We start from the raw sequence: 288358 nt of genomic DNA on the forward strand, positions 1-288358 counted from the left end.
CTGGGGAAAAGACCGTGGCTATTCACCTTATCTGTGCCACCTCATGATTTTATAAATCTCTATAAGGTCAACGCTCAACCTCCTTATGCTCCAGCCTATTCAGCCTCTCTTTATAACTCGAATCCTCCAATCCTAGTAACATCCTAGAAAAACCTTTATGAGCACCCTTCAATGAAATAATAGTGTTCCTACAGCAGGATGTCCAGAATTGTACACAGTACTCCAGAAGACACCGTGCCAATGTCCTGTACAACCTCAATATGATGTCCTAACTCCCATATTTATTGGTCTTGTCATCAGTTTTCAGAGGAAGATAATTTGAAGTTTTGCAAACACTTCAGTCGGTGTGATATCTTTTATGCTTTCCATGAGACTGACAGTGTGAAACATGTCTTCACCATTCTTTGTCTCAGCTGTACATAATCAGATTCCGACTTATCAATCACTTCCTCGATCCACCTCTGGCACGATACTAGATTGTCATTATTGCAGCTTGAAGGCACTCCTTATATTGCTGCGCAGTTCTTCATAGCTGTATCAACCTTTGCTCTAGCGCATTGCCACTATCAATGGTCTTTTCTGTCACTGCAACATTGATTTAAAGTTGAGTATTTCATTGGTTCATGCAGAAGATCATACTTTCCACATGTCTTGCTATGTTGGGATATTCAAGAGATTGCATCAACCATAGATTTTGTACTTAAGACCTATAAGGCTCACCAACCTTCAAGGATAATTTTGTACTGGCAACCATTCTCCAGCAGCTCATTCTTCATTAAGTTTTTGGTCTATTTAGCAAAAATCTCTGGAAAGTTTTCAACTGGGGGAGGGGGGCATGCAACCATAAACTCAACAATTCTGTATTTAGCTCCCAATCTGAAAAAGCACAATGAGCGATTTTCTTTGCATCTGCACACAAGAAGATCTATGGATTCTGCATGCCTCTAACGAAGTGACATGATTTATAATCACTGAATACAGAAATTTAAACGGACTCAGAATTGGTGCTCTGATGTGATCCGTATCTTTTGAGAGTCTTTTAGCTTATCAGGTCTGACAGCCAAAGTATTAAGTCTGTGTAGACATTCACTTTCAAATGCTAAGCAAAGTAAATAAAGGAAACCAAAGTAGTATGAGGTGTGAGTTGGCTATGGTAACTTGGGAAACATTACTTAAAGGAATGACGGCGGATAGGCAATGGCAAACATTTAAAGAGCACATGGATGAACTGCAACAATTGTTCGTTCCAATTTGGTAAGAAAAACAGAAAAGGTGGGCCAACCATTGGTAAGAGTGGAAATTAGGTATAGTATTAGATCCAAAGAAAGGATCTGTACAAATAGCCAAAAAAACTAAGCTGATCTGAGGACTGGAAACAATTTAGAAATCACCAAAGCAAACAAAAGATTGATTACGACAGGGTAAATAAGAGTGAAAGTAAGCTTTTTGTGCAAGTGAGGGGACACCAGAATGAGTGAATACAAATGTCAATCCCTTACAATCAGAAACAGGGGAAGTTGTAATGGGAAACGAAAAGGTGGCAAACCAATTAAAAACACACTTTGAGTTCTGTCTTAATAAGCGAGGACATATCCCAAAGATATTGGGACACAGGGTCTAGTAAGGGAGGAACTGAAGGAAATCAGCATTAGTAGGGAGATGGTGTTGAGGAAATTGATGGGATTAAATGTTTATAAATCCCCAGAGGTCTTATGATCTATATTCTAAAGTGCTCAAGGAAGTAGCCCTAGAAATAGTCTAATAAATGGTGGTCATCTTTCAAGATTCTATTCTGAAGTGTTCCTATGAATTGGAAGGTAACTCATGTAATCCCACCATTTAAAAAAAGGAGGTTGATAGAAAACAGGAAATTATAGGTTGGTTAGCTTGACATTGGTATTGGGGAAAATGCTTAAGTCTATTATAAAATATTTAATAGCAGAGCACTTTGAAAATAGTAACATGACTGGAGAGAGTCAGCATGGATTTACAAAAAGGAAATCATGCTTGACAATCTACTGGTATTTTTTGAGCAAGTGACTAATGGAGTTCATAAGGAAGTACCAGTGGATATGATTTACTTTGATTTCAGATGGTTTGCGACAAGGTCCCAAATAAGAGAGTGGCATATAAAATTAAAGCAAATGGGGTTGGGGGTAGTGTAGTGATATGATCGGAGAACTGGTTGGCAAACAGAAAAAAAAGAGTAGGAATAAATGGGTCTTTTTATGAGTGGCAGGCAATGATGCATAGAGTTCCATAAGGATCAATGCTTGGATGCTAGCTATTCACTAAAATTCCCTACACACCACCTTCCAAAACTACACCATTGACATCTGGAAGTACAACTGCTGCACAGACATGGAACATCACAACCTGCAAGTTCTCCACCAAGTCTCTCACTTTGGAAATACATCACTTTCCTTCCATGTTGCTATGTCCAAATCCTGGAATTCCCTCCCTAACATAATTGCAGCAGTTCAAGAAGGTGGCTCACTTTCTCAAGAGCAACAAAGGATAGGCAATAAATGCTGCTCCAGCTGCTGAAACCTATGTTCTGTGAGTGAAGTAAAAAATATTTGATGATTCAGATGAGGGAACTAAATGTACAATCTCCAAATTTGCAGATGGCACAAAGCTAGGTGGGAGGATGAGCTGTGAGAAGAAAGCAGAGATACTTCAGTATGATTTGGATAAGTTGAATGAGCGGGCAAATGCATGATAGATGCAATATAATAATGTGGATAAGTGTGAGGTTATTCACTTTGGCAGCAAAAACAGAAGGGCAGATTATTATCTGAATGGTGACAGATTGGGAAAAGAGAGGTATTATGAGACTTGGATGTCGTTGTACACCAGTCGTGAAAAGCTTTCAGGTGCAGCAGGTGGTGTAAAAGGGCAAATAGTATGCTGGCCTTCACAGGAACTCAGGAACAGGCATAGGCCATTCAAGTCTGCTTCACTATTCATTATGATCATGGCTGATCATTCAACTCAAGAGCCGGTTCTTGGTTTTCCCCCATATCTTTTGACTCATTTAGTCCCAAGTACTATATGCAATTCCTTCTTAAAATCATACAATGTTTTGGTCTGTACTGCTTTCTGTGGTTGTAAATTCCACAGGCTCACCACTCTCTGGGTGAAGAAATTTCTTCTCATCTCAGTTCTAAATGGTTTACACTATAGCCTTAGACTTACAGTCATAGGGCATAGGGTCTGTTTCCATGCTGCATAACTCTTCAGTCCAATATGCCCATGTCAACCAGGTATTCCAAACTTAACTAGTCCTATCTGCTATTTAGTCCATATCTCTTGAAATCTTTCCTATCCAAGTACCTGTCCAAATGTCTTTTAAATCTTGTAATTATACCCACCTTTATCACGTCCTCTGACAGCTCATTCCACCCTGTGTATGAAAAAGTTGCCCTCGAGTCTCTTTTAGATCGTTCTCTTACCTTAAACCTATGCTCTCTAGCTTTGGATTCTCCTATCCTGAGGAAAAGATCTTGCCTAGTCACCTTATCTATGCCGCCATAATTTCATAAACCTCCATAAGGTTGCCCTTAAGCCTCTGAAGCTCCAGGGAAAATAGTCCCAGCTTTTCCAACCTCTCCTTGTAACTCAAAACCTCTAGTCCCAGCAAATTCCTTGTAAGTATTTTCTGTAGCATTTCAGGTCCCATTTCAGAATTTCAACATCCTTGACAGATTTGTTTCTGATGAAAGGTGGGATAAAGGGTGATGGGGAGCAGGCAGGAGAGTGGAGTTGAGACCAGGATGAGCCATGATCATGTTAAATGGCAGAGCAGGCTTGAAGAGGTGAATGGACTGCTCCTGCTTCTAATTTCTATGTTCCAATATGAAGTTCATTCCGAGGTCGGCGTAGAACACACCAAGCCTTTGGAAAAGCAGCCCAAACCCACTCCCATCTTCAAATACAAACAGCGGCCAAGGTGCCCTAATGTCAGTAAAAACCCGGGTCAATTCTGGGACCTAGTGGTACAGTCTCTGTAACAAAAGGTGATTCATTATCCTCACTTTGGAAACACAGACACCCAGAGGGCTCACAACCGGTTATATTGTTGCAAACGATGCCAGATCTATGGCCTTTTGACCAGTCTCAAAGGGACAACTCTGGGGGTGTCACAATGGCTTGTGCAATGGTCTTTTGTTTGGCACACAGCATTCATTGGTTCACAGTCTGCTAGCCTGGTAGAGTCTGTTTCCTGGTATTGTTTACCTCTTTGGCAGGAACTCGTTGAGTTGTGATCCAGGAAACCTCAGTCTCTAGCAGCAGCTACTGGACATCCTGTTTACAACACCTCCCCACATCCCTCCCATGACAGCAGGGGGTAGACTGGTCTCTGGGTGGGAACGACTGGGAAGACGTGGTGTGGGGTAGAACCCAAGGCTGAGTACATCTCACCAGTGCCCCAGTCACAGTGGAGTGGAGATTTGAAACACAAGATAAATCCCTTTGCCCCAGGAATTAGCTGAGCCAACCCTCTCCAAACTGCCTCTGAAGCAAGTTGGAGACTGCGAAGTAGCCAGGACATTTATGAAGGGTTTGAGAAGAGGAATGTTGACCAAAATTAAGACAAAAGGTTCTCTTCAGGACTCTGCCAGTGTACCAATTAACCTCATGTGCTAGAAATTCTCATCTTTGATCCCTGATCTACGCTAAGTTGGTCGAATGTGGACTCAGAGTAGCAGTTGGCACCGTTTCAAGCGGATCTTAAATATTTCCCAGACTACTAACAGAACAGATAGTCATAGAATCATTCAGCATGGAAACATCTTTCCCATTCATGTACCTGTCTTTTAAATGTAACTGTACCTGAATCTACCACTTGCTCTGCCATCATCTAATATTTAGTCCTCAGCCACTCTACATCACTAAAAGCAGATGAATCATTTTAACAATGGAGTAAGAGCACAGATCAGGCTAATCGACCCAGCTGCTGGTATTAATGTCTGACACATGTTTCCTTCACTCACTTTCTAGTCAATCAGTCTTATCAAAAATAGTACAAAAGACTTAGAGCCTGGGGAGGCTACACAGAAAACCAGGGATCATAACTGAAAAATAATAAATTTTAGATCAAAAGGAGGAGCATTTGTATTATTTACTCCAGAGGGCCGTAGAAGCTCAGTTATGGAATACATTTAGAGTAGAGATTGATAGATTTCAGCGCAAGGCAGCATGGGAATAATTTGGAAAAAAGGCACACAAATGGACAATCAGCCATTGAATTAATTGATGCAGTAGGATTGATAGGCTGAATGGCCTTCTCCAGTGTTCATTGACAGCAACATTTCTGCCCTACCCTTCCCCCACCTCCATCCCAGCCATTGTGCCATTGGTCAGCTGACAGACCAATCCTTATGGCCTTCAGCCTTTCCATGTCCAATCAGACCCTAAACTGGCTGATTTCCGATTGAGTTGAACACCCTGGTAGAGTAGGCTCGAGAGACCGAATAGCCATTTTCTACCTCCACTTTCACACATAGACCCCTTCTTATAATAACTGATCAAATGTACCTGAAGAAAGCCCATGGGATTAGCTTCTGTCCGTGAGTGTCTGATCTGACTGACGTTCCTGAAGACTAAAATAATTTTCAAATCCTGGAAACTCCTGAAGATTAGGGGACCCTATTGACCTCCACAGCCAGGCAATGTATACCCTATTGCATTGACAAATGGAGAATAGCTTCATTGCTGAGGAGCTGCATTTTGGGAAAGCAAATCTTAGCAGGACTTATACACTTAATGGTAGGTCCTAAGGAGCATTGCTGAACAACAAGACCTTGGAGTACAGGTTCATAGCTCCTTGAAAGTGGAGTCGCAGGTAGATAGGATAGTGAAGAAGGCATTTGGTATGCTTTCCTTTATTGGTCAGAGTATTGAGTACAGGAGTTGAGAGGTCATGTTGCAGCTGTTCAGGACATTGGTTAGGCCACTGTTGGAATATTGCATGCAATTCTGGTCTCCTTCTTATCAGAAAGATGTTGTGAAACTTGAAAGAATTCAGAAAAGATTTACAAGAATGTTGCCAGGGTTGGAGGATTTGAGCTATAGGGAGAGGTTAAATAGGGCTGTTTTCCCTGGAGCGTCGGAGGCTGAGGGGTGACCTCATAGAGGTTTATAAAATTACGAGGAGCATTGGTAGATAAAAGACAAAGTCTTTTCCCTGGGGTGGGGGAGTCCAGAACTAGAGGGCATAGGTTTAGGGTGAGAGGGGAAAGATATAAAAGAGATCTCAGAGGCATCTTTTTCACTCAGAGTGTGATATGTGTACGAAATGAGCTGCCAGAGGAAGTGGTGGAGGTTAGTACAGTTGCAACATTTAAAAGGCATCTGGATGGTATATGAATAGGAAGGGTTTGGAGGGATATGGGCCAGGTGCTGGCAGGTGGAACTAGATTGGGTTGGGATATCTGATGGGCGTGGACATGTTAGACCAAAGGGTCTGTTTCTGTGCTGTACATCTCTAATGATTCTATGACTCTATAAGCAGTGGTGTTGTGGTAATATCACCAGCTTAGAACCCCAAAGCTAACAATCTGGGGACACGGGTTTGAAATTTTAATTTAAAAATCTGAAATCAAAAGCTAACCTAATGACAATGCTAATTAAAAACCTATCTAGTTCACTAACTCTGCCGTCCTTACCTGGTCGAGACCTACACATGACTCCAGACCCACTGCAATGTGGTTGGCTCTCAACTGTCCTCTGGCCAAAGAAGAATGGGCAATAAATGTTTGCCTGGCCAGCAGCACCCACATTCTGTGAATACACATCCTTTTTAAAAAGGGACAGAGACCATTGCTGAATTAGAGATGGTGGGGACGGAGGACAGGGAGATGGTTAGGCCTGTCCTCAGTGTAAAGTTCAGCTGTGATTTTTGGTGTGGGGCCAGCACAGGTTAATGCTAGCTGCTGGGAGAAAAGTGGATCTTGGAGTGCAGGCTCATAGCTTCTTGAAAGTAGAATCGCAGGTAAATAGGATATTGAAGAAGGTGTTTGGTATGCTTTCCTTTATTGGTCCGAGTATTGAGTACAGGTTGGGAGGTCATGTTGTGGCAGTACAGGACATTAGTTAGGCCACCTTTGGAATATTGCGTGCAATTCTGATCTCCTTCCTATCAGAAGTATGTTGTGAAACTTGAAAGGGTTCAGAAAAGATTTACAAGCATGTTGCCAGGGTTGGAGGATTTGAGCTAAAGGGAGAAGTTGAATAGGCTGGGGCTGTTTTCCCTGGACTGTCGTAGGCTGAGGGGTGATCTCATAGAGATTTATAAAATCATGAGGGGCACGGATAGGGTAAATAGACAAGGTCTTTTTCCTGGGGTGGGGGAGTCCAGAACTAGCGGGCATAGGTTTAGGTTGAGAGGGGAAAGATATAAAAGAGACCTCAGAGGCAACTTTTTCACGCAGAGTGTGAAATGGACTGCCAGAGGAAGTGGTGGAGGCTCATACAATTGCAACATTTAAAAGGCATCTGGATGTGTATACGAACAGGAAGGGTTTAGAGGGATATGGGCCGGGTGCTGGCAGGTGGGACTAGATTGGGTTGGGATATCTGGTTGGCATGAACAAGTTGGACCAAAGGGTCTGTTTCCGTGCTGTATGTCTCTATGACTCTATGGTCACTGTGTCCTCTTTGGGGAGTCCTCAAGATGGGGAAAGAAGGCTGCCAAGAATTTGAACAGGCTGTTTGATGGGTGATTGTCTTCTGAAATAACCTTGACAGTAATTGTGTTGAGGTTGAGGTGGAGGAGCAGCAGAAGTGGAATTTGTTTTCAGATTCCTACACCCCCAACTCCTTCCAGTTCTGCTTGGCCTGCTCTCTGTGGCTCAGCCACTTGGTTCTGGACTCTATGCCATTGGAACTTCCTTTCTGCACATACTCTGTCTAGTCCTGCAGAATTTTCTAGATTTCTTGGTGAAATTCCTCATTCTTCTGAAGTTCAGCAAATATAATCTTAAATGATTCAATCTGCACGGAAAAAGGCCCTTTCGTACAACTGGTTCATGCCGAACAATACCCAAACTGAACTAGTCCTATCCCTGCTCCTGGCCCATATCCCTCCAAATCTTTCCTGTTATATACTTATCCAAAGGTATTCATCCACCACTTCTACAGGAAGTTCATTCCACGTGTGAACCACCCTCTGTGTAAAAAAATTGTCCATCATGTCTTTTTAAAATCTCTATCCTCTTACGTTAAGGAGGAATTTCTTGAGTGATGAGCCTGTGAATTTCTCTGCCACAGGATGTGGTTGAAGTCAAAATGTTGAACGTTTTCAATGAGGAGTTAGATACACTTCTTAGGGCTGAAAGGATCAAAGGGCTTGCAAAGAATGTGGGAACACACTATTGGATTGAATGATCAACTATGATCAAATTTGAGGGCAGAGCAGTCTCAAAAGGCCAAATGGACTACTCCTGCTCCTATTTTCAGTCTTACCTTCAGATTAATTTGCTTGCTGGATTTTCAACACAATAAATTGCATTAACATGATGTTTTCCACCATTATTCAAACATCTTGTTGCTGACTATGGTTTAATAATTAATTACTTAGCATCAATTGATAAACTCCGTGGGTTAGTTTATTTACAACGGTAAAACATTTTAAATGATGAAACATTACATCAACCAACTGATTTCCATGTATAAGCATCCTACAGATCCACAGCAGACAAGCCACCAAGCAGAGTCACAATATTTTAAGCACACACCACATGGAGCCCTTAAAGGTTAATTTTACTAAAGGCAAAGGCCACATACAACACAGACAATAGATACGAAGTTGGAAGAGCACAGCAGGTCAGACGGCATCTGAGGAGCAAGAAAGTCAATGCTTCGGCTGAAACACTTTGTCAGGACTGGGGAGGAGAGCCTACAAGTAAATGGCGGGGGGAGGGTGGGTGGAATGCAGAAGGGTAGGTGGAATGGTGATAGTTGGATGCAGGGAGGGGGTTATTGTGATTGGTCTTGTAGAGAGGTATCAGAAAGTATTTTAACTCAAACTTATAGAAAGTAATAAAGTAATTAACTAAGCAGAGATGGCTGGGCAGGTGATGTGCTGCAGCTGTATGATGTGGGATCTGGCTGATCCCATTGTGAATGGCAATGACCACATCTGCAGCAAGTGTTGGTTGCTGGAAGAACTCCGGCTCAGAGTTGATGATCTGGAATCTGAGCTTCAAACACTGCGGCACATCCAGGAGGGGGAGAGTTACCTGGACGCTTTGTTTCAGGAGGCAGTCACACCTGGGAGATTAAGTAATTCACATTCAGTTAGTGATCAGGGACATCAGAGTGTGACTGTAAGTGAGGCAGGTAGGAGGAACCTGAGTTCAGGAGTACAGGAGCCTCAGCCCTTGACGTTCCTCCCTGTACGGATGAGGAAAAGGGCTCTGGACAGGATGAGCCAGCTGACCACGGCACCATGGTGCAGAAGACCATTCAAGAGGGGGGAGCAAAAAGACAAGTAGTTGCTATAGGGGATTCTATAATTAGGGGGACAGATAGTATCCTATGCAAGCCGGATCGGGAGTCTCGCATGGTGTGTTGCCTGCCCGGTGCCAGGGTGCGGGACATCTCCGACCGGCTTGAAAGCATATTGGAGCGGGAGGGGGAGGATCCAGTTGTTGTGGTCCATGTTGGGACTAACAACATAGGCAAAGCTAGGGTGGAGGACCTGTTTGGGGATTATCAATTACTAGGAAGGAAATTGAAGTACAGGTCCTCAAGGGTCATAATCTCCGGATTACTGCCCGAGCCACATGCCAATTGGCATAGGGATAAGAAAATTAGGGAAGTAAACACGTGGCTAAGGGATTGGTGTGGGAAAGAGGGATTCCATTTCATGGGGCATTGGCATCAGTTTTGGAACCGGGGGGATCTGTACTGTTGGGACGGTCTCCACCTGAACCGATCTGGTACCAATGTTCTAGCGAAGAGGATAAATAAGGTGGTCAGTAGGACTTTAAACTTCTGAGTTGGGGAGAAGGGAAAGTGAAAGCGACAGGGAGTATGGAGTTAAATGGAAAGACTTAGAATTAGAGGGGATAAATTCAGAACAGAAATGCGGAGACATTTCTTCAGCCAGAGAGTGGTGGGTCTGTGGAATTCATTGCCGCGGAGTGCAGTGGAGGCCGGGACACTAAATGTCTTCAAGCCAGAGATTGATAAATTCTTGATGTCACAAGGAATTAAGGGCTACGGGGAGAATGCAGGTAAGTGGTGTTGAAATGCCCATCAGCCATGATTGAATGGCGGAGTGGACTCGATGGGCCGAATGGCCTTACTTCCACTCCTATGTCTTATGGTCTTATAAGCAGGAGGATAGCATGTATGCAGGTGGATTTAAGCTTGAGGCAGACTAGGAATGCAACAAAAAGGAAGGATAACTTAGGACATCTTATGACTTCCAATATCTCTAATGATAAGAAAGTTAGCATTAAGGACTTTACCTGAATGCTCGTAGCATTCGTAACAAAATAGATGAACTAACAGCACAGACCATCGTGAATGATTACGATGCGGTAGGCATCACAGAGACCATGGTTGCGGGGGTTCAGGACTGGCAGTTAAACATCCAAGGATTTACAACTTATCGAAAAGACAGGGAGGTGGGCAGAGGGGGCGGGGTGGCCTTGTTAGTTAAGAACAAAATTAAATCTATGGCACTGAATGACATAGGGTCAGATGATGTGGAGTCTGTGTGGGTGGAATTGAGGAACCACAAAGGCAAAAAAACCATAATGGGAGTTATGTACAGACCTCCTAACAGTGGTCAGGACCAGAGGTGCAACATGTACCAGGAAATAGAAAAGGCATGTCAGAAAGGCAAGGTCACGGTGATTATGGGGGACTTCAATATGCAGGTGGACTGGGTAAGTAATGTTGCCAGTGGATCCAAACAAAGGGAATTCTTGGAATGCTTACAGGATGGCTTTTTGGAACAGCTTGTCATGGAGCCCACAAGGGAGCAGGCTATTTTGGACCTAGTGCTATGTAATGAATCAGAAAAAGATCTTAAAGTAAGGGAACACTTACGAAGCAGCGATCATAATATGGTAGAGTTCAGTCTGCAGTTTGAAAGAGAGAAGGCAAAAATCAGATGTAATGGTGTTACAGTTAAATAAAGGTAATTATGAGGGCATGAGAGAGGAACTGTCGAAAATCGACTGGAAGCAGAGCCTCGCAGGGAAGACAGTAGAGCAAAAATGGCAGGAGTTTGTGGGTATAATTGAGGACACAGTACAGAGGTTCATCCCCAAGAAAAGAAAGATTATCCGGGGAGGGATTAGACAGCCATGGCTGACAAAGGAAGTCAGGAAATGTATCAAAGAAAAAGAGAGATCCTATAAAGTGGCCAAGAGCACTGGGAAATCAGAAGATTGGGAAGGCTACAAAAACAAACAGAGGATAACAAAGGGAGAGATAAGGAAGGAGAGGATCAAATATGAAGGTAGGCTAGCCAGTAATATTAGAAATGATAGTAAAAGTTTCTTTCAATACATAAGAAACAAACGACAGGCAAAAGTAGACATTGGGCCACTTCAAACTGATGCTGGAAGGCTTGTGATGGGAGATAAGGAAATAGCTGGAGAACTTAATAAGTACTTTGCGTCAGTCTTCACAGTGGAAGACATGAGTAATATCCCAACAATTAAAGGGAGTCAGGGGGCTGAGTTGAGTATGGTTGCCATTACAAAAGAGATAGTGCTAGAAAAGCTAAAAGGTCTTAAAATTGACAAATCTCCTGGCCCCGATGGGCTACATCCTAGAGTTCTGAGGGAGGTGGCTGAGGAAATAGCGGCGGCGTTGGTTGAGATCTTTCAAAAGTCACTGGAGTCAGGGAAAGTCCCGGATGATTGGAAGATCGCTGTTGTAACCCCATTGTTCAAGAAAGGATCAAGACAAAAGATGGAAAATTATAGGCCAATTGTTGTTGGTAAAATTCTAGAATCCATCTTTAAGGATGAGGTTTCTAAATTCTTGGAAGAGCAGGGTCGGATTAGTACAAGTCAACATGGATTTAGTAAGGGGAGGTCGTGCCTGATAAACCTGTTGGAATTTTTGAAGAGGTGACCAATAGATTAGACCAGGGAAACCCAGTGGATGTGGTCTATCTAGACTTCCAAAAGGCCTTTATTAAGGTGCCACACAAGAGGCTGCTGAGTAAGGTGAGGGCCCATGGTGTTCGAGGTGAACTACTGGCATGGATTGAAGATTGGATGTCTGACAGAAGGCAGAGAGTTGGGATAAGAGGTTCTTTTTCGGAATGGCAGTCGGTGACAAGCGGTGTTCCACAGGGTTCAGTGTTGGGTCCGCAGCTGTTCACGTTATATATTAATGATCTGGATGAAGGGACTGGGGGCATTCTAGCGAAGTTTGCCGATGATACAAAGTTAGGTGGACAGGCAGGTAGTACTGAGGAAGTGGGGAGGCTGCAGAAGGATCTAGACAGTTTGGGAGAGTGGTCCAGGAAATGGCTGATGAAGTTCAATGTGAGCAAATGTGAGGTCTTGCACTTTGGAAAAAAGAATACAAGCATGGACTACTTTCTAAATGGTGAGAAAATCCATAAAGCCAAAGTATAAAGGGATCTGGGAGTGCTAGTCGAGGATTCTCTAAAAGTAAACATGCAGGTTGAATCCATGATTAAGAAAGCGAATGCAATGTTGTCATTTATCTCAAGAGGATTGGAATATAAAAGCAGCAATGAGCTACTGAGACTTTATAAAGCTCTGGTTAGGCCCCATTTGGAGTACTGTGTTCAGTTTTGGGCCCCACACCTCAGGAGGGACATACTGGCACTGGAACGTGTCCAGCGGAGATTCACACGGATGATCCCTGGAATGGTAGGTCTAATATACGAGGAACGGCTGAGGATCCTGGGATTGTACTCATTGGAGTTTAGAAGGTTAAGGGGAGATCTAATAGAAACTTACAAGATAATACATGGCTTGGAAAGGTTGGACGCTAAGAAATTGTTTCCGTTAGGTGAGGAGACTAGGACCCATGGGCACAGCCTTAGAATTAGAGGGGGTCAATTCAGAACAGAAATGCTGAGAACATTTCTTCAGCCAGAGAGTGGTGGGTCTGTGGAATTCATTGCGGCGGAGTGCAGTGGAGGCCGGGACACTAAATGTCTTCAAGCCAGAAATTGATAAATTCTTGATGTCACAAGGAATTAAGGGCTACGGGGAGAATGCGGGTAAGTGGAGTTGAAATGCCCATCAGCCATGATTAAATGGCGGAGTGGACTCGATGGGCCGAATGGCCTTACTTCCACTCCTATGTCTTATGGTCAGTGGGAAGGATGGAGTGGATAGGTGAGTAGGAAGGTGGATTGGTTAGAACTAGTCAGGGAAGAGAGGAGGAAGGGTAGGGCTAGACATGGGATAAGGCTGGGGGAGGACAGACTTTGAAGCTGGTAAAGTCAATGTTAAGGCTACTGGACTGTAAACTTCCCAGCCAAAATATAAGCTGTTGTTCCGCTAGCTTCCATTTGGCCTCATTCTGACATGGAAAAGGCCAAGGATGGACATGTTGCTGAGGGAGTGAAGGGGGAATTAAAGTGGATGGCAATCATAAGGTCGGGTTCGTTAGCAAGTGCAGAGCGCAGATGCTCCGGAAACTGGTCCCAAAGTCTGTATTTGGACTCGCTGATACACAGGAGACCACATTGGGAGCAAAGGATACAAAAGATGAGGTTAGATGACATGTAGGTTTCCACCTTTCGTGTTCCTCGGATACTGTTTGACCTGCTGTGCTTTTCCAGCTTCATGTCTGTTTACTCTGACTTCCAACATCTGCAGTCATAGAGATATATGGTATGGAAACAGACTGTTCAGCCCAACTCGTCCATGCCAATCAGATATCCTAAATTAATCTAGCCCCATTTGCCAGCATTTGGTCCCTATCCCTCTGTACCCTTCCTATTCATGTACCCATATAGATGCCTTTTAAATGTTGTAATTGTACCAACCGCCACGACTTCCTCTGGCAGCTTATTCCATATACGCACTACCCTCTATGGGAAAACGTTGTCCCTTCAATCCCTTTTAAATCTTTCCCCTCTCACTTTAAATCTATGCCCTCTAGTTCTAGGCTCCCCCAACTCAGGGAAAAGACCTTGTCTATTTATCCTATCCATGCCCCTCGTGATTTTATAAACCTCTATAAGGTCACCTCTCAGCCTCCGACACTCCAGGGAAAACAACCCCAACCTATTCAACCTCCCTAAAGCTCAAATTCTCCAACCCTGGCACATTCTTCCTATCTCTACATATAACGCACGTTTGTTGCCCTTCCCTTAAGAGCTTCAGGACATGTTAAATGAGCTGCAAAAAATTTTTAAAATTCCTCTATTCCCACAAGAGTCACTGTGACTGGAGAAAGTTACCATTTCCCTTTAAGATCAATGAGATGTTGCCTGGAAAGATCCAAAGGCCCTTAAAAGAACTGACCGATATTTAAACGCTGCTTTATTGGCTTGAAGAAAAAATATTTGCCAACACACCGCGATCAGAATTTAAATATTCACAACTAAACAGGCATCTTTGCAGCTATCCACATTGGATGAGTGAAAATTGATTTCAGGCCCCTCACCAGCCCCAAATGAATTTCGGAACTTATTACAACACGATGGACGGGCTGATTCATACAATGGTGAAGCTTACCACCATGAAGAAACTGTCTCTTCTCCAAAGCTTTCTGTTCGGTTACGAGGATTTCTTCAAATAAATGGTCAAGGCTCATTTCTGATGAGTGGAATCTGACAGCACCTCGGGAAGTTATTTCGAGAGACGGGCCGGGAGAAAGTTCTCGAATATCGACCGAGCGACCGTTAGGGACCAACCGTCACCCGCACGCGGCATGGAATTTGCCCAGGCCGTAGCGCAAGGCCAGAGACTGTTCTCAGAACTGAAGGAGATCTACTCAATCCGATAGTTTCAAAACACTTACCTCAACCGTGTCTTTGTTCAAATCAAACTAGTAAGGAAACAATACAGTGCATCTTCTTTTCAGAGTGACACGCTATTAAGGAGTTGAACTGTCAAAGATGATACTTATGAACTATATTACGTACGGTACGTACTCGAGCACCTGTGGTGCCCACCTTTCACTAGCGGTATCAATGGTTCTGGTGGACGTTTAGTAATCAGATAAAGCAATGTTTGATTTTTGACCCTGGTATTTCAGTATTTGTACTGAAAGTCTCTGATTTTTTAAAAATAATGTTGGCAAATGTTAGGTATTTTAAAGCAACAGTTATTTTATTTAATTTTCTCTCCCTAAAATGCAGCTGTCGTATAAATTTCTTCATCTCTATTTTCGGAATATAAAAAACAGCACTTTTAGTCATTGCTGCAGTGCCATGAGGCCATTCTGAAAATTCCAGGTAACCGCGGTTGCTATTGTCCAGATGCACCAGAACCCTTCAGATTCATTGAATGTTTGTACAGGCAAATACACTGATCTGCGTATGATGACTGGATTGTGACCGGATTAATGTTGAAACGTTTAAAAAATAATTTAAAGCAATAAAATATTACTGTTTGCCAAACACTGCGAACACATTTGATTTGTGCATGCATAAATCCCCTTTTACCAGCACACAATAACGGCCAACAGCAGGGTCATTACATCTCTACTATTGTCCCAGCGAACTATACCGTTTATACTGATGGTGTAAACTTCGAAATTTGTAACAGCAAATGTTACTTCTGACAACAAATTATGTGGGTGGAAGATGCATAGCGCTGAAAAAGAATGCCATGCCAGTATTCTACTGCCTCACAAACTGCACTTTCACTTTATCAATTGAAATGTGTTCATGAATAATAATTAAGAGTGGAATTTGATAAGTTCCTGTTTTCACACACTGCATATGGCACACATTAATCTCAGGCTTTAGAGACCAGCCAGTTTTTCATATTTCAGGAACTAAAGCAGTGTTAGATATCTTTTGTTGCCAGATAGCTGTAGCTTCGGGTTACTTTCAGTCCTTCCATCTGATGTCTCATGAAGAAACCCAAAGAAAACGCTGATCTGATGGCAACAGTAATGCACTGGCTGCAGACACTAGTATAACACTCTTGTAGTGCTTACAGTCACAGGCACAGCTATAGCAAGGACTGAGCTGCAAGGCAATCTCATCTAATGCAGGAAAACTGCAGTTAACTTTCAGTGCAGGCACTGTACTAACCACCATTTTTAAAACTTTGGATTGCACATGGACATCTGAAACATTAGACAAACAGATAAATTAGGATTTGTTCAGTTAAGTTCAACATCTTCATTTTAGTTTTAACTAAAAAAATACAGTAGCATGACAGGACAACTTAGCATTATTGGAATGCAGGTTCATAGTTCCTTGAAAGTGGAGTCACAGGTAGATAGGATAATGAAGGTGGTGTTTAGTATGCTTTCCTTTATTGGTCAGAACATTGAGTGTAGGAGTTGGGAGATCATGTTGTGGCTGTACAGGACATTGGTTAGGCCACTTTTGGAATATTGCGTGCAATTCTGGTCTTCCTATCGGAAGGATGTTGTGAAACTTGGGAAGGTTTCGGAAAAGATTTACAAGGATGTTGTCAGGGTTGGAGGATTTGAGCTATAGAGAGAGGCTGAATAGGCTGGGATTGTTTTTCCTGGGGTGTCGGAGGCTGAGGGGTTACCTTATAGAGGTTTATAAAGTCATGAGGGGCATAGATAGGATAAATGGACAAAGTCTTTTCCCTAGGGTGGTGGAGTCCAGGACTAGAGGGCATAGGTTTTGAGTGAGAGAGGGTAGATATAAAAGGGACCAAAGGGGCAACACTTTCATGCAGAGGGTGGTGCGTGTGTGGAATGAGCTGCCAGAGGAAGTGGTGGAGGCTGGTACAATTACAGCATTTAAAAGGCATCTGGATGGGTTTATGAATAGGAAGGGTTTAGAGGGATATGGGCCAAGTGCTGGCAAATGGGACTTGATTAGATTAAGATATCTGGTCGGCATACAACTCTATGGTAAGCATGGATAAGTTGGACTGAATGGTTTGTTTCAATGTTGTACATCTATATGACTCTATGTGACCTATCTACAATGAAATACCACACCATATTCACCTGCAGCCACTTTAATCTGGAAATGATATCACAATTGAGCACACTTTTTAGATTATGTTTCTCAAAACTAATTGGAAAAATGATCAATTCCTTTTGTAGTGCAACATCTGCATGTATAAAATTGTCATTTTTCAATATCTGAGATAATAAGCTGAATCTTAACTCCCCAAAATTATTAGGGTTGTGCAAGAGGTCAAAATTAAATATTGTATTCTAAAACTTCGGTTCTGAAAATGTGAATCTTCCAAATGGTCCCTGGGTTGATCCAAAATATGTGTAATTGAAAGGCCATGGTTAAGGCTTAACCAAGAGATCAGACCCAAACCCTCATCTTCACCACTCCTATGATGTCACACAACCAGGCCAACTCCCATATGCAGAGCACTGATGTTCATAAGCACAAAGTACTTTGTAGTTCTAGAAGCAGGATTTATGTTACTGTTGCAACATAAGATTAGTTCATTCAGCTTATTGAATCTCCACCACCATTCAATAAGATTATGGCTAATCTGAGGGATGAACTGTACATACTTACCTGAGCTTCATAACAACCATCTTCCTTGTTGATCAAAGATTTTTCTGACTGAGCCTTGGATGTTTTTTATGACCAAAATTCCACTGTTCTCAGTTGACAAGAATTCCAAAGACCAACAACCCTCTGAGAAAATAAATTCCTCCTCTTCCTTATCTTACATATCAGAACACTTTAGCAAGATGGCAGCAAAGTAAGATGTTCCAGCTGGTGCTCATCTGCTCCACTTGTTTTTGTTTTCCTTTTTATCCTCTCTATTTTGCTCCTTTCCTGCATTTTCTTCTCACATCTTGATTTGGACTTACTCGGAGGGGAGTGGAGGAGTTGGCTCACCCCAGAGGTGAATCCCGGAGCGGAGGTCAGCATGAGGAATCAGTCCCGGAGCAGAGGCCGGCACGGGGAATCAGTCCCGGAGCAGAGACCGGCGCAGGGACTCAGTCCCGGAGCAGAGGCCGGCGCGGGAACTCAGTCCCGGAGCAGAGGCCGGCACGGGGACTCAGCCCCGGAGCAGAGGCCAGCGCGGGGACTCAGTCCCGGAGCAGAGGCCGGCGCGGGGAAGAAGTCCCAGAGCAGAAGTCGGTGTGGGGAATTGAGGCCAGCGTGGTGAGCGAGTCCTGGGCAGAGGCTGATGTGGAGAATCAAGTCCTGGAGAAAACTTACCTCAGAACAGCAGAGAGCCGCTGTGGAGCAGATTGGAGACTTGGAGTGGGACGGGGAAGATTGTTGGACTGGAATGTGGTGTGGGTGGTCCAACCACATGTGGAAGCCCTGCAATGTAATGCTTATTTATAATTTGTTTATCTGACTGTAATGTCTATCTTTTTAAATATGTCATATTTATAACGTATGCTATGAATCACTATAAAGTAATGCAACTACTTTCTTTTTGATTTCTCTTTTTGTATCTAAGATTTGTATCTAGGTACTTTGCACCTAAGATGGTGCCATAAGAGGTGACATTGTAAAACTTTTCACTGTACGCCTGTACTTGAGTACACATGACAATAAAGGATATTCTATTCTATTCTAAAATAGTGCCTTCTAGTTCTAGATTGTGTAGAAACATTCTCTACCCTCTGAATATTAATACTGTTGGTCTGATGTAACACAATAGTTCTGTTCCTGTGCGACCCCGCATTATAAGAAAATCGCGCAATAGCAGCACCATGTAAACTAATGGGGCCGGAATGTGTTACAGCCAATTCGGGTAATGAAAATTCGTGTTCTACAAATAATGGTCTAAATTCTTCATGTGCGTTATAGCCAATTTGCCTTGAAGAAACGCGCCTCATAGCTGAACCAACTGTAGTCAGTTGATGCAATTTTAATCGAAAGAGTTTCTCTTTTAAAAGAGGAAGTTGTATTAGGGATTAGGAAAGCTCCCTGAATTTGCTCAAATGGGAACACAGCATTTTAAAAATGCACCTACATTGTTAGGACTAACAGATGGAATTTCTATTCATTGTCTCATCTGAAGAAGACAATTGTGACAATACAACACTGTGATGTCAGTGTAAATGCTGAGTAAATCTAGATAGATATACCTGTGAGTACTGCTAATATTAACCATCGATGATTCAGATGCTGGCAACATTGATATTCAACATGGTCACTCACAATATGTTACCCACTAAAAAATATCCAATGGCGTGAATACATATCTGGCATGACCTGAATGATACTTAGTAGGTGACAACTGCTATAATGTTTCAAATTAATTCTTTGTTATTTAAACCAAATAAAATTAAAACATTGAATCCCTACAATGTGGAAGCATCGAGTTACACAACTCTCCTCCAAAGACCATTCCACACAAATCCCTGCATTTCCCATGGCTAATCCACCTAACCTGTATATCCCTAGACACGATGGGAAATGTACCAAAGCCAATCCATCTAACCTGCACATTTTTGGATTATGGGAGGAAACCGGGGGAGCACTCACAGGAAGCCCACGCAGACATGGGGAGAATGTGCAAACTCCACAAAGACAGTCACCAAAGGGTAGAATCTAACCCAGGTCTCTGATGCTGTGAGGCAGCAGTGCTAACCACTGAGTCACCGTGCCACCCTGACTGCAGAAAGTGACTCCGATTTCAATAATATTCTTTCCTATGTTTCCGTTACTACAAAAGAAATGAAACATGCCAGGCTATCCTCCTGTGATGTGCACATTCTTCATTAAAAGTCTGAGCTACAAAGAAAACTATCCCTTAATGGAGAGATTGTTAATAGAAGCCAATATTGTTTACAGAAGAGCCAGATTAACACAACCTTACTCAAGGTAAAAAGCACATTGAGTGTTAGATAAAATTAAAGATGTTGATGAAAATATCTCACAAACAGAAGTATTCATCTTCTAGCCCCATTTCTTAAAATTATTGCTACTAATTTAACCTGCTTTTTCCATATCATAATTAAGAGAAGAGTTATTCATTTATTTACTCAAGTTGACACCTTAGTTAAAATAGTGATTGGAGAAATACCAAAATGCATTTGATTCCTCACTTCAACAACAGTAATTTTAAATTTTGTAATGATATGGAGATGCCGGTGTTGGACTGGGGTATACAAAGTTAAAAACCACGCAACACCATGTTATAGCCTAACTGGTTTAATTGGAAGCACTAGTTTTCGGAGCGCTGCTTCTTCATCAGGAGGTTGTCAGGAACCACCTGATGAAGAAGCAGCGCTGCGAAAGCTAGTGCTTCCAATTAAACCTGTTGGACTATAACCTGGTGTTGTGTGATTTTTAACTTTAAATTTTATAGGAACTGATATTTTTGGGTCAATTTCCGGATTAACAGGAAAAAAAAATGACAATGACCATTATGCTCACTTCTTCCAAACAAGATTATTGGCTTCCCAGACCCTACACACTATTCAAATAATTTTAACATTTTTTACTCATTTGTTAAATCTAGGAAACAAAAATTGCATTAGTTCTTAAAAGCTGTTGCTTGTAGTAGTTCTGGTCAATGTTGAATATAACCTGGTGAAAACAAAAACAATATTTGAAGTAAATTGACTCATGTAGCAAACAAAGTTTGGATACACTTAGGAGAATTTGCAAAAATGGAAGGTAGACATTTTGGTGGTTAGAACAACATTCATACCTGAACTAATGTGAAACCAACATGGATGGAGCTGGAGAACTATGTGCAGTTATTACATGCTGAGGTTTCGAGAACAAGTGAAAAAATGTACATGTAGAGAATGCCAAAATGAAATTTACCACAATGTGGTCATTGAAAGACAGGGTTGCCCATAATGTAGTGAAATCCATCAAGCATTGTTATCCTCCCGTAGAAGCCCAAACTAAAGTTGTATCTGCAACTGGCTTCTGTACATAACTGCTATCAGCTTTGTAACAAAGCTACCACAGCTGCTCAAACTACTTTCATGCTCTGTAATCATTTGGAATTGTCTTGAGAGACTGAAATGGCCCATTCCTGTTCCTGTGTTCATTCTTAAACTTCCTATTTGGTTTTATATTAAAGAATTTTTTTTTTGACTAGTGAGGGTGAACTTGTACTATTGGTGGATAGGTGCATTCAATTCCTGTAAGTGCTTTTTATGGCTACTTGAATGAGGCGCTGTATTTTAGTAAACTCTGTAACCTAGCAAAAATGCTACTTGCTCTCACACTTTAGCACAGAGTATAGTCCATATTGTTACTGATGAACTAAAAATACATTAAAACTTTATGCCTAGATATTTAACTCCTTCATCACTAAAATTTCAGTAAAACACCACTGATAAAATGTTGAAAAATAATTTGCTATTTCTGGTATTGAAATCATTATTCTCAGCTAATTGTTATTTGGCAGAAGTACTACATTAAATGTTTGAACCAGCTGCTTATACTGAGGCAATTAATACATTAGGAACATCCTCAACAAAACTAAATTAGGATTTTTTTAACTCAATTTACCTTTAATGAGGCTCACTTAGATGATCTTCATGTGGGTGTTTGTGTAGGCAGACTTCCTTGTTAACATATAAAAAGAAGTGGATTAACATAAAGTTAAATAGTGAGAAGGCCATTGAGACTTAGATAATTGAAAGAATAATTAAACTCAGAAGCATCTTCAGTGTTTTAAATTTTCAATATTCTTTCATGGACAGACTGTGTGTTCTCTTATCATCTGCTTTGTGCATATAATTCTTTCTCAAGCTTTTCTAACTGGAAAACTCAGTCATCCTATCTCTCCTGGGATTCTTGCTCCTTCCTATCCTTCTTGGATTTTTTTTTCATTTTTTTTCTTTCTTGCCTAAAGCTCAAACTGAAGCCTCCCTTCTTCTCGATGAATTTAGGTAAAGATAACTGGTATGCTTCAGATTCCAGAGCCAGGATTTTTCTGTTTGAGCATTAAAGGATAAAGGATAATGTCTGTTGTGTTAGAGAGCATTACTTTTGCCATGGCCTGGGATGGGCTTCCTTGCCCAATGACAGGCTTTTCCACTTATTTCATGTATGAGTTGTAGTGAGAGTTAAATGGTGAATCACCTGGGGCAGGAAGTTCTTGCCCGGCCAGGAACTTCCAGGGTCAAAGATTCAGGAGCCTTTTGTAAAGCAAACCAGCTTTCCTTTCACTTGCTGCAAGTCAGGAATATCATAAATCCATATATGTCAGTCTGCTCTTGACCATCCCCACCCTCAGGGATATCAAAAGATTGAGAACAAATTGGCCTAGAATTTAGTAACTCTTAACTCGAGTCATGGTCCAGGCAGCCCTCTTTCCCGATAATGGCATCAGGAGGTCTTTCCAGCAGACCTGAGCAGCCTGGGTTGAAGTTGCAGCGTAGATCAGTGTTCCTGGCCAGTGTGAAAGAACCTGGATGTGTTGCAGGAAAGGGATGAATAATCCTTTGCAAACTACCAGGGCAGGTGACTACCTTCTCACCGCAATCTGACATTTCTAGGGGCATCACTCAGACTAACTTTGCCATTACACAGACCCACCAACTTCAATACCACAGGCATGATATGCATTGAAGTGCGCACACCCATTTTATGCTGCTAATGTTCTGACACTTGCTGGGCACTGCACTTCCTCATCACTAACTAGGAATAGTTTACCACTTTGCTTAACTATGCATGCTCACGCGCTTATTCTCATCACCCACAATCCTTCTCGTTATCTGCTGAATTTCTTTCTAAATTTCCACAATGATTAACCAACTGCAAGGTGCTTCTGTTTCTAAAAATATAGATTGAGATTTGGTAATTTTTACATCCATCAGTATAAAAGTCTCTTTGCAGGCTGCCTTGAATATTGGTACATTATCCTTTTACGGCCTAATTCTTCATACTTTTTAAAATAAAATTTAGTTTATTTCTCTTTTAACTTTCCTTTAATTTTGAATTTCGCACAAGAGACAATATCATTTGGATGGTGAATTCAAGTTCAATTACAAACTTGGCTTGGTGGTACTATTACTGACTGATGTGGCCAGGATCTGAAGGATATAACTGTTAGACTGCAACAGATGATGAGGGAATCAAAAAGGAGAAAAGCTCACTTGATCTCACCCATCACAGTAAATTGAATCCTGTGTTCACATTGAGGATACCCTCCATTGTGTTGGCACTACCACCACGATAAGTTAATAAATTTAGAACAGATTGAGGAACTTAAAACCAGACATTCATGAGGCACTGTGCATGATCAGCATCAGCAGAATTGTACTCACCTCCAATCTATATCCTCATGGTCTACCCTTCAGAAAAGCTATCAAGCTAGAGGATCAAAATGTAAAATGCGGGAAAACATCTCAGAAGCAGCACCAGGCAAACCTAAAAATGAAGTGTGAACATGATAAAGCTGAAACACAGGACTACTAGCATGCCAAACAGCAAAAAGCATGTGATAGAAAAGGTGATCAGAACTAAGCTTTGCCAATCTAGTTAAACAACAAAATAAATTTCACAAATATACCCATTCTCAATGATGGAAAGTCAGTCATTAGGGCAGAAAGCAAGACTGAAGCATTTGCAACTAGCTTCAGCCAAAATTGCCACACTGATGATACATTTCAGCCTTCTCCAGAGGTACCCAGCATCATAGATGCTAATCTTCAGCCAATTTGATTCACTCAGCATAATATCAAGAAACAGCTGAAGGCACTGAATCCTATAATGGGTGTGGACTCTGACAACATTTTGGCAATAGTACTGAAGACTTGTGTTACAAAATTAGCCCCATCCTTAGCCAAACTGTTCCAATGCACTACAACATTGGAATCTACTCACAATGTGGAAAATTGCCCAGATGATTTCCATGCACAAAAAGCAGGGCTAAAGTCAAGTTAGCCAATTGCCACCCCATCAGTCTGTTCTCAGTCATCAGTATTACCGTGTTTTCTGGAATGGTCTTAGTGTCACCTATTCAGAAATAACTTGATCAGGAGTGCTCAATTTGGGTTCTGTGAGGACCATTCAGCCTCTGACCTCAATACAGTCTTAGTCCAAACATGAACAAATGTGATGAGCTCAAGAGATGAGGGAAGGGTAACTCCCTTGATATCAATGCAGTATTTCATTGTGTGACATCAAGCAGCATTAACCAAAACTCAAGTTTGTGGGTTTTAGGGGAAAGTGCTTGGAGTTATAACAAGCACAAAGAAAGATGATTCTCACTATTGCAAATTCAATTATCTCAGCCCCTCGATATCACTGAAAGAATTCCTTAGGGTTGTGTCTGAGATACAATAATCTCTATCAATGTTGATGATTGCACAATATTCAGAACTATTTGTAACTCATTAGACACTGAAATATCTGCGTTCATATGCAGCAAAACCTGTTTTTAAAAAAGTTTCTCATGGGATTTGGGTGTCACTGGCTAGGTTAGCATTTGTTGCCCAGACAGTTAAAAGTCAGCCATATTTCTGTGGGTCTGGAGTGATATACAGACTAGTCTGGGTAAAGTCAGCAAATTTTGTTTCCTAAAGAACATGAGTGAACCTAATGTTTTGTTAATCACAATTAACAGTGGTTATATGGTCACCATTAGGCTGGCTTTTCAGTCCCACATTTTCTTTGAATTCACTTTCTGCTATAGTATGATCTGGTGTTCTGGATTACTAGCCCAGTGAAAATATCATTATGCCACAGCTTCACCAGATAACATTCAGGCTTAGCTGATAAGTGGTAAGTAACATTCATCCCTCATAAGTACCAGGTAATGACCATGTCCAACAAGATATACGTAACTATCACCCCTTGACTGTCAATGGCATGAACACTGTCAAATCTCCCAGAGTTAATATTCTAGAGGTTGACCAAAAACTGTACTGGACCAACGGTGTAAGGGCAATGAGTACAAGTTTGGCCAATGACTGGGAATTCTGGTGAATAAATCAACTCTTGACTGATTTAAGCCTTTCCACCATCTATAAAGTACAAATCAGGAGTGTGATTGAACACTCTCTATTGCCTGGATGAATGGAACTCCAGCCCTTTATTGGTCAGTGCTTCGAATATGGAAGTTGGGAGGTCATGTTGGGGCTGTACATGACATTAGTTAGGCCATTTTTGGAATATTATATGTAATTCTGGTCTCCCTCCTATCGGAAGGATGTTGTGAAACTTGAAAGGGTTCAGAAAAAATTTACAAGAATATTGCCAGTGTTGGAGGGTTTCAGCTAAAAGAAGAGGCTGAATAGGCTGAGGCTGTTTTCCCTAGAGTGTCAGAGGCTGAGGGGTGACCTTGTTGAGGTTTATAAAAACATGAGGGGCATGGATATGGTAAATAGACAAGGTCTTTTCCCTGGAGTGGGGGAGTCCCGAACTGGAGGGCATAGGTTTAAGAGGAGAGGATAAAAATTAAAAGGGACCTAAGGGGCGACATTTTCATGCATAGGGTGGTGTGTGTATGGAATGTGCTGTCAGGGGAAGTGGTGGAGGCTAGTAAAATTACAAAATTTAAAATGCATTTGGATGGGTGTATGAATAGGAAGGGTTTAGAGGGATGTGGGCCAAGTGATTAGTTTAGGATATCTGATCGGCATGGATGAGTTGGACTGAACAGTCTGTTTCTGTGCTGTACATATTTATGACTCTATGACTTTAATACTCAAGCAGCTCAACCCTATCCAGTCTGCCTAATTGGCAGCCCATCCATTGCCTTCAAAATTTACTCCCCACACCATCAATGTATGTTAACAGCAGTATGTAATACACAGCAACTGCAAAACTGATCCTTCAAGAACACCAGTCAATCTTTCACACCATCTCAGTTGGGAACTACATGCTGAATCTTCTATTCTTTGACTGAGTCCAAGTTGCATCAACTTTTTTGGAGAAATTTCAGCTACAAGGCCTAGTGAGTATTCTCACATTGTGTCTTACGTGACTTGCCTTTTAACTACCTATACTGACTCTCTGGTTCTCCTCACATATGATTCTAGCCCCAATTTACAATGCACAATTCTCAGAACAGCTCTCTATTCAGAGAATATCCTGGAATTCACAGGAATCCCTTGTGCCCATGTCATCTTTACAAACCTGTTGTGCACCAAGATAAGCACTGTCGTTCTGAGCTGCCCTGCACAGTTCTTGACATTTGTCTTGGAGATGGCAGGCTAGGGTAAATTGCTGTGTGGGAAAGGACCTGGAGATCTATTGGACAAGATGCATTGGAGACATGACTTCCTCTTCCCCCAGGAGCAGCAGTAGAGGCTGCGATGCCAGATCATTTAGATTACTTTACAGTGTGGAAACTGTACATAAATAACATAAGCGCAACACTGGTTCCTATTTAGAAAAGGTTGCTCACTCATGTTTACAACTGAAGACAAGACAAAAGTTACCTTGATTACCAATAGTACAAGTTTTAGAACAATGGAATTTTGGTAGTCGGACCCAAGTCCGACTACCAAGACAAATTTGAAAGATTCTTTCATATAGAGGAAGATTAATTAGATTAGATTAGTTACAGTGTGGAAACAGGCCCTTCGGCCCAATAAGTCCACACCGACCCGCCGAAGCGCAAACCACCCATACCTCTACATTTACCCCTTACCTAACACTACGGACAATTTAGCATGGCCAATTCACCTGACCTGCACATCTTTGGACTGTGGGAAGAAACCGGAGCACCCGGAGGAAACCCACGCAGACACGGGAAGAATGTGCAAACTCCACACAGTCAGTTGTCTGAAGCGGGAATTGAACCCCGGTCTCTGGCACTGTGAGGCAGCAGTGCTAACCACTGTGCCACCGTGCCGCCCACAGTATGAGGTTGTCACCTGTGTCAGTGCAGTTTCAGCCATCTGAAGGCAGGTACAGCAAAATAGGAAGAACTTCAATTATCTTTTCCAATCTGACAGTTTAAGAGTCACCATCTTCTCTTCGGTACATCATACTCACTCTCTGCCACTGTACCTACTCTTACTAAGGCTTGTAATATCTTCCTTCACTCATTATTAGCAACATCAATCACTAACACTACTAACCCCCCTTACCTTCTGTGCTTGCTAATCATATACTCATGACATCTCCCCACCTGCACCAAAAGTAACAGCTGTAGCTGCAACTTTCATCTCCCTTAATATCTGCCTCTCTCTCGTTTCAGGAGGAAAAAGGCAGATGGACTGAGGACAGGTGTCGACCTGACTGACATTCAGCTCTTTACCATGGATGCGGAGAGCATCCTGACTCTGATTACCCCAAGTGGCTGATTGTGTCCAAACTCCTGGACTGGGATAGGACGCCGTGTTTCACTTACTGTGCTAGGATCCCTGAGTGTTGGCTGTCTTCCTTGATTGACTGAGAACAACTCACAACCATGACAAGCTTCCTTCCTTTGTAATAAAACAATGAATTGTGGATCCTGACAATGAATGGGTATGATCTGAATAAATGGATACGTGAAAATGGACCCCATATAGAGAGAAAAAGAGTTAGGCGGAATGACAATGAAAGTAATTATGATGAACAAGAAGAAAGATTAAAATGGAAGTCTTGTCGGAGAGAGAAACAGAACTTCCTCAAAGTGGGCATATCTGAAAGCAAATTGGCAGCAGGTTAAACACCAAAATAAAACAAAATACTAAAATTGCTGGAGAAACTTAACAGGTCTGACAGCATCAGTGGAGACAAAGCAGAATTAATATTTTTAAAGGAGCAGAAGTAATGATGGTGAACAAGAAAACGATTAACCACACCCCACCACTGCCCCATGTTCAGTGTATATTCTACCTTTTCCTAGATACTATCAGTTTTGAAGAAAGATTGCTAAACTCAAGATGTCAACTCTTTTTTCTGTCCACAGATGCTGCCTGACCAGCCAAGTATCTCCAGTAATTTCTGTCTTCTTCCTTTCTTTATATCTGTGCTAAATAGCAAGGCAAGACAGTAGTAAGAGAAACCTGGTATCTCTGGATGCGGAGTCAAGGTATAAAGAGGTAAGACATGACAATAAAAGGCAAGGATGCTTTGAGCATCCTTGTCCAGTCTATGAGCTGGACATTACAATTATATTTGTCAGTACAGCCAAAGTATAGCATTGAAGTGCAGAAGCGTCCTGTAAATGGATTGGACATGTGCCATAGAGGTTGGCATATGTTGAATGCCAATATCATGGTACATATGGTCAGTGCCCATTAAGTATACCTTGAGATATTGATGCCTGGTGTCCAACATGGACTTCATTCAGAACAAGTGCAATCTGGATTTGAAGACACCATCCTGGTTAGAAACCAAAAGAACTGTGGATTCTGTAAATCAGAAACAAAATCAAAAATTGCTGGAAAAGCTCAGCAGGTCAGGCAGCATCTGTGGAGAGAAATTAAAGTTAACGTTTCGGGTCAAGTGACCCATCCTCAGCACTCAGATACTGCCAGACCTGCTGAGCGTTTCCAGCAATTTCTGTTTTTGCTACCCACTCTGGATTCCTTGTCAAGCTTTCTCAATATCTAGCTACTTTGTCAAGTTTGATAAGATAGAAAGTGGAATATTAATGAAATGAGATGGGACATCAGCAAGGTGTTTAGCAAGCAAAATTAGCAACTCACCACTGCCTAATAAGAATCTCAACTCGTCACTTGTGAAAAGCATAAAAGATATAACAAGATGCTCCCAACATTGAGATTGGCCTAGCCGGACTTCTCATTTGATTCTGCGACATAGCTTATGTTGCTCAAGCCCCTATAACTTTCTGCTCAATATTACTCTTCCTTTGTTGTTGCTGGGTTAAATCTGGGAACTTCCTTCCTAACACTAAGTGTACCTTTATTCAGTGGATCAAGAGGCATCTCAGTTTTCCTTCTCAAAGGCAATTAGCGATGACCAATGAGTCAGCAATGTACAAATCTCATGAATGAAATATTAAAAAGAAAATTAAACTCCCAGTCCTTTTATAAATAAATGTATATTTTAGAAATTGTGTCAGATTCAACTAGAAAAATAGACATATTGAGTTGCTTGCTTCTTGGCATTTATAAATTATAAAGGATAAAGCTATTGAATTCCATAACCCTAGGTGAAAAGGCCAATGATATTTCTTATTAAAGATCATGTATTAAAAGTGTCAAGAGTTGACAATAAGTAGTAATACACTTTAAGCTATTAATATATGTATTTTCCAACCCAAATTGGAAAAAAAACAAATTTCCATTGAGAAAGTACATTTTGGTAATGTACTTTCACACTGCAAATGAAGGGCAGCTCTATAGAGAGAACATGACAGGAAATTACTGTAAAAGAACTATACATTTTAACATTACTTTCAATTTAAAATACTCAATTACCTTAATCCAGTTTAGATGTCAATAGAACTAAATTGAGAACTGTACTGATATGCCAGAGATTTGGTGGTGTGTAAAATGGAACAATATCACATTGGTGTACTTCCATTGCATTCTGACACATTATTGAACCACTGAGAAATATCATTCTGGCCCCAAAAGAAGCTGTGATATTATCAGTATCTTGCTACTTCTCTCTGAATAATGTCATGGGAGAGATGTTTGTCATACATATGGAACTAAAGATCAAACTTGAAACTCTATCCACAAAAACATAAGGATAACAGCTGATTCAGTAACTCAACAAGTTGTCCTTAATCATGACATAATTTATCAGGCTATCCCTTCTCTGATACACTATTGTTTTTCTTTACATTGGTTCTGGGGTAGATATTAGCCAAGACACCAGAAATAATGAACCTGCTTTCCTTTGCAATGGACCATGTTCTTTTACATAAAACTGAGAGATCTCGGTTTAACATCTCAACTGAAAGACAGCATGAAAGTTTAACATCTCAACAGAATATCACCAGCTCAGTACTGGAATGTCAGTTTTAACTTTTGTGCTCAAGTTATTGGAAGTAAAATCTCAGCCTCTCACCAACATTGGACTTCTTCAGCACCTAATTACCACCTGAACACGTTGTGCTGTTTGGTCCAATTTTACTCATTTAAGTCATACTGGAGGAGTGCAGGATTGTATAGTGGTAAAGTCACTGGACTGGTAATCCAGAAGCCCAGACTGATGATGTGGGAATAAAATTAAATTCAAATCGCTCAAAAAACAGCTGGTATTTAAATTAAAGTAATAAATCTGGAATGTAAAATTTGTTTCAGTAATGGTAGCCATACAACTATTGTTCATTATGATAAAATCTATTTGAATTAATAATGCCTTTTAGAAAAGGAGATCTGACATCTTGACTGGTCTGGCGTATATGTGACACCAGACTCACAACAATGTGGTTAAACGTCAAGGGACATCTGAAGTGTCCAACAAGTTCAGTGCAAGGGCAGTCTGGGATGGCAACAAAAGTTGGCCAAGCCAATGATACCAATGTCTGGTGAAAAAGAAAACAAAACAAAAGAGTAAAAGGAAAACTAAAGATTTGGGATGCAGAAGCCACAATCATAATAGAAAGAAATAATGCCATGAACCCTTGGCTGATTTCAGGGCTTGAAATTTTAAGCAATTTTACAAATTATTTAAACATGATCCCTTTATGAAAGCCCTTTATGGTAAATCTGCAATTCTTTTGAATTACGTATTTGCAATCTGACCTTCATTTTGATTTCAGGACTGTTTGCCAACACAAGTATTGAACACCATACAGCCAATGTTAATATGATTATGATTTAACCCTGGGAGGTTCTAATTTCCTTTTTTGCTCATGTTGTGCTTCATTTAGATAGGGCAATCAAAATACCCTATTTACTTTCACCATTTCCCCGACCTTTCTGATATAATTTGTAGTTTATTTACTGGTGTGTCCCAAGAGTCTGCCATTACCATTCAATTTAAAAGGTTTCCCTCTGAGTCCGCAAACTTTTAAAACGGAAGCCTGGTGAGTGAATCCCAGGATTTACAAAATGTGTCCCTCCTCAATCCCTGTGGATTTACGGCTCCTAAGGTCTGTTCCAACAGATGGGATCAAGCATCTGTTTCGAGCAGGTTGCAAACCCTCATTGAGATATATTAGGACTTTTGCATTCCTATTGTGTTACCCTGGGTTTCCACGATCTATTTTTTACACGGTTAGACTCGACAGCTAAATTAGCTCCAGACAAATTGTTCTGCGGCTGCTACTATCATAGTGTAGAATACATCGTGTCCTGAAGACTTTGAAACCCTACCATACGAGAAAGGCGTGCATAGCATGTATTTCAAACATTCACTTAATCTCCGTGGAAAATTCAGGCGATTGTTTTAATTGTTTAGTGATTTGTTTTCAAGATTTACCCGTGAAGTCCAATTTGGACACTGTTTTTGAGAACTCGACGAAATACAGTAATCCTTCAACCATCTGTTATGTTACAGCTTTGTCTGACCAGCGGCAGATGCCATTTTTATTTACTTAATATTCAGTCAGAATACCAATCCGACTTTATGTTCCATGCACGTCCCCTTCCGTGGCATAAATCGAACTAAACATATATTTGTGAACATAAATTGTGTTGATACAGAATCAAGGAGTTGTTAGAAATAGCCCTGAGTTTTATAATTCAACCAAAACTTCTCGGGGTAGTTTCATTTTTTTTCTGAACTGTAGTAAGGCTGCACACACACTTTTAAATTTGGGATTAACTCATAATGATAACATAACGACTGATTAACAATTAATACGATGAGATTTTAGACTGGCAAATTTAGCTGTGACTGCGAAGGGACTGGAAAAGTTTAAGTAGATGCATAAAGTAGAACATTTGAAATTATGCACTTGAGTCGGATGAATTGAAACGTTTTTTTTCAAAATACAAGAAGCACAAATGTTGGCTTGGCTGCAGTCGGATGTTCTTTTCTAAGAATCACAGCGTTAACGGATTAACAAACGTTTATAAAGCCAGTGTGCAGCCTATTCCTTGAACGGAATTGTTCGGATTTACTCAGTTTACGATAAATGCTATATAAATGCAGGATTTTAATTGCAAATTGTGTGGAGTACAAGAATAAGAAAGCCTTGTTAAAATTAAACAGGGCTTTGAAGGGGCCACATTTGGAGTGCCATGCGTTATTCTTAATTCTTTGTGGAAGAAAAGATCTGGTTGCTGTTAGAAAAAGCTTTTACCCACGTCATTAAATGGACTGCTAGAAGAAAGGGTTAAGGAGCAATTAAGTAAAAAGACCCTATATTATCTTTATATTTTCTGCAAGTTAGAAACATGTGGGGTGATCTATTTAAAACTATACAACTCTTCAGTATTTGAAAGGTTGATAGTGCAATATCATTGTTTCGCCTGGTTAGAGAGATTGGAACTGGTGATCCTTGTATTAAGCTAAGCAGTCTATGATTTAGCACTGAGGTGAGAAGAAATGATGTTCTAGTGCAAATATAACTGTCATCTCTCAAGAAAATTTTAAAAATTAAGATATATGCTATGTGTAAACAAAAAAGGACATAGTCATTCTAATCAATACCCACATTATCTCAATTGTTAGCAAAATACTGTCACAAAATATTTATTTGCAAGTGAAATGCCAAATGCTGTTCAATTGGGGTTTTTCCAGGACCACTTAGCTTTAGACCTCATTCCAGCCTTAGAACATACATGGCCAAAGTTGCTGAATTGCAGACGTGAGTTGAAAGTAATTTCCCTTGATATTAAGGCTGCATTTATCTGGGTGTGATATAAAGAAACCGTTATAAAATAATAATCAATGTGAAGTATGGGAAAACAATCTACTGTCTGGAGTCATATCTGACAAATGGCTATGAATTTTGCTTAACATCATTTTTGCTCTACAGAGGTTCTTACACCCAACCGTGTCCAACTATTTCATCAATGATCTTCTACCTATTAAGTCATTAATAGGGAGTCACAATGATCATTCAATGTGATTCCATTGGCAACTCCTCACATAATGCTTGAATCTATTGTTTGCATCCAGCAAGACATTCTGGACTTGAAATGTTAACTCTGTTTCTCTCTCCACAGATATTGCCAGACCTGCTAAGTTTCTCCAGCACTTTGTTTTTCAGTTCTGATTTCCAGCATCCACAGTATTTTGCTTTCATATGATTCCCAAGATGTTGGGAAAGTAACCAATCCTAAAAGTTGTCAATGTCTTGCTGAATATAAGCACGTACCCTTCCATTATTTCTAGACTCACCATAAGAATCATTGGGAAACATGATAGAGTATCCCCACAAATAATTTTACAATAGCTGGAAGATCATTGAAGGTTGGGCATAGGACATTACCCTGCAGAATCTCTGGAGCAGAAAAGATGGGTTTCAAGAACCACACTTTATATTATGCAACTCCAGCAGTAGATTGTTTTCACATTGACTATTTTCCAAAGGCTTCTTTTATCACACTCTGGCAAATGTTGCCTTTATATCAAGGGGAATGAGTTCTATTATTATTCCTGGAAGTCATTGATTAACCAGAAACTTAACTGGATGAGCCAGACAAATACTGTGGCTGCAATAGTAGGTCATAGATTGAGAACAGTAGGGAAAATAATTCACCTCCTCATCACCAAAGCCCACCCACCATCTATAAGGTACAATTCAAATGCATTGCCATCCAGATAAAGTACCTTCCTTGAATGAGACCATAATCACTGTTGAAAAATTAATTGCATTCACTACTGGTGCATTTAAACCTATGACGTCTACCAGGTTAAGGGCAACAGACATATGGGAAAATCTTATGCAAGTTCCTCTCCACGTTTCACACAATCCTAAAACGAAAATATATTTCCACGCATTCATCACAGATTAGTCAAAATGCTAAACAACAGCTCTGCCAGCCATCCAACCCAAACTTTGGGTCCACTATGTGGATGACACCTCTGTCATCACTAAATGAATCAAATTAGAGGAAACCTTCAAGACCATCAGTAATATCCTTACTGGCATAAAATTCACTAAAGAGGAGGTAAACAACAACAAACTGCCATTCCCAGATGTCACAGTAGAGCAAACAGCCAATGGGGAACTTCAAACCAGCGTCTACAGGATAACAACACATACTGACCAAATACTAAACTACAGAAGCAATCACCCTAACACCCACAAACGAAGCTGCATTAGAACATTATTTCAATGAGCCACCACACACTGTAGTACAGAGGAACTATGACAAGCAGAGGAAAGTCACCTATATAGTGTATTCAAAAAGAACGAGTACCCAATGAACACAGTCTGCCGGTTTTTCGGCAACAAACTCAAACAAGCAGACAAAACATGTCCAGAAACCCTAGCCACTCTCAGAAATGACTGCCAGACTACTCAGACCTCTTGGCATCATGGTAGCCCACAAACCCACCAACACAATAAAACAGCAGCTAATGAACTTGAAAGACCCTACACAGACAACAAGCAAAACTAATGTCATTTACAAAATACCTTGCAAGAACTGTAACAAACATTACATTGGACACACAGGCAGAAAACTAGCCACCAGGATACATGAACATTAACTAGCCACAAAAAGACTTGACCCACTCTCACTAGTATCCTTATGTACAGATGAGGAAGGACACTACTTCAACTGGGACAACGCATCCATCCTGGGACAAGCCAAACAGAGACACACATGAGAATTCCTAGAAACATGCATTCCAACCAGAACTCTAATCAACAAACACATTGACTTTTTACCACCCCTGAGAAAAAGAACAGGAAATGACATCACCAGAGGAAATGACGTCAGCATAGAATTGACATCACCAACCCAAGGAAACCAAAACATATAAATAGAAAGTGGGCTATTATCAATGCTTCATCCGGAGGCTCACTGAAGATGTTACCTAGTATGGTAACAAAACATCTGAAAATGAACCTCAGCGAGCAAACCAACATCCAGAACCTCAACATGAGCTACAAATCTTCTCAAAGCATGCTAACAAAATTGGGGAAGTATCTTCACCATATGTACTGCAAGTAGTCACAACAGCATCTCATCAGTACCTCTCAAGGACATTTAGGGAGGTGAAATAAATGCACACCTTGCCAATGTCACCTTCACCCCAAAAACAATGAAAAGAACTCTTTTTCCTTGAATTTTCTATCCCAGTGAACTGTGGCTTCCCAGTCCATAACTCAAACGCAATAAAATATTTTTCATAAATTTATCTGCAGCGTTTTCTTCTTTCAGCTGCTGTGACAAATTATTTTGTATCCTTGGTGATTTCAGTTTCCATCTCAATTCACCACGATCTCTCTCCTTGTCCTGACTAAATAATGTGAACTCTACAACCATTATCACAGTCACTCCTTTGACCTTGCCATATCAAATGGTTTTGCTAGTCCTATTGTATCAATCACAGATGAAGTCATCTATGATTACTTCTTCCTATCACTCACCATTCTTCTGTTCATGTCTTAATCTACTTCATTCTGTGCCTACACTGGAAAAAAAAATCATTGGGAACTGCACTTTCAAAACCCCAACTATCTAACCTTTGACCTTCTACTTGCCAGAATATTTCTGCAATTACAGATTTTCTTAAATGCACCCTAACTTCACCTTTGATGTCCTACTACCCAATAATTATTCTTTCTAACCTTAGCTAATCCTTTGCAATTGTCCTCAACTCAGCTTCCTTATGTCCAAGTTAGAGACTTGAAAGAACATGGTGAACAAAATTGGTTGAATCATTCACCAATAGGTCTGGCAAGACAACATTTAGCACTACCTCGTCCAAACTCATCAGTTACAACTGGTGACATGTTCCAACATTATGCTAGAACAGAAAAATATGATCTCTATTGCAAACTGCCTTCTTAAAGCGCTCTATACTGTCTCCTCTACTCTTTCCTCAAACAATGGGTGTGAGTTGTGAGTTCACTCAACCAAATTGCCTCTAAATTTCCCTGCCCTGGCCTTGGACTCATATTTATCTCTAGTTTCTTTCTTATCTTCCCTCATATCCTTTCAAACCTCATTTTATCAATGACACCAACCTCCTGCTATTCCTACTAAAATTTTGATGACCTAGCTTCCCACCCGTGTCCCCATATTAAGTCATATTGTTAATGATTCATTTCTTCTATGCTATCGTCAATCCCCTTTTCATAAAATCAGAACTTGATGACTTGCAAACTACTGTTCTGTTCCAATCTTTTGTTCTTCTTTTCCAATGTCCAAGAAAGTGTTGTTTCTTCCTAAATCCATGCCCATCATGGTCCAGAGCGGGGAGACCTGGTGTTGGTGATGTGGCAGCTGTAGTGATGACAGTGTGGTATACTCAGAGCGGGAAGTCTTGGCATCATTGAGGTGGCAGCGGAGCCAGGGGCTCCTGGTTGCAGTTGTGATTGGCCCAGAGCTGGGACTCTTAGTTGTCAACAAGGCAGCAGCTGCAGCTCCTGATTGCCGTAAACCCAAACCAGGGCTCTCCTGGTTATCAGCGAGCTGGTGGCAGCAGAGCCAGGAACTCCTAGTTGTGGGCCAAGTTTGGGTTCAGCACGGGACCTAGCAACAGAGATGGGATGGGCCCAGTGGCGAAGACATGGCACCTGAAGAGTGCCAACTCTGACATTGCTGAGTCCAGTGCAGGTGGTGGTGAGGTGGTAGGGGAGGAGTGATAATGCAGATGTCATTGGTAAGCTAACTCAGGGTTCAAAACTCATGGCAGAGATGACAAAATGAAGATAAAATGTCTTTCAGTGCTCTCTGTATTTTTCTTTTTATTTAAACTATTCAACATGGCACCTGATTGTGGCAGTTGAAGCTTTTCACTGCATTTTATTATATTCACTGTAAAATACAAGTGACAATAAATCATTCAAGTATTCAAATATCCAAACCTGCTGCCTATATTTTAACTCACACAAACTATGTTATGGACCTACATTAGCTCCTTGTCAGGTAATATTGTGATTTCAGAGTTCTCATTTTTGTTTTCAAATCCCTCTGTAGATTCACCCCTCTATCACTGACCTCCAGTGCTACAACCTTCCAAGATATCTGTGCTTGTCTAATTCTGATTTCTTTGAGTATGCCCCCACCACTGGCGATCGTGCCTCGCTTGAAAAGCCTCCCTAACTTCTGGAATTCCTGTACACCTTTGCCTTGTCTTCCTCTTTTAAGACTGGGGAGTGTTGAGCTTGTAGAATTATCTGCCATGGATAATAGTTGAAGCCAAACTATTGAATGTTTTCAATATAGTTACATAATTCTTAGAGCTAACTGGATCAAACAGTATGAAAGAAAATGGGAACAGGCCAATAAGTTGGATGATCAGCCAAGACAAGTTCAAAGGGCTGAATGGTCTACTCCAGTTCCTATTTTCTATGTTTCTGTACAAAAATGTCATAAAATGAATCTGGTATAACGCACATTTCATAGTGAATTGACTATAACACAATTGACGCTGTTTGGATAACACAAACTTTCTACTGGACTGGTATAGTGATTTTCAATCACGATCTTCCACAGAGCGATTTTCTGAAGCGGCTTTCTATAGCGCAATTTTCTATAGCGCGAGGTTGCAGAGGAACGCAGCTAGCACATTATAGCAGAACAACTTGCACAAACTTCTTTGGCCACGCTTTGGTAATTTGACCTAAGATCTCCAAACGTGGCTTTCTGGCATATTATATTATCTTGCTTTCTTGGAAAAAAATACCTGAGAACTTCTTATAATATTAAAGGTGCCATATAAATGTAAGTTGTTGTAGTACACTTAATTAGAGATACAAAAACAGAATTGCTGGAAAAGCTCAGCAGATCTGGCAGCATCTGTGCAGAGAAATCAGAGTTAACGACCCTTCCTCAGAACAGATTGTAGATGCCTGAAATTATAGATTTTTGTGTGGTAAGGAAATTAAAAGCTCTGGAATGGGAAAGTAGAGTTGACAGAGAAGATTCGCCACGATTTTACTATCTGCTGGTATGGGTGGTATGGCCTATTCCTGTTCTTATCCTTATGAACACCGCCAGATTTTACCATCAGTAAATATCTCTACTTTTATGTTTTTACCTCTCCCCCACTTCATTCGTCCGGTAAATTTGGGTTGGGCGGTGGGTGCACAACAAAGTACAAATTTGCTATTGTAATTCGACCCCATCAAAATTGTAGACCTCGTATACTCATAACGGGTTTTGCATGTGTCGATAATACCAGCAGAACACGGAATTTCCTTTCAGACTGCCCAAACGTATCCCCTACTCTAGAATTTCCCAGATGACTCTATGACCCGGTTTACTGTGCCGTCCTTTGTCAAGTGTTAAAGCGCGGAGGAAAGGCATAGCTGTTGGTGGTCGAAGGGAACGACGAACTCTCCGAGTCATGTTGGGAGGAATTGTTCTGTTCACAACAACATGTAAGGATAACAACTCGTTTTGACACTACAAGAAGTGCAATTTACTAAATGTGTTGTTCATCAGCGTAAAGCGGACCCACAGCAAAGCGTATTATAGACTGAAGAGCGGATTTTATTGCCATTCTCCCAAATCGTCATGTGCAAGGACCAACCAAGCTTATCGGCGCTGGAGATTTCCACTTGCAGCCAGCAGGCAACGAGTTACTGTTACGCACGCCTCCTATGATCATTCCTTTAACTTTTAATCCTTGATATCTTTCAGCAATTTGTACAATATTAAACAATCGATCTCTCGATATCTATCTAAACATAAACTGAACAGCGGGTCTGAGCCCTCACAGTTATTCCCTAAGAACCTGCAGCTCCTTACCAAACGGATATTAGAGACAAGCATTTAACTCTGCACATCAACCAGTAACTAAAGTCACGTATTCGTCTGAAAGCGAGGAAGATAAAGGGAAGGGGGGAGGGGGAAATATGCGGTACGTAAGAAAGTACTGTACCGTAAGTGACTGAATGGTAGTTCGGAGTTGGGGGAAGCTGCAGTCGTGTGCTTTAAAGAAGGCAGCTGGTGGCGGGAGCTTGCATGTACTAGATACATCATACATATTAAGACAAAGGTTAGCAGCGGACTGAACAAGGTACTGAACTGATGGGTCGCTTGCATTTCAGAACACTTTCAGGCCACGTTGCTGGATGAACTGATATTGTAGGGCAAGGGTTTCTCATTTGTGCATACTGTGTGTAATATTAAAACGAGAAAAAAAGACTACAGATCGCGCCCGGATATCTCTCCAATCGCTCAATTGCTGTGAATAAAAGTGAGCGGAAAGCTTGGCTCACTGAGAGAAGGGTCAGTGCCCAAAACTAAATGGATCTGAACTGGAATGATTCGTACCGTTGGTTCGTACAGTACGCCGGAGTGTCAAAGTGCTGAATCTACTTCATGAAACAAAGCTGTTCATATTTGATGTGCTAAAGGAAGCGGAGCCGCAATGATTTCTCCAGCCTTGTACTTCGTCCTGCCCATAATAGGTAAGATGCCCAAAGCGTTCCGTGTACCTTTCAACAATACTCTCCTGCAAGAAACTTAACAGGGAAGAAGTATGTTTTGTCTCGAGGCCTTTTTGATACGTTAGCAGCCTCTGTTAAAATTATCAGCCCAATAAAGGACGCCTTATATCCGACGGTTGATTGATCTATTTAACTTGGCTAAACGTGAATCACATACTGTTTCATTATGTAATATTTAAACGTCAAATTCAGTATTACGTTGGGGAAGAATAATTTGAAGCATTGCCGGTGTACATAAAAAGGATAATGCAATCTATGGTTTCTGCTTCTGGTGACCAGAATAACTCAGATCATCCAGAGTAGAATTTATTTGAAGGTTGATCATCATTTCCTAATAAAGTTCATCATTTGGATATATTGTCCGGAACTAGATAACTACTGGTAATGCTTTAGACACAGTGCTGTTTGAAGGGGACCCATTGATTTGTTCCTATTGTTGATGAAGATCGAAATATTTTGAACTTATATATGGTTGTATTTTTGTCTCGTTTGTTACCCCCACCCCCTCATCCCACCTCCAGATGCGGTAGTCCAGACTGCAGGTGTGAATCCTCTCCCTGCCCTTACCCGCGTTGATTGCGTGAAGGCCAATGAATTGTGTACCAGTGACTCGGCCTGCAGCAGCAAGTATCGTACCCTTAGGCAATGCCTGGCCGGGAGCTCCAGCATGGTCACCGGACCAGAAGCCAAGAACGAGTGCATCAGCGCTATGGAAGCAGTCCAGCAGAGTCCGTTGTACAACTGCAGGTGTAAGCGGGGCATGAAGAACGAGAAGCGATGTCTCCGAATATACTGGAGCATTCACCAAAGTTTCATGCATGGTATTGGCAAATATAGTTTCAAAGCTTCTCATTTTATAACGTTAAACATTCGAAAAAGTTGTACCCATAATGTAACTCAACAAACTGTGATCGTACCTTTCTCCCAGGGTTTACAATCACAGGTCATGATCTGGTCGGTTCTCCCTATGAGCCACTGAACAACAGACTCTCAGACATATTCCGAGCAGCGTCCATCATTTCAGGTAAGAAGTTTCAGAGAGTTGTACAACTTGTATTATGTTTCTATGTCAAAATAATTAAATACTATGTTTAAATTAAATCACTATTATGGATCAATTCCCCATATAGCCCTAAGATGTGTGTTTTGTGAATTATACTCGTTTTGTATCCACTAGAGTTCTGCCTTAATAGCTTCTTTCAGCTAATAGGACTTCTCGGGTGCATTCTGCATTACAGCTACACTGGAAGTATGAAACCTTGCAACGTTTTAAATTAGGTCGAAATCATAGATAAAGCAGATGTTCTTAGATACCAGGTTGTTTTCAAAAGAAGTTTGCATCAGTACTTCCAACAGTTTGATCGAGTGATTGTGTAGCACGCGATTATATTACTTTACCTCAGCATGATGAGCGCAAAGGGGAAAATCACGGAACTTCATTACATTCGACTACTATTAGAGTTAACTTCAATATACCTTTGCAAATGGACTTTGTAGTTAAGTCTGCAAAAAGACAAAAATAAACAGTAAACTTTTATGGTTAGTTGACATTAGACCAAAGTGACTCGAACCTAAAGTGACGGTTTTTTGTAAAAAAGAAATTCGGCAGTTTGTTAGCCTTCGTTTCCTCAAGTGTGCATCCTCCATCCCTGGGGTGTTAATTTTTTTCTGTCTCTAGATGGCAGTCTCACACTCTTATAGAGGTTTTCTTATGTCACTAAAAGTCTGATGAGGCTCTGAGAGTTATCTGCCAGCTACATTGCAACGGTTTGGTGAGAGTTCGTGTCAAATGTCTGGGCACGTCAGGGTGGGTATTTCTCAGTAATGAGAGGTAACGTGACTTTTCTCTGCTCCCCTTTCACTTGCATCACTATTCCCGTTATTTTTCATTTCTGTCTGTGTATTCGTCATTAAGGCGAATACAATTCATCCACGATCATATTATAGTGAGTTTAGTAAATTAATTCAGGTAATGCTGCCTGTAAGGACTAATGCTCCTCAAGGATTTGCTTCAAAGCAAGTTTTAACTTTCTGGATGCAACTGAAAACCTAGTTAAAATTAATTTTGAAATTACACTCGTCAAATTCCACTTGAAACGTTTCGATACCCATTATTAATCTATAATTTAATAAACTCCTTTCAAATAATTCCAGCCAAGTAAATCATACTATTTGGAACAAAGAAAAATAAAACTACATTAGGTCTCATTTTCCCCTGAGGTTTTACAGAGATCTGGGTTTCTGCGAATTAAATATTGTTCTTTAGCAACAACAGAAGTATATTATTCTGTGTAGCAGAAAGCAAATTAATAAATAAAAATAATGATGAAATGTCAGATCCAAGTAAAAAAATGGGAAATGTAAGCATAGATTCTGAAATGGTAAATTTAAAAAAATAGACATGGGAATAAATTAATTTATCAGTAAATTCAGTTCAGAATGGAAAATGTTGTAACATTTCCATGAATACTATATTTTTATTTATGATATTAATTTTTTAAAAAAGTAAATGCTAGAAGTTTCATGCACCATTTAGCAGGGATGCAGTTCTGGAAATAAGATAGCACCCCTGCTGTGTTTATGGCAGCCTGGATTAGGATTAATACTAAAGGCAGGCATGTTTAATTGATAGGGAAAGTAGCAGACAATTTTGTTACAACTTTTGGATTAAACAAGGTGCTACTATTACTTTAAAATTAGTAGACATTGTGGTACTTGTAAACATTTGGAATAATAGCCACAGCTGAAAATGTGTTGCTGGAAAAGCGCAGCAGGTCAGGCAGCATCCAAGGAACAGGAGAATCGACATTTCGGGCATAAGCCCTTCTTCAGGAATGAGGAAAGTGTGTCCAGCAAGCTAAGATAAAAGGTAGGGAAGAGGGACTTGGGGGAGGGGCTTTGGAAATGCAATAGGTGGAGGGAGGTCAAGGTGAAAGTGATAGGCCGGAGTGGGGTGGGGGTGGAGAGGTCAGGAAGATGATTGCAGGTTAGGAAGGCGGTGCTGAGTTCGAGGGATTTGACTGAGACAAGGTGGGGGGAGGGGAAATGAGGAAACTGGAGAAATCTGAGTTCATCCCTTGTGGTTGGAGGGTTCCCAGGCAGAAGATGAGGTGCTCTTCCTCCAACCGTCGTGTTGCCATGGTCTGGCGATGGAGGAGTCCAAGGACCTGCATGTCCTTGGTGGAGTGGGAGGGGGAGTTAAAGTGTTGGGCTACGGGGTGGTTGGGTTGGTTGGTCCGGGTGTCCCAGAGGTGTTCTCTGAAACGCCGCGTGTGTCTCCGCCCCCACACCGATCTCCGTCACCATGCTTAACTCCACCCCCACGCCGATCTTTGTCACCACGTCTAACCCCGCCCCCATGTCGATCTCCATCACGTCTAACCCCATCCCCACGCCGATCTCCGTCACCACGCCCAACCCCGCCCCCACTCCCAGCTCCAGCCCCACACCAGGTCCCAGGTCCTAGCTCCCAGCCCTGCCGTGTTTTCACTATCCCTCCAGAACTACGCCTCTCTGAGGATGAAAGATCAGTCCTCAGCAGAGGCCTCACCTTCATTCTCCTATGCTCTCGGATCAACGAGTTCAACATGCGGCGTGACATCGAACAATTCTTCCACCGCCTTCGCCTCCGCGCCTACTTCTCCAACCAAGACTCTCGCCCACCCTCTGATGACCCCTTCTCCCGCCTCCAACACACCCCATCCACCTGGACACCCCGTGCTGGCCTCTTCTCTCCGCCCCCACCCCACTCCGGCCGATCACCCTCACCTTGACCTCCCTCCACCTATCGCATTTCCAAAGCCCCTCCCCCAAGTCCCTACACTCCGTGCTGGCCTCTTACCCGCCCCCACCCCACTCCGGCCTATCACCCTCACCTTGACCTCCCTCCACCTATCGCATTTCCAAAGCCCCTCCCCCAAGTCCCTCCTCCCTACCTTTTATCTTAGCCTGCTGGACACACTTTCCTCATTCCTGAAGAAGGGCTTATGCCTGAAACGTCGATTCTCCTATTCCTTGGATGCTGCCTGACCTGCTGCGCTTTTCCAGCAACACATTTTCAGCTCTGATCTCCACCATCTGCAGCCCTCACTTTCTCCTCGAATAATAGCCACAGCCTTGTTCTTGGGTGGTACAGCTCATAATAATGATTGGATGTCCTTAAACAATGCACAGTTGCGTGAGTATGAGATGGGTGTTACCACATGGCCATGGTTAGCAATTATCGAAAAGGACCAGTGGCTGGATTCTAGAATGACAGTTAGGAAGTTAAAAATTCTCACAGTTGTATAATTCATGTGTTATGTTTTGGCTCCATTCATTATTTAATTTTCTATTGCAGCATAACTGCGATATACTCTGTGTAAAATATTTTTTAAACATTTTACTGTTTTGCTTAATGAAAGGTATTAATGTCTAATGCCTTTGTCACCTCCAGTATCATCTGTTTAAATACTGTCCTTAGCCAGCTTTCCTCTGTAAACATGAGCGCACACAAAACTTCTGCCTGGGAACCCTCCAACCACAAGGGATGAACTCAGATTTCTCCAGTTTCCTCATTTGGAATCAGGACAGCATTTTATGTAAGTGTGGGTGTCTCACCTATCAACTGGAGAGCCACTGAGAGGCTGTGTCATCCTCTTTAGGAGAAATCCTGCCACATTAAGTATTACTTAGGCTCTTAAGTGGGAGGAGGAAAAAATGACGACTGCAGATGCTGGAAATCAGAGTCAGAAGGTGTGGAGCTGGAAAAGCACAGCCAGTCAGGCAGTATCGAGGAGCAAGAGAGTCAACGTTTCAGACGTTTCGAGCATGAGCTCATGCTTGAAACGTCGACTCTCTTGCACCTCGAATGCTGCCTAAGCAACTGTGCTTTTCCAACACCACACTTTTAACTCTTAAATGGGTGTGGCAGGCCTTCCTGAAAATCAAGTTGGGTGCAAGCGTTTAGAAGGCTGCCAACTGAAAGCTACTGGCCAATCAGAGACAGGAGCTCCTCGTTAGTCAGCAGTGCCATTTGGAAAGTGGTGTCTGCTGTTGTTATCTCTGTCTGGCTGGGGGTGGGGATGGGGGAGAAGGAGTCCGGGGGCGGCCGCATGAAGCAAGGTGTTAGTTAGCTTGGATGGCTGGTTTACGATGCAGAGTGATGTCAAAAGTGTAGGTTCAATTTTTGCACATGAAGGTTTATTACCTTATTCATCTGTCTGAGGTGTGGTGACGTTGAATTTAAACCACTAGCACTTGTCACTTTCTGATGAGAGACCAGACCTCTGATAGATAGGAAATTATGATTTTTAATGCATCTACCCAAGGCATAGGATCAACAAGGGATTCATGCCACAGGTGAGTGATGACAGGAGAAGCATTGAAGTCTAGTTGTCAAAGGGAAGGAGGAGAGAGGTCAGCAACAAGGTCAGTGGTTGGCTCTTTCCTGAAGCTGAGTATCTCAATCAGCACTGATTGCATTTGTATTGGACTTCTCCATCATCTGCCAAAATCCCACATGTAAGCTTGACAGGACTTTTGTTTTCAGCTTTTTGCATGGCAAGGCCCCATCTGCTGCTGGGTGTATACTCATTACCCAGTTAAGATTTGAATATGCAATGTGGCAGCAGGGCCATCAATAACTTGTGAAGGGTTTGCCACGTCTAGCCAGACATATTCTGGGAGATATCAACAGAAGTGACATCTCAGAAAACCAATGGTACAACATTCTATTTTCAACTCAATGTAGAACCAAAGGTGGCCAGATCAGCTAGATTGCTATTTGATGATATCCAAAATAATTATCATCAGCCCCAACCTCAGAAGATCACACTCTTATACGCCAATATGATGTTCCATTTCCAGTGGCATTAATCTCTTGTTGTACAAATAGATTGTGAACTGCATAGCTAGTTTATCCAATCTGGGTTACCTTTGAACCCAGATTTCAGAGACAGAGAGCCAGTATATTGCCTTTATTGCTCATTTTCTGCATTCCTTATGTTCTTATCCTGATAATTATGTTGGGCAAGTGCATGACAACTAAATGTCTTACATTTTCCAAATGGGATTTTTGAGAAAAAATTTCTGTAGAATTTAGAATTTTCAGTGATTAATAATTCATAGATTTTGCACACTATTTTGCACCAATGGTTTGTGGGCTTTTGCAGCATCCATCTCAGAGACATGAGGCAATATGGGACATGTAAAAAAAAACTGGAGAAATCCGAAAGTAACTGCATAATGTAAAGTAATTTTTAAAAATGCATCAGAAACAGAACTTAATGTCAGGTTTAATAATGGCTATTTATTGTTTTTGCAGAGACCTCGCTAGTCACTTATCATACATTTGACAGATCAGTGTAAAGGTTAAAACAGATTACAATGACTAGAAAAAGCACCTAATGTTTAATAGGACTTTCAAAAACATTGATTTAATAAAGATTTATACTTACTGTAGTGAAAAACAATCAGTGCTGGAAACAGATTGCAAAGGGGAGGAGAGAGTGACTATTCTTGACATCAGGGTTGCATTTGACAATTTGTGGTATCAAGATGCTCTAGCAAAACTAAAGTCAGTGGGAATCAGGGTGAAAACTCTCTTCTGGTTGGAGTCAAACAGGCACAAAGGAAGATGGTTGTGTCTATTAGATCCGGGTCAGTTTTCTCAGTTCCAGGCCATGTCTACAAGAGTTTATCATCGTAGTGTTCTAGGCCCAATCATCTTCATCTGCCTCATCAATGGCCTTCTCTCTAACATGAAGTCAGAAGTGGCGATGTTAAATCACCTGTGAGCAATGTTCAGCACCATTCACGCCACCTCAGACACTGCAGTGATCTGTGTCCAATGCAACAAGACCTGGACTACATCTTGGGTTGGGCAGACAAGTTGCAATTAAAATTTGTGTTACACAAGTGCCAGACAATAACTATATCCAAGGAGAGAGAATTTAACCATTGGCCTTTGACATTCAATGGCATTATCATCGCTGAATTCCCCACTATCAATGTCCTTGGGATTACCATTAACCAGAAACTGGATTAACAATATGAACATGTGGCTACAGGAGCAGGTCAGCTGCTAGGAATTCTGCAGCGTGTGACCTAGCTCCTGGTTTCCCAAAATCTATCCCAAAATCATCCAAGACACAAGTCAGGAATGTAATGGAATACTCCCCATTTGCCCAAGTTAGGACAGCTCAATATATTCAGGATAGAACAGGCAGGAGACTAGAAGAACACAGCAAGTCTGGCAACATCAGGAGGTGGAGTAGTCGACGTTTTGGGTGTAACCCTTCTTCAGGACTGGGGGTTGGGTGTAGGGGGAACTATAGATAAAGGGTGTGGTGGGGGCAGGGTGGTTAAGTGGGGAGAGGTGAAGACAAGCAGAGGGTACGACCTTGATGGTCAATGGGAGGAATGAATCTGGTAGGTGGCTGGGAGGAGTGAGAGGGAGGGAGTCAAGGGATGGGAAGAGAGGTTGTTTGACGCTGGATAACTCAATGTTGAGTTCTCTGAGCTGTAGACTGCCTAGGCAGAAGATGAGGTATGTTCCTCCAATTTGTGGTTTGGTTTGTTGTGGCAATGAAGGAGGCCAAGGATGGCCATGTCGGAAAGGGAATGGGATGGGGAATTAAAAGGTGGTGACTGAGAGGTCCAGTTGGCCCCAGCTGAGATTCTCAGTGAACTATTCCCTAAGTTTATGTTTGGTCTCCCCGCTGTAAAGAAGACCACATTGGGAGCACCTGATGCAGTAAACTAGGTTGGAAGAGAGGCAGGTGAACCTCTGTCTCAACTGGAAGGACTGTTTGGGTCTGCCTGGGCAATGTACAGCCTGGAGGACACAACATTGAGTTCTCTAATTTCAAATAACTCCCCTCCCATCCCCAACTCCCTTCCCACCCCTCCCCCTCCCTTCCACTCCTCCCAGCCACCTGCCAAATTCATTCCACCCATTGACCAACCAGGTCGTAGCCTCTGCCTGTGTCCACCTATCCCAACTTCACCACCCTGGCCCCGGCCCGGCACCCTCTTTATCTGCAGCCCCGCCCCCCACACACCCACCCCCCCAGGCCTAAAGAAGGGTTACACCCAAAACGTCAACTTCTCCACCTCTTGATGATGTTTGGCCTGTAGTGTTCTTCCAGCCTCCTGAATGTCTACTTTGGATTACAGCATCTGCAGATATTTCTGGCTCAATACATTCAGGAAGCTTAATACCATTCAGGACAATGCAGCACTCTTGATTAGCACTTTATCCATTAGAAGACACTCCTTCCATCATTGTTGAACATCTATGAGATGCACTGCAAAAACTCACCCTGGCTCGTTCAGACAGTACCTCTCAAATCCATGACAACTACCATCCAGAAAGATAAGAGCAGCAAATACAAGAGAACACCACCATCTGCAACTTTCTCTCCAAACCACTCCATTCTGGCTTGGAAATATATTGTCATTCCTTTGGTGTGGGGTGTTAAAATCCTGTAACTCCCTCTATAAAGGCATTGTGGGTCTATCTCCTGCAAACAGACTGCAGAAGGCTGGACACCAACACTTTCTCAAGAGTAACTAAGAATAGGTAATAACTGTTGGCCCAGCTAATAGCGATGCTCGCATGCCATGAATGAATCATGTAGTATCATCATGTCTTGATACTTCGTAAAACTCATTAATACTGCCACAATAAAATACCTCATCTTTATCAATTTTGCAATGTTTTATCTCAGTTCCCATCTTTATATTGCTGAGGACGAAATTGTTAACTTATGTTCAGAATCCCATTCTTGTCTACTTTGAGAAGATACAGGTTCATGTTGCTTTCAGACCTTACAACAAGTAAGCATTTTCTTTCCATTTGTCCTGACTGAATTCAAACCCAAGTCCTTTCCATCTTTGCCTTCCCATCTATTTCCTAGGCAATAACATCTTAACTCTTACTCAACTGAATGCTTTAATGTCTCATTTAGGTACAGTACTGGTAACCCTTTAGCACACACTTTAAAGCTATTTTTAATGTGTGAACCTTGATTGTGAATGCCAACAACTTTACTGGTGTAGAAGATATGAGTTGAGCCTGTTCGTCTTTTTCAGACAGTGATGCATGTGTACCTCTCACTGTGATTGCTAGATAGGGCACAAGAATAAGCAACCTAATTGATTCTCTCTGGAATTCTTCAATACTTCTTCAGCATCTTCCCGTATCAGGGTGGATATTAGAAAACCACAGTACATAAGAATTACAGATACACATCCACCCCAATCAGTTCATTGTGGCATGGAATGATATTTAAAACTACTGCCACTTTTCTTATAATATTGGTATTTGATAACCTTGTCATAGGACTGTCTCATTTGTCCTATGGTGTGAATAATCCAATTTGTATGAAGGTCAGATTGAATTGTTTTGCAAAAACCTTTATGTCATTTGGGCCCATTCTTTTTATTATGAGTATTATATATTACATACCAAGTCTTTGGTTTGGTATTGACATGAATCTAACAAGGATACCAATTAGTGAGTTTGAGAAAATCTTTAGCCTAGATTGATGATAAGTATGTAAGTTAGCTTGCTGAGCTTGAAGCTTTGTTTTCAGAAATTTCGTAACCACACTAGGTAACACCATCAGTGAGAGTGTCTGGTGAAGCGCTGGTGGTATGTCCCACCTCTCTATTTATAGGTCTTGGTTTCTTAAGGTGGGTGTCATTTCTGTTTTTTTTTTCAAGTGAAGGTCAATAGGTACCAATGCTACCATCACCACGATGATGATTTCCTCACTAAGTACAGCATGTAGAAAATCGCCGATATTTTGTGACTGATATTGGGAATTATTTCGAAGCAGGCAGTTTTCTAGTTACTCACTTTACTGTATTAATACATGTGCATAGTATTTGCAAGTGACATTAGAAGTAATCACAGCAATTTGATTCATTCTTAAATGAAAGTGATAAGCTACCACATAAATAGAAATAGCTTACAATTTAAATGATAAGTCAATAATTTATTTTTCTCCCACTTCTTTGGGCTTGGTATAGTTTCAAATTTTTTTTTAACATAAAAGAAACCTCGATTGCATGTGGAATTAACTAAGTATAAACTTCATAATGTTCTTCAGGCCACACATTTTTAAATTGCGGTGCTGTTATAAAAGAACTTTAACAAGGATACCAGAGGTGAATTTCTACACAATTCTTATGTAGTTTTGTATTATGATCTGTAAATAATTCAGAAGCTCTTTCGCTAGCAAATCATTTCCCATCTATCAAATTATTTCATATTTATTTATCTAATTCTCGAGATTTTATTTGAGATATATTTTGTACTATTATTGAAAATTATGAGGTACTGTGGGTATAATAGTTTGTTTCATTGTTAGCATTTGCTCCTCAAAGTTACTATTACTTGGTAATATTCTATTATTTTATATCTTATTGAATTATAATTTTAGTTGTTGTTTAGTCATTGGTTTAGTTTCTGGTTACTGCCTCTTTCAACTATTTGCTAATTGAATAAATTGGACTATTTTATAAGATTCCAGTTGAAGTATCCTATTTCACATTAATGTTGCTTGCGTTTCATCAATCAATATATTAAAATAGGTATGCCATTCACTTACATTTGTAATTTTAAATGCAGAGTACTCAAATATGTCACTTGTAAATTAGGTCATAAAATATCATGGCTATAAAAGAAATAAAGGCCTGCAATTAGATAAATGGAATTTTTCTGCTTCAGCGTTCTCGGCACATTCTAGGAGCATATGACACAGTCCTCACTTCCTCCTAGCACGTGACACATACCCAACCAATGTTTTGTTCATTAATTTTAATAAATAGAAAATTGCAGACAGAGAAAGCAAACTTTCCTGGTACATACTCTCAGCATGTAACAAGAACAAAGCTGAAAATCTCCCCTAATGATATCTTGTATTCAAAAGCACTTTGTAAGCAATTGATTACAGTGACTATAGGAAACTGCTAAGATCAACAAGTAGTGTAAGAGTCCCAATTAAATAATGTGTAAGTGGGTGGGCTTTGAATTAGTTATCATTAATCTGGATTTTCTTTTGATGATGTTGAGGGAGGAAATTTGACCAGGACAGCCTTTGAAATAAGAGTATAAAATCTTTCATTGCTCATAAGAGTTCCAAAATTGCGTAAAGCTGTTATTTAGACAATCCTAAACCAGCATCTTTTTCAAAGCTATTCATCATTTATAATTCACCCAGATTTTCTTCTTTAACTTCAATTTCTAATACAGAACTAATAGCCTCAGCTGCTAGATGAGCAAAAGCAGAATGGAGAACATAAAGTCAATGATCAAGCCTATTTCTCATTTTAAATACTTATCCCACAGTCTACTTTAAATTACATAAAACAGTATTGAAATTTACTACTAATAAAAAATGATATTCTTGTCAACAATCTTAAGGAAAATGAGCTGGAGAGGCTGAATGACCTCTTTCATTTGTACTTACCTTTGGAATTTTCATCCTAATTTCCATGGGCTGGCTCTTTCCACAATAAGCTATAATCAGTGTCTTGATTTTTCATGTTATGATGCTTATGTATCTTGTTAAGTTTTATTCTAATTACTGAATAATGATTGGTTTATATCCTACAGTTAATAACATTGATTTCAAAATCTAATAGTTTGTGCATGCTGCTGGCTGCCTGCCTTAAAAAATAATGTGTTGGCATCAGGTAAGTTTCCCACATGATTCTTTCACAATCCTGACCAGAGACATTAAACAGAGAAGAAATTCTTCCTTCTAAAGAGAAGAAGAATTGGAGTCTGAATTAAACTGGGCTCCCCATTAATGCATAATCAAAGTTGACCACATAGTAAGCTTGGTAAAGTCAAAGATTTATTTCTTTGAATTCAAAGTAGTTGAGCAAGTAATTAAATACAAATTGAAAACAATCTAAATAAGAGAATTAAAAATGCAAAATGAAAGCAAAATGAGAAAAGTTAACATGTCCATTGGAACATAATTAGAGTTTAAATAAGAGAATGCAATGCATGGGAAGATATAGTAATCCTGTGGACCAAGAAACCAGATGTTATTCATCTCATTTTTTACTGATTAGCTTATTATACAGATGCCCAATATTACTGTACTGATGTATTTCCTAATTTGCACAGAGTTACTGATGGCATTCACGTTGCCCATTTTGGCTATCTATAAGTCAGCAGGTTTGTACTTCAGAAGTGTTTGTAGCAAGACTTTAAGTGTATACTGAATTTTGAATATGTGTCCTTGCTGAGATATGTAAATTTATAAATACAATGACAGATTACAGTGTTGTGAATGTTTGACATGGGTGAGAAATAGATATGGAACAGGTTGATTGGCATCGTTTTGTAGTGTAAAATCTTGGTCTGTCAGTATAGTACTGTAGTTTTCAAATAATCTGGGCATCACTCTTGTTGGACCTTTACATTCCATACAGGGCAACTTTCTCCATGTCAAATTCATGCAGCAGTACATTAACTTGGCCAGAGATATTGTGTTGAATCTGGGTAGAGCCACACTTAGAGAAATATGTGGGATTCTGGTCTCCTTATTGCAACAAGGTAATTATACATTGGTGAAACTGCAGAATGAAAGAGTAACAAGGATACAGTATTACCAGAACTAAGAGAGTACAGCTGTCAAGAAATTTTAAACAAATTTGGTTTGATTTCACTGGAAAAGACCATGCCTATGAATGACTTTATGGAGGACGAATGTAGAGGAAATATTGATAAGTATAAGATGCCCAGAACTAGGAGACATAAATATAAGATAACCATTAATAAATCAAAAAAAAAGTTAGAAACTGTTTAGAAAATGGAACTCAGTACAAATGGATGAATTAAAGTAAACAGCCTAGGCATTTTTAAGGGGACACTAGTAAAGTACTGTTTTACAATACATTCTTCTGATCCTCGTAAACATCAGCCCAGATTTTTAGGTTTCTTTAAAAGTACTTTTATTAATGATAAGTATATGACAATAAGACTGAGTGGTTCCATGTTCTGAGTTGTACCAGTTCAAACTTTCTAACAGCATTCTATCACATGACAAATCACATCACAGTCAAATCAAAGCATACCTCAGAGAATCAGCTGCATATTCAGTAAATCCTACTCTACAAGTGCATGATAAAAAGAAAATAATATAAGAAGATGCAGACAGGATATAGATAAAGTAGAAGAGGTGGTTCATTAAGGAGGATAAACACTGGCTCTAATAAATTGCCGTGTTTCTGTGCAATAAATTCCATGCAGTTGTACCTACTGTGTGATGTACAATGAAAAATACGGGGAATATTGTTTGCTTCTACCAATGGTTGCTAGGTAAATAGAGCACTTCGTCACTTGTAAAGCAATTTGGAACATCCTGAGATTTGAAAAGTACTAAAAGAAATTCTTACTTTTTTCATTTACATGCCAATTTTGAAAGATTTTTGATGTCTTCTGTTTTGTTGTGACCATCCTTAGTATTAGCTATGTAGCACAATTAATATCATCAATAAATTTTGATATCGAATTTGGAAATTTTTTTAAAATATTGAACAACTGCGTTCGTAATAGCAATTTCTGTAGAACGTCAGTTCTAATCAGTTCTCATCTTTTAACGGTCTAAGAAACTATCTGTAACCTTTATTCTCTGCTTTCTGTTTTAAAGCTTAATCTATTTTGCTATTTGTCTCTTGATTGGTACATTTAGTGGCCTTTTGAGAGACTTTACACATTGCATCCAGTGTTACATTTGGCTACTGTTTCTCTTGTTAAAATAATTTATTAAGGTTGTTCAATTACGAGCTTCTCTTTTGAAATTCTTATTGTTTCATTTTATGAATACCTTTTGTATTTTCTTCTTGCATTCACTTAAATTTTATTAATCACTTCTCGAATTGTCCCACCTTTGTCTACGATGTCATTTTTTTTTCCATTTTATCTTTCTCAGTTCTATCTCCAGCTCCTCCTAAATTAACTTCTCTTTCCAGCTGATTACTTTGGTAGTTGAAAACATAAAAACATACAAAATAGAAGTAAGAGAAGCCCATAAAGCTTGCTCTATATTTCGATATGAGCATGGCTGATCTTGAACTTCAACTTCACCTTCCTCCCCACTTTCCATATTCCTTGATTCCCCAACAGTTCAAAAATCTATTTATCTCAGGCTTGAATATAATTAATTATAGCAGATTCAGAATGCTCTGTCTCTTCCAAACAGTACATCAAATGTTATCGTGTTATAACCATGATTTCATGTGCTGTCCCTTACTTCCTTCTCATTTTTACTCTGGTTCACTGCTCAGCTGGGATTCTTCTCTTGTTGGATTTAAATACTGAGTAAAAAAAGAATCCCGAACAATTGTAAACATTCCATTTCCTTTTCCCCATTCTGTGCTACTTCCAGTCAATCTATTTGGGTATGTAGCCATAGCAATCTTTTATTGTTATTATTGTTCCCATATTTTTTACTTATTTAATATTTTCTTCTCTACATATTGTGTAAAGATTGAGCAGTTTAGGTCTAGGTACATTGAAGTTAGAAGAATGAGGAATGATCTTATTGAAACATATTAGATCCTCAGCAAACTCTCCATCAATGACGACCCACTTAACACTGACATTTTTTACAAACCCACTGACTCCCACAGCTACCTGGATTACACCTCTTCCCAACCTACCTCCTACAAAAATGCTATCCCATATTCCCAATTCCTCCGCCACTGCTGTATCTGCTCCCAAGAGGACCAGTTCCACCACAGAAAACACCAGATGGCCTCCTTCTTCAAAGACCATAATTTCCCTTACCATGTGGTTGAAGATGCCCTCCAACACATGTCATCCACATCCTGCACCCCTACCCTCAAACCCCACCCCTCCAAATGCAACAAGGACAGAACCCCCTGGTCCTCACCTTCTACCCCAGTAAACTCCGCATAAACTGCATCATCCACCGACATTTCCACCATCTACAAATGGACCCTGCCACCAGGGATATATTTCCCTCCCCACTGCTATCCGCTTTCCACAAAGACCATTCCCTCCATGACTACCTGGTCAGGTCCACGACCCCCAACAACCCACCCTCCCCTCCTGGCACCTTCCCCTGCCACCGTAGTAGTTGCAAAATGTGCGCTCACACCTCCCCCCTCACCTCCATCCAAGGCCACAAAGGAGCCTTCCACATCCATCAAAGTTTCACCTGCACATCCACAAATGTTATTTATTGTATCCGGTGCTCCCGATGTGGTCTCCTTTACATTGGGGAGACTGGATGCCTTCTTGCAGAGCGCTTTAGGGAACATCTCCGGGACACCCATAGAACATAGCACATAGAACAATACAGCACAGAACAGGCCCTTCAGCCCTCAATGTTGTGCCAACCTGTGAACTATTCTCAGTTTGTCCCCCTACACTATCCCAAAATCATCCATGTGCTTATCTAAGAATTGTTTAAATCTCCCTAATGTGGCTGAGTTGACTACATTAGCAGGTAGGGCATTCCATGCCCTTACCACTCTCTGCGTAAAGAACCTGCCTCTGACATCTGTCTTAAATCTATCACCCCTCAATTTGTAGTTATGCCCTCTTGTACAAGCTGACATCATCATTCTAGGAAAAAGACTTTCACTGTCTACCCAATCTAATCCTCTGATCATCTTGTATGTCTCTATCAAATCCCCTCTTAGCCTTCTTCTTTCCAATGAGAACAGACCCAAGTCTCTCAGCCTTTCCTCATATGACCTTTCCTCTAGACCAGGCAACATCCTGGTAAATCTCCTCTGCACATTTTCCAATGATTCCACATCCTTCCCGAAATATGGGAACCAGAACTGTACACAATATTCCAAGTGTGGCTGTACCAGCGTTTTGTATAGTTGCAGCATGATATTGCTGCTCTGGAACTCAATCCCTCGACAAATGAAACCCGACACACCTTTTGCCTTCTTAACAGCACAATCCACCTGGATGGCAACTTTCAGGGATCTATGTACATGGACTCCAAGATCCCTCTGCACATCTACACTACCAAGAATCTTTCTGTTGACCCAGTATTCTGCCTTCCTGTTATTCTTCCCAAAGTGCATCACCTCACATTTAGCTGCATTGAACTCCATTTGCCACCTTTCAGCCTAATTCTGCAGTTTATCCAAATCCCCCTGCAACCTGTAACATTCTTCCAAACTGTCCACTACTTCACTGACTTTAGTGTCATCTGCAAATTTACTAATCCATCCATCTATGCCTGCGTCTAAGTCATTTATAAAAATGACAAACAGCAGTGGTCCCAAAACAGATCCTTGTGGCACACCACTAGTAACCGTACTCCAGGCTGAATATTTTCCATCAGCCACCACTCGCTGCCTTCTTTCAGAAAGTCAGTTTCTAATCCAAACTGCTAAATCATCCTCAATTCCAGGCCTTTGCATTTTCTCCAACAGTCTACCATGTGGAACCTTATCAAAGGCTTTACTGAAGTCCATGTATACCATGTCAACTGCCCTACCTTCATCTACATGCTTGGTCACCTTCTCAAAAAACTCAATGAGGTTTGTGAGACATGACCTGCCTTTGACGAAGCCATGTTGACTATCTGAAATCAAATTGTTGCTTGCTAGATGATTATAAATCTTATCTCTTTTAATCCTTTCCAAAACCTTTCCTACAACAGAAGTAAGGCTCACCGGTCTATAATTACCTGGGTCATCTCTACTGCCCTTCTTGAACAAGGGCACAACATTTCCAATCCTCCAGTCCTCTGGTACTAAACCTGTAGACAATAATGACTCAAATATCAAAGCCAAGGGCTCTGCTATCCCCTCCCTAGCTTCCCAGAGAATGCTTGGATCAATCCCATCTGGCCTAGGGGACTTGTCTACTTTCACTCCTTCTAGAATTGATAACACCTATTCGTAACTAACCTTGATCCTTTCTAGTCTAATATCTCATTCTTCTCCTCTGCAATATTCTCCTTTTCCCGAGTGAAAACCAATGAGAAATGTTTGTTTAGTACCTCTCCGATCTCCACAGGGTCCACACTCAACTTCCCACTTCTGTCTTTGACTGGCCCTATTCCTACCCTAAACGTCCTTTTATTCCTCACGTCCCTATAGAAAGCTTTAGGGTTCTTCTTTATTCCATTTGTTAAAGACTGCTCGTGTCCTCTCTTTGATCTTCTTAACTCTCTCTTTAAATGCTTCCTAGCTGACCTGTAACTCTCCATCACCTCATCTGAATCTTCTTGCCTCATCAACATATAAGCCTCCTTCTTCTTCTTAACAAGAGATGCAATTTCTGTAGTCAACCACAGTTCCCTTACATTATCACTTCCTCCCTGCCTGACAGGGACATACCTATCAAGGACATGCAATATCTGTTCCTTAAACATTTCCATTGTCTGCATCCTCTGCATTTTGCTACCCCATTCTATGCATCCTAATTCTTGCCTAATCACATTATAATTGCCCTTGCCCCATCGATAACTCTTGACCTGTGGCATGTACCTATCCCTTTCCATCACTAAACTAAACATAACTGAATTATGGTCACTCTCTCCAAAATGCTCTCCTACAACTAAATCAAACACCTGACCAAGCACCAGTTCCAGTGTGGCCTACCCTCTTGTCGGCCCTTCGATATACTGTGTCAGGAAACCTTCCTGTACACATTGGACAAAAACTGATCCATCCAACATATTAGAATTATAGCATTTCCAGTTAATGTTGGGGAAGTTAAAGTCCCACATAATGACCACCCCGTTCCTTTCACTCCGACCCAGAATAATTTTGCTAATCCTCTCTTCCACTTCCCTGGAACTCGGCAGAGGCCTATAAAAAACCCCAAGCGGTGTGACCTCTCCTCTCCCGTTTCTAACCTCAGCCCACACTACCTCAGTAGATGAGTCCTTTCAGTCATCGTTACACTATCCTTGACTAACAAGGCCACGCCTCCCCCTCTTTTACCACCTTGCCTGTTCTTAATGAAAGATCTAAACACTGGAACCTGCACCATCCATTCCTCACCCTGCTCTATCCATGTCTCCGAAATGGCCACAACATCGAAGTCCCAGGTACCTATCCATGCTGCAAGATCACCTACCTTATTTTGGATATTTATGGCATTGAAGTAGACACACTTCAAACCAGTTTGCTGTCTGCCAGCACATTCCTGTGACCCTGAAATCCTGTCCCTGCCCTTCCTACTACATATTGAGGCAGGCTGGTTGCATTTATTCGAGTCTTAGTTTTTTAATGGAGAAAGGAATCAAGCATTATGGTGGAAAGTGGCAGAAAGGCTTGTGAAGTTGTCACCACAGCCAGATTAGCCATAATCTCATTGAAAGGCAGAGTGGGCTTGAAGGACTGAATATCCCATTTCAGCTCCTAAGTCATGTGTATTGACATTAATTTCTCTTCTACAATAAGGGAATCTTTAACACATCCCTTTAGCCTAAGTTATCCTTTCTTATCGCTTGTCATGCCACCTTAATGTTAGTTATCTCTTTTTTCTCTATTTGTCCATTATATTATTTCTAAACAGTGTATTATTCCCACTCCTCTGCCCTCCTTCAGAATCATTTCTAAATATTTAACATCCTATACAAATTATCTGCTAATCCTGTTCTTTATTCAGCCAAACTTCTGTTATCCATAATACATCTGGTTGCCATCCAAGAATTCCTGTTTCTAGTCATTCCATTTTGCTTTGTATGCAGTGTACATTGCTGTTAGGTAATTTAATGTGTTTTTACTAATGGTTTATCTCAGTACTTTTACCAAGAAATTCTGTGTATATCAATATGAAATATAATCTTTGTTTTACTCAGTACTCTGAAATGGCATAATTGAAATAGAATTGACAATGCTGTTACAGAGGTGATGTGCTTCACTTGTAATAAATGGATCAAAATATCAGCATAATCTTGATATACAACATTAAATCAAACACTGTAACAAAAGTGTTTCAGAAGCTGGTAACATTATGCAAATAATGGCTTGTGTCAAATATGTTAAAAGTAATTATGACTTGTGTGTTCCAGAATAATCTGAATGCTTTTTTTAATGTATTGTGCTACCAATCTCCTTGACCAAGCAATTCAGGATTGAGATTCCATATCTTCAACTCTACAAAATATATGACTTCATTACCATAACACTGAAAAGCTTTTATTCATTTATTGCACGAGACAGGCTACAGTCTTTATTGAGGAGAAAGTGAGGTCTGCAGATGCTGGAGATCAGAGCCGAAAATGTGTTGCTGGAAAAGCGCAGCAGGTCAGGCAGCATCCAGGGAACAGAAGAATCGACGTTTCGGGCTAAGCCCTTCTTCAGGAAGGGCTTATGCCCGAAACGTCGATTCTCCTGTTCCCTGGATGCTGCCTGACCTGCTGCGCTTTTCCAGCAACACATTTTCGGCTACAGTCTTTATTGATGCAATCTGCTACAAATGGAGCCAGAGCACAAAATGAATCAACACCAAATCATCTATACGGGACACTATAGGACAGAAAACTAAAATTATCTCATTCATATTTTGTAATTTTTTCATGAAAAGGAATGTTAATTCATTTAAAATACAATTTAATTAGCAATGTAAACAAGCTTAATTCTTCTTGAGATACTGACTTGGATCAAACTTATTAAATAAAGAAAAGTGAAAGCATATCTTAATCATGGAAAAATAATTCATACCAAAAATATGGGTAGCACGGTGGCACAGTGGTTAGCAGGGACCCGGTTTTCATTCCATCCTTGGGTGACTGTCTGTAAGGAGTTTGCACATTCTCCTTGTGTCTGAGTGAGTTTTCTTCGGGTGCTCCTGTTTCCTCCCATAGTCCAAAGATGTGCAGGTTAGGTGGATTGATCATGCTACGTTGCCCAGTACAGTCCAAAGATGTGCAGGCTTGGTGATTAGCCACAGTTAATGTAGGATCATTGGGTCTGGGTGGGATGCTCCTCAGAAGGTTGGTGCAGACTTGACAGGCCAAATGGCCCTTATCTACAACGTAGGGATTCTATGGATTATTAAAAAAATGTCTTTTTCAGTAGTGATGGAAAACAAGACAGCACTTTTTACTCTTTGCTGTGATCATGGTTCATAAAACAAGAATAATACTATGTTAAAATGTAATGATTATGTTCAGAAACAGCTAGGAAGAATAAGCCTTCATTTGAGCCCTTCTAGCACCATTTTGACAGTGCACAGCATAGAAATATTTTCACAAACATACAAAATCAGTGCCTTCTGAAATGTAAAGATGATATTAATACTGAATGAAAACATGCCCAAAGCAAATATATATTTTTGAATAATAAATACTGCTTCACCACTAGAAAGCTACTATTATTTATGTGATTCAAAAATGATCATACAGAATATTAGATGCTATTTTTCTCCTTATATCAAAAGGATTACATTAGAGTACATAATGAACAGAAAAAAAGTGAAGGCTTTGTACATAAAGAAATTCCAAATGAAACATATTTACCTTGTAGATAGAGAAACAGAGTTAATGTTTTGAGTCCAGTATGGCTCTCCTGAAGAAGTCATATTGGACTCAAAATGTTAACTTTGTTTCACTCTCCACAGATGCTGCTAGATCTGTCAAGTTTATCCAGCAATTTCTGTGTTTATTTCAATTTCCAGTATCCACAGTATATTACTTTCACTCATTTACCTAGTTGTTGATTTTTCTAAGATTTGTATTTATGTAGTTTTTCCAATGATTTTTACAATATTTCTTTTCAAATATTGCATTTTCTTTTATTATAGCATTGATAAAATGATTTTCTAAGAGAATAGTCAGAAAACATCTTGTGCTATTTTATAAAATGATCTAAAATGTTAGCTAAATCCAACTGAAATCTCTGTAATTGAGAAAGTATCAAACATTAAAAATACAAAATTTGAGTTAAAAAGACAAACAACTGATAACCCATTCTTTTGCATTGTGCATGTTAGCTACAGCAACAAATTAGATCAAATAAATGTTCCTGATAAGTATTTCAATGAAGAGCAAAAGACAACCAGAAAAAATGCTTCATATTTCATCATCTAATAGTTATTCAGTTTTCTTTTCAATGATTTTATTTTATTAATTTCTCTTGTATGACAACTTGATCAAATAATATATGAAATAGACTGAAAATCTTTCTAGGTTTAAATCTCAAGATTCCAGCTGGTGAAAGATCTTGTGTAAGTGAAAGGCAACTTGTAACAAGTTTTCTAATTTGTATGGGGCAGGTACATTCAGTGGCTATGACAGCTCACTGGATTAAACTCCAGTCAGTTTAAGAGCTGGTGAGTGAACATCTGAGCTAATTGTAGACCATAACAGTGCAGTCCCACCTTGTCAGAATCTGCAAATCAGAGGTGAACAGCTTCTGGTTCCTGAACAAGGGGTAGCCTTTAGATGATCCAGTGATGATAAGGTCCTTTTCATTTGCTTCTCATAGGGATCATGGGAGAGGAGCTTCAGGAGTGCTAGAGGCAAGGGCAGGGGCTGGCTGTTAGATTCCACAGGTTTATCCCCTATTGTTACCCTCAATTGGTCCAATATTGGGCCAAATGAAGCCGTACCACTGCTCCCCCCCACCCCCTGACACACACACACATACACACACATATAAGGCAGGTTACCCTTGTCTCTCTTTCAGGAAGAAAGTTACTTTTCTCCCCGCCAAGAAGGCAGGTAGTCAGGTTGATGGTGGGTTGAGGCCCTTAAATGGCTGTTTGTTGACCATTTAGAGTCTTAATTATGGAGAAGATCCCAATGGACCTTGTTGCCCATTGTTGAGTTGATAAGAAGAAGGTGTGTATCTCACCAGCGGTAACATACCACATTATTTGCCCATTTTGACACCTTCCTTGACATTCCAGGGAGTGGGAAATTATACTCTTTCAAGTGTGATATAGGGCTTTTATGCTTGGGGAATGAGGCTGCAGTAAAATAAGAATCTCACCAGTTACTTTTTCTCCAGTGATTCTCAAAGGTTTATTTGGAAAAATGTTAGAGTCCATTATAAAGAATGTAATAGTAGAGCATTTAGAAATATACAATGTAATCAAGCAGAGTCATCAGTGCTTCATGATAAATAAGTTTATTAATGTTCTATGCGGAAGTAATGAGCAGGTTAGATAAAGGGGAATCAATAGATTTAATTTATTTGGAAATCTAAAAAGTGTTTGATAGTGTACCATATATCAGGCTACTTAGTAAGATAAGAACCCATAGTGTTGGGTTAGTATATTTGCATGCTTAGAGAATTGTCTAACTAATAGATGACAGGGATTTGGGTAAGGGGAGCATTTTCGGGATGGCAAGTTGTAACTAATGGAGTGCCACAGAGATCAGTGATGGAGCCACTATTACTTACAATTTATATTAAATGACTTGGATGAGGGAGGTGAATGCACTACAAAAAAAGGTGAAAAAGCTGGTAGTGAGCATGACACAAAGAATGTGCAGAGGGATACAGGCAGGTTAATTGTGTGGGTAAAATCTTGGCAAATTGAATATGATGTGGTACAATATGAGGTTATGGACTTTGCAGGAAAAATGAAAGAGCTAGATATATTGAAATGAGGAAAGACTACAGAAAGCTGCAACTCATGAGTCCTCATGCATGAGTCATGAAAACCTAGCTTCCAAGTTCAGTGGGTAGTAGGGAAGGCAAATGGGCTGTTGACCTTTGTCAAATGAATGAAGTACAAAAATAGGAAGGTTTTACTAAAGCAATACAATGCACTAGTCAGTCCACAGCTAAAATACTGTTCACAGTTTTGGTCTGCTTATCTCAGAAAAGATATCCTGGCATTGGAAGCAGTCCAGAGAAGGTTCACTGGGTTGATTCTTTATCTGGAGGGATTTTCTTATGGGGAGAGGTTGAGTAGGTTGAGCTTGGTCTCATTAGAATTTAGAAGAATCATAAGACACCTTATTGAAAAATCTAAAATTATTATGGAGATTAACAGAGTAGATGCGAAGAGGTTGATTCCCCTTGTGGGAGAATCTTGGACCACAGGGCATAATCACAGAGTGAAATGTTGCTTATTTAAGACAGAGATGAGGAGGAATTTCTTCTTTCAGAGGATATTGAATCTGTGGAATTCTATATTTCAGAGAACTGTCAAGGCTGGGTCAATCAATGTATTCAAGGGTGAGATAAACAGGTTTTTAAGCAGTAATTTGACCAAGAGTTATGGGGATAAGGCAGAAAAGTGGAGTTGAGGAACATCAGATTCTCCATGATCTCATTCACTGATTTCAAGACTTGATGGGCTAAATGGCCAACTTTTGTTTCTTTGTCTTGTGTTCTAATGAACTCGAATGTCACTGCATCCAGCAGTGTGGATGTAATTCAGATTTTGTTCTAATTACAATATAATTATGTCTTTACATACATTGTATTCATTCAGTAAAATACTCGCTTCTGATTTTGTAAGTTTTAATTTCTCACCACCAATACAATAAGTACAGATATTAGGTTAACATTTGAAGGCAGTGTTGAGGGTGACTTGCATTGTTTGAAATTTTTAAATTGAAGATTTGCATGTTTAGATTTATGAAGAAAAATAAATCCCATTGTAAACAGTAAGTTTTCCCAGTGCCCATATCAACTTTTCTCATTCAGTTATGAACAGCTGATAAGGTCATTCATCTCATTTACTGCAATAGAGCCTTATGATGTCTAATCTTAAATGATTCAATCAGATAACAAATTTTGTTGATTGTCAGATAGTATGAGTTGATGAACAAGCAAACTAGAGCAAGATCATTTTGAGATAGTTCCCCAACAAATTCCTACTTTGAGGGACCTTTTCCAATGCAGGCTGGGAATCCGATCGTCTGCCTACACCACAGAGTTGTGCAGACTATTATACTGCTTCAGGTCATGGTTAGAGACAGTTATGCCGCTCTGAACACTACATCACTGACAGAATGGGCTTATGGCTCTTTGTGGCAGGCCTGAAGGTAATTGGACTCAGAGCCTCCATGTCTCATTATCAAGGCTAAAAACATAAAAGACACAACTACAGCTCATTCTGATTCAACAGAGGGGTTTCCCTACAATCTTGTTGGACCAGCCAACCTGGACTTTATTTCTTTCTTCACTGCTGAACATCCCAGTGAGGGCAACTCCTTGTGCAGTAATCTATCTGCTTCAACATCACGCAGCAGGGCTGTGAAGGTTCTAGAGCCAATTGGGCCTGCAGCATTGAGAGGCCAGATGACAAACTCAGAGGCAGTCAATAATCCTTCTAAGAAGATTGCTAAGCTGCACTCACGAGGAATGGACCTCTTATTTATTGCTTCAAAGAGTTTCCTTATTGCATAATCAGGCAGCAGGGTTTTCAAAATCTATTTTCATGTAACTATGTGTGTAATATTCCATTCAAAACCATTCTAAATAGATGTTGGATGCCAGCAGGTTTTCCCCTGTCAGGACCCTTTAAAGTAGCATGATTCATTTTCTTTTGCTATCACACTTTTGTATGCCTTATGTTTGGTTTCATAGTTCCTATGTTACTGTCTCAGCAATTTGGAATTGCACTTGAGCTTGTGTTCTGCAAGCAGGCTTACAGAGCTAGGACAGGAAGCATTCAGCTGATCTCTCTCATTGGCATGACCTAATGTGTGACGACCATATTGACCACAACCCTCAGATTTTACACCTCCAGTGTGTTCAAAGATAAATGGGATATCACAATATCGATCAATCTATGATTTTTCTATGATAATTTTTTCCCCAGAAATATATACAAAGCTTTGCTTATTAGGGTTTGCTAGTTTATCTTATTTTCAACTCAACAGTAATAGCTGAACTTCCTAATTTCATAACAGATCTAGATTTCCAAAATATAAGGGATAATTACAAGCACTATTTTACTGTCTGTGTCTCTCATCAGAATACCATGACCTAAACGAATAGAAAAGGCATCAAACTAATCATTGTGCAGTTGGTGAATACTACCAAAACTGTTTCAGAGCAGGGTTCAAACTTGTTTGAGGGATCTGCTTGAGAATTTCTTGAGATTTATTTTATGATTATTGGGAGCTATGTGTTGATTTTCACTGGATCCCTTTGCACTCTCATCATCTCCTTTATCCGGTAAAGCAATCATCTAATGACATTATCTTCGATACTTTGTTAATGAATGGTGTATGTGGACTCGTACACAAGCAGAATTAGAAAGGTTCAACAATATCTTCAATAATAATCACCACTCCATTAAACCTAAAACCACACACATAAGGAAAGCATTAATTCCATGACACTATATTATTTAAATTACCAGATGATACCAGCAAAAGATCTTTTTTTGCAAAATCGACACTTCTATACACAAAATATCACACTATAAATATGCTACTAGGTCACAGCTGTTTTGTTGCATGTTTGGCTCTAACACAGTCACTGCACTTCAAGTAATTTACAGGATGTTAGATGTTTTGAGATGCGATAACACATAAACATAAATCTTTATTAAATAAAACTGTTCAGTATTAAATTATCTAACTGACAGTATTCATTACAATAGTAATGTTCATGCAACTCACTATTCCTTTATTGAAAGGTTTAAAACTGCATCCTCCCTTTTTCAATCCCTCTGTCCACTTTCATAAAGTCACAGAATCATAGAGTCCCTACAGTGCAGATCAAGGCAGTTTGGCCCATCAAGTCTGCACTATCCTTCGAAAAGCATCCCACCCTATCCCCATCATCCCACATTTACCATAGTTAACCCAGCTAGTCTGCACACTACGGAGCTATTTAATATAGCCAATCCACTTTTAGATGAATAGACTTTGCCATTCCTTTGTTCTCATTGCAGCCTCTCTCCCACCTTTATAGCACCTCTTCCAAACTATGTTTCCCCCTCTCCATCCTTTGCTGCTTCTCCCACATATGGACATTCAACCCTCACCCCCATCCACCAACACCTGTCCATCCTGTCCCACCCTTTGGCTATGCTAACTTCAGCCTGAGCAATTCTGCTTCATCTGGCTGACAGGTTTGCTTGTTCTGGCCTCCCTACCTCCAGCCCTACCCTAATGCCAGGCTGTTCCTTTCCTGCATTTGCTGTTAGTAAGCTCATAGAAAATCTTCAGGAGCAAACGCTGGAAAAAAAAACAGTTTGTGATTGACCGAGCAAATCCTCACTGATTCTAAATGTTCCTGGTATAGAGCTGACATTTCTTTGATTCATTGCCCCCACATGGTTGAATTTTGTCCACTTTTAGGGGCAAATTTTCTCACTGCTCCCAAGTAATTTGAAATGTTCTTTCACAGAGATGAATTTCCTGTTCCATATTACAGCGACAATGTTTGCATTTTAAGACACTTACCCTGACCAAACTTGTCTGAAAGTAAAGTCACTATAAAGGTAGCTCCTTGTAAAACCAAACTATTCTCTTCACCTCTGGTTAATGAGACCCTTGCAATAGACAGAGCATAGATGTAATAAGGCCATGTAGGAATATTAAGGAGCTTAGACATCTTAATTCTGCAATTCAAACGTCTTAATATTGTAGCTCAGGAGATAACATAAGCATCATTGTCACTTGCATTGAAGACAACTTTGTAATATTAAGGAGCCTCATTGTGGAAGAGGAGAAGGAAGTATACATATGCCGTCATAGTCAGAGTAGGACAAAGTCAACAACTGAGGGAGTATTGTACCAGATAATTACAAGCAGGAGAATTGGGGTGCCAGGAAATCTTCAGCTATGTGAAATATTCCTTTCAGGACTTCAACATGTCCCAGAGAAAGTAACTGAAATTATCTTCTTCAACAGCACTGTCTAAATTGTTCAACTATCATCAATGCCCATACCTTGTTAGCCTGCAATCATATTCCCCATAGTCAGGAACAACTCCCAAGATTTAATTGTAATATGGTGAAAAAAACAAATTGTGTCATCTGTGTTATACTTGTGCATTTTCCCCCTGTGCTTTCCAACAGTGTCATTAATGTTGTAGTAACCTTCAATCCTTCTAAGAAATTCTAATTTTAAACTTGATATGGTATTTATGGATAGAAGGATGCTGTGACTATTCCTCTTTCCTTGATTGGATCTAAGGATCAATTTGCTTCCAGTGGTAGAGGAACAACCACTAGGCAGTTTTAAGAAGCAACTCTTGTTTTAATAAAATTAAATTTATCGCATGATAGTAATTAGGTACAAGATACATTGGCTAGTTAGAAATTGTTACTAAGATTACTGGGACAGATGACTCATTATTCTTCCAATTTCCACACCTGAGAATGATATCATTGGATTGGATGAAGCTTAAAGCAGTTTTCAACATGAACCCTACAGAAACAGTAACTTACACAACAGGGACAAAAGGAAAGAATTGGGAGAGCAAGCTTTTCATCAATTTCTTTATGATCTGCAGTGTCTTCCAAATATAGTGAGCGCTTATTTCCCTTGTAAACTGCATTGAAACCACAGATATATTATCATTCAATTCTAATATTTGTGCTCAGTTTGCTTTGGTTTTATGTTCTCATTTGAAATTGGAAAAGTGAAATTCCATGACTGTAGGAACTATTATATAGTCTTTGATTTGTAAATGTGCATATCTTTTCTTTTTGAACAGTGAAAATTGCAGCATATTATGAGGTGAGAGATAGGATGCGTGGGGGAGGGGAGTGTCCCCAGACCATGTTGCAAGCCTTGACAAATGTGCTTATCAATAGCAAAACAACTGAGTCAAATTACCAAACTACAACCTGATAGATATTAACGTTGTTGTATTGGCTAATCAGTGAGATGTGGGGCAGGATTTAGACTTAAAATTGCAAGCAAAGTCCATATGTAGAGAATATTTAAAAAGAATCTTTACAATTGCAGCAGTAAACAGGCCTATTGACCAAAAATGCAATAACTTCACCAGATCAAAGTGAAACGATTTTGTCAGGCACATGCAGTAAGTGGATAATTGTTACATATGAAAAATTAAATTTTGATGAAATAATCAGAGAGAGAGGATAGTTATGTGCATAAAATCAGAAACAGTAATTTACTATAGTGCAGTCTCCATGTATGATTAATGCTCCTACTCAAACTCTTTAAAATATGTGCTTTGTTTTCAGATTTTGTATTTACCATAGACAGTAATCAATCTAGACATCACCTTTTACTGGTTATATGATAGATTAGACATGGTGCTCTGCAGTGCCAATTTTTAGCTTGTCAATACGGTTGCTGTGCCGTCCAGATACTGATCTGGAATATCTTGAGATGTTGGTGTCTTTCCATACCCTGTCACTCAGCTTCTTACTCCTTATCACTAATTAAGGCTCTTCAACTCCTTGTGTACTGTATTTCTCATATATTTATACTTATAAATAATAGGCTATCTAATAGAGCTCTTTAGCGTTGTATCGAAGACCTATCCCGTCACATGCTCACTCTCGACTAGTGTCCTCTCTCTTCCTGATGACACAGTCATATGATCAGTTACATATCATGAATTTCATGAATTTAGTTATACCACACCAACAAGGACAAACCTCCAATACCCACCTTATACCATGGATGCTTTTTTTCATTGACTATCAAATTATCAGTATACTTGTTCAGTATTATGGAAAATGCTCATTATTATGTTGTTTATTCAGTTTAGCCCATCAGTTCTTCCGTTGCCCATAAATTCTTTGGAAGGGCGAAAATGTTCTGACCATTTATGAATGATAAACAACATAACCTGCATCTCTCTATGCAATGAATTACCCTTTAAACACTGAACCAGAAATTAGAACTAGTTTCTAAGGATGAGTGTTACTCCTCAGCCCACTGGCCCATTTGACCCAGAGACAACCTTCTTCACTATCCATCACACCACCAAGTTTAGCCTCATCTGCAAATTTGCAAGTTATACCTCCTATATTCACATCTAAATCATTTAAATAAATGACAAAAAGCAGTGAACCCTGCACCAATACTTGCTGGACACCACTTGTCACAGGCCTCCAGTCCGAAAAACAACCCTCCACTATCATCTTTTGTCTCCTACCTTCAAGCCAACTTTGTACTCAATTGGCTAGCTCCCTCTGGATTCTATTTGATCTAACCTTGCTAACCATGCAGAAGTTTGTCGAACACCTTGCTAAACTCCATACAGACAGTGTCTACTGCTTTGCCTTCATCAATCTTCTTTGTCACTTTCTCAAAAATCTCAATCAAGTTAGTGAGATGCGATTTCCTGTGTACAAAACTATGTTGACTATACCTAATCAGTCCTTGCTTTTAAAAATGCATGTAAATGCTATCCCTTAGAATCCCCTTCAACATCTTATCCATCACTAATGTCAGGTTCACCAGTCTATACTTCCCTGGCTTTTCCTTACCACATTTCTTAAATAATGGCACCGCATTAGCCAACCTCCATTTTCCTGGCACCTCACCCCATAGCTATTGATGATTCTAAAAACTCAGCAAGAGGCTTGGCAATCTCTTCCCTACCTTCCCACAAAGTTCTAGGATACACTTGATCAGGTCCCATGGATTATTCACCTTTATGCATTTTACAACATCCAGCATCTCCTCATCTGTAATATGGACATTTTTCAAGACATCGCTATTGATTTCCCCAAGTTCTTTAGTTTACATTTTCTTCTCCACATAAATGCTGACATGAACTACCCGTTTAGTAACTCACCCAACTCCTGTGGTGCTACGCATAATTGACCTTGTTAATTTTTAATGGGCCCTAATTTCTCTTTTGTTACTCCTTTGTCCTTAATGTATTTGTAGAACATCTTTAGATTCTCCTTAACTTTATTTTTCAAAGCTATCTCATGTCCCCTTTTTGGTCTCCTGATTTTGCTCTTAAGTGCACACCTGCTGCTCTTATACACTTCTAGGGATTTACTCAATCCCAGCTGTCTAGACCTGATATGTGCCTACTTCTTTTTCTTGACTAGAGCCTTAATTTCTCCAGTCATCCAGCATTCTCTACACCTACCAGCTTTGTCCTTCATACTAATAGGAACATAACTGTCTCTGAACTCTCATTATCTCATTTTTGAAGACCTCCCACTTTTCAACCATCCCTTTTCCTGTGAGTAGCCTCTCCCAATCAACTTTTGAAAGTTCCTGCTTAATACCATCAAAATTAGCCTTATCCCAATTTAGAACTTTATCTTTTACATCATGTTTATCCTTTTTCATCACTATTTTAAAACTAATAGACTTATGGTCACTTGTCCCAAAATGCTCCACCTCTGTCACTTGCCTTGTCTTATTTCCCAAGAGAAGGTCAGGTTTTGCTCTTTCTCTAGTTGGTACATCTGCATACTGAATAAGAAAACTTGCTTGTACACATTTAATGAATTCCTCTCCATCAAAGCCCTTAGCACTATGGCAGCCCCAGTTTGAAAGTTAGAAAGTTAAAATTCTCTTCCATTACAACCCGATTATTCTTACAGATATCTGAGATCTCCATACATATTTGCTTCTCAATTTCCTACTGACTATTGGGAGTCTACATACAATCCCAACAAGGTAACCATCTCTTTCTTATTTCTCAGTTCCACCTATATAACAACTAGATGCTGTCCCAGGAATATCCTGCCTAAGTACAACCATAATACTATCCTTAAACAAAAATACCACTCCCTCTTCCCTCTTTTCCCCATTTCTATTTTTCCTATAGCATCTATACCTGGAACATTAAGCTTACAGTCCTGCCCCTACTTGAGTCATGTTCCTGTTGTCGCAAAAGTATCCCAGTCCTATGTTCCCAACCATGCCTTATCTATCAGGCCTCTTGCATCGCAATAGTGCAGTTTGATTTACCTACTTTTTTCTCTGCCTTGCTCATGCCTGTCTTATTATTTACTTGCTCCCCTTATGTACTGTATCAGCCTCAGACTTTTCTCATTCTGTCTTTGGGTTTCTTTTTTAAATTTATTCATTTGTGGGATGTGGGTATTGCTGGCTGGGCCAGCATTTAGTTGCCCTTGAGAAGATGGTGGTGAGCTGCCTTCTTGAACCGTTGCAGTCCATGTGCTGTGGGTTGACCCACAATTCCATTAAGGAGAGAATTCCAGGATTTTGACCCAGCGACAGTAAAGAAATGGCAATATATTTCCAAGTCAGGATAGTAAGTGTATGTGGAGGGGAACCTGAAGATGATGGTATTCCCATGTATCTGCTGCCCTTATCCTTCGAGGTGAAAGTGATTGTTGGTTTGGAAGATGCTGGTTTGGAAGATGCTGTTTTCTCAGCAGAGAGCGGCGCGAGCTGGGCGGAAGTGAGGTTGGAGCACAGAGCTGGTCGGGAAGGTAAGTGATATATAAAGAACTTACCTCGACGCCAATGGTTTTTTCTCAGCAGAGAGCAGTGCGAGCTGGGTGGAAGTGAGGTTGGAGCGCAGAGCTGGTCGGGAAGGTAAGTGATATATATTTGAGTGGGTGTGTTCTATACCCCAGGCCCTACATAGTAGGGCCTCCCTCCCATCCTCCTCCTCTAACCTAACTTTAAAGTTCACAGGTAAGCTACTCAGTGTTCTTGCTTTGAAGACGAAGTGTAGAGTAATGGCAGCGCAGGCAGTGGAATGTTCGTCCTGCCAGATGTTTGAGGTAGGGGTGACCACCGATACTCCTGCCGACTTCATCTGCAGGAAATGCAGTCAGATTCTGCTCCTCACAGAACGAGTTAGGGAACTGGAACTGGAGTTGGATGAACTGAGGATTATTCGAGAGGCTGAGAAGGTGATAGATAGAAGCTACAGGGACATAGTTACGCCAGAGAACAGAGGTAGCTGGGTAACAGTTAGAGGTGGGAAGGGGAGGAAGCAGGCAGTGCAGGGATCCCCTGTAGTCATTCCCCTAAACAATAGGTATACCGCTTTGGATACTGGTGGGGGGGACAGCCTAGCAGGGGTAAGCTGCAGTGACCGGGTCTGTGGCGTGAGGTCTGGCTCTGAGACTCCGAAGGGAAAGGGGGAGAGGAGGAGAGCACTAGTTATAGGAGACTCTCTAGTTAGAGGGACGGACAGGCGATTCTGTGGGCATGGGCGAGACTCTCTGATGGTTTGTTGCCTCCCGGGTGCCAGGGTCCGTTACGTCTCGGACCGTGTCTTCAGAATCCTTAAGGGGGAGGGTGTGCAGCCAGAAGTCGTGGTGCACGTTGGCACCAATGACATAGGTATGAAGAGAGGTGGGGAGGTCATTCAAGAGCTCAGGGAGTTAGGCTGGAAGCTGAAAGCTAGGACAGACAGAGTCATCATCTCTGGGTTGTTGCCAGTGCCACGTGACAGTGAGGCAAGGAATAGGGAGAGAGTGCAGTTGAACACGTGGCTGCAAGGATGGCGTAGGAGGGAGGGCTTCAGGTATTTGGACAATTGGACTGCATTCTGGGGAAGGTGGGACCTGTACAAACAGGATGGGTTGCACCTGAACCAGAAGGGCACCAATATCCTGGGGGGTAGGTTTGCTAGCTATCTTCGGGGGGGTTTAAACTGATTTGGCGGGGGGATGGGATCCGGACTTGTAGTCCAGCAAGTAGGCTAGCTGTTTGTCAGGATGTCCAAGTGTGTGGGGAGGCTGTGAAGAAGGTAGCACTGACAGGGAATACTTGCGGACACAGAGATGGGTTCAAGTGCGTATACTTCAACGCAAGGAGTATCAGAAATAAGGTCGGTGAACTTAAGGCATGGATAGGTACCTGGGACTACGATGTTGTGGCCATCATGGAAACGTGGATAGAAGAGGGACAGGAATGGTTGTTGGAGGTTCCTGGTTACAGATGTTTCAGTATGATTCGGGAGGGTGGTAAAAAAGGAGGGGGGTGGCGTTGCTAATTAGAAATGGTATAACAGCTGCAGAAAGGCAGTTCGAGGGGGATCTGCCTTTAGAGGTAGTATGGGCTGAAGTCAGAAATAGGAAAGGTGCAGTCACCTTGTTGGGTGTTTACTATAGGCCCCCCAATAGCAGCAGAGATGTGGTGAAACAGATTGGGAAACAGATTTTGGAAAGGTGCAGAAGCCACAGGGTAGTAGTCATGGACGATTTCAACTTCCCAAATATTGATTGGAAGCTCTTTAGATCAAGTAGATTGGATGGGGCGGTGTTTGTGCAGTGTGTCCAGGAAGCTTTTCTAACACAGTATGTAGATTGTCCGACCAGAGGGGAGGCCAGTTTGGATTTGGTACTCGGTAATGAACCAGGACAAGTGATGGGCTTGTTAGTGGGTGAACATTTTGGTGATGGTGACCACAATTCTGTGACTTTCACCTTGGTTATGGAGAGAGATAGGTGCGTGCAACAGGGTAGGTTTTACAATTGGGGGAAGGGTAATTACGATGCTGTAAGACAGGATCTGAGGAGCATAAGTTGGGAGCATAGGCTGTCGGGGAAGGATGTCATGGAAATGTGGAACTTTTTCAAGGAACAGATACGACGTGTCCTTGATATGTATGTACCAGTCAGGCAGGAAAGAAATGGTCGCGTGAGGGAACCTTGGTTGACGAGGGAGGTTGAATGTCTTGCAAAGAGGAAGAAGGAGGCTTACATAAGGTTGAGGAAACAGGGTTCAGACAGAGCAGTGGAGGGATACAGGATAGCCAGAAGGGACCTGAAGAAAGGGATTAAGAGAGCTAAGAGAGGGCATGAAAAATCTCTGGCGGATAGGATCAAGGATAACCCAAAGGCATTTTATGCGTATGTGAGAAACATGAGAATGACGAGAACGAGGGTAGGTCCGATCAAGGACAGTAGTGGGAGACTGTGTATTGAGTCGGAAGAGATAGGAGAGGTCTTGAATGAGTACTTTTCTTCAGTATTTACGAATGAGAGGAACCATATTGTTGAAGAGGAGAGTGTGAAACGGACTGGTAAGCTAGAGGAGATACATGTTAGGAAGGAAGATGTGTTGGACATTTTGAACAACTTGAGGATAGACAAGTCCCCCGGGCCTGATGGGGTATATCCTAGGTGGGAAGCAAGAGAGGAAATTGCAGTACCATTGGCAATGATCTTTTCGTCTTCACTGTCAACGGGGGTGGTACCAGGGGACTGGAGAGTGGCGAATGTTTTGCCCCTGTTCAAAAAAGGGAATAGGGATAACCCCGGGAATTACAGGCCAGTTAGTCTTACTTCGGTGGTAGGCAAAGTAATGGAAAGGGTACTGAGGGTTAGGATTTATGAGTATCTGGAAAGGCACTGCTTGATTAGGGACAGCCAGCATGGATTTGTGAAGGGTAGGTCTTGCCTTACAAGTCTGATTGAATTCTTTGAGGAGGTGACCAAGCATGTGGATGAGGGTAGAGCAGTGGATGTAGTATACATGGATTTTAGTAAGGCATTTGATAAGGTTCCCCATGGTAGGCTTATGCGGAAAGTCAGGAGGCATGGGATAGAGGGAAATTTGGCTAATTGGATAGAAAACTGGCTAACCGGTCGAAGTCAGAGAGTGGTGATAGATGGTAAATATTCAGCCTGGAGCCCAGTTACAAGTGGAGTTCCGCAGGGATCAGTTCTGGGTCCTCTGCTGTTCGTAATTTTTATTAATGACTTGGATGAGGGAGTCGAAGGGTGGGTCAGTAAATTTGCAGATGATACGAAGATTGGTGGAGTTGTGGATAGTGAGGAGGGCTCTTGTCGGCTGCAAAGGGACTTGGATATGATGCAGAGCTGGGCTGAGGAGTGGTAGATGGAGTTCAACCCTGCCAAGTGTGAGGTTGTCCATTTTGGAAGACAAATAAGAATGCGGAATACAGGGTTAACGGTAGGGTTCTTAGTGAGGTGGAGGAACAGAGGGATCTTGGGGTCTATGTTCATAGGTCTTTGAAAGTTGCCACTCAGGTGGATAGAGCTTGTAAGAAGGCCTATGGTGTATTAGCGTTCATTAGCAGAGGGATTGAATTCAAGAGTCGTGAAGTGATGTTGCAACTGTACAGGACTTTGGTTAGGCCACATTTGGAGTACTGTGTGCAGTTCTGGTCGCCTCATTTTAGGAAAGATGTGGAAGCTTTGGAGAGGGTGCACAGAAGATTTACCAGGATGTTGCCTGGAATGGAGAATAGGTCGTACGAGGATAGGTTGAGAGTGCTAGGCCTTTTCTAATAAAAATTACGAACAGCAGAGGACCCAGAACGGCGAAGGATGAGGGGTGACTTGATAGAGGTTTATAAGATGATCAGAGGAATAGATAGAGTAGACAGTCAGAAAATTTTTCCCGGGTACAACAGAGTGTTACAAGGGGACATAAATTTAAGGTGAAGGGTGGAAGGTATAGGGGAGATGTCAGGGGTGGCTTCTTTACCCAGAGAGTGGTGGGGGCATGGAATGCGCTGCCTGTGGGAGTGGTAGAGTCAGAATCTTTGGTGACCTTTAAGCGGCAATTGGATAGGTACATGGATGGGTGCTTAAGCTAGGACAAATGTTCGGCACAACATCGTGGGCCGAAGGGCCTGTTCTGTGCTGTCTGTTCTATGTTCTATGCTCTCTGAGGATCTTTGGTGAATTTCTGCAGTGCGCATGGCTGCTATGGAGAATCAGTGGTGAAGAGCGTAGATGATTATGCCAATCAAGTGGGCTGCTTTGTCTTGGATAGTATCAAGCTTCTTGAGTATTGTTGTGGCTGCACTCACCCAGGAAAGCCTTTAACCTGCTCTTGTATCCACTGTGTTTATGTGGTGAGTTAAGTTGAGTTTCTGGTCAATGATAACACCCAGTATGTTGACAATGGGGGATTCAGTGATGGTAACACCATTGAATGCCAACGGGCGATGGTTAGATTGTCTTGTATTGGTGATGGTGATAGCCTGACTTGGTATGGTGCAAATGTTACTCGTCACTTGTCAGCCTAAGCCTGAATATTGTCCAAGTCTTATTGCATTTGGACATGGACTGCTTTAGTATCTGAGGAGTCGTGAATGGTGCTGAACATTGTGCAATTATTGGCAAACATCCCCCTTCTGACCCTATGATGGAGGGAAAGTCATTGATGAAGCAGCTGAAGATGTTTGTGCTAGGACACTATCATGAGGAACTTCTGCAGAAATGTCCTGGAGCTGAGACTCCAACTACTGGAGAGTTTGCCCCCGGATTCCCATTGATTCCAGTTTTGCCAGGGCTCCTTGATGTCATACATGGTTGAATGCAGCCTTGATATCAAGGGCTGTCATTCTCACTTCACCTCTTTTGTCCATGTTTGAACCAAGGCTGTATGAGGTGAAGAGCTGAGTGGTCCTGGTGGAACCCAAACTGGGCATCCATGAGCAGGTGATACCTGCCTGTTGCTTTGCCTGTTGACTTCCAGCACAGCAAGAATGAATCTGGCATTGCATCTGTGAGAAACTTCTTTTATACAGTTTCTCTGTATACAAAGCAGCACAGTTTGTGAAGCAGGCATGAACATAGGTATTTAAAAAGATTGTGAAATGCTTTAAATTGTTGTCAGCTGCAAATGTCATGTGGACAACACCTCACAAAGCCGACCTTGCAAGTAGGAACTCTGAAGGAATGGTTGCAAGAATATCAAGTTCATATACAAAAGCATTCTTATACTTTTTATCTCCTAATCTGCACATGATCAGACTGTATTTATGAACTGTGTCAGCTTCATATATAATGAAACTACTTATGCAACCTCATTTGCTTGACTTTACATCCCATTCTTGTTTCTGGCGCTTTGGCCTTGGACGTCCAGTAGATTGGTCATGCTATGGGCAAAGTACTTGAATAGTTTATTTTTGCCTTTTGCAGACTTCTGATTAGGAAATTCTCATGTTGCCATCATACTGGCAAAATTTACAAGCTGATAATCAACTTGTCTGGCCAGGAATCTACCTTCTATGGTCAACAGTTTCCGGTGTGTGCTGAAATTCTGAGCTTCTGGCTTAAATAATCTAATACTGTGCCACAAGTTCTCCCTTACAACCAAATAACAGGCTCAAAATATTAACTGAAAAATGTGTTGCTGGAAAAGCGCAGCAGGTCAGGCAGCATCCAAGGAGCAGAAGAATCGACGTTTCGGGCATAAGCCCTTCTTCAGGAATGAGGAGGGTGTGCCAAGCAGACTAAGATAAAAGGTAGGGAGGAGGGACTTGGGGGAGGGGCATTGGAAATGCGATAAGTGGAAGGAGGTTAAGGTGAGGGTGATAGGCCGGAGAGGGGGTGGGGGCAAAGAGATCGGGTAGAAGATTGCAGGTCAAGAAGGCGGTGCTGAGTCCAAGAGTTGGGACTGAGATAAGGTGGGGGGAGAGGAAATGAGGAATCTGGAGAAATCTGCATTCATCCCTTGTGGTTGAAGGGTTCCTAGGCGGAAGATGAGGCGCTCTTCCTCCAGGCATCCTGTTGCCATGGTCTGGCAATGGAGGGGGCCAAGGACCTGCATGTCCTTGGTGAAGTGGGAGGGGGAGTTAAAGTGTTCAGCCACAGGGCGGTTGGGTTGGTTGGTGCAGGTGTCCCAGAGGTGTTCTCTGAAACGTTCCACAAGTCGGCGCCTGTCTCCCCAATGTAGAGGAGGCCACATCGGGTGCAGCGGATGCAGTAAATGATGTGTGTGGAGGTGCAAGTGATTTTGTGACGGATATGGAAGGATCCCTTGGGGCCTTGGAGGGAAGTGAGGGGGGAGGTGTAGGCGCAAGTTTTGCATTTCTTGCGGTTGCAGGGGAAGATGCCGGGAGTGGAGGTTGGGTTGGTGGGGGGTGTGGACCTGACGAGGGAGTCGCGGAGGGAGTGGTCTTTCCAGAACGCTGATAGAGAAGGGGAGGGAAATATATCCTTGGTAGTGGGGTCTGTTTGGAGGTGGCCTCCTCTACATTGGGGAGACATGGCGCCTACTTGTGGAACATTTCAGAGAACATCTCTGGGACACCCGCACCAACCAACCCAACCGCCCTGTGGCTGAACACTTTAGCTCCCCCTGACACTCCGCCAAGGACATGCAGGTCCTTGGCCTCCTCCATCGCCAGACCATGGCAACACGCGCCTGGATAAAGAGCGCCTCATCTTCCGTCTAGGAACCCTCCAACCACAAGGGATGAATGCAGATTTCTCCAGCTTCCTCATTTCCTCTCCCCCCACCTTATCTCAGTCCCAACCCTTGGACTCAGCACCGCCTTCTTGACCTGCAATCTTCTTCCCGACCTCTCTGCCCCCACCCCTCTCCAGCCTATCACCCTCACCTTAACCTCCTTTCACCTATTGCATCCCAATGCCCCTCCCCCAAGTCCCTCCTCCCTACCTTTTATCTTAGCCTGCTTGGCACACTCTCCTCATTCCTGAAGAAGGGCTTATGCCCGAAACGTCGATTCTCCTGCTTCTTGGATGCTGCCTGACCTACTGCGCTTTTCCAGCAACACATTTTTCAGCTCTGATCTCCAGCATCTGCAGTCCTCACTTTCTCAAAATATTAACTACCTTTTAAGCACCAACACATCAATAATTCAGCTTTTACTTTGCTTGCTGAATCAAGTGTTTGAAGTTTTCTAAGTAGTGCTGCATAGGAACTGGGTGGTATAATGGATTAGAACACTGACCTTTCACCTCCAGAATGTGAATTTGAAACCTTTCCAGACAGATGTATTGACAGCCTCATTTTCCTGATGACTGTAATGGGCCCCAGGTGGAATTAGCCAGTTTCAATACAGTTCCCAATCATTCATCAACATTAATTGAAAGAGGATGTAGGAATAAATTTGGGGAATTAGGAAACCAACAGCTATAACCCAATCATGAGATGGGGCTAGAGTGCTTTGGACTAGTTTTTTTTCATAATTATGGTAGCTGAGGATTATTCTTAGTAGTAGCTTTAGAATTTCTGTGGAATGGCTGCAAATCAGCCTTTGTTTGGTTACTGCTTTCCCCACTGTCCATTGCTCACATTCCATCATTTTTAACTTAAGCTATTTGTTGAAGAGGACAAATAAATTTGGAGTTGTCATTTATTCTGCCACAGTCATCAAATTCTCAACATCCACATAAAATACTTGGGCAGAATTAGGTTAGATGCCAGAAAATACTTCATTTCATAGTAATTTATTACCATACAAATTGTAGGAACAGACGATAAACATAAATTCCTACAGACGTCGAAAAATACTATCCTCAAATTCCTTATGGGGAGGACCTTTTCGATTATAGAGTGTAAATTGTTGGTTAGCTGGAATTAGAATCATTTCTGGGTTACCTCAGTCACTCAGAGCTTTGAATAATTTTCTTTGAGAGTTGAAGGAAATATTCTTTGAGGTTTTCCTAGATTGGCCCCATTCTTTGCCTTGAGGATGTTACCCTTCCTAGACAATTGTATACCAGATAAATCTAGTCATTGCACTATGACTACAGTCAAGAGCAACTTGATAGACCAGATTACATCACTGCTTTGCATTCCATAATATTCATATGTCATCAAATACCTTTTGTAACTAAAAAGATTGGAGACTTATTATTGCAAATTCAGTTCATTACTTTGTTTTTGATTTGAACATTAGTATTTGGAGTCCAAACTGAATCAAGGGCAATTGATTCCTTGGGCATATAACCTGCTTGGGACTGAGGTATGGCTTCACCAATGTGCTATTTAATTGTGGCGAGACAACCATTATACGACAATGTCTTTGCAATACAAGATAACAAATCATTTCTCGTCTTAATTCCTCACTGTATCTGTAACTTTCTGTGAATTATTTTTAATGTAAACATATCCCAATTTGTCATCATTCAAAAAATAGTTTGTATTACTTTACCTGCCAAAGTGGGCATCTTCACACTTTGATACTTTGGATTATATCTGATAACTCACCTAACCTGTCAAAATCCCTCGAGAGTCACTATGTATTGTTTCATTATATATCTTCCCACCTAATATCATGTTGTCAGCAAAAATGCATCTACAAACAGTTTTACCTCATCTAAATAATTAATATAGATGTGGCCCAAGTACTAATCTTTGCTGCATCAAGCTAGTTATAGCCTACCAATCCACACATCTCTTGTTCATCCTATTTGTTTTCTTTTCATTATCCAATCCTGAATCCATGCTAATCTATTACCCAATTCCAGGTGGAGTTCTAATATTTTACAATAAATCTTATACACCATCTTATTGAACACGTTTTGAGAACTAAATATACTACTTTCACTGGTTTTCATCCTAGTTAACCTTACTAGTCAGATACTCAGAGAACTCTAATTGGCTTATCATTTTCTCTTCCATAAATCTGTGGTGATGCTGCTTGATAATATCATGTTTTCCTAAATGCTCTGTTACATATCCCGATAGGTTCCTGGATTTTTGCCAATAACTGGTGTTAGGCTACATGGTCCATAGTTCTCTGTTTGCTGTCATCCCCCTTTGCTAAGAAGCAGTGTTATATTTGCTATCTGATATCTATGTGAAAAAAAAACTTTGTTGGTTGGTATTTTTCAGCCTAGTGAGTATTAAAGTGTGCTGTATCCAATTTTGGTGAATGAAGTAGTGTAAATGATGCATGCTTCATTATACTCAGTATCATTCACCTTTCAAGTAGTTATGGAAAATCAAGCATACAAGCATTGAAATGATGGAAGCTAATTTCACTGATTTGAAGCAGATTCGGAACCAGGTGCATTGCAACCAATGTTAAACAAAAGTATAGTAAGTGACCAACTGGAGAACTTTAGGAAGGAAATAGTTTCGGTGCAAACTAGATGCATTCCTAGATGGTAATAAGTAAGGGCATCCAAAGCTATAGCTGTCTGGGCGATTAAAGGTATAGAACTGAACCTTAATTTTTTTCAAAAGTGTGAGTTGCTTCAAGAATTTTGGAAGGATTCTTACCACAAATCCTAATAAGAATTCTCACCATATCTAATCAAATAGACCTCATTAATTAGCTACCTGCCCCAGTGGCATCTTTGAATGAGCTACCAGAATAGGAATGGTTTCAAGGGATATGGGTAAAATGCTCGCAAATGGGTCTAGGTTAATTTAGGATGCCTGGTTGGCATGAATGAGTTAAACTGAAGGGTCTGTTTCTGTGCTTTACATCTCTATGACTCTATAAGTCATTCTATCCCTTTCTTACCATGTGCTGTTCCCATTACAACTTGCAGCCAATTGAATGTCCGTCTCTTTGGCCTGTGCCATCTTTAAAAGGCCACTGAATGCCAGATATGGCTATACTTTCTGCCATTGTCTCTGATTGGCAATGTTATGGCATGGCAGCCACAAAGCTAAATTGCTCTCGGCACATAGCTGGCATGGCTGATACTCCATCACATATACAAGTCCATTCTAATCACTGTTTAACCAACTTGTCACACAGTTTACCTGACCTTAGTTATTGTATTTCATCTGAACACACTTTCTCGGTCACTGCTACTCTGTCCCCAGTGTTCACTGGAGAACTGCATTTTGTCATTGTCGATATGGGAACATCATACTCAGGCAAGCAACTGGACAATTCAAACATGAACTTTTATTACAGCCAGAAAAAGTAAATACAAACTAAACCAGTTGAGGCTGCAGTTCACTTCATGATGCAAAGCAAATTCTGGCACCATGACCAATGACTGTTTTGCATTCCATGTACTCAGCTGACATCTGTTGGAAGCAGATGTCACTGACATACTGGCTGTTTTGAGGCGCGGAGTGCAGCTGGCTCTGACATGCTTAAAGAGAGATTCCTCCTTCCCGCTGTCCTCCTCTTCCTCCTCAGAAGACTGTTCCCATTCCCCAGTTCCTCAGAATTTATCACGTCACCACATCACCTACTCCAAGTCTGCAGAGCACAGCACATCAGGCTGATGTAGCACCTTTTGTTCGGACTATTTGGCAAGTGAAGGGGAGCCCTCAGATTGGTCCATGCAGTGAAAGCAGCCCCATCATCTGTTCCACCGTGGCCTTGTTCAAAACATGGACAGTATTAAGCTTGCACTCTCCATCAGCCAGGGAGTTGCATAATGGTGCCATGAGCATGGTCTCAGTGGTTATACTTTGTCCCTCAGTAACCAGCTTTTTAAATTCCCTGGACCCTCAAATACAGTAGGTACATGAGAGTGCTTCAAGATGAAGGAGCCATGACAGCTGTGGGCACACACCTCCAGGAAGTGGAAAAGGTGGATACAGACCACCTGAATGCTTTGCAGCATTGTGGTACATCCTTCTCAGTCTCACATGTGTACAGTCAATGGCACCTGCACTTGGGGGAGCCCAGCTATGTCCCTGAATATTAGCTTGTTTGGGGTATTTGTTAAGATAGAATGCAGAATATTAATGATGGGAGTTGCAGTGTTATAAAGTTGTTTAACAATCTAAAATCCTCCTTAATTGGCAACCCACCGCTGTCTAATGAAAATTTGCCTCACTTCTTGGTGAATGCATAAAAGATGCAACGAGATGCTCTTGACATCGAGGTAGGCTTCGTCAGTCTCCTTTCCCAATTCTTCCATAAATTCCACATTGTCCACATCACTCAAACCCTGTAAGATTCTACCCATAGAGATTATGGAGGCTTATGCTAAAAAATAGAGGGCAATGGAGGCTTATGCTAAAAAATATCAGTTTGTCATTCAGTAAACAACCAAGCTGAATTAGAACATTGCATAAGACCTGTTCTATCTTTCAATATGATCATGATTCTATACCACTCCACTTTCCAGGCATATCCCCATACTCTTTGATTCATTTAATGCCTAAAAATCCATAAATTTCAGTCTTGAACATCAAGATGGTGAACTTCAAAGGTTCACAACTCTTTAATTGAAAAGGTTTTTCCTTAACTCAATCCTAAATTGCTGACCCTGAGGCTATCACTTTTAATTTTAGTCTCTCCAACAGAGGCAGTACAAGATGGAATCTTCTCAATCAAATATTTGGAGGTGGATCTGGAAGAATATTTATAAAGTTACACATTAGCTCAGCACCTTAATGTATTCCTGCTTCCAAGTGATTTCCATATATGGAGTCAAACTAACAATGCCAACAATTCAAACAGAAGCAGGAAGGAAGTTGAGGTATTAATTGAAGTAATCAAAGACCCTTTATTGAAGAATCTGAGATGTTGCTGAAGCTGAACAGGATCCTTACTTTGTCTACTTTGCATACTTACAAGAAACAAGTGTAAATTGGGAGATCAAGGAGCCTTTAGATCAGCATGAAATTTTAATTTTTAGGGTATAAACTAGAAATCTTCAGGCTTTCCATCAGCAAAGGCTTGTAAGTAGATTCAGCTCACAGCAAAGTGTGCTGGACAAAGGAATAAGCTGCCTGTCACACAATGAATACCAAACTTCAAACTTGAGCTGCCTTCAGCTCCATTCACATCAGCAATACAACAGCCTTCACTATGGAGCTAGAACATGACTTTTGTTTCAAGTGACGTGACAGGTCCTTCTGCTGCACTGTCTGGGATTGGATAGCAAATGCAGACATGCCTGTTAATTGGATGTCTGCTGTACAATCATGCAGGATGGTGGACTGGGGATATCAGCAAGATTGGGATCCAGAAATGGTTTCAATGTCTAAAATTTTTCCGCAGAAATTTCCACTCACTGTATCTCATTATATCACGAGTGAGTCACTCACTAAAGACATTTTTTGTTTTGGTGAAATACACCTCCCATTCTGTCAAACTCCAAATGATACCAATCTGTTCTACTCAATTTTTCGACATAGGGCAGTTGGTTTCATCCTGGAATCAACTTAGTGATGTTGTTGGCTCTGTATCTGTGGCAAGTATACATATCCTCAGGCAAGGAGACCAAATCTATACACAAAATTTAGGTATGGTCTCATCGAGGCTCTAATGTATTGTATCAAGATGTCCTTCTTATGCTCTTATCCTTGTAACTTCCTGTACTGCATGTTAACTTAAGGTAATTGACAAATGAAGAAGTTGTGACATGATTATTAAAATGTTTATGCAGTTTTTGACTAGATGGAATTGCTTGAAAGAATGATAGAGGCAGATTCATGAATCATGTTCAAAATGAAAAAAATATTAGATTGAATTCTAGAAGTTGAAAAATAATTGTAGGGCTATGTCAGGGGATAAAACAGAATTAGGATTGATGGAATAACCCAATGGAAGAGCCAGTAAAAGCATAAAGGGCAGAAAGATATTTTTTTGTGCTTAACATTTTCTGATTCTATGCTGCCCTCTGAGGGCACCAGAGGCATGGCCTGCAAGATTTAGGTGGCCAGTCTACTGCCAGCTCTTTTGTACCCTTGCCAATATTAAATTTCATTCCCAATGAGTGAAATAATAAGTTAGTTAATGTGAGATCACATCCCACTTTAGAAATTTGTATTATATTTTTGAAAAATATGGGCTTAAAATGTTTGACTCATGAAAATACATAAACTGAATACAGTTAAAAATCACACGACACCAGGTTATAGTCCAACAGGTTTAATTGGAAGCACTAGCTTTCGGAGCGATGCTCCTTCATCAGGTGATTGTGGAGGGCTCGATCGTAACACAGAATTTATAGCTAAAATTTGCAGTGTGATGTAACTGAAATTATACATTGAAAAATTGATTGTCTGTTAAGCCTTTCATCCATTAGAATACAGTGATAGTTTCACTTCTTTCATGTGTAAATCACAAAACCCTTTCTTTTAAAGTTGCATTCTCGGGTTAGCTGTAAACTGAATACTGCAGTCTCACCTCTGAGCTCACCAATTATCAATATTCAGTGGTCAACTTTAACCACAACTTGAGATGGACAACCTTTACAAATATCGTGCTTACTACAACAGGTCAGAGGCTCAGTATTCAGCAACAGGTAGTTCATCTCCTAACTTCACACACCACTTTACAAAGCATAATTCAAAAGTGTGATGAAGTAATCTCCACTTGCCTAGATGGTGCTAGTTTAATAAGAGTCAATAAATTTTACACTATCCAAGGCAAAGCAATATCTTTCAATCAGCAGCCCATTCACTGCCTTAGATATCCAATCCCTGTACCACAAATGTACCGTGGCTGCAATGTGTGCAGAATGCACTGCAGAAAATCAATAAATCTTCTTTGGCAGCATATTCCTCAATCACCTAGAAAGCAAGTGCAGCAGGTGTGAGTGAATACTATAATTCCCAGGTTTCTCTTCAATTCCTACATAATCCTGAGTTGGATCTAATGAAGTGTTCTTTCATCATCACTGTATCAAAATCCTCGAACTTTCTACCTAATAACAACACTGACACAACCTTCATCACATGGAATCCAGTAGTTCAAGAAAATTGCCCAGACCCATAACCATGGGTGGCACAGTGGTTGATACTGCTACATCTCAGTGCCAGGGATCCAAGTTTGATTCCACCCTTGGGCAACTGTGTAGAGTTTGCGCTTTCTTCCTATGTCTGTATGGGTTTCCTCCCACAGTCCAAAGACATGCATTTAGGTGAATTCACCTTGGGAAATGCAGGTTTATGGGGATAGGGTGGGGGTGGACCTGGTTGGGAGGTTCTTTGGAGGATTAGTATGGACTTGATGGATTGAATGGCCTGCTTCTGCAATCTTGGGGTTCTATGATTCTATATCAATTAAAACCAGAGATGAGTAATAAAATGTTAGCTTTTCCTTTTCTCTCCACATTCTGAGAATGACTAGGTTTTTAAGAATACATTTCATAACTACAGTATGCCGGTCATAATATTCTTAATGATAGAGATGCAGGTGATTCAATCTTGACAACCACTTTGTTATAAACTCACCAACTTGCTAGAGTAAGCAAGTTCCTTTATCTTCCCTTCCCGAGGTCTCCAGACCATTCTCTAATTAAGTTTTAATGAGGTTAATAACAGACAGTAGTGCATGTGGGTTTTTGAATGTTCGGAGAATGTGGTTAGATCATACCTTTCCAGAACGATGATGCGGACAGAGAATTAAATCTTCTGCCTACGCTCTTTGCTGCTTCTTCATTTTACTAGAGTCAGCATTCTATTTTTTAGCCTTTTTTGCTGATGTCCTTTAATAATACTACACTGGGTATCGATTGAGAGGGTTTTGAAAGAGCAGGCCTAAAAAATAGGAACACTGCTACCATTGCATCATTGTCAACCTCCTGAAGCTGGGACAATCACTTTCACTGATTAAATGGAGAACTGAGTAAATCTGTGAAAGCCCCTAATCTATTTGGTCCACCAGCTGAGGGACCCACATTAAAAAAGTGGAGGGGGAGAGGCCCAGTAAGAGTTACTCTCTCACCCTTGCTATTTTGGAACACTCGGGAAAGTGCCTTTTTCGAGTCTTTACATCACTCGTTGATTTTTGTGTATCTCTAGCATCACCACAGACCAAGGACCAAGTGATACTGATGTTATATGAGGCTGGTTGTTATTGTCATTATTAACGGGGACCTACTGATGTTGTTGATGTTGTAGGATTTTGTGGACCGGCTTCCCCCCGTTTTTTATTTTTATTTTTATATTTTTTTGGTGGGGTTCGTCCGGTCCTTGTCTCGGTGGAGGATTTTACCGCACCGTTTACGGTGCTCACTTGTCACTGAAGAATTGTAAGAGTTCAAGTGTCAATGACAGAGTGAGTCTTGATGTCTTTTGGGCGAACGTATCGTAACGAATCTCTCGATGACAAGGAATTTCATGAGGCGGTTATTCATATCCAGCCACTTGCCTCATGCGCCCATCACGAAGCCAAAGTATTTGGGGGCCAAGCCTCCCGTCAATTCCATGACCTCGGCATTCAGGTGATTATATTTCTCTTGTTTTTCTCGCCATGCTGTTTCCAGTGCTTTACTATCATTTTCATACCGCACTGTGACATCTACAACCGCGATCTTCTGGTCTTTTCTAAATATGAGATCGGGCTTCCATAGGGAACTGTCTTTGGCAAATAGCCTGGGCTCCACGTACGATGTCCAGCCGTACTGAATGACTTGTTTCTGCAACTGGTCAGCGATCTTGTTATGGCGTTTTATTCGAGCATTTTTCATGAATGGGCAGCATCCTGAGATGTGTGATATGGTCTCGTTTGCCATCTCACACCCTTGGCATAGTTTGTTTCGGTTTGGCCTTCCTCTAGATAATGTGGTTCTTGTCGGGTACAGGTTACACCGCAAGAGCACGCTGTTAATGAATCTAGAGGATTTTTGTCGTACTCCGGCTTTTGCCCAAGAATTAGAGATCTTGTCATCTCTAAAGTACTGGATGCCTGCCCCTTGACATTCTGGCTTTTGCCATTTTTCGCATTCCCACTCCCTCCAGCCAGCATACCTTTGGGGGGTGGTTTTGGTCGCCCTGTGTTTGCCTCCTAGAGTGCAGGCATGATGTCTTGGATGGCGGTCATTGGGTCAATTTTCTCTTCACCGCTGCTGCGGTTACTGGGTTGGAAATTTTCAATTTCCTTGAGGACGTTGAGCTCGTGCAGTCCCGCAACGGTCTTTGTGTTGCTCTCTCCTTTATATTGAAAGGAGGCCCGAATGACCACATCACTGGACATGTCTAGTGCCTCGCATTTGTGAACAATCGCGGATGGGATTTGCACCTCCAGTTTTGGGACGCCTAGACCGCCGTTCCTGTTGCTAGCGTATAGCACTCCGTCTGCGATATGAGGTGGTAGGTGTAGGAATTCTTTGGTGGCATTGCGGATTATTTGGTCCGGCTTTATGAGAGTAGCCTGTGATGCTTCTGTCAGGATCAGATGGAAGTACAATCAGGGGATAACATGTATCTTTAGGATCTCCAGCCGTTGTCGTGGTTGGAGAGGAGCTGCCTGTATTCATTTAACCCCGGACTTAAGCTTCTCCTCCAACTCCCCTTCTGCCACACCTGCCCATGATCGATATGGGCACCCAGGTATTTCTCTGTGTCGCCTGGGGGTATGTAGGCTATGGATTCATCCCGCAGCTTCCAGTTTGTGAAGTGATTGTACAAGAAGGTTTTCCTTTTAAAAGTGAAGTGGAATCCCTTAGTCTTCGCTGTGTTAATACTGAGGCCTGTATGGACGCAGTATACCTGGAGCAGCTTTAGATTCCTAGCCATACCAGTGTGTGAGTCGCTTAGAAGGGCAGTGTATTCCGTGAAGGCCAAAGTCGAGCAGTTGACTCTTCTGCCGCCCAGGGGCATGGAGTTGGCCCTCTCCAGAGAGCACATCAACGGATCCAAAGCGATGTTAAATAATATTGGTGAGAGTGGGTTGCCCTGTTTTATGCCCCTCTCGATAGTTATTGGGGGTTAAGTTTCCGTTCCCTTCCACCACTGTTGTGTTTCTTTGATGAGACTTACAAAGGCTTTGGGTAGTTTCACTCTTTGCAGAGATTTGATCAGTAGCTTGTGCCCAACCGAATTGAACGCTTTCGCTAGATCGACAAAGACAACTGCGAGGTCCTTACGATTGTATTTTGCTCCCTTGATGATGTTTTCGAGGACCACAATGTTTTCATTGTATCCGGGAGTGGCTGCTAGGAACCCTTTTTGCCTGGGGTTTATCTCGACTGTTTCACTCAGGCGTTTAGCCATTATTTTCGTGAACAGCGGAGCAGCGTTGGACCGATGGTTATTGGTCGCCAGTTATCAATGCTTTTCAAGCGTTCCTTGTCCTCGCACTTAGGAATCAGGACCGTTCGACTCTTTTTTAGTGAATCAGGGATTGTGCTTGACTTTAGCCATAAGGAGAAGAGGCAGGGTAGACAAGTTTCCTCCTGCTCATGGAGTGTTTTTATGTCCTGCAGTTTCAGGCCGTCTGGTCCGGCGGCACTGTTCTCGTCTATCCCCTTGATGGCCGCTTCAACCTCCTCTACCTCTATGGGTTTCATCAAGGACCCGTCATTGACTTTGCCAGTGTATGGGGCATACTTATTTATGTTTGATTTCTTATTTGGTGCTGACAGTTTCTCACGGAAACATGTCTCCAGTTCCTCTTTTGATAGAGGACAAGCGGATGAGGTCGGCGCCCCCATGATCTCGCGAACTAGTTGACGCTGGTTGGATTTGTAAAGCTGCTGTGTTACTCTAAACAGCGCCTTACGTGCTGCCCACCGTTTTTTGGCTCCAGTATTGCTGCCGGGCCTTTTGTCTTTCTTGGCCTGATCTTTCTGGGGCCTCTTGTGTTTGCCCTTCTTTTCCTACTATTCATTAGTAGGTCAGTAATATGTCCACTAGTCCGATTCCGAGGGCAAGCGTGTCTGGGTCATTCCTCGTGCTCAAGAGCTCCTCAGCTTGTGTTAGCTGGTCATCTACGTCCCGATGTTTAGGGATCGAAGCCGGTGTTTTATGGCTGGCTCTTTGGCGCTGGGCTTGGTTGTCGGAATTTTCCTGGACACTCTCTGCTTCAGAATCGTGCGAGTCTATACCTGTCATTGGCTCGCTGATGTTCTTGACCGCTGTCGGGGTGTTTGCCAGGAGTCTGCGCTTGTCTGAGATTTGCTTTGGTGTATGGTTTACAGGATGCTACCGATGGATTTGTTTATAAATTTGCATCCTGCAAATCTCACCTCTAATTCCCTCAGGAGTGCCACCTCCTCCTGTGACCATACGCGGTCGCTTCTCCCAGGTTTGCTCTGGACTTTGGGTGCCGGTTTGAGGCGTTTCTCATTTCAAAGAAGCGGATGCCTGTGCCTTTCGTGTTGACCAAGGCCTGATTGTGTTGAAAATCATTGGTCACATGCCCTGCATGCAAAGTCCCCAGTTGGGGGTTGTTTCATTCCTTTGCATTTTGGATAATGGCAGGCTATTGAGTGAAATTCTCCTGCCTTATCGCAGCGTGAACATCTTGTACGGATGTTCTTTATTCCGTGCACTTTTGTTACATGGGTCTTAAACAGGCTCACCGTGGGGAAGAGGGTGTCGCAGTCCTTGCAGAACAGCCCATCGACAGGATAGTGGATGATTACCTCCGAGACAGGTGTTCTGTTGCATACTGGCTCAATAACAACTCCTTCCATGAAGGCAGTTGCATCAGCTGTTTCTTTGCCAGTCTCATTCATAGTCTTTTTCATGTCTGTGCCCTGCTTTATATCTCGATAACTTTTGTTGTAGAAGGTTTGGGTGGTTATGCTTATCTCAACTGCAGGGTTGGCTGCCCTTATGGTGCCTTCTTCAACATTATCTATGTCATCCGTTACAGGGTGAGCCAGCTCCCTGAGAGGGATGACCGGTCTCAGCTCCATGTAAGGTAGGAGGTAACGTCGCAAGGTCGCTGTCTCGGTCTGGACCGAGATGGACCTTGTTACATGTACAACCTAATGACTTATCACAGCTCACAGTTATGAACGAGGCTGCAGGGAGGTTGTTTTTCCGGGATGCTTCTCAGCCGGACTGCTTCATTGAAAATGGAAGACTCATACTGGTTTTTTGAGAGCTGGTCACTCTAGACCACAGCCGTCTCGTACATTTTCTGGTCGTTTGGTCACCCAACATTCAGGATTGTTGGGTTTACCGGCGAGGCCAGCGGGGAGGCACGACATACACTATGCGCCAAATATACGTGAAAACGTCGTAGTCGGCAACTATGCTTCCTTGACCAAGTCAAGAAAGAGAGTCATAGTTACTAACGTGCCTACAACCTTCTATCCCTGACCCCCCTCACCCTCCAGTGGGTGTATTTCTGCAGCAGCCACTGCCTCCCCTCTGGTGCTGTCAAGTAAATGACCTGCTGGCCTCTGGTAGGGCATCAGCTCTCTGCAGCAATGCCCACAGCTAGCCTCTCTACTGCCTCATTGGTTTGTGATACAATGGGCCTTCGCCAAAGCTTCTCTCCAACTCTGCAGTTGGTAGATGGGACCCTTGATGGTTCTGCAAGATTCTACACAATAGTTGCAAATCTTCCCTTTTGTCGAAAAGGTGCAGTAGTTCCAGAAACTGCATGGAATACAAAAAGCAACAGCAATGACATGGATTATAATAAGCAAACTTCTTCACATGCGTAATTTGCATTATGACCAAGAATTTTAAGTTATCCAGTAATCTAGTAGTATTAGAGTTGGTTTGCATTGCATTCCAATGTACAATCATATTCGGTGGCATATAAAACATTTATTCTGATCCAGCTAGGCAGGTTAGGTTAACTTTGAGACTTGAAAGTATTTCTGCATTTTACAATGTAACAGTACTGAAGTTGACATTCATTCTTTGATATAAAACACTCAGAGTCATTGAAATTTCCTGAACCTTTGAAAGTACCAGTTAGTTTAATGCAATGTAGCATAGTTTACAGTCAATTAACAATGTTTTCCTAAACATGTTGAAACAAAAATGTCAACTAATTAATTGGTGTGTTGAAAGGTTGCCATTGTGAAAAAGAAACCAAAAAGCTGTGATAAATTGAAATTCAACTTTGGCATTCACCAGCCAGCTAGAAGTTATTTAATCATCAAATGAAATAGAAACTTCAAAATTAGGAACAGGAGTAGGTCATTCAGTCCTTCTAGCCTCCTCTGCCACTTAGAATGATCATAGCTGATCCTCTTTCTTAAAGTCATATTCCTGTTCTCTCCCTATATCCATTGATGCCTGTAAAATCTGAAAATGTGTCCATTTCTTTCTTGAATATATTCACAGCCCTGGTCTCCATAGCCTTCTGTGGTGCAGAATTCCATAGGTTCACTATCGTTTTAAGTAAGAAATTTTTCTTCATCTCAATCCTAAATGGCCTACCTATAGCCTGAGACTATGTCCTCTCATTCCAGACTCCGCAACCAGGAAAAGCATCTTCCCTACATCTAATCTGTCCATCTCTGTTCTTCTAATCTCATGTGAATACAGGATCAGTTGAGCCAATTTCTCCTCACAAGACAGTCCTGTAATCCCCAGCATCAGCCTAGTGATTTTCTGCTGCATTCCCTCTATGGCAAGTGTATCCTTTCTAAAGTAGGGAGGCCTAAACTGCACATGATACTCTAAGGCATGTTCTCACCAAGGCTCTGTATAACTGTAGTAATACATCCTTACTTCTGAGCTGAAACCTTCTTGCAATGAAGGCCAACATGCCATTCGCCTTCATAGCTGCACCTGCCTGTCTACTTTTATTGACTGGTGTACAAAGACACCACGATCCCTTTGAACATCCACAATTCCCAATATATCACCATATAAACAATGCAGTTTCTTTCAGTTTTTCATACCGGAGTGCATAACTTCACATTGTACTGCATCTGCCATGTGTTTGCCCATATTTCTCAATTGATATAGCTGAGCTATTTCATATTTTACAATTATTGAGCTGATTTCAATACAAGATCGGCCATGTGACTTCAAACTTCTGGTCATGGATATCATTTGATGTTTGGGAGAGGTAAGAGTGCAAAATTAGATATTGGCTTAATGTACTTGAAAGTTACATTGCAAAAGTAACATTAGAACTTAGGTTGGAGAGCAATGAATTGGTTTTAATTCTACTCAAATGTATATTTGCCTATTTGTTTTCCTCTTGTTACATTCATCTCACTTAAAAAAATGCACTCATAAAACATTTGTTTCAGAGCTTTTTCTCCAGAAAGATGAAGGAAATGAAATCAACTGTGCAATAACAACTAACCCTGTCGTCTCTTCATCATTGCTGAGTCATTTGCGTTTAATTTACCATCATGACACTATCATGGAAGCATCCAAAAACAAGAACAATTCAGCCCCTTCTCCACCATTCAATACAGGCATGGCTGATTTCATCTTGGCCTCAATTCCACTTTCTTGCCTGCTCTCCATAATCCTTCAACCATTTATTAATTAAAGATCTGTCTATCTCCTCCTTAAATTCACTCAGTATCCTGGCAATCACCTCACTCTGGTACTGAATTCCATGGATTCATGACACTTTGAGAGAAGTAATATCTCCTCAACTCTGTTTTAAATCAATTACCTCTTATTGTAAAAATATGACCTCTTTATTCGAGATTTCCCCACAAGAGAAAACATCTACTATACTCTACTTTGTCAATCCCCTTTAGCATCTCAATTAGATCTCCTCTCATTCTTCTAAGCTGTAGAGAGTATGGGCCTAAACTGCTCCATTTCTCCTCATTAATATAAGCCCCTTACCTCTGAATTAATCTGGACTACCTCCAATGCAATTACATCCCTCCTCAGTTAAGAGGACCAAAATTGTTCACAATAATCCAGGTGCGGTGTCACTAATGCATTCTACAATTACTGCAACACTTTCCTACTTTTATATGCTATTCCTTTAATTTGCCTTCTTTCTTACCTGCTGCATATATATATACTAATTTTCTGTGATTCTTGCATGAGGACACCCAGATCCCTCCGTCCTGAAGCACTCTGAAGTATCTCTCCATTTAGATAAGTTTTCTTTCCATTCCTTTTACTCTTCAAGATGGTGGCAGAGTGGGATGCTTCAACTGGAGCTTGTCCGCTCTGTCCATTTCTTTTTCTTTCTTTGTGTTTCTTTTCTTCTTTCTTCTTTTGGAAGTCTTTTGATGGCCCATGGCGGTCTTTCAGTGCCTCATGATGGTGTCTCTGCCCAGCATCTAACGTGGCCAATGGTGAGAGCAGGGCCAGTGCGCACTGGCATTTGAAGACTTTGAGCGGGTACTACCTGGGCATGTTCCAGAGGCAGCAGGAGAAGACAGGAGGTGGCAGTTTCAGTGGCAGCAGTAGCGACGATGGCATTGTGGCCCAATGCGGGAAGAGTGGGTAGTGAGGGAGGTCCCCAGTATCTGCAGCAGCAGTGTAGAGAACAAGCAGCTGAGGTCTCCTGGAGAGCAAGCTAAGTGGAGGAGATTGGGCCCCACCATGGCTAAACATTCAAGAAAGACTGTTGAATCTTTACATTTATCCCTTTAATTTTCTAGTTTATATTACAAAGGCTTTTAATGTTAACTATCACCTTATTTCTTTACCTTTCTACTTATTCTATGAAGGTCTGTAATGCTTAACTTTTTAAGTTTGTTCCTGTCTTTTACTACTTTGTACCTAAGATGATGCTGTGTGGAGCAACATAATACACTTTTCACCGTACTTCTGTACTTCAGTATATGTGACAATAAAGTTTAAATCTAAAAATCTAAATCTAAAATCTTCCAACCAAAATGCATAACAGAATCATCCATGTTAAACTTCATCTGCCAAGTTTTGGCCTGTTCACCTAACATATCCTTATCCATTGTAACTTTTTAATTTCTTCATTGCAAACTACTTTCCCATCTGTTTTAGTATAATCTGCAAATTTGACTAGTGACTTTTATCTCTACATCCAAGTTATTAATATAGATTGTATACCATTGGGAACCCGAGAACCAAACCGTGTAGTAGCCCATTGAAAAAGATGCATGTAGCCCAACTCCATGCTTTGTGCTGGATAGTCAATCACCTATCCAAGCTCATGTGATCTTTTGTGACACATGTTATCAAATGCTTTTTGGAAGTTCAGACTACAAGACCACCATTATTTTTTGCTAGTTATATCTTCAAAGAACTCCAACAAATTAGTCAAATATGACATACGTATCATAAAACCATATGGACTCTGGTGGATTGCATTTTGATTTTCCAAATGTCCTAATATTATCTCCTTTACAATGAATTCTAACAATTTCCCAATGACAGTCACTAAACTGTAGTTTCCTACTGTCTGCCACCCTCATTTTCTGAAGAAAGATGTATATTAGCATTTTTCTAATCCATTGGAAACTTTGTAGCATCCTTGGAGTTTTGGAATATTATAATCAATGGATCCACTATCTCTGCTGCCACTTCTTTAAGACCCAAGGATGTAAGTCATCAGCCTTCAAATCCAACAGTGTGCTCAGTTGTGTTTTTCTCAAGTGAAACTACAACAATTCAAGGACAGGCCCTCCATTACTAGTCAGTGACTAACAGTGGACAATGAATGCAATCCTGCAATGGTCACCCCACCCGAGAATAAAATGAAGTGAGACAAATCAGCAAGGATCTGTTTGAAGATTATGGCCTCTGAAATATTTGAATATAAGAAGAACCAAACAGAGACTCGGGTTGACAGATCGCTGTTGTACTAAAGGACAATAGCATATTCAAAGGTGCCATTATTTTGTTGCACTATTAAACGAAGGCCCAAGTGCCTGTCCAGATAGATGTGAATAGGTTCCTAACGGGTAAATAAAGAGCCAGCATTTGTCCCTGCATCAACACCAGCAAGAATAGACCAATTATCATTTACCTCATTGATGTCTGTGACCTGGCTACTCCTTTTCTTTACAAAGCACAATTAAAAATACATAGCTAGCGAAGACTTTGTGATGCTCAGTGGACATGAAAGGCATGGACTGGTAAAATGACTAAAACTAATTTACAATTATGACCACATGGCATCCAAAATTGTTTTAAGGCCAATAAAAGTAGACAATAATACAAGTATTAAAATGTAGTGATTCATCAAATTAACAGTTAAAGCTTCATTTAATGTTCATTAAGGAAAATTACCTGCCCAGAACACTAGAAAGATCTTCTGCACATCTTCAAGTGATATCATGGATATTTTTTCCCCAATAAATAATTTAGAATAAGAGATGTGTTGTTGTTTATATCACCTGTATATGCAGAAGCTGCACTGAGAGCTGGACATATTGATTAAACATGAAGTTGATTGATGCAACTTTAATGTTTTTATACTAAAAAGAATTGCCCAAAAGCAGATTTGCGCTGCACAGTTGCAGTGCTAAGGCAGAAGTTCTAAAACATTGGCCCAGATTTTTGAAGTTGTAATGAAAGCAAAAAGATCAATCTTCTTCATAATTTCTCTATGAAACTGTCAGCAACTTCTGAAGTGTGCATGTGTCCCATTAAACTAAATTTGGAAGTTGCTCGAGGAGGTTCCCAGCTCCTGCATGGGTTGGCCTTTTGCAGTCTTTGCAGATGTAATCAACACAGAAATCTTCTGATTTGAGATGATGTCAACTTTTTAAGCACTATGCTCACTGTGAAAACCATTTCAAATGTTAAGTCTTGTTCACTCAGCTGTACATGAGTTTTCAGTGATGACTAAGTCATTATTGCTTCTGGTCAATCTTGCTGGCCTGTAAACATTAATCTTAGAGGTGACAAGCATAATTTTATCCATTTATTGATGGATTAGAATTTTTTGTCATTTTTTTATTTCAACTCCAACATTAATCCCACAGCAATACTTTATTTGAGTTTCAATTTCAATCTGATTGTGTGCTTAATTTCATTGATGATATGATTGATCATGGTTAGCAGGGATTCTAATACAATAGCTGGTCCCAGAATTATACTGGTGATTCATTAAGGGAAATCTAGCTCTTGTGTGTAGGTTTCTTTGCAATCAATGGTGAGCACTGAATATTTACCATTGGCCGTAAAATCTGGGCCATTAGTTAATTTGGAGGCCAGGATATTGGACTTTACTAAGCAGCTCTATTTCTTTTAAAGGGAAATGGAGAGAGATGACGATCGTCATGACTCACTAGCCCCGCTATTCCCAGAGTCTTCACAATAGGCAAAGATCTGACAAAGTATATAATGTTCTGCAATTTATCGGACCTTCATACCCAGATTAATAGAAAGCATGGACCAGATTTCTGTGCTGCACAAGAGTCACTATTACAGGCAGTTCAATGCTAGCTACACATAAACAGTTATAAATCATTGACATAGAATATTACTAATTAAAACTCCCCTTACAGACACAAACAGGCAGGGTAAAATATGTTATGGACAGAGGAGTAAAACTGGAGAGAACATTCAGTAGTCTTTATTCCCAGGTTCTGTTGATGAAATGATTCTTATGACCCCTCAGCTGGTGTGCTTTGCATCAATCATCTTTCTCTGGATACTTCCATTGATTGGTAAGAGACTCAAGGTGTTCACTTCTAGAATGTCTCTTAAGTCAGAGCTTACAACCAACTGTTGCAAGAAAGGTAAGCTGGTTTTCTTCAGGTTTACAGTGAATTCTGACTGCAGAAAACAGATAGACCACTCCTGAGCTGGAGAAAAACTGTGTACTTATGTTTCTTTGTAACTTGTTCTTAGTTTCAAGCTGTTCAGTTACTTGAGAATCAATCACACATTTGTCAGCAGACATAAAGGTCTTTCTCCTCCATAACTGGCTACTAGTCCAGAGATACATTAACTCTTGTTGCCAGCAAAAGTGACATCTATATACCTCCTGAACTCCAGATTTTCTGCAACTCAAACTTCAGTTATTACTTGTGCAAGTATTGTTTATGATGCTTGCTGTGGGAGTCAAGTCACCTGCTTTTCAAAACTGCAGGCCCTTTTCAAACAGTTTTAAAACAGTTCTTTCTCACTCAGCCCCTAGTTTTTAGAAGCACAAAATAAAAAGACATGGTCTTTACACTATCAAACTGATAATAGAGTGAGAAGTCAAATTTTCAAGGAATGTGGGATGTTGCTTGTGATGTGAACAGATTACAGATGCACAATACTGATTGCTGCAATCAGAGGGTCATTCCTGATGAGAAACTGAGTAAATTGCTGCTATATCCTCTGGAGTTCAGAAGAATGTGAAGTGATCATGTTCGAACACACAAGAATCAGAAGGGATTTTGCAGGATAACCACTGTTCTTTCCCTTGGCTGGGGAATCTAGAATACAGGGCAACAGCCTCATGATCACTTAGGACCCAGATGAGGAGAAACCACTCAACTCAAAGGGTTTACATCTTTGAAATTCTCTATATCACAGGAATGTGGATGCTGCATTACTGAATGTACTTAAGTCTGAGATAGACAGATTCTTGGGTTTGGGGTGTTTGAGGGTGGGGGTGTGTGAAGGGGAGTGGGAATGTTACAGCCACATTCTGGCTATTTATCAAGTGGGGTGTGAGATAAAATATGCCAAGTAGTTAGCCTACCCTGTGCCGTCTATAATAATAGAGTAAGCAGGTAAATGCATCAACCAGCCCCAATAGTTAATGGTGTGATAATATCCTAACTCTATCTATAACACCATTATCAGATGTGTACTTGAAGATGGAGGGAAATGGTATGCTGCGTTTTACACCATCTGAGGTGAAAACTTTGTAAGGAAGAGGAGATACGTCCATTGGGGGGTACAATGTTGCAGCATACCTCTTCCCCATAGAGTTACTAACTGTAATTAAGTCTGTGTCTGGAGATTTCAACAGATGACTCATCAGCTCAGTTTAGCCGTTAGCAATATTCCTTCTAAATTGTATGGCTGCATGCATGTGCAACTGCTCTGATGTTCCACGAAAGACCATCATGCCATTGTTTACTAATTCCAGAAGTCACTGCCTTATATAGCCTCAGAGCCAATAAGAAAATTAGAGGAAATGCTAACCATTAGTTGGCCCACATATCCATGCTCGTGACATTCAGCCTTCCTATGCTTCTTTGCAGTCACAGCACCATCCATTATTTGCTTCTGCACTGCTGGGACAGTCAGATTAACCAGCAGCTCTCAAGGGTAGGATGTCTTGCCCTTGAGGGGTTGAAGTCTCACTCTTACCTCCTTAGAGCAATTCCCTGTGGATTAATATCATGAGGTGTCCTTTTTTTAAAGTTGAGCAGTACACTCTCCATAGATTTCATCCTGTAGTCCCTCAGGGAATCAAGGGGTTTTAAACAGAAGCTGTAAAGGGGTGTTAAGCTAATATACATCATATTAAATGACAAAGCAATTCAACAGGTTTATGCTGTTACCTATATTCTCATGTTCTTTTTTTTCTATGTTTTTAGTTCTACGTTGCATACTGTATTTAAAGAACTTCAGTGCATCATTGTCCTGTGTTAAATTGTCTCGTGTGGATTTTCAAAAAGTTGCAATATATTTGAATATTAATGTTGTATTCCATTTCTGTATTTAACATTCTGTTCCAACCAGTATGGGTTCATTGGCAGCAGATAAAAATTCTAAATACAATCACCAAACTGCACAGTTTATACATTGCATGACAATACTAGGTCCTTAAATGCAAGCCCTTGTGCAAAGCAACTAGGACATTAACATGATCTATTATATCAAAATGTTCCAATTAAAGAAGATACCATACTTGTTGCGAATTTTTAACATTGGAAATTGATAGATGATAGTAAATTGCTTTCAAATACTTCTCAGAGAAATGGGCAAACATATTTCATATATGTACAAGAAATAGAGAGAATAAAGGAAGACAAGTTTTATTATTCATTACACCAAATAGATCATTAACAATGCTCACTCCATTTTAGCTCAAGTGATTTGTTAAACATTTACCTCTCCATAGTTTTAATTAAGCATGTTGGTCGATCATATAACCTTGACAGAGGGTAACATTCTCCTGCATAGAAGATGAAGAATCAGAGAAGAAACTTATGGCAATAATAGTACATTTGAATCACTTATAGGAAGAAATATTTAACACAAATTATTTTTAAAAATGAATGATATAAACATAATTACACTTCAGACAATCATAAGATATCTCATAGAGTCATTGTGAAATTATTTGTTTTTGCTTTTGTCAGTTCTATCTAATGAAATCACAAGAAAATTTGTAGTGATCATTACCACTTTGCAAAATATAATTATTAAAAGTTGTTACGAGAGAGTTATAAAAGTAAGTGTCTCATCCTGAGGACTGGTCACTAACAGTTCCACTTTGATTGCTTTTTGAGCTGTTGTACTTTATCATCTTTATTAATGATCGAATGAAGACATCAGAATAACTTCACGGGAGAATGTCAAATGTGGAACGGTGTTAGGACATTTGCTGAAGAAAAAATAGTTGAAATTAGATTTAGGTGCAATAAGGAATGGGCCAGGATTTTTCAGTTTAGATATGCAGTGTGATGCAACAGGGCAGTGGTTAACCTGAGTGTACTTTACACCCTGTAAGATTGCTTCACTGCTCACAGCAAGCTGCCAAATGGGAGGATCTGGAAATTAAAAATACCCCTGATAATATAACATAGCAAAGATAAGTGGGAAAACGGAGGGCTGGGAAGCTTTGAAAGAACAACAGAGGATTACTAAGAAGGAAATACGCAGAGAAAAAATGAGGTACGAAGGTAAACTGGCCAAAAATATAAAGGAGGATAGTAAAAGCCTTTTTACGTATGTGAAAGGCAAAAAAATAGTTAAGACTAAAATTGGGCCCTTGAAGACAGAAACAGGGGAATATATTACAGGGAACAAAAAATGGCAGAAGAATTGAATTGGTACTTCAGATCTGTGTTCACTGGGGAAGACACAAGCAATCTCCCAGAGGTAACAGTGGCTGAAGAACCTGAACTGAGGGGAATTTGTATTTGCCAGGAATTGGTGTTGGAGAGACTGTTAGGTCTGAAGGTTGATAAGTCCCTGGGGCCTGATGGTCTACAGCCCAGGGTACTGAAGGAGGTGGCTCGAGAAATCGTGGATGCATTGGTGATATTTTCCAGAGTTCGATAGATTCGGGATCAGTTCCTGCGGATTGGAGGGTGGCTAATGTTGTACCACTTTTTAAGAAAAGTGGGAGAGAGAAAGCAGGAAATTATAGACCAGTTAGTCTGACCTCAGTAGTAGGAAAGATGCTGGAGTCTATTATAAAGGATGAAATTATGACACATCTGGATAGTAGTAACAGGGTAGGTCAGAGTCAGCATGGATTTATGAAGGGGAAATCATGCTTGACTAATCTTCTGGAATTTTTTGAGGATGTAACTCTGAAGATGGACGAGGGAGATCCAGTAGATGTAGTGTACCTGGACTTTCAGAAAGCTTTTGATAAAGTCCCACATAGGAGGTTAGTGAGCAAAATTAGGGCGCATGGTATTGGGGGCAAAGTACTAACTTGGATTGAAAGTTGGTTGGCTGACAGGAAACAAAGAGTAGTGATAAACGGCTCCATTTCGGAATGGCAGGCAGTGACCAGTGGGGTACCGCAGGGATCAGTGCTGGGACCGCAGCTTTTTACAATATATATTAATGATGTAGAAGATGATATTAGTAATAACATTAGCAAATTTGCTGATGATACTAAGCTGGGTGGCAGGGTGAAATGTGAGGAGGATGTTAGGAGATCACAGGGTGACCTGGACAGGTTAGGTGAGTGGTCAGATGCATGGCAGATGCAGTTTAATATGGGTAAATGTATGATTATCCACTTTGGTGGCAAGAACAGGAAGGCAGATTACTACCTAAATGGAATCAATTTAGGTAAAGGTGCAGTACAAAGAGATCTGGGTGTTCTTGTACACAGTCAATGAAGGTAAGCATGCAGGTACAGCAGGTAGTGAAGAAGGCTAATAGCATGCTGGCCTTCATAACAAGAGGGATTGAGTATAGAAGCGAAGAGGTTCTTCTGCAGCTGTACAGGGCCCTGGTGAGACCACACCTGGAGTATTGTGTCCAGTTCTTGTCTCCAAATTTGAGGAAAGACATTCTGGCTATTCAGGGAGTGCAGCGTAGGTTCACGAGGTCAATTCCTGGAATGGTGGGACTACCTTATGCTGAAAGACTGGAGCGACTGGGCTTGTATACCCTTGAGTTTAGAAGACTAAGAGGGGATCTGATTGAAACATATAAGATTATTAAAGGATTGGACACTCTTGAGGCAGGAAACATGTTTCCGCTGATGGGTGAGTGCCGAACCAGAGGACACAGCTTAAAAATATGGGGTAGACCATTTAGGACAGAGATGAGGAGAAACTTCTTCACCCAGAGAGTGGTGGCTGTGTGGAATGCTCTGCCCCAGAGGGCAGTGGAGGCCCAGTCTCTGGATTCATTTAAGAAAGAGTTGGATAGAGCTCTCAAGGATAGTGGAATCAAGGGTTATGGAGATAAGACAGGAACAGGATACTGATTAAGGATGATCAGCCATGATCATATTGAATGGTGGTGCAGGCTCGAAGGGCAGAATGCCTACTCCTGCACCTATTGTCTATTGTCTGATCAGTGTTGTCAGGCTATTATGAAAATGGATAGGATGTTAGGTTACATAGCTGGACTATAAAACCTACCCGATGCATCTGTGCCCAATTTTGTTATGCTCATGTGGTAATGAATATTAAAGTGAGAGAAAGGATAAGAAGACAGCTATTGGATTTAAGTCTGGTTTAATGTTCTTTGGTTATCAAAAAATGAATAGAAGCTGTGCCTTTGGAGAAGTGTAGACTTTAAGGGGATGGGATTGTATTTTTAAGTAAGGAAGGGATTATATTCTGTCCACTTGGGTAAGTTATTTAAGTTAGATAATAGGAGGATGACAAGGATATATTTTCTCGAATTAATGAAGGCATGATGTTAGCTTAAATGTTAGTAAATATTCCTTTTCATAGAGTATCCTTCACCTTTGAAATAAATTATCCTCATGTGTGGCGAATATGGGATGGTTTCACTATAAGTATTCAAATAAGAATTGAATGGGAGGTATTAGTCGAAATGTGCGGTGCTGGAAAAGCACAACAGGTCTGGCAGCATTGGGCATAAACTCTTTGTCAAGAATGAGGTGATGAAGGGCTTATGCCCGAAACATCAATTCGCCTGCTCCTATGATGCTGCCTGACCAACTGTGCTTTTCCAGTGCCACACTTCTTGACTCTGATCGCCAGCATTTGCAGTCCTCACTTTTTCCTAATGGGAGGTATTGCAAATCATAGAAAATGTTTGGAAACTGGGAACCAGTAACACAATGGTCTCTTGGAGATTGCTTATGGATGTCCAAAAGAAATTACCTGAGACATTCCTGTTTCTTTTTACTCTCCTAATAGACTGTGCAGGAAAGATGATAAGGGTGGAGGGGAGTTGATGATTTGCATAGATAATCACATATTGGGTTGAGACAATACTGATAGGTAAGATTTGAAAACAGCAAATGCTGGTGATCACAAATGCTGGTAGCATCCATGGAGAGAGAGCAAGCCAATACTTCATCTAGACTCAAAATACTGGCAAGCTGTTTCTCCATTGATGCTGCCTCACTCTCTGAGATCTCCAACATTTACTGTTTTCAGTACAGATCCATTCAAATGCAGTAATTTGCTCCTACTTGATGGGTCAGTTGCTCTTTTCCTATCCTTTTCTATGTTGGCATTTGTTCTGAATAACCCTTGTGCCAGAGATGTAGTATGCATGCTACAAAATATTGCTCATCAGCCCATTACACATTACACATTACAAATAAAAGCTTGACCACAGAAATGATACCTAATCCGTAATTGAGTTAAGGTGGCTTCAGGTTGAGAAAATATCTATCCCTTGTGCTTTTTAAACTTGTATGCTACTTCTGAGTATCATGATATTGATAAAATGAAAAAGGAGCAGAAGCTAATTCTTGACTGTTTTCAGGGAGACTACCCTGGATCTTTGCCTGCAGCAACATGGAGCAAAGAAGGGAGGGTTCTCTAAACTGCAGACTCGGTCAAAGATATCACATACCATACTTTCTAATCCAAGCTCTGTTTAATAATAACTTTAAGAGATAATACGCTTGATATTTTCTTCCTTTGGTACTACAGATCACAGAACAACATTCCGCCAACTTAAAACAAAATCTAAAACAAAACAGCATTCTACATCACCCACATAATTATTTGTAAACAGCTGTTCCAAATGCCTCACAAGATGTAATTAATAAACCAGAAGAGGTACAGCTGGTTGAGCCAACAGACAAAGATAAGGAGGAGTAAATGGTAGTGACAGAGGAAAACCTGTTGTCTCCCAATCCTTGTGAATTTCAGTAGTGTGGAATAAATCAAACCTGCGTTTATGTTTACAGCATAATGTCAGGTGTGGTCAGTTAAGTACTGGCTCCTATTCATTTCCTTGGCAATCTTTTTACACTTCAGATATTAACACTGAATTAAATGTACTTTAAGGGTGATCCCTCATTCAATTGAAAGCACTCTGTAATGTAAGTTGGGTGATTTATATACATTGAAATATCATTTATTTTGTAGTTCAGCTTTTGAATTTTATATTAATATCATTTGGATCATCTCTGTGTGCGAAGGGGAATCATGATTAACTTGTAATTATTTCTGTGGCCATGGTGATTTCTATTTAACCATAATGTGTGAGAGAGTGGCTTCCTGATAAGTAATTTTTTTTTTTGTTTACTTTGGGAGAATTTACGAGCCAACAAATTGAACAGTTGTGTATTATCTTTTCAGTTTGGAAGGTTTGAGATTGATATTTTTTCTTTTGATCAGAGAACACCTCCAGAGCTTGGAAGAAAATAGTTTCAACTGGGTAATTCCAAAGGGTTCTTTGTTGAAGCTGGATGTTTCAAGCAGTTGGTCCTGAGAAAGGGAAAATATAGTTTAGAATAGTTAAAAATAGGTTACCTCAGTGTAAGAAGTTTAATAAAAGTTGCAAACCAGAAGTGTTTGGTTAAAACTCTGAACAGTTATTTGATGCTGAGAAAGTTTAAACTCAGTTGTATGAAGGCTCCAGGAAAAAGCTATTAGATTCTCAAGACTAGGAAATGAAACCACAGTTAAACTGTGCCCCAAAGGGGTATTAGAGAAGGAAATTCACTTTGGTGTGAGAATGGTAAAGTTTGTGCTGCTGGGATTAATACAATTATATGTTTACCTTGTACTTTGAAATCTTTAAATGTGTACTATATCTATATAAAGGGTTTGGTTTATTCTATTGTATCTTCATTGTGTCATAAACTTCTGCCTTATTGTTAAAACCAAATCTGCCTCAATGAGTGCTTATGTTTCAATGAGATACCACTTTGTTAAAGTAAGAGAAAAAAAACTATTAAGCCAAATTTCAATCTGGCATCTGACTTGTATAGTAATAATGTCAACTGGGATCATAACAACTTTAACTCTGAATCACAGAATTATCGATCCAAGTGTCATTCTAGGACCTGAGCATAAACATCATGGGTGACACTCCTTTGGAGTACTGAGGGAGTGCTAAGACATTATTTCAAAGAAATGCAGAGGAGTTATCCCAGGCATCCTTAACAATACTTAATCCTCAACCAACACTCCATGCAGTTTAAATGGTTGCTAATTATAGATGGTTGCTATATATAAATTGACTGCCACATTTCTTCCGTTATAACAGTGACTGTGCTTCAAAATTACTTTACTGGGAATTCAGAGATCACGAGAAGCATTCAGCCTTTTTTTTATTAAGGGACTTATATTTTGATAATTTCAGAGAATTCAGCAGGTTTACTAGATTTTAAATTTTATTGACTATTTGCTATTAAATGCATCATCAATACCGCCATGAAGCTGTGACTCAATGGATGGAATCGTCCCAGATCCTAAAAGACATGGATATTGGGAAAAAAAAACTATTAGAATGTTTAGGGTAAGATTTGCAGTGAGGAGATTCTTGATATTAAAAGCAAAATGACCCATTCTCCAAACATATATTGAATGGTGAGATGAGAATCTCACGAGTGAGCGGGGAGAGGTTTGTTTGCTTGCATTAACATCTCATTATTAGCTAAACTCACCTTATTCATAGATTCACAGAATCATAGAATCCCAACAGTGTGGAAATAGGCCATTTGGCCCAACAAGTCCACACCAACCTTCCAACGAAGATCCCACTCAGACCCATTTCCTCACCCTATCGCTCTACACTTCCCCTGACTAATATCCCTCACCTACACATCCCTGAACACTAATAACAAGTATTTTCCATTCATCCACCGGCTGGTTAGAAACTAGATGTTGATAATTCCCAGAAATGAAAGTCAGAGTGGGTATCTGGCAACTCAAGCTTGTCACTTACTCGTCCAACTCTCCAACTTGAACAGCGGTCACCAATATGGGAAGCTATTGTCTGAATCCCCCATCCATGGAAATTGGTATCAGACATGTACCAGCCTCATCGCACCCTGATGGCATATCTCCAATCCATTTACAATTACAATCTGCACTTCAATTCTGTACTTTGGAGGGAACTGGCATCTTTCAGTAAAATTCTGCTGGCAGCACAATTTGCATGCAGCCATTGGCACCTAACTCATGAAAAAGGACCAGGATACATCTAAGGGCTCTTCAATTTCTCTCTTAGCACTCACTCAACGCCTGTTTAGATATTCATGGCATCCTTGCCATAACTAGCCAAGTCTTTTTGCACTTTGACCCCTCAGCCAGAGCTTTAAGGCTCATAGTACATTTGTCTTGCCTTTCTATTTCATCCAGAACCATCCAGGAAGGTCTGGAGCCTAACTGCCCTGGTAAAAACCCAAATTGATTGCACTGTTGATTAATTCTTCCATTACTTTGTTGATGATCAAGTGTAAATCTAAATGGTAGTAATTGGTTGGATTGGACTTTTTCTGCTATTAGTACACAACATATAATTTTCCAGACTGTCAGATACCAATGATGTAGCTGTACTAGAATAGATGGGCTCGATGCACAGTACAATTGTCAGAATATGTAAGGGCCTATTTGCCTTTGGGGTCTTTAGCTGTTTCTTGATATCATGTGGAGTGAATTAAATTGGCTGAAGACTGGCATCTGACCACAGGAGGAGATCAAAATGAATCATCCATTTGGCATATTTAGCTGAAGATAAATGTAAATACATTGACATTGTCTTTTGCACTGATGTGCTGGTGGGCCCCCATTGCTGAAGCTAGATAGTGGGGGTGGCACAGTGGCTCAGTGGTTAGCACTGCTACCTCACAGCGCCAGGGCCCCAGGTTCAATTCCAGTCTCGGGCAACTGTCTGTGTGGAGTTTGCACATTCTCCCCGTGTCTGCATGGGTTTCCTCTAGGTGCTCCAGTTTCCTCCCACAGTCCTAAGATATGCAGGTTAGGTGAATTGGCCACACTAAATTGCCCATGGTGTTCAGGGGTGTGTGCATTGGTAAGGGGTAAATGTAGAGTAATACTAGTATAGAATAGTAATCCTATTCTATATATATGTGTGAAGCCTCCACCATGTAATTTGTTTATTTGTCCATCACCATTTATAACTGGATGTAATCGGGCTGCATAAGATTGACAGCTGTGTTTGCCATTGTCATTTGCTGTGTCTAGGTCATTGCTAGGTGGTCTGCTGATTTCTTTCCTTTCTTCAGGCTTTGTAGTGGTTTGATACAACTGACTGGTTTTCTCGGCCATATCAGACGGTAACTTAGAAGGCAACCACTTGGCTACAGTCTGGAATCACATGAACACTAGATCAAGTAAGGTGGCAGATTTCCTTCCATAAAGGGCATTTGTGGTTACATAGTTGTCATCAGGCTATTGTTAAAATTACAATTTTTAAAATTGATTTCAAATTTCATCATCTGCCACGAGGATTTGAGTCCATGTTCTCAAAACATTAACCTGGGGTTCTTGATTGCTAGCTTACTGACAATATGACTACACTACCTCACCTATATTAGTTATAAAACATTTTGGGTTTAACTGTGTGAAGGATGCTTTTATAAAATGCAAGTTCTTTCTTGAGAATGACCTTGCAGAGAGATATAATGTTTGTTGTGGCTTAGCTTGAAATATGGAGTTTATAAAGTATGAAAAGAAAATCATTTAGTGGATTATGTGTTGTAAAGTAATCACATTCTGTTACAGTTGCTGCTGTATTTTTGTTAAAATGGGAAGGCCTGTTACGTTGTAGATCACGACTGCCTGCAAATGCTTTGCATTTAATACAGGAATAACAGGGTAGGTTCAATTAAACCAATCTGAAATTCCAGAAGAGGTTGAACAATTTATTTTTTGTTTTGGAATAAAAAGGAGCTTCCTTCTTTGTAGATTTTTAAATCGCTTTTGGACATTCATAACACTATCTCCAGTTCTATTCAATAATTCACAAATAAGACATTCAAGTACTGCAGATGGCACACAGAAAAGCTATGATATTGATTCCTAATTTGAGGAACATATTTATGAAAAAGAGTGGAGTTCTTGGGCTTTTCAGCCTTGAAAGAGGCAACTCAAAGAGAACCTAATAAAGCTGCTTAAGACAGAAAACATAAATATGGAACTGTACTTCAAACTAACTAGTAATAGTAGAGCAGGAGGCAAAAATTCAAACAATTAACAACAAGAAAATGTAAGGCTCATATTGAAAGATTGCCACACAAAATGTGATCAATACATGCAATAGATTTCTGGGTACATCAGCAGAAACAAAATCCTGGCTTATTTAGGTTAAAACTGGATTTTGTACAGTCTTTATAATTCAATGAGTTGAGTAGCATTTATTATCTATATTGTATAATATCCATGCCTATCCTGATCTTTTGAAAGTCATGTTTCATGCTTGAATGTTTTACCTTGGAAAGATCATCCTTTGGCAAGTGTGGCAGGACAGTATGTTAATTGGCATTTTGAATCTCGCATCACCTAAACAAACAATTAATGGATTGGATTATTACACTCCAAGGTTATCATCGGGCCTTGTACCGTTTCTACTAGAATTGTTGCAATAATACCATAACGGCAAGTGTTTGTTAAAATGTTCCCAGCAACAAAAACAGTTCAAATCAAAGACTTTTTGAAAATAAAAACCGAATACAATATTTTCAGATTTGTTGCTTTCAGTCCAGCATTGCCAGGAATGAAACTTATTTTTGTAGAATCCCTACAGTGTGGAATCAGGCCATTTGGCCAACAAGTCCACACCCACCCTCCGCAGAGTAACCCACCCAGACCCATTCCCCTACCCTATTATTCTACATATATCCCTAACTAATGCATCTAACCTACATATCCCTGAACACTATGAGCAATTTAGCCTGGCCAATTCACCTAACTTGTTTGGGAGGAAACCAGAGGAAACCCATGCAGACACAAGGAAAATGTGCAAACTCCACACAAACACTCGCACCCGCCTGGAATCGAATCCAGGTCCCTGATGCTGTGAGAAAGTGAGGACTGCAGATGCTGGAGATCAGAGCTTAAAAATGTGTTGCTGGAAAAGCGCAGCAGGTCAGGCAGCATCAAAGGAGCAGGGGAATCGACGTTTTGGGCATAAGCCCTTCTTCAGGAATCATGATGCTGTGAGGCGGCAGTGCTAACTACTGAGCCACCGTGCTGCCCATTCCAATAGGTCATTAGTGGAGGTGGAAAAAGCTGCAAATCTCACCCTAAACCTTCTAATACACATGGTTGACATTTATCTTATTCTCTGTATAAACACATAGGCAGGTATTAGAAAGTGCCCAACATAGGCTATGAATCCAGGAACACGGGGTGCCTGTATAGAGAGTCTTTGCGGCCAGTCCTAAACTTGTTCTCAAACCCCATTATAATTCAGGAGTGTGGTAGTTGTCCATCAGGTACCTTGATGCAGTTTTCCTGTAATAAATTAGCGATCTTTGACCAATTCTGAAGTCCACAGCTAGGCCTGGGAGCGGAAGGGTGCAAGGATGGCTGGCAGTCATTTTTTATGCCAGCAGTAATCATGTACAAGATGTATTTCAGACTTCAGCAACTCACCAAGGCTCCTTCAACAGAATCTTCCAAACACACAACCTCTGTTAACTAGATAAAACAAGGCAGCAGATGCACAGAAAATTCACAACCTGTAGGCTTCCCTGGAGATCATCCATTGTCCAGACTTGAAAATACATCAAGACTTAGTCACTGTGGCTAGGTTAAATTCTTAGAACTCCCTCTTTTACAGCATGTAGATGCTGAATTGTAGTGTTTCAAGAAGGAGTCCAAATATCACCTTCCCATGGATAATTAGGGATTAGCAATACGTGCTGGCTTTGCCAATGATTCCCGCGTCCAACGTTTGAAAGAAAAATGGTCACTCCTGCTTCTTCCACCTTCACTAATGACCTATTGGAATGTTCTGGGTTTTATTTTGAGTGGCCCCTTTAAGGATCAATGGCTTGGCTGATCAAGACCCAGAAGTGTTAATGGTAAGCAATCTCAGAATAGTGTAAGTGAATTAATACATTCAAGCCAGAAATCTGCACATCCAACCAATTTCAATACTGAAATGAGTACTTCAAAAAATGGTCCTAACAAATTTATTATGATCCAAATGCCCATGCAAATTGGCTGCAGGACACTGGTTCTCTAAATTGATATTCATTGTATCTATTTCAACCTTGGAAATCTATTAAAATGGCAGTAATATTTCTACAAGAAGTATGTTATTAAATTGTACGGTTTCATCAGAATTCTGTAAGAGTTTATTTGACTGTCTCAAACTCAGAGGGACATATTAAGAGTTCTGTAATGCAAGCTGTTTGTAATCAAGTATTCTGGCCAATTTTCAATTGGAGGATGCAGATTGGTGCTGATAACTCTGTTTGCTGCCAGCCCATTAATTATTAACCTTAGGCTCTATCTTATATTCCTGATGCTGCATAAATGGAGGGAAATTTAACCCTTAACTAGGAAGCTGGGTGGACGTACTTGGCTTGGCAGCATTTGGCTGTGGTATTTTTCAAATGGTCATCATGACTCTATGACTGTGACTCTATGGTGGTGCCTCATGTGATTTGACATCTCTACCAGTAGGAGTATTGAGTAAGGGTTAGTTGAGGTAGTTTGTTGCCACCACTTCACCTTTTTTCTTTGCTTTGTACTTGTGCCTATGTAGTGATTAGTGGTAGAGGATACACTACTGTGGAGTATCTACAGAAGAGGCACTGTTCTTGGATAATAAGAAGGTTTATTGCACAATAGCATTAAGTATAACTACATTTGGTCAGGCATTATTATTGGAAAGGTGATGGCCTCGTAGTTTGATCACTGGACTGTTACTCCAGAGGTCTAGGTAATATTTTGGGGACCTGGGTTGAATCTTGCCAAGACATGTCGTGGAATTTGAATTCAAATCTGGAATTAAGATTCTAATGATGACCATGAAACCATTGTCAATTGTCAGGAAGAAAGCCATCTGGTTCACTAATATCCTTTATGGAAGAAATGGCTTACATATGTCTTCAGACCCACAGCAATTTGGGGTTGATTCTTAACTGCCCTCTCATCAATTAAGTATAGGCTATAAATGATAGCCCAGCAGTTGACTTCCACATCCTGTGAATGAATTAGTTACTAGGAGCTTAGCAAACTTGTACAGGTAGACCTGCTTCCTCTGAAAACTATAGTGGAATTCCTTGCCTCCACTCATTGATTGAGTGCGACAATGGTAGAAAGAGTGGAGTTAATGTCACATGGATGTCAATGTAACTGTCCAGTACGATTAGCCTCTACAACAGAGTGATTTAATGACCAGGCTTCATTAATATCCTGCTGCTTAGCTGTTTGCTTGAAATTGACCAAAAGGGAGAGATTGCTTGAATGATTGACTGCTGCTTTTTGAGTATTGGGCCATTTGTAGACAGTCTACCAGCATTCAGCTATATCACAAGAGCTGGTGAAAGGGAAAAAGAAAGTGGGGGGCCCAGGTCTGTTTTTATTAGAGATGGAAGTTAAATCAGAAACTTTCATGATTTATTGGACCAACTTAGTCAAAACGTGCTCAGAAAATCACAACACGCATTGCAGTGTTGAGAGAGAATTGGGTCCTTTACTCTGCAAATGGATTGTATGCAGAGGTGGGCCCCGATAGTGAGAAGGAATGGCCACATCTTGAGGCCCAACTTGAAGGGCTTCCTTGATGTGGTTCCTGTTGCAAGGGGTGAAACAGTTGTTGTGTTGCTCGTCATGGAAGGAAATATCTTTCAACAGTCAATTGGGTTAGAACTGTAATTGTCGGCTGAGCACTGAAAGAAATGAACCATTCTGAGTCTTCTCATAGGAAACTGTAGTTTATTGCAAGAAAGAGTCATAGAGTTATACTTCACAGGAACAGACCCTCTGGTTCAACTCGGTCATGCCAACCTAAACTGATCTAGTTGCATTGGTCAGAATTTGGCCCATATCCCTCTAAATCCTTTCTATTCATGTACCCATCCAGATACCTTTTAAATGTAATAATTGTTTCTACCTGCACCACTTCCTCTGGCAGCTTGTTTCATACACGCACCACCCTCTGTGAAAAAGTTGGCCCTCAGGAGCCTTTTAAATCTTTCCCCTCTCATCTTAAATCAATGCCCTCTAGTTTTAGACTTCCATACTCTGGGAAAAAGACCTTGGCTGTTCACCCTATCCATGCCCCTCATGATTTTATAAACCTCTATTAGGTCATCCCTCAGACTCCGATGCTTCAGGGAAAGTAGTGCCAGCCTATTCAGCCTCTTCCTATTGCTCAATCCCTCCAATCATTGTAATATTTTCTCCAATCTCTCAAGTTTAACAACATCTTTCCTTTAGCAAGGAGACCAGAACTGAATGCAGTATTCTAAAAGTGGCCTCACCAATGTCCTGTACAGCTGCAACATGACACCCCAACTGTAAAAATCAAAAACACTGACCAATGAAGGCAACACGCCAAATGCCTTCTTCACCACCCTGCCTACCTGCAACTCCACTTTAAAGGAACTATGCACCTGCACCCCTACGTCCCTTTGTTTGGCAACACTCCTCAGGGCCCTATCATTTACATTATAAGTCCTGTCTTGATTTTCTTGACCAAAATGCAATACCTCACAATTATCTAAATTAAACTCCATCTGCCACTCCTCAGCCCTTTGACTCATCTGATCATGATCCCATTGTACACTGAGATAACCATCTTCACTGTCCACTACATCACCAATTTTGGCGTCATCTGCAAACTTACTACCCATGCCTCCTGTACTCATATATTGACCTTGTCTAATGAAGGAGTGGAAAACACTAATCCAATGCTGGCAAAACTTCATGAGACAAAGCTGCACAGATGGCTGCATCTTGGCAGCTTCAGCAAGGTCTGACATTCTGCAATGAGATTTTCACGATGCATCAGATCAGGGGCTGATCATTAGATGCTGCAAGAAGAATGTTTGTCCTTCCACTAAGGCTTTCATTGGCTATGTAACAGTGTATGAATAACCAAATGTGCCTTTTTCATTAACCTTATAGTGGCAAAAATCTTCACAGATAAGTATGAAACCATCTTCAATAGCCTTGCATGCAAGTACTGGAGTGTACCCCACACATATCAAGACATCTAACCACATCTTTAACAGGCAAATAGCCTTCTTAATGATGTTTCTCTTCTGTAATTGATTGCTGTGGTTGTGTCATTGAAGTGCAATCTCTGGTTGTCTCGTAGGAAACTCCTTCAAAGTTTGTGAGAAACTCCTTACTAAGTAAACTTTAGCCCCCAGAACCCAACTGCAGGCCCAAGATCTGAACTGAAGAGGTTGCAGCAGTTATGAATACCTCAGAATAGCAGCTACTGCCAGAAGAAGTACATTTGTGTAAGAAGACCTTATTGAGGTCACATGCAATCTGCATGTTAATCAACTGAAACAATTTTCAGTTCACAAACATCTCTTGCTGATATAGGTAGTGACATGGGGCCAGTCTATCACTTCTTAAATTTTAGAATGCCAGATTTGCTATGCTTGTGATGGCCAAATGGTGAAGTAGCAAATCAAATGCCAATTCTTTATATAATATGAAAACTTATTTACATGTTGTCTGCTTTCTCCCAAACCAACACCTGGTGTTTCAAAGTCTACCTTAATATACTGTCCTTCATTTTTGTTGTTTTCACCTCCTACTTTGGTCACCCCACATTATCTCAATAAAGCTGAAAAATCCTCAGGAATGACGTGCTTAAAGTTAACTCAGGCAGTCCAGATTGTTGTGTCAACATATGCTTTTACAGGCCTGTTATCATCTGGCATTATAGATAGTAGTGACAGAAGTTCCAACTTCCTTTCTAGCACATGACTAACCAAGAATTTCTACTAGCCATTGGCATGTGTTGAAAAGGTTTGAAGATTCAAACTCAAGCCGTTTGGCTGCTTTATGAATGGGCCTTCCTTGGCCATTTTTATTTATATCCAGAAGAGTTCTTACAAAAAACTAAATATGTTTTTCCTCCATCATCAAATCATCCATGATTTTTTTTCCCATCTGTTAACCATCACCAGTAAATCACCTGTATTTTCCCATTAAATAATTTTACATGTAAAGCCTATTAAGGACAATACAACCATCAAAGGTGAGGGAGAGTTCAGGCCAGGGGAGGGGGCTAAATCAAAATGGAGTTGGAAGGGTCCCTTACTTGCCATCAAATCCTGGTTTGAGGCATGAATTCAGATTTTAACCTCAAGGTACTTAAATCAATTGATGCCCTCCATTTGCATAAATTTAACCTTAATAATACAACAAACATACTATAAATACATCAATGGAGGCAAAACACTTGTCCTCTGTGCTTGCGATGCCACATTGTGAGAATGTTGATGTGTTCCCAAGCAAAGAGTCTATCAATGATGTTGCAACAGTTCTTAACAGATTGAGGGTTGCCATTGAGTGTCTGCAATAGACCCCTGGAGGGAGCTTTACACAGTGAAAGTGAGGGCCACAGCAACCTTGAGTGCAACAGGCAGACATTGCGATTGGTTAGTTGTAGAGCAAGATTATCTTTCACCTTGGCACAGCTATGTATTAAGGGAGCCACATCAGGCATGATGCTGAGTTGACAGCTAATTCTATGAACCCAATGTAAGAGTCTGCATGAACATGAGGTTTTCATCTGGTTTTTGACTACCTGAAAAATACAGTGGTGCTGAAACATCTACAAGTTGATCATGGAGCAGGAGAATAACTCACTCAATTTCTACTACCACTATGTCAAGTTTCTGCTATGTGGAAAAGTTTCCCTATTGTCTGGGAATTCCCTAGGAGATACTCTCACTCCACCACAGTTGTTGTGGGGGAATGGGAACAATTCCAGGGTATTTCCTAGTTTTGGTCTTTAAAAAATACAACATAATTCTAATTTTAAAAATAAGTTCTCTTTTTCCTGAAGAATCTTTTAGAAATAGATACTCAAGCATTAACAATAATTGTTTATACAAAAGTTTACATTTTTCCTTCTCGCCTTAAGAAAATTCCAAAAGAGACTTCCAATTGTCTGTGATAATGTTACAGATATCGAGATACAAACAAAGTCATAGAACATAGAACATAGAAGAATACAGCGCAGTACAGGCCCTTTGGCCCTCGATGTTGCGCCGATCCAAGCCCACCTAACCTATACTAACCCACTATCCTCCATATACCTATCCAATGCCTGCTTAAATGCCCATAAAGAGGGAGAGTCCACCACTGCTACTGGCAGGGCATTCCATGAACTTACGACTCGCTGAGTGAAGAACCTACCCCTAACTTCAGTTCTATATCTACCCCCCCTTAATTTAAAGCTATGCCCCCTTGTAATACCCGACTCCAATTCAGTCATGAATTTATTCTAGATGTATTGGTATGCTAAGAAATTGAATAGAGAGAGGAGTAATAATAATTAAAAGTATATAAAGCTTAACATATCAAAATATCTCAAAGCTCTGAACATACTGAATTATTAAAGTGATGTGAGTGTTTTTAGGTGGACAAATGTTACATTACTAAGATCCCACAAATAACCTTCAGTCAATGATTAGTTAATCTGTAGATATCAATCAACTAGATTTAAACACAAGGGATCATCTGAGAGCCCAATAAGTAAAACAAATCTATGCACCTTAAACTATTTTGATATATATTTTAATAGAACCAAACAGGAATCGCATTGCAAATTGGCAAGTTGGTTCAAATATAAACTGCTGTTTACTAGAGTTAATAGGATTGCCAGTAGGAGTATAACTATGAAGGACAGCCAACAGGTTTAATGAATAGGAATTACTAAGCCAGTTACCTCCAAGCAGTGAAGTATTGCTAGCCTTGGGAGATATGTATAATAGGCTTTCAGGATGCTGTGCTACAGTTCAAGCTTCATGGTAACGATCTATTGTGTCTTTGTATATTTGTCACGTAAAGCTGTAAGTCAGTGATAGATGTGGTTCTCTGAAGCCATATTGGGAGTTAATCAAAAGCTGCTTTAGTTCCAGGTAACTGGTCATTGATTACCAGTTCCACAAACTGGCTAATTAGGATGTGATTGCCAATATGAGATTCATCATCCTTATTTGGCTGATGATCAGCATTTACTTGCTTCAATTGAGATGGTATAATATGAAGGTTAAAATTTCAAAGGGAAATCATCAAAAAATAATTCCAACAATATAATGCCACAGAATCTTTCCCATCAAATACATTTTGAGTTCAGCTTTTAAAATCATTTATAATCAGAATAGTATTAATGGATTAGTCAAAATCATTCAGGTTTTCTTAATTTAGAAAGTGCGGGGAGGGAAAGGCTTTGGATATGATTAGTGATTTACTGGCAGTGGTTAATAGATGAAAAAAATGCCATGGGTGATTTGGTGAGGAAACAAAAGTAGTTGTGTGTAAGAGCACTTCTGGATATAAAAGAAAAGAAGGGGAAAACTATATAGTGGAAAGAGTGGAGAGCGATTGTGGTCAGGTTTGCTATATAGTCACAAGTAATATTCCCTGTTCTAGTCCACATGATTTAAAAAGAACTTAACCCTACTTGCAAGTTTCCCTCCAGTCACACATCAACCTAACTTGGAGTTATCCCCATTCCTTTACTGTCACTGGGTCAAAATCCTGGAATCCCTTCACAACATCACTGATCATGTACCTACACCCCAACCATACCAATTCAAGAAAGCAGTTCTATCCTATCTAGCTTAATGATAGTGCTACACAACAAAATGTAAGGTGCCCTCACACAAAGGCTATACTGTAGTCACCTATCAATACCATAATGGACAGATGCATATGCCAGATAAATTGCTAAGGATGAAATCAAGGGGTTTCTTCCTCTTGTTGGCTCCCTCATCACCTGTCACAGAACCAATCTAACAGCTTTATCTTATTGCAGTCATCCAACTCTGCCAGTGGATATTGAGCCACTCTTGATGATAAACATAAAAATCTTCCATCCAGAGTACATCTGTGCACTTTCCACCCTTGGTGCCTCTTCCAAGTGGTGTTCACCATGGAAGAGTTCATTCATTAGTTAAATGCATGTGGTAAGGGATAGGTGGTAATCAGCAGGTTGTTTCCATGGCCAGTTTTGACCTGATGCCTAGATACTGCAAATGGTCTACTGTCAGTGTTGTGGATTCACAATTGTGAGATTATGCACAAATATCCACATCAGTGAGCAGTTTCTAAATAATAACAGTAAAGGGATGAAACAAGATCATCAACTGCCAACTCCTGGGTCCAAGAACATACATGGCATCAAAACATTAAGGCAGTATTTACAAATATATTTAAAAGGAGCTATCCTAAATGAAATAAGCAAATAGATGACAAGTCTTATTTTAATCCCCCTTCCTCACCAAAGCAAGTATTCTGGGTATATGAGAAGTTAAAAATTCAAAACCAACTCCAATTTACGCTGAAATCACACTTTTAACATAAAGGAGATAGGATGATGATTCAGTGTTCAGTCAACTCTCAGGAGGCAGATAGATTGATGATTCCTTTTAAGAAGTCTGTGTGCCTCCATTTTAGCAATGTTTGTGGGCCAGGAGGAGTGGAAGAGCAAGAACCAAACCCAATCTTTACCTGGTTTATTTTCCATGACTAACTTGCATAATAAACTGCAGTGATCACACAATCTCATTTTCTCTAATCACTATCATGCTTGATCAGGCTAGATACAGTTATAGAAGCACGGGTAGCATGGTGGTTCATGGAGTTTGAGCATTCTCCTCATATCTGCATGAGTTTCTACCGTGTGCTCCAGTTTCCTGCCACCGTCCAAAGACATGCAGGTTGGGTGGATTGGTCTTGCTAAATTACCTATAATGTTCGGGGAAATGTAGGTTAGGTGCATTAGTCTTGGAGGGTGATAGGGAATGGGTCTGAGTGGTGGGGTTTGTTGGACCAAATGGCCTATTTCCATGCTGTATGGATTCTATGAGTTATACAGCATGGAAATAGACCCTTCAGTCAAACAAGTCTGTGCTGACCAGGTACCCTAAACTGATTAAGTTCCATTTGCCAGCACTTGGCCCATAATCCCAGGAGGACCAGTTCAAAATACGTACAACACAGATGGCCTCCTTCTTCAAGGACCGCAATTTCCCCCCCGACGTGGTCGACGGTGCCCTCCACCGCATCTCCTCCACTTCCCGCTCCTCCGCCCTTGAGCCCCGCCCCTCCAACCGCCACCAGGACAGAACCCCACTGGTCCTCACCTACCACCCCACCAATCTCCATGTACAGCGCATCATCCACCGTCACTTCCGCCACCTCCAAACAGACCCCAGCACCAAGGATATATTTCCCTCCCCTCCCCTATCAGCTTTCCGTAGAGACCACTCCCTCCGCGACTCCCTTGTCAGATCCACACCCCCCACCGACCCAACCTCCACTCCCGGCACCTTCCCTTGCAACCGCAGGAGGTGCAACACTTGCGCCCACACCTCCCCCCTCACTTCTCTCCAAGGCCCCAAAGGAAACTTCCATATCCGCCACAGATTCACCTGCACCTCCACCCACATCATCTACTGCATCCGCTGCAGCCGGTGTGGCCTCCTCTATATTGGGGAGACAGGCCGCCTACTTGCGGAGCGATTCAGAGAGCACCTCTGGGCCACCCGGACGAACCAACCCAACCAACCTGTAGCACAGCATTTCAACTCCCCCTCCCACTCCACCGAGGATATGCAGGTCATTGGACTCATCCACCGCCAAACCACAACAACCCGACGGTCGGAGGAGGAGCGTCTTATCTTCCGACTGGGAACCCTCCAACCGCAGGGGATGAACTTGGACTTCACCAGTTTCTTCATCCCCCCTCCCCCCACCTTGTCTCAGCCGAATCCCTCCAGCCCGGCACCGCCTTCCTGACCTGCAGTCTTCTTCTTGACCTCTCCGCCTCCATCCTACTCCGACCTATCACCCTCACCTTGACCTCTTTCCACCTATCACATTTCCAACGCCCCTCCTCCAAGTCCCTCCTCCCTGCTTTTTATCTTCTCCTGCTGAACACTCTCTGCTCATTCCTGAAGAAGGGCCTGTGCCCGAAACGTCGAATCTCCTGTTCCCTGGATGCTGCCTGATCTGCTGTGCTGTTCCAGCAATAAAGTTTCAACTTTGATCTCCAGCATCTGCAGACCTCACTTTCTCCTCCATAATCCCTCTAAACACTTCCTATTCATGTACCTATCCAGATGTCTTTTAAGTGTTGTAAGTGTATCATCCTCCACCATTTCCTCTGGCAGCTTGTTTCATACAAGCACCTTCTGTGTGAAAAAGTTGCCCCGAGGTCTCTTTTAAGTCTATGCCCTCTAGTCTTGGACTCCTCTACCCTGGAAAAAGACCTTGGCTATTCACTCTATCCATGCTGCTCATGATTTTATAATCCTCTATAAGTCACATCTCAGCCTATGACTCTCCAGGGAAAAAAGCTCCAGCCTATTCAATCCCTCCCAATAACTCAAACCCTCGAATCCCAACAACATCCTAGTAAATCTTTTCTGCAATCTCTCAAGTTTATCAACATCTTTCCTAGAGCGGGGAGACCAGAATTAAATGCAATAATCTAAAATTGGTCTAACCGATGTCCTGTACAGCTGCAACATGACATCTCAACTCCTATACTCCTGACCAACGAAGATGTCAAGTGGAAACCTGGAAAGAAAACTGCTTTGGAATTCTGTACTTCTGGGTTTCCCATCCATTTTTCTTTCACTTGCTCCAAATGAGCAGTCCAATAAATATTGGGACCAATGACTGGATTTTCAAAAGTCAACCCAAGATAATTTTTCTAACTGAATTGTTCTAATCTGTTAATTAACTTACGAAGGGCAATAAGTTAGAATTAATCATTATCAATAACCAGTAATTGCTTACAGTATTTATGTGAATAATCTTTGATTTGTTGGGAGTAATCAATATCATATTTTTTAGTTCAAATGCATGGTTTGAATGCTTACTGATTTACTTTGAGAATGATAGCTGACCAAAATTTATACATCTTAACTAAGATCCCATAATTGTTGCATGTACACTAATGTTTAAGGATAAAATTATTAAATTATTCTTGTGAAAAAATTATATTTAAAAGTTATTGCACTAAGATATTCAAATTAAATGTCAATGTTTTACTACTAAAAGCCAAAAGAAAAGTCTATAGGTAACTTGAGAAGTAATTGTATTGTTCTGATATGTTCGGCTGGTCTCTTCAAAGTTAAGAATTAACATTGAGTTGGGGCATTGTGTTACAACAAATCTGCCTGTACAGAAAGTTTATAGTGAATAATACCATGTGGGAGATCATGCCAAAGAACTCACAATTTATCAACTATTTGTAAGAGATTTAAAATAGATATCTCTGCCACTAAGGTTTCCCATCTGATAAATATAGTTCCCAAGAAATAGAAAGCAAAATTTAAAGAATGGTTTTCCAATTTGGGAACCTCTAGCACATGCTGGCAGTTAACGAATAGAAAAGTGAGTGGGGGTGTGAAATTTGCTGACATGGACACTTGCTGTGTGCATAGCTGCGCGTAACTTAATAACAACAAATCCTGGAAATGCTTGGGAGGCATGGTGGCATCTGTGGAGAGAGAAACAGATTTAACATCTCAAGTCAATGATTTTCCATCTGAAATATGATACTCAAGAGGGCTGAATTAAAAGGGCACTAATATCTCTGAGAGTTATTGGGCTGGAGGAGATGAAACAGATATGTGAGGCAACGTCAGAGATGAGTTAAAAGAAGGATGAGAATTTTAAAATAGGCATTGCATGACCAGGAACAAGTGGAAGTCAGTGGTCATAGAGGTGAAGAGTAATTACCATTTCTCAATGGATACTCCTTCAGTTGGTTTTCAAGAGCATAAAAATTTACAGCACTGCAAGAGCACATTCAATTTATCATGGCAATCTCCTAAAAAGTAATAGCCAATGTATTATTTACAGTAATTTCTGGATTTTACAGGAATTTTCCAGTATTCACTGGCAGTGTATAAGGCCTTGTCAGCAATGTGAGCTACAGTAAAATTTAGTTTTATCATGTTGTCAAGTGCGATATCTGCATCTAATGCTGAAAAGATATTAATAACACTTAGTTTAAATAAATACTGCAAAATCACCAAGAACAATAGAGAAATTCAAAAAAAATCTTTTAATTTGCATGTGTTTAGTATGTCTTTCCTCAAGATTAAGCTGCTTATGCTAGACTCACACAGAATTATTTTGAACCATTTTTATCATACAAGAATCTATTGGCTGCCTTTGCCATAAATGATACAAATTTGAGTGCACTTTTATTTAAATACAGAAATCCAGCATTACCTTTCAAGGAATACAGGTTACTCGTTCATAAATTACATCACCCCAAATCCTATTTCCTGTTCTAATTCTGGCCTGTTTTTCTGCAAATTAGAAATTCAAATTAGAATTGAAATTTGATTTATTTTTTTCCATACTTTATTCTCTTTCTTGATATTTTCTCTAATAACATAAAAAAAGGAATCTCTCATGAATCATTCATTTCAATAGAAGCTAAATTCAATCTTCAGATGATTTTTGTAAATAATTTATTATTGAGTATTTCCTAAACACATAAATAATATATGAATAGGAATAAATTGTCTTTTTGGGTTTTTTTATTCTGTCGTGAAACGAGTAAGATGATGATGGATTAGAATAAAGTTCTGATCATTAAAATCAAAGATTGAAATTCCTTTTATTCAAATGCCAATTGTGCCAGTGGTGTGGAATGTCAGATCCCACAATGACTCCTCCAGTTGTGAGGCCACGACAATTATTATGTAATGTCTTATGATTAGCATGTCAATATACTTTTAGGAGACATGTTCATGATACCATCATTCGAGCATAACATGTAACTTGAGGGTAAAAAGGTCTCAAAATCCATTTTATTCTGGGATCACTTGAAGCATGACAAGCTATTGAAAGTTACTCTGTTGTACTTGATAGGTTAATGCCAGTCCAGATACATATATACTTGTGAATGTAGTGATTTTATTTAATAGCTATCTATAAAAAAAAAATCATTCAGATTCAGTACGACTGGCAAGTCCAGCTTCTTTTGTTACAGGAAATAACATTAGCAATACCACATCAGGTCAACTACTTCACTGGAAGTAAAACCACAAACTACTGCCGTAGAGACACAGGAATCTTGGATTATTGGAGAGGGTAGGTGCAAGGATGTGTGGTTACTGAAATCTATTTCTCTGGCCAATATGCTGATTTTCCAGCACTAGGTTGTTAAGTTTTGGCATTTGATCTTGCTGGCAAGCGTTGGAAAATGTAGTCCAGCCTGATATTGAGAAATGGCCACTTAAGCCATTATTGAGCTTGTTAATATTACTCTCAAGAGGTGGATTTTTTATCTTGTTTCCGTGGGTTAAATTCAACATGGTATTACAGCCAAGGCATCAAGGAGAAGCTGATGACAAAGAGGTACATTTGAGTAGACAAAAGGCAGCAATAAAAGGTAGAAGGCAATGAGTTGGCTCTCAGAGTCGGCCATGAGAGTTGAAAGAATGCTGAGTTCTCAGCAGCAGAAATTTGCCAACAAACATTGGAGAGAGTGACTCAGTGAAGATGCAAGTAAAAGCAGAAAATTCTGATAACACACAGGCAAGTCTATCAACATATAAAAAGAAAACTGCAGGCTGACATTCAAAGAGGAAATCTTTTGATGTCCACCCTTCTCTATCTTTTTGCTTGGTGTTTAATTTTTCTGACACCTCCGTTTAGGAAGTTTCCTTACATGAAAGATGCTCAATGAATGAAAACCTTTGTCACTATTTGAACTGCTCAGATCTGCATCCAAGATGTTAACCTTTCTTTTCCCTTAGGGCAGTTCATGCACATTCTATTTAACTATCACATTTTAGTGCTGACTTCCCATTCTTTTCCAACTGTTTCCTGTCATCTCATCAATTAGTTGTTCTCAGTGATAAATGGTATCATTCATGAGCTCTTGGTAGGGCTTTTTGAGGCTAACATTCAAAGGAAACTATTGAATGGTGAGCCTGACATCAGTGGTGGGCAAGCTGTTGGAGGGGACTCTGAGGGACAGGATTTACATGTATTAGACATAGTCAACATGGCTTTGTGTGTAGGAAGTCATGCCTCACTAACTTGGTTGATTTTTTAAAGAAGTAGAAAAGAGGATTGATGAAAGCAGAGTGGTGGACATGATCTGTATGGACTTCACTAAGGTGTTTGACAAGGTTCCGCATGGTAGAATGGTTAGCAAGGTTAGATTGCATGGAATACAGAGAGAACTAGCCATTTTTAAACAGAACTGGTTTGAAGGTAGGAGACAGAGGTGGTAGTGGAGGTTTGCTTTTCAGACTCGAGGCCTGTGACCAGCGGTATGCCCATGGATCGATGCTGGGCCTACTGTTTTTCGCCATTTATATAAATCATTTGGATGTGAACACAGGAAATATGGTTAGTAAGTTTGCAGATGACACCAGAATTGATAGTGTAGTGGACAGCATAGGTTACCTCAGAGTTCAACAGGACCTGGATCAGATGGACTAATGGGCCGAGGAGTGGCAGATGGAGTTTAATTTAGATAAATGTGAAGTGCTGCATTTTAGAAAGGCAAATCAGGGCAGGACCTGTGCAATTAATGGTAAGGTGTTGCTGAACAATAGAATCTTGGAGTGCCGATTCATAGTTCCTTGAAAGTGGAGTCACAGGTAGACACGATTGTGAAGGTGTTTGATATGCTTGTATTTATTGATCAGTGCATTGAGTAAAGGAGTTGGGAGGTCATGTTGCGGCTATACAGGACATTATTTAGGCCACTATTGGAATATTGCATTGAGTTCTGGTCTCCTTGCTGTAGGAAGGATGTTGTGAAACTTGAAAGTGTTCAGAAAAGATTTACAAAGATGTTGCCAGGGTTGGAGGGTTTGAGCTATAGAGAGAGGTTGAATAGGTTGGGGCTATTTTCCCTGGAGCGTCAGAGGCTGATGGGTGACCTTATAGGGGTTTATAAAATCATGAAGGGCATGGATAGGGTGAATAGCCAAGAGTGAGGGAGTCCAAAACTAGATAACATAGGTTCAGGATGAGAGGGGAAATATTTAAAAGGGACCTAAGGAACAACGTTTTCACACAGAGGGTAGTGCGTGTATGGAATGAACTGTCAGAGGAAGTGGTGGAGGCTGGTACAGTTACAAGATTTAAGAAACATCTGGATAGGTGTTTGAATAGGAGGGGTTTAGATGAACATGGACCAAATGCTGGCAAATGGGACTAGCTAAATTTAGAATATCTGGTTGGCATGGAAGAGTCGGACCAAGAGTTGGTACAATTCTGTGACTTTCACTGGAGTGGTCAGGTCTACCTGCCTAGATATTAATTCAAACCATTAAGAGTGTCATCAATGCCCTTTAAGAATCTCATTTCATTACTGTTGGTACTCAACTAATGTCACATTGGAATCCCAAAAAGTTTGAGTGCATATGTGTGTATTCGAAAGACTGTGTGTGGGCAGGAGAAGGGGAAATCCTCATTCAAAGACATTCAGTGCCTGATCAATGGACCTGACATCTGAAAGGAGAAAGCAGCTGGCTGAGATTCACCTCTAGTCTGACATCATCTCCTGACTCACTGAGTTTCCTCTCTGTAATCCCATCCTACTTTCCCTGACTTGTGGTCTGTGTCCCTTGTCAATTTAAAACCTGCTCCCAGTGACGCTGGCAAGCAATGAAGAGCTGCCAGTTTCTATTGGCCAATAGCTCCTCCAGAGCAGGATTTGCATTCACAGGTATGAATCCTGGGGAGGCCCCAACACTGACCAGTTAAATACTTAAATACCTGATTGATACTTCATTTCAGCAGCATTTCCCAATGGAAAAATTGCATAGCTGCTGCTGTTTTTGCAGACTATGGACAAGATCCCTGTTGCCAACACTAATTTCCGTCCAGAACAGAAGATAGTGAGGCAAGATCAGTATACTCAACAGATGTTACTAGTGCTTAAAGTAATTATGTGACACCTTCTGAAATAGCAGCTAGTTCCATGGGAAGCTTCAGCACATATCTCCTGAATTTGAAGATGTTGACATATTTTCATCCTGTCCACAATGAGCTCCTGCTATTCCATTCCTAGTGTCTCAATCAATGGATATTATGACCACATCAAACACTAATCCTCAAAATGTGTGAGAATCAGGTGACATCAAGTCTTATCCTCAGTCTCTTGAGAATTCATCCCTTTGGCCTGAATGGTGATGAACGACCCACTACTATAAGACCTCCTGTCTTCTTCTGTGCAGCCTCTGACTCACTGAAGACATTACAGAATCCATTCCTTCTTCCTGACCAACAGCGCTTGAGTTCTGACCTATACTTATGGGTTAGCAAGAAAGTACAGCCCACCCACTCCAAGGGTGTGGATTAGCTATGTTCCCTTAAGATGTTCAATCCTTAGCTCTCTGACTGTTGACGGGAATGCATGCCATCTGGGACTTTCCTGCCACTGATCTTTCCAGATGTAATAAGGCTTTTGATGCTTTTCCAGGCTGGCTCCTCTTCATCACTCCTCTCCTGCTGACCTCATTTGCCATACCTACTCATGCCCTCTTGGTTATCCATGTGTTCTACTTGTTACCATCACCATTAATCATGGAGTGAAAATGGGTCATGGACAATTATGTAAATAGTGTTTGGAAATTCGTGTCATGCACAAGTCAGCATGAAGTCAGGACCCGGAACTCATTGAATATCATTTGGGATGTGAAAAATCATGCATAGAGAGGAGGTGATAAGATAATTTTTCTCAAGGTTATTAGAGGTAAATATGAAACTTATATAATATTTGATATGATTTATTATTGTTACATGTACCTAGGTACAGTGAAAAGTTTTGTTTTGCATGCAGTACAGGCTGGTCATACCATAGTCATCCAAAATCCTGCTTCTCTTATCCTGAATAAAGTCCTGCTTTGGCATGACTCCTGGCTTTCCTGACCTACATTTCTCCTGGCCACCCAGTAACCCCAATTTTCAATTCTCATGCTTGTGTTTAAATTTCTTTATGACCTCATTCTTCCCAATCTCTGTAACTTCCTCATTCAGGCTGGACTTAATTAATTGTATAATTGAACTCAAATCTTTTTTTATATGCACTCATTCAATGAGGATTTCAATAACTAGACCATCATTTATTGCCCATTCCTAATTGCCAAAGAAAAGATGGTGGTCAACTGTCATCTTGAACTGCTGAGACTTTTGGGGTGAATGGACACACAGTGCAGTTATGAAGGGAATTCCAGGATTTTAACCTAGCCACAATGAAGAAATGGCAGTAGACTTCCAAGTCAGGATAGTGTGTGGTTTGGAGGGAAACTTGCAAGTGATGGTGTTCTCATGAATTTGCAGACCTTGTATTTCTAGGTTGTAGAGGTTGTGGAGAAAGTGAGGACTGCAGATGCTGGAGTCCAAGCATTAGCTCTTCCTGATGAAGAGCTAATGTCGGAACATCAACTTCCTGCACGTTGGATGCTACCTGCCTGCCTCTGCTTTTCCAGCACCACACTTTTTGACTGGAGAGATTGTGGGTCTTGAAGATGCTATAGAAAGAACCTAAGCACTTCAAGACCTTTGGGGCAGGACGGTGGCTACGTGGTTGGCATTGCTGCCACACAGTACCTGGGACCTGAGCTGATTCCAGCCTCAGGCTGGAATGTGGAGTTTGCACATTCTCCCTGTGGGTTTCCTCCCACAGTCCAAAGATGCGCAGGTTAGGTGAATTGGCTGTGCTAAATTGCCCATAATGTGGAGGCTAGGTGCATTATTCACGGGTAAATGTAGAGTATTAGAGTAGGTGTTTGGGTGAGATACTCTTCAGAGGGTTGGTGTGGACTTGTTGGACAAAAGTGCCTGTTTCCACACTGTGGGGATTTCATAATCTATGATATTCCATGGCAGAAATGATTAGAAATAGCAAGGCTGCTCTTTTGGCAGATTTTGCATTTCAGGCTTGCCACTTGGTGTAATTTAGATATACAATTCACTCATTGTTGTATCTCACAAGGAACAATCATAGCACTCACGTAAGTGTTCAATTTATTCACAATACCTTGGTAGAATATACTAGCACATGAATCTTTCATAGAGTCATAGAGATGTACAGCATGGAAACAGACCCTTTGGTCCAACCCGTCCATGCCGACCAGATATCCCAACCCAATCTAGTCCCACCTGCCAGCACCCGGCCCATATCCCTCCAAACCCTTCCTATTCATATACCCATCCAAATGCCTCTTAAATGTTGCAATTGTACCAACCTCCACCACATTCTCTGGCAGCTCATTCCATACACGTACCACCCTCTGTGTGAAAAAGTTGCCCCTTTGGTCTCTTTTATATCTTTCCCCACTCACCCTAAACCTATGCCCTCTAGTCTGGACTCCCTGATCCCAGGGAAAAGACTTTCTCTATTTATCCTATCCATGCCCCTCGTAATTTTGTAAACCTCTATAAGGTCACCCTTCAGCCTCTGAAGCTCCAGGGAAAACAGCCCCAGCCTGTTCAGCCTCTCCCTGTAGCTCAGATCCGCCAACCCTGGCAACATCCTTGTAAATCTTTTCTGAACCCTTTCAAGTTTCACAACATCTTTCCAATAGGAAGGAAACCAGAATTGCATGCAATTTTCCAACAGTGGCCTGACCAATGTCCTATACAGCCGTAACATGACCTCCCAACTCCTATACTCAATACTCTGACCAATAAAGGAAAGCATACCAAATGCCTTCTTCACTCACCTATCTACTGCGACTCCACATTCAAGGAGCAATAAACCTGCACTCTGAGGTCTCTTTGTTCAGCAACACTCCCTAGGACCTTACCATTAAATGTATAAGTCCTGCTAAGATTTGCTTTCCCAAAATGCAGCACCTCACATTTATCTGAATTAAACTCCATCTGCCACTTCTCAGCCCATTGGCCCATCTGATCCAGATCCTGTTGTAATCTGAGGTAACCCTCTTCGCTGTCCACTACACCTCAAGTTTTGGTGTCATCTGCAAACTTATGCTCTGCAAACTTATGTACCTCTTATGCTCGCATCCAAATCATTTATGTAAATGACAAAAAGTAGAGGGCCCAGCACCGACCCTTGTGGCACTCCACTGGTCACAGGCCTCCAGTCTGAAAAACAAACCTCCACCACCACCCTCTGTCTTCTATCTTTGAGCTAGTTCTGTATCCAAATGGCTAGTTCTCCCTGTATTCCATGAGATCTAAACTTGCTAATCAGTCTCCCATGGGGAACCTTGTCGAACGCCTTACTGAATTCCATATAGATCACATCTACTGCTCTGCCCTCATCAATCGTCTTTGTTACTTCTTCAAAAAACTCAATCAAGTTTGTGAGACATGATTTCCCATGCACAAAGCCATGTTGACTATCTCAAGTCAGTCCTTGCCTTTCCAAATGCATGTACATCCTGTGCCTCAGGATTCCCTCCAACAACTTGCCCACCACTGAGGTCAGGCTCACCAGTCTGTAGTTCCCTGGCTTGTCTTTACCGGCCTTCTTAAACAGTGGCACCATGTTTGCTAACCTCCAGTCTTCTGGCACCTCACCTGTGACTATCGATGATACAAATATCTCAGCAAGAGGCCCAGCAATCACTTCTCTAGCTTCCCACAGAGTTCTCGAGTACACCTGATCAGGTCCTGGGGATTTATCCACTTTTAACCATTTCAAGACATCCATCACTTCCTCCTCTGTAATCTGGACATTTTGCAAGATGTCACCATCTATTTCCCTACTGTCTATATCTTCCATATCCTTTTCCACAGTAAATACTGATGCAAAATATTCATTTAGTATCTCCCTCATTTTCTGTGGCTCCACACAAAGGCCGCCTTGCTGATCTTTGAGGGATGGAAATGTGTTGCTGGAAAAGCGCAGCAGGTCAGGCAGCATCTAGGGAACAGGAGAATCGACGTTTCGGGCATTAGCCCTTCTTCAGGAATGATCTTTGAGGGGCCCTATTCTCTTCCTAGTTACCCTTTTGTCCTTAACATATTTGTAAAACCCCTTTGGATTCTCCTTAATTCTATTTGCCAAAGCTATCTCATGTCCCCGTTTTGCCCTCCTGATTTCCCTCTTAAGTATACTCCTACTTTCTACTCTTCTAAGGATTCACTCGATCTATCCAGTCTATACCTGCATATGCTTCCTTCTTTTTCTTAACCAAGCCCTCAATTTCTTTAGTCATCCAGCATTCCCTATACCTACCAGCCTTCCCTTTCACCCTGACAGGAATATACTTTCTCTGGATTCTTGTTATCTCATTTCTGAAGGCTTCCCATTTTCCAGCCGTCCCTTTACCTGTGAACATCTGCCTCCAATCAGCTTTCGAAGGTTCTTGCCTAATAACGTCAAAATTGGCCTTTCTCCAATTTAGAACTTCAACTTTTAGATCTGGTCTATCCTTTTCCATCGCTATTTTAAATCTATAGAATTATGGTCACTGGCCCCAAAGTGCTCCCTCACTGACTCCTCAGTCACCTGCCCAGCCTTATTTCCCAAGTTTTGCACCTTCTCTAGTAGGTACATCCACATACTGAATCAGAAAATTGTCTGTACACACTTAAGAAATTCCTCTCCATCTAAACCTTTAACACTATGGCAGTCCCAGTCGATGTTTGTAAAGTTAAAATCCCCTACCATAACTACCTATTATTCTTACAGATAGCTAAGATCTCCTTACAAGTTTGTTTCTCAATTTCCCTCTGACTATTGGGGGTCTATAATACAATCCCAATAAGGTAATCATCCCTTTCTTATTTCTCAGTTCCACCCAAATAACTTCCCTGGATGTATTTTGGGAATATCCTCCCTCAGCACAACTGTAATGCTATCCCTTATCAAAAATACCACTCCCCCTCCTCTCTTGCCTCCCTTTCTATCCTTCCTGTAGCATTTGTATCCTGGAACATTAAGCTGCCAGTCCTGTCCATCCCTGAGCCATGTTTCCGTAATTGCTATGATATCCCAGTCTCATGTTCCTAACCATGCCCTGAGTTCATCTGCCTTCCCTGTTAGGCCTCTTGCATTGAAATAAATCCAGTTTAATTTATTAGTCCTACCTTGTCCCTGCCTGCCCTGACTGTTTGACTCACTTCTGTTCTCAGCTGTACCCGTCTCAGATCGATCTCTTTCCTCACTATCTCCCTGGGTCCCACCCCCGCCACTTTACTCGTTTAAATCCTCCCAAGCAGGTCTAGCAAATTTCCCTGCCAATATATTAGTCCTCTTCCAATTTAGGTGCAATCCGTCCTTCTTGTACAGGTCACTTCTACCCCAAAAGAGATTCCAATGGTCCAAAAATGTGAATCCTTCTCCCATACACCAGCTCCTCAGCCCTGCATTCATCTGCTCTATCCTCCTATTCCTGCCCTCACTAGCTCGTAACACTGGGAGTATTCCAGATATTACTACCCTTGAGGACCTCCTTTTTAAATTCCTGCCTAACTCTCTGAAATTTCCCTTCAGAATCTCAACCTTTTCCCTTCCTGTATCATTGGTTCCAAAGTGGACAATGACCTCCTGCTGGCCCCTCTCCCCCATGAGAACATTCTACACCCTCTATGAGACATCCTTGATCCTGGCACCAGGGAAACAACACACCATTCTGCTTTTTCTCTGCTGGCCACAGAAACGTCTGTCTGTACCTCTGACTACAGAATCCCCTAACACAATTGATCTCTTGGAAGCCGACGTACTCCTCGTTGCATTAGAGTCAGTCTCCATATCAGAAACTTAGCTGTTTGTGCTATGTTCCCCTGAGAATCCATCACCCCCTACATTTTCCAAAACAGCATACCTGTTTGAAATGGGTATATCCACAAAAGATTCCTGCACTAGCTGCCTACCTCTCTTACCCTTCCTGGAGTTAACCCATCTATGTGACTGTATCTGAGACTTTCCCCTCTTCCTATAACTGCTATCCATCACACACTGTTGCTGTTGCAAATTCCTCATCGTTTCTATCTGTCTCTCCAACTGATCCACTCGATCTGATAAGATTCACATCCAACAGCATTTATGGCAGATATAATCCGCAGTAAACCTTAAACTCTCTTTAAACTCACATCTGACAAGAAGTACATATCACTGCAAAGGCCATTTTTGCTCCTTCACAATCTACAGACCCAGAAGATGATACCGTCTTATTCCTCTACAAACACTGCCCCAGGTTAAATGAGTAGCTATGGCTTATATTTTAAGTTTAATCAAGAGATATATCTCCAAAAACATATACTCAAGAAAGAATCCACTATACTCACTACTGTCGCCTTTCTCTTGGACAGACTTAAAACAACAAATAACTTATCTGATTCTGTGCTGTGAACTTCGCCCAACAGTTCCTCCAAGATTAGTTGTGAATTTCACTGTTTGTTAATTTTCCCAGATGCACTCCGATGTCCAGCGATACACGAAATCAATCAGCAAAGGTGGAAACTGTGCAGGTTCTCTCTCTGTCTCTCTCTCCTGCACTGTCCTCACCATGTGCTTCCTTTGTCTGCTCTTCTCCCTTTTAAAACTGCTGTTGTTTTCATGCAATAATTGCCAGTAGTACTGCAAACGTGGCAGATAGCTTACCGTCTGCACAACAAACATTACAGGCAACCAAACTTTAATATTCCTCTTTAATATTTTTGACTGGACTTTTCAGCCAGTGGCTCTTAAATAGTTTTTGAAAGCCAATTGTACTTTCATACTGCTGAGACTGATTAACTGGAGCACTGGATGAGCTAAAGAAATGTAGCATGTCAATGTGACACGACTTCTTAGTCTTTTGATGCATTGTATTAAGGCTATTGTGTGGAAGGGTATTTTCTTTTTGCTTGGACAGGTAAGTCTAAAACTTCATACCTGATGCTGCGCATGAGCATATTGTTGCTGAATTGGAACTGAAGTGCACTGCACTGTACATTTATATTAGATAGATAGCATTGCAAGAGTGTGTAAACTGAATAAGAGACACAATTTTGAGACTGCAATAAAGAAAAGTAACTGAAATGTAAGGAAAGATGTTATGTGCAATATATAGTCAGTCTTCTCTGCTTTATTGTATACGTCTGCTTTGACAGATTATATGTGGGTGTAAATCTATCCAGCAGAAGAACATCTGCTGTCAAAAAGCATGGACAACAGACATTCGGGACATCAATGGTTTAGATTATCTTTGTCTCAGAGTTGAAAATCAAACACTCTGACCTGTTACATTTGGAAAAGCTATAGAAAACAATTTAAAAAGCAGGACAATGCTGCACAAAATATTTGAGTTTGAAATTTCTTTATTGTCACTGACTAGAGCAATATAGATTTATAAATAGATTTATAAATTAAATTTATAAAATAAATCTAATCAGAATTTCTGAGCTGGAAAGGAGTAGCAGGATACAATGAAAGCTAAGTAAAGGAGAATGTACCAAGAATGTACCATTATCTCACGGCAGCTAAAAAAAATGTAATTAAAAAAAATTCTTGCAGCCTAGTCGGCAATGTGGAACGTGTACACCCCTCTTCTAAAGAATAGCATTTGTCTCCTCATGTGCACAGGCAGATCTGAAGGGTCTCTAGTCCTGCCTGTAGCACTGCTGAGTGCTTGCTTCCAGGCACCTTAAATAAGTCCCTGATGATGTTAGAATCAGGAGGCTAACTGGTCTACTGGATTGTGCCGACAAAACAGTTTCCACTGTATCTTCAAGATATATGGAACAATAAAATCATTCATTCATTAATTAGGCTCTTAGTGGCTGCCGCCATCTGCAGGTAGATAGCCCAGCCAATTATAACTGTTTGTCCACTTATATGTTTAATATATTGTAACATTATATTCCTTTCTTAAGGTTTTCAGCCAATTCTAGCTGAAACTAGAATCACATAATCAATAACCTTTATAGGAAAAGTAGAAACATCTAAAGCATTTTATAATGCAGCAGATCCAGTGACAAAAGACCAGCTGCTTAATATAAAACAGTCCAGTATTTATATAACCGTTGCTTGGACAGCTGCCAGGACCAAGGTTAAATGGCAATATTTCAGCCCTTCCACGTGATCACCTACTGGGATATAGCTGTTGAAATTGCTTTGCTGAGCAGAAGTGCCATGCCTAACTATTATTTAGTAAGCAAGACGCAGACATGTTTATGTTAGCTGATCATACCTCCACAAGAATGAATCAGAGACAGAATCCCTTCATCAGTTTCAGCCCCATTCAAGCCAACATTAAATTGCAGTTGGGGTCTGATGCTACCAATCTCATTATTTAAAGAAGGAATCCTACAGCTTTAACCAGATGTTTTTACTCCTTATCCATAAGATCAAGTTAAGATATAAGATGATGATATCAGGACATAGATGTTAGCCACCTGGCCAACTTTAACTGCAACCTTTGGATGGATAGAGTTAAAATTGCCCATTACAAATATGCAGTACTTCCCATGTCTCCATAATATAAGCTTCTATCATCAAATGTTTCCTTAACAGAGACATATCTTTGACCCATTCGTGTTTGGCCAAGTAATATATTACTAATTTTGTAGAAATCATATTTCTGACGCAGTTTACACAAAATCTCATTTTTGGGGGTTTTCCAGATGTACTTACAGTTGGGAGTCTTTATAACAGAAGTAGTCCAGTAAAACCATTCAGACAGCAGTAGTGAGGATAGTTGCTGAAACCATTCCCCTTTTTATGGCAATTGTCACCATATTCCTTACTTAAAGGTCCCAAAGCCACTTTGACAGAGAGTGACAGAATGTAATGGTGGAAGTTATAGTTACCAGGTGGATGAGGGGTAGGATATAAGGTGGGTGTGGTGGTAGAATGGAACATGGGTTTTTGAGTCTGGTGGCAGGTGGATGGGAGGGGTCAGGTAGGTTGGCAGATTGGTGAAAGTATCTACATGTCAGATATTTGAGGAATGTAGGATTTCAGGATATCAATTGGCTGTGGGGCTAGCAGGTAGGGTGCTCAGGTATAGGAATACAAAGTGTTCAGACAGCTGAAGGAATGGGGTGTCAGGTTGATAGGTAAAAGGATGGCAGATGAGTGAGATGGTAGGGTGCCAAGAGACAAAGACATGCAGATGGCAGATATATGGGTGAGACAGTAGTGTAAATCATTGTGGACAGGTAGTACATTGATGTCCAAGGTTAGTCAGGCATCCCTGGCATGGATAGTTGGGTTCTTTGAGAGCGGGAGGGGCACAGTCTGTTGTCTGTTGGGTGGAAGAGACCTTGAGGGTGGTTGGAGGGAGCAGCGGAGAAGGTGGAAGATGGGAGTGCAGAGGTTGGTGTGAGGGAGAATGCCTGTGAGTCTGGTTGTGTTTCTATGGGGATTTGAGAGTGATTGGGTGTCTGTGTGGATGGTTGGATGACTGTGGAGGAGGCAGGTGAGGGGGGCCCAGGGGGAGCTCTATGGGGAATGAGGCCTGATGGAGAAGATGTCTGGATGTGAAAGTGGAAGTTGACTGTCCACTGAGATTTGTCAGGGTGTTGGCGGTGAATAGAGATTTGGGGTTGTCAGATGTACAGTTAATCAAGAGTTAACACAGGTTTAAATCCCTCTAACCTTTCCTGGCTATCTATTAAGTAAGTCAGAACTCTATGAAGTCTGAGGGTTTTGGTAAGTTCCAGACACCAAGTAATTACTCCATTGTAAGTTTCAACTCCTTGGGCAATTATCATGTAGCCAGTGAATTGGGATGTCCAAGAGATCCCGTTACTCATTTTTCAGGCTACGTCTAGTCTATAACTATCTAGAAACTGGAAAATCATTGTGCTTATTAAGTTGGTGTGGCTTGTAATCACTCACAGTTAATACATTCAAAACACAGTTAACATATACCTGTCTACCTCTTGTTTACTAAATGATAAGTTCGGCATGGCACTTCCACTCAGCAAAGCAATTTCTAACAACTATCTCCCAATAGGTGATCAGCATGGTAGGGATGAAATACTACTATTTAACCTTAATCTTGGCAGCTTTCCAAGAAGCTGTTATATAAATACTGGACTGTTTTGTATTTTGCAGTTGGCCTTTTGTCACTGGGTCCATTGTATTGTAAAATGCTTTTGTTGTTTGTGCTTTTCTGTAAAGGCCATTGATTACATGGTTCTGCCTTCGGCTAGAGTTGGCCGAAAATGTAACAGAAGGAACAGAATGGTAGAATGTGCCAAACAAGTAAATAAACAAATGCATTTATATTTACTGAACAGTCATCATTATAATTGACAAAGCATGACAAATGGGTTAAAACATGTTCTCATAAATTTCAAGCTATTCTGCAGTTAATTCAAACAAAGGTAATTGGTAATGAAAGTAGTTTGGTGTTAGTGAATCAGCAACTCCTTTCAGAGACCATGATAGAAACAATGTTCTTAGAATCCCTAAAATGTGGGAAGAGGCCATTTGGCCCATTGAATCTGCACTGATCCTCTGCAGAACATCCTATCCAAACCCAAACCCCCACCCTATCACCATTACCCCACATTATCTATGGCTAATCCATTTACCTGCACATCCCTAGACAACACATGGCAAATTTAGCATGGCCAATCCAATTAACCTACACATCATTGAACTGTGGGAGGAAGCCAGAGCTTTGACGCAAACACATGCAGACATGGGGAGAATGTGCAATCTCCACACAGCCAGTCACCCGAGTGTGGAATTGAATCCAGTGCTGAGGCAGCAGTACTAGCACTGAGCCATTGTGGTGATATAGTAACAACCATGTTTGTATCACATTCACACATCCATGATTTAACAGGCATTTTTGACACATTGTCAAATAGGTTATAATCTCACGGATTCTCAAAGATCAGTGTCTGATGATGTCAATCAGGCCCCAGTATCATTACAATGCCTTTGCCTCGCAACTAAAAATGGGTAACAAATGAAAGCAGCAGAACTATAAGCAAGCCAGTTGTATAAACTGATTTTATCTTCTTTTAAGCTTTTCATTTGAGCCATGAATGCTGGGCCACGACTACATGGAATTCAAGGGCCTCTCCTGAGCCAGCTTCCTTCCTCCACAACTTCATTAATTATGATCACACCCAGTAACCTTGATATCCTCAGCTGACTGTCAGAAACTGTTCTCCAGGCCATCTGGTAATACCTTATTCGTGCTCACCACATTTTCAGATTTCCTTGTCAATATGGATGAATTCAGGGAGGAGTCATTCCCTCAAAAAGGAGAATGAGGACCAAGAGGGAAAAGAATCTGGTCTGAACCATGGAGTCTTGATTTCGTTAGTGGCCCTTCTCGGGTTAAAAGGCTACTTGATACACCGCGAAGCCTGATTATTATGTAGTTTTAATTCTTGTCTAAATCAATAAAAAATTAAATTATGTTGTTAAGCAAAACAGGTACAGGTTTCTAAGCACATTTTGCAGAAAGTATCATAACGTAAATGTTCAGTTTTCAATTCTTTCCATTATATTCAAGCATTTCTAGCAATACTGAAAAAAACTCTATTTGAGCTGATTTATACAATATTAAATATAATATTCCAAATGCAGTAAAGGAAACAGTCTATGTTTCTCATCTCAAATTTATGCAGAAATAAATTTATTTTGGCATTGAAAGACTTATTTTCTGCTTCAGGCTGAGATTTGTTTTTTTTCTGCCTCACTGCTGGTGCAAAGCTAGCCAGCAGCATACAGAGCTGACTGCACCCGATTTTCAGCTCATTTAAATAATTATTCCTTGCTGTCTGCGGCTTTGGTCTGATGCCTGTCTAATGAGAGAAGTGGAAATACTGAGGTGCAAGTCCAATTTAAAGAGATATCTGCGCTGAAAGCCAGTGGGCGCATAGTGTATTTTTTTTAAAAATGCTCCAAAATTAATTTGTTTGTCTAACTTCCATACAGTTGGAAGAAATGAGGAATTGGGATAGAAATGTCAGCAACAATCAATTGAACTGAAACACAAAGCAGCATCTTAATAAGGTGTCAATAACTTGGGCTAAGGTGAGATGTATGGTAGAATCGGGCAAGAAGTCTGGCAAAGTCATCAAGGTCATGTCACTCCATCTTCTATGCTTTTCTCGAGTGGTGTGGAAAGATTCTTACTAGGCAAAGAAAACTGCCAATTGACAAGACTTAACATTTGTTAAACATGTTGTTAACACCACAATCCATTTCATTAATATTCACAAAACAGAAGTTGCTGGAAAAACTCAGCAGATCTGACAGCATCTGTGAAGAGATATTAAAGTTAACATTTCAAGTCTGGTGACTCTTCCTCACAACTGCTTCCCAGATCTGTTGAGCTTTTCCTTCAGTTTTTGTTTCTGATTTACAGCATCCACTGTTCTTTTGGTTTTTATTAATATTCAACCTCCCAACTTCTAACTTTTTGGCATTTTATATAACTTAAAACTCAAATTCTATCTTAACTTGCTCATTTGAGACTTTCACTACAATGGCAACAGGAGACAGCCTACTACAGTAATTCAGTAAACATTATTCATTTTATAAATAATACCTATTTGAGCAGGGCAGCAAGTTACTTCAGCTCTCATTTTCTGGGTCAGCCAAGATGTGGAGTTGCCAGTGTTGGACAAAGTTAAAAAAACACACAACATCAGGTTCTAGTCCAACAAGTTTTTTTGGAAGTACTAGCTTTCGGAGTGCTGCTCCTTCATCAGGTAGCTGCATCAGACAGCTACCTGATGAAGGAGCAGCGCTCCAAAAGCTAGTATTTTTAAATAAACCTCTTGGACTATAACCCGGTGTTGTGTGAGTTTTAACTTTCTGGGTCAGGTTATAGCACAGGTCTACACTTGGTTTCTCAATCTCTCTCCAGTGCCTCAAGGATCTTCCATTCCCTATTGGAAGCACGATAACTTCATGCATTTTGAAGCACTTGTTTGTTATTGTATGCTTTTGATTATTAACTCTTTCCAAGCCGTAATCCACAGCATGCTCAATTACATCATTACATTCTGATTGGCTTAGACTAAGTGAGACCTATTGCTAATTGATTTAGGAAACAAAGCAGAAATTGCTGGAGAAACTTAGCAGGTCTGGTAGAACGCTGATGAAGAGTCATTTGACTCAAAATGTCTGCTTTCTTCTCACAAATGCTGCCAGACATGCTGAGTGTCTCCAGCAATTTCTGTTTTTGTTTCAGATCTCCAGCATCTGCAATTCTTGGTTTAATTTTGGTTTGAGGGACACACGATCAATCTCTTTTATGGTAATGGCGATTTGTTTGATATCATTTCCCACTATCTCCTGACTGGTTATTTAAATTTTCAGTTATCTGCAAGTCCGTCCTCTTCATTAAATTTTAGTTGTGGTCACAGCACTAAGATAAATACCCTTTGCCTCTTTGTTAAAGAAAGAGGGAGGCATGTTTAATCAGAACCCAAAGATTAATAACCTTGAGCTCAAATCGCAATGTTGCCTAATTGGTGAACTTCCCATTAGTTAGACATCTACTTTTCAGTGATATTTTGCTTTTCTCTGATTTTGCTTCTGTGGTTTTGAATGCTTGGAAACAGATTACAGAAATCAGGAAGTATACTAATTTCGACAAATAAATATGTTGCTTCAAACTTAAATACATTATTACAAAGTTAAATGTAGTAAAGAAAATTATATTTAATATTTTGCTGTACTTCTAATATACCAGTATGAATATCAGTACACCACTGTGGTTATGATTTTTTGATAAGGGCTAACAAGTTGAGAGCATATCATCCAAGTCTGGATCTGAAACTAAACAGATATCTCCCCAGTCTTACAGCTGTAACTCTAAATGTTAGGTTATTGTCTTCACTCTGTTCACAATCCCATGGAGTATTTCTTTGTCAAATGAAACCAAGCAAAATCACATGTTGCTAAAGTGAAAAGTCTACATTGGCAATGGATAAGAAGAATTCTATATTAGATTAACCAATAAATATTACTTTGATTATGTTATTATAACTAAATTCAGTGAAGCATAAAATGGTCGTTTCCCTATAAAATCCAAATTGATTTCCATTTCCCAATCACACTCTCATGTTACCATATAAATTTGTAAGGAAAACAGAATATCAGCGTGCTGCATGCTTAAAGTCATCTCTATGATGTATGCAACAGCTCAGAATACCAGTATATATGGGCACCAGCCTCCCTCTCTCCTTCTCCATGGGCATTGGTTTCTGACACCTGTCTCTCCATCTGACCATCTTGGCACTTCTATTATTAACTGGCAGTGTGAACTAGAAGCACAAACTTGCATTGGAGGGTGCACCATTAAAAAGCATTGAAACACTGCAGTGGAGACACTGCATACCAGGACAGACTGGATTAGGTTGCATCCCAGAGATGCTCATTTGCCCTCCCATTACTTGCTCATTTAGCACTATTTGCTTGCTCATAGCACCACTGCCTTCCTTGAACTAGTGTGCCAATTAGCACAGTCACATAGCCAGACAGCATGTCTGCTCAGCAGTCCTCAGTCTAGGTGATGCACATCTTGCTATACATTAATCTCGCACCTGCTTCATTTGCCAATTGCTAATACAACAAATACATTACATGTGTTGCAAGCAGGCAGCCAAGTACCCAACTCTAAGGAGAATAATCCTCGATTAATTCCACAGAGGCACCGTCAGTCAGGCTTCCCAGCACAGTAAGTCAAGGCTAGCATCCCATTCTATTCCAGGTGATTGGTCACAGTATATGGGAGTTCTTGGTCAGGAGTTTCAATACAGCTGAAAACAAAAATGCTGGCTATCGTAGCAGGTTAGGCAGTATCCATGGAGAGAACGCAAGCTAATGTTTTGAGTCTAGATGATTCTTCATCAGAGCTGAAGTGAAGTGTGGAGGGGCAGTATTTATGCAAAAGTGGGAGGAAGGGTGGGTTGGAGTGCTGGAGGAGAAAGGACGTGGATAGTTCAGAATAAATGATGGGTATGTGAGAATTGCAGAACAATAGTGTGTCTATAACTGCCAGACTGGAAAGAACAAACAGTCCCACTGGGGTGGGGATTGGGACAGAAGATGGCAGAGAATGTAATGAACAAATCTAAAAGAAAGGGCAAAATGGGTTCACAATTTGAAGGTGTTGAACTCAATATTGAGACCAGATGGTTGTAAAGTGCCTAGTCTGAAGGTGAGAAGTTGCTCCTCCAGTTTGTGATGTGATTCGCTGGATCATTGTAGCATACTGAGGACAGAGAAATGTGCATACGAGCAGGACGCTGTGTCAAAATGACCAACTATGGGAAAGTCGGGGTCATGCTTGTGCAAATACTGGAGTGTTCTGCAAAGCGGTCACCCAGTCTACTTTTGGTTTTCCCAGTGTAGAGTAGGCCACATTGGGAGCAGCAAATATAATACACAAGATTGGAAGAAGTACAGATGAAATGCTGCTTCACCTGAAAAGGCTGTTTGGGTCCTTGGGTGGTGAGCAGGAAGAAAGTGGAAGACCAGGTGTTGCACCTTCTGTTACTTGGGAAGGTGCAGTGGGAAGGTTGGGAAGTGTTGGTGATTGAGGAATGGACTAGAATATCCTGGAGGGAATAATCCCTGTGAAATGCAGATGGGGGAATGTGGGGGAAAGGTGTGTTTGGTGGTGACATTCTGCTTGAGTTGTCTGAAATGGTGGAGAATAATCCTTGAATATGGAGGCTGGTGGGATAAAAAATGAGGACAAGGGGGACCCAATCATGCTGTTGTGAGTGATGGGAAGGGGCAAGGTCTGATGTGGTTGAGTGCCCTGTCAATTATATTGGGTGGGAAACCAGTTATGGAAGAAGGAAGTCATGTCAGCAGTGCTATTTTGGATGGTGGCATCATCTGAACAGATGAGATGTAGATGAAGGAACTGGGAGAATTTGGTGGGAAAAGATGTAGTGAAGGTAGCTATGGGAGTCAGTGGTTTTGTAGTTGATGGCAGTGGATAGTTTATTCCCCGAAATGGAGTCAGAGAGTTCAAGGAAAGGAAGGAAAGTGTCAAATATAGACAATGTACAAGTTATAAAGAGGTAGAGATTGGGTGTTGTAATGCTGCAGTGAACCACAGCGAAAACTGGAGCTGAGGATCCAAAAACTCGGAGTTCAACAACTTGGGAAATTGATAAGGGTTGAAAGCTTGGAGTTCAACAACTCCGGAAATCAACGAGGGTTAAGAGATCGGAGTTTTTTTTACAACACCGGAAATCAGTGAGGGTTGAGAGATTGGAGTTCAACATTCCTCTGAGTTCGGCAATTTTTGGAAACTGCCGCCCGCCAAAATAAAAGTCCCGGAGCCAAATAACCCTGGAAACCGCCGCCCATTTCAACAAAAGACTCAAAGTTAAAACAAAAACTTCGCCTAGGAGTCTAACAACTCCGGAAATTGCCGTCCACCAAAATAAACGACTTAAAGTTAAAAAATTTTGTTTCGGAGTCCAATGACCCCAGAAACCGCTGTCCGCCCAAATAAAAGTCCCGGAGCCAAACAGCCCTGAAATCGCTGAATAATCCTGGAAACTGCTGTCAGTAAGTATAAAAATCTCCCAACATCAGTTAATTTCTCCTCCCTTTTTATGCAGGATCCCCCAGACCCTATCCTTGCTAAGACCGATCCTTTTGGGCTGGACTTGAAAATAAACAGTGAGGGGTCAGGTCGGACACCACTTGAGTGAGAGGAAAACCAAATGCTATTAAAATACTTACGTCTGGCCAGCCGAATTCCTCTACACTCAATAATGAAGGACTCTAGGCTCTTACACCGCTGTTCACTACCCGTCTGTGCCGAACCACGAGTCGCGGTACCATATGTCTCATACAATGTCTCATCTTCAAATTAGGGACTTGACAACCTTCTGGGCACAATATTGAGTTCAACACCTTCAAAACTGTGAACCCATTCCATCCCTTTCTTTTAATTTTGTTTGTTACATTCTCTGAAAATGTGTTGCTGGAAAAGCGCAGCAGGTCAGGCAGCATCCAAGGAACAGGAGAATCGACGTTTTGGGCATGAGCCCTTCTTCATGAATGAGCCTCATTCCTGAAGAAGGGCTCATGCCCAAAACGTCGATTCTCCTGCTCTTTGGATGCTGCCTGACCTGCTGCGCTTTTCCAGCAACACATTTTCAGCTCTGATCTCCAGCACCTGCAGTCCTCACTTTCTCCTTGTTACATTCTCTGTCAATCTCTCTCCCCTTCCCCTACTCCAGTGGGACTCTGTTTTTTCCAGTCTGGCTGTTAGACATTATATTGTTCTGCCACTGTCACATTTTGATCACTTAATCTGAACTATCCAAATCCTTTCTCCTCCAGCATTCCAACTCACCCTTCCCACCAACACAATTGCATAAGTGCTGCCCCCTCCACACTTATTAGCTTGCTTTCTCTCCGTGGATGCTGTCTGACCTGCTGTGATCTCCAGCATTTTTATTTTTCCGTACAGATTTCAGTATCTGCAGTAATTTACCCCCACATTGGGTTCAATACGGCTAATGTGATAGAGCAGATGTTCAGCCATAGTCAGGGGCCTGGGCACGTCAATCCAGGAGTAAGTCACGGTCAGTCCATCAGATCCAGTCTCAGAAACTGAAGAGAAAAGGGAAAAGGAGTTGAGGTAGTGAGGTGGCTGTCATGAGTGTGAAATAATAGCTGCAGCTACTTCACTGTTTTTAGCATTTTAGTGTTCAGAATGGAAGGCTGCAGGCTCTTGTCAAGGGCACAGTGCAATCGTGAAGGGGGCCAGTTGGATTTTGAAAGAGGCAATACTCTAGATCGTGGCTGGGAAGGGTGTAATGAAGTACTGGGAGTGGGGTTGGGGTGGGGGGGGAGGGGCTTGCTGTTAATGGCCACTAACACACTGGCTTCAAGAGAGGAAATTTGAGGGGCAACACCAGGCATATGGCAGGCTCTGGGTAGGAAGGTACGCAAATGTAGGAATATTTTTCAATAGGTTGGGCAGAGACTCAGGGAAATGTGAATCCTATGGCGTTGATGGGATGGTCTACTGGGAAGAGGATGTAGCTATTTGGGAGCTGATTGATAATGCCAGGCTGAGGCTTGAGGCTTGAGGCTTGAAACAGCTGGCCACTCATCTTCCGTTGTGCTGGAAATTGGAGAGGGAAATAGCTGTGACCACACAGAGTGGACAGGGTAAGTGAATCAAGGTTGTAGTTTAGACCATTAAGAGGGCATTTTAAAGGGGAGCAACATCAGTCATGCAGCCCTAAACAATCGAATGCAATGGCCTGCTGGAAGCAATACTCCCTGGCTGTCCGACACCATTGCCCCCCATCCCTCCCAATTGTAGATAACAGCTCCCTGGCACAGCCAGCATTGGACATTCATTGGCAGCTACAGCTTTGAATCAAACATTAAAGATCATCATCCAGGACAGCTAAAAGTGTCACTGAGCCATATGTATATGTTGTTCCCACCTGATTGTAGTTGATACCGTAAGTTTTGTGTGCAAGCCTCAATCCATGAAGCCTCCTAGATGGCCATGATCTGCTGCCAGATGTGATACTATGCTGAGTATCTGCACAGAGAGGCTCAAAAGCAATTGCATGAAAGTTACAATCAACAACATTTATGTATAAATTCTTAAACCTATATTACTAAAGTGTCCAATATGTTTTTTCTTTCTCCTCCTCCCACTACCTCCACATGCACTCCATGGTTCCACAATTGGAGTGAAGAGAGCATGCTCTGATTTAGAGATTTGACTTTAGAGCATACCACTAGTCACTGATTGCCAGTCAAAAAAGCACTCATTTATCTCCACTCTTTGCTTCCTGTTACTTAACCAATCCACTATCCATGTAATACATTGCCTATAACGCCTTGCATCTTTACTTTATGCAGCAGCCTTTTCTGCGGCAGCGTGTCGAATGCCTTTTAGAAATATAGATACACCACACCTACTGGGTCCCCATTGTCCACCAATGCTTGAAATGTCTTCATAGATTTCCAGTAAATTAGTTAAGCATGACCTGTCCTTCATGAACCCATGCTATGTCTGTCCAATGGGACAATTCTATCTAGATATCTAGCTATTTCTTCCTTGAGAATAGACTCAAGCATTTTCCCCATTACAGAAGTTAAGCTAACCAGACTATAATTCCCCATCTTTTGTCTATCTCATTTTTAACAGTCACATTTGCTGTTTCCCAATCTCCCAGAACTGCCCTAGAGTCCAGTGAATTTTGGAAAATTACCACAAGTGAATTTGCTTTTTCTCCTGCCATCTCTTTCAGTACCCTGTGATGCATTCCATCAGAGCCAGGAAACCTGTCTACCTTTAGCTTCTTTAGCTTGCTCAGTATTACCCCTTTCATGATAATGATTGTTTCCTTCATCTTTGTCAATTACTGGCATGTTATTTGTGTCTTCCACTATGAAGACCGACAAAATACCTGTTCAATTCCTCATATCCCATTACTAAATATCCCTTCTCATCCTCTAAAAGACCAATGTTTACTTTAGCCACTCTTCTTCATTTCATATATTTACAGAAACTTTAGCTATCTGTCTTTATATTTTGAGCTAGTTTCTGATATGGGAGAGATGCTGGAACCTTTGTTTGTGTGGCTTAATACCATGTAAATACATGTTCCTTTGAGGAAATTGCAGATTGTTGAAATTTTAATCACTGCAGTACCTTTATTTCCAATGTTTTTAAATAATCTGAGCGATCATGTATTTAATATTTTAGTTTGCATACTTTACAGTTCAAGAATCATGCAACATTTCTTCAATACTACGAACAAAGTGTGTGTTTTAAATGCCTAGATTAAAATAAAAGTATGGATTGATCATATTGCTGTCTTGTTCAATTCTTCTTTATATATTTTGCTTCATGATTCTCTACTTAGATATAATGGAGAAATAGCTCAAGTAATTGAGAAAAATGTTTGCCTTGCCCTACATGTAATCAAATTGTAGGACTATTTTCATCAGTATGTTTGTCTTTTTTGTGAATAGGTTAGATTTTCTGAGGTCCAAATGCAAGAGCAGCGAGCCCACAATTTTCACAACAGATAAATGCTGTTGGCAAGAAAGGTAGCAAGACTCATTCCATACTGCACAGAGAAATTCATCACCAAAATTTGTTATGATTCTCGAAAATCACATCCACTATATTTCCTGTCATAATCAGCCTCATTGCTTTTCTTTTTAGTCATCCTTCTCCAAGTAATTTTCAATATTTGTTGTTAATGCTATAACTCAAACACATCCAACCTCCTTCATACTTCAATGTTCAAGGTCTTATTTTTACAAGCATGCAATACAATTGATATCCATTACACTTAGAGATTTTACAGCTCATCTCAACTTAATTTTACAGTTCCATGGAAACACCTTGAGGTTGTCAATACTTATTTTACAATAGCTGTCCTCCATTTAACTTCCTCATTGCTTTTTCAATCACATGTTTTTTAGATTATTTACAAATCTAACTTTCATCACCTGGCTCAATTCCATATGATTCATCCGAAGGTAAGTTTTTGGGTGCTTCCCTTTTCCAGTGTCTAACGTGGATTTAGCTTCAAGGGACTTATTAAAAACACCTACCTGATTTACAGTCACCTATTATTCTCTCTTTCATTACCTTCAATCAGTGTTAGCCTACCTTACAGTGTTTCTCAATTTTCTGTGGAATTTTCAATATATCTAGATTGTTTTTCAGAATTAATTCAGAGTATATGTTGACAATGCATGCTGATTCTCTTCTAATAAGAGTTCTCTATTTGATGGAGACAAGTGTCCTGGCCAGTCATATAACTAGGATAGTAGATAGTAAATATGAGGATGGTAAGTTCAGTTAAGGTTAAATTTATAAGGCTGAAGAATCAAGGTTTCTTTGTAGAGCAGCAATTTGGACAAATTTTGGTTGGCTGTATTGGGAAGGGACAGATTTTATAGACAATTAACTATGCAAAGTTAAGTATAACATTGGTTTAATATATTGGTCAATAATACCAAAAAATAAGTAAATGTGTGATTGGAAAGTTATTGCAAATGAGCAAAGAGTGGCTTAAGAAATTGATAAAGACAGAGAAAATAAACTCTGAGAGTATACCAGCAAGAATAAGAAGAACAATTTTTAAAATCTTCTGCAATAATGGGAAATGGAAGAGGTTAGCAAAAGTAAATGAGGGTCTTACAGAGGTAGAGATTAGAAAAGATTTTGTGAGGAGCAAAGAAACATCAGGTGTTGAAGAAGCACATTCAGCTAGGAAGGCAATACCAGTGGCAGAATGGCCAGCAATTTCCCACTTCCAGCGGTCAAAGCTTATTTACAGCTTGCATTTTCCTCTGGGCCATTTTGGTACAAACTGCCTGAGGGTGGAAGGGTGACAGTTGCCCACCCACAAACCAGTGGATAACCATTTAAGGCCATGAAAACATTCATTAAGATCGTATCTTAACCAAGGCAGAAGTAGACCACATAGTCCATTGAGCCTGTTGCCCCACTCCATATGATCATGTCTTTTTTGGCCTTTACTCCACTTTTTTGTTTTGCCTCCATAACCTTTGACGTCTTTGTCAATCAAAAAAATTCTTTAACTCAGCATTTAAAATATTTAATAACCCAGTTTCCATTACTCTGTGCAGAAGAGAATACCAATGGTTAATTCCACTGAGATTAGAAATTCTTTATCATCTCCATCCTCAATTGGAGAACTCCATTTTGTTGAATCATGGCATTAGTTCTAGATTTCTAACGAGAGGAAACATATGGCCTGCATATACCCTGTCAAGTCTCCTCAGAATAAGATGGAGGACAGGAAGAATTTCTGGCTGTAACAGGCTACTCCATTTTGAGGTATTTTAGATGTTGGAGGTGATTTCTTTGAATTCCAGAGCAGCAATTACTGTTTTATATGCTGTTGTATTGTTTTGGAACTTTGGAGAAAAAAAAACCAAAACAATGACACTCTTAAAAAGGAGAGGGACAAACAAAGTCAGCACATGGTCAAGTCAGTGCAGGGGAGAAAGAGAGAGAAAGAAAGCCACACTGCTAACTGACATAGTCGTGAACCTGTGCAGTTACTGACTTTGTTATTGAATTCATGTATCGCTGGATGTTGGAGCGTGTCTAAGAAAATTAACAAACAGAGAAGGGAAAAAGATGAGATTCTGGAGGGAGAATTTAGAAAGTGAGGCAGGAATTTAAAAAGGAGGTCCTTGAGAGTAGTGATATCTGGATTACTCCCAGTGCCACGAGCTAGTGAGGATAGAAATAGGAGGATAAAGCAGATGAATGCATGGTTGAGGAGCTGGTGTATGAGAGAAGGATTCACATTTTTGGATCATTGGAATCTCTTCTGGCGTAAAAGTGACCTGTACAAGAAGAATGGATTGACCTGAATTGGAAAAGAGATTTACTAGAACTGTTCAGGAGGATTTAAACTATTAAGGTGGGCTGTGGGACCCAGGGAGATAGTGAGGAATGAGATCAACCTGAGACTGGTCCAGTTGAGAAAAGAAGCAAGTCAAACAGTCAGGGCAGACAGGGACAAAGCAGAGAACATGGTAGGACTGATAAATTAAACTGGATTTATTTCAATGCAAGAAGCCTAACAGGGAAGGCAGATGAATTCAGGGCATGGTTCGGAACATGGGACTGGGATATCATAGCAATTACAGAAACATGACTCAGGGATGGACGGGACTGGCAGCTTAATGTTCCAGGATATAAATGCTACAGGAAGGACAGAAAGGGAGGCAAGAGAAGAAGGGGAGTGGCATTTTTGATAAGGGATAGCATTACAGCTGTACCGAGGGAGGATATTCCTGGAAATATATCCAAGGAAGTTATTTGGGTGGAACTGAGAAATAAGAAAGAGATGATCATCTTATTGGGATTGTATTATAGACTCCCTAATAGTCAGTGGGAAATTGAGAAACAAATTTGTAAGGAGATCTCAGTTATGTGTAAGAATAATAGGATGGTTTTAGTTCGAGATTTTAACTTTCCAAACATAGACTGGAACTTCCATAGTGTTAAGGATTTGGATGGAGAAGAATTTGTTAAGTGTGTACAAGAAAAGTTTTTGATTCAGTATGTGGATATACCTACTAGAGAAGGTGCAAAACTTGACCTACTCTTGGGAAATAAGGCAGGGCAGGTGACTGTGGTGTCAGTGGGGGAGCACTTTGGGGCCAGTGACCATAATTCTATTAGTTTCAAAGTAGAGATGAAAAAGGATTGACCAGATCTAAAAGTTGAATTTCTAAATTGGAGGAAGGCCAATTTTGGCAGTATCAGGCAAGAACTTTCAAAAGCTGATTGGGGGCAGATGTTCACAGGTAAAGGGACGGCTGGAAAAAGGGAAGCCTTCAGAAATGAGAAAAGAAGAATCCAAAGACAATATGTTTCTGTTAAGGTGAAGGGAAAGGCTGGTAGTTGCAGGGAATGCTGGATGACTAAAGAAATTGAGGATTTGGTAAACAAAAAGAAGGAAGCTATGTTAGGTATAGTTAGGATAGATCGAGTGAATCCTCAGAAGAGTATAAAGGCAGTAGGAGTATACTTAAGAGGGAAATCAGGAGGTCAAAAAAGAGACATGAAATAGCTTTGGCAAATACGGTTAAGGAGAATCCAAGGGGTTTTTACAAATACATTAAGGACAAAAGGTAACTAAGGAGAGAATAGGGCTCCTCAAAGAACAGCAATGAGGCCTTTGTGTGGAGCCACAGGAAATGGAGGAGATACCAAGCGAGTATTTTCATCAGTATTGATTGTGGAGAAGGACATGGAAGATGTAAAATGTTGAAAATTAAATGGTGATAGCTTGAAAAATGTCCATATTACAGAGGAGGAAGTGCTGGATGTCTTGGAATGCATAAAAGTGGATAAATCCCCAGGACCTAATCTGGTGTACCCTCGAATTCTGTGGGAAGCTAGGGAGGTGATTGCTGGGCCCCTTGCTGAGATAATTGTATTGTCGATAGTCACAGGTGAGATGCTGGAAGACAGGAGGTTGGCTAACGTCGTGCCACAATTAAGAAAGGTGGTAAGGATAAGCCAGGGACCTATAGACTGGTGATCCTGACATTGTTGGTGGGCATGTTGTTCGAGGGAATCCTGAGGGACAGGATTTAGAAACGCAACGACTGCTTAGGGATAGTCAACATGGCTTTGTGCATGGGAAATCATGTCTCACGAACTTGATTGAGTTTTTTGAAGAAGTAACAAAGAGGATTGATGAGGGCAGAGTGGTAGATATTATCTATATGGACTTCAGTAAGGCATTCACAAAGTTCTCCGTGGGAGACTGGTTAGCAAGGTTAGATCTCATGGAATTCAGGGAGAACTAGCCATTTGGATACAGAACCTGCTCGAAGGTAGAAGGCAAAGAGTGGTGGTGGAAGGTTGTTTTTCAGACTGGATGCCTATGACAATGGTGTGCCACAAGGATCAGTGCTGAGTCCACTACTTTTCGACATTTATATAAATGATTTGGGTGTGAGCATAAGAGGTATGGTTAGTAAGTTTGCAGCTGACACCAAAATTGGAGGTGGACTAGACAACAAAGAAGGTTACCTCAGATTACAATGGGATCTTGATAAGATGGGCCAATGGGCTGAGAATTGACAGATGGAGTTTAATTTAGATAAATGCAAAGTCTGCATTTTGAGAAAGCAAATCTTAGCAGGACTTATACACTTAATAGTAAGTGTTGCTGAACAAAGAGATCTTGGAGTGCAGGTTCATAGCTCCTTAAAAGTAGAGTCGCAAGTAGACAGGATCGTGAAGAAGTCATTTGGTATGCTTTCCTTTATTGGTCAGAGTATTGAGTACAGGAACTAAGTGGTCATGTTGCGGCTGCACAGGACATTGATTAGGCCACTTTTGGAATATTATGTGCAATTCTGGTCTCCTTCTTATCAGAAGGAGGTTGTGAAACTTGAAAGGGTTCAGAAAAGATTTACAAGGATGTTGCCAGGTGTGGTGTAAAATTATGTCCCAATACATGTGTGAATCATAATGTAACACATGTATTGGGCCAAGCAGTGGAATGTGGTGAAACGGTTAAAAATTATGTCCCAATACATGTGTGAATCTAACCGGAATGGAGGTGTTGCTTAGTCCCGTGTGAATCTTATTACACACCTCCCCGTGTGAATCTTCTTATCTGTATGTAACCAGAATGGAATGTGTTTTTTAGCCTTGCTCTGCTGTTCACATGAATGTTTATATCTGGAAAAGAGTATATCAGCTGGAAAAGTCTCCAGTTCGGTGAGTCTGCTCCGGGGTTACGTTTAACCGCCGAGCGTGGGTTGTTGGCAACCGCTCTACGAGAACTGACGGCTCCCAGTTCCGGTAACATGTAGAGTGAGTATAAACCAGACCCGTTGTAAGTACGAGACCTGGTTGTGGCGACGCTGCGGGGAATAAAACACTTATATTCTAGCAGACTCGCCTCTTGGTCGTTTGTTCTGTGTCAGACTACTCTCCTACGAACCTGACCTTGAGAATTTTTTAAAACACCAGGGTTGGAGGATTTTAGCTACAGTGAGAGGATGAATAGGCTGGGGCTGTTTTCCCTGGAGTGTCGGAGGCTGAGGGTGACCTCATAGAGGTTTATAAAATCATGAGGGGCATGGATAGGATAAATAGACAAAGTCCATGAACGAGATGGACCGAAGAGTCTGTTTCTGTGCTGTGCATCTCTGTGACTCTTTGAATCTAAGATTATCTCTAATTCTCCTATATTCTGGTTAAGTATAAGGTCAACCTACTCAACCTCTCCTTATAAGACTCCTCGCAGGAATAACAAGCTATTTCAGAACTGATTGAATGCAATGTATTTCTCCTTTAGCGAAGAAACTAAAATTGTACATAATACTCCAGGTGCAAACTCAACACTTTCACCATGCCCCTGCAATATCTGCCAACATTCTTGTTTCCTTCCTAATTGCACTCAGACATTTTGTGATTCATGTAGAAGGGCACTAAGGTTCCTTTGTACCATCACTTCCTGCAGCATGTCTCCAGTAAAATAATATTCTCCTTTTCTATTTTTCCTACCAAAGTGTCAACCTCTCATTCTCCACAATATACTTAGTTTGTCAAATTTTTGCCCACTCAACTAATCCATCTATATACTTGTACAGTCTCTTTGTATTATCGTCACAACTTTCCTCCAAATGTAACTTTATACCATCAGCAAATATTGGATCCAATACAATCAGTCCCTTCATCCAAGTTAGTAGTATAGATCAAAAATAGTTGAGCCCCCAGCACTAATCCTGCAGATAGTTACAGTTTTCCAATTTTGAAGTGATCAGGTTATTCTAATTCTTTATTTTCTGTTCATTAGTTTTCTATCAAATATGTCACTCTGAAGACCATGACCTCTGGTGCAGTAATATTTTATCTGGCATTCAAATGCACTATTTTTCTCTATTTACATTTATTCTCCTGAAGTCCATATGGCCCTTTTCAAAGCAATAACATGCTAGCCATTGTTGCAAGAGGTTTAGAATGTTTAAGATTTAAAAAGTCTTGTTGCAATTATTTATTGCTCTGGTGCCTGCACCAAAGATTGTATGCAAGTTAGGTCTCCATGCCTCAGGAAGAGTATACTTGTCTTTGAGTTTTCGCAACAAATGTCCCCTAGGCTGATTCCTGAGATGAGAAAGATTAATATAAGTGGGCTTATATTTTATGGAATTTTAAAGAATGAAATAGGAGTTCTTATTGAAATATATAATATTTTTATATAGCTTGACAGTAGATGCTGAACAGCTGCTTCCCCTAGCGAGAAAGTCCAGTTGTCAGGATAATGATATAGGCTATCAAGAATTGAAATGAGGAAGAGATTTTTCGTCAGTCTGGAATACAGGCAGAAAGGTAAAGTTGATACAGGCTTTCAGTCATAATGCAATGGTTCAAGAGAGCAGATCACCACTACCTTTTCAAGGGCAACAGGGGATGTGCAATAAATACTGGTCCAGACAGCGATGCCCACATCCCATGAATGAATAAAATAAAATTAACTTATTGAAGGCCAGGCAGGGTCAAGGAACTATTTAGCTGACACCTACTTTTCTTTTCATTCAATGTTTGTTTACTTTGATATGGTGCAATTTTAATGCTGTTGTTGTATCCAGTTTGCATCCTAAAATGTCTATTTTATTCTGCCCTCCATAACCCCACCTTCAATTCCATTAATACGAATGGCATTCACTAATCTTTCACATTTTACTCTCTCTCTTTCTCTTTAGTTATAAAGTAGAGGTAAATTTCTGCTCCATTTCTTAATTGCGCACTCCATCACCTTCAAACTAGTTAACTCATTGTTCAATTTCTAAAACCAAATATTTATCATTACTTCCCAATTCAACATACATGTTATTCATTCTCAATTATTTTTATCAATTATTTTGTCCACTTATGTGTGGACTGTGCTCTCTACATTGAAAAAGTCTTTGTTTCTATTATGACAACAACATAATCTGCACCTTTAAGGTAACAAAATATCAGAAGGTGCTCCATCATAGTTATCACACCAAGCTATGTAAGGATACTGAGGTCAAATAAAAAAAGCATAATCAAAAAGGTAGGTTTTAAGGATAGTCTTAAATGAGTAAAGTGCAGTACAGAGAGGTGTGGAGAGGAGAATGAGAAGCAGTATGGCTATGAACGTGGCAAATCCATGAGTAGAATTTCTGGGCTATTAATCATTTAATGGAGTTGTGTTACCTTCTGTTGACTATCTTTATTTATATTCAATGTAATTTCAACTGCATTTGGGAAACACAATTCTCCCTGGGTCAATAATCTTTTCCTCAGTGTGCATAGTCTTGCTGTAACAGATGCGAATATTAAAGGAATAAAAACTGCAGTAACTCCACTGTAATATTAATCCTATAAGGTAAACACTTACCCAAGGAAAATTATGGTATATGATTTAATAAAATCATAGAATCCCTACAGTGTGGAAACAGGCGATTTGATTCAACAAGTCCCCACCAACATTTTGAAGAGTGACCCACCCATATTCATTCCCCTACCCTATATTTACCTCTGACTAATGTACCTAATCTACACATCGCTGAACACTATGGGCAATTTAACATAGTCAATTCACCTAACTTGCACATCTTTGGATTGTGGGAGGAAATCGGAGCACCTGGAGGAAACCCACGCAGACTTGGGGAGAATTGCTGCAAAGCTATTCGAAACTCCTTTTACCAATCAATTGGAGAACTGAACTGCAAAGACCAGCAAGTTGCTTTGACAGTCACTTCTACAAAAAGAATTCTATAATCATTGATGCATTCTGAGGCATCAACTGAAAGCCTCTAATTCCAAAATTAGATGTCTGTCCAACTCCAGCAATGCCTGAATAAAATATAATTTGTCAATGGAACAAGATGAGTTATCAAGTGGGGAATGTGGCACAGTGTGGCTCAATGGTTAACACTGCTGCCTCACATGCCAGGGTCCTGGATTTAATTCCAGCCTCAGGCAATTATCTGTATGGAGTTTGCACATTCTCCCTGTATCTGCATGGGTTTCCTCCCACAGTCCAAAGACTAGGTGGATTGGCTGTGCTAAATTGCCTATAGTTGTCTAGGGATGTGTAGGTTAGCCATGGGAAATGCAGGGTTATTGGATAAGAGGGTGTGTCTGGTTGGGATCCTCTTTGGAGAGTTGGTGTGAACTCATTGGACCGAATGGCATGTTTCCACACTGTAGGGGTTCAATGAAATATATAGTGTGCATTGTGTTATGATATTCTGTTCATTTAGCTTGATCTTTACAGTATCATTAATATATGGGTAATGTGTTGAAGTATAAATTATGTAGTACAACTACTGGAACATCCCAAGTAATCAAGTAGGAAGATGTCCAAATGATTCACTCCCATAGGCAACCTTAAGTTATTTAATTCATTGCTATAACCAAGGAAGGAATGCTTTGATTTGTTTCCAGTTTCACGTCTCCACTGCTTTTATCAAATTTTAAATTTAACCTGATTGATGATATAGGTTTTAAACTATGTCTGTTTTTTTTGTTAGAATCAATTCAATTATGTTTCATTACTGAGCAAAGAATAATGGATCTATTACAAATAAAACTTAAACAAATATGCAAAATTATTGACAAAAAGGGATGTACCATGCAAAGATGGGTAGGACTTATATTCTAACATCCCAAACTTAATATGAGGAAAATACAGTTAAAAGTCAAATGATTATTGAACACCTCTACAGAATGCATCAAATAACAACCGCCAAAAAAAACGATTTCTTGGATTTTTCAGCAATCTCCTCCAGATGTTATGGATATTGTGAGTCACCAAATCTCATTAAAACTTCACAAGGGATCTTCATTTTTGATGATCTGGCTTGGAAAATACCTCTAAAACTACTCTGTCATGGACTTTCTCAAAAACTGCTCTTTTCTGGTAGTCAAATTTCTTTTCTTTGGTCTGCTCTCCTCTGGATTCTTGGAAACTGCACTCCAATAATTATTCACAGGCACAGTTTTCTAAATAGAAAGCTTCACAAGTCACTACTGCCCCTGCGTGACCTGAACTCTATCCTGGCTCACTTGCCGACACCAAATACTGCTTGCATGTGCCTTTCATCCTTCCTCGGAGCTGCACTGAATTATTAAGCGCTCACATCTCCAAGGAACTTTTCAGAGTCCTGACACCAACACTTAGTTTCCTGCTAACTCCAAGAACTTCATAATGAGTTCTCAAAGCTTGGACTGGCTATTAGTGATTATTCCCACTGAGTCCTCACCTGCACAGAACTAGTTTAGTATACCTGTAGTTGTCTTTTCAGCAACGTGGCTCACCATATTCTACATAGAATATGCCACCATCCTTACCAGATTTCTTCTCCAACCAGCTGTGACTCTGGAACTATTCTTCAGTGACTCCTTAACCATTTTGAGTGACGTATTGAAAATCTTGCAAAGTACCCCACCCTAATGCTAGGCAGAAACAAATATGGCTATTAGCACTGACACTCAAATGCAGCAATCCCTTTGAACTGTCTGTTCCCTGATTGTAACCATATTTCTTGAATTACTGGGTCCTGCAGTACAAATTGATATAACAGAAGAGGATTTCATTATATCATTCTTGAGATGTGGGTATCACTGGCGAGGTCAGCATTTATTGTCCATCCATAGCTAGAAGTTGGTAATGAACCATCTTCTTGAACTACAGCAGTTTGTATCGTAAAGATACTCCCATCATGCTATTAAGCAGAGGTATCAGTTCTTTGATCCTCTAAGAAGGAAGTAAAAGCAACATGTGTGTACGTCATGATTGTGAGTTACATGAAGGGAATCTTGGGAATAATGGTGTTCTCCATGTGCCTACTGTGTTTGATAGGTTCTGTTGAAAAAGTGAGTGAGTGCAGTGCACAGTACATTCAGCCACAGTGCTCTAGTCGTAGATATTCAACCTAATGGATGAAATCCTTCAGATGCACTGTTTTGTCATGGATGGTGTTGAGTTACTTCAGTATTACAGCAGCACCCATCTAGGTAAATGCAATGCATGTTGTTACAGCCCTGAATTGAGGCTTTTATGAGATAGAATGGAGAGTATGGTGCTGGAAAAGCAGAGCAAGTCAGGCAGCATTCAAGGAGCAGGAGAATCAATGTTTCCAGCATAAGCCCTTCATCAGGAACATTCCTGGCTGCCTGGCCTGCTGTGCTTTTCCAGCACCACACTCTCGACTCTGAACTCCAGCATCTGCAGTCCTCATTTTCTCCTAGCTTATATGAGATAGTCCCAATATTCATGTAGGCCCAGAACATTAATTATGGAAAATTAGTGATTTTTGTATCATTGAATTCTTTCTTTCATTGGCAATGTTTGTTGTATGGCAGCTGTGTGGGACAAGTATTAATTACCACTTATTATCCTAAACATGATTGTCCAGATCCTACTACATGCAAATGAGATTGCTTTGTTTTCTGTGGAAGTTAAGGAAGGAAGGAATAGGCAATATAACTTTCAGGGCATCTCCTCAATTCATGAAGATCATGGTTGATCTTCAACCCACTTCACCATCTACCACATAACCCTTGACTCCTTTACAGTCCAAAAAGTTATTGATCTCAACTTTAAATATACTGAATGAATGAGCACCCACAGCCTTCAGAGACAGAGAATTTCAAAAGTTCACAACTACCTGAATGAAGAAAATCAGGAATAGAGCTGAATCATAAGTAAATTTCTTTGTTTTCTATATCATCTTAAAGCCAACTGTTTCAGGATTGCAACACTACTCACTTTAAATGACATTAATAAAGTACCAGACACCTCAACTGAACTTTTGATTTTGTAGCACTCTCTTATGCAATCAAATATATAATATATGCACACTAGTAAATGTGAAACTCTTGTTCCAGTATTACATCAATTTTACAAGTTAAAATTAACAGCCAGTATGTGTTTGTACAATGTACATATTCCTAACTCCCTAATACAGTACTTTCATATTGAGTGATGAAATAAAGTAACTGCATACAGTTGCTGATTCATCCAAAATGGGAATGCTGGAATATTTATAATTGCTTTTTAAATCCTGCTACTGTTTGCAGCTTTATGATTCCTCTGGGTAAAACAATATTAGTTTCCTGATAGATGACTGGCCCTGGGCACAATTCAGTGCTTGACTGTCTTCCTCCTAACCAGTGTATTTAAGACACTAGTTAACGCTTTAGATGTTATTTTTTAAACACGTATGTGTAAAAGTACCAATTGGAATATGTAGAAGTAAAATACATAGACTGTATACTACAAATGTACAATTAGGTTTCACAGTTCCAGCTTCAGTACTGCAAAATAGAAATACTAAAGAATTTAGTCATGATTTGGAAATGCCGGTGTTGGACTGGGGTGTACAAAGTTAAAAATCACACAACACCAGGTTATAGTCCAACAGGTTTAATTGGAAGCACTAGCTTTCGGAGCGCCGCTCCTTCATCAGGTGGTAATGAAGGAGCGGCGCACCGAAAGCTAGTGCTTTCAGTTAAACCTGTTGGACTATAACCTGGTGTTGTGTGATTTTTAACTAAAGAATTTAGACATTATTCAATCCTGATTGTAACTTTTTTATACTGGAGCTATCCTATATATAACTGCAGATTAACTATAAAATAACATGTAGCATTTTTATTAAAATAATTGAACCTTGGAAAAACATTAAAAGGTGTAGAGCTGTGATAGTGAGTGCCAGTTCACTTGAAGAGTTCAAGAAGAGTCATAAAGTTGTACATTTGGTCCAACATGTCCATGCCAACCAGATATCCTAAATTAATCTAGTCCCTTTTGCCAGCATTTGGCCCGTATCCTTCCAATTCCCTCCTATTTATGTCCCCATCCAGATGCCTTTTAAATTTTGTAATTGTATCAGCCTCCACCACTTCCTCTGGCAACTCATTCCATAACAAACTTCTCCCTTTGTGAAGAAGTTGCCCTTAGTTCCCTCTTAAATCCTTCCTCTCCCACTTTAAACCAATGCCCTGCATTTTTTACCTCCCCTATCTTAGGAAAAAGACCTTGGCTATTCACCAAGATGTTGTGGAAACCTGCACACCAAAGTCTGGATAATAATGGCAGAGGCAGCAACTTTCTTTCATTTCCAGCTCTGACCAGATATCTCTCCCAATCTTACCACAAGCAGTTGACATGCATTGAAAGGATGTATAGGTTAATACGTTTGACCATATTATGTACACACTTTGCCTATGAAGTCCTGGGTGGGACTCAAACCTAGAGCTTCAGCCTAAAAGACAGGAATGTTGGCAACTGTGGCACAGGATTCCATAGTAGAACTGTAGTGATGCACAACTCTTTTAAGAATGGGAGATCAAGATATTTAAAAGGCAGATACTAGTTTCTATAGAAAGAAAATGAGGACAAAAGCAAAACATAAATGGTAAGCATAAATTAATGTATAGGTTAGAGGGCTATAGTTCGAAACCAGTTAGAGCCAGTTAGAGACTGTATTTTAAAAAGAATGTTAAGGCCAAAGAGAGGAGAAATTAAAGGAATTATAGAAACTTGGTAACTTCATTCAACAATAATGGAGGTTATGAAGAAATCTGAATAAGAAATTCAAAAATGTTCCTCATTATAGATAGTGCTTTAAGAGTATCAGAAAAAAGAAAGAACCATGATGGAGTGTAGGGAAGTTCTAGAGAGGGTTGATTGTCTTTTGTGTAGCTTTATGCCCACTTCCAGAGTCTGGGTTCATGACAGACTGGTTTAGGAGAAGCGCTTAAAAATGTGTTGCTGGAAAAGCGCAGCAGGTCAGGCAGCATCAAAGGAGAAGGAGAATCGACGTTTCGGGCATAAGCCCTTCTTCAGGATGGTTTAGGAGAAGGCAAAGTCAAGAACTGTCTTCAGGCTCAGGCTTCTTTAGAACTTTGTTTTGTTGCATATTAATACTAAATACAAAAATATGTGGTAATCTGATATGTACTACAGTCTAATTCTACTGTTACGTTATTAAAAGACTATATGTGCTTCCTCCTTCAAATCTAGTTAAACCCAGTCTAACTAACTCCACAAAATGGTGTTAATTATGGCCAGTGAGGGTGAGCTTCATCATATCATTGCAAGGGTGCTCGAGGGTCCTAATACCCATACACAATAGATAAGATGTCAAATTTCCTACCAATATAATTTGTTAAAGTAGAATCCCAAATAGTTTAAAAAAAGGGAGTGGATGAATATTTGAAAGATAATTAAGATTTTACGGAAATGGAAATAAGTGCTTCAGTGGGCCAAATGGCAGATGTGGGAAGTAGGTCAGGAAGATGGTGAATATGAAGGTGATAAGGAGGACTAGATAGTGAAGAACAAAAAAGCAATCATGCCTTCAGTAGCCTGGACCTTCTGGAATTTTCTCCCAGTAGCTCTGGGCCTCTCTACCTCAATTTACTCCTTTAAGACTTTCCATCAATACTGCAAAATATGACTTCCAACATTATTTTCAATGATATTGGAAAATAAGTATTAACTAACATTCTTCTTTCACTTTGTAAGAGGTATTAACACACTTAAAATGAGATTAAAATAATGGATTAAGGGCTGTCACACAAGTACAATAAGAATTCATCCTCTCATGTCAGGAAGTAATTGTTGAGCTCTGAATTTTATAAAGAAGCTAATTGTATTACTTATTATTACAGTAGATAATAATCAGTAATGGTCAAATGTTTCTCTAGTACTAATAAACATGAAATTTGTTGGGTCCGTAATATTATTCACTGTAAGGATATTTTGAACATGCATTTTTGTCAAATATTAACATTTGGTGGTGTGTAAGTGCAGTAAAAAATACCCCTGGCCCACACATGTATAAAAATAATTTTTAAATCACTAGATAAAAGAAAAATTCAAAGTTTGTGAGAATTGTAGCTCGGATGCTCATTGTTGTGGTTCTGTTCGCCGAGCTGGGAATTTGTGTTGCAGATATTTCGTCCCCTGTCTAGGTGACATCCTCAGTGCTTGGGAGCCTCCTGTGAAGCGCTTCTGTGATCTTTCCTCCGGCATTTGTAGTGGTTTGAATCTGTCGCTTCCGGTTGTCAGTTCCAGCTGTCCGTTGCAGTGGCCGGTATATTGGGTCCAGATCGATGTGCTTATTGATTGAATCTGTGGATGAGTGCCACAGTAAGATTTAAGTATCTATTATTAAGGATGAGATTGCAGATTACTTGCAAGAGGGTAGCACTGTGGTTAATACTGCTGCCTCAGCACCAGGGATCCCAGTTCAATTCGAGTCTTGGGTAATTGTCTGTGTGGAATTTGCATGTTCTCTTGTATCTGTGTACATTTCTGCTGTGTATTCCGGTTTACCCCCACAGTTCTAAGATTAGCAGGTTGGTGGATTGGCTTGTCTAAATTGCCCCATAGTTTTCAGGAATGTGCAGGTTAGGTGGATTGATCACAATAAATGCACGGAGACGGGATAGAGTAGGTCTGGTTGGGTTGCTCTTCAGAGGATCGGTACATACATGATGGGCTGAAAGTCTTCTTTCTGCACTGTATGCTATGATTCCAAGTGCATGGTAAAAGAGTGCTGAATCAGCATGGCTTCATCAAGGACGGCACCTTCCCTTGCAACCGCAGGAGGTGCAACACTTGCGCCCACACCTCCCCCCTCACTTCTCTCCAAGGCCCCAAAGGAAACTTCCATATCCGCCACAGATTCACCTGCACCTCCACCCACATCATCTACTGCATCCGCTTCAGCCGGTGTGGCCTCCTCTATATTGGGGAGACAGGCCGCCTACTTGCGGAGCGATTCAGAGAGCACCTCTGGGCCACCCGGACGAACCAACCCAACCACCCTGTAGCACAGCATTTCAACTCCCCCTGCCACTCCACCGAGGATATGCAGGTCATTGGACTCATCCACCGCCAAACCACAACAACGCGACGGTCGGAGGAGGAGCGACTTATCTTCCGACTGGGAACCCTCCAACCACAGGGGATGAACTTGGACTTCACCAGTTTCTTCATCCCCCCTCCCCCCACCTTGTCTCAGCCGAATCCCTCCAGCCAGGCACCGCCTTCCTGACCTGCAGTCTTCTTCTTGACCTCTCCGCCTCCATCCTACTCCAACCTATCACCCTCACCTTGACCTCTTTCCACCTATCACATTTCCAACGCCCCTCCTCCAAGTCCCTCCTCCCTACCTTTTATCTTCTCCTGCTGAACACTCTCTGCTCATTCCTGAAGAAGGGCCTGTGCCCGAAACGTCGAATCTCCTGTTCCCTGGATGCTGCCTGACCTGCTGTGCTGTTCCAGCAATAAAGTTTCAACCTTCATCAAGGGATGGTCATGCCTGACAAATTGGAGAGCCAGTGGACATGATACACTGGATTTCCAGAAGGCCTTTGACAAGGTGGCAAACAGGAGGTTGCTTAATAAGGTAAGAGCTCATGGTGTTAGGGGCAAGGTACTGGCATGGATAGAGGATTAGTTGACTGGCAGAAAGCAGAGAGTAGGGATAAAGGGGTCTTTTTCAGGATGGCAACCAGTGACTCATGCAGTTCTACAGGGGTCAGTGTTGGGACCACAACTATTCATTAATGAACTGTGTGAAGCATTGTTGCAAAGTTTGCAGATGACACAAATGTAGGTGGAGAGATTTGTAGGGTTGAAGAAGCAGGGGCACTGCAGAAGGACTTGGACACGCTAAAAGACTAGGCAAAGAAGTGACAGATGGATACAATATGAGAAAGTGTGAGGTTATGCACTTTGGTAGGAAGAATAGAAATGTGGACTGTTTTCTAAACAGAGTAAGGCTTTGGAAATCTGAACCACAGAAAGACTTGGGAGCCCTAATTCAGGATTCTGTTAAAGTTAACATGCAAGTTCAGTTGGCAGTTAGGAAAGCAATTGCAATATTAACATTTGTTTTGGGAGGGCTTGAATACAAGAGTAAAGACATCCTGCTGAGGCTGTATAAGACTTTGTTCAGATTGCTTTTGGAATATTGCGAGCAATTTGGGACTCTGTATCTAAGGAAGGATGTGCTGACCTTGGAAGGGTTCCAGAGGAGGTTTCTAAGAATTATTCTGTGGATGAAGGATATGTCATAGAGGTTGAGGACACTGTGTCTGTACTTGATACAGTTTAGAAGGTTGAGGGGGGACCTGATTGAAACTTACGGAATACTGAGGCCTGGACGTGGAGAAGATGTTTTCACTAGTAGCAGAGACAAGGATTCAAAGCACATCCTGAGAGTGAAGCAACAACCCTTTAGAACAGGGATGAGGAGGAATTTCTTCAGTTCGAGGGCTGTTAATCTGTGGAACTCATTGTCACAGAGGCTGTGTGAAATAACTCCACAGAGGCCAGTATCCCATTACCAAGCCACTCTTCATTTATATGTGGAAAGTCCTTGACTCTTGTACAGCCTCATCAGCGTCAACTCTGAGGGTGTCAGGGTGCCTGACACACCTGTTTTTATCAGTCAGCCAGAGGTCCCCGATTGGACCAGCTCAACAGCCCCAATCAGGGAAACCAAATGACTGACTTCACTACAGCCACTACACTGTGGAGGCCAAGTCATTCAGTATATTTAAAGACAAAGATAGATAGGTTCTTGATTGGTAAGGCGGTAAGCAGGAGGACAGGTTGAGAAACATATCAACTAACTCCCACACACCCTGAATTTATCCCGTCACTATCCTTGTCCCCATCTCCATGTATGCTTTTGCTTTACTGATATGACACCCCACCCATTTTGGCAATGATCCACACACTGCATGTACAGGATTCTCTTTGACACCCCCTCAACGGTCAACACATGGATCAAAGGACTGTATTCACCCCAGACCTCTAATTGACCTCAACAAACAGCCCCTTGATATGACTGATCAGACTCCTGACTGCTGTGTTTGTACCTCCCTGATGGCCAAAACATGAATTTCTTCTGTCTGATTGTGACAGCCCTACAGGACACACCATTGTCTACTCCCCAGACTGTAGTCGGGTAGAACTCTTGGTCATATCTGGCCTAAGAAGATGACTGACTGTGACCAAGCCTCTGGTCTATGAGTGGACTGTGATCATAACTGACAGTATCATGACATCCTGACCAACAGCAGCAGCCCCCCTGTCTAAACTGAGGATGAGTCCCACCCACTTTATCACTTTGGTTGAATAAACATACAGTCTGTATGCCGTACAGGAAGTGCCAACTGACTAAGTGGCAAACTATGGCAAGAAAGGTAAGGCATGATGTTGGAAACATCCAAGTAGGTGCAAACTGAGTGACTGCGAAGACAGTAAGCACTTAGCCCTGAGATGCACTCTAGTCCAATCCAATCTGTGGTACATGCAAAATGTCCTTCCAAAGCCTTTCAATCCTCATTGCCAGTGCATCTTGTAGTGCAGGTCTGTGCTTTCTAGGTGTCCTGCAAGTTGATTGGAAAGGTGGCAAATATTGAATGCCAGTGTTTGTTGATGAGGAATGAATGCATTTGGTGCCCATTGATCATGTCCTGAGATTCTGTTTTGTACTGAACAACACAGAGTCTGCTTGCAGCCAAGCTGAATTGGCCAGGAACCTGCTTTGATTTCTATGAGAGCGCTTTGACATTACTTTGTTCAGTGTGTTTGGTAAGATAGGAGACTGAATATTAATGAGGCAAATTGTACCATGAATAAAGGATCTGACAAGTAATAATCCTCCTCAACAAAAAATTTTAAAAATTGAGAATGCTGGAAACCAGAAACAAAAACAGAAATTGCTGGGAAAAAACTCAGTGGGTCTGGCAACATCTGTAGAGAGCAAGCAAAGTTAATGTTTTGGGTCCAGCAACCTCCCTTCAGAACATTGTGAAGAACGGCAATTGGACTTGAAACATTGACTCTGTTTTATAATCCTCCTTAATTGGCAACACACTAGTGCCAGTGAAAGAAAATGTAGTACTTAAAATGACTCATTGTGATAATAACGTCCTCATCTCATGTTTATTTAGATCTAAACTTGCTTTCTGGTTTATTATTTACTTCCTAACAAAATGTCCCAAAACATTTGATTTGTATGTTTTTTGGTTAGATTTTCTGAAATTGTTGAAAAGCACCCTTGGATTAGACATATGAAAATTGCCCACAGTCTTACAGAATATATAGGAACTTCCAGTAATCATTAATACGAAAGACTAGAAGACACAATTTAATAAATTGATTGTGACACGGCTGGAGGTAGAACTTCCAGGACAAACGTTGCTCCAAGATAATCCATGAAGAGATAACATAAAATGTTCTTGTATTGCTCTGAGGCATACAGCTATCAAAGTAATTAAATCGACCATGGTATAAAGAGCTTAGAAAATAAATACATTTACTGTAACAATGAAGATATTTTATTATTTTTCAATGTTTTCACCCAGATTAATTGCAGTCTCTGAAGACTGCAGGGATGGCAAACATTATAATTGGTTAAGGTCTGGAATGCTCTATGCTCTTTCGTGTAAGCAGATCCAATTCGAGCTTTTAAAACGGAATCAAACTTTTACCTGGAAAGGATGAATATGTAAGATTATAGGGAGAAGTTGGGGGTGTGAAAGGCTCCAAATGAATTGCTCATTCAAAGAGCCATTGCAGACACAATTGGCCAAATGGCCTCCTCTGTTCTATAACAATTCTGTGCTTCTGTGAAGATTTTCTTTCTCGCCTTTAATTTTTCAGCTAAGGGGCTACTGTTAGCTGACTGATACAGTCATAAAAAGCATGTCACTGTGGGATGAGCTATAGCCTATCATAGTGCTGACAAGAATGTGAAATTACTTCTAAAATGGCCAGACACAAAAATCAGCAGAAAGACATATTAGTATATTTGGGCTGTAGAGTACACTGTTGTAATCATTTGAAGTATTTTATTGCTGAAGCATTATGAAGAACCTACAAATTTATAATGCTCTCAAAATGTATTTGAATATTATATCATATCTATGTTCCCTAATTGATTTTTTTCTGGAAATAGTGATCCCAATAACTCCTCAGAATGCCTTGTTCAGTGACTCTGTTGACAGAAAATACTTCAGTGTACTCCGACCAGTACATGGCCTCATGCCAGCACCAATGCAAAAACGTATTTTCAAAGCCTTACAAATATCTAAAGATTTAAACTAAACAGATGTATTTTATTTTCCTATTTTTTCATGTAAAAGGAATAACTTTGAGTCATTGGTCTTAAGCGTATTTTGAAAGGCTACGTTGTTATGAATATATTGACTCAATATTCTGGGACCATGTATTCTCCAGCACTTTTATTTGAGCTCTGATAAAATTCACCACAGAGAAAGTTGTAACAAACTAAGTAAAGAATTAAGAGGCGATTAATGTAGAAATTAATGGTGTCTGTTTATTCAATTAAATTAGGCACAAGTGACCAATCTCTGTAAAAAAAGGACAAATTCTTTTCTCTGCCCTATTAAATCTGCATTCATTTTGAAATAAACATTGATTAAACTCAACAAGATTTACATACATTTAAAATACATCTTGATAGAAAATTAGCAGACCAACCATTTCCTGCCCTTATGGGATGAGAGAAAACCTGGCTTTTAATGTGTCAACCTGTTTGGTATGTACATGATGTCATTTGCTTCTCATTTCAATAAGATTTGAAAGCTCTAGTGATCGGGATCTTCGATTGCCTGAAGGCTATAAAATGTCAATTGGCATGTATATTATTGGAAATTAGATAGACCTGATCTAACACAATTGAACTGATCTGACAGACTGAATTTAATGTCTTATTCAAGGCCCATTTCTGCCCATTTAACATCATCCTCAATAAGTTAGTGGCATATCAGGAGTGGACTTATTTTTCTGTAATTTATGTGTTGACAGTAATTACCTTTAGGTGGAATCTAACTTGGAGGCAGTATTCACATTGTATAGTTGGAAAACTCGTGGGAAATTCACTTAAAATATTTTTGTAAGTCCCGATGCAAATTTGAGAGAGTCAGGTATTTGCCCTGGCAGGATCAGGCCTACCATTGAATTAAGTCTAAAGCAGTGTGGAAATCCTTCTTCCAAGAGCTTCAAGTTGATCAGCGGTCTGAAACTGACTAGTACCATTAGTGCCAATGGGGTGTAGTAGCTGATGCTGGTACAGTCGGTTCTGCTATAACGCGTGTTTCTTCAAAGTAATTGAAGAATGTAGACTGATATTTATAGAATGCATACTTTGGTGATAATGTGATTCCAGCCCCATTAATTTAAATGGTGCTGCTATTGCACAATTTTCTTATAATGAGAGATTGCATGAGAATGAGACTATCGCGTTATATCAGAACTGACTGTACTGGGAAATTTGCAGGGACGGGATTGCCAACACATGGAAGGGATGGCCAACAGCAAAAGATGGCTTCACATCAGGTGTCTCAACTGGACACAGAATGCCTGGGAAGGAAAGACCATCCCTACTAAAAACCCAGTAGGATTTGTTGTGTGATCTTTCATGATGCAAATTTCTTTCTGATTAAACAGCAAGCCCATCTCAAAAATTACAAAAGGTGAGAGTGAGAAGTGGGGGTAAAATTCTACCTTCATCTTTTTGTGTCAGCCTTTTAGTGGGATCTGTGCTGTTCTTAATTCAAACAGACTCTTTCTGCTTTCAATCTTTGTAGCATGTGTTTATTTCCGCAATTCCATTGCAGAAAGATGGTCATCACAACCCACCAAACATTTACTTCCTTTTTTTATTTTCTAATCATAGCCAAGTAAAAGTGCAACTATTATAACGCAGGAACATCAGTATGCTTTTGAATCCTGGTTCGCCAGTCAATAAGAAAATGATTTATCCATTAGAGTCATAGAGATGTACAGCATGGAAACAGACCCTTCGGTCCAACCTGTCCACGCCGACCAGATATCCCAACCCAATCTAGTCCTACCCCAGCACCCGGCCCATATCCCCCCAAACCCTTCCTATTCATATATCCATCCAAATGCCTCTTAAATGTTGCAATTGTACCAGCCTCCATCACATCCTCTGGCAGCTCATTCCATACATGTACCACCCTCTGCGTGAAAAAGTTGCCCCTTAGGTCTCTTTTATATCTTTCCCCTCTCACCATAAACCTATGCCCTCTAGTTCTGGACTCTCCAACCCCAGCGAAAAGACTTTGCCTATTTACCCTATCCATGCCCCTCATAATTTTGTAAACCTCTATAAGGCCACCCCTCAGCCTCCAACACTCCAGGGATAACAGCCCCAGCCTATTAAGCCTCTCCTTATAGGTCAAATCCTCCAATCCTGGCAACATGCTTGTAAATCTTTTCTGAACCCTTTCAACTTTCACAACATCTTTCCAATAGGAAGGAGACCAAAATTGCATGCAATATTCCAACAGTGGCCTAACCAATGTCCTGTACAGCTGCAACATGACCTCCCAACTCCTGTATTCAGTACTCTGACCAAAAAAGGAAAGCATACCAAATGCCTTCTTCACTATCCTATCTACCTGCGACTCCACTTTCAAGAAGCTATGAATCTGCACTCCAAGGTCTCTTTGTTCAGCAACACTCCCTCAGACCCTACCATTAAGTGCATAAGTCCTGCTAAGATTTGCTTTCCCAAAATGCAGCACCTCACATTTATCTGAATTAAACTCCATCTGCCACTTCTCAGCCCATTGGCCCATCTGGTCCAGATCCTATTGTAATCTGAGGTAACCCTCTTCGCTGTCCACTACACATCCAACTTTGTTACGATCTGCAAACTTACTAACTGTACCTCTTATGCTCGCATCCAAATCATTTATGTAAATGACAAAAAGTAGAGGACCAAGCACCGATCCTTGTGGTGCTCCACTGGTCACAGGCCTCCAGTCTGAAAAACAACCCTCCACCACCACCCTCTGTCTTCTACCTTTGAGCCAGTTCTGTATCCAAATGGCTAGTTCTCTCTGTGTTCCATGAGATCTAAACTTGCTAATCAGTTTCCCATGGGGAACCTTGTCGAACGCCTTACTGAAGTCCATATAGATCACATCTACTGCTCTGGTCTCATCAATCTTCTTTGTTACTTCTTCAAAAAACTCAATCAAGTTTGTGAGACATGATTTCCCACGCACAAAGCCATGTTGACTATCCCTAATCAGTCCTTGCCTTTCCAAATACATATAATTCCTGTGCCTCAGGATTCCCTCCAACAACTTGCCCACCACTGAGGTTAGGCTCACTGGTCTATAGTTCCCTGGCTTGTCTTTACCGCCCTTCTTGAACAGAGGCACCACGTTTACCACCAAGTGATTTGTCATTTAAGAAAATGATTTATCTTTGTGTCCACTTTGGCACCATACATTCCTTCATAATAGTGACTTGCAAAAATTTATCGAATCTCAATTATAAAATTATTAATTAAGTTAACAATAACTGCCCTTTGTAGGAGAAAATTGTATACCTCTGTCACCCTTTCCATGAAGAAGTCTTTCTTTATCTCCCTCTCGAATATCCTGACTCTGATTTTAAGTTTAAAAACCCCTGATCAACCAATAAAAAAAGACTTTCTCTCTTTCTTTCTCTCCATTTACTCCATCAATTTCTTTTAATATTCTAAATCAAGTTGCTATTTAATATTCCATATTCCAGGGAATTCAACCCTGCTTTATGTAATCTACTCAGAGAACCAATTGCATTCATTAATAAACTAAATTCCAATGACCCTTCCCCACTTAGTTCAAATTTGGGCATAATTTGCAATTTTAAAAGAAACTAAACAGGCATGATAGATCTACTCACTCCAAAAGAAGCTAAAAGTCTACATGATACTGATTCAGCCTTAGCATTGCAAATTCATAGATCTCCAGGTACCAATTGCAGTAAGATCGTGTGGAAACAAAATCAAAAAGGATCAGCTTTAAAAGGTTGTTAATATTTCAGAAATGCCATATAGAGTGATTGTTCTAAATAAATTTTAACTTTTGTTTCCATTTTGATACTTTGACTACAAACAGCATATCTAATTTTAGAACAATGAAATTTCAAAAGGCAATCAAACACCAGTGGTGGTTGTCATTCAAGCTATGACATAATTCACTTTTCTACCCATTTGGCTGTTGTGATAAGAGTGCTCTGTGCTCACTTACTGAAATTACTTTGGTGAAATCCATTTTTTGTTCAAGTTAAATTCTGATAAAATGGTATAAACGAGATATTGTTCCTTGTCTGTACTCCTCTATGTAATTTATAAATGTCAAATTTGTGGTCCTTCTGATCTTTTCAGCGGTTTCTCCAAAATTGAATGCTAACCAAAGTCCCAAACCTTAATGAAAACAGTAGTTGCATTCCAAAGTAAGATCTGGAACATGTCAGTGGTTTTTGGAAAGAAAGCAATGCTAGGTTCCAGCTTTCATTTCAGAAGGGTTACTAAATGTTGTGGTTCCCTTCTGTGAATAAAACTATTTAAATCCTGTAGCAAATATGGTTATGCATTCTTTGACTGGCTGCTTAAGTGAGAGTTGCAGCTTGATATAGCTTTTGAAATGAAGATATTGAATAGCTTCAGTGACTGACAGATCTCAAAAGCCATGCATAATATTAAAAGGTTCCTGAAGAAGGGCTTATGCCCGAAACGTCGATTCTCCTGCTCCTTGGATGCTGCCTGACCTGCTACAGTTTTCCAGCAACACATTTTTCAGCTCTGATCTCCAGCATCTGCAGTCCTCACTTTCTCATAATATTAAAAGGCAATGATTAGATGGTTACTGCATCTGTTCTTCATTCACCGATCGTAAATTTGAAACTCAACTTTAATGCTTTTAAAGAAAAGCTTAGTTCTTATATTGTAATAATTCCATCATTGAAGTATGCTGTTGCTTGTGAAGTTCTAAGTGGCTTACCAGCTTTTGTCAATTCTTTGAGAAGGAAAAGGTTACATAAGGCTTTCAATGGATAAATTTAATTAATGTACTAAAATTTTCTATAAATATCTGATTATATAATTACCTCTATTTTCTCATCATTCTCTCTTGCCTCTCAAACTACACACCATCTGTCACCAAGAGACTAGTATCTTATACTCTGACTTTGTCAATAGTACTCTACAGAAGTACATAATGCCTCTCCAAAGCCAATCTCTTTCAGTTTCCCATTTCTGCATGGAGGATTGCTATCAATGTCTCACAAGATTGATGTTAATCAAAAAGGCCATGTGTCTCATTTTCCTCCTCCAGCCAGAAAAAAAGCTACGGTCCAAAATTTGCTTTTTTCCAGTCTACACCTGTGTCCCTTTGACCCCTGTCACATTTAATTTGAAAAAGTGTTGTGGATTTACTTTCTCTATGTTATATACAATATCTCTTGGGAGGCAACACTTTTAAGGCTGTTAAGTGTCACCAATATTTTTCTTCTTAACTCAGTTTTCTGAAAGTAATTCCGACTGCTGCATCACCAAAAAGAAAATGAGTTGGGATTTCTGCCTTCGAGCCTGACCGGTAATAACTAATCTTCTCTCAAAGGATCTGTTTCTCCATGAAGTAACGAAATGCCTTTGTGAAATTTCTCAAACCTCCCAATATCCTGTTCTGTATCTCTCAACTATTAGGAGCAGACAGTTGAGGAGATGTTCAGGATGCCTATCCTCATTATGCTTGTCACCCTATCAGGAGTAGAGGCAATAGTAAGCACAGGAGATGTCTCCAGTATCTTATAGTTCCCATCTATTATTGTACAAGGGAGGTGACTTACATCTTGCGCATAAAGAAAGAGGGATGTTCCAGATGACCAGGGACTCTTGATCCAAAGGGGAGACAATATAAAGACATGAGGAGTGAGAATAGGAGAAAGTTCCTCATGCAGAGAACTGTGAGCCGTTGGAATTCTCCGCTACAGAAAGCATTGAGGCCAAAGCATTGAATGCTTTCAAATAAGAGTTGGATAAAGTTCCTCGGGCTAAACGGATTGTAGGGCATGGGGAGAAAGTGGGAATAGGGTTCTAAGTTGAATGATCAGCATGATCATACTGAATGGTGGAGAAGGCTTAAGGGCTGAATGGCCTACACTCTTGCTGCCATTTTCTATGATACATTACACTCTGTTTTTACAGAGAAAATCATATGGAATATGCATGTAGCTAAATGACGATTGAAGTCTTTCTGGTGGTGTAGGTTGTTTTTATTTGCAAATGTTGCTTTGTGGGTTCCACATGCAAATTTAGAGATAAACTGCAACCACAAAGTGTTCCATTCCCATGTATGATCCCACTCGGTGGACCATGTAGCCTGCTATCTTTGCAGTAACCATGATGTTACAATCCTGTGGCAATCTGTTGTACAATCAATATTTGAGACACCATGAGAAACCAGAGGGGTGGGCATTGGGTGAAAAGTTCTATCCTTTGGCTTTTCACATGGCTCATGAATTCAGTGTACAACCCCTGCCATATGTGATGACAGACATACTACCACAAAATGTCACTGAACAGACCTTGTGGTGGTTAAACAGTACTTTTGCTGCCTGAACCACTCTGTCGGAGCCCTACACTACTGTCCAGAGTATGTGTCACGATTTATCATGGTTTGCAGCATTCTCTATAAACCTGTCACCAGGTAAACACCGAGTAGCTGAGGGAAGGAGAAGACATCCAATGCATTTCCTTTCCAGCAGGCTCCTTGTGATCAGTGGTAACCTTGACACTACTTCAATTACCTATTTCACATAGGTCCCGCACTTATCTTCCTGCTGATATTGGTCACCACAGTGATGTCTTGTCCAAAACGCTGAAGTAAAAGCCATCAAAAAACAAACAAATTTTAGCAATCAAACTGTCAGATATTTGATATAAAAAACAATTCGTGTTGTGTATTCATTTGCAGCCTTTCTTCTTTCTATTTTTGACTAGCCACTGCCAACACAGAGCTACCTCACTGGCTGCAGCACAGCTCGTGGTACAGTGCTGATGTTCTGTGTGAGAGATTGCACCTAGCCTCACAGGATTACACAGTTAGTTCTAGAAGACTCTACTTTGGGTAATACCGCCACAAAGAGGACAGATGCATTCTGGGCAGGCCGACTGGTTGACAAGCAACACTAATGGACGCTGATGGCAGTAGCGAGGGGATGAACAGTCTTATCCCACGAGAGAATTGCAAGGTTCATGCTTCACGATACCACTTAATGATACTGCAACCAATGAACTAATCTGTTTGAGTACAGATTGTAGGACAGTTGTGATACCCTGAAAACCCCTTTGAGTGTGGGGATCTGCAGCCATAATGGTTACAGGCCAAGTCTGCATGGCAAAACTGACCTAGCATCATGTTGTGGGACTTCTGCTTCTGCTGTAAAAGAAGTTAAGACATTAGCAACCAGATATTGCATTATGGTTGGGTTCACATGTTTGATAATGAACTTAGTTGCCAATTGCATGGTGGAGAGACCAAGTGTCTATGCTCCTTGACAGTGTCTTTCTGGTGGATCTGTGAATACAGCAAGCATTTTTGGTGTATAGAAGCCTTAGTCATTTTCTGTATGCTGTCCCATTGAAGCCCTTGTCTGAGGGTTCTGTAGCCCATATGTATACGTAAATTGAAACTGTTATTTTTATTGCCGAATGAATGGCACACGGAAGATGGATGCCCTTTTCAATAAATCTTGGAAAATACTCAGTCGACGTCCTTTTGATCCAAGTTCAACACATATTGAGGGGTGCAAATGACAGGGGTAATGAGAAATATGGTGGTAAATTGTGTCTTCACAGCTGTGCCTCTGATATCAGTTTATAGGCACAGATTGGGAATCTTCCTGAGATGTATGAGTCATTGCCATACAAGGTGATGATGCATTTAACCACTGAACCATCAGGGAAAGAAGAATAAAAATGTTTTCAATGTTATGGCATCAGATCAATAGAGAGAAACTCTTCTCCTCACTAGTCTTCCTTGCAGATAGTAAAGTATAAATTGGACCTGCCATTCTGCAATGGCTCTTTTTCAATTTGTTTCCAGGTAATCAGTATTGTCATAGTGACTTGATTCAGTATCCAGTCCAGTGCAGCTGCCTTTTTTGTCACTCGTTCTGTTACTTTGCCATCTGAGTCAGTACTCTTGAACACAGGGCATACTTCAAACTCAATTTGGAGTCAACTTTTGTCCTTTTACAACACTGTTTAACCCTCCTGCCACGGTTACAACAGGACGTACTGTGTTGCTGCCAAACAATGGAATTATTTACGGGTTTACTACAAGAGCTCTTCCTTGTTCACAACACACAGACAGCACTAGTAAATTGTAATCATTATACAGACAATAGAGTAGATGCTGGATTGTGGCAATGGTAGCTGGTGGAATTTAAAATACAGTTAATTAAAAGTAAAAGAAAATTAATAGCTAGTGTCTTAAAATGATCTTTGATTGTCAAAATGTTCCTCCTGGTTTATGAAGGAAATCTACGATTCTGACCCACTGCATTGCGATTGCCTCTTTACTGTCCTCTGAAATAGCATTAAAGCCATTCAGTTCAAGGGTAATTAGAGAAGGGCAACAAATTCTGGCCTTGCCACTGTCACCTATATCTGATGAAAGAATTTAAAAAATTAGTGTCACTGTCATCTCGTGGAGGCTAAAAACAGAATACATTAGATTTTAAGAATCTGATTCAAAGGAATGTGGAATGCATTTCACACCACCATGTCATATAAAATGCAGTTCAAGTATAGATTTAATAACACAGTCAGTGACTCATGCAGTTGCTGATGTGAAATTGTAATTAATCTTTGACTAGAATTCTCCTTATAATAATTATGGATGTTCATACCTTGAGTTTCATTAGGGAAATATGAATAACGAATACTATGGCAGCAATAAATCTACGTAGTGACTGCCACATGATAGTATATTGATCAGACTTCAGCCGAGACCAGGCTTCATTCTGTATGGAAATACCATCCACTGTTCTCTTTCAGCATATAACTCAATCATGCAGGCTGAAATGAAATTGTTTGGAGAACATTCAAAATAGACCTTACATCTTAAGTAATCATATATAAGTATTTTATCTCTCTCCAGTTATGGGCTATGTTTGATGTCAGCTTTCTGAACAGTGTGTATTATAATGGAACTTTGGGACAGTAAATTCCCAGTTGGAGCATATAGAAAGGCAGGCAAGGAAACTTAATTTGGCAGGAGTCAAAAATTCAGTTTCCCAACAACAGGGTTAGGGTTTGATATTAATTTCTCAGAACCTTTCTGACAGGTCAGCTTTCTCAACTTGATGGTTAATTAACATTAACTAATAAGGCATGTATGCTCATTAAGATGCCAACCCACTTTAATTATGTTCAAGGTCACAGTCATTTTAGGTCAAAACAGGAAATATATATTTGGTGTGTAATAAAAACAGAAAGTGCTAGAGAAACTCAGAAAGTTTAGCAGCATCTGTGGAGAGAGAAGCAGAGTCAATGTTTTGAGTCCTCTATGATACTTCAATAATCACCTTGGACAGTAAATGAAATCTATATTTCGAGCAAAAGGACAAAGGCCCCCATGCTTATCCAGCAGCTACTATTTGTTCTAATGAATGTGACTCTTCATAGCAGTTGCCACACTTTTCCATGGAAGTAGCCATGAGTTTACATGCCAGATCCAAGACATTAGACAGAACTTGGATGGATTCCTCTGTCCTTTCCTTCAATCTGGGCACAATCTCGGCATCTCTGCCAGACATTCCCTGACTTAGCTCATTTGTGACTAGCCCACAAGCACATCATTCATACTGGGCACAGCAAGAGCCCACTGTCGTCCAAATGCCAGACCCCTCGGCCATTGGGCCTGTGACCTGGAGGTGAATGTCTCTGCACTGGCAGAGGATGGAGAGGAAGGCTTTGGAGGTGAATCCTGTGAGGTTCACAGCCATCGCTATTCAGCAGTGTGGTTTCAGGTTCTGGTACAGTTGCATATGGGGCTGGGGCACTTTGTTTTTGCTCCTGGATTTCATGTGAGATCCAGAGACTGCATAGAAAAACAAAGATTGTTCATGTTGCAAGACATCACCCTTACCCAAGGTTTCATTCTGACATTGCTGCTTCATGTGCACCAGAGAGTAGCAGATTGGAGGCTGTCTCACTAGATGGATGCAGATATCCAATCTCACCTTCAGCACAGCCACTTTGTTCTTTCCCTTTGCTCTCTTCCAGCTCAGTGGCTTGCTACTTGAAGCAGGTGAGGAACCTTACATCAGTCATCTCCGCACTCCCGTCCCATCCAGGTACATTCATACTCTGCCAGAAGGATTAAGGGACATTAACCAAGATAAATGTGCACTTTTCATGCATTGCTCAATGCAAGTAGAAATGTCAATTTCCAGTGCACTACTTATAAAAAGACGAAGTATGGGGAAGTTAAGAGTTAAACCCTTCTGAATGAAAGGTGATTGTGTTGTCAAAAAGTTATAGTTGATGAAAAGTAATAAAGTTCAAAATGATGTGTATGTCTCTGGGGTATTCAGCCTGAAGTGATCTTTTGTGGTTGCTCCTTGTCCCTCACAACCCTTTGGTAAAACGCTTCCAGATATGTATGTTCTTCTAGTTGTGATGAAAGGTCAGTGTTCTGATGCAGTGTGAGCTGCTGTGTCTTGTATTCCTTTAATATTTTAAATGTGAGCCCAGGCAGTAACACTTTGTGAGTGGAAGTAACACTGAGGCAGCACTGACGTAACCTCATTGTGGGATATGGACTCAGGATCCGACTCATGAGGAATCGGGTCTGCAGGCTGGGATGAAAGGAGGATGGCTATGGTAAAGGGTGGGGGAGCTGTGGTGGTGAAAGGTGGGCAGATGTTGGTTTATGTAGACAGGTTGAGTAAGGACCTGGAGAAGTGTGAATCCTATGGGCTTCACAGAAAGAGCTTTCAGAAATGAAATCTGAATGTTCAGGATATTTGGGACCTCACAAACAAATAGAGGCTGAGGCTGGAAACTACTGCCTGAAGAGTGTTCATTGCCACTTTCCATCATGTTGTGAAAGAAAGTGATCATGCGCGGTGTGGGTGGGTAGGATAAGATTCTTGACCTGCGAGGGAGGGGACTGCAAGATCCACTGCTGATGTGTGGCCCTTTAAATGGTAAGAACATTACACACAGACTTGGTTAATGTTTGGAAAACAGAACTGCGGGTTTCCTGATCCTTGGCCACCCAAATATCCTTGCCCCAGATATCACTGATCACCTTTACACCAACAAATTTGCACACAGAGACCAGGAAAAGTCTAGGGATGTTTGTTTATGAGAACAACAGAACCTGTTGTCCTGTATACACCTTGTTCATCATGCTTCCACAGGCTGCAGCAACCTTTCAGCGTAGACATTGATTGATGACATTTCCTGTCTGAACATGAAGTGGGACATCATCCTAGTACAGTTAAATTTAGGGCAAGACAGAGACTGAAATGAACAGATGTCGTGAAAAGCAATAACATTTATGCAATTGTGATAATTTATATACAATTAAATCTCACCTGTGCAATGTCATTTTTCCTGCATTGCTAGTTGCAGATAGAGATGTCAAAGTTTATTTCTTTCCTTTCCTTCCACTGAGTGGTGGTCCAGGTTTTGTAGGTGGAGTAGACGGTGCCTGATCAGCAGTAGAGACCATTGGCTCTAGAGCTTCGCTCAGGCAATCCTGAGGTTTTTGGATAGCCCTGACATACTGAGGGGCTTCTTGTCAGAGGCAAGTGGAGGCTCATAAGAAGAATGGTTTTTACTCAGGGCATGGATGTCTCAGCATCTCTGCACGCGCAGGCCTAGCCTTCTCCTGCAAGGGAAACAATTCTCATCTCATAGTGGGTGACGGGTCTGATGTCAGGCACTCCCTCCATTCACCCAGGCCCTTTCCACTTATACAGGCTGTCTTCTCCTGGAATGAAATGGGAGAAGCTGAAAATGTGTTGCTGGAAAAGCGCAGCAGGTCAGGCAGCATCCAAGGAGCAGGAGAATCGACGTTTCAGGCATGAGTCTCCTGCGCCTTGGATGCTGCCTGACCTGCTGCGCTTTTCCAGCAACACATTTTCAGCTCTGCTCTCCAGCATCTGTAGTCCTCACTTTCTTCATGAAATGGGAGAAGAAAGGAATGTCTGAGATGGAAGTGCGTGACATGTCTGTTAATGCTGTAGGTGATCTAAAGGTGGTGAGGTATTCCAGGCAGCTGTAGGATTATGGTGTGGGAGTGAATGAAGGAAGGTGTTGCATAAGCCTTTATGGGAGGCGGATGCAGAGACGGACTGTGTAAGGTAGAGAGAAGAATGTGCCACTTATCCTGGCAGAGCAGAGAACGTCATTAACCTTCTGGTCGCCAGATTACCAAAAGGATGGGGATGCTTTGGGGAGGGTGCACAGAAGGTTTACGAGGATGTTGCCTGGTATGGAAGGTGCGAGCTATGAAGAGAGGTTGAGTAGGTTAGCATTGTTTTCATTAGAAAAAAGGAGATTGAAGGGGTACCTGATTGAGGTCTACAAAATCATGAAGGGTATAGACAGGGTAGACAGAGATACGCTTTTTTCCCAGGGTAAGGGATTCAATAATGAGAGGCCATGTGTTCAAGGGGAGAGGTGAAAAGTTTAAGGGGGATATACGCAGCAAGTACTTTACACAGAGGTTGGTAGGCACCTGGAACGTGTTGCAATCAGAGGTAATAGAGGCAGACTCGGTAGATTCATTTAAGGTGCGTCTGGACAGGTGCATGAGTAGGTGGGAAGCAGAGGGATATAAATGCTTAGGAATAGGTTTAGACAGTGGATTTGGATCAGCTCAGGCTTGGAGGGCCAAAGGGCCTGCTCCTGGGCTGTAAATTTTCTTTGTTCTTGCAGCACTGGTGAGTATTCCTCAAGACCATGGAGATCACACTGACTGGGCAGCGACCTTCGACCAGGCTGGCAAGATTTGGTTTCATGGCTTCTTCTGCCACGTTCTGGGAAGAGAATACTGATCCTCTGCACTATCCCAACCTCAAGAACCTCTTTCCTGTCAGAGAATAGCAGTATCATTTTCTCCTTCTGGATCAATGTTTATCACTGAGCAGGGCAATTTTGTCAATATAGTCGCCTTTAAATATGCACAGTCAATTCTGGCATGCCAGTCCATTCTGGGAGAGCTGTTCCAGAAAGAGCTTGCAGGAAGATGGGGATAGAATTGGGCAGGGATTCCATAGGATTGCAGTATGTAACTAAAGACATGAGTTTGGTAAGTTACAGTGAGAAATCTGGCAGAGCCTTGTGGTGAGAAACCCTCCAAGAAAGCTCAAAAAAACTGAAAGTCAGCCAAAAAAAAAACTTCAGCCCAATGTTTTCTGTCACTGAGCACAGTCAGATAATAGTCTCCGTTTCTGAACTGCACTGACTTCTTGACCTGATATCTATGTAAAGCAATCATTTTGAGCAATACCAATGTTCAATTACTTGAATTTTTGAAATGCGGGATAGGTTATCCATGGACGTCCCTGCTGATTACACTTGCAGGAAGTGCACCCATCTCCAGCTCCTTCAAGACCGTGTTAGGGAACTGGAGCTGGAGTTGGATGAACTTAGGATCATTCGGGAGGCAGAGGGGGTCATAGATCGGAGCTTTAGGGAAGTAGTAACTCCAAAGATGGCAGATAGATGGGTGACAGTGAGGGGGACTGGGAGGAAGCAACCAGTGCAGGGACACCCTGCGGCCGTTCCCCTCAAGAACAAGTATACTGTTTTGGATACTTGTGGGGGGGAATGACTTACCAGGGGTAAGTAACGGAGCTCAGGCCTCTGGCACGGAGCCTGTCCCCGTTACTCAGAAGGGAAGGGTGGAGAAGAGCAGAGCAATAGTAATTGGGGACTTGATAGTTCGGGGCACAGATAGGCGGTTTTGTGGGAACGAGAGAGACTCACGTTTGGTATGTTGCCTCCCAGGTGCAAGGGTACATGATGTCTCTGATCGTGTTTTCCGGGTCCTTAAGGGGGAGGGGGAGCAGCCCGAAGTCGTGGTCCACATTGGCACCAATGACATAGGTAGGAGGAGCGCTGAGGATGTTAGGCAGGCTTTCAGGGAGCTAGGTTGGAAGCTCAAAGTTAGAACGAACAGAGTTGTTGTCTCTGGTTTGTTACCCGTGCCACGTGATAGAGAATCGAGGAATAGGGAGAGAGAACAGTTAAATGCGTGGCTACAGGGATAGTGCAGGAGGGAGGGATTCCGGTATTTGGATAACTGGGGTTCTTTCTGGGGAAGGTGGGACCTCTACAAACAGGATGGTCTGCACCTGAACCTGAGGGGCACCAGTATCCTTGGTGGGAGGTTTGCTAGTGTTCTTGGGGGTGGTTTAAATTAACTCTGCAGGGGCATGGGAACCCAGACTGTAGCTTTAGGGTGCAGGACCTGGAGTATAGGGAGGTTAGGAACATGGCATCAATTTCAAAGGAGGGTGCCTGTAAACAGGAAAGTGGCTTGAAGTGTGTATACTTCAATGCAAGAAGTATACGAAATAAGGTAGGTGAACTTGCAGCGTGGGTTGGTACCTGGGACTTCGATGTTGTGGCTATTACGGAGACATGGGTAGAACAGGGACAGGATTGGCTGTTGCAGGTTCCAGGGTTTAAATGTTTTAGTAGGGTCAGAGGTGGGGGTAAAAGAGGGGGAGGTGTGGCATTGCTTGTCAAAGATAGTATTACAGCTGTGGAAAGGACGATGGATGAAGACTCGCCATCTGAGGTAGTTTGGGCTGAGGTTAGGAATAGGAAAGGTGAGCTCACCCTGTTAGGAGTTTTTTACAGGCCTCCTAATAGTCCTAGAAACGTAGAAGAAAGGATTGCGAGGATGATTCAAGAGAAGAGTGAAAGTAATAAGGTGGTTATTATGGGGGACTTTAACTTTCCTGATATTGATTGGGAAAGCTATAGCTCAAGTTCATTAGATGGGTCAGTGTTTGTCCAATGTGTGCAGGAGGGTTTCCTGACACAATATGTAGATAGGCCAACAAGAGGTGAGGCCATACTGGATTTGGTTCTGGGTAATGAACCAGGTGTTAGAATTAGAGGTAGGTGAGCACTTTGGGGACAGTGACCACAATTTGGTGACTTTTACTCTAGTGATGGAGAGGGATAAGTGTGCACTACAGGGCAAGAGTTATAGCTGGGGGCAGGGAAATTATGATGCGGTGAGGCATGACTTAGGATGTGTGGCTTGGAAAAGTAAGCTTCAAGGCAAGGGCGTAATTGATATGTGGAGCTTGTTCAAGGAGCAACTATTGAGTGTCCTTGATAAGTATGTGCCCGTCAGGCAGGGAGGAAAGGGTCGTGTGAGGGAGCCGTGGTTTAATAAGGAATTGGAATCCCTTGTTAAAGGGAAGAGGCCGGCCTATGTAAAGATGAGGCGTGAAGGTTCAATTGGGGCGATTGAGAGTTATAAGGTAGCCAGTTGGTAGGATTAGGGAAAACCCTAAGGCTTTCTATAGGTATGGCAGGAATAAAAGAATGACTAGGGTAGGAATAGGTCCAGTCAAGGATAGTAGTGGGAAGTTGCGTGTGGAGGCTGAAGAGATTGGGGAGACACTGAATGAATACTTTTCGTCAGTATTCAATCAGGAACAGGACATTGTTGTCAATGTGAGTACTGAGTCACAATTAAGTAGAATGGATGGCTTTGAGGTATGTAGAGAAGAGGTGTTGGAAATTCTGGAAAGGGTGAAAATAGATAAGTCCCCTGGGCCTGATGGCATTTATCCTAGGATTCTCTAGGAAGCAAGGGAGGAGATTGCAGAGCCATTGGCCTTGATTTTTATGTCCTCGTTGTCTACAGGAGTAGTGCCAGAAGATTGGAGGCTAGCAAATGTGGTTCCCTTGTTCAAGAAGGGGAGTAGGGATAACCCTAGTAACTATAGGCCGGTGAGTCTCACTTCTGTTGTGGGCAAAATCTTAGAGAGAATTGTAAGGGATAGGATTTATGAACATCTGGATAGGAATAATGTGATCAAGGATAGTCAGCATGGTTTTGTGAAGGGCAGGTCATGCCTCACAAACCTTATTGAATTCTTTGAGAAGGTGACTAAGGAGGTGGACGAGGGGAAAGCAGTAGATGTGGTGTATATGGATTTTAGTAAGGCATTTGATAAGGTTCCCCATGGTAGACTACTGCAAAAAATACGGAGGTATGGTATTGAGGGTGAGTTGGAGGTTTGGATTAGGAGTTGGCTGGCTAGAAGAAGACAGAGGGTAGTAGTTGATGGCAAAGGTTCATCTTGGAGTGCCGTCACTAGCGGTGTTCCGCAAGGATCTGTTTTGGGACCATTGCTGTTTGTCATTTTTATAAATGACCTGGAGGAGGGGTTAGAAGGTTGGGTGAGCAAGTTTGCGGATGATACGAAAGTCGGAGGAGTTGTAGACAGTGAGGAAGGATATGGCAGGTTACAGCGGGATATAGATAAGCTGCAGAACTGGGCAGAAAGGTGGCAAATGGAGTTCAATGTAGCTAAGTGTGAGGTGATTCACTTTGGTAAGAGTAATAAAAAGATGGGGTACTAGGTTAACGGTCGGATACTTGGTAGTGTGGATGAGCAGAGGGATCTTGGTGTCCATGTACACAGATCTTTGAAAGTTGCCACCCAGGTAAATAGTGCGGTGAAGAAGGCATATGGCATACTGGCTTTTATTGGTAGAGGAATTGAGTTCCGGAGTACTGAGGTCATGTTGCAGTTGTATAAGACTCTGGTGCGGCCGCATCTGGAGTATTGTGTGCAGTTTTGGTCGCCATATTATAGGAAGGATGTGGAGGCACTGGAACGGGTGCAGAGGAGGTTTACCAGGATGTAGCCTGGTATGGTAGAAAGATCATATGAGGAAAGGCTGAGGCACTTGGGGTTGTTTTCATTGGAGAAAAGAAAGTTTAGGGGTGACTTGATAGAGGTGTACAAGATGATTAGGGGTTTAGATAGGGTCGACAGTGAGAATCTTTTTCCACGTATGGAGTCAGCTATTACAAGGGGGCATAGCTTTAAATTAAGGGGCGGGGTAGGTATAGGACAGATGTTAGGGGTAGGTTCTTTACTCAGCGAGTCGTGAGTTCATGGAATGCCCTGCCAGTAGCAGTGGTGGACTCTCCCTCATTATGGGCATTTAAGCGGGCATTGGATAGGCATATGGAGGATAGTGGGCTAGTGTAGGTGAGGTGGGCTTGGATCGGTGCAACATCGAGGGCCGAAGGGCCTGTACTGCGCTGTATTCTTCTATGTTCTATGTTCTATGTTCATGGCCATATAATAAATTGAAGTAGGTATTGTGAAATTCCGTACCCATCTGACTCAGTGTACACTCCTTTCAGGGCTTGGCAATTCAATGTCAGGATTGAATGGTTTGGGTTTTTTGGATGGGTCTTAGAATGAGATCAGATTGATGCAAAATTAATACCATGAACTTAGAGATATAGAGCCATAGAGATGTACTGCATGGAAACAGACTCTTTGGTCCAACTCATCCATGCCGAACAGATATCCCAACCTAATCCAGTCTCACTTGCCATCTCTTGACCCATATCCCTCTAAATCTTTCCTAATCATATACCTATCCAGATGCCTTTTAAATGTTGCAATTGTAGCAGCCTCCACAACTTCCACTGGCAGCTCATTCCATACACACAACACCCTCTGTATGTAAATGTTGCCCCTTTAGGTCCCTTTTATTTCTTTCCCCTCTCACCCTAAACCTATGCCCTCTAGTTCTGGACTCGCCACCCCAGGGAAAAGACTTTGTCTATTTATCCTATCCATCTCCCTCATGATTTTATGAACATCTATGAGGTCACCCATCAGCTTTCGACACAGCAGGGAAAACAGCCTCTCCCTATAGCTCAAATCCTTCAACCCTGACAACATCCATGTAAATCTTTTCTGAACCCTTTCAAGATTCACAACATCCTTCCGATAGCAAGGAGACCAGAACTGCACGCAATTTTCCAACAGTGGCCTAACCAACGTCCTGTACAGCCGCAACATGGCCTCCCAACTTCTGTACTCAATGGCGTGACCAATAAAGGAAAGCATACCAAATGTCCTCTTCACTATCCTATCTACCTGCGATTCTACTTTTAAAGAGCTATGAACCTGTACTCCAAGATCTCTTTGTTCAACAACACTCCCTGGGACCTTACCATTAAGTGTATAATCTGATGTGCTTTCCCAAAATGCAGCACCTTGCATTTATCTAAATTAAACTCCACCTGCCACTTCTCTGCCCATTGGCCTATCTGATCAAGATCCCTTTGTATCTGAAGTAATCTTCTTCGCTGTCCATTACACTTACTAATTATACCTCCTATGTTCATATCAAAATCATTTATATAAAGTAGTGGACCCAGCACCGATCCTTGTGGCATTCCACTGGTCACAGGCCTCCAGTCTGAAAATCAACACTCCACCACCACCCTCTGTCTTCTACCTTTGAGGCACTTCTGTATCCAAATGGCTAGTTTTCCCTGTTTTCCTTGAGATCTAACCTTGCTAATCAGTCTCCCATGGGGAACTTTGTTGCATGCCTTACTGAAGTCCATAGTTCACGTCCACGACTCTGCCCTCATCAATTCTCTTTCTTACCTCTTCAAAAAACTCAATCAAGTTTGTGAGACATGGTTTCTCATGCACAAAGCCATGTTGACTATCCCTAATCAGTCCTTGACTTTCCAAATACATGTACATCCTGTCTTTCAAGATTCCGTCCAACAACTTGCCCACCACTGACGCCAGGATCACTGATCTATAGTCCCCTGGCTTGTCCTTACCACCCTTCTTAAATAATGGTACCACATTAGTCAACCTCCAGTCTTCCGGCACCTCTCCTGTGACTATTGATGATACAAATATCTCAGCAAGGGGCTCAGCAATCACTTCGCTAGCTTCCCACAGAGTTCCAGGGTACACCTGATCAGGTTTCTGGGGATTTATCAACCTTTGTGTTTCAAGACATCCAGCACTTCCTCCTCTGTAATATGGACATTTTTCAAGATGTCACCATCTATTTCCCCACATTCTATATCTTCCATGTCCTTCTTCCCCAAACAAACAGTCCAAAATCAGAAGCATTACAACACATAGTAAAGGAAACATTATAGAAATTTTACTCATGTGCAGCACATTTTATAACTTTCAAAACAAGCTTAACAAGCAGGGCTGAAGAGTCTCAATTTGGTCAGGGCTTTTGATGAAGATTGAATGAGAGAAGTAATTTCTATTTTAAGAGAATTCCCAACCTGTTTTGAGAATGAATCAAACTATATACATGTCACAATGTTAATCTTTGAAAACCCACCCACTGTAGTTTCTACTGTTACAAATTTCAGTTAAAATCTAAATCAGCAGTTTATTTTGAAGTAATCCTTTACTGTGAATACATGACAGAGTTTGTGCGCTGCTGTGTTATAAACTTTTTACATGAGAAATGAAATACTGCAGTTTTATTTTCATCTATAATGGAAAGTCTAGCAAAACTACTGCATTTCTTTTTGAGCTGAAGACATTTGCTCTGAAATTCCTTTGCCATTCATTTAGAATTATTTTTATTTGGACAAGAGACTATTCTTTAAATGATTCTTTCAACCTCTTGAGGCATGAATACACATGACATATATCTTAAGTAGCCATTCTTTGCATAGATCATTAATTCATCCTGCCTTTGGAAGAAAGCTACTCAATAAGTAGGCACCTTGAGCATTTTTTGGAAACAGTAATCTGTCTAACTAGATCACTTCATCATTTGAGAATTTGTTGAATGCAGGTTTTGTATATTTCCTTCAAATCAAGAATAGCTTCTTGCCTGCTTTTATTAAACTTACGAGTGGAACTCTCCTATATTAGAGTTGATATATCTCTGCACCTTCTCTGTAGCTGTAACACTGTATTCTGCATTCTATTCCATTATCCTGATGTACTTATGTAAGGTATGATTTATCTGGTTAGCACACAAAACAATAGTTTTCACTGTATCTTAATACATGTGACAATTATAAATCAAATCAAATCTAATCAATACTTGGCTGCATTAACTTGGTAACTAGCATTTGTCATGGGTAGTTCAGTACTTTGCTTTCCCTGTTGATTCAAAACTTGCAACCATACAATGGGACAAGCAAAGTCTTGAAGGAACAGATCTTCTTACACAAAGTTGTTGCCTCATCAAGACTTGGACCATTGCTTTGCAAGGATTGTTGAGAGCCTGCATTCCTGCTGCACCCAAGAATTTGGAATCATACTGCTTTGATGCTGTCAATATGGCAATTCAAAATCAAAACATTCTTTGTGCTTTGAATTACTGTGATTCAGCTGGAAATGTATGCGTAAATGTCTATGCGTTTCAAAAGGCCAGAAATGCTGTTACTGAACAATGCTGCTTTCACTATTATCAAACTCAAAATGTGACAGGTTTACAGTAAATAGTAATAATGGTTGTCAGTTCAACTGAACTAAAATGTTTGAATGTCCTGTCTTCCATCTTTTATGTTACTGCTGCGTGCTTGCCCACAGTAAATTCCCAATGGAATACAATGTTTCCTTTGCTGAACCAGAAGGAATTGTTCCAGTCATGCCAGTAGTTTCATCAAATTTTAAGCATCACCTGAAAAATTAATTCCTAAATTTGATTGAATGCTAATGATTTTGATTCAGGTCAAAAATCAAATGACACCAGTCTAGCATGTCCACATCATGATTTTGATAAACACTGTCATTGACTGCAGATCCAGTAGTTGAAGTGTTGGGGCATGTTGTGTCTGCTGAGTCAGCTCCCAATAGCCCGGAATATTTGAATCATCTGACCAAGCTGGTTTTATGCTTGTTCTCTTGATTCCATTTCACTCTACTCTGTAAGACTGCCCTGCACTAGAGACACAGGAGGCTAGATGACGAAACAAGTAGTTCACTGAGAGAGCCAGCAGTAGGATTGGGAATTGAGAATTGATGCCTTCTTATCAGTTAATTAATCACTCAGGAACCCCCTGTATTTATATGGTCCTTTGAATTTCACAATCACTAATTTAAACACATCTATTTTTCCAATTGGATTTCAAAATATGCAAATATAAGTCATTGATCTTTGGATGCCCATAACTCAAACATAAGATGCTCCAAGGTCTTTATTGTCACACAATTTCTTAATAAGATTAACGAGTTAACTTATGGTAAAAAGTTTAAAAACAGGTACCTTCTCATAACAGTCTTCCAAGTTCCTCATCCAGCAGCTAGTTTGGTTGACAGGATTGATGGAAGCCTGCAGCCATTAAATGGAGAGGCTTAATGGCAATAGTTGATGGGATGGTAAGGGGAATGGATAAGGTATAGCTGGAGATAGCTGTTGATGAACACAGGACAGTGGGTCAGTTGAAAAAGGAGGAGAGGGTCATTGATTGCAGGGGTTGCATTGAGTTTTCTTGTGAGTGTCAGTCATTGTGGGAGACAGAATAGAGCTTTGCTAAAGGGATTGGTGATCACAGGGATTTGGGTAGAAGGCATATGAAAATGGAATAGAATGTGGGAACAGAGTCATAATGGGGTGATGGGTGATAGTGTGGGATAGGAAAATATGCATAATATGGCTAAATGTTCTGGGAAGGACAAGTGAAATGTAGAGTTAAGGGAGAGCTTTTGCTTCTACAAAACTGAGGGGAAAAGGAAAGCAAGATTTGCATGATATCACCAAAGCTTGTCATCCAGAAATAACATTTTTCTTGTTTTAAACACCAGCAAATGATAACTTAATCAATGAGTAATAAATGTTTGGACAAATCACAATAGGTAAATAGAGGAGAATTTTGTCAAGATTCAGTTGGATATTATGATGGAGAGTTAATGTAAGAAAGGAGAGATTCTAGATGATTCATTTTTGGTTTTCCTCAATGTAAAATCCACAACCCAGGTGCAATTCTTTTGTAATGGGATCAGATGGCCAGTATTACCATTGGGTTATCCAACAGCCATGTTCGCATGTGTATTATTAAAGTGCTTTAGTTACCTATACACTGCAATGTCATTTGAATACATTACAGATACACTTCCAACTACCTTTCAGATTCTATGGTGTCCAGGGAAAAAAATTATAATATTACCAACAGATGGTTGCATCCACAAAATACTGATTTTTTTTTGTATTATCTGAGTCTTCCAGACTACCTGTTAGTCATGCACAAAACATTTCTTCTAGTTTTCTAAGTAGGAGAAGCCAGCAGTTAAGCACTTTAAAGATAAAGTACATGCCAGTTTGTGAACATCTTGCATATGGAAATATTTATTTAATGGAGGTATCTGCTCAAGCATTGAATCATTGGGTGGCGGTTCCAGTCAATATGTGCTGCAGTACTTACTTGATAGTATTGACTAGATAAAAAGCAGTGTTTTGCTCATTGCTGGAACATTTCTGCTGATGAGCTTACTTGCTTTATGATGCATGACAATACAAAAAAAAACTTAAGTTGATTTTACTAAAAGCTGAAATCCAAAAATATCTATATATACACATCCAAAATGCTTATTTCCTATCCTTTATTTTACAAAAGGGATTTTTAATTAAGAAGTATGACAATCCTCGAATACTATTAGTTTAGCCAGTACTCCTGGTTGTGTTCCTCATAACCAAAAAATATACAATTAAATCTATAGATTTGGTAGATGGAATGGATTTAAGTGCTTTTCCTGCAAATTTGACTCTTTCAGATACAAACATTGCGTAGAAATATTTGTACTTCTCTCTCTCTCTCTCCACACAACAACAGGTGATGGGTCGCATACAAATTTTTTCAATCACTTTTCATGCATTTCATGCATCAGGAAATTAAAGGTCAAATAACAGAAATGATGTCACATACTTATTGGGTAAGTAAAGCAATGATTTTCAGCATTGATCCACATTGTCTGATTTTTTTTGAACAAGGAACATACAACTGCGTATTAATATATCTTCGACACATCATATATCAAAATGATCTCTTGAGTTTATCGAAAACAGAGATAAAATGTAAGTACTGAATAGACTTAATTAACCTTAGAATCAAACCAATATATCCATAAAAAATTGATACTCCAAAAATCTTAATTCAACAATATTGATATTTCAATATAGATTTGTGCAAAGTGGCTGATTTTTAATAGTAAGATATTTTAATGAATAGATTCAATTATGACTCTTTAAATAAAATACAATCAGGGTCTCCAATTAGCTTGAATATATGTCAAAGAGTTGTTGGTATGAATTATCCCATTAAAGAATGTCAAATAAAATGGTCAGGCAATTTTGTTAATAATTTTCCAGCATGTCTGAAAGCTTCCATTTTGTGACAAGCAGTCATTAGTTGGTTTAGATAATGATGTGAAAGGGAATGAGGGATGTATAGAACTTTTAATGACTTCCAAGCATGACTCTGGTCCTGAAGCTTCATTTTTTAAAAGAAAAAACGAAGGAAGATTAATGGGCATTTATTAAATTACACTCTGTGGGTGTAGTATATGTTCTAGCCCTGCAGAGCTGGTTTTAATCTTGAGACAAAACCCATTAAACTTCCCTTAACTTTTCTGCCAGAATAGATTAAATGGCACAGTGAAGAATTCATCAAAAGTATCTGGTTAGCAATGCAATACAATAGTATTGCAATAAATTAAGTAACTTTACAGCTTTGTCTTACATTGAGTTTTCAAGTGCTCGCATTTTAATTCTGTCAACCAACATCATTCTACTTACAAAATCATCAAAATTATTGCAAAATAAGTTTTATTAGATAACTTGTTTGTAATTTTTCTTGATAACATGGATAGATATAACTAAATTGGATAATGATGCCAATATTATTAAAGCAAATGACTTTGCTCCATCTTTCTTTCTTACTCTAATAAAATACTCGCTATGAGTAAAGTTTTAAATTTCCACTCATTTTACTAAATATTCCTGTTATGATTCATAAATAAAGCCATTTGTGTTTAATTTTGTCAATGTTTTATTCAGATCAAAATAATACATGCCTTTAAATATCTTGAATAAGGAAAAAAAGCTTTCATAAGACGTAGGGGAAGAAGTAGACTATTCAGCCCACTTAATGGCCTCATTAGCCTGCAGGGTGGAATGCTGGGAGTGCAGCAAATAAATCCTGATGTGCTTGTTTGCAGGCTCTCTGGTGCAGGTTCCACCTTCAAAGTTATACAGTTAATTCAGTGACCTGGCATTGAGAAGAAGGTCTAGCTAACTGCAATCTCCTGGCCCTTCCTGCCAAATCCCTTCCCCACTCTGCTCCATAGAACATACCCCTTCCCACCAGCACTTGCCAGTGCCTGGATCCCTCTCCAGCGCAGCCCTCAGATGGTTGTACTGACAGCAACTGCTGTCTCTCCAGAGGCTTTGCTGAGTCCAGAAGAGATGCTGGCCTCTGATTGGTGACCAGCATTTTGGAGGCTGGATATCCACCCCTAGGGTTCTTAATTTCATGAGGAAGGCCAGCCATTGGTCTGCTACTTGCCCAATTGGGACTAGATGTTATGGACTTTATCAAAAAGAGGCAACATGGGAGTATTGTCAGCTCTCTCGGAGGCAGCCTGGATCCCTGTCACTCCAGAAGGTCCCACCCAGTGCATAACTTGAAATTTAGATGACATTTGTGCATATTAATCTATATTGAATTGGCTATAGACAAAAACTCCATCAGAATCTGTCAGGATTTACTGACTTTCAAACTGAATCCCCCAATATTAACATCCTGGGTTTACCACTAACCAGAAATTGAATTGGACCAGCCATGTAAATACAGTGAATACAAGAGCACGTCAGAGATGAGGAATCCTGAAGTTAGTAGTTCCCCTCCTGACTGCCCAAAACCTATCCGCCAGCTACAAGTCAGGATTGTGTTAGAATATTCCTCATTTACCTGGATGGGTGCACCTCCAACAACACTCAAGAAGCTTGACACCATCCAGGACAAAGCAGCCCACTGGATTAGCACCATATCCACAAACATTTACTCCACCCATCACCAACATTCAGTGTCAGTGGTGTGTACCATCTCCAAGTTAACTGCAGAAATTCTCCAAGGTTCCTTAGACAGCACCTTCCAAATTGATAACCTAGACAACAATCTACCATGCGATAGAGTTCATGGTTTTCTTGAATACTCATCAATTACCAGGCATCAGCATGGAGTTCAGACAGCACAATTGATGACATAGTCACCAATTATTGGTAAATCCATTGAATTCTAATGAAATTATTTGACATAATTCAGATTACTGAAACTTCGAATAACTAACCGGTTAACTTTGTCAAGAAGAGTGCTCTCAACAGTCTTGGGAAAAGTACTGGTTTCACATCAAAGAGAATTGTCAGGATAGAATGTGATGACAAGTGTGCTACAAATAGTTAAACCAAATTCAGTTTAACACAATTGTAGCACTTCTCCCTCTGAATCAGAAGGCTGTAGCTTCAAACCCCACAGCAGGATTTCACATTCAATACAATTTGAAGGAGTGCTGCGTTGTTGGAGGTGTAATGTTTTTGAATGAAAAGCTAAAGGAAGGTTACATTTGCCTGAAAAGCCAAGGAATCTTTTCTAAAAAGAGAAAGGAGCCCCTATTGTCCTGACTAACAGTCAGCCCTCAGCAAGCACAGCTAAAAATAGATAATGCTTTAATTAATTTATTTGCACTTTGTGGAATCTTGTTGTATTGCCAATAGTGACTGGACTTCATAAAATAATTCATACCCTGTCAAAAGATTTAGGATATTTTCAAAACAAGGTAAGGCTGTATATTTAATGAAAGTGTTTTCTTTCTTTAAAGGCATTCAGTCACATTTAGCCTGGGATCAAACTTTGTATGGGATCAATGAAAAATAAGGTAACAAAGTTAAAAAATCACACAACACCAGGTTATAGTCCAACAGGTTCATTTGTTGTCCAACACCGGCACCTCCACATCATAAATAAGGTAACCAATAAGTTCCATACCCTTGCAGCTGAAATAATAAACAAATTGAAACTTAGTTTTGTTCACTCTTCAATCAGCAAAAGCAACATCCTGTAAGCTAATTATAAAAAGAATGATCCAGTAAGCAAAACCAGAGTGCTTTGAAAGTGGTACTTCAAGTTTATTCAGGGAAATCAAGAGCTGCTGCAAATGTGGACTATGATGCAACACATTATGAGACCAGGAAGGTCCATGGAAAGATTAAATGGAATGTATTCATTCCCAAGGGCACCCAATTATATTAAGTGATGCTAAATGGTTTCCTGTTGGTTAAACCGATCATCAAAATAATTGCTTCTGGGACAATGACAATAACTGCGAAGATGTGGAGTTCGCTGCCGTTTAAAAAGAATTCTTGAAGATATCTTGGTATCTCAAGACAGTATTGTACTGAATTGGCATCTGACTCAGAAGCCATATAAAAGGTCCCATTCATATGCAGGCTTAAAAAAAGCCAACTGTGTGCACACAGGAGGAAAGCTTTCATGTTTAATGTGAGAAGTAGGTTGTGTAACAGGTGTGAATGTTAAATAGTTGAAACCTGTCCAATATAAGGAAAGAAATGGCAGGTGTCTGCTAACTTTATATGAAAGTAGAATTATTACGCAGCCTTGATTCCCCTAGAGATAGCCTGAGGTTGGACTCAGATTATGTTTGTGGCTGCAAAATCTTTCAAGGGAAATTTAACACAGGGGATTAAATGAGAACATTTATGGAACCATACTACAAACATCCCTACTTCTGGTATTCATGCAATTAGTTTTGTGAGCATTTAAGTAAGTTGCTCTAATCAATGAATAGATCCATTTCTGTTATAAATGAAGCCTCTTCCTCAGATTTAGGAAACTGAACTATTACAAGCAATGATTGCAGGTTGTGTTTCCTAGGGTTTGGGAAACGCAGCATCTAAAGAGAGACCACAGCTGCCAGATTCATTAGATAAGAGCTTTTCTACCATTCCTTGTAGATCAGATCCTCTCCAATTAAATCTTCTGGTAAGAGAGTCAACCTTCCCAATGTGGTTCAATGTACAAGCCATTGTCCAAATAGGTAGTATTTCTGAATGAGTAAACAGCACGAAGATAACCAGGAATCTGTATTGTAAGTGCATAGTTCTTCTCAGTTAAACCTGAGCTGTTCTAATGCAGGCAGTTGAACATTTTGGATGTGCTTTCCTGCAATAAAGGTCTCTGAATATAGATAACTTGAATGTGTTTCCATAGAGATAGCGTAAGCATTTCAAATGGATACAGATTCTACTAGTACAGATTTGACTGTAGGATGGTCAAAAACTCCTTAACATGATGATGAGTTTATGCCCATCAAACATCTACTGAGCAGAAAAAATAAACAATTAAAGAATGGTTTGAACGTCCAGTGTATACCTTGTATACTAATAGCTGCAGCAAATGATTATGCAGAAAATAATTGCTATTCTTACCTTTGTTCTTTGCATCACTGATGTCGTCATTAATCTGTAACAATAGGCTGCATTTTACCAGTGATCTAGAGTCATAACATGAGCAGCCTCATAACATGACATAGATGCCATCCGGAAGGGAGCTTAATATCACCCATGGAAGGGCAAGTACATAACCATGTATTGACCATTTTTTCCCCTACTCCCCACTTTGGGAGGAGATACTAAATAGGCAAACTCTTGTGGACTCTCAGAAGGTTTCTATAGTGGAGGGTGGGTAACAGAGGTCTGCAACAATGGTCACCTCTAAAGGATGTTAGCTTCCCACCGCCATTGTGATATGGCCTGTCTACCTGGGTCCAGCAAAGTAAATGAAAATGTTTAGCTCATCTTTGTGCTGCTCTTCTTGCTGCAGCTTCTAAAGTTCCAGCAATGATCACCTCCAACAGTGGAGTTGCTGAGACTGCTAAGCTGCCAGCACTCTAATTGGTGCAGGTGGGTCACTGACTTGACTGGACATATGGTGCCAGCAGTGACTTTTCAATAAAATGCTTTTCAGATTTCTGGCATCCATCTGAGCAAGTTCAAATCTTTTTTTTTGATCCTGTTAGATGGGACTACTTACTGCTGAAAAACTTTTAGTCAGTGTTTCTATGACGTATTTTTTACTTGCAGCTACAGAGTAAAATTCACTTACATGGTGTGTGATGGTAATGCATAGCTGTCTAATTTATTAGCTTGCATTAGCATAATTGTTTATACATTGCTACTTTTTTGAACCATACTGTTTCTTTATAATACAGGCATTGTAATAGTGTAAACAATCATATGCTCCGAATAGTTCTAGAGTTAGTCAGTGGCAACATTCCGCTAAGACTGACGTCTCATAAGGATATAGAGATTATGTACTTTTATTTGTAAAAGTGAACACTTAGAATGACAAAATGTCAAATTAATGCTCTTCACTGCTGGAAAATAAGGGTATCTTTGTAAAGTGGCTTGTATTATGGCCCAGAGTTGCTTTAAGGTATAAGGAAGCTATTGCAAATGATGTGGACTATAACTAGCTTCCGTTCAATTCAACTAAAATCTTTAGCTGAACATTATTCACTGACATAGACATGTTAGCTTGAAGTGGAAGTCGTAAATTATAGATTGCAATTTTTCTAGCTATGTTATTACCAGCTTACTATTTAGTTCTCAGCAATAGTGTTGAATTTGATCGATCTGTCTCGGGACATTGACAGATAGCTTTGTTCGTTGCATGTCAAGTATATGAGATTGTGGTATTTTATGTATGAACTGACACTCTAATCTAGTGTGGATACCTTTTCACTTAAGCACTGTACCCTGGCAGCTTATCATCTTCTGTTAAAGTCTGCATCTTTTTAAATCACAATATAAATCATGCTCTCTGCCTTGCCTTGATCATTTATTTAAAACTTTGCAGAATGAATGAAATTGCAGTTCATTAAATTAACACAGGGCTATATAAAAACATTTTAAATGCATTGTTGCTAATTCAGGGGAAAAAAAAACCTGAAATGTTGAGTTGAACTGACCATTTGAGAACATGTTACTGGTTCTGTCATCTGTGTAATTCTTCATTATTTTTTAATGAACATCTCTTTAATTGAACAGCCAAGTTTTGTCTACTTGAAAACTTGAATTCTTTTTTGTTGCTTTATAAGCTTTGCCCCCTTGCAGAATTATCCTCTCAAAAATATCCTTGTAATCAACTTCATTGCAGAATTAAATATTTTAAAGATCGAAACAACATTGTGGGATAAACAGTTTTGTGTATCTACATCACAAAGAAATAATATGTTTAGAATTTCACTCCTGAACAGTTCTTCCCTCAAAGTTGCGATACCTTGGCACTTCTTGTAATATTGTCATAAATTAATAGATTTCTTAAAAAGACATTACCTCTAAAATCAATCTCCCTAAAAGAAATTTTAGGAAGGAAAATGACTTTATGCCTGCCAATATAAACTCAATAGTTGAATGTAATTATAAAGTAAATGGACCACAGTTGCAATTGAAGTGATTAAATAATAAGTGAATTTTCTGAAATAATCATCCATCAGTTGGCAAAAATTAAATGTATTACTATCAGCTCTATTTCATTATTAATTCCATGCACATTATTTCAATAATTGGCTGATCTGTCTAATATTGCTGTATTTTAATTGTGGATCCTTTCTATTAAGCAGAATTGAGACAATGATCCTTTTATTATAAATCAATCTTGTGCTTACTTCAGTAATTGTAAAAGTGAATTGTTTTTAGTTTTATATTTAGTCTAGTAACAACTAAAAATAATTTTAGGTGAAAGTGTTTTAAAAAATCACTTACAGCAGCAATGTATTGTCGGTTAAAACACATAGAGATGAATCTTATTTTTTTGGCGAAGTGCAAGTTGTGCTGAGTTGTGTGGAGTAATTCTGGCATGAAGCCAAGTGAGTTTTCCTGCTAGATGTTACCAAACTTGCCACATTAATTGCCATTCCCAGCCCTATGACATTTATCCACCTGATTTCTGCCCTAATTCACCACTTGCTATTCCTGGAAGAAGTTGCCACAGAGTGGATAACCACCAGAAGGATCTCTGGCATCTGGAAGCTGCTCTGCTCAGTTTTGGGGACTGCTTTGAGAGATGGTTGAGAAGAGGAAGTTGGCATCACACCTCTCCAACAAGAACCTGGAGGTCCAGAGAAGAGGCATTCTGCAGTGGAGGCAATACCATTATGCCATGCCAGCCAGAAATCACCAGTCAGGACATTGTCAACTCCAGGTATGATGGACCAGACTGCATTGTGGAAAGAAATCTGCTTGAGTAAGTTCCATATTCTGCCAGTACCTCAAATTCGTTCTAAACTTGCTATTGTACCCACCTCCCAACAAGACTCATGCTCTGATATCCCCTTTGCTGCATGCAAAGCTTTACCTCACTAGTTTTTGTTAGCTCCTATCTTCCCACACCACTAACATTGCATTTCCTCCACATTTACTCCTCACTCCTTCAGAATACCTCAACAACTATCCCCCTCATATACACCACCATTAACAACTATATTACCCATGTGTATCTCACTCATTCATTCCCTTTCTTTTATTTCAGGAAAATATATACCATAACAGGGTAGATTGGCTCAGGACAAGACAGGATTGCCCGATATTCATGTCTTCATATGACATAGCCTTGACCCTCACAGCTCCTGTGGGGATGTTCAGACATCCATGGCCTACCAGCCTTGTATAAGTACCATATATCATTGCAAATCTCTCATTAATCATTCAGACCATGTTATGCATTAAACTGCATTACTTACCAGTGGCCACAATGCCATTTGCCACTTCCTTCCAGGGACTACTGGAGAGACCATCGCATACTTTCCAAAAGTTACTTTCTTGACTTATCTGGGTGGCAGTGACATCAGAGGCATTGGAGGAAACATTGGCAAGGCTGCCTCCTGCATCCCCCATCCAGCAACTCATATGGTGACACCATGTTGAGGCCTATAAGCGCACAGAGTGTGGAAATGCAGACTGGTGAACATCACACAGGAACAGTTCCACAGATGGGTAAGAGAAAAATGCCTGAGATTACTGGCACTCAGAGGGCCGTCAGAGACCAGGCACCTGCTTAGCAGCTGGAGATGACCCTGTGGTCTTGTCAACATGGGACTTCATGCAAACGCAAAGGGAGGAGCAGCAGTGACAGACAGGCATATGGGATGCAATCGCTTTCCTTGCCCAAAAGCTGCATCAGTGCATTGACTCATATGACCATCTGGATGCTTACCTGAACAGGTTGGCACTGTGATGGAGAGCTAGCTCCAGTACCCTTAGCACATACCTGCACTCCATCACACCAATCACTGGCAACCATGACCAGCAGCATGGCAATAGCAGGGTGGGAAACCTTGGCCCAATCCAGGCTCTCTCTCCTCGGAAGAAGATATTGTGATACCAGGAGGCAACTGGCCAGAGCTGAAACCACACAGGCTCCTCTGCACATTCCACTTAAGACACTTCAGAGGTGATGGGCCCTCCACCTCCACACTGCATGATCCCTCTTACCTTTGGAATTTCAGGCTGAGGAAGGTCAACTTGCCTTTGTCAAGAAACTTCTCAACCTTGGGCGTAGAAGGATGGGCTAGTAAATTTGCGGAAGCCACTAAGGTAGGCAGACTTGTGGATAGTGCTGAACGATGTTGTGGATTACAGAGGGCATAGATAAGACACAGAGCTGGGCTGAGAAATGGCAAAAGGAATTTAATGTGGAAAAGTGTGAGGTCGTTCACTTCAGAAGAAATTCAGGAATGCAGAGTACTGGGCCAATGGTAAAATTCTTGGCAGTGTAGATGAATAGAGTGATCTCAGTATCTAGGTGCATAAATCCCTGAAAGTTGCCACCCAAGTTGATAGGGATGTTAAGAACGCGTATGGTGTGTTCACGTTTATTGGTAGGGGGGTTGAGTTTCGGAGCCCGAGGTTATGCTTCAGCTGTACAAGACACTGGTAAGGCCACACTTAGAGTATTGTGTGCAGTTCTAGTCACTGCATTATAGGAAGGATGTGGAAGCTTTGGCAAGGCTTCAGAAGAGACTTACTAGGATGTTGCCTGGTATAGAAGGAAGTTCTTACACAGGAAGGCTGAGGGAACTGAGGCTGTTTTTGTTGGAGAGAAGAAGGTTGAGAGGTGACTTAATCGACTTATAAGATAATCAGAGGGTTAGATAGGGTGGACAGTGAGAATCTTTTCCTCGGATGGTGAAGGCTAACATGAGGGGACATAGCTTTAAATTGAGGGGTGATAGATTTAGAACAGATATTAGGGGTGGTTTCTTTACTCAGTAGTAGGGGCGTGGAAGTAGACTCGGAAGACCTGGAAGGTCAGTAGTAGAGTCGCCGATTTTAAGGGCATTTAAAATGGGCATTGGACATACATATGGATAATAATGGAATTGTGTAGTTTAGATGGGCATCAGATTATTTTCACAGGTCGGCACAACATCAAGGCCGGAAGGGCCTGTACTGCGCTGTAACAGTCTACATTCTATGTTCTATATCTGAACCTTGCAGACAAAATTGCACCAAGCAACCGGAGCCAATAGGCTCCACTAGCAAGCAAGCTTTCTCTACATCATTAGAGGCACTAAGATGCAGTGAGAAAGAAAGGAAGAGGAAAATGTACTGAGGGCACATCGTTCGTATGGGTGACACTGTTCTGTTAGTAGTTCACAAATGTAGTATAAACATTTAATTTTCACGATTCATGTGGTTGTTGTCTTTTTGTGGGTCTCTTTGCTTTTTGACCCTTCTGGCATTACTTCATGGATATTAACAAGACCTAATGGATGAGGGTGTGCGCTGAGTGGCTGAACGATTTATGTTGGAGCAAGGAAGCAATGTGTGTACACAAATCCTTCTTATCCTTGGGGGTGGGGTATCCTATGGATAACAATAAAACATGGATATCACTTCAATAATTCTTCCTGTGTACTGCAAAGGGCCACACAATCAGATCAAAACTGTCAATGAGTGAAAAGAAATATGGTCTGAGGTTGACTTTGTGAGTTTGCCGATTTCACAGGTGGGGAATTTATGGATAGCAAGGAATGAGTGTACATGAAAATTGGGTCATTCTACCAATTTAAACAGCCCTTATTCAACATTCTGTACTAATTAGATGGTGGTGCATAGGAGTGTAGCTCTCTATGAGTTCCCTAGTAGTCACTGTGCTTTTTTTTTAGATTAGATTAGATTACTTACAGTATGGAAACAGGCCCTTCGGCCCAACAAGTCCACACTGACCCTCCAAAGATCAACCCACCCAGACCCATTCCTCTACACCTAACACTACGGCCAATTTAGCATTAACCTGCACATCTTTGGACTGTGGGTGGAAACCGGAGCACCCGGAGGAAACCCACGCAGACACAGGGAGAATGTGCAAACTCCACACTGACAGTTGCCTGAAGCGTGCTAGGGATGTTCAGATCCCAGAGAGGGTAATGTAGCAGAATGGCCTAGGAGTGTGTCACAAATATGGTTCTCCAGCCAGTGTTGTTCCATAATTGGTGGGTACTGCAGCTCTCTCCCTCACACATCGGCTTACTTACCCCGCCCATTTGGCATCTTCTTTCCCACAGACTTTCCATTTGCCTCACATTGGAAGGTTAAAGTGAGCAGTCCTCGGCCAGTGGCCTGAATGTGCTGGTGAGCCCCCAGACATCACCACCTCCTTCCTAGGTCCTCATCCCGTCAATCCCACCAAAGCTTCACATTTCCCCAAGTCTCCACCCCAAGCTGACTATATGCTGCCACACCTGCTTCTTCCACATTCGCCCAACCCACCTTTATTCCCCCCTATTTTCTATGGATGGACCCCTCAAGTGAACAAGCTGGCCAGCTCAGACTGTGTCAGTCTTCTCTACCAGACTTGCCCTGATGGAGACTAAGGACTGACTACGACATGTTCCCTGGAGCATAGAAGCATGAACCCTGTGCAAAGTCATGCTGCATATGAACAGTGTAAAAGATGGAGTGAGATGATCTTGACATCAAGATCAGCCTCACCATATTTCTTGTCTGATTCCACCTCACATCTTGCCATAGTCCACGTCACTCAAACCCCTATAAGATTCCAGCCATGGGGTTACGAATTGTTCCAAACTAAGAACTCATTTTGAGATCCAACACTCACCTATAAACTGGCTTCCAGAGCATATTTATCAATGGGCTGTGGTGCCAATTGTGGGAATGGAAGCAACTCAGTAGTTTGGCAATTTTAGCAGTCAAGCCTCATCCACAGTAGCCATTAGGTGGATCCTGGGATGGAGAATGCAATCAAAAACTAACAGCAACATCCAGTCGTATTATGAAGCTAGAACACATTTTCTTTGTATTATGAAGCTGGAATACATTACCTACTACAACTCATGAACAACATCTTCACATATAGGCAAGTTTGAAAGCATATTGTATTTATTTGATGGTGGCCTTCAGTTGTTGATTTAAGATCTGCTGATTAGGTAACATATCAACAAGAAAAATGCTGAACAAAGCAGTGATAGCATAAAAAAAGTTCATGTTCTTGCTGTTTACTATTACTGAACTGAATCGGAGGCTCCCACAGCACAGAGCTATATATCCTTTGGAAAACTGGATGTGTCTAGAGCTATTTCTGCCTAAATCCACTGGATTATACTCTCAAACCAATAGCATAAATACAAGTGAACAAGGGAAAAAAGGATTTGAAAGACAGAGCAACTGATTTATTGTGCCTCTCCTGTCCTAAAGTGGTGTATGTTCTCACCATTCTGGATCAGTGGTGCTGGAAGAGCACAGCAATTCAGGCAGCATCCAATGAGCAGCGAAATCGACGTTTCAGGCAAAAGCCCTTCATCAGGAATAAAGGCAGAGAGCCTGAAGCGTGGAGCGATAAGCTAGGGGAGGGTGGGGGTGGGGAGAGAGTAGCATAGAGTACAATGGGTGAGTGGGGGAGGAGATGAAGGTGATAGGTCAGGGAGGAGAGGGTGGAGTGGATAGGTGGAAAAGGATGCCATCCCGTATTCCCAATTCCTCTGCCTCCGCCGTATCTGCTCCCAGGAGGACCAGTTCCACCATAGAACACACCAGATGGCCTCCTTCTTTAGAGACCGCAATTTCCCTTCCCACGTGGTTAAAGATGCCCTCCAACGCATCTCGTCCACATCCCACACCTCCGCCCTCAGACCCCACCCCTCCAACCGCAACAAGGACAGAACGCCCCTGGTGCTCACCTTCCACCCTACAAACCTCCGCATAAACCAAATCATCCGCCGACATTTCCGCCACCTCCAAAAAGACGCCACAACCAGGGATATATTTCCCTCCCCATCCCTTTCCGCCTTCCGCAAAGACCGTTCCCTCTGACTACCTGGTCAGGTCCACGCCCCCCTACGACCCACCCTCCCATCCTGGCACTTTCCCCTGCCACCGCAGGAACTGTAAAACCTGTGCCCACACCTCCTCCCTCATCTCTATCCAAGGCCCTAAAGGAGCCTTCTACATCCATCAAAGTTTTACCTGCACATCCACCAATATCATTTATTGTATCTGTTGCTCCCGATGCAGTCTCCTCTACATTGGGGAGACTGGGCGCCTCCTAGCAGAGCGCTTTAGGGAACATCTCAGAGACACCCGCACCAATCAACCAAACCGCCCCGCGGCCCAACATTTCAACTCCCCCTCCCACTCTGCCGAGGACATGGAGGTCCTGGGCCTCTTTCACCACCGCTCCCTCACCATCAGACGCCTGGAGGAAGAACACCTCATCTTCCGCCTCGGAACACTTCAACCCCAGGGCATCAATGTGAACTTCAACAGCTTCCTCATTTCCCCTTCCCCCACCTCATTCTAGTTTCAAACTTCCAGCTCCGCACTGTACACTTGACTTGTCCGGACTTGTCCGACCTGCCTAGCTCCTTTTCCACCTATCCACTCCACCCTCTCCTCCCTGACCTATCACCTTCATCTCCTCCCCCACTCACCCATTGTACTCTATGCTACTCTCTCCCCACCCCCACCCTCCCTAGCTTATCTCTCCACGCTTCAGGCTCTCTGCCTTTATTCCTGATGAAGGGCTTTTGCCCAAAACATCGATTTCGCTGCTCGTTGGATGCTGCCTGAATTGCTGTGCTCTTCCAGCACCACTGATCCAGAATCTGGTTTCCAGCATCTGCAGTTATTGTTTTTACCCCTATGTTCTCACCATTCCCACAATTCCATCACTCCAAACAAGTCATGCTATCTCTTAGGAAAAAACAAAGAAAAAGCTGCTGACCAATATAGGATAAAACAAAAAAAACTTCTACTTTGCCTTTCAAACCTCCAAAAGTGATCAAGCAAATCCTAGGAAAGCAATGTGCCTTGTTGATGCAATCCCTGATATCCCATTAGCTTTCTAAATAAAATGAAAACAATTAGACAGTCCAGGATTTTTATTTATACGAATACAATCACCGTAGCAACATTTTTCAATATTACTAAGTGTCTGATTTTGTGAATTAAGGTGCAATCTAAGACTGTAAGAAAAAGACAAGTTTAATAGCCACATAATAATTTTGACAATATCAGTGGGATGCGGCAACATGTAAAATTACTTGTTCTTTCCATTTTTGATGTGATTTTATTAATTTGTTGCTTTCAACCAAGCTGATGTTGTCTAAAACATTGTGGACATAAGAATTTCATTGAAATACATGAAGTATTTGTCCGTTCATACCACTAACATGAATTTCCAAGCTTGAATCTCAGTGACATTGCATGATGCACACATAGCTTGTGTTTTGTTACATCTCAGCATCCTGAGTCCTTGCTTATTAATATAGAAAGAATTGAACAGATTTTTCATTTTTCATTTTGTAATTCAATACCTAAGAAATCATTTATATGATCAGCCGAGAGTATCCTCAAGAGTCTGCAAACACACTGAATGTAATTTTTACCATGTCAACTGGAAGAGACAAAGATGCTTAGAGATTTAATTACACGAGTCATGACCTTGTTTTATCTGATTTGATACAAAATTCTTGAGAGATTATTGGATTGGAACGTAAATTTGAAAAATGATAATATTAAATGGGACTCTGAAATGACAGTAAGATCTGCAGCATTATAGCTTTTGCTGTAGCAGCAATTCACAGCAAGCTTTTGCCTGCTGGTGGATGATAGCACTAGTAGAAAGAAATGCAATTAATTTTGTATATGCACAATAATGAAGCAGACTGCTGATTCAATAGAATGCTGCTGAATAACAGAAACACCCAAAGGTACCAATTAAATCCACTATACTTTATTACTGTTTCCTGGAATACCCAGATCACAGACTTAAGATCCCTTGTGCAGTTTTACATATGTGTTTTCTGCTGTAATTTATTGTATGATTCCTCCATTCTTCTCACGTAAATCATGTATATGTCTAATTAATAATAATCCAGGTTATTGCACAAATAAAATATAAAGAATCAACCATTCTTACCTAGTACCACTAATTATTTTGCGGGGAAATTTACTTATGCACTATAATAAAATGCAATTAGACTTTAATGTAGTTACGAGTTGAAACATATAGATTTTGTCATCAAGATAGATCTTAAAAATTAATGAGAACAATGAATTAAGGCAGACCTTTTGTTACTCTTTTCATATTTTATTTTCAAATTCAATAGAATCTGCAGAACAGAAATAGGTCATTTGGCCTACTCCAGTCTGACAAACTTCTTTTCATTGTCATGATCTCATGCCATCCCCTCCCAACTCATCTATAGCTTTATCCCTCCTGTATGCATCAATGTTTTCCTTAAATATCCCAATGCTATCTCTTTCAATCACTCCGTGTAGCAGCAAGTTCCACCATTTAACACTTCCAGAATAATAAATTTCTCCTAAAATCTTTATTAGTTCTATTAGTGGCTATTTTATATTTATATTTATTCAGAACTCACCCACTACTTCACACTTACCACCCTATTTGTTGCTTTCAAGTTCCCTAAACACTGAAACAGATGTGGAAGCAGGTTGGGAAGATTGATTTAGGGTGGCATTATAAGGGAATTGAATTGATGTTCATAGATCTCATTATATATTGGTGTGGTGTCACATTTTGTTTTATCATTTCATTTGAAATGCCTTGCAGTATTTTATTACATTAATGATGCTGTATAGATATAAGTTGTCCTAAAAATCACACTATTTCTCCAATCTTGGCATCTCAGCTTTGTGCATTCTGGATTAATTAATATATTATTGGATACAATTGTTCCCCACTACTTCACTATGGTGTCATCAGTATTCACAAATTCACAAATTAAATAAATGTTTTCAAAACAAATTCAAGGGAAGTAAAAGAAACACAATAAAAATTGTAATTAAGATTTATCATTTTGATATTATCTACCTGTTATCATGTCTGATTAAATAAATATGGTGTACCTGGGTGTGGTTTTGAGTCAGACAAGAATCATTATAGATTCAATCTCTTTTCTGTAGTCAGGCTCAACCGGGGTAAATGGCAGGAATGTTGCACCAGTGGACTACAAGAGAAAATCCTCATCAGGAGCACAGATTCCAACAAGGAGTTTACAAGCATTTGTATATTTTATGTAATCCTGGTTCTGAAAGTTTGCTTACCACTGGACTAACTGAAGTCTCCGGATTAGAGTGGTGCTGGAAAAGCTCAGCAGTTCAGGCAGCATCCGAGAAGCAGGAAAATCGACGTTTTGGGCAAAAGCCCTTCATCAGGACTGTTTTTACCTAACTGAAATCTCCGTTAATGAGTCAGAAACAAAAACAAATCTATTTCCCTCACTCTGTAGTCTGTTGATATTCTCTTGTGAGAGAACCTAGAATCATTCAACCTTGCATTACAGAAGGAAGCCATTAAGTCTGTCATACCTTTGCTGGCTTGTTGAAAGAGCTATCCAATTAATTCCACTCAATTGCTCCTTCACATACCCTTATTGTTTTCTATCCTTCAAATAGGCATATATTGGATATAGCGCTCCAGCTGAAGCCTAATCAGTGATTATTAAAGGTTAGCATAACTTTTGTGCTTTTGTACTGTGTCTCTACAATGGCAAAGATCCTTATGAAATTTGAACAGCCTGTCCTCTCAAGTTCAAAGAATTTGCTGCACAAATGTACAGGTTTCTCACTTCCCACATCCTCCTCATAATGGAAACATTTTCTTTATATTGTTTCCTCCCTTTCTTCCTGCCAAATTACATCTTTTTAAAAATTACAACTATTTCTAAATGGACATTCCTGCAACACCAATTCTTCCTTGAATTTGGAAACTAATTCTTACTATATTAACAAGGAGATTACTCACCAACAGATTAGCCCTGTTATTTTGTAAGACTTTAGGAGATTTGCTTTTCCCATACAGGAAGGTCATTCTTCGAGACAGTGAAAATTGATGTATGTCAGCCAATAATTTTTATTTTCTGAGATTTTCTTATTTCTAAGTTGCCATCTTTAGACTTGCTATAATATTACCATTAAAATATTAACAATAAATAACCATTTTGTCAAATATTTTCAACTTTCACTCACCCTGACAGTTTGCAAAGTAAAAGGATGACAATATTTACATTTGAGAGGACCGTGCTGACTGTTGGCATGCAGACTCTAATTATTAGAGGCATTGCAATGGAGAATCCACTGATTAATGATGGCTGACAGGTAACTGCCAAGTTGTTTACATTTTAAACAAGCCAGATTGATTCTGATTGGTCCAACAATATCTAGCATTAGATGTGATTCCCATGATTGGAAACATTTGCTAAGTAATCCTGAGTGTGCAAAGGATTACACTGACAAAGAATTTAAGGTTGTCAGTATGTCATGGTATGACATATCTGCATGTACTGGATGCTACATGGCTTAATGCTCAGGGCTTGTTCTTTGCAGATAGAAAGAACTTGTCCACACATGCTGCCTGTTTCAATGTTGCAAGATAAGTGAGAGCTTCAGCACAATGCCCTGATAGATCAGAGTCAACATGCCTTGTTTAAAACATAAGCAAAGTTTGACAATTATCTGTCAATCATCATTAACTAATGCATTCTCCATGGTAACATCTCTGCCAATTAGATTACCTGTTGCCAACACCCAACATTCTGTACTTGTACAATATATACATTGTTTCATCTTTTGTTTGCTGTTTCTTGTGAATTATCCTGATCAGTGCAAGAGGAAATCTTTGATGATTTTTTTTATCATCGGTACTCAAGTCGTTGCTGTCAAACAATCATCAAAATATTATCAATGCTGGCTTTGAAATTGATTTAAAACTGCTATTTGTCCTGTGGTACAGGCAATTATCTTGTTACAAAATCTACTACTATTGCATTCTATAAATTACTTTTCTTGCCATTCAGCAACTCTCAAAAGGATTTGAATATCTTCTTGATATGTCACATATATCAGTCACCTTTGCTATAAAGTAACACTTTGGGGAAAATCTTACAGCAGTCTGAGCAATGTGGGCTATGGTGAAATGTGTAGCAAATCAGATATCAAGTCCTGTGAAGCAAACTTCCACATTGAGGTCACCTTGCTCCATCTGTTATGCTCTTCACAAGTGGCACAGTGAAACTCTCGCCAGGTAGTGGCAAATAACCAATTGATGGTAATTATTGATAATCAAATGTCTTGTTAACACTGCAACTCGCCACATTAGTATTCAGTCTCCCATCTTACCAAACTTATCAAACAAGCTCAATGTTGAGAAAACCCAACAAGGAAGCCAGAGCTAGCGCTTGGTGGATTCAACTCACCACTTGCTCTGAATGGCCATTACATTGGATAGCAAGCACAGGTACACTCCATGGGCACCAGCCACACACACTCTACATCTACGGACATTGGCATTCAACATCTGCCAGCCTCCAAGAACACTAAGGGGACATCTCTGATTGACTTACATTATCCTTCAATGCTATACCTTGGACTGCATTACTAACTGTCATTGTAATGCTGCTGCACTCACTGTGCACTCAGGGGCATGCACCCAGCACACAGATTGTACCAGACCGTACCTCTAACTGCTCATTCACTTCTCCTGGAATGTGAGATGAAAATGATGGTGCAGCTGTTGCTTTAGTTGCAGGTTGAGAAATGTCCTGAGAAAGTGAGTAGGCAGCACAGCGTGTATGCAGGATTCTTGCTTTCAGGAGTTGGATTGGGTGACAGTAAGTGAAGGAAGGTGTTGCAGGCAATAGAGAAGAGAAAGAGCATGAGGCTTGATTTAAGCTGAGTACAATAGCACAGATAGAGTAAGTGTGGAAGAAGATTTTGGCACCTTCCCTGGTAAAGTGGTGAAGGACATTGGCCTTCCTACCTTGCTGGGCAATCCTCCAGATAGCTGAGACAGGTGGCAGCCTTGGACCAGGCTGGTATGGTTAGTTGTCTTAACCTCTGTTGCTTGTCCTGGGAGGAAGAGAACGTCCCATGTTGGTACCATTGCATCCACCAGGACCTCCAAGTTCATGCCTGCAAATGGAACAGCAAAGTCTCCCTGCCTACCATGTCCAATGCAAATGTCAGGAACCATACAAGGCAGCACTGAACTGACTGGGCTTATCCGTGTGCACCATAGGCTTTTAGAGACACTGTAGGTGCATGGGATGTCAATATTTTGTAGATATCTACTGTTCTGGAAATTCCAGCTGGTAAGGTGGGGCAGAAATCAGACATGAGAGATACCGTTGGGGGTTGGGATGATTGTCAATTAATGAGGAAATATTGGTAAAATAGGATAAAAATATCCGTTAGGCCTTGCAGTGAGAAATCCTCCAAAAAAACCCGATGCAATTCAGCCTTAGTCAAATAAAATACAAGTATCATCTCTTTGACCTCGTTGCAGTAATTGAGAACACGGAGAAGTACATTCTATTGTTGGACTAATTTACCAAATCTAACAAAGCATAAAAACTGAAAGTTTGTACTCTAGTTGTGACATCTGAGTATATTTCTGATATATTCATATTTTTTCTTTGGTTCCCTCTGTTTTCACATTAGTAACATGAGCAATTCCATGTCTGTAATGTCAGTTTGGTGTAAATGAATATTTTAGGGTTGACTGCTGTAAAACCAATCCAAGGTAATACTGTGCAAATAGCACCTTGTTCAGTAATATTGGAAAAAGCATAACGTATGTTTTGTAGCAGCAAACCAAAATCATAGTATTCTTTTCGCTATCAAATGTTTTTATAGTTTTCTTTCCAAATCAAATGGATATTATTTTATTGAAAAGTCAAAACTTGCCCAAGGTAGAGAAAACAACTTGCAAAAAATAATTCACTTTCCCAAATATCTCACTTAATCTTCGGTGATAATTGCAGGTTGCATTAACTTTTCAATTCCATGAAAATCTTTGTAACATGCGGTAGTTGTCCTGATGAGGGACCAGCGCTCCGAAAGCTAGTGCTTCCAAATTAACCTGTTGGACTATAACCTGGCATTGTGTGATTGTTAACTTTGTACACCCCAGTCCAACACCGGCACCTCCAAATCACATCCAGTATGGGACAGCCAATATGTGTACATTATTTAGATCAATAGGCTGCTAAATTCATTAAGTTATCATGCAACAAAACAAAGGACATGAGAGACACAAATAGTATTTTGCTGAGCAAAAATATTTCAAAAAATAAATTACAATGCCAGGAGACTGCAATGTGTTGGTTTTCTTATTGTCTTATAGCATTGGACTGTACTTTCACAAGTTATTGTGTTTGTTGAATTATCAAATTAGCTTTTTGCTTGCACTTGTTCCTTCCTTTAGGTTTTTGCGCTGCTTTTTAAGCATGTTGTATCTGTGTTTTGTTTTGTTAATCAGGTTCATGCCTTTCATCTATGAATGAATGTCAACTGCAATTTAATGTGACAGTACAACACCTCTAAACATAAGATTTCTTGGTTTGCCGCTTTATTTGCTGGTTCTAGAGGAAGCAGCAGAGGCTCTCAAGCAACATGATCTTTGTTCATGATCTACACCTGCCCTCACCCAATTATCTGTGTGTAGAGACCAAGGATCAGTTCCCTTAGCTTGTTAGAAATGATTTATCTTATGAGGCTATGGATCACGAAACAGTGACAGCAATATGCAGTCTTCTACAATCAGAGCTTCAAACTAATCCCAGTACGGGAACAACACTGTCAGTGACTGTTGAGGTGAAGACAACTGTGAATTTTTATTCTACTGTTTCCTTTCTAAATAACAATAGAAGATAGCTGTCAAAATCTCACAACCAGGAGTGCCAGCGGCATCAAGCAGCTGCAGCACATTTTTTTTTGCCAGAACAAACTGCAACCCTAATTTCTCCATGGAAACCAGCTAGCAGTGAAAAAAAGCTCGGCATTTCTGTTTTCTGTATAGGTTTCCCTAAAGTGTTATTGATGGCGTATGTGTATCTATAAATGTCCCAACTCTTGATTCTACTCTTTCATATAGCTGGTCTGTGACCACAGAGAGGAAAAAGAAATGAACTTCTATTACAAGACCTTCACAATCAATGAATTACTTTTGAAGTGTGCTCCCTGTTGTTCAGTAGGAAAGCACATCAGCCAATTTGTACTCAGCAGTATCCCAGCAGTGCTGAGTTGATCCATTTTGGTTTTGTTCATTGATAAATAAATGTCATCCAAGAGACAATGAAAGTTCCTCTGTTTGACTTTAAATAACACTATAGGACCTATTACATTGAAGTGTAGAGGCAGGTGAGGTTATGGCTATTAGGAGAAGTTTTTACCTGCTCGTTGCATATTTCCTAGGTGAAAAACATAAGAAAATAAGAGATAGGACCAAGAGACAGTCATATGGCACCTAGTACCTGCTTTATCAATGAAAACAACTTGGCTGATCTGAACTTCATCCTGAATCCTTGGCTATTCCCCATAATTCTTGACTCACCTACAGTTCAAGAATCTGTGTATCAAATTTGAGTATGTTCAATGATTCCGCCACTACAGCTCTCTGGACTAGGAATTCATGACCGTCTTGAGAAGAAATTCCTGTGCATTTCCATCTTAATTGGACAGTCAGTAATGTAAAATTGGGTTGGTGGGGATCGGATGTCACAACTCAAATTCTCTATTGATGCTCAAATGCCACCTAATGCAATTGTCATACATGCCTGTAAACACATATCTTAAATAGGCTTAAGGATACATAAATAAGCAAACTAGAGTCCAGCACTATTTGTAGGACAGGCACAAAGCCACCAGACTGTGTACCATCTGTGATGCACTCATTACTCCAAACAATGAGTGATCTAGATACCAGTCTTCAAATGAATTGCTGAAATTTGATAAATAAATCAAGAAGCTTTCAATTTCTGTCAACATTACACCTTTCTTGAACTATTTGAAAACTGGCCCCTGCACACACAACAGTGGAGCACAGGGCAAACCGAAATGGTAGTTAAGACCCCAAGGTGATATCTTGGAGTCAAGTCTAAAGCAGTAATAACTACAATGAAGCATTTGACTAAGTTATTACAAGTGCGCTCCTCCTGTACCATACTGGCCCCACTTCAACAATACATCCCCCTCTCTTTCATAGGTCTCGTTCAACCTCTCTCTTAATTCTTTTGTGGAAATTGCAACAATTTTCAAACATGAAAAAGGGAAAATGCTGGGAACAAGCTTGGGAGTGCTGTTGTAGGACTCTGAGTAGTTCAGCACAGAGTCACCCAATGATTCAGTGATAAGAATGATATTACAGAATCATGCATGTGAATACCCACTACACTGATGACATCTATCACATTTTATGACCATTAATTCAAATTAATGCTTTGAAATTACTTGTGGGCCCAGGAACACTGGATATATCTTTTTTTTTCCAAACAAGAACAACCACATTATCGACAAACTCTCTTCATAGAGGTTAGCAGAACTTAAAATAAAGGTCCTAACTGTGCCAGCTCATGGTCTTGCTCCAGGATACTTTTACAAAGATCTCAGTATGATTGTGATCTGCTGTATAGAGTATGACTTTATCATATAGAGAGATATTGCCACAAAGTATTACTCAGCCAAAGATAGCTGCATAAGGTGACAATGTTTGAAATCTAAAGAAATACATGATGAATTGTGCTTGCAGCCAGAAAGATATCAATGACAGCAATCTGCTTATTTTAAGCAACCCACAAGTATTTAATCTCAAACAAGATAAAACCCTATACTATTCCCAATTTTGTTTTAGGCAACCTCATCCTAAATATATTAACCAGTCATTTATTAGAATCACAAAATGGAACAGCAGAGGAACTGCTGATCAGCTCATTGTCCCTGTGCTGACAACCACTAGTTTTAACAGATGCAAACTACTGTAACGCCAACTGACCTTCTTTGTCAATTCCAGACATGTAATCCTATCACACAAAGCTCAAGAACACAAAATCACAAAATCTATCTTAACCAGAAGAATCAACAATCGTCTCACAATTTTTAAATTGCAAGGTTTCAGGATCAAATATTAGTCCTGTTGGTGACTGGGACATTGCACTGACTGGGCATAGTGTCCTAATCTAAGTACCACAAAAAGCCAGAGCAAACTAAAATTATTGCTTATTCTGCTGTTCAAATGGTGTGACTTCAGGAGTCATCATGGAATCATACAGGACAGAGGAGTTTTCCAATTAATCCTGATTCTTCCGCTATTGCCCGATCTTCTCCTATTGCCTGATCACTTTTCTCTTTCTAGGCTCTTTTGAAAGTTATTACTGACCCTGCTTCCAATACCACTAAGAACATTAACTATCTTTAAATAGGCTACTGATCTTCAAGTTAAATTTCAAGCTTTCGAAAATGGCAAGTAATGGCAAGAATTTTGTTTAAATGTGCGACGCTTTAAGAGATGAAAAACTTACAAAAGATTTCTAAGCTTTGGGTAAATTGTTCCTGATGCCAATATAATGGTCATCCTTCACACACTTATTTTATAGCATCCTGACAATGCACCCAATCAACCAAATCATTTTTTTTCAAGTTCTCTTGCTGATTTTTAGGTAGACATCCAATTATGTGGACAGCAAGTTAAATTGACTTTATTTAATCTGTTTTTTTTGGAGCTGTACTTCTCAAGTAAATCATTACACCTGAGTGGACAGATGCAATTGGGCCAGTGGCAACAAGAGGAAACAATTAGACAGGAAGAAGACTTGAACACTGAAAGTACTTTCAAAATGTTTTGAAATTACTCTTAAATACTCATCAAAGATTTCATTCCAAAGATTAATATTGTGTGTTTACCTCTATAGTGATCATACAGTCTTCATTACAACCCAAGGTTTAATCAAATTTCATTATAAAGTATTGAAAGCTATTTTCCTTATAGGTAAGTAGCATCCCAAACATGTAAGGGAACATCATTATAAAGAAGTTATTACAATATCTGTGATATGCAATTTCTTTTGTATCAGGTGCAGAACGCATAGGTTCAAAGGGAAACAGTTGTTTGGATGGTGCCAAAGCTTGCAACCTGAATGATAACTGCAAAAAATTCCGATCGATGTACATCTCGCCCTGCACAGCCCGTGTTTCTGCATCAGAGATCTGCAACCGAAGAAAGTGCCACAGAGCCCTGCGACAATTCTTTGACCGTGTTCCTGCAAAATACACCTATGGCATGCTGTTCTGTTCCTGTCGGGATATGGCTTGCATAGAACGACGACGACAGATGATTGTGCCTATTTGCTCTTACCAGGATGATGAAAAGCCAAATTGCTTGTCTTTGGCTGATACCTGCAAGACAAATTACATCTGCAGGTAAGATACCAGTTGGCAGAGAAGTGATTAATGAGAATGCAGAAAGAAGTTTATAGCTGCTAAAATTGCCAAGATTCTGTTTCAGAATTTCCACCAGGGTATTAGGCAACTGGGAAAACCTGACAACTAGAGCAAAATAATAAAAGTCTGTTTCTTGTTGTTAGTTCCAGTGAAATGGTTGATAACCAAAATGAATTATCTAGAGGTTTGAACCAGACTTAGAGCAATATGAACTGCAGTACATAGGAAAAGCTAAAAATTGTACATTGTCCATGAACATTGCAAAATTCTGCTTCACTCTACGGACTTCATTGTAATTTTCACTATGCTCAATTATATATTGCATATATAAACATTACGTAACTGGAATAATATCTCAGCATCTGTGTTTTATGCACCATTAAGGAATAATGGTATAAACTATTTGCTGATAATTTGTTCCTATTTGTGTTCTTTACTACTCTGCTTCTTCACTCAGATGTGTTTTTGAAACCATTCTGTGAGGAAAGATTTCCTCTGGTTACTATGTGTTTGCAAAATCATAAATGAATTCTTATTGAATGCATTAGTTAGTAGACATAATGACCATAGCAATTATTTCTGTCTTCACTGAACAGCAGGTAATATGCTTCTGTACCAATCCTGTCAAACTCATCTCCTATAAAATAGAGCAGTCTGCAGTTTCTCGATGCTTTGTTTAACAGCTTGAGCAAAAATTGTCAATGAAGGGCAAGTGACATTACATGTTGGTGGAAAATGATGATTAAATCTTTGAGAGGATCAAATTCAACTTTAGCAAGGGTGAAAAAAAAGGTGATAGGAAATTGGCCACCTGTTCTAAATGCAACCCAATTTTTCTATTCCGTTGGCTGCCAGTGGCATTTGAAACCTACTGGACTGTGGCTCTGGAATTGCTTTCATCATTAATTCACCATTTCATAGTTTTGAATATCAAACTAGTTAATAAGATTTTTCATTTATTCTATTGCTGAAGAACACTTGATAATTTACACTCAACAATGTCATTCATGTCTAATATGCTTTGTGATGGAACAATAACATGTGCAATCACTGGTGTGATATTCCATGCATGGAAGTTACTGCTGAGCTTCAAAGGACTATCAATAATTCCTTAGTTTTTAAGATTTATTTGCTAGTTTTTTTCATAAGCAATTAACATGCACTGATCCCCCAGTAAGGTAATCAGGATGATAAATACTGCAATATTTTTGGTGATTGGGTGTTACAATGAATTAACATTGGTTGGGACCTTTAATTAACCTTCAGCCAGTTTTAATGGATGTAAATCTGTCTGCTTACTGTAAAAATCCTTCGGCAAATACAGTACAACACAAGCCATGTTTTTGTGGGCAAGTGTGTATGACACAATACAACCAAGAATGTACTACTAAATTTGCAATGTAATATATCGAGATCTCAAAATAGTTGAAATGGGAATTGAAACCGTTATGCTAGAGCAATTGAAGGCATTGTTTGGACATTGTGACAGCGTGGAAAGCCATTTATTTTGATTTATGCAGTTTTTGTTATGTGCATGATCTGAAAGTGTTTGTCAGTAGTTCAGTGATCAAATAGTGAGAAATCTTGGGCTCCTCAGCTCTGAAGTTGCTTGAATTGTGAGAACAAAACTCAACACTTTAAAAAGGAAATCAAATAGTGCCAGAGATATGCCGCAGGTCTGGCAGCAACTGAGGAGAGAGAAGTAGTGTTAATGTTTGAGTCTAATATACCTTTTTATGTTCTGAAGAAGAGCCATATTGGACTTGAAACATGAGAATCCCTATAGTGTGAAAGCAGGTCATTCAGCCCATCAAGTTGACACAGATCCTCCAAAGAGTATCCCACCTCCCTATCTTCTCCCTGTAATCCTGCATTTCCCATGGCTAACCCACCTAGCCTGCATATCTTTGGATATTATGGGCAATTTAGCATGGCCAATTCTCCTAACCTGCACATCTTTGGACTGTGGGAAGGAATCAGTACACCCGGAGGAAACCCATGCAGATGCAGTGAGAATGTGCAAACTCCACATGGACAGTTGCCCAGGGCTGGAATTGAATCCAGATCACTGGCACTGAGGCAGTATTGCGAACCATTGAGCCACTGTGCTGCCTTAAGCTCTGTTTCTTTCTCCACACATGCTCCAAGAGCTACTGAGAATCCCCAACACTTGCTATTTTTTTTTCAGATTTATTTCTGATGTCCACCATTCACAGAACTTTGCTTTTACTGTTTTTGATAAATAGTTAGCCAGGAGTTCACTACCTTAAATGACTCTTTAAAAATGCGTAACAAGCACTGTATATCACTTGATGAATATTATTTTAGCCCAGTAAAGGTCATTTCTCTTATTTAGTTGTCTGTCCAAAAATAGGCTGAATCTATAGTGTGGCGATCTTCACCATGGATAAGGTAAGGAGACAGGTCCCAAATACAGCCCAACTGGCATGGAGGTGATACCCTGTGCTGTTGGCACCAGTCACACAGATCAAGCTGACTGAGCCAATCTGCTCCCCAAAGAATTATTGTAGCATGATGCATTTTTAGATCAGAATTATGGACAGTGATGGCATAGCCATCAATTGTTTTTGCCATTGCATGACAGATCAGGAATCTTCTCCATTATTACCAGCTGGAATTGGTATTTTTGGGGAGGACTTACAAGTTGATATTTACCCTGTTTGTCTGAATCATGAACATATCTTCTTTGATCATCAAGTACTGAAATGGGACTCAAATCCAGAGCTTCTGGCTCCGTGACAGAGCCTCCATTACTATGACACCCGACTTTCTTCAACTCAATAAGGCCTTGAAAGGGTTCAGAAAAGATTTACAAAGATGTTGCCAGGGTTGGAGGCTTTGAGCTATAGGAAGAGGCTGAATAGGCTGGAGCTGTTTTCCCTGGAGTGTCACAGGCTGAGGGGTGACTTATAGAGGTTTACAAAATTATGGAAACATGGATAGGATAAATAGATAAGATATTTTCCCTGGGGTGGGCAAGTCCAGAACTAGAGGCATAGGTTTAGGGTGAGGGGAAAAATTAAAAGGGACCTAAAGGGCAACGTTTTCACACAGAGGGTAATGTGTATTTGGAATGATCTACCAGAGGAAGTGGTGGAGGCTGATACAATTACAACATTTAAAAGGCATCTGAATGGGTATATAAATAGAAGGGTTTGGAGAGATATGGGCTAAGTTCTGGCAATTAGGACTAGATTAGTTTAGGATATCTGGTCAGCATGGACGTGTTGGACCGAAGGGCTTGTTTCCATGCTGTACATCTCTATGACTCTATGACTGTATGTCCTCCACAACAATGTAAGATTAGGAACATGCCTGTAACATGCCTGTCCCATGTATGTAAACATAATTCTGACTGACTTGTTAACATGAGGCTCATTTGAAGTAATTTATTGAACACACAGGTAGATAGAATCATAGAGTCATAGAGATGTACAGCATGGAAACAGACCCTTCGGTCCAACATGTTCATTCCGACCAGATATCCCAACCCAATCTAGTCCCACCTGCCAGCACCTGGCCCATATCCATCCAATCCCTTCCTATTCATATACCTATCCAAATGCCTCTTAAATGTTGCAATTGTACCAGCTTCCACCACTTCCGCTGGCAGCTCATTCCACACACATACCGCTCTCTGTGTGAAAAAGTTGCCCCATAGGTCTTTTTTTTAACTTTCCCCTCTCACCCTAAACCTATGCCCTCTAGTTGTGAACTCCCCGACCCCAGTGAAAAGACTTTGCCTATTTACCCTATCTATGCCCCTCATAATTTTGTAAACCTCTATAAAGTCACCCCTCAGCCTCCAACACTCCAGGGATAACAGCCCCAGCCTGTTAAGCCTCTCCTTATAGTTCAAATCCTCCAACCCCGGCAACATGCTTATAAATCTTTTCTGAACTCTTTCAAGTTTCACAACATCTTTCCGATAGGAAGGAGACCATAATTGCATGCAATATTCCAACAGTGGCCTAACCAACGTCCTGTACAGCCGCAACATGACCTCCCAACTCCTGTACTCAATACTCTGACCAATAAAGGAAAGCATACCAAATGCCTTCTTCACTGTCCTATCTACCTGCAACTCCACTTTCAAGGAGCTATGAACCTGCACTCCAAGGTCTCTTTGTTCAGCAACACTCCCTTGGACCTTATCATGAAGCGTATAAGTCCTGCTAAGATTTGCTTTCCCAAACTGCAGCACCTCGCATTTTTCTGAATTAAACTCCATCTGCCACTTCTCAGCCCATTGGCCCATCTGGTCCAGATCCTGTTGTAATCTGAGGTACCCCTCTTCGCTATCCACTTCACCTCCAATTTTGGTGTCATCTGCAAACTTACTATCTGTACCTCTTATGCTCACATCGAAATCATTTATGTAAATAACAAAAAGTAGAGGACCCAGCACTGATCCTTGTGGCACTCTACTGGTCACAGGCCTCCAGTCTGAAAAACAACCCTCCACCACCACCCTCTGTCTTCTACCTTTGAGCCAGTTCTGTATCCAAATGGCTAGTTCTCCCTGTATTCCGTGAGAGCTAACCTTGCTCATCAGTCTCCCATGGGGAACCTTGTCAAACGCCTTACTGAAGTCCATATAGATCACGTCTACTGCTCTGCCCTCATCAATCCTCTTTGTTACGTCCTCAAAAAACTCAATTAAGTTTGTGAGTCATGATTTCCCACACACAAAGCCACATTGACTAAACCTAATCAGTCCTTGCCTTTCCAAATACATATATATCCTGTCCCTCAGGATTCCCTCCAACAACTTGCCCACATCAGGCTCACCGGTCTATAGTTCCCTGGCTTGACCTTACCACCCTTCTTAAACAGTGGCACCACATTAACCAACCTCCAGTCTTCCAGCACTTCACCTGTGACTATCGATGTCCTATAAAGGTCAGTTAATTTCACTTATTCAAATGCAGTAACAAAAAAATACTTGTCATAATATTAGTTGCAGCCATATCAGTTAATGCTGTTCAAACGAAATAACTAAGAAACACATTAGGTGGCATAATTTATTTCATAGGGACATCAGATTGAGGCATCAAGGAGATAGTACTAAAACGTGAACAGTTCCTTTTAAAGCAATTCTGGTCTCCTTCCCATTGGGAGGATGTTGTGAAATTTGACAGGGCCCAGAAAAGATCCACAAGGATGTTGCCAGGATTGGAGGGCCCGAGCCATAGGGAGAGCTTGAATAAGATGGGACTCTTTTCCCTGGAGTGTCGGAGGCTGAGGGGCGACCCCACAGAGGCCCATAAAGTCATGAGGGGCAAGAATAGGATAAACAGACAAAGTCTCCTCCCCGGGGCAGAGTTATCCAGAACTAGAGGGCACAGATTAATTTTGAGGTGAAGGAAAGAAATTGTTCCAGCAAACCTCTAAAGCTTGCAACAGCATTATCTGGCTTCACAATAGATCAAACTGCCTTGATGATATCTGAAATTCACTGCAGTTAAATTCTCCCCTTGCATGGGCCATGATCAGATTACACCCCAGACAGAGCGAGCCAGAAAAACAGCTACCCTTGTGAATTGCCATCTCCAGAGACTGGGGTTAAACTATGAAGTCAAACACAACTCTAGAGCACATCTCTGTGCTTCATTATATTTCTTAAACAAAGTTAGCAAAATGTTCTAATTATTAAAATAGATTTCTTGTGGGAAAAGCTAAAGGATCATAGGCAATTGACAACTTAAAAGTCATCGTTCTCTAAATCTGTAGCTTGATCATTTCACAAGACACAACCAAATGTTTTGTGCCATTGTTCACAGCGAGTTATATATTATATTGATTTATTATGATATGAGTATTATTCTAATTCACCACATATTACTCTGCTCTGAGGTGAAGCTGTTTATCTTCTTTGGATACTTTTGATACAAATTTAAATTGACAGGTTCAAGAATGAAACAAGATATTTTTATAGGAGTAATAGAAGTTTCCTATGATAAGGCTCACCTTTTGTCAAGAGTGGTACAATTTGGATACATCTTATTAACAATTGTATACTTTTGGAGACAGTAACAGATATTTTATTGTTTCTGTGAACCAGATTTTAACAGCGTCTCCTTCTCTTGAACTTACGAAATAAAACATCTGACTCTCTTCAACATTCCTATGCCCAGAACAGAGCTGAATATTGGATAGAAAATCTTCTCACTGTGAAATCCCTTAATTATTCTAAATAACTCAGTTATTTAATTCTTCAACTGCCTAAACACAAGAGAAGAAAGTGAGGTCTGCAGATGCTGGAGATCAGAGCTGGAAATGTGTTGCTGGAAAAGCGCAGCAGGTCAGGCAGCATCCAGGGAACAGGAGAATCGACGTTTCGGGCATAAGCCCTTCTTCATTCAGGAATGAAGAAGGGCTTATGCCCGAAATGTCGATTCTCCTGTTCCCTGGATGCTGCCTGACCTGCTGCGCTTTTCCAGCAACACATTTCCAGCGCTAAACACAAGAGAATTCAGGTTTATGTGACTATTTACGATAATTTGTCCGCAATTTAATTTAATTTAATTTAGTCCAGCAATATATATCTTATACTGGCAAATTACTGAAAGATTGACAGACAATATTTTGTTGGAAGTGGAAATGATGGCTAGGTTTCGATTTCTGGATCACCTTTTCTTTTGAACATACTGCTCACATCTATAAGTGAAACCTTATTGAGGCTTGCTGGTCTTATCTGTGGGCTGGAGCCAGTGAGAGAACTATGTTGCGTTGTTTCAAGAAGGCCCACCAATCTCAAGCCTATTAGGCTATGCTGAGGCTATTAGTGGGTCTTTTCCAGGAATCAAGCATCAAGTTTGAAGTTTTGCCAATCAGAGGATGGTAGCTCCTTTGCTCAACAGTGCCATTGCAGAGGCTGTGACTTTTGCTGGAAGGACAGGCACTGAAGTCCCAGTATTATGGAGTGACCCAGGACAAAGGCATTTGGACAACAGGGTTTCATGGGGTGTGGAGTGCTTGGAGAAGGGTGTAGGGAGGTCAGCAGCAAAGGCAGATGGTGACTGTCAATTGCCACTTCTCTGTCCCCATGGGGTATATTGAGGGACAACTCCCTATAGTCAGAAAGTGACAAGCTGGCGGTTTTAATTGTTGCATTGTGACAGGCCCTCTTGATCTGAGTTGATATCCACCTCCAAGTTCAAAGCCAGAGGATGCAGAAGATCCTGCCAGTATGTAAAATATTAAGAGGAAAAATGCCTTTTAAAAAAATCGGGGCAGCTTGGAAAATTCTGCTGGTTTTGGAAAAAAATGTGAACATGGTACATAAATCTGCAATTACTCTTCTCTGCCCTTTTAGTACATCATTACCTTCGATGTTAAATGCCAGCAGCAAAACTGTTTTATTACTCACTCAGAATTCAGGCACTGCAGTTGCTACCATCAGGAAAATGTAATCTGGAGAAATAAAAGTATTATTTGCTTCACAATTTGAATCTATGGCACTGAACTATATCATATTAGATGCCATATAACTAATGAAAGCTAATACACAAAGTAAAACATAAATATGGGCTAAAAAAAAGAGAGAAGGAAAATAGCTTTGAACATTTCTCAGAACTTCCTTTTTATGATGAAATTATATAATCACACGAATCACAGTATAACATGATTTATATAGTCTTTGAAGTTTAAATTGATTAATTTGCTTATTGCACAAAGTCTTCTGATGAACTCCTCTTTATATAACCATTGCTCGTTAACAATAGCTAGGTGAGATTGTAACCTATCTGGTTGGCGTGATAGAAAGATTTTCTGGTAATGTTAAAATACACATAAAATCTGATGTTTGTCAGCATGTTCTTGACATGAATGTGTATTTTGAAATTTTTACTGCTTTACTCATGACAGCTGGTTGCGTAATGACTGATACCAATTTTTGTTGGCAATGTCAAGCTAAAGTTCTCACAACACATGTAAAAATTGCCCCCACTGGTTGAATTGAGTTAAAATCTTGGACAACAACAGAAAGAAATTTGTGATTATCACAGTCCATTCCATATATTGTTTACAGATACCATTTCAAATATTCATTCTGCCCTTTCAAAGAATTCCCCAATGAGCAGGGGATCAAAGCAGAATGTATTGAGTTAACCTAAATGCAGTTGATTTGAGTACTGAGTCCATTTGCCATGTAAACAGAACTAATGCAGCCATGTTAGTGTTCCTGACAAGTGACTGTGGAGTCTAACCAAAGATTTGGTCTAAGTAGCACAGCAAATTGCTACTATAAGAATTGAAATGTGCATTACTGAGGAACAAAATTAAAATTCTACCAGTGTTCTTTGCTGCAATAATAGGACTGAGCTGGGCATAGCGATGAAGCAACTATTTCAAAATTTAAAAACATTATTAATTCCTTCATATCAGTAGCATGAATGGAATTTAGCATGTGCTTAAACCAGTGTCCAAGACCAACATCATAAATTGGCCCATATCTTAGATTTTTAATAGCGTAATTTGCATAAACCACAAAACGATACAAATGTGCTTTCCTTCATTTTAAATCATACCAAGTACATCAAATATATCCTTTATTTCCATTATTTTAATAGTTTAGAATCTTAGGATAAAAGCACAGCTTAATTAAAAAATATAACTAGTACTGCATTTCAAATAAACTGATTATGTATACTTTTACACATAAACTACAATAATAATTTTGCATGTGCTATTTAAATAATCTAGAACACTAGAATAAGCTAGTGTGAAGAGCACTAGGAACATGGGACTCAGTACTGCTTCGCATTTTGATACTCATCTACTGCACAGAGTGAATTACAATATGCATTTATCACCATGCCTCACCTCAGAATGACTGCCCATTCACAGCTGGGCTCCTTGCGATCGACCTCAAATTAAGGCAAGTGGTATCCAACAGAGAAATCAAAGCATGAACCAGCTGGAGCTGTTCTGGCTAATTCCTACTGGTGTATTACAGAGTTATATTGAAGTAGATCTGAGAGTAAGTCTTTGATTTGAACCTGGAATGGGTTTTAGGCTGGTAAGGAATCTTGTTGCTTGTCATCTGCGTGTGTGTATCCTTAGTTATCATTAGTAGCCACACACACAGATTACGAGCAACATGAATTCGACTGGGACAACACTACTATTATAGGACAAGCTAAACAGAGAACAGCCAGGGAATTCCTAGAGGCATGGCATTCATCCACAGATTCAATCAATAAGCACATCGACCTGGACCCAATATACTGGCCACTGCAACGGACAGCTGGAACTGACAACCGGAAGCAGCAGATTCAAACCACTACAAATGCCGGAGGAAAGATCACAGAAGCGCTTCACAGGAGGCTCCCAAGCACTGAGGATGTCACCTAGACAGGGGATGAAACATCTGCAACACAAATTCCTTGATTCCTTGTGTTTGGAGGGTCCCAAGGCAGAAGATGAGGTGTTCTTCCTCCAGTCATCGGGTGGCGAGGATTTGGCAGTGGAGGAGGCCCAGGACTTGTATGTCCTTGGCGAAGTGGGAGTGGGAGTGAAGTGGTCAGCCACTGATTGGTGGGGTTGTTTAGTGAGTGTGTCCCAGAGATGTTCTCTGAAACATTCCACAAGTTGACATCCTGTCTCCCCAATGTAGAGGAGACCACAATGAAAGCAATGGACACAGTAGATGAGGTGATTGGAGGGGCAGGAAAATGTTGAAGGATCCTTTAGTGGCTCAGATGGAGGTGAGGGGAAAGGGGTGGGCACAGGTTTTACGCCTTTTGCAGTGCCAGGAGTGGAGGATGAGTTGGTGGAGGTGTGGACATAATGAGGGAGTTCCGGAGGGAATGGTCTCTGTGGAATACTGAATGGAGTGGGGAATGCTATATATATCTGGTGATGGGGTCTGACTCTAGGTGGCAGAAATGACAGAGGATGATGCATTATTTCTGGAGATTGGTGGGGTAAGGTGAGCACAAGAGGGTTCTATCCTTATTGTGGTTGGAGGGGTGGTGTTCAAGGGCGGAAGTGCGGGAAGCAGAGGAGATGTGCTAGAGGGCATTGTTGACCATGGGAGGGGAAATTGCAGTCCTTGAAGTACGAAGCCACCTGGGATGTTCTGGAGTGGAATTGATTCTCCTGGGAACAGATGCGGCAGAGGCGGAGGAATTGGCAGTAAGGGATAGTATTTTTACAGGAGAGGGGATGGGAGGAGGTGTACTCAAGGTAGCTGTGGAAGTCGGTGGGTTTGAAGTAGATGTCGGTGTTGAGTCAGTCGTCGGAAACAGAGATGGTGAGGTCCAAGAAGGGGAGGGAGGTGTCTGAAATGGCCCAAGTGACTTGAGGTCAGGATGGGAGGTGTTCTTGAAATTGATTAACAGTTCAGTCTCCTTGTGGGAGCACAAGACGGTGCCAACACAGTCATCGAAGTAGCAGAGGAAAGGTAGGGAATGGTGCCGGAGTAACTGCGGAAGATGGACTGTTCCATGTACCTGACAAAGAGGCAGGTATATCTGGGGCCCATGTCGGTGCCTACTATTGCTCAGCTTATCAGTGTCAATCTAATTTTTGTACATTTTCTCTTTCCACTAGGTCCTTCACAACAACAGGGACCTCCATATGAATTTAACTCAGAAGGAAAAAATCCTTCTATGGAGGTACTATGATGCACTGCATCATTCCTGAGCACCATCACAGAGATTGGCACCCTGGGTGGGTTAAAGAATAACAACCAGTGTCTGCATGTGTTACATCATTATTATGAGTGAGAGAATGGAAATTTCAAATGAGAGCTTGCCAGGGGCAAAGTTCTTCTAACATTGCTGAGGTGTATAGAGATATAGGCATTTTTTAGTCTCTCATGGGATGTGGGTATCACTAGCTGGGCCAGCATTTATTATCCATCTCTAGTTCCCCTTGGGTAGGTGGTGGTGAGTGGGCTTCTTGATTCACTGCATTCCGTTTGGAGACTAACTACGAAAGGTGCTTCACACAAGAAGTTGTGCAAGTTACTGAAAGGTATGCCAAAATGTTATAGAGCAATTGTTGAAAATATGGTGGCATTATCTATGTCAACATTATTATGTCAAATACCATCACCACATTGTAATCTACTTTGGAGTGTGTGGCAGGACAATGGGGTCCTCATAACAGGAAACAATGTTACCAACCTTTGGAGTTTTAGTGGAAGGTCAAATGGTTGCCATGTGAATTCTCTCCACCTCTTTAAAGGGATCAGTGCATCAAATAGTAGGTGATTTCAAACTATCACTTAGATGTGCTGTGCAGCTTACAACCTTCAGCCTCAGTGACAGTTAGGTAAGTTAGGCAACTGGAACATTGGAAACTGCTGTGAAGCATCTGAAGAATCATGGATGTAAGTGGGAAGAGACTAGACAAGGGGGAAAAAGTTGAGTCATGATAGGAAAAGATTAATTCCCTGGTGCATGGACAAACTGCAACAATAGGTCTACCCAAGCAGTCCTGTTTGTGGATTTTTCAGAGGAAGGTAAAAGCCGGCTGTGTGGGTTTGGGGCCTGTAAAGTGGTAGGCTGTTGTGGGGGATGGTGGGGGGGGCGGAGGGGCTGGTGGGTGGTGGTAGATCCCCAAGTGAGATCAGGTTAGTGATGGTCATGGACACAGTCGCTTGATGTTGAAAGTGGAGTCATGGTCTGGGAGTAGTTTATGCCATCTTCCAGAACATTTGTACCCTAGCTACCCTATCTACTAATGCCTGTCAAAGTTGTAGAGAGTAAGCTGGGTCAAGCTGCTCTGAGGATAGTCAAAGGGCTACACTCTTCAGCTGAAACCTCATTGGTTTGAACACTCTGAAGTCATCAATCACAAACATCTCAAAGGTCTCAATGTAAACAGTTTAGGGTTCTTCTGAAATCTCTTGGAGATAATATTTCAGAAATACTCAAGTTAGTAACCCTTCATTTAAGATTGGGTCTGGGGTTGACAAACTGGTGACAAATAAATTTAATACAATTATTATGCTCTGCAAAAAGTTATGTTTTGATCATATTTTAATTCACACATCGGATGTGAACATTGCTGACTAGTCCAGCATTTAATGTTCATCCCAATATTAATTAGGTAGTTAAGAGTCAGCCACGTTGTGGGCTTCTGAGGTTACATGTAGACCAGACCAAATAAGGATGGTATTAATTAAGCATATGCATTTTCATGATAATTGACAATGATTATATAGCCATTGTTAGGCTAGTTTTTCATTCCAGATTTATACTGAATTCAAATTTCACCATCTGTCCAGGTCGGAAGCAATCCATGCCTCCTGAATATTTTGCTGAGTTTCTGGATTGCTAGACCAGTGACAGTGCCACTACACCACACCTCTCCATATGATACTTTAGCCTGAGGTTTCTTTTTTATATACTGAGTTTGTAGGTTCTGTAACCCAGAAAGAAATTGGCTGGATAGATTCAGTACTTTTTAATGCAACTTTAAGTGTAAAACAATGACTGTTAATGCAATATGCCTTTGTGATAGTTGCAAAGGGAACGAGTGAGTCAACAGTCGTACTGCTCTGCTGGCTAATCTCTGAACTCTGACTGCAATACATAGTGATGCTCTCATTCTTTTCTTCACCCCCAACCCCACTTACCTTCTGCCTTCATTGAATTGTCCTTCGTAAGATGAGACAGCCCTTTGCTGTCTCCAAAAACAAAACCCTTACTTGGCTTGAGACTGGATTTCCAACCTATAGTCATCTCACACCCCTCAGAGAGCTGCTGGCCAGCAATACCAATAGTAGCAGCAGTCAGGACAAAAATCTGGGACATAAACAGAAAGTGCTGTGGAAATTCAACAGGTCTAATAGCATCTGTAGAGAGAACAACAGAGTGGCGATTCAAGTCCAGTGAACCTTTATTAATTCTTGGACACCTCAGATATCTCCCCAGGACCATGAACTCACTATTAAACATCAAGCTACTGTATCCATGACCTTCATTAACCTTATCTCACCTGGGATGTCCTTCCGACAGCCCCCCACCTAATAGACCCCCAACTCCATACAGCCCACTTATACCTGTTTCCCAAAATCCACAAATAGGACTGCCCAGACAAGCTTACTTTTACACTCACTGTTCCTGTCCCAGGGAATTTATCTCTTCCTATCTTGACTTGACTTTTTCTCTCCTTGTCCAGTCCCTTCCCAATTATATCCATGATTCTTGTGATGCCTTACATCCATTTCAAATTTCCAGTTTTCTGGCACCAACCACTGATGAAGGGTCACTGGACTCAAAACTTGAGAACTTTTTTTTTCTGTTTAGACCTACTGAGTTCATCCAGCACTTTTTGTTTCAGATTTCCATCATCTGCAGTTCCTTGTTTTATCTCAGAATCTGGGAACTGCTTGTAGTCTAAGTTCTGGTCTCCATGGTCAGTTAAGTGCAGGGGTGGAGAGAGGAAATGAGCCCTGGGTGGCTGGGGAGAGGGGATAGGAATCTTGATGAAGAGACCAGGGTCTGACCAAAACAAAAAACCAGTAAGGTCATTTCAGAACCTCAACTGGCCAAGATGTGGTAGCCTGCCTTAGATCTCAGTTGTCACATGTAAAAATTTCCTACAGAACAAGGACAGTCATAAGAATGTTGAGAAGACCATTCAAGGACTTTTATAGGTGCTCTTCACTTGCAAACCTGCCAACAGGGAGACCGCATAATTTTGATCTATGTGGGTGGTGGGTGAACTGAAGGAACAGAAGAAAAATAGGCTGGAACAAAGAATAGTAACCAGAAACTTAACTGCAGCTAATTGATGGTGAATTACATTGAATAAATGCTGATTTTGGTTATGTTATTTCACCCTCCTGTCAATTTTTAAACCTGTCACTTTTTACATCTGCTAGAGTGTATGAGACATTGAGAAAGATTAATAGATCTAGTTAGCCATGTTCCACTCAAATTTCATCACTTGTCAGTTAATTTCTGGGTACATTAATGAAATAATGAACTACCCAGAGTATCCAATCTTTCTGGTTGTAGGTGATTTATTTGAAGCCATGAGACCTATGAGGAGAAGAAATGCATTAATTAAAGATATAGTTCTGTGCAGTTGTTATCCTTTGTTTATACGCTGAATTCATTGACCTCTAGATATTAAACATTGGGAATGAACTGATATTTTGGTAGTGATGTAAATTTCTTTCAGTTCAGCAATAATGTTAAAGGCTTAATTAATTCTGAGGATTGAATGGTCTTCATAACTTGCAGGTCTTTCAGAATGAAGTGACTATAATTTTTATTCTTTATACTACTGGTTAATTTAAAATCAATAATTCATTTTTATTACACACATAATGATTGATTAGTACAGGCTAGTTAGGTGTCATATAGAGCACCAATATATTTCTGCTGCCTTTGTTTTAGCTAATTGGTCCTTGTAGTCCATTTTGATAGATGAGTAATAGTCTAGGCAGTGCGCAATGTTTGACAAATAATTGATGGAAAATAAAACCAGAAGACAGCGGCATTCAAAATTCCATTGGTAGTACTTTACTGTAATGGAGTTGTCTTAATGAAATCCACTCCTTGATTAGGAATAATATTTTATGTGCATTTTCATATTTTTGCTTCAGTGCTGACAAATGGCATTTATAACAATATGAGTAATTTGCATAGTCATTGGTTTAAGTCATTATATCCATTAGACTTGACAACAAAGACACTTTCTGACCCCATTACTAGGGATCATGTCATAGTTACCTTTTTGAATATACCAAACTCAAACTGCAATGAATAATGCAAGAGCTGAGAAACCATTCAGCAAATCATCCACCTTATGAAGAAAGTGATGGTGTAAATGTCTGAAAACTAGTCAAACACACCACCTTGTTAAAAATACATTTCTCCCTGCTGAAGTAAAAAATAACATTCATTTATACAACACGTTTAATATAGGAAAACATCTCAAGGTGCTTCATCGGAGCATTATCAGATGAAACTTAACACCAAACCACAAAAGGAGATAATACAGCTGGTGAGCAAAACTTTGGTCAGATACATAGATTGCAAATTTTTTAAACAAGGAACATGAGATATAGAGATCAAGAGGTCTAGTACAGGAATTGCAGAGCTTTGGGCTTTGGCAGTTAAGTGGAGTAATTGGGAAATAGCATGTGGCGAGAATTGGAGGCATGTAGCTATCTTGGGTATATGTAAGACTATCATTGTCCATGGAAACGAGACATCTATCGATTAAAATTTGTACATAAACAACGCTGTGACACTAGCATTATTCTGACAGTGGGTGAGTATAATACATACACTGAAAGTCAAATGTATAAGGTATGTTCAGTTTAGTTTCTTTCTTTCTTGGCATTGTATGGTGATTGAAAGCATAGGCATAGTTTTAGACTAGCCCAATTGGTATAGACAAGTGGATTCAGATTAGGTGCTCATTTAATATTAATCAACAAATTTAACTTTAAGCTGGATATCCAACCCAACCCTATCCAGTTCCTGTCACATAAGTTAGGGTAAAATCAGGCGGCAAATACAGTAAGTTATTCTGGATCCCTGATATATCATAGAAGCTTAGGGCAAGTTACTCTTACAGCCTGCAGAATTGAGTAGGGTTAAAAACATAATCCAGTAGTTCTCAACAGCTTCAGGATGGCAAAATAACTTGAGTAATTTTCATCGGACATGCAGGATTAAACATTCCACCTTAGTTTCCAACTGGTCCTGTCTTTTAAAATTGCTACCCAATTTTCTCCACAAATTATATAGTACCTTTAACAAGACTTTTCACAGATGCAATACTAAATAGAATTTGAAACCCATTCACAAAATAACCAAAATCTTGGTTGAGGGGAAGGTTTCTACAAGCATTTTAACAGAGGAGGGAAGGTACAATGTGGAGATGCTTAATATATTTCTCAAGACAATTGGACCAATATATTTGAAGGCAAATAAGAGTTTAATTGCTTTTTGATGGAGGATGGTTTGGATCATCTGTGTTTATAAATTCTAGCTCCAAGCTATAAAAGAAACGTATTGTCTTCTTTTTCTGTTATACATTTCTGATGTATTGAAGTGTATCAGATACTCTGAAGTCCTTCATATAAATCAATCAATTAGTTCTTAGTTGAAAGTTTAACAACAAATAGTTTTCATTTATTTCTGTTATAAAACCTTTATTTAAACCATAAAACTAGTACTTTATCAATACCTTAGATTTGCTCTATAAAGCTGCCTTTGGGAGCAGTATGGATACAATTTATAGAGAGATATGTACTAAAGATGCTGGCCTTGATATTTATGAAAAAAACAGGATAGAGTGGTAGTGGAGCAATTCCTAGAAATTTTGGAAACATGTAAGTCCACCTTATTATTCTTCCATTCAGTCTCCCTTCCAGCAGCTGGCCAGGTTGGTGGGTGAGGTTACAGCACATGGTCTCAATAAGGGGAGTGTTTGTTCCTTAGTTTTGACTGGTCATGAAGCAAGGCAAACAGGAGGCATTGAGGCAAGTATCAGCAGAGTAGGGATGGTCAATTGTGAAAAGGGAGATCATAATCAACAGAACGTATGCTAGCAGATTAGGGGAGGATTCTTAATACTCCTGGCTCCAAAACAGTACTGGAAAAGCACGTACTGGTTTGATCTCACTGACCTTCTCTCCCTTTAGCCATCTACTTCCCCAAATTCTAAAATTAAGTTTAAATCATGTTCCTAACTGCACTACAAGAGCTTGATTTAAATAGTAGAATTAAGTGTCCTGGCTCTTGGAAGCAGGAAACTCAAATGCCACCTATAACTGTAAAGATGAAGGCAGGCTTATGTTATATTTGGTTCTGAAAGGGTTGATTGAGTGCATTGTAATGATGTCATGTGGAAGTAGGATCTGTGGGAGGCAGACCCCAAAGCCAAGTCCTCTCAACAATCTTTGAAGTGATGTAAAGTCTATTTTAGTAACCTGTAAAAACTTGGAGAGATATTATAAACTTCATCTTATTTACTCTTCAAGACTCTTCATGTTAGACTCTTCTTGTTGCACAATGGACCAGATAAACCCCTGAAGAATTCATTCATTTAATGTCATACAGCCATAGAGATGTACAGCATGGAAACAGATCCTTCGGTCCAACTCATCCATGTCGACCAGATATCCTAAATTATTCTAGTCCCATTTGCCAGCACTTGGCTCATATCCCTCTAAACCCTTCTGATTCATGTACCCATCCAGATGCCTTTTAAATGTAGCTATAACAGCTCATTCCATACTTAAAGGATACGGATAGCAGTGCACTCCCTGGTACGCACACAGCGGCGTTGGGGTCATGATGTTTATTTCTTAAACATCGACCCCACTCATGCTACAATGGGGGAGGGTGGCTAATATCAGTATCACAGGGAATATTTTTGAAAGATGTTGTTTCTGTATTCGAGAGCAATCATTGTTGTAAATATATTAATGAGAAGTGCATCTTACCAGAAAGTGTTTTCAATAACACTTTTAAGAAATTATATTTGCAGCGCTCATTGTTATTGCACCAGTACAAAAAGCTTCTTTTGTTTTCATGCTAATGCGATAATGTAATGATTTTCCTTATTTGATCTCTTCACAGGTCACGGCTTGCAGATTTCATTACAAACTGTCAGCCGGAACCTCGTTCTGTAAGTGGCTGCTTAAAGCAGAACTATGCAGCCTGTTTACTTGCTTACTCTGGACTCATAGGTAAGCTTTAGTAAAGAGGACACACTTCCTTACATTATGTACAATTATGTGGAATCTATGCAAAGAAACAGCTATTTGTCTCACCTGGTGAATGTTGCTGTTCATGCTCCATACAAGCTTCTCTATACCACTCTACACCATTGTTTCAATGTATCAATTTATTCCTTTCTTCCCTATGTGTCTGTTTAACCACCTCATAAATATATCAATTACTCCTTGTGGGAAGAAGTCCCATATTCTAACCACATTTTGAGTCAAAAGGATTCTTATGAATTTCCTGTTGCATTTAGCTGTGACTTCTTTATATTTATGGTTGTTAGATTAAACTGACTCTCGAACAGCCTCCCCATCCACAAATGGAATTATTGATCAGGAGGCTCCAGGCCCATTGTCTACATGTTAGGAGGCAGTGTTAAAAATCACACATATACCAGGTTATAGTCCAACAGGTTTTTTTGGAGGCAATAGCTTTCGAAGCACTGCTTCTTCATCAGGTGGTTGTGGAGCAGAATCATACAACACAGAATTTACAGCAACAGGATTGCAGTGTCATGGAATGTAATATTAAACAAATTTAGCTTGAGTCTTTCATCTTTTAGAATAATAATGTTAGTTTCAGTTCCTTCATATGTAAATCCCAGAATTTTTTTAAGTTCAATCCTCAAGATAGCTTTTAACAATAGGTGCCATCTCAGCTCAGATAATAAGATGGCACCTATTGTTAATAACTATCTTGAGAATTGAACTTTTAAAAAGTTCTGGGATTTACATATGAAGGAACTGAAACTAACATGATTATTTTAAAAGATGAAAGACTCAAGCTAAATTTATTTAATATTACATTCCATGACACTGCAATTCTGTTGTTATAAATTCTGTGTCGTATGATTCTGCTCCACAAATACCTGATGAAGAAGCAGTGCTTCGAAAGCTAGTGCCTCCAAAAAAAAACCTGTTGGACTATAACCTGGTGTTGTGTGATTTTTAACTTTGTCCACCCCAGTCCAACACCGGCCCCTTCAAATTCTTTTAGGAGGCAGGAAGACTTGCAAAATGGCACAGTAAGCCATGGGCAGGTGCTGAACTTTCTCTAGCCACCGTACCATTTTACAAATGGTGTGAATAGTGACAGATGAACTGCTCATTCAGAACCAATTTAAATGGCTTTATCTTTATTGGCATTTTGCCAGTGGCAGAAGATTCTGATACAACAGGGAGAACTGTCAGATTGTGATTTCCATTAGGCCCTCGTGGAGTTGTTTCTATTTAGGCATGTCCTTGGAGGAGTCTAGATTAGAGTGATGCTGGAAAAGCACAGCAGGTCAGATACATCCGAGGAGCAGGAAAATCAACGTTTTGGGCAAAAGCCCTTCGTCAACCCTGATGAAGGGCTTTTGCCCTTTCAAACTAACCCACCCAGACCATTGCCCGAAACGTCGATTTTCCTGCTCATCGGATGCTGCCTGACCGGCTGTGCTTTTCCATCACCACTCTAATCCAGACTCTGATTTCCAGCATCTACACTTTTGCATTGTCCTTGGACGACTCCACCCATGCAGTGACAGTGCCCATCCCAGTGATAACAATGTTACCTGCCTCAGTGAGGTTCATCCTGGCTTTTGCTGAGACCAATGTAATTGGCTTAGGCACCCCCAGCCCTTTCTTAGTAGACTTTGACAGCACACACCATCTTCTTCATCAGCTTTGCAGTTGTACTGCTGGTGCTGTTGAGATGCTAGTCCTCTGATTGGATTGACAGTTCTTTGGGCAGGTCCCTAATCTTGATGGGTGTCATGGATAAGATGTAGTCTCAGGTCCTGCTACCTGCTGAGGTGGTGTTACCTTGACCCATCAACCAACCTACTTTTGGGTTTGGCAACAGTACCCTGGCATCTCCACAAAATTTAGCCCATCATCTTTAAAACCACCTCATCAATGTAAATGCGATTAAACATCTTTGTTCAAAGGCAATCACCATTGACTGGTTTATCTGAATGATCTGTTTCTGTCTTATAGTCTTATAAGTTCTGTACCTCTAAGTCCATGTTAGACTCTCACTTTCAGCATGGATCTATTATTGAATGACAATGCCTGAGAAATGGCTTATCTAATTTTCCATAAAACTGTCTTTTATCTTGCTTGGTACTATTGATGCTTGACTTTGAAAAATGGAAAACAGTAATGGGTGAGCAATTTCTTGCTATTTTTGAACACTTGCTTCTTTTCTAGTAACTATGATATGACAGCCAAAGTGTTTTATCTCAGAAAAAAAAACAGTTTGTGTTTGGTTAAATGAATGATCATTAAATTTGATCTTGGCTTCTCTTGACAGGAACTGTCATCACCCCAAACTATATTGATTCCACCGGCATCAGTGTGGCGCCATGGTGTACTTGCAATGGAAGTGGGAACCAGAGGGAAGAGTGCGATGAATTCCACAATTTTTTTAAGGACAACAGATGTTTCAGTAAGTTCAAATAGCAATTGTATTTAAATTTATTATTTAATTGTCATCCAAACACAAAATATCGATGATATTGTCTGACAGATTGTAAAATACTCTAACTTCCGATACATCTGGATGAAAAAGCCTCTAGTTTACCTTGTCTTTTATGAGATTTGCCCTTTCAAAATATATTTGAAATTAACAAAACTAACTGAACATTTATACATCTATTCTTGATGTAGAATACATACCTATGCGCATAAAAACAGAACGGTAAAAGAAAAATACATAAATATTGATCATGTTATTTCAGATAGATGTAAGTAGCATTGAAACAGATCATCAATGCATATTAATTTAACTATACATCAAAATAACTACCATAAGTTACTTCAGTGACATCCATTATTCAAACAAAAACCACTGCCTCTGTTAGTGAGACAATGGGGAATATAATTCTTCTCTAATCCTGTGATGCACTTCAGCTGAAGAAGAAAACATACCAACAGTAAACACTTGCGTGGGAGATTAGACTAGATTAGATTCCCTACAGTGTGGAAACAGGCCCTTTGTCCCAACCAGTCCAAACCAACCCTCCGAAGATTAACCCACCCAGACCCATTTCCCTGTGACTAATGCACCTAATGCTATGGGCAATTTAGCATAGCCAATTCAACTGACCTGCACATCTTTGGACTGTGGGAGGAAACTGGAGCACCCGGAGGAAACCCATGCAATCACAGGGAGAGTGTGCCAACTCCACACAGACAGTCACCCGAGGCTGGAATCGAACTTGGGACCCTGGTACTGTGTGGCAGCAGTGCTAACTACTGGGGATGGGCAGTATCAAAAATATCAAGGCTTTTGCTTAGTCCCATCAGTGATTCTTGGCACAATATTAGTATCATGTAATTTGGTGATGCTCACAATTACTGAAACATACTTAGATTTTTCAAGTTATACTTTACTTAAATGTTGATTAGAGTTTAATGCAACTGCATAGTATTCTTATTTTTGTTTAATTCTACAGAAAATGCGATACAAGCATTCGGTAATGGCACTGATGTGAATATTTGGCAATTAATGCCTCCTGTACTGACAACAGTATCATCGAAACAGAACTACACACCACAGCATAATTCTGAGTCAGTGAGCTATGGCAATGAAATTCACTCAGCAGATGATGACAGTGTCTTTCCTTTGTGTGCAAATTTACAGGTAAGGGATTGATATAAATCCGTAGAAACCAAACAATGCCTACATGATTATCAAGGGTAATCATAGCAAAGAATTGAGAAAAAAACACTGATTAATTAGTATGAAGTAGAATACTCACATCCATGGCTTAAAACCTTAGAGATTTAACACTAGACATGAGGTAACTTGTCATCTTGTCTTGTCAGATGTAATTGACAGTTGTATTAGCAATGCGCTGACATTGCCAGGCTGCACAGATCTGTTGCCAAAAGATTTTTTTTTCACTTTTACTGTATGTTAAGACAAAAAAAAGCCACTTGATTGTTCTGATAACTCTTTGTGTGTAAGTCAAATTCAATAACTGAAACTGGCCAGTTGATCATAAAACAATTTATTTTTATTTTAGTGTGGCAGTTATTGTGAGACTTGAAGTTCAATTAAATAAAACATTTATCTTGGCAGATAATCAAAGGGTTTGGACACATTACCACAATTGCAGTATTCACAAAAGAAAATTGTCCTTCAGCAAGAATACATTATTGGTGCCAATAATGGTGCTCCCTCTCATTGTTCACCCTTAAAGTGAGAAGATTTATAAATTAGATCTGTAAAACACACTACTTAATACCTATCCTCTTGAAAATATTTATATTCAGTGATATTTAGCTGCATAAGAATTGAAGTATAAATATTAGTAGCCATGTCTTGCCAACTGAAAGAAAAATAATAAATACTGTTACAGAATTGTAATTCATTTGAAAGCAGAACAAATGGTAGCATTTTATTTTCAATATTAATTAAATTACATAAAACTGTATATAAGACCATAATTACAGTTTTACAAAATAATGTATCCAAATAAGTTAGAATATTCAAGGGAAATCCTTGATTGCTACAGGTCATTTCTTTTGGTACAATCTTTAATCATTCTTCAGGGTTTATTTTTACTTTTGATCAAATTGCAGGTAGAAAAGGGAGATGACTGTCTTGCCTTCTCAAAACAAACTTTAGGATTGAACCATATTATCCCAATAATGTGTAATTTTCAAAAGCCTCTAATACTTATGATGCCAAGCCATTCAAGGCTATGAGACAGCGCTGGAAAATTGGATTACAATAATTAAATGGTTGGTTTTGTGCACCAAAGACTCAATGGGCTGAAAGTCCTTTTTCTATGCTGTAGACTTCTATGACTCTAATGTAGCAAGAATGTTCTGTCAGGTGTCCTGACAAGAATGGGAAGAAGGCTGAAGGCATGTTCAAGGAATTAGATGGGAGCAGAGATGTTTAACTCAATAAAGCTTCAGCAGATGGAATATGGTCATGAAGGGATTTGTTATGAAGAATGAGGTACGGGGTTTGGGAAGTGGAGATCGACAAGAACAAGAACCATAAAATATGAGATTAACTCTGACAATCAATGCAGATGGCAGGTTCTACACAAAGTGGAATTATGTGTGATGGGCTTGGAAAGCCTTTGAGAAAATCTTTCTGAAAGGGAACTAAGGCCTGCTTAAGATAGCACTAGAGTGAAATGAGATAGTGGAAATTTTTTTCTCTTCTAATAAAGTGCTCACCGAGTGCAATAGGCTGTTCTTATGCCAGTTTTTAAAAATAGAAGTCAGACTGGGTTCCACTCCTACAGAAACAAAAATTGGAAAAACTTGACAGAACTTGTAGCATTTACAGAGAGAAAACATAGTGCATTCTGGGGACATGGATTCAAAGCGTTTGGGGACATGGATTTTTAGCGTTCATTAGCAGAAGGTTTGAATTCAAGAGTCGTGAAGTGATGTTGCAGCTGTACAGGACCTTGGTTAGGCCACATTTGGAGTACTGTGTGCAGTTCTGGTCGCCTTACTTTAGGAAAGATGTGGAAGTTTTGGAGAGGGTGCACAGAAGATTTATCAGGATGTTGCCTGGAATGGAGAATAGGTCGTACGAGGATAGGTTGAGAGTGCTAGGCCTTTTCTCATTGGAACGGCGAAGGACGAGGGGTGACTTGATAGAGGTTTATAAGATGATCAGAGGAATAGATAGAGTAGACAGTCAGAAACTTTTTCCCCGGGTACAACTGAGTGTTACAAGGGGACATAAACTTAAGGTGAAGGGTGGAAGTATAGGGGGGATGTCGGGATAGGTTCTTTACCCAGAGAGTGGTGGGGGCATGGAATGTGCTGCTTGTGGGAGTGGCAGAGTCAGAATCATTGGTGACCTTTAAGCAGCAATTGGATAGGTACATGGATGGGTGCTTAAGCGAGGACAAATGTTTGGCACAACATCGTGGGCCGAAGGGCCTGTTCTGTGCTGTATTGTTCTATGTTCTATGTTCTAAAGCCCACCAAGACAGTTCTTTGAATTTAAATTCTATTAATAGATCTAAAACTGAAAGCTAATCTTGGTAATGGTGACTATGAAACTATAATTGGTTGTTGTAAAAATCCATCTGCTTGGCTGTTTTTTTTGGGGAAGGAAAGTTGCCTTGTGTATATTTGGCTGCAGACCTCCAGAATATGATTGAAACTTAACTGCCCTCTGAAATGACCTCGCAATCCACTCACTTTAAAGGGATTGCAATAGATTCTGGTCTTGCCAATGATGCACACATCCCATGAAAGAATACAGTTTTAGAAAAAAGACTTGTTCATTTTGAGCTGCAGAAAGTTTGTAGCTTCATATAAGTCAGTCAAGCAATCAAACAGCAGAAGTACCTGGTGATACTATGGTAAAGCTTTCGCTCCAGGAGTAACAATTTTATTATTTTTCAAACCAGTAGTAAATCTAACTTTTTAAAGTTGGTAAATGAAAAAAAGTGAACACTAAAATAATTATTTAAACAAAAATCTATAATGAATTAAGATTGTGATGAAGTATTTCATTCCCTTGAAATCTAAACAGACCAAAAAGCTTATTTTGTTTTGAGTGAGAATCAAAATGTATAATTGGGTTCTGCACACACCAGTGACCAGAGTGTCAATTTCTCTTCTCCAGAACAGTAAGATTCAAGCCTAAAAGGTTTTCTGACACTTTATGCACCACCTCTAGCTGATACTCTAGTTTGTTAAAGATAGCTCAGTGATCCCAACAGAATATATGAGAGTGTGTGAGTGCATATTTTCATTTGTTTCAGGAAGAGCACTTATCAAATAGTAGAAGCATGTTTTCAAGATATTTACTCAGACTCCACAAAGGCTGCACTGCACAATAAAAATGACATACTTACTTTAAACCCACATAAAAGCTTCTTATTGAGTTCCTGTTAAAACTAATGGTTAACTGACTCACATAAATCGGTAGCAGAAATATACATGACCAGCATATCCAAATGGAAACTGAAATCAAAGGGAATTTTAGGGAAGACAAAATATGATGAACGTGAAGTTATGTTTATTCTAATAGAGTCAGATTCCTTCATTTTACTTAAGGATTAAAATGATATTCTAATTAAAACAGAAATGTATTTGTTAATAAGTCGAATCATTTAATTAGATAACTCTCAAAGCTTTTTGAAGAGCTTTTGATTCTATAAGAGGTCCCCTACTGAACTGATGGAATTTCCCTGCCACCAACAGCTGAGATCCCGGTCCCCCAACAGACTCTTAACCTATATCTCTTCATGGCCTGTCTGTAAAATCCTCACAGCTTGCATTCCTACCTGGTTTTTTTTCGTCAACAACTTAGACTCATTGTTTTACAGTTTTTTGTATATGTCATTAAAATAACATAGATTACAAATAACTGAGGTGCCAGTATTGGTTGTGCCATTGTACTTGTCAGAAACTGCCAATTTGTAAATGCTCCATTAATGCCTACGCTGCATTGTTACATTTTCTAACTTCCTCTCTGTTTCAGAATCTTGGGAATTTCAGGAAATTATAGTCAATGCATCACGTATCTCTGCAGCTAACTGTCTTAGATTCCTAGCACATAGGTCATCAGGTCCTGGATTTAGTCGGATTTCATTCCCTTAAGTTTCTCCAGTACGTTTTCTGTGCACATCATAAGTTCAAACTAGTGGAGCTAGTTTTCCAAAGGTAGCTTCCTAATGGGCCATCTCCATACTTGCCATTCTTATTGAGCATGGTGTAAGAGCTCCAGATGTGGCCAGTTTAATTGAAAGGTTGACAGCTCTCGGGCCTCATCGATGGTAGTGGGAACTGCTGAGGCAGTTCTGAACATGTGAGCCCACCTCAAAATTGAGGTTAATAAATGAGGCAAAGACCAGGATGGCTGTTCAGTTTCTGGAATCCTATCATTTTCATAGTTTATGATACTTCTGTAGGTTCACTGGTGCTGCAGAGGAATACAACAAAGAAACACACATAAATACAAGGTTAAGAATTGAGTTCATGTTCTCAAAGGAAGAGCAGAGCCTCTGGAGTGTCCCATCAATTGTGGCAGCATACTACAATCTTCATAATAACGGAATCAGGAACAAAGAGACAGTCCGTCTCAGAAGATGCTAGAGTGATAGAAGAGAACAATGCTGATACTGTAAGGCCAGGCGCATGTAGAACAGGAGGCTTATGCCATTATAATGGCTGTTACAGGCTGGTATTCACATTATGATCTAGAATTCTCAGTTTATCAAAACTCTTCCTGCGCTCACCAAATGCTCACTGAACAATGTAAAATGTTTGCTTCACACACCAAGCTGTCACATTCTATTTTGAGAGTGCGTTGCTTGAAAAGCACAGCAGGTCAGGCAACAACCAAGGAGCATGAAGGCCGGAGCCCTTCATCACGAATGAGGCTGGGAGCCTCAGGGGTGGAAAGATGAATGGGAGGGGGGTGGGACTGGGAAGAAAGGTAGCTGCGAGTGCAATAGGTGATTGGACGTAGGGGTAAAGGTGATAGGTCGGAGAGGAGGGTGGAGTGGATAGGTGGGAAGGAAGATTGACAGGTGAGACAGGTCATGAGGGCAGTGCTGAGATGGAAGGTTGGAATTGGGGTAAGGTGAGGGAGGGTCAATGAGGAAACTGGTGAAGTCCACATTGATGTGCTGGCGTTGAAGGGTCCCGAGGCTCCCAGCCTCATTCCTGATGAAGGACTCCAGCCTGAAACGTCGATTTTCCTGCTCCTCGGATACTGCCTGACCTGCTGTGCTTTTCTAGCATCATACTCTCAACTCTGATCTCCAGCATCTGCAGACCTCACTGTCTCCTGTCACATTCTATTGCTGAGCCATACATTTAACACATTGTTATAGGAGATTATCAAAACATGAAGGAACTCTCATCTTCAAAGTTTAGTTACAACTGTTTACAAAAGAACATTTGTTCTGTCACAATATACAATTATTGTGAGCAGTTTTTCTCTGCCCTGTTATAAGCTTTATTTTATGTATCACCTTAGATGTTGCAAAATGATATGAGCACTTTGAACAGAAGTGGTCGCATTTTCTGTTTCATCCAAGAATTGAGATGCACACAAATCAACTGTTTATCAAAGACCACTTTGCTGCTGGGTCCTGAAAAGATAATGTTAAAACATTGAGTACAGGTTTCCAGTTACAAGCTATCAGTAGGAGAAGATACCTCACAATATCTTTAAACCTTTGGGTAGGAGTAATTGAATATCACTTTAATTCCTCTGAGATGCAACATGGTAGAAATTTGCAATCCAGTTTGATGATGGTATCTCTGGATTTACAACCAACACCTGTACTTTTTCATTGAGAGGGTGGAATTTTAAGTTTTGGTGAAAGCAAAACAGAAAGTAATGGCTGGCCAGTCATTATTCATTGAGGCCAAATAATGGTTCCATTGAAATAGGCAGGAATGAAACACAAAACAAGTGGCCCATGCTATGTCTCCTGATAAAACCTGCATGTCTTCAGGACCAAGTATTTGCAGCATTACCAGATCAACATGAGATAATTTAGGAACTTATCTTTTCTACAACCAGTTCCTCTACCAAGAGCTTGCTTAGCTCATTAACTGCTAAAAGCCCTCCAGTCATAGAGGTTATAGTTTTGTTTTGCCATCATATTAATTTACAGGGACAGCCTTGTCCCAAGAAGCGCAGCTGCTCTCCCACTTTGTGAGACATCAGCTTTGTCCTGACCGTATTATTTAAATTAGTTGACCACAGAGTTTCTGATAAGTTCAGGATCCTATGATCTTGTCAGATATAAATGCTACGCTTCAGTACTTTGATCAGCAGAACAAAGTTGCAGAAATTTCCAGCCCTTATGCTTTTGTCTCACCAGAAAGTATCACTCCCTTTCACTTGACCTCCTTTAAGGGCTTGACTGTGATTCTCACCGACACCGTGCTCTCCAATTACCAGCTTGGGTTGCCTGCCTTTTGTGTTTTAGTCAGCTTTAGGCTGCATCACTTCCCCCTCCAATTCCAGTGGGAATAAGACATCTTTGTTTTTAGTGTCTTCTCTGCCATCACTGCTCTGCATGCCACAATCGACATCCTGTTATTTTCTTTTCAAGTCACTGCATTGTCCTAGTTAATTTGTATACCTGTATTAATCTAATATTTCCATATTTTTTGTACTCAGGCACAGAGATTACAATCCAATGTATCAGTGAACCCAGACCTTTGTATTACAGAGGTAAGCATTTAAGAAGTCAACTCTTGATAGCTCATTATGGGTTTTTTTTTAAGAACAATAATTTTCACCATCTGAACTTGTTTGGATAATTTGAATTCCTATATAAAGCATTCACAGGTTTGAATTTAATTCAAAAGTAATTCAAACCTATTTATGGAAAGTATTTCGTACTATTCTTGCTAATTTTTTTTCAGAAAATGTAATTTATACTTAACTAAAAGGAATGGTAATTGTTGCTTCCAAGAATTAGAATTAAAAATGTTCATTATTTAATTAAAAATCACACAACACCAGGTTATAGTCCAACAGGTTTAATTGGAAGCAAACTAGCTTTCGGAGCAACGCTCCTTCATCAAGTGGTAGTGGAGGGATTGAGCCCTCCACTACCACCTGATGAAGGAGCGTTTCTCCAAAAGCTAGTGTGCTTCCAATTAAACCTGTTGGACTATAACCTGGTGTTGTGTGATTTTTAACTTTGTACACCCCAGACCAACACCGGCATCTCCAAATCATTATTTAATTAGCCTTGGAATTTCATATTTCCAATTGATAATAAAAAGGTGTGCCTGCTGTTCAAGGTAACTTTTTTTTTAATGATACCTCAGTCATGTCTTGAATGGGTGAGTGCAAATAGGCTGTAAATTTAACATGAACATTCATTTATATTCTCAAAAGTATGTTAGGTATCCAGGGACATTGTATTTCTTGCCCCTGTGATAAAGTTCTCTTCAAAAGAAAGTCTTTCCAAGCCTTATTGTCAATACTGCCAAAGGAGAATCTATTTACCTACCCCTTCAAAAAATATTGCATTGCTTACACAAACAGACATTTTGTGATATTACACACTTTACCCTTCTGAATTGCATATATTGGAGTAAGTTTTACCTAAGATAGCTCAAAAACTACCACGCAAACCTTTTCTTATCAGAGAGTCACTTTGAGTTGTTCATTAAATGCTGCAGAGCATTCTTCTGCTCTTTCTAGCACTTTATAAAAATAAGCTAGTATTCCTTCAGTACAGAAACATGCTTGCAACATATATTTGTGGCCCGTAGCTTTCTTTCTTACTGTCGTTAACGGATTTCACTTTTTAAAAAATTCTTTCAGTGGGTGAAATCATTGTTGGCCAACTCAGCATTTTTTTTATCCTTGTTTGCCATTGAGAAGATGAGCTCCTTTCTTGAACTGCTGTATCCATCTGCTGTAGGTACAGTTAGGAATCAAGCAGTTAAGAATCAAGCAAGTCCCAGTATTTTGATGTAGTGACAATGAAGAAGCAGTGATGTAATTCCAAGTCAGGATAGAGTTACTGTTTGGAAGGAATTTGTCGGTGGTGTTGTTCCCGTGCATGTGTTGTCCTTATCCTCCAATTAGTTGCTAGATATCTTGAGTTTGGAAGGGTATTGATGAGTTGCTGAAATGCATCTTGAATATGGTACTTTATGTCAATAGTGGAGATAGTGAATGGTTAAGCTCTTGAATAGATGCTGATCAAGCAGGCTGTTTTTTTCTGTACGGTGTCAAACCCCTTCACTGTTATTGAAATGACATTCATTTAGGCAAGTGGAGGCTATTCTATCACAATATAATCATGTCTTGGAAATGGTAAACACCTTTGTGGAGTCAGGAGGTGAGATACCTGCCATTGAAGTCCCAGGCTCTGGTCTGCACTTGTACCCACTGCATTTATATGGCTGATCCAGTTAGGTTCACCCCCTTAAAGGCTGTCCCTTTTCCAGCAATGTTTCAAAATGCAGCTGACCGGCATTAAACAGGCAAAATCATCCATGCAGAATAGATTACTCCCCACACTGTTCACCACCTCTCCCACTGCCCAACCCACTCCATATTTCACATGGTCCAGTTCTGTTAAAACTGAAAGGATTGAGTTATGTGTGGATTTCAGACTTCATTTTTTTTCAAACTCCTATTCCCTCCTCCCCACAGTTAAAATTCCGAATACCATCAATTCCTTAATTATTATATATTTCCAATTTCTTGCCCTCCCAGGATAATCATGGGAATAATTTAAGGCCATGTATGTACTATTCATGCAACCTATTGTATTCCATCAATGATATGCCTCTAAAGAACTGAACCACTCTAGCTCTACAGAATATTTTATCCTCTATTCTGATCTTTCAATTCTTTTTATAATCAGATATTTCTCTGGCTGCTTGTTAAGGCCATTAATCAATATTGCATTAAGTAGAGTTGATGAGATGTTGTCTTCAGCCAACAACTACACTGTGGGAAATGATGTTCCTTTAATCTCCAACTTCATTAGGGTTTTGACAATGTTACATTCATATCCTCTAGCCTTGCAGTCATCAGTTAATTTGAATATCCTGTTAACAATCCACATCATATAACTTTACACACAATAATTCTCACTATTTCTTTCCTGAATGAGAATAATTCCACCTCTAATGTTATATTTCCATAATGAGGATGCCCATAGACAGTAGTATGAAAATTGCACATGGGCACTTGAACAAATAAACAATCATTTCTCCATCCAAAATCTTTCCCATAAAACACAATTATGCTCTTGAGAGCCAAGAGTACTGATCATTCCCCTCCACCAATGAAGGCAGCCTGGAAGGGATCAATAGTATGAAGTTTACAGTGCATAAGTGTGGAAATCTGATGGAACTAAATAATTTCCTTCTTATTATCCACCACCTCCCACACTTTTAACATCATCAGTGCCCCATCCCTGGAAAGAAAGGTGAATGAATGATGCAGTGCAGCAAATTATTCACAAAGGGTAATCAGTAATCAACTAGAAATGGGATAATTTATTGTGGTTATATGCCTCCCTGTTCATCAACATCTTTAAAACTCTTCAAACATGAGCAGAAATCTGCAAAAATGCATATAAAGAAAATTAGTAATGTGAAATATTTCAGATAGTCAAAATTTTGATTGCACATTTCATGTTTGATGTTCTACTTGAACTTGTGAAAATTTCTATAAAAATTATAAATTGGCATTTGGAAAAGAGTGGGATAATAAAGGCAAATCAGAAGAGATTTGTTGCAGGCGAGTAATATTGGCTGACTCGATTATGTTCTTCGGTAAAGTAACACTGAGATTGATGAGAGTCATATTTTGATGTGTGCATGGACTTTCAAAAGGCATTTAGCAAAGTGCAACATAATATGCATTTTAGCAAAATTAAAACCCATGGGATTTAAGAAACAGTGGCTTCATGAATATAAATTGGCTAAGGGACAGAAAGCAGGGAATAGCATTGAATGGTTGTTTTTCAGATTGGAGAATTGTATGCAGTGATGTTCCCAAGAGCTTGGTATTCGGACTGCTGCTCTTTTTTTTATCAAAATAATAACCTCAGTTTGGATATACAGGACATAATTTCAAAATACGCAGATAAAGTAACATTAAATATAACATTTTTACTAATTCCATTGGGTGAACTTCATTTACATTACAGGGGATGTTCCCATTAGTCTGCACCCAGGTGAATCGGAAATAAAACCAAGCAAATTGCTCAAGTTTACTGTGGTCTGCCGATTTCTTCAGGCAAATCACTGCATTTCTGGGCAGACTAAGGAAATTTCCCCCTTATGCTTGTGCTCAGTGACAGAATTAGCTAATGGAATTTGAAATGTTTTCAGACACAGATCTCCACTTCAAATGATAAGGAATTTGCTCCTGTGCAATCCAAAGAACAGACATCTCCAGAGACTTCATCTGCCGACATTCCAGAAATTCACATCAGCATAGTGGTGTGGATGGTCACCATTGTACAGTCAACACTCCCCTGTGTCTACTCAACAGAAACATTGTAATTGCATAAAAGGACCTGTATAAAATCTATTCTCTGTTCATTTTATTTTTCAGAAGGTCAAACTCTACTATGTGGAGGCATCTTGTTGAAACAGATTCATTGTAATGGGGTGTGGGGCAGGGTGGGTGGGGCAAGCATCTTATGAATTAGGGGCTATGTGAAACTTGATGCAATCCTACATTCCAAACAGAAACCTTGTGGGCATGTGGAATTGATGGATCAGAATTTAATTATGGCTGTACGTATATTTGCCCTAGCCTTAAGCTGGGAACTTGTAAACCGATTACATTGTCCATGCAACTGCTTTATTGAATCTGACAAGTTACGTACAGCACAGCAGGGATGTCATGTTATCTCCTTTGACACAGCTATTGCTCAGCAAGTTTTCAGCTGCAGGGTGGAAGACATAGTGTTGTTTTTTTTCCCCTCTTTTGTTTGTTGGATTGCTTAAGATTTAATCTTTTATGATACATTCATATCTCCTGTATGTTTATGTAAGTGGTCTGCACTCAAAACTGAGCAAAACATTACCCATGTTATAAGTCAATGTAATGGCTTTTACTGTGTCACCAATTTAAGATGTGTAATGTGCTTAAGATTCCTGAAATTGTGATATCTACAATTGCAAAATTAAGAAATTATTTTAAAGTTAGCCTTAATAAATTAAAGTTTATATTCCTTTCAACTAACGTCATTAATACAAGCACATTGTGAGCAATATTGTCAAAGCTGAAGAGCCCTAATGATGTAACAAAGTGTATTCTGGATTATTAGTGTTGTACAGCAATTCTCTCAGTAGCTATCAACCTTTTAGCTGGCATGTTGGTAAACAGCCAGAGTTTTAGGGAATAGTCAGGATTCAAGCTCCTGAATTTGACAGCTAAGTAGAAATGAAGAGGAAGAATCCCTCCGCTGTAACCAACAGTGACACTAAAATAAGGGAAAATATATGTCATATTTTACAATGGAGCATTAAAACATGTTTACACATCAAAAATATTCCTTGTCTCCTGATATAATTTATATGTTTAAAGATTCTATGTATTGAGTTGGGAAACTGTTTCTAATTTATACATCTGTAAATGCATATTTGCTTTGCATTATCCACGAGATACCAGGTGCTTCAAAAAAAGAGAAATGTTTAATAAATGAAGGGTCTGTGTTGGCGTGTTCAAATATGCTATCCTTTTAATGGACTATGGAAGTCAAGCTGGGTCATAGATTGTATAGTAAATCTAAACAGTCATCGATCAATTACATAATTTAAATGAATTATCTTGGTAGTTGTTGAAAGCTTAATTTAAAATGTCTCATCTGAAGTACAGTGACAAGACTATACAAATATTGATATGGACATACCTTGTATTTAATATCGGAGAAAGCACAGGCATTTTCTTCCAAACCAAAAATACTAAAATGAATTAAAGTAACAAAGAATACTGAGAATGCAGGATGTGCTTATGCATATTATGGTCCAAATTTTGCTGTCAACCCTTGGCATCATTAGTCCTCTGAAACTGAGTAATTGCTTTAATTTGCACATACACCGTTAAATGTGGAAAACCACGAGCTGCTGTCAGTGATTCTATACTTCCCCATATGGTGCATTATTGAAGTTTCTTCCAGTTTGCAATCAACCAGAAACTAATGACAAAACCTAACCTGTTACACTATTAATCCTGCTTTAAACACCTTTGAAAATGTTATACTTTGTTGAAGGTGTCACTGGATGTTTGATGGCATAGTAAGTTTATAATTACTGCCGTGAACAATTTTACAGGGCCTGAAAAAATAATTTTCTATTTATGGGTGGTCATATAATTCCATAGTAGTTAAATAAGTGCCACTCTTAAAATGCTAATTTAATATTGTTTGTTTTATATTTCAGCCTCTAATCCCACATGTTTGTCCGAACCATTTATTTCACTCTCCATGGTATTTTAACGAAAAGTAAAAACCAGATCATTTTATTTCCTGACTTCCTGTTTGTAGGAATACATCAGTATGTTTAGCTGCTGACCTTGCATGGTGATCATTAGATCTTTGTGGGCAATTTTCTTCAAAGTCAGTACTTCACCAATAATTGTGGAAACAGACCGATTTTACATTTATGATTCACTCACTTGACTGTCAGGTAAGTTCAGTGTTCGATCAAAGTTTTTCTCATGTTTTTCAAGAATGTCCAAAGCAAGAACCACTAGAATAAACAGTCAAACAAGCTGCTATAAATGGCACCCACACACAGAAGAACTACCCATAATTTTACAGGCATGGACCTCAAATTTCTTGTGGAGGAAGAACTCAAGAGAACATATACAAACCATTTAATCTGTCAATCTATCACCATCTTAAAGGAAGAACTGCACAGTTAGACCTCTATCTCACTCATAATTTTGCATTATGGCTCCCCTTCACCCTTTACAATACTGCACATTTTTAAGAGACTATCTCCATCTTCTCCTATTTCAGTCCTCCCAAGCCACTTAGAAAACCATTCCCAACTGTTAGATTATCTTTCAATTACTCAATTTTCTGACAGGAGAAATTGGAACTCATTGTGAATTGGGATCAATGGATGGAGATTATGTGCATTGGAAGCCAAGCGAGGGTATTCAATTAGAAACAAAGACTGAGAATAGTTAAATTCATCATGAGAGAGAGAATGGAATTTGAGTCAAGATTTTGTGGCTTGGAATAAGAAAAATGATATCTGTCTTCCCAGTATTTAACCAGGCTTTGGGGGGGGGGGGGGGGGTGGATTACAACTCATCCAAGGCCAACCATCAGATAAGCTGTCTTGAGAAGACAGAGACAGGAAATGGGTTGAGATAAATTGGTAAAGACACATCACCAGAATAGATGTAGAAGTTGGTTATATGTTTGTGGATTTTTTAGATGTGGGGAGGGGGAGCCTGGGATAGTTTCTTGGGGAGCTATGGAAGTATCAGTGCAGACCCAGGGAAAAAAAACTATTGTTCGAGGTTCTCTGGCCAAACAAGATTAGTCTTATTAAGATGGATCATGGAGAAGAAACTTTGGTGGGGGAAATGGTTATTGATTTTGAGAAAGGCTACAGAGGGACTGAAGTGTGAGAAAATACCAGTGTCACAGTCACTGATGTTGTTTGCAATATTTATTATTCATACCAAATGTTATTTTCATTCCAGAAAATGAAAAAGTCAATTTTTTTACAGTCTGAGGTAACAGTGTTGCTCTCTGACTTTCAATTTTTAGCTATTCAATTTCTTTGCAGAGAAAATATCAATAAAAACAGGCTCGGGGTCAGCTAAATATTATTTACTGGACATTTGATTTGAAGAGTGTTTAGTTGAACATCAGACACCAACATCTCAGGGCACATCCCATGGCACTCCTCATCTATATGCATTTTCATCCAACATGTGTCAGTCCTGAAGAACCCATGGGAGACTGATTAGCAAGGTTAGATCTCATGGAATACAGGGAGAACTAGCCATTTGGATACAGAACTGGCTCAAAGGCAGGAGACAGAGGGTGGTGGTGGAGGGTTGTTTTTCAGACTGGAGGCCTGTGACCAGAGGAGTGCCACAAGGATCGGTGCTGGGTCCTCTACTTTTTGTCATTTACATAAATGATTTGGATGCGAGCATAAGAGGTACAGTTAGTAAGTTTGCAGATTACACCAAAATTGGAGGTGTAGTGGACAGTGAAGAGGGTTACATCAGATTAAAACAGGATCTTGACCAGATGGGCCAATGGGCTGAGAAGTGGCAGATGGAGTTTAATTCAGCTAAATGCGAGGTGCTGCATTTTGGGAAAGCAAATCTTAGCAGGACTTATACACTTAATAGTAAAGTCCTAGGAAGTGTTGCTGAACAAAGAGACCTTGGAGTGCAGGTTCATAGCTCCATGAAAATGGAGTCGCAGGTAGATAGGATAGTGAAGAAGGCGTTTGGTATGCTTTCCTTTATTGGTCAGAGTATTGTGTACAGGAGTTGGGAGGTCATATTGCGGCTGTATAGGACATTGGTTAGGCCATTGTTGGAATATTGCGTGCAATTCTGGTCTCCTTCCTATCGGAAAGATGTTGTGAAACTTGAAAGGGTTCAGAAAAGATTTACAAGGATGTTGCCAGGGTTGGAGGATTTGAGCTATAGGGAGAGGCTGAACAGGCTGGGGCTGTTTTCCCTGGAGTGTCGGAGGCTAAGGGGTGACCTTATAGAGGTTTACAAAATTATGAGTGGCATGGATGGGGTAAATAGAGAAAGTCTTTTCCCTGGGGTCAGGGAGTCCAAAACTAGAGGGCATAGGTTTAGGGTGAGAGGGGAAAGATATAAAAGAGACCTAAGGGGCAACTTTTTCACGCAGAGGGTGGTTTATGTATGGAATGAGCTGCCAGAGGATGTGGTGAAGGCTGGAACAATTGCAACATTTAAGAGACATTTGGATGTGTATATGAATAGGAAGGGTTTGGAGGGATATGGGCCGGATGCTGGCAGGTGGGACTAGATTGGGTTGGAATATCTGGTCGGCATGGACGTGTTGGACCGAATGGTCTCTTTCCATGCTGTACATCTCTATGACTCTATGACTCTATAACCCTCATGGCACATCCCCAAATGCTAAAGCTGTACTGGCAACTCTCATTTTAATGCTTCAGTTGGGGACATTATGTGCTCAGATACACTCCCAGCTAATGTACTGAATTAGGTTGCATCTCTGGGCTGTTTGCTCGCTCACTCACTTTGAGCCGACCTGGATGCTCAAAGCATCCCTGCCTTCTTTTGCCTTTTTGTGCTTTTCCCGCTTAGCCAGTGATACAAGTCTATTGTTACCTCTATCTTGCTTTACTGTTTAGCACAGATCCAAAGCCAGGAAGCTTGCCACAGTTGTCAGCAGACCCAAGCCAAGTGAAGGAAGCTAGCCTTCAGTCAGAAAATCTTAGCAGAGTAAGCCAAGCACAGCCTCATATACCAATCCAAAGGCTACTCAGGATGGTCAGAGTTAATGCTGTCCATATAAGGGAAGACAAGCTGTGTTTTGGACAGCCTGTCGTAAGTCTTTCTGCTCTGTTGTGAGCTGTTTTCCTCTTCAAATGAGAGAGAGAGGCAGTTATTAAGGGGATGGCACAACTGTTGCTTTTGATGCAGAAAGGAAGGTGTTCCAAGTAAATGATTAGGTGGTGCAGAGGACATGCAGAGTTATGGAGGTATGATGGTGACAGCAAGTGAGGGAAGATGTTACAGGCACTGATGAGAGTGGTAGAGCCTGTGCCTTGATGAGAGGGGGGCGCAGTAGGAGAGATACAGTGAGTGTGAGTATGAGAGGGAAATGGTGGCACTTACACTGGCCATCTTCGTATACTTCTGGGTATTCCTCCAGATAACTGAGACTACACTGATCCAGGTGACAAGATTCCCTGTCCTCCTATGCTGGTGCTAGGGCAGAGAATATCCCATCTGCGTACATCCCATCCTGCAGGACCTCTAAGTCACTGCCTGCAATGCGAGGCACCAATTTCCCCTTGTCTGTCATGTCTGAGGGCAAACGTCAGGAAGGGTGCAGAACAGCTCCAGACTGACAATGTGTACAACAGCCTTTAAAGATGACGAGCAGACAGGAATGCCAATCTTTTGGTTGATATCCAGTGAGTGGCAAGTTTTTCTAGGAACGGTATGTAATATAATCAACAATTTAGACTGGTGGCTTGGTTTAAAATATCCATGGTTTAGATATCATGATGGCATCTTTGAAAAATTATCATTCACTTACATTAGTTTTCCAGCATTATGAATCATTGGGAGGTTTTCAATTGGGGAGGTCGTTGTCTAATGTTAATGTAGTCAGTTAGTCATGTAATGCTACAATCCAGGTATCACATGCTTTCATCATTGAATTATAGCATGGCTCATTATAGCAAGAGGTCATTTGGTATGCTATGTGAGCTCTTTGGAAAAAATGTTCAATTAATACCACTTCTGCCCTTTCCATGTAGCAGTGCAAAAGCTCTCCTTTCTTGTACTTTCCTAATTCTCTTTAGAAAGTTATTTTTGAATCTGTTTCCCACACTCTTTCAGGGAATGTGTTTCAGATCATAACAACTCACTGCTATTATTCGATAAGCCAGTTCCCAGTCGGAAATCGGGCTTGATATTTTGTTGTTTTTGTTTTAACAAGGCAGTCTTTCATTGAAAAATAAATATGCATTGTGTCAGATTTGTTTTAGCAATAAAACGGAATTTGATTGTGCAAAGAAAATGAATATAAAATATAATAAACCTAATTAATTACATACGGCACTCTTTAAAGATTTCAAACAGTGCAAATACAATCCCATTAATCCCCAAAACTCTTCTTTACAACAATCACACAAGAGAGAATTCTCTCCTATTTCATATCTATAAGGTTGAACTGTGTCTTTCACACCCCCTCTTGAGAGTTTAGTAATTCCACCTGGAGCCTTCATTTCACTGAACTTTTGCTTTCTCAGTTTCATATAAAACATACAGGGTCTGAACAAATATTTCTGGTGTGGATCTTAAACCTCTTACACTGAGGTAACTTATTTTTTAAAGTATCCTGAACTGTCTCCTTAACCCAGATGCAACATATCCATCATCAGCCAAAATCTCTGCAAACTGCCCTTAAGTAAAGCAAGAAGGCATTTTCCAAGCAATGCTTTCTTGAGACCCCAAAACATTTTAGATTCTTCAATCCAATCTGAAAGTACAATGCTATTAACTTTGTTCACACAAAGGCTCCCAATGTAAACAAATCTCTATTATTCTCTGGGAAGTCTCTCTCTAATTCTGTATTTTGAAAGAAATTAGCATGGCTACAAAATACTTTCAAGCTAATTACTAAACCCTTTCAGACACACATAAAATGTATATGCCAATAGTTCAAGATTCAAATTTTTTAAAAAAAATTATGAATCACACATCATAGTGTGCAAAAAGAAATTATTTTTATGACTCTTCTGGTTGATTTGGTGCAAACCTCTCTCTGCCAACTTTTGATCTTTTAACATTAGAAGCTGTTCCTCCTTGTTGATCAAAACCTTCATTATTTTGAACATGCTGTTTTTTTTCAAGTGTTTTATTGTAAAGCCACCAATACTTGAGCTGCAGTCCAGTTGGTAGCACATTTGTCATTGAAGCACAAGTTTCACCCCAAGACTGGCTAAGATGGAATGTTTGGATGAAACATTAAACTGAGGCCTCATCTGCCATCTCAGGCATACCTAAAAATTGCCTTATTTTGAACATGAGCCAATATTTGTCCCTCAAGCCACATCAAACAAGAAAAGGTGATCTAGTCATTATCTGGCTGTGGGAATTACCTTCTGACTTTCTTACATTACAACAGTGACTGGACTTCAAAATATGCAATTTGCTGAAAAATGCTTTACGCTATGCAGTAGTCATGAAAAGTACGATATAAATGCAAGTTTATATAAAAGGTAAATTATAAATAAAAGAAAGCAGAAAATATTCCCCATGACATTATTTCCCTATTTCCATGTTGTGATGGGTAATGTGATTTTACAGGGAAAGAAATAATGCTTTGTGTGAATTTAACAGTACCAAATTAAATTGGACCCAAAATTCTGCACTTTTTCAGGTGTTTTTTCCCCTGAATTTCTTCTCAAACTCATTTGTCTATCATCAAATACAGAATTTGCGCTGAAGCAGAACACTTGAGCACTGTTTTGAAATGTTTTATTTTAATCAAATATGTTGCTTTATGAAAGCATGCCTTGATATATTTATAAGTGGTAACTTGCTGAATCTAAATTTCACTTAAAATTCTATATTTAGTGTCTACTATGTCAGTAGTGGAGCAGTTGCATTGTGGAAGACACACAATCAAGCAGAAAATTCATACCATGATATTCACAATCTTTTATTGTTATATTTTGTAAGATTTCTGATCTTGCATAATCAGGAATTAGAATAAACAATAAAATGTGCACTACTATCAGTTAAGAGCAGACAGGCAAATCTGCAGCATCATCTGAAATTATTGTTTACAGCTAGTTATTACTGCCAAGTTTCACAACTATAAATTGGAAAGATGCAATATTTCTGCTTGATTCAATTTCAAAATACCTGAGCCATAGCTTTGTAAGAACAATCCAGAATTTCCCTTTGCTAGATCATGAACAAAGTCAGCCAAAGTAATGAACCTTTGACTGCATATTCACATGGCTTTAAGTTGAAGCCATCATTTCTTAATATGCCAATAGGAACCAAAGAACCTGGGAGATGCTGGGAGAGCTAGGCAATTAGGCTGAAAGTGCACGTATTAGTGAGATGAAGAGAAGGTAAAAGATGGGCTGAAGTCTTCCAATACAACTGTAGACTGGAATTACAAGTCAGAACAATGTAAAATCCTCAGGTATGACCCTCAAAGCTGAATTTTCCCATCAGCAATTACCCAGCATTTAGAAACCTCCAATAAAATCCCCAAACTGTAAGTTAGGGGCTCTGACTTACTTACCTGGATAGTTACTCAAGTAAGGTTAAAGCTTGGTCTAATTCCTAGTTACTTGTAAATTGACCATGCTAACCCTCCAGGTTATCATTATACCCCTCCCTAGACTAGCACTCAAGGGCAGCAGACCAGTCCACATCTCCACTCCAAACATCCTTCCTATTGGAACCAATCTGATCCTCCCCACACCTAACAGCCTCCCCAACAGAACCGAACACAGCTTCTGATCACCCCTTCTTGGACCCTACATCCCACCACTCCAACACCAGAAACAACCCTCCCCCACGATGCCCTCCACACCCAGCTTTGACTTAATCCATCCACTACTTATAGAATCATAGAATCCCTACAGTGTGGAAACACTTTGAAGAGTATCCCACCCAAACACATTCCTTTACCCTATTAATCTACATTTACCCCTGACTAATGCATCTAATCTACACACTATGGGCAATTTAGTATGGGCAATTTAACATGGCCAATTCACCAACTGGAGCACCTGGAGGAAACCCACACAGACATGGGGAGAATGTGCAAACTCCAACACAGACAGTCGCCCAAGGCTGGAATCGAACCTGGGTCCCTGGCACTGTGAGGCAACAATGCCAACCACTGAGCCACTGTGTAGCCCAATCTGTAGACTCCTTACAAACCCAGTCACCATTTCCACCTGCCATTCAGACCTGGTTGAATGATTCCAAGATCATTCCTCCAACAGAGACACACACGAGAATTCCTAAAAGCATGGCATTCCAACTGGAACTCTATCAACAAACACATTGACTTGGATCCCATTTACCACCCCCTGAGAAAAAGAACAAGAAATGACATCACCACAGGAAATGAAATCACAAACCCAAGGAAACCTAAACACATAAGTAGAAAGCGGGCCATGCCACCAGTATTTCATCCGGAGGCTCACTGATGATGTTACCTAGTATGGTGATGAAACATCTGAAAATGAATCTTCCAGCTCAGTGAGCAAACCTACATCCAGAACCATCCCTCCTTTCCAACTGGATACCCAACTTGAGCCACTGAATAAACCAGGAGAAAGTGAGGACTGCAGATGCTGGAGATCAGAGCTTACAATGTGTTGCTGGAAAAGCGCAGCCGGTCAGGCAGCATCAAAGGAACAGGAGAATCGACGTTTCGGGCATAAGCCCTTCTTCAGGAATCCTGATGTTCCTTTGATGCTGCCGAATAAACCCACAACTTCCCTCTTCACTGTCCCAATCCTCCAGACATACCCAAAACTCTCATGCAATTACCTGCCACCCAACCCTCACCTACCTGGTGCCCTCCTTAGCATGCATGCTTACATTCTCTCAGTGGCTATGAAAGTGGCTTCAAGACATTTAAATCCTGAAGTTTGGCAGGAATGTTCATGATGAATGGACATGATTTCAATACTGATCCAATTTGCTATTGGATGTGTAGATGGCTGGACGAGATGGCTGCTGTTGGGATTTGGTTCCTGGCCCAGAAAAAATAACAAGAATAACAATAATAAAGGTAAATAGGGTTTCTAATCCTGAGAGGAAGATCTGGATCATTGATCTGTCAGCTCCAGGGATCCTGGTTCTCCACTCAGATTTTATCATTCTCATTAAGCTGATGATAAACAGGAACATTTAACTTTCCAATCGCAGCTGCCATTATTCAAGACCCTTTTATGTTTCCAAATGAGGGTAAATTTTTATTTTGCAAGCTGTTGCACTCGTAAAGACAAATCTTATTGATAACAAACAATTTTCTCCAAAATTGGCTTGACACATCTTAACTAAAAGACTGCAGTCATTGTTGTTCTTCAGTGAATGAAAGAAAAGGATTAATACAAGTTATTTCCCTCTTTGGCTGACCCTCAATGCTATCAAAGTCTTGCTGAGTTAGGGTGACAAAGATTGCTCCTATTCTTTATCTTGTGCTTAACCCTAACCCTCAATCAACAGCTAGTGCACCTAACACAAAAAGCTGGTCCAGCTTTTGGAACGAGATAAGTCAACATTCTATTAAATATGGTATTGATTTCTTTTATGAGGCTCACGATCCAGTCAAATGCTTCTTCCAAATCCCAACTGTGATGGCAGAGGCAAATATTTGAAAACAGAACTATCAAATGCTCAATCAACAATGCATTCAATTTACAAGCTCTCTTTGCATTCAGATCTGCAAAGCATCATTCCTCTTCCTCTGTATAGTTCCTGATCCAAGGAGGACAAACAACAAACAATTTATTGACTGCAGTTTAAAAAACATTAGACAAATATTACTTCTGGTTCTGTACACTAAATGCTTTGAGAGTTCTACACAGGTTTCAAGCTGGCAACCTATTGTCTGTTGCTTGCAAGATGAAGAGAGATGCAAGCTTATATTTCACATCAACCAGGTGAGAGGCAAAGAACATTGAAGATACCTAAATCTATATTTTCACGTTTATATTGTTCACTTACAAAAACATGAGCCAAGAGTTTCCACTTAGAGTCATAGAGTCAGAGAGATGTACAGCATGGAAACAGACCATTCGGTCCAAACTGTCCATACCAACCAGCTATCCCAACCCAATCTAGTCCCACCTGCCAGCACCCGGCCCATATCCCTCCAAACCCTTCCTATTCATATACACATCCAAATGCCTCTTAAACGTTGCAATTGTACCAGCCTTCACCACATCCTCTGGCAGCTCATTCCATACACGTACCACCCTCTGCATGAAAAAGTTGCCCCTTAGTTCTCTTTTATATCTTTCCCCTCTCTCCCTAAACCTCTGCCCTCTATTTCTGGACTCCCCGATCCCAGGGAAAAGACTTTGTCTATTTATCAAATCCATGCCACTCATAATTTTGTAAACCTCTATAAGGTCACCCCTCAGCCTCCGACATTCCAGGGAAAACAGCCCCAGCCTGTTCAGCCTCTCCCTATAGCTCAGATTCTCCAACCCTGGCAACATCCTTGTAAATCTTTTCTGAACCCTTTCAAGTTTCACAACATCTTTCCGATAGGAAGAAGACCAGAATTGCATGCAATATTCCAACAGTGGCCTAACCAATGTCCTGTACAGCTGCAATATGACCTCCCAACTCCTATACTCAATACTCTGACCAATAAAGGAAAGCATACCAAACACCTTTTTCACTATCCTATCTACCTGCGACTCAACTTTCAAGGAGCTATGAACCTGCACTCCAAGGTCTCTTGTTCAGCAACACTCCCTCGGACCTTACCATTCATTAATTGTATAAGACCTGCTAAGATTTGCTTTCCCAAAATGCAGCACCTCACATTTATCTGAATTAAACTCCATCTGCCACTTCTCAGCCCATTGGCCCATCTGGTCCAGATCCAGTTGTAATTTGAGGTAACCCCTTCACTGTCCACTACACCTCCAATTTTGGTGTCATCTGCAAACTTACTAACTGTACCTCTTATGCTCGCATCCAAATCATTTATGTAAATGACAAAACGTAGAGGACCCAGCACTGATCCTTGTGGCACTCCACTGGTCACAGGCCTCCAGTCTGAAAAACAACCCTCCACTACCACCCTCTGTCTTCCACTTTTGAGCCAGCTCTGTATCCAAATGGCTAGTTCTCCCTGTATTCCATGAGATCTAACCTTGCTAATCAGTCTCCCATGGGGAACCTTGTCGAATGCCTTACTGAAGTCCATATAGATCACATCTACTGCTCTGCCCTCATCAAACGTCTTTGTTACTTCTTCAAAAAAACTCAACCAAGTTTGTGAGACATGATTTCCCATGCACAAAACCATGTTGACTATACCTAATCAGTCCTTGCCTTTCCAAATACATGTACATCCTGTTCCTCAGGATTCCCTCCAACAACCTGCCCACCTTTGAGGTCAGGCTCACCGGTCTATAGTTCCCTGGTTTGTCTTTACCGCCCTTCTTAAACAGTGGCACCACGTTTGCCAACCTCCAGTCTTCCTGTGATAGTCACCTGTGACTATCGATGATACAAATATCTCAGCAAGAGGCCCAGCAATCACTTCTCTAGTTTCCCACAGAGTTCTCGGGTACACCTGATCAGGTCCTGGGGATTTATCCACCTTTTACTGTTTCACTTCCTCCTCTGTAATCTGGGTATTTTGCAAGATGTCACTATCTATTTCCCTACATTCTATATCTTCCATATCCTTTTCCACAGTAAATACTGATGCAAAATATTCATTTCATATCTCCCCCACTTTCTGTGGCTCCACCTGCAAGGCAATCAGCAATCTGGACTCTGATTACAGGGAAAATTGTGCTGCTTTTCTGAACTGAAGAAATGGTTCCATTTTACATTCATACTATTTCCATAACAAAAGACATAAAATGATCCATGGACCAGATAAATGGGTCAGCATTTTCAAAAGCACTTACTTTTGCCTACATTAAAACTAATCTTTAAGTAGCAACCTGATACAGCTGGAAATGGGTTTATCACAAAAAACTAATTCTTTTGCTGGTACCTAGTTCACCAATTGTTAGCAGTCCCATTTTCAATGACTGTAAATAAGTGTTAAAAATGAATGGTACAGAACCATTTTACTAGTTTCATTGTTGTACATTAATCAGCTCCTTAATAAATGAAGTGCTTTTAATGTACAAAATATTCAACAATTCATTAAGGTGCAGTGCCTAAAAACAAATTTAAGAGCCTCCTTGCATAAAGGTGCAAGTATAGTCGCGAGAAATGGAGATTACTTTGGTTAGAGGCATGGGGCAGTTTTACATGAGAGGGAGGAGCAGTAACAGAACCAGCAGCCTCTTGAGACTGCACTGTCATTGAATACAATCATTGCTGATCTGTCTCAACTCCACTTCCCACTGATTCCCTATAACCCTTTGTTCTTTGAAAATACACAAACTTCTCCACGCCAGTCTTGAATATACACACCAAGGAAACATTCACAATCTGCTGGAGTATACAATTACAAAGACTCACAACTTTTTGAGTGAAAATAATTCTCCTCATCTCAGTCCTAAATGATCAAGCCCTTATCCTGAGGCCACTACTGTCGATTCCTCACCCAAGGGAAACAAATTCTCAGTGTCGATTGTGTCAAACCCCTTTAGCATTTTGTGACTTTCAATGAAACTATTACAGATTGCACTAACTCCCAAAAGTACAGGCCCAATTAATTCAGCCATTCACTTTAAGACAACCCTCTACTCTCAGAACCAACTTTCATGAATTTGGACCTCAGACTTTTGGGTGACCATCTTCCAAGGCGGACTTCGGGACAGGCAACAATGCAAAGTGGCCAAGTAGAAGCTGATAGCCAAGTTTGGTACCATGATGTTGGCCTCAACCGGGACCTTGGGTTCATGTCACACAATAGGTGACCCCACTGCACTATGCACACACACAGACAGACAGACTGACACACAGACAGATGCACACACACAGACACACACACACATACACTCCTATACAAACACACTCACACAGACCCTCTCCCATACACTCACAATATACTCCCACAATCACACATGCACTCTCTTATAGACTAATACCCCTTTACACTCCCGCTCACACACATACACAAACTCTTTCACAGACACCCATATCACACCCCACACACACACACACACGCGCGCGCGCGCACACACACACACACCCATATGCACATACACACACACACATAAGTTTGTGGGGTGAATCTGTACTTCCAGAATTACATTTTGCTTTGCTCAAAAACTGCATGAATTCATGTACGATCCTGTAAATCTATTTTTTAGATTAGAATCAGTCTGACCATTGGGGCACAGACAGACAGTCTCACACAGGGAAACTCACACCTTCAATGCATTATCTGGGCCAACATGACAGCAATTATTAAAGTTCACTTGAGAATGTAACTTCTAAAACAGTTTTGTAATTTACATACGAAAGAACTGAAACAAACATGGTCACTCTAACAGATGAGAGACTTAACAAACAATCCAGGTCTTTTTCAAGATATAATTTCAGTTACATCACACTGTAAACTTTTGCTATAAATTCTGTGTCTTACTATTGTGTACTTCACAACAACCTGATGAAGGAGCAGTGCTCCGAAAGCTAGTCCTTCCAATTAAACCTGTTGGACTATAACCTGGTGTTGTGTGATTTTTAACTTTCATGAATATCACTGAACTGAATATGAGGCAAACATATGCTTCCTTAGATACAAAGACCAAAACTGCACTCAGTACTCTACCTGTGGCCTCACTAAACCCTTTACATTTGTAGTAGGTTTACCACCTATATTCCAGTCTCCTTGCCATAAAGGCCAACAAACTATTTGTTTTCCTAGTTGCTTTCTGCGTATGCCTGCTGATTTTTTTTTGTTCCTTGTATGAGTACACCCAAGTCTATCTGAACATTTACATTTACAAGTTTCATGAAAAATATTTCACTTTTCTATTCTCTTCTACCAAAAGAACAACATTCTTTCTTAAAGAGGGAAGCTGTGCCTAACCTGCAACACAATTGTTGGAATGTTCCCCTCTCTGGTGTTATGGTGAGTCAGGTGACAAACTAGGATGACAATAGGAAAAATAGCACACTCTCAACATCAAGAAAGATTCTTCACTCAACCTTCAGGCTTAAGAATCCTGTCTTTGATGGTGATGACATTATTTTAATGTATTTGCATCTCATTAAGGTCACAACTCACCTTATTTATACACCAGTTCTAATTCTCCTCTATTCAACTGAGAAACTAGACAGTGCAAATCCTGACAGCTTACCAAAAGCCTATCCCAGTCAATATGTATCTGCTTCTTCACACAACATCCTCACAGGCTCAATGGTCATTCTTGACCCTTCATCCATGAAAGTCAACATTTGCAAACCACCAGCCACAGCACAACATTGTGCTGTCTCTCGGCTAAACTCAGACACCAGTTCAGTTTGGAGCTGATAGGCCCCGACAGATTGCAAACTTCTGCCAAGCTGCTTTGTGAGCAACACGAACTATACAGCTCATACAGCTGCATCCAATGATTTTGCTCGGACAGGGACACCTGCATCTTATGGTTTGTATCTTACGGGTTACCGCTCATTCACTGTTGCATTTATTTAGAGGTTGTCAGTCTCTACACTGCTTTCTTTACACGTGCACTGTGTGGAAGGCTGCCAGCCTACATCTTTTCAGCACCGAGGGAGAGGTAGATAGTTTGCAATGGTGGGGAACACGGGGCAGTCAATCTAGCATTTAGATAAGGAGAAGATGTGCCACTATGTGCCATTGTCCTACATTAAAGTCAGAGGAGCTTGCGTGGCACTACATGTGCTTCAACCAAATGGTGGTGTGAAAGCTAAGAGTGCTTTGTGGAGTGAAAAGGGACCACAGTCAGGTAGGGGTTACTAACACAGTCAGGCAGGGGCTCACACCACAGTCAGGCAGAGACTATCACCACAGTCAGGCAGAGGCTACGACCACAGTCAGGCAGGGGCTACGACCACAGTCAGGCAGGGGATACCACCACAGTCAGGCAGGGGATACCACCACAGTCAGGCAGGGGCTATCACCACAGTCAGGCAGGGGCTATCACCACAGTCAGGCAGGGGATACCACCACAGTCAGGCAGGGGATACCACCACAGTCAGGCAGGGGCTATCACCACAGTCAGGCAGGGGCTATCACCACAGTCAGGCAGGGGCTATCACCACAGTCAGGCAGGGAATAGCACTATGGTCAGGCAGGGGATAGCACCACAGTCAGGCAGGGGCTATCACCACAGTCAGGCAGGGGCTATCACCATAATCAGGCTGGGGATAGCACCACGGTCAGGCAGGGGCTAGCACCGCAGTCAAGCAGGAGCTAGCACCATAATCAGGCTGGGGATAGCACCACGGTCAGGCAGAGGCTAGCACCACAGTCAGGCAGAGGCTAGCACCACAGTCAGGCAGGGGCTAGCACCACGGTCAGGCAGGGGCTACCACCACAGTCGGGCAGGGGCTAGCACCACAGTCGGGCAGGGGCTAGCACCACAGTCAGGCAGGGGCTAGCACCACGGTCAGGCAGGGGCTAGCACCACAATCAGGCAGAGGCTAGCACCTTGGTCAGGCAGGGGCTAGCACCACAGTCAGGCAGGGGCTAGCACCACGGTCAGGCAATGGCTACCACCACAGTCAGGCAGAGGCTAGCACCACGGTCAGGCAGGGGCTAGCACCACAGGTAGGCAGGGGCTAGCACCACAGTCAGGCAGGGGCTAGCACCACGGTCAGGCAGGGGCTACCACCACAGTCGGGCAGGGGCTAGCACCACAGTCGGGCAGGGGCTAGCACCACAGTCAGGCAGGGGCTAGCACCACAGTCAGGCAGGGGCTAGCACCACAATCAGGCAGAGGCTAGCACCATGGTCAGGCAGGGGCTAGCACCACAGTCAGGCAGGGGCTAGCACCACGGTCAGGCAGGGGCTACCACCACAGTCAGGCAGAGGCTAGCACCACGGTCAGGCAGGGGCTAGCACCACAGTCAGGCAGGAGCTATCACCACAGTCAGGCAGAGGCTAGCACCACAGGTAGGCAGGGGCTAGCACCACAGTCAGGCAGGGGCTAGCACCTCAGTCAGGCAGGGGCTACCACCACAGTCAAGGCAGGGGATAACACCACGGTCAGGCAGGAGCTATCACCACAGTCAGGCAGAGGCTAGCACCACAGTCAGGCAGGGGCTAGCACCACAGTCAGGCAGGGGCTAGCACCTCAGTCAGGCAGGGGCTACCACCACAGTCAAGGCAGGGGATAACACCACGGTCAGGCAGGGGCTAGCACCACAGTCAACCAAGGAACTCATTCAATTACACTACAGGTGTTTGGCCTTAGTCAGGCCTTCAGGTCAAGTGCAATGAGACAAAGGGAGGGATTGAATATCCTGGAAATGTATGGAAGAATAGTTAGTTGTGATATGTTAGCCGGAGAAGTGGGTGAGTAGGAAACATAGAGGGCATGGAAAACTAGTCATGGCCCATGCAATGCTGACAGTTGTCATCCATGCGTTTTGGTAAGATACATGTTCAATGACAGAGTTAGAATGAGTAAGTATGAGGTAGCAGAGAGAAGATGGTGGCACTTATTCTGGTGGAGCTCAGAGGAGCATTGACCATTTTTTGGCATTGTTAATGTTAAGATGATAGATTATAATTGTGAGCCACATTGAACTTTTAAATCCAAAATGTGTTTTTTTTAAAACAGGATGGATGCAGCCATAATGACTGCAGATTTAAATCCAGTGGTTGTCTGGTCGAGAACTCTGGAATGTCGCACCTGCAATTGTCAAGGAAGATTCAAAGGAAGAAATACACTGCAAACTGAACTGTAATTTCCTCTGAGTGTCTCAGGCTGTGAACATAATGAGTCAAAATACAGCTGTGTGGTGAGACACATATTATCATTTTCCCTTTTCAAGGGCACACAGGGAATGGGGTTTACAGTGAGATTCAACTGATCTGTGTGTTAGTATCTTGTCATCCTACTGTGACAGTTACAGATGTGAGACTTTGTGATCATCTGTTCCATTTTTAAACATTTATTTGCACAATTATTTTGGAAAGGTTTGTCAACCTGAAACCTACCTCTTTTTAACCTGCCTTTTGTGAATTGATTCCTAGGATGAAGGTATGGGAAATATTTACGCCATTTTGTTATAATCAGAAAGGAGCATTTTCCATGATTATTAACCAAGGAAAAGTTTATAGACCAGAACAGCACAAAAATATTGGTAATGATAATAGGAACATGATAACATAGGAACACAAGGAGATTGTTTAGTATCTGAAGCCAGGTGTTCATTAAGAAGATCATGGCTAGTTTGTGATCTCAACACATGCTTTTGGACCATATTACTTAATACCTGTCTTCAACAAAAATCTATCAGTCTAATGTTTAAAGTTAACAATTAAACTAGAATCAACTGTCATTTTCAGAAAAGAATTCAAAACGTCTCCTAACATCCACGTGGAGAAATATTTCCTAATTCAATTCTGAAAAAGCTGGCTCAAACTTTTTGACAATATCATTATTCTACATACCCCAATGTTTAGAAATTGTTTCTTTCTATCTCTTAATATCTTGAACATTTTGTTGAAATCAGCCCTTAAATGTCTAAATTATGAACAATGCAATCTTAATTTGCTCAAATTTTCCTCATAATTTGATGCTCAGAGAGACCAAAAAGATATCTGGACTCCGTGTTGCACACCAAACGTATCCTAAAGAGTGGTGTATAGAGACAGTGCTCATGGTACTCCAGTTATACCCAAACAGGCCTTTGTAGAACTGAGATGTGAATTTTGTTCCCTTGTCCTTTAAATATAAATTTTTCAGATATAAAGGCTAGCATTCAATTAGGCTTTTAAATTATTTTCTGTATTTGTACATGGCATTCTAATCATCTTTGGATCTCCACTATTTCTAGCCTTTCATCATTTAGAAGATACACTATTCTGCCTTTTTTCAGATTCAAAGTGGATGATCTTACACTTGCCTACACTAAAATCCATTTGTCACAGTTGTGCCCATTCACGTAATCTATTCATATCTCATTGTAGTTTTCTGCTTCCATTTACAATCCTTAAACTGATTTCTATACAGTACCTTCTGGAATATTTGAAATGTTTTGATGTGAAAATCTCAAAGCAGTTCTCAGTCGATTAATCTGTCAAAGCTCCTTGTATAGCATATTTCAAAGAACATTGCATTTGTATTAAGGTGATTTGCTAATGATGTATGCTTCCATGCTTAAATTTTTACAACATTAGGTTCATCCTTTAATAGGAAGGGCACGTCAGTTCAGTTCTGCCCTGAGCTTATCTCACTGTATTAATATTCCACATTGAGCACTGCCCTATGTGTATTTGCAGTCAACATTTTATGTTTTAATTCCAGCAATAAAAAAATTGTAATTGTGCAAAGAAAAAAATGCATTTCAAAAAGAATATACCTCTCATGTGGTAACTTCATAATTCCCGGTGTTGTAAGGATTACATTAAATATACAATGAATAGTATACACACGATTATGGTTATAATTTGAGATGATAAAATTTCATGTTATGGAAGGGAAACTTTTCAGGTTACACGTAAAATTTTAGATACAAAAAAGAACTTGAGAGCATTACAGAGAATTACACAGAAAGTGCAATATGTAAACAGCTATGTTCAATCCAACAGTTCTGTTCTCATTTGTTGTCCGCATGAGCAGTCATCTAATTCCTTCAGCTTTTTTTGTTCTCATTTCATTTCCTTTCTTTATTCTTCCTTTCCTTTAACCTCAAATCGGATTTATTCTTAAATATTGATCAAAGAACATAGAACATAGAACAATACAACGCAGAACAGGCCCTTTGGCCCTCGATGTTGCATCCATCCCCCTACACAATCCCATCATTATCCATGTCCTTATCCAAGGACTGTTTAAATGCCCCTAATGTGGCTGAGTTAACTACATTGGCAGGCAGGGCATTCCACTCACTTACCACTCTCTGAGTAAAGAACCTGCCTCTGACATCTGTATTAAATCTATCACCCTTCAATTTGCAGCTTTGCCCCCTCGTACAAGCCAACGTCATCAACATAGGAAAAAGACTCTCACTGTCCACCCTAATTAATCCTCTCATCATCTTGTCAGTCTCTATTAAATCCCCTCTGAGCCTTCTTCTCTCCAATGGGAACAGACCAAGTCCCTCAGCCTTTCCTCATAAGACCTTCACTCCAGACTAGGCATCATCCTGGTAAATCTCCTCTGCACCTTTTCCAATGCTTCCACATTCTTCCTGTAATGGAACGACCAGAACTGTACACAATATTCCAAATGAGACCATACAAGCGTTTTGTACAGTTGCAGTATGATATCGCAGCTCCGGAACTCAATCCCTCTGAATAAACTCAATAAAACCTAACACACCATATACCTTCTTAACAGCACTATCAACCTGGGTAGCAAATTTCAGGCATCTATGTACATGGACACCAAGATCCTTTTGTACATCCACACTACCAAGTATCTTTCCATTGACCCAGTATTCTGCCTTCCTGTTCTTCTTCCCAAAGCAAATCACCTCACATTTATCTGCATTGAACTCCATTTGCTACCTCTCAGCCCAATTTTGCAGTTTATCCAAGTCCCCCTGCAACATTCTTCCACACTGTCCACCACTCCACCGACTTTAGTGTCATCTGCAAACTTACTAACCCATTCACCTATGCCTGGTCCAAATCATTTATAAAAATGACAAACAGCAGTGGCCCCAAAATGGATCCTAGTTGCACACCAATAGTAACCGGACTCCAGGCTAAATATTTTCCATCAACTGCCACTCATTGCCTTCTTTCAGAAAGCCAGTTTCTAATCCAAACTGCTAAAACACCCTCAATCCCATGCCTCTGCATTTTGTCCAATAGCCTGACATGTGGGACCTTATCAAAGGCTTTAATGAAGTCCATTTACACCATGTCAACTGCCTTACCCTCATCCACATGCTTGGTCATCTTCTCAAAAAACTCAATAAGGTTTCTGAGACACAACCTACCCTTGACGAAACCCTGATTAGAGTGGTGCTGGAAAAGCACAGCAGTTCAGGCAGCATCCGAGGAGCAGGAAAAGTGACGTTTCAGGCTAAAGCCCTTCACAATGAAGGGCTTTTGCCTGAAACGTCGATTTTCCTGCTCGTTGGATGCTGCCTGAACTGCTGTGCTTTTCCAGCACCACTCTAATCTAGAATCTGGTTTCCAGCATCTGCAGTCATTGTTTTTACCTTGACAAAATCATGTTGACTATCCCCAATCAAGTTGTTGCTTGCTAGATGATTATAAATCCTATCTTTTATAATCCTTTTCAAAACCTTTCCTACAACAGACGTAAGGGTCACTGGTCTATAATTACCTGAGTCATCTCTGCTGCCATTCTTGAACAAGAGCACAACATTTGCAATCCTCCATTCCTCTGGTACTAAACCTGTAGACAATGATGACTCAAAGATCAGGGCCAAAAGCTCCACTAATTCCTCCCTAGCTTCCCAGAGAATCCTTGGATAAATCCCATCTGGCTCAGGGGAACTTATCTACTTTCACACATTCTAGAATTGATAACACCTCCTCCTTACTAACCTCAATCCTTTCTAGTCTAATAGCCCATATCTCATTCTTCTCCTCTACAATATTCTCCTTTTCATGAGTACAAACAGATGAGAAATATTTGTTTACCAGCTCTCCGATCTTCACAGGGTCCACACACAACGTCTCACATCTGTCTTTGACTGGCTGTATTCCTACCCTTTTGTTCCTCACATACCTATCGAAAGCTTTAGGGGTCTCCTTTATTCTACCTGCTAAAGACTGCTTATGTCCCACCCTTGCTCTTCTGAATTCTCTCTATAAATTCTTCGTAACTAATCTATAACTCCCCATCACCTCATCTGAACCATCTTGTCTCAACATCACATAAGCCTTCCTCTTCTGCTGAACAAGAGTTACAATTTCTTTAGTAAACCACAGTTCCCTTACTATATCACTTCCTCCCTGCTTGACAGGGACATACCTATCAAGGACATGCAATATCTGTTCCTTAAATCAGCCCCACATTTTGATTGCTCCCCATCCTCTGCATTTTGCTATCCCATTCTGTGCTTCCTAAATCTTGCCTAATTGCCTTATAATTGCCCTTCCCCCATCTGTAACTCTTGCCCTGTGGCATGTACCTATCACTTTCCATTGCTAAATTAAACGTAACCGAATTATGGTCACTCTCTCCAAAATGCTCACCTATCACTAAATCAAACACCTGGCCTGGTTCATTAGCAAGTACCAGATCCAGTCTGGCCTCCCTTCTTGTCAGCCCTTCGACATACTGTGTCAGGAAACCCTCCTATACATTTTGTAAAAAAAACTGATCCATCCGACGTACTAGAGATATAGCATTTCCAGTCAATGTTGGGGAGGTTAAAGTCCCCCATAATGACCACCCCATTCCTTTCACTCCTGCCAGAATCGTTTTGCTAATTCTCTCCTCCACATCCCTGGAACTTTTTTGTGGAGGCCTATAAAAAAACTCCCAGCAGTGTGACCTCTCCTCTTCTGTTTCTAACCTCAGCCCATACCACCTCAGTAGACAAGTCCTCGTCAAAAGTTCTTTCAGCCACCGTTATACTATCCTTGACTAACAAGGCCACTCCTCCCCCTCTTTTACTGCCTTCCCTGATCTTAATGAAAGATCTAAACCCTGGAACTTGCAACATCCATTCCTCCATGTCTCCAAAATGGCCACAACATCAAACTCCCAGGTACCTATCCATGCTGCAAGCTCACCTACCTTATTCCAGGTACTCCTGGCATTGAAATAGACACATTTCAAACCAGCTTGCTGTCTGCCAGCACACTCCTGTGATGGTGAAATCCTGTCCCTGATGATGAAATACTGTCATCCTCCTGTGCACTACAACTACACCTCAGGTTCCCATCCCTCCACTGAGCTAGTTTAAACCCACACGAATAGCACTAGCAAATTTCCCACCCAGGATATTATTACCACTTTGGTTTAAGTGAAAACAGTCCTGTTTGTAGAGGTCCCACCTTCCCCAGAATGAGACCCAATTATCCATATACCTGAAACCCTCCCTCCTGCATCATCCCTGCAGCCACGTGTTCAGCTGATATCTCTCCCTGTTCTTAGCCTCACTATCATAAATAATATCATAGTTTTTGCTTTATTTGCTCATTTGCACTACATATTCTAAGCTGAAAAAACATCTTTGTAAAAGGACTTTTACACCTGTTACATTGAATTATTCAGCCTTGTTGTAGGTTAATCCCCTGAACTAACAGATGGAGATTTGTTATATATTGTATCTCATTCCACCCTAATTGTAAACAATTCTCTCAAAGCATTCAGTAATTTCCTCTAAAGAAAACCACATTTTTTTCATGCGGTTCCCCATAATTATATTCCTTCAAACAAATAAACATATTTTAATGTTCATACATCACAATTTATTTTGAATTGCATTCAAACTACTTTGAATCATGGTTTTGCTAATGATTATGCAACACACAATTAGCCTAATAAAAGCCTCAGTTGGACAATAAGAAAAGTTAAATTCCATCTTTCAGGATTTGATATGCAAATGTACACACAAATAAAATAGCTTGGATTTACTCAGTGAAAATCCTTCAGCAATATTTCCAAGAATAAATTAAGTGTTTTCTTATAAAAAGTGAGTTATTGATAATCATATATGTCAAGTTAAAAAATACAAATAAAAAATGTTTTACTGGTCTGATATTTTGTGTATGAAATTCGAAATTGATCATCTCATAAACCTGTGTTGGGTAGGTACTCAAGTATACCTGCCTTTTGAATAAGATATCAAAATGAGCCCCTGCCTGCCATTTCAGGTGATCATAAAAAAGTCCCACAGCGCTATGTTAAAGAGGTGCAGTTGTGTTTCCCTGAAGTCCTGGCCAATATTTATCACTCAAGCAATATCGTTACCTAATCCTTAACACAACATTGTTTAAGGGTTCCCTTGGTCAGTTTGCATGTAGCATTTTCAATATTACAACAGCAATTTGACTTCAGAAGCACCTCATTGGTTTTAAAGTGATTTGAGACATCAGGTAGTCATGAAAAGCATGATATAAATGCAAGTCTTTCTATCTATTCTTGCAACAATTATTTGTTCACCCTTTATTGCGTGATCACCACATTGCAATAACATGGAACACATCCGCATCTCAACTGAAGCTGATAGCATTCATTACAAAAAATACGAGATACTCATCAGTGATTTTAGAGCTGTAATCTTATTCCAAGATTACTGCCTTGTAATCGCTCTCAGATGTCTATTATTATCCATAGTTAAGAAGTTATACACACTTATTGTACTTGAATGACATCCATTTGTTAACGAGGTATTAACTCATATCACATAAATGAGTTGATGCTTATGTTAAAATATTGCATTGAGAAATGCTATAATGCAGGAAACATCTGTTAGCTATCATCAGCAGAAATAATATGAAGCTTATATTTCCTTTTCTCTTACTTTATCTATATATCCACACAGTCATTCTTGTGAGACCTTTGTTCATTGCAATCAATGCTTCTTTAATATTGAATGACTGAAATTCACCATGGTGATTCCAGGCACTGTGGGCAAGGAAAGCATCCTACTTATAATTGCCATATACTGTCCTCCCTTGGCTAGTGAATCAGTACTCTTCCATGTTGAACAACACTTGGAATAAGGACTGAGGGTGGCAAGGGTACAAAATGTATTCTGGGTGGGGGATTTCAATGTCCACCACTAAGAATGGTTGGGCTACTACTGATCAAGCTAGTTGAGTCCTAAAGGACTCATAGGATAGGAAAGGAAACTGTAGGGGATGGGCACAATAGAAATGTGGACCTTATTCAAAGACCAGCTACTGTGGGTCCTTGATAAATATGTACCGGTCAGGCAGGGAAGACATTGTTGAGCGCGGGAGCCGTGGTTTATGAAGGAAGTTGAATCTCTTGTCAAGAGGAAGAAGAAGGCTTATGTTAGGATGAGATCTGATGGCTCAGTTAGGACGATTGAGAGTTACATATTAGCGAGGAACGACCTAAAGAGAGAGCTAAGAAGAGCCAGGAGGGGACATGAGAAGTCATTAGTGGATAGGATCAAGGAAAACCCTAAGGCTATATCAAGAATAAAAGAATAACTAAAGTAAGATTAGGGCCAATCAAGCATAGTAGGGGGAAGTTGTGCATGGAGTCAGAGGATAGGGGAAGTGCTAAATGAACACTTTTCGTCAGTATTCACACTAGAAAAAGACAGTGTAGTGGAGGAGAATACTGAGATACAGGCTAGATGAGATTGAGGTGCATAAGGAGGAGTATTAGCAATTCTGAAAAGTGTAAAAATAGATTAAATCCCCTGGACTGGATGGGATTTATCCTAGGATTCTCTGGTAAACCAGGGAGGAGATTGCCAAGCCTTTGACTTTAATCTTTATGCCTCATTGTCTACAGAAATAGTGCCAGAAGACTAGAGGATAGCAAATGTTGTTCCCTTGTTCAAGGAGAGTAGAGACAACCTTGGAAATTATAGACCTGTGAGCCTTACTTTGTTTGTGTATAAAGTGTTGGAAAGGGTTATGAGAGATGGGATTTATAATCATCTAGAGATAAATGAGTTGATTAGGGATAGTCAACACGGTTTTGTGAAGGGTAGGTCGTGCCTCTCAAATCTTATTGAGTTCTTTGAGATGGTGACCAAACAGGTGGATGAGGGTAAACCGGTTGATGTGGTGTATATGGATTTCAGTAAGGCATTTGATAAGGTTCCCCACAGTAGGCTATTGCACAAAATACGGAGGCATGGGATTGAGGGTGATTTAGCAGTTTGGATCAGAAATTGGCCAGCCGAAAGAAGACATAGTGTGGTGGTTGATGGGAACTATTCATTCTCGAGTTCAGTTACTAGTGGGGCACTGCATGGATCTGTTTTGGGTCCACTGTTGTCTGTCATTTATATAAGTGACCTGGATGAAGGCATAGAAGGATGGGTTTGTAAATTGTGGATGACACTTAGGTCAATAACTAGAGTTGTGAATAGTGATGAAGGCTGTTGTAAGTTACAGAGGGACATAGATAAGCTGCAGAGTTGGTCTGAGAGGTAGCAAATGGAGTTTAATGTGGAAAAGTGTGAATGATTCACTTTGGAATGACTAACAGGAATACAGATTACTAGGCTAATGGTAAGATTCTTGATAATCTAGATAAGCAGAGAGATCTCGGTGTCCATGTACATAGATCCTTGAAAATTGCCACCCAGGTTGATAGGGTTGTTAAGAAAGCATACAGTGTGTTAGCTTTTATTGGTAGAGGGATTGAGTTTCAGAACCATGAGATCATGCTGCAACTGTACAAATTCTGGTGTGGCCACAATTGGAGTATTGCATACAGTTCTGGTCACTGCGTTATAGGAAGGAAGTGGAAGCTTTGGAAAGAGTTCAGAGGAGATTTACTAGGATGTTGCCTTGTATGGACGGAAGGTCTTACAAGGAAAAGCTGACGGACTTGAGGCTGTTTTCGTTAGCGAGAAGGAGGTTGAGAGGTAACATAATCGAGGCATATAAGATAATCAGAGGGTGAGACAAGTAGGATAGTGAGAGCCTTTTTTCTTGGATGACAATGGCTAGCATGAAGGGACATAGCTTCAAATTGAGGGGCGATAGATATAGAACAGATGTCAGACGTAATTTCTTTACTCAGAGTAGTAATAGGGGTGTGGAACACACTGCCTGCAACTGTAGTAGACTCACCAACGTCAAGGACATTTAAATGGTCATTGGATAGGCATACAGATGAGAATGGATAGTGTCGGTTGGATGGGCTTTAGATTGGTTCCACAGGTCGGCGCAATATCGAGGGCCAAAGGGCCTGGACTGTGCTGTAATGTTCTATGTTCTATGTTCTAAAGGACATAATTGCTAAAGGGAACCAATAAGAGGGAAATACATACTTGAATTTATCCTCACTAATCTGCCTGTCACAGATGCATCGGTCCAAGAGAGTAATGGTAAGAATGATCCTGACAGAATTGTAAGACTGACCACCACACAGCCCTCGTGGAGGTGAAGTGCCAATTTCACACTGAAGATACCTTACTTCATGGAGAAAGTGAGTACTGCAGATGCTGGAGAGCAGAGTCAGAAAGTGTAGTGCTGGAAAAGCATAATAGGTCAGGCAGCATCAGAGGAGTAGGAGACTCAATGTTTCGGGTATAAGCCCTTCATCAGGAATGTTGGGGAGGCCCAAGGTACTGGGAGATAAATAGGAGGGAGATGGGGCGAGGAGCAAGGTAGCTTGGAACGCAATAGGTAGGATGAATGTGGATGTGATGGTGATAGGTTGGAGTGGAGGATGGAGAAGATAGGTGGGAAGGAAGATGAACAAGTAGGAAAGTTCAAGAAGGCAGTGCCGAGTTAGAGAGTTGGATCTGGGATGAGGTGGTGGGAGGGAAGATGAGGAAACTGGTGAAATTGACATTGATGCCATGTGGTTGGAGGGTCCCAAGGCAGAAGACGAGGCATTCTTCTTCCAGGCATTGGGTGGCTTGGATTTGGCAGTGGAGGAGGCCCAGGATTTGCATGTCCTTGGTGGAGTGGGAGGGGCAGTTGAAGTGGTCCATCTTCCTTCCCACCTATCTGCTCCACCCTCTGCTCTGACTATTACCATCACCCCCCACCTTCATCTACCTATCGCCTTCCAAGCTACCTTCCCCCAGCCCCATTCCCCTCCTATTTATCTCTCAGCCCCCTTGGGTGCCCACCCCCAACATTCCTGATGAAGGGCTTATGCCCGAAACATTGACTCTCCTGCTCCTCAATGTTGCCTGACTGGCTGTGCTTTTCCAGCGCCATACTTTTTGACTCTAATCTCCAGCATCTGCAGTCCTGACTTTCTCCTCAATGTTCAGTGAAGCCCAGTTTGTGTTCCATCAGGGCCACTCAGCTCCTAGCTTCATTATAACTTTGGATCAAACATGGACAAAAGGACTGAATTCCAGAGATGAAGGAAGAGTGACAGCCCTTGACATAAAGATGCACTTAACTCATGTGACATCAAGGAGCCTTTGCAAAACTTGAGTAAATAAGAATCTGTAAGAATCAGAGGAAGAACTCTCTGCTGGTTGGTGTTGGTTGATAGTTGTGGTTCTTAGAAGTCAATCATCTCAGCTTCAGGACATCTCTGCAGGAGTTTCTCAAGGTAGTATCCTTGACCCAACCATCTTCAGCTGCTCCATCAATGACCTTCCCTCTATCATAAGGTCAGATGTCAGGATATTCACTGATGTTTGCACAATGTTCAGCACTATTCACAACTTCTCAGATACTGAAACAGTCCATGTCCAAATGCAGAAAGATCTATACAATATCTGAACAAAGAGACTTTGGTTTGCAGGTTCATAGCTCCTTGAAAGTAGAGTAACAGGTAGATAGGAGTGAAGGAGGTGTTTGGTATGTTTTCCTTTACTGGTTAGAGTATTGAGTACAGGAGTTGGGAGGTCATGGTGCGGCTGTACAGGACGTTGGTTAGGCCACTTTTGAAATATTGCCTGCAATTCTGGTCTCCTTCTTATCGGAAGGACATTTGAAACTTGAAAGGGTTCCGAAAAGATTTACAAGGATGTTGCCAGGGTTGGAGGATTTAAGCTATAGGGAGAGGCTGAACAGGCTGGGGCTGTTTTCTTTGGAACGATGGAGGCTGATGGGTGACCTTATAGAGGTTTATAAAATCATGAGGGGCATGGATAGGATAAATAAACAAAGTCTTTTCCCTGAGTTGGGGAGCCCAGAACTAGAGGGCATAAGTTTAGGGTGAGGAGGAAAAATTTAAAAGGGACCTAAAGGGGCAACTTTTTCACACAGAGGGTGGTGAGTGTATGGAATGAGCTGCCAGAGGAAGTGGTGGAGGCTAGTACAATTGCAACATTTAAAAGGCATCTGGATGGATACGTGAATAGGAAGGGTTTGGAGGGATATGGGCCAGGTGCTGCCAAGTGGGACTAGATTAGGTTGGGATAACTGTTCGGCATGGACGAGTTGGACTGAAGATATTCAAGCATTACCACCCTGAATCCCCCACTGTCAACATCCTGGAGATGACCAGAAATTGGACTGCACCAGCCATATAAATACAATACAGAAGGGCAGAAGACAGGAATATTGCAGTGAGTAACTCACCTCATGATTCCCCCATTCCTGTACACCACCCACGAAGCACAAGTCAGGAGTGTGATGGAATATTCCTCACTTTCCTGGATGGGTGAAGCTCAACAACAGTCAAGAAGCTTGACATCATCCATTGCCTTGTGGCTGAGATATTTGGACAGTTACCTTCCTAATGGAAGGCTTCAATTAGCAGGAAGCTTCCCCCCTTGATTCCCATTGATCAACAACAAATCAGGTGCGAATCTAATCCAGAGGGTTAGAATTTTTGGACATCAACAATAAAGCCACCCACAATAACAGGCATTTCTGTGGTTAGGGGTAATTTTTCATTTAAAAGTCATCTGGATAAGTATGTGAATAGGAAGGGTTTAGAGGGATATGGGTCAAACGCTGATAAATGGGACTAAATTAATTTAGGATATCTGGTTGGCATGGATGAGTTGGACCGAAAGGTCTACTTCTGTGCTGTACAGCTCTATGACTCAAAGTGATGACTTCCTAAAGGATTTGAGCCACTGGTTCCTAAATCTACTCAAGCTGTCGCTGGGAGCACACAATTAACAGTTTCTTGGTGTGAATGGTATCTCCAGAATTAATTACCTTAATTAGTCCCTCAAGGGTTTAACTCGGTCACCCACACTTCTGATGAAGGGGTTATGCCCAAAATGTTTGCTCTCCTGCTCCTCAGGTACTCCCTGACCTGCTGTGCTTTTCCAGTACTACACTTTTCAACTCTGACTCTCAAGCATCTGCAGTCCTCACTTTCTCTCACCCAGTTTTAGGTTCCCAGTTTACAGAATCTACCGCCTGGGAGGTGGGACTGAGTTGGAAAACTTGCTCAAAAGTCAAGAATATTACAGACTCATTGGCCTCTGGTTCTATCTCACTTTTATCAGTTAGAGTGAGTTTATGTTCTTACTTTAATTATATTTTCTATTTTGGTTGTTGAATATGGGTTTTAATTTAGTTTCCATTAACAAAATTCAACTTAGATCTATTATATTTTCTATTAAAATATATGCAGCAGAAAGTGTACTAGGTTTGAAAATGTATTGATTTTCATTTCACTCTACACACAGATGCTCACAGAAGCTTTAAGTAATGCTTCAGGACACAATTTTCTGGCATTATTGTATAAAGGAAACTGACCATGTGTAGAGGATATTATATTCTATAAATGTCTTGCTGGTAAGGCAAGTGAGGATATCTAGAGCTCTCACAGACAAATACCAGCATAGCTCAGTACTGACCTTCATACTCAAGAAATGGGAGACTATCTAAATACGTTATTTTCTAGTTGAGGAACACAAACATGTCAGTATAAGATGGACAAGCTTGCTTCATTTGCTCAACTGTAGAAACCATGGATGAGCATGTATGTAGTGAATGGTGTATAATCTTTATTTGTTCCTTAAAGATTAAATAAATATTTACTTGCAAACACAGTATAATTCATAAAACTACTAAAATTGATTGAGACACAAAACATGGAATATGTTAAAACTGTTTTCTTCTCACGTTATCTTGGCAAAGTTATTCCAAGGCCATACAGTGTTTTAAAACTAACCCCACCTTACTTGCTATCCCTAAGCCTTGAAATAACTGTTGATAACATTACATTGGGAAATGTTTAATTTGATCATATGATAGTTTTCTTCATTAATGCAGAAGGAGATTTCCGCTTATTTAACAAGATTAACCCAATATTAAATACTCGTCACAGAAACGTGATAATGTTTGTTAATTGTGCTAAGAGTAATTTATTAGCTAAGCCTCTATGAAGCACTTTCAAACAGTTTTCTCTGTCAGTCACCTTAGAACGTAAGTTTACACCGTGCGATATCAAGGAATGGCTTAAGGGATTGATTATTGCAAAGTTTGCAGTCTCTGACAACATCTCAGCAATATTGAAGACTTGTGTTTCAGAACTTGCCAAGCCCCCAGTCAAGTTGTTCCATTATACCTACAACATTGATATCCACTTGGCAATGTAGAGAATTGCTCAAGTATTTCCACAAAAAGGAGATTAAATCCAATATATTCAATTACTGCCCCATCAACCTACTTTTGATCAAAAGCAAAGTGATGGAAGGTGTCATTCAGTGTGCTCCCAAGTGGCAGTTAAACAGCAGTATATTGCTCACTGACATTCACTTTGGATTCCACCTGGATCACCCAGATCTTCACCTCATTTCAGCCTTGGATCAAATGTGGATAAACACTTGAACTCCAGTGACAAATGCATAAAGTTGGTGGGGAGAAAAAGTGCATAAAATGGGGAAATACAGTTTTTTTAAAAAACATTTTCATGAGAAATATGGCAATATTTCCCATTCCTAATTGCTCTCAGAGAAGAAGGCAGTGAGCTGTCTTCTTGAACCATTGCAGTTCAGTGGTGTAAGTATACCCCACAGTATGGAACAAAAAGAATGCCAGGAGTTGAGTCCGTGAGAGTGAAGGAATGGTTATGTTGTCCCAAGTCAAAGTGATGTGTGGATTTGAGGGGAGCCTGCATATGGTGGTGTTTCCATGTATCTGCTGCCCTTGTCCTTCTAGATGGAAGGTACTATCTAAGGATCTTTGATGAATTTCTGCATTGCATCTTATTGATAGATACTACACACTACTGCTACTGAGCAGTGGATGCTCACAATCGAGGTGTTAATCAAGGGGGCTGCTTTTGCCTGGATGGTGTTGAGCTTTTTGTGTGCGTTTAAATATCTGAAAAGAGAAAATAATAAGAAAATCTAACCTTTTAAGGAAACTGCAATAAAAGCTTGAGTATCAGGAACTCACCCTCATTTTAAAAAGATTTTGTATCTGTTCTGAATTTTTTCTCACACAGCTTAAAATCACAGAGATGCAAAGATTAAATTTACATTTCCAATTTGTCGGATTGACCCCAGTTGTGGATGCAGCCCACTTATTTTTTATCCATCTCCATTTTTCATACACTGCATCATTTTTCAACTCCTGGCAGTGAGAGCACTCATGCTGTTGTTCTTTATCTTCTTTTCTCTATTATCCATTACTATGTTGATAGTGTGAGATGAAAGAGGGTAGGAGGAGACTCTACTAAATGGAGCAATCGCTCTAAATGGTTTGTTTCAATACTGCATTTTCTATATAATCCTACGGAGCCATGATTTCTATCTCTTTTCTCTACGTTTCCACACTAACTCTCAATTAATAACATTTGAAATATCGCAATCTAATTGATTCAAGGAATACTGGCTGTCTCTGAATATCCGTCTGATGCTATGTATATGTCTGCATGCTACAGTTCAAAGCCTGTTAAACTGAAAGACTTCACTTTGGAAATAATGCAGTCAATTGGGAAGAGAACTTCAAATGTTAGAAATCTGAAAGGAAAGCCGAAAAGGCTGAAAATGCCTATCTGTGTTGTAGAATCAGTAAAGAGGTCAAAAAATTTAAATTCTCCCCTTGTCAGAACTGGGAAATTGAAAGGTATGTAAAGGTTTCAAAGGCTTAAAGAAAAAGGAAGAAATAAGCGATAGATAAAAATCATTGATATTAACTACTGTCACAAAGGTGTAGCTGATGTTTTTAATAGCCTGTCAATAAATGTTAAAAATGGAAACAGGTGAAAAAATGGTAGTTGATATCATGTTATCTGCTGTTCCTTAATTTGAGGATGATGCCAACTCAGCATGGCAAGTTTTTCTGCCAAGGGAGTTCATGTGACTGAACAGGAAGATCTCAACCCGCATACTTAATGGTAAGATCCTAGAGAGTGTTGCTGAACAAAGATACCTTGGAGTGCAGGTTCATAGCTCCTTGAAAGTGGAGTCACAGGTAGATAGGATAGTGAAGAAGGTGTTTGGTATGCTATCCTTTATTGGTCAGAGTGTTGAGTACAGGAGTTGGGAGGTCATGTTGCGGCTGTACAGTACATTGGTTAGGCCACTGTTCGAAAATATATGCAATTCTGGTCTTCTTCCTATCGGAAAGATGTTGTGAAGCTTGAAAGGGTTCAGAAAAGATTTACAAGGATGTTGCCAGGGTTGGAGGATTTGAGCTATAGTGAGAGGCTGAACAGGCTGAGGCTGTTTTCCCTGGAGCGTCGGAGACTGAGGGGTGACCTTATAGAGATTTACAAAATTGTGAGGGGCATGGATAGGGTAAATAGACAAAATCTTTTCCCTGGGGTCAGGGAGTCCAGAACTAGAAGGCATAGGTTTAGGGTGAGAGGGGAAAGATATAAAAGAGACCTAAGGGGCAACTTTTTCACACAGAGGGTGGTATGTGTATGGAATGAGCTGCCAGAGGAAGTGGTGGAGGCTGGTACAATTGCAACATCTAAGAGGCATTTGGATGGGTATATGAATAGGAAGAGTTTGGAATGATATGGCCGGGTGCTGGTAGGTGGGACTAGATTGGGTTGGGATATCTGGTCGGCATGGACGTGTTGGACCGAAGGGTCTGTTTCCATGCTGTACATCTCTATGACTCTATATCTTTGCACACATGGGCAGGACATCACAGGATGTTGTGGATCAAGAACGCAGTATTTGGTTCTTTTCTCTACTTCACTGACACAGCTCCATGTCATCATTTAGACCTTGTGGCTCAAAACAGTTTGCAACTTGATGGACAAGTTATTGCCATTTTAAATGGTTGGCAGTACGTTCTTACCTGTCATTAATATTAAAGCTCGCATGCACTCAGAGTGTCCTTGAGGATTCTTCTCCATCCCACCCCAGGATATTTGCTAATTTGAGATTTGAAAGACTGGACCTGGGTGGGAGGGGGGGAGGGATTGGTCATCCAAACACAGGGTTCCTGTTAAGTTGACTCCACAGGTATTTTTCTACTTGTTACTGAATAATATACAAGGTTTGTTTGAATCAACTAGATAAAAAACATTTATTTTAAAGACCAAAACAGCTTGGCCAGATGGTGAAAGCACATTAAACTGACTTTCAGGGAGTTAACCAGTTTCAAAATGGAAGAGAATGAAATTCAAGATGTATGAAATAATTTCGTGGAAAATTAGAAATATAACTAATGCTAAGGGTTCCCAAAATCTTCAAAACCCTGGGTGTTTTCTTCTCAAGTTATTGGCCTTGAAATGTTAACCTAGGTTCTCTCTCTACGGATGCTGCCAGCCCTACTCAGTTTCTCCAGCACTCGCTGTTTGTCTTTCATATTGCTAGCATTTGCAATATATTGCTTTTTTTACGGTCTGGGGATTGGCCTGGTTGTGTTGAGTAGCTTAAGAAATGGTTATTGTCATGGGGTAATTGAATAAAGTAGTGTGTGACCTGGTCAGACAGGAGAGTAGACTGGACAGTCTTGAAGGGGCAAGTTGTTGATGAAAGTCAGAGTGACTCTGGCCTCAACCTGGGGAGGGTACAGGGCAAAATAGGGCACCAGACAGGGATGTGTTCCAGAAAGGATCTGTGAACATCTTTGTACGGAAAATCCTGTAAGTTCTGAGTTGTTTGAGAGTTCTGTAAATTTGGAATTAGAATGAGAGTCATCTCTGCATTGCTCAGAGATAAATAAGAGGTGCAGCAACTTGATTAATACATATCATGGTTGGGGCTCCATATCAGATATTGCGAGCCAAAAATATATTTCTCACATCCACACTTCTATGCAACAATTTGTTTTCAAAGCAGGCCTGTGAGATTTGAGCCCATACTTAGGGGTGGCAATATTTTAAATACTTCTTTTGAATTCAGGACAGGACCACATCAGTATTTTGTTTTCATTACAGAATGCGAAGTAAGTTTCTCTCCGCATCTTAACTAATACTCATTTTTCCCACCTACTGTGCAATTCAAAAACAATCTATGAAAGCTTGGTCACTTTGAATTTCTGATTTGACAGGTTGAATCTCGAACATTCAAATTCCAATTTTTTTTCTATATATCAAAACTGCCATTCACTATGCTGTAATTCGATACGGATAAGTTCAATTGCATTCCTATTAATACTTTCTTGTGTTTAAAGCATTTAGACTTTTAATCAATCTCATGTGAGTGACTGGGTAGGCAGTCAGATATTTGTTCAAATGTAACGACATGATGTGGATGTACCAGTGTTGGACTGGGGTGTGCAAAGTTATAAATCACACAACACCAGGTTACAGTCCACCAAGTTTATATGGAAACACTAGCTTTTGGAGCACTGCTCTTTCATCAACTGAATGAAGAAGTGGTGCCCAAAAGCTAGTGCTTCCAAGTAAGTCTGTTGGACTTTAAATCCAAAGTTATTATTACTCAATACGCAACTCACAGCAGATAGCACTGAATACAACAGTATGAGTTTTTCTCTACATCAAAGGCCTGAATTAAATGCGCATAGAGATCTCAGCAGACGGGAGGAGATTAAAAAGATAGGGAGGCATGGGTGTGGAAGAGTTTGGAAACTAGAATGAACATTTTAATATTGACATATCTCCAGAACCAGAAACAATATAGGTCAGTTAGCACAGAAGTGAAAAAACAAGGGTCTGAATTAGATATCATGTTGAGAAGACAGAAAGGGAGGTCATTAATTGTCCTCAAGGCTACACTCTGTTAAAATGAACAGTTGGACTGAAACATAGCCAATTGCATGATGCAAATTGACCACACAATTTCTAGAAGAATCTAAATCAACAGTTATGAAGGTTTCAATGTATGAACAAAGCATACTTTAATCCTTTTAAAAAATGTTGCTGCAGACAAATTTTCATTCGGATTTCACAAATAGAGGATTTTGAAGGAAACACTGTGGAAACAAAATTAAAACCCCTGAATACAGGGAAACCTCGGAGAAGGGGAGATAATTCAATTCACCATTCCATCTTGTCCATAATAGAACCTGGAGTCTAAAGTCAGGGTTTGAATCCATTACAGAACAAGTCAACTGACTTGACTAAAGTGCACAAAACAAAATAAAGAAAAATAAAATTCTGAACAGAGTCCAAATTTAAGTAACAAGCCCTAAATCAGATACTAAAAGAAAACAATTGGAAGCCAGGAGGAAATTTTAGTAGCTGAAATAACCTTTAAAACAAATAAATCTATGCAGCAAATTCTCTTAATCCTAATATTATGGCAAAATTTTAAATTACATTGCCAAGGACATGTCCAGAAAAGCAAGATGTGACGGTCAAACTCTTAAGGTAGTTTGCTGATCCTGAAGTCAGGCAGATCAAAACAGCTCCACACTTACTCCTGGAATGTAAATGTAGTGAGCAGGTCAAACTCCAATGTAGTCCCATGCATTAGAGACGACATAGACAGGGTGTGCCACTGGACCTGTCTCAGTAAAATGGATCTTTCAGCAAGATAAAGTAGCTAGTGAGGCAAAAAGACCAGAAATACTTTAGATAGTCCTTGAATATTACGACCTCAGTCCATATCCAGAACTGGAGGAAGTGTCAGATCCTAAAACTCATTGGTGTACCCTCACCAAAATAATTAGCTTAGCCAATAAATAGCTGGTAATGCTGGATAAGAGGAAACAAGAGCAAAAGTTTCAGGAAAGAAAGAGAGAAAAGAGAAGAAAATGAATTTTCAAGAAAAATTAAATGCTGGTGATGAAATTAGAAGCCTAAACACACAGTGAAATGAGACATAGTAAGTTAGTTATTTTACAGAGAAATGGCATGGGAATGGAATGTTAAGTGAGAATCTCTTGATTTAAAAGGATTCAGACTGGAATCCATGGGAGCTCAAGAGGCCAAGAAAGATCCTATATGTTCAAAAAGAGTCAGGATGGAATGCAGGAGATAGTCCAGGGAGGCTATGTATACTAAACAGTTTCAACAAAGCTTTGCAGGTTGTAGGAAACTAGGAAAAGGACAGGGCTCTACAAGGAAGATGGTGAATCAGGTGAAGCTACCTAGGCTTAACAAAGTCAGGCCAGTGAAATTAAAAAGTCTCAACCTCAGATAGAGATGTGGGAAGTTCCCAAATAGAGATGAGAAAACTGCAAACTACAGATCAAAAAGAAAAAGAATTCTGGATAAGCAGGATGTTCGGCTGAGGTCTCACCTTTCGAGATTTCATGAGAAACCCAAGAAGTTTCCAAGTGGACCATAGCTGGTGAGGAAATTGCTTGACCCAGACTATGAAAAGAGCCACATTGCAGAGCAGCAGAAGTAAGTCAGGCCACTGTGAGTAAACATGTCCCCAAAGGTTTGGGACAGCATAGAGATGCTGATAGATCTGGAACAGAACAGAAAAATCACTTGTGTTACCCTGTCCTAAGAGTAGGCATTCAGAATGCAGCAGTCTACTGACTTTGCACCTCCACCTGTGTGCTTGGCTTTCAGAAATGAATGAGAGAATCAGTCATACCTGTGTCTTGCTTGTCTGCAAGAACCTTCATTGGACACTAACTTCCTGGACTCAAAAGGATTTACATGATTTAATTTCCATATCCTTATTTTTTACATTATTGCACCTTGTAATTAATTTCCTTAACCTCTTTATCTTCTTTCTTCCTTGTATGTTTTTGTTTGTGTGTGTATATATATATAGAGCAACAATCATCTCTTGGATTTTCCTGCATTTAGTCTTTCTAACGTTTAATTGGAGAAAATTAAATGAAGTAGTGGATGTTGGACAACAATCTAACGAATCAGGTGCAGTGAAAAAGCAAAGGTCCAAGCAAACCTTGGTGTACAAGGAGAAGCCAATGTTGTGCTTTTGAATAATGTCACTGAGCAGCAGAATGTAGATGATAAATAGGAAGAATCAGTGTTAGATTCCTGAAGTATTCCAAAGATGTACAAGTGGAAAGAGGAGGCTCCGTTCCTGTGACTAGATCACTATGATTCTATCAACATGTGTAGTCTCACCTAGATGGTCAATGGAGGAGAGGGATTGGAGGAGGATGGTGTAGCCAACATCTTTAAAGGTTGCAGAGTTGGACAAGGATGAAAAATGAATATTTATAAAGAAGGCAATCACACAGGATGTCACTGGTAATTTCGATACGATTTCAATATTGTGGCGGGGACAGTAACTTGATTAAGTGGAAACTGATTGGGGCAAATATGTATCTGAGAAGGTGTTGGCTTTCATAGTGAACCTCAAAGTAAGGTCTGTCTGTCTGTCTGTCTGTTTAGGTAGTTATAAAAGAACCTACAGTAATTTTTCAAGTCAGCACAAAGCATTCTACCAATGTCCTCTCCAAAAGTCACTCTCAATGAGCAACATGAAAGAATAATTAACTTGTCAATCTGCGATGTATGAATTGGTTGTTATTTGTGCCTTACAATGTTTCAAAAGTAATTAACTGGCTGAGAAATACTCGATGATCTTCTGAAAATGGGAGATGTATATTTTGCTTTTTTTTAAATGGTTGTCACATTAAATTATGCCAACACTAAATACCATGGGGAGGTTGACAGCAACACAACACCACAACTGATGCAAAATGAGTAACACTGAGTCGTCTACCTACACCGCACTGAGGAACACTCTACATTCCACACTTTGACATGTCAGGTTTACTAATATCCTAACACTCCTGTGTGGATGGTTGCTCTCTGCAAAATATCCTGTTCTGCTCTGAGTTTCTGCCCACTCATTGCCACTTTCATATTATAACGAATCAATGGTGAAATTAAAATTGAACCTAAAGTAGATACAAACGCTATTACAACATTTATTTGACAAAACAGAGGTGGTAGCTATTTCTGAAAATGAGCAGAATTTGTGGCTTTACTTTATAATATTTTCTTTTACTTTAAACCATTTAATTGTATTGTTAAAGATTATCATCAAGATGATGCAGGTGAGAAGACCAACATACGTGGTCTTTTGTTTAAAGTAAGAGTTCACTTCACTTGATACAATTAGTGAATTGTGTATTCACCAGAAATATTTTGTCTGAGAATGGGTTACTTTTCCTCCCTTTTTAATTAGTTGATTAAATTTGCTAATTGCAAAGTCATAGATTCTATGATTTTTCAATTGTAAACTGCCCATTGGAAACATATCATAAAATCACTCCAACCCAAAAAACTGCAGATGCTGGAATCCAAAATAGACAGGCAGAAGGCTGGATCAACCCAGCAAGCCAGGCAGCATCAGGAGGTAGAGAAGCCCTTCTTAAGGGTTACATCTACACCTCCTGATGCTGCCTGATTTGCTGTGTTCTTCCAATCTCCTGCCTGTCTATTATAAAGTTGTTCTTGGTGTTTGAATCAGTTTCAACAATTATTCATCGGTATATTGTTACCTATAGCACCAGATTTAAATCTGGTTTCATCGCAGTCAGAATAGACTAACTTGAATGTAAGAAAAATGACAATTAATTAGTCTTCATCTTTGAAATATTGTACAATTTTATTTTTATTTAGTGATCTTTCAATTTGTATTCCTTTCCAACTGCAAAGAAATGTAATAGATGAAAGAATTCCATCCAGAGATTCTTGTCAAATTCTGAAGTGTGTTCAGATAACATGCAATGAGCATTCACCTTCTTTATTTCACACAAAAATCCCTTTTAAGGAATGAGCTCAAGGAAGCTCTACTTCTAATGGATATGAGAAGACTAAATTGTTAAAGTTCATCATGCTGATGCCAAGGACCTTGTTTTAATTTGAGACAGCAGCTTTAATTACTAGATAGGACAGGCAAAATCTCTCATAAATCTATTGTGCCTGGCAGGTGTCTGCCACAACATAGAAAGCCTTCACTCAGGAAACAAATATCATTCTAGATTCAAGTACCATCACCCAAACCATGACCTGAGAAGGCTTCAAAATCATACGTGAGTTTTCATCAGATAATCTCTATTTCTATGGAACAGCTAAGAATCAGGTCAAACATTCTTAATTTGCTCTGTTTTCACTACTGTAGTTTGCACAATGGCTTTCCAATTGTGCCACTCCAGCAAAGCTTTGTTGAGATTTGGGCAGAAGATTGACCCCTACCTCCTCTGACCAGAATTGCTGGTTTTGATTAAAATTGCACCGATTCACAGCAGAGCCGGGATCCTTCAGTTCCCTCTTCCCAGACATTTTCAAAAACACTGTCAATGTTATTCAAATCCAGACAGTGTCAGTGTATCAGAGCTATTTCTGTTCTCATAAGGCCAGTTTAGAGTTTCCTAAAGATGTAATCCTGGATAACACAACTCATATGCTAGTAACATATAAGAAATGAAACGCTGGTCTGTTTACTAAAGAAAAGCTTGACATTCAGATTGTGATCTTTCATTATTCGCTGGACCAAGATTTCTATCAAGCCATCAATGCTCGATGCCATTAAACCACCAACAAATTGGAGTTTTTAAACTGAACAATGTGAAACAAGGGTCAACATGTCATGAAGGCTTATTTACTTATTTCAGACAGCGGTTTGTATTGCATTGTGGCATATTTTACTGAATGTCAGGAAATGGCGATGTACTGAGATTTACAGTATTCAATCTTTAAACTAACCTCACTTGCTCAATAATGCTTATTTTGCAACTATTTAAAGCAACATTCTCTAACTTCGGTCAAACGATCAGTTCATTTGTGTATAAACTGGCATAATAATTGGCTGTAGCTGCACACAAATATATTACACAAACACAAATTCACTGAACTATTGCTGAAAGCAGCAAACTTTCATGAAGATAAACCCTTTCTAGGTACTATACAATCTTCAGCCATTTGAGTTCATTACCTATTACTTGTGGCAAATGGAATTCAATCTGAAGATGTGTGAGATTATCCATTTGGAGAAGGCAGACAAAGCAAAGGAACATATAATAACCAGGAAGACACTGTGAGGACTAGGGGAAGGAAGGGAACTTGGACTTCATAGGTTCTTAGTGGGGGCAGGACAAGTAAAGATGGTAAAGAATGCATATGCAATGCTTTCATTTATTAGACAAGATATGCAATATAAAAGCAAGGATGGATTGTTGGAACTGTATAAAATGTTGGTTAGGCCATGGCTGGAATTTGGTGCAGAATTCTGGTACTGCATTCCAGGAAAGATACAATTGCATTGGAGAGATTTACAAGAGTGTTGTCATGAGTAGAAAATATCAGCTACGAAGGCTAGAACAAAAGCAAAAGACTATGATGTTGGAAATCTTAACAACAAGGAGAATAGTGGAGGATGTCAATGTGAATAGTTAAGAAAGGAAGTGTCAGCAGTGAAGGAGCCACCAGGGGATCCAGTGCCACTGACCTGTGGCTGACGAATTTGTGCACTGCTTGGGATGGAAAGATCACCTTTTTGGTGCTGCCTTTTTGAGGTGACATCTGCACAGATTTGGAGGAAGGCTGCAAGAGGGGCAATGGAAGAAAGACAGGGAGGCTGCCACAAACCTTTGTGGATAACACAGTGGCTCAGTGGTTAGCACTGCTAGCACACAGTGCCAGGGATCTGGTTTCACTTCCATCCTTGGGTGACTGTCTGGAGTTTGTGTGTTCGCCTTGCATCTGTTTGAGTTTCCTCCCAGTGGTCCGGTTTCCTCCCGTAGTCCAAAAATGTACAGGTTAGGTGGATCGGCCATGCTAAATTGCCGATAATGTCCAGGGATGTGCAAGCCAGGTGAGATTAGCTATGGGGAGAAAGTGAGGTCTGCAGATGCTGGAGATCAGAGATGGAAATGTGTTGCTGGAAAAGCGCAGCAGGTCAGGCAGCATCTAGGGAACAGGAGAATTGACATTTCGGGCATTAGCCCTTCTTCAGGAATGGCTTCAGATTAGCTATGGGAAATGTGGGGTTACAGCGATAACGTAGATCTGGGTGGGATGCTCTTTGGAAGGTTGATGTGGACTTGATGGGCTGAATGGACTGTTTCCACACTGTAGGGATTCTATGAAAACTCAGGGAAGCACAGGTAGACTAAAAGCAGATTAATAGGAGACAAAGAGGCTGCAACAGAGCTTGGAGAGTGTGCCAGTGTACAGATGTTTATATGGGGGCATAGGAGAGAGATGGAGGGAACGAGGCAGGATAGAAGAGATCTAGAGGGCACAAGATGAGTTGGGACAGAGATGGAGGCCTGCTAGGGAGGAGGATGGGAAAGTGAGGGAGGATGCAAGTGGGGATGGCAGAGAGCTGAAGAATGAGAAAAGAAGATGAAAGACAGAGTGAGGCTGTAAAGATAGCTGAAACATAGTACGTGTAAACATAGTTTAAAAGCCTGTTAACATCAGGCACATTTAACCAACTTCGATCCATGAAAATTTTAAATCCCTGAAGTGGTGAACCACTGACAAATTAATGTGGAATCTCTAGTTTAAGAGTGCATATATTAAGGAGCAACTATCTGTGGAAAATGCAATAGATTAACATAATGAATACCATGACAATTGTTAAATGTAAATCTGAGATTGAGATTTGAAATACATTAAAAGGAATAATGATTGTCTGATTAAAAGCTTCAAGCTTTGTGTACGTGCGTTGGAAACAATTAACTGTGAATCCAAGGATCTGTGGAAGGTCCATTTAAAGTGACGATTATGTGAAAAAGTGATTTGTTAGTTATTTTGAAAAATACCTTTTTTGATAAATTATAACTGTTGTCTTGTATCAATGTAAATAATGTGTGGTCTAAGAAATTTATACTTTCCTGATGTGTAATGCATTTAAGCTTAATGGGGGTGGTGGTTGATGATTATTGAAGAGATTGCTGAATACTTTTCTTTCTGCTTCGTGCGTCCAAATAGATGAACTAAGATAGATAATACCTAATTAATGAGTTTCTAAGAGGTTTAAAAGGAGTCTTTGCAAACCAGTAAGTATCCCTTTGGGTGAAAAAAAGTGCCCTGTTTCCAAGATCTGCAATATTTTGGGTTTTTAAAATTATTTGCTTCAAGTTGGACATTTATAAAAATCACTGAAAGGTTCTTTGCCATTTTAATAGAATATATTGCTGTTATTTCAAATATTCTCATTGGAACAAAGTTATTATTTGCAGTACTTATTGCAATGTTCAAATATTTTGGATATTATTGCTGTCTTGATAATGCTTTCGGCTGGATTCAAAGAAGTGGAGCTAATTGCATCACATGAACAACCAAGTTGTGTGCAATTGTTTGATAAGGTTATATTAATGAATCATATATGTCACATATTGTGAAGAAACCTGAGCTTTTTGATAAACTTCATAAACAGACACAAAGTACAAAAGCCAAGCAGCTTTCATAAACCTATATAAAATAGTTCAATCCCACTGTGACTAAGTTTCCAAATTCTGAGCCTCCAAAGAATGTGAAGGAAGGGATTAAACACAAACGGTAATGGGTGATAAAGGACCTGGTAAAAGAAGATTAGATTAGATTACCTACAGTGTGGAAACAGGCCCTTCGGCCCAACAAGTCCACACCGACCCGCCGAAGCGCAACCCACCCATACCCCTACACCTAACACTACAGGCAATTTAGCATGGCCAATTCACCTGACCAGCACATCTTTGGACTGTGGGAGGAAACCGGAGCACCCGGAGGAAACCCACGCAGACACGGGGAAGCAGGGGTCATGATATCTCTCCATGCATCTGCTGCCCTACCACAACCATGATTATTTCCACATGACCATACTTCTGTTTTTCATGTAAAATGAAATCTAGAGTGAAATCACAAAAACAGAAACAGTTCTAAAAACTCAGCAGGTCTGGCAACATCTATGGAGACAAAGCAGCGTAAATGTTTTGGGTCCAGTGACCCTTCTTCAGTTTTTCCAGCAATTTCTGTTTTTGTTTCTGATTTCCAACATTGACAGTTCTTTGATTTTCTTGCCTAGAGTGCAGTAGATATGCTAAGGAGCACAAACATCCACGGTACTTGGACATAATTAATACTTTAATGCAATCGGTGTCTCATAGATTATAATATGGTTGGCAGAAACTGGATTGTGCCAATAGAAACTTTACACATTTCACATAGCCTAATCAATGCTTTAGTAACGCTTTCTTTCCGTTTGAACTTCTCCATACAATGACCAGTTTTTGTCTTTTCAGAGAGAAGCTTACTAGTAGGAGATGTAGTGACTGATGTTTTTGCATTGCCAGTGTCTGTCTAGATTTCTTTGATACAGATTGGTGAGATGCAATTGTAGCAACTTCTGCATTTTTGACATAAAGGTGGAGGTCTACCTCGTAGCTTTTAAAATGTTGTACTCACAATTTTTCAGAGTAGTGGCAGCTTGGCTGTATTCTTCAGATAGTGACAACAATGGACCTGAATATGAAATCAGATATCTTTATAATGCCTGCACAATTTGGTCACTATTAAGACTTCGAGCAATAAAGAGGGCTAATGGCTACTATATGCAATTATTAAGCAGATATAAATGTCACAAAATTTTGAATTATAGAACCACAGAGATGTACAGCATGGAAACAGACCCTTCGGTCCAATTTGTTCACGCCAGCCAGATTTCCTAAATAAATCTAGTCCCATTTGCCAGCAGTTGGCCCATGCCCCTTCCTTTCATATACACATCCAGGTGTCTTTTAAATGCTGTAATTGTACCAGCCTCCACCACTTCCTCTGGCAGCTCATTCCATACACACACCACCCTCTGCATGAAGAGGTTTGCTCACAATAACAGTGTGGCCATGCTGAATCGAGAATTAATAAAGAAAAAGAACATTGATACTGAGTCAACGTTCTTGAGGAAGCCAAGCATGAGTGTTGTAAGATAAATGTATATTAATTATAACTCCATAGGGAAATAAAATTTTGAATCCCACTCCTGTGGTAAGGAAAATGATTGGAATTAAGATCTTGTCTATCAGGCGGCATGGTGGCTCAGTGTTTAACACTGCTGCCTCCCAGCTTTAGGAACCCGGGTTTGATTCCAGTCTTGGGTGACTGCCTGTGTGGAGTTTCCTCTAGGTGCTCTGGTTTCCTCCCACAGTCCAAAGATGTGCAGGTCAGGTGAATTGGCCATGTTAAATTGCCCATAGTGTTAGGTGCATTAGTCAGATGTAAATGTAGGGAAATGGGTCTGGGTAGGTTACTCTTCTGAAGGTTAGTTTGGACTTGTTGGGCCAAATAGCCTGTTTCCATACTATAGGGAATCTAAACAGGAGATGATGTGATGCCATTGGGTCTCAGGTCTGAGAGCAGCAAAAAGAGGCAGGCTTGATGTTCTGTTTGAGTTGAGAAGAAGCAAGTCTGTATTGAATGAAAATGTCTGTAAGGAATGTACAAGGTCAGGGAGTAGTCCATTCTCCAATGGGGCCAAAGAGATTTTCCTCAAATAAGGCAGGTCCATATTTGGACATGAATGCAGGGCCCCAGGAATTGGAATTGTAGATGTTGACCTGTGCAGCTATCACTTCAAATGTGCCACACACTTAGAGGCCATACAAAAAACAGCTTAATTGTCTCAATAATTAAAATGAATGTAGTTTAGCAAGAAAATATGAATCATGAAGAGGATTTCTTAAAGTGGATACATGATAGAAATCTAAAATATTTCCCACTAGCTCAGCACCCACTATAATCTTATTAAACTCTTCCTTCATGTTCTATTCTTAAATTTCAAAATTGACAAATAACACATACACATAAACCATTAAGATAGCATCTATTGAAAACACTTTGTGATGTCTCAGGACAACAATTAACTCACTCCTCAAGTTAAGTTTTGCATCTCGACTGCAAGTAATCTCAAAAATGTAAAACAGTTTTTTTTGGCCCTTCAGTGATAACAGATGACTTCAATAGAAGATTTCTGGGACTGGGTCCAAACCTTCTTAAATGGAGCATCTCAGGCCTCACAGGTGTTGACAGAGAAGAAGTGCCACAGAATTAACATCGGACTCAGCAACACTGTCAGCTGCTATCACGGAACAATAAAGATTATTTCCATAAGTACTATTATAAGATAAAACTAAACATTAAGAAGGAAGCTAATTAGTACAAAATGAGTGAGATTACCAAAACTATCAGAGGAATTTTTTTTAAAGTTATACCTTTTGTTCTCTCCACTGGCTTCTGTTTTCTCTTTTCTAAACACCTCGTGTTGGCTGTAAATGCAAAGGTCCCAATCCCAAGTCATCACTAATGATGCACTGTAAACA

General features: G+C 40.5%; 1 protein-coding gene, 1 long non-coding RNA gene and 1 pseudogene across 2 annotated transcripts; 1 reads left to right on the forward strand and 2 right to left on the reverse strand.

Annotated features, from left to right (window-relative positions):
• Positions 1-38224: 38224 nt before the first annotated feature.
• On the forward strand, positions 38225-242282 carry LOC122561217 (GDNF family receptor alpha-1-like). Its single transcript, XM_043712814.2, has 9 exons — positions 38225-39446; positions 40007-40306; positions 40414-40509; positions 210079-210424; positions 228031-228140; positions 230473-230607; positions 231617-231804; positions 238297-238350; positions 241992-242282. The coding sequence occupies exons 1-9, from the start codon at positions 39407-39409 to the stop codon at positions 242163-242165; spliced, it is 1443 nt and encodes a 480-aa protein (XP_043568749.1). The 5' UTR covers positions 38225-39406; the 3' UTR covers positions 242166-242282.
• LOC122561218 (uncharacterized) lies at positions 58968-141149 on the reverse strand. The gene is made up of 4 exons (XR_006314947.2): positions 140921-141149; positions 107553-107622; positions 98573-98636; positions 58968-59485 (listed from the first exon to the last, which is right to left on the reverse strand). It is a non-coding gene; the product is annotated as an uncharacterized LOC122561218 (long non-coding RNA).
• Positions 87614-89547, reverse strand: LOC148145957 (uncharacterized; annotated as a pseudogene).
• Positions 242283-288358: the final 46076 nt, after the last annotated feature.

Source organism: Chiloscyllium plagiosum, unplaced genomic scaffold, assembly GCF_037043375.1.
Source record: "Chiloscyllium plagiosum isolate Xiang-an unplaced genomic scaffold, Cpla_swu_hap1 HiC_scaffold_22, whole genome shotgun sequence".
In the NCBI taxonomy this organism is placed as follows: Eukaryota; Metazoa; Chordata; class Chondrichthyes; order Orectolobiformes; family Hemiscylliidae; genus Chiloscyllium; species Chiloscyllium plagiosum.

Bases quoted from the DNA above. Each gene is read 5' to 3' on its own strand.
- LOC122561217 (XM_043712814.2), top strand. From the start codon at position 39,407: ATGATTTCTCCAGCCTTGTACTTCGTCCTGCCCATAATAG. The intron at 40,307-40,413 runs GTATTGGCAAAT...CCTTTCTCCCAG, and splicing joins TCACCAAAGTTTCATGCATG to GGTTTACAATCACAGGTCAT. The intron at 238,351-241,991 runs GTAAGCATTTAA...AAATGTTTTCAG, and splicing joins CAGACCTTTGTATTACAGAG to ACACAGATCTCCACTTCAAA.